General features: G+C 42.2%; 2 protein-coding genes, 1 long non-coding RNA gene and 2 pseudogenes across 8 annotated transcripts; 2 read left to right on the top strand and 3 right to left on the bottom strand.

Annotated features, from left to right (window-relative positions):
- The first annotated feature begins 25348 nt into the window (after window positions 1–25348).
- Window positions 25349–46850, top strand: LOC139356223 (uncharacterized). 2 transcript variants are annotated; one of them, XR_011607740.1, is made up of 3 exons: window positions 25349–25485; window positions 34450–34558; window positions 46530–46850. It is a non-coding gene; the product is annotated as an uncharacterized lncRNA (long non-coding RNA). The 2 variants fall into 2 exon arrangements; XR_011607739.1 differs by lacking the exon at window positions 25349–25485 and adding an exon at window positions 27929–30840.
- A 14551-nt stretch (window positions 46851–61401) lies between these two features.
- On the bottom strand, window positions 61402–200581 carry LOC105480260 (insulin degrading enzyme). 5 transcript variants are annotated; one of them, XM_011738862.3, is made up of 25 exons: window positions 200483–200581; window positions 147237–147421; window positions 144724–144931; window positions 141985–142154; window positions 123528–123650; window positions 118940–119052; window positions 117630–117792; window positions 117023–117115; window positions 116485–116576; window positions 115337–115417; window positions 113700–113803; window positions 99458–99560; window positions 96187–96309; window positions 92259–92341; window positions 88246–88390; window positions 84841–84951; window positions 83821–83941; window positions 79531–79622; window positions 78167–78278; window positions 74946–75113; window positions 73016–73288; window positions 70501–70562; window positions 65440–65512; window positions 64695–64762; window positions 61402–63701 (listed from the first exon to the last, which is right to left on the bottom strand). In XM_011738862.3, the coding sequence occupies exons 1-25, from the start codon at window positions 200521–200523 to the stop codon at window positions 63606–63608; spliced, it is 3003 nt and encodes a 1000-aa protein (XP_011737164.1). In that variant the 5' UTR covers window positions 200524–200581; the 3' UTR covers window positions 61402–63605. The 5 variants fall into 5 exon arrangements, with proteins under 5 accessions (XP_011737164.1, XP_011737146.1, XP_011737156.1 ...); XM_011738844.3 differs by lacking the exon at window positions 200483–200581 and adding an exon at window positions 183101–183273; XM_011738854.3 differs by lacking the exons at window positions 88246–88390; window positions 200483–200581 and adding exons at window positions 87611–87755; window positions 183101–183273.
- A 193-nt stretch (window positions 200582–200774) lies between these two features.
- On the top strand, window positions 200775–268462 carry LOC105480250 (kinesin family member 11). Its single transcript, XM_011738839.2, has 22 exons — window positions 200775–201148; window positions 213673–213805; window positions 214026–214123; window positions 214563–214641; window positions 216820–217005; window positions 217143–217267; window positions 221145–221235; window positions 221479–221721; window positions 224727–224822; window positions 230594–230682; window positions 238476–238563; window positions 240482–240670; window positions 242403–242610; window positions 243580–243752; window positions 247149–247274; window positions 247352–247510; window positions 250084–250190; window positions 256515–256794; window positions 259634–259856; window positions 263100–263251; window positions 263670–263786; window positions 266458–268462. Exons 1-22 carry the CDS (start codon window positions 201072–201074, stop codon window positions 266587–266589), a joined length of 3171 nt encoding a protein of 1056 aa, XP_011737141.2. The 5' UTR covers window positions 200775–201071; the 3' UTR covers window positions 266590–268462.
- LOC105481159 (deoxyuridine 5'-triphosphate nucleotidohydrolase pseudogene) lies at window positions 261613–262553 on the bottom strand (annotated as a pseudogene).
- Window positions 268463–282084: 13622 nt separating the features above from the next.
- Window positions 282085–285083, bottom strand: LOC105480245 (eukaryotic translation initiation factor 2 subunit 2 pseudogene; annotated as a pseudogene).
- Between the last annotated feature and the right edge of the window lie 3275 nt (window positions 285084–288358).

Genomic DNA, 288358 nt, shown 5'->3' with positions numbered 1-288358 from the left:
GGCTTGGCAGAAAAATTACTCCTTATCATACACAGTTTTTGGTATTGTTTGAGATTTTTAAAATACCATACATGTATTTTTTTTTTTTTTTTTTTTTTGAGACGGAGTCTCGCTGTGTCTCCCAGGCTGGAGTGCAGTGGCGTGATCTCGGCTCACTGCAAGCTCCGCCTCCCGGGTTCACGCCATTCTCCCGCCTCAGCCTCCCAAGTAGCTGAGACTACAGGCGCCCGCCACCACGCCCGGCTAGTTTTTTGTATTTTTAGTAGAGACGGGGTTTCACCATGTTAGCCAGGATAGTCTCGATCTCCTGACCTCGTGATCCACCCGCCTCGGCCTCCCAAAGTGCTGGGATTACAGGCTTGAGCCACCGCGCCCGGCCATACATGTATTTTTTTATTTATATTCATATTTATTTATTTTGAGACTGAGTCTAGCTCTGTTGCCAGGCTAGAGTGCAGTGGCATGATCTCAGCTCACTGCAACCTCTACCTCTCGGGTTCAAGCGATTCTCATGTCTCAGCCTCCTGAGTAGCTGGGATTACAGGCGCATGCCACTACATCTGGCTAAGTTTCATATTTTTTAGTAGAGATGGGGTTTTGCCATGTTGGCCAGGCTGGGCTTGAACTCCTGACCTCAAGTGAATGGATCACTTGATGGCTGCCTCAGCCTTCTAAAGTGCGGGGATTACAGGCATGAGCCACTGCGCCCAGCCTCCTTGTGCTATTTTTTTTTTCCTTTGAGACAGAGTCTCACTTTGTCACCTAGGCTGGAGTGCAATGGCGTGGTCTCGGCTCACTGCAACCTCCGCCTCCTGGGTTGAAGCGATTCTCCTGCCTCAGCCTCCCGAGTAGCTAGGACTACGGGCGCATGCCACCATGCTCAGCTAACTTTTTATATTTTTAGTAGAGACAGGGTTTCACCATATTGGCCAGGCTGCTCTGAAACTCCTGACCTCATGATCCACTCGCCTCGGCCTCCCAAAGTGCTGGGATTACAGGCGTGAGCCACCACGCCCAGCTTCCTTGTGCTTTTAAATCTTGCTGGTGATCAGTTCATAGGGCAGCTCCCAGTTTAAAAAATAAATAAATCAATCTTGCTGGTGGGAGTGAAGCCTTTTTGAAAGAAGTTTGACGGCCGGTATTAAAAAATCAAAATTTGGCTGGGCACGGTGGCTCATGCTTGTAATCCCAGCACTTTGGGAGGCCAAGGCGGGTGGATCACGAGGTCAGGAGTTTGAGACCATCCTGGCCAACATGGTGAAACCCCGTCTCTACTAAAAATACAAAAATTACCCGGGCGTGGTGGCGTCCCAGCTACTTGCGAGGCTGAAGCAAGAGAATCACTTGAACCAGGGAGGCAGAGGTTGCAGTGAGTCGAGATCACGCCACTACACTCCAGCCTGGACGACAGAGTGAGACTCCGTTTCAAACAACAGCAATAACAACAAACCAAAATTTGAGCTGGGTGTGGTGGCTCATGCTTGTAAATCCCAGCACTTTGGGAGGCTGAGGCAGGAAGATTGTGTGAGCCCAGAGTTTGAGACCAACCTGGGTAACATATTGAGACCCTGTCTCTATTTATTATCATTATTTTTAAATTTAAAAAAAAACAAAAACAAAAACAAATTTGCCAATGTGCAACTTCCAGCTATGGCTTTATGAAGAGGTAGGCAAATCTTCTCTCCCAAAAAATCAGAATGAAATTATCAAAAACAACCATTTGAGGGCCCTGGAGATCAACCAAAGGCAAACAATACATTGAGAGACATTCATGCTGGGCACAGTGGCTCATGGCTGTAATCCCAGCACTTTGGGAGGCTGAGGCAGGTGGATTACTTGAGGTCAGGAGTTCGAGACCAGCCTGGCCAACATGGTGAAATCCTGTATCTTCTAAAAATACAAAAATTAGCCAGGCATGCTGGTAGGTGCCTGTAATCCCAGCTACTTGGGAGGCTGAGGCAGGAGCCTCGCTTGAACCCGGGAGTGAGCCGAGATCACACCACTGCACTCCAGCCTGGGCAACAGAGTGAGATTCCATTTCAAAAAAGAAATAAAGAAAAGGAAAGAGGCATTCAGGAAGAACTGCTGGTAGGAACCTTAGGTAGGAATAGGAGTCCGCAGTCTTCTTGCAGAAGACCTGCTTCCACCAGCTCCCTGCCAAGTTGGACAGCTGCAGTCACTGCACCAGGGTAGGCCAGGAATAGAAAAGCAGCTTGGCTGTGAGAGAGAGCACACTTGGTTTGGAACAGAGAGGAAAAGTCACACTTGACAGCGTTGTCAGTGAAGCAGCAAGCTCAGCAGAAAACGAACGTGGGAACCTGCAGCTCTGCTAGCCTGAGCCTGTGGCCCCAGATGGGGTGAGTGGCCAGAATTTCGATAGGAAGACTCTGGAAATGACAGAGCAAGAGAAGACTTATCTAAGCTCTCCACCTGTGTCTGGCTGACTGGGAAACTACACACACGTGCAGGGAGGAACGAGTGGGCCTGGAGAAACGTGAAATCAGAGGCAGGCTAGAGAACGGCCTGAACTTGAGATGCCCTGCCCACCCCACACAGCCTCATCAGTGAAAGATGAGGTCTTATGGGCTCAATCTCTGCCTTAATCAATGGCTGACCGCTAAGCAATGCAGACACAGGGGTGTCTTTTAGAAGTCAGGCTAAAAACGGCTGGGCGCGGTGGCTCACGCCTGTAATCTTAGCACTTTGGGAGGCCAAGGTGGGCAGATCACCTGAGGTCGGGAGTTTGAGACCAGCCTGGCCAACATGGTGAAACCCCGTCTCTACTAAAAATCCAAAAATTAGCCAGGCTAGATGACTAACACCTGTAATCCCACCTAATGGGGAGGCTAAGGCAGGAGAATCACGTAAACCTGGGGGGCGGAGGTTGCAGTGAGCTGAGATCGTGCCTTTGCACTCCAGCTTGGGCGACAAGAGCGAAACTCCATCTCAAAAAAAAAAAAAAAAAGACAGCACTAAGAATTAAAAGCTGAACAGAGGATGTCAGGTTTCTGGTTTGGCACGGAAGGGGCTCAGCAGTCGCCACTCTACACTAACAACAAGTAAAAAGCTGAACAAACTGAAAAATCAACTCTTCTTAGATGCATAAGAGAAGTGAGGTCACAGGGCAAATCGCTGCCCCCACACTTAGACAGATAGGCAGGAAAATACAGAGAATCACAACTTACCGGAGCAGCAACCCATGAGCTGAAATGGCCACAAGAACCAGCACCAAGGAAGAGAAACCTAAATTGTAAGTAATGAGCTGCGGGATGGTCCGTGTGCAGGAGCCTGAGAGGCAAAACCTCCAGGGGGCCGAGCACGGTGGTTCATGCCTGTAATCCCAACACTTTGAGAGGCCGAGGTAGGAGGATCGCTTGAGCCCAGGAGCAGAAGTTTGAGACCAACCTGGGCAACATAGCAAGACCTTGTCTCTACTGAAAATTAAACTAGCCGGGAGTGGTGGCACGTGCCTGTAGTCCTAGCTACTCAGGAGGGAGATGGAGGCCAAGGATTGCTGGAGCCACAGAGTTTGAGGTTGCAGTAAGCTATGATCGCATCACAGCACTCCAGCCTGGGCAGCAGAGCAAGACCCTGTCTCTGAAAAACAAATGAACAAATGAAATACAAAAAATCCCAAAAACTCCAGTGGGTTCCAGTCATGGAGTAGGGGCTCCCTTATTTTTGTGAGTTTTACCTCTGGGAGCTCAACAGGTTCTACAGTAAATATTAGAGAAAAATCCTCTCATGCTTCCTGCAGGGGGAGGGGAAAGGAACCATTCTGAAACACAGTAACATACCATAACATTTTGGGCATACATGATGGTGGTCCCATGAAATGCTAATATTGGCTGGGCATGGTGGCTCATGCCTGTAATCCTAGCACTTTGACAGGCTGAGACGGGAGGATTGCTTGAAGTCAGGAGTTCAAGGCCAACATAGTGAGACCCTCATCTCTAAAAAAAAATAAAATAAAAATTAGAAAATAAAAGATGCTAATATTGTATTTTCACTTTATTATTATTATTATTATTATTTTAGATGAAGTTTTACTCTTGTCACCCAGGCTGGAGTGCAATGGCTCGATCTCAGCTCACTGCAACCTCCACCTCCTGGGTTCAAGCGATTCTCCTGCCTCAGCCTCCCGAGTAGCTGGGATTACAGGTGCCTGCCACCACACTCAGCTAATTTTTGTATTTTTAGTAGAGACGAGGTTTCATCATGTTGGTCAGGCTGGTCTCGAACTCCTGACCTCTGGTGATCCACTCTCCTTGGCCTCCCAAAGTGCTGGGATTACAGACGTGAGCCACTGTGCCCTGCCTCACTGTACCTTTTCTATGTTCAGATGCATAAATACTCAGCATTGTGTTACAGTTGCCTATGGCATTCAGTACAGTAATATGCTGTGAGGTTTGGAGCCTAGGAGCCACAGGCTATACCATATACCATACAGGTGCGTAGTAGGCGATACCGTCTAGGTTTGTGGAAGGTCACTCTATGATGATTCCACGATGAGGAAGTCACCTAATGATACATTTCTCAGAATGCATCCTCATCGTTAATCAAGGCATGACTGTATACAGAGCATTCGGTTTTTCTTAACGAGGTCTACCCTTAGGGGAAACTGATTAACTAGAGTCTAACCTGCTGGAGTTTTATCAGAGCCTGACTGACCTGGTGAAAGAGTAAATATCCAACTTGCTGGCTTTAGCCTTCAACATGGAGCAAGGGAAATACCCAATCCCAGCCCATTCTAGCCAGCCTGTCCCACTAAATGGGGAGGCAGGTGAACCGAGAAACGTGTAAAGTTCACAGGCCAGAGGCACAAGCTCACTGCAAGGCTGACACCTAATCATGGGAACATAGGATACTCCCCCTCCCCCACACCTCACCACCACATCACTCAAGGCCCATGTACAGCTATTCCTTTTACCCAGTGTATCATGTTTGGCTAGCAAGAAAAAAAATCACAAGACATACGAAAAGGCAAAAACACAATTTGAAGAGACAAAGCAAGCATCAAAATCCGGCTGAGATGGCAAGGATGTTGGAATTGTCAGACTAGGAATTTAAAACAACTCTGATTATATTCTAAGGGATCCAATGGATAAAGTAGATAGGCATGCAAGAACAGGTATGGAATGTAGGCAGAGAAATGGAAATTCTAAGAAACGATCACAGATAAATGCTATGTAACAGAAATGAAGAACGCCTTTAATGGACTTATTAGTAAACCAGACACAGCTGAGGAATCTCTGCATTTGAGGATAGCTCAGTAAAAATCCCCAAAGTTGAAAAGCAAAGAGAAAAAAGACTGAAAAACCAAACCCAGAATATTCAAGAACTGTGGGAGAATTATACACATAATGGGAATACCAAGAGAAGAAAGAGAAAAATGATCAGAAGAAATATTTGAAAACAATAATGACTGGGAATTTCCCTAATTAATGTTAGATTCAAAACCACAGATCTAGGACGCTCAGAGAACACCAACAGGATAAATGCCAGAAAAACTATACTGAGGCATATCATTGCCAAATGACAGACAATCAAAGATAAAGAGAAATACTAGCAGGTGTGGTGGCTCACACCTGTAATCCCAGCTACTCGGGAGGCTGAGTGGGGAGAATTGTTTGAGCCCAGGAGTTTGAGACCAGCCTGGGCAACACAGTGAGATCCTATCTCAGAGAAAAAGAAAAAAGAAAAATACTGAAAGAAATCAGGGGAGGGGGCAGGGAACACTTTACCTGTAGGAAAGCAAAGAAAACAATTACATCCAACTTTTCATCAGAAGCCTTGCAAGCAAAAAGAGGGTGAAGTAAAATATTTAAAGTATTGACATTAAATTTAAAAAAGCCACCAACCTACAATTCTGTATCCTGTGAAATGATCCTTAAAGCAAAGGAGAAATACTTTCTCAGAAAGTAGAAGGATGAAGGAAGATATACCATGCAAACAATAACCAAAAGACAGCTGGAGTGGCTATATTAATATTAGACAAAATAGACTTGAAGCCAAGCTGTAATACTAGAAACACAGAGGTTCATTTTGGCTGGGCACAGTGGTTCATGCCTGTAATCCCAGCACTTTGGGAGGTCAAGGCAGAGGCCAAGATGGGAGGATTCATGCCTGTAATCCCAGCATTTTGGGAGGCCAAGGCAGTCAGGAGTTTGAGAACAGTCTGACCAATATGATGAAACCTCGTCTCTACTAAAAATAAAAAAATTAGCCAGGTGTGGTGACATGCGCCTGTAATCCCAGCTACTTGGGGGTTGAGACAGGAGAATCGCTTGAACCCAGGAGGCAGAGGTTGCCGTGAGCTGAGATTGCGCTATTGCACTCCAGCCTGGGCAACAAGAGCAAAAACTCCATCTAAAAAAAAAAAAAAAGAAAGAAAAAGAAAAAATGATAAGAAATTTAGGAGTTCCACAAATATTTGGAAACTAAACAGTTTTTTGTTTTTTGGTTGTTGGTTGTTTTTTTTTTTTTCCCGAGAAAGGGTCTCCCTTTGTCACCCAAGCTGAAGCGCAGTGATGCGATCATGACTTACTGCAGCCTCGACCTCCTGAGCTCAAGCAATCCTCCTGCCTCAGTCTCCCAAGTAGCTGGGACTAGAGGCATGTGCCAACAGCTATTTTAAAAAAATTTTTTAGGCCGGGCGCGGTGGCTCAAGCCTGTAATCCCAGCACTTTGGGAGGCCGAGACGGGCGGATCACGAGGTCAGGAGATCGAGACCATCCTGGCTAACACAATGAAACCCCGTCTCCACTAAAAATACAAAAAAATTAGCCGGGGGCGGTTGTGGGCGCCTGTAGTCCCAGCTACTCGGGAGGCTGAGGCAGGAGAATGGTGGGAACCCGGGAGGCAGAGCTTGCAGTGAGCCGAGATCGCGCCACTGCACTCCAGCCTGGGCGACAGAGCGAGACTCCGCCTCAAAAAAAAAAAAAAAAAAAAAAAAAATTTTTAGAGACAGATAACAATATACTTTTAAATAACCCACGGTTTAAAGAAGAAATCACAAGAGAAAAGTTTCCTGAAAGGTCAGTGTATAACAGTCCTGCCGTCTTAACAAGGTTAAGTAACTTTCCTCCTGGCTGGTAAGCAGCTGATCTGGGACTCACACAGAGGTCTGCCCAGCCCAGTGAACAGCACTTTGAACACTTACTTCCCTGCAGCTATGGACTGAATGTTCGTGTTCCCCCAAAATTCTTAGGATGGACTCCTCATCCCCAGTGTGATGGTATTAAAAGGTGGGGCCTTTGGGAAGTAATTAGGTCAAGAGGGTTGGATCCCTTGAAACCACCTTTGCACAATTATGACAGTGGGAGAGATCTAACTTAATCAACTCCGTCTTGCTTCTAATTTCCAAGCTGTCCTTTTCCATTCCTGGGCATAGGCTGAACTAACTTTGGGAGAAACTTAAGTTTAAAACAAAGACCTTAAGCAGATCTCCTTCCCAAAGCAGACCTCCTTTTTGCCTGGGAACTAGATTGCCTTTGTAGGACTAACAGTAGCCACAAGGTTAGAAATTATGGTTTAGGGGTCATGCAGCTGGCTACAAGATTCTGATCCTCCCTAAACTTCTCCTAAGATCAGTGCTTGAGATATTTTGCAGACCCTGCACTTGCAGACCCTGGCACCACCCAGATTGATAAACTGGCTCATCTGATCTTGTGGCCCCCACCCAGGAACTGGCTCAGCGCAAGAAGACAGCTTTGACTTCCTATGATTTCATCGCTGACCAATCAGTACTCCTGGCTCACTGGCCTCCCCCCACCCACCAAGTTGTCCTTAAAAACTCTGATCCCCGAATGCTCCGGGAGACTGATTTGAGTAATAATAAAACTCTGGTCTCCTGCACAGCTGGCTCTGCATGAATTAGTCTCTCTCTATTGCAGTTCCCCTCTCTTGATAAATCTGCTCTGTCTAGGCAGCGGGCAAGGTGAAACCCACTGGGCGGTTACACCCTCATGAATGGGATTAGTGCCCTTGTGAGAAGAGTCACAGAACTTGCTTCCTCTCTGCTGTCCACCATATGATGATACTGATATAGGAGTTCAGAAATTATTTACACAGATAGCGAGGGTAAGAAAGTCCTCGGTGAGGTTTTCCCGTTAATGAAAAGCAGCCCTAAAATCATTTCTTTTGTAACAAAGAGCAGCCTGCAAAATTGAGCTGCAGACATAGATAAGCAAGCTGGAAGCTTGCACGGGTGAATGCTGGCAGCTGTGCCAATAGGAGAAGGCTACCTGGAGGCCAGGCATGTTCAACATGGCGGCTCCATCTTCCCTCTTCTTTGTCAACCACATGTACAGTAAGGAACAGACAACATGGTGCTGGCCAGTTAGAGACCCCATCTGCACAATAAAAGATTAGGGTGGGATGGCCAGCTTCTTACCTGCTATCCAAATGTCACACCTGGTCTGACCAATCTCTTGGGCCCTATGTAAATCAGAGACACTCCCTCCTCAAGCTTGTCTGTAAAACCCAGTGCATTTCACCACAAAACCAGAAGACCCACTCAGGCACCCCCTGTTTCTGCAGGAGAGAGAAGCTGTTCTCTTTTCTCTTTCTTTTGCCTATTAAACCTCTGTTCTCTTTTTTTTTTTTTTCTTTTTTTTGAGACGGAGTCTCACTCTGTCACCCAGGCTAGAGGGCAGTGGCTCGATTTTGACTCACTGCAACCTCCGCCTCTTGGGTTCAAGCAATTCTCCAGCCTCATCCTCCTGAGTAGCTGGGATCACAGGCGTGCACCATGATGCTAGGCTAATTTTTGTACATTTGTAGAGATAGAGTTTCACCATGTTGGCCAGGCTGGTCTTGAACTCCTGACCTCAAGTGATCCACCCGCCTCAACCTCCCAAAGTGCTGGGATTACAGGTGTGAGCCACCGTGCCCGGCCAATAAATCTCTGCTCTTAAACTCACTCCTCGTGTGTCTGTGTCCTCCATTCCCTTGACATGAGACAACAAACCTTGGGTATTTACCCCAGACAATGACGCTGCTTCAATACAATGAGAAGATGGTCACCTGCACACCAGAAAGTGGGCCCTTTGCAGACACCAGATCTGCTGCCACATTGATCTTGGACTTACCAGGCTCATGCTTGTAATCCCAGCACTTTGGGAGGCTAAGGCAGGAGAATTGCTTGCGCCCAGGAGTTCAAGACCAGCCTGGGAAACAAATCAAGAACTCACCTGCACAGAAGTTTACAAAAAAAAAATTAGTGGGGTATGGTGGTGCATGCCTGTGGCCCCACCTACTCTGGAGGCTGAGGTGGGAGAACTGGTTGAGCCAGAAATGTTGAGGGTGCAGTGAGCCATGATTGCACCACTGCACTCCAGCCTGGGTGACGGAGATCACATCTCAAAATAACTACATAAATACGTAAATACATAAATAAATGTTTGTTGTAAGCCACCCAGTCTATGGTATTTTTGTTGTAGTAGCCTGAACAGATTACAACACCTGTGGAGGCTACGGAGGAATACGTGAGTAAAAAATCCTGAAACAAGATTCTGTTTCTCCTCCTATTCCCACTAATTGGCTCATTAATGAGACACACAGAAAAGCACAGACACACAAAAATACATGTGAGGGGCTCAGGAAGCTCTGCTTTCTGTAGAAATTCATTGATTCTCCCAAGAAGAAAGCTGGAGGTGACAGAAAAGAATGTAACGTCATATTTAATTTAATGTTCCAATTCACAATTCATAATATTATTCCATTAGAGCCTATCCTTCAAAATGTCTCATATCCAGGAATGAATTATTATTTAACTAGGTGTTCAAACCTCACTTCAGAAGGATCCATTCATAATACATCACAATATTCTCAAAACCAGAACGAGGGTCATTGGGCGTTTTCTTTGTACTGCTTTTCACTGCAGCTATTTCTTAAAGCCCACGTGCTAAGTGTTGGCATGAAATGTCCTCTGCCAGCAAGAGCCATAGCCTACACTGGGCACGTTTACAGTGTCGGGACTTAGAGATCTGTATTCCAACCTCTTGATTTTCAGAGGAGGAAACAGGCTCAGCAAGGGAAATGGATATATGCACAACAGGAGGCAGTTTTCTGCCTGCTTACAAGCCCAGGTCTGCTGCCGTGTCCCTGTGCAGCAAATCCCTTACCTCCCTGTTTCCTCTCTGTGAAACGAGGATGATGAAATCTACCTTGTAGGGCCGTCATGAGGAGATGGAGATGATGTGTGGAAAGTGCTTGGAAGAGGGCCTGGCCTATGTGAGTGATTAGTTAAGTGCTGTTACTAGTGTGTGGCGGACATGGTATTAGGGCTTTGATTCCTGGATTCCCCGTCCAGCATCCTGAGCTCTTTCTCTTCCCCTGAACATCCCAGCTTGTTCTTCCCATCCTTCCTCACCTCACTTCATCTCCACCCTTCCAGATGCTCAGTCCCTAACTCTTGAAGCTTTTTCTTTTGCTCCTCACATCTAATCCATCCGTAAATGCTGCTGCCTCTACCCTCAACATACATCTGGAATCCAACCCCATCTCACCACACTGCAGGTTCCTGCCTGGCTCCAGCCACAGTCTAAACCCCTCTCAGCTTTCACCTCCCACCCAGCCTCCTGCTCTGCCTGGGCTCCCTCGTAGTCTCTTTTTCACTCAGCAGCCACAGTGATCCTACTGAAATGTGCAATCCCTTTCTGCTCCTCTTTAAAGCTCTCTAACGAAAAGTTTGGCAGTTCTTAAACCTTCAGCCGAGGCAGATCCTGCAGCAATGGTGGTTCCTTGACCCAAGAGGGCTGGGAGAGACTGAAATTTACAAGGAGGAAGTTGGATTTGGGATCCGAGCTTCCAGAGGCCCAGGCTGCTTCCAGGGCCCTCGGAGCAGCATGAGTCTCTAGCAGGCCTCCCAAGGAAGAGAGTAGAAGCATGGCCCAGGTTCCCAGGCTGAGGGTGAGATCAGGGTTTACCTTTCTCCTCAGCATCTGCTCCTGGGACTCCAGTATTGTCCCCAGGGGCCACCCTTGTTTCCCTACCCCTAAGGGAAAGAGAAAGGGAAACTGGCCTCATGACAGCCTACGAGGCAGCAGGCGTCTGAATCAAAGCCCTTGGCATAAGGCTGCATGGTAAGGACGGGCTCCTCCTGCACCAAGGGCAGGTGAGAGGAGAGCAACAGCAGTGCCGGGAAGAACACAGCTTGAGCCACAGAGCACAGAGAGCCCAGAACCTTCATCTCAAGGCTGGCAGGGGCGCAGTTACCTTGGAGCTGGGGGAGAGACGGTGTCAGGAATACAGGGAAGAAGAGTATTAAGAACCCAGAGAAGAAACCAGAGGAACTACGAATTTTATTTTTTTTTTAATTTTATTTTTTCAAGATGGAGTCTTGCTCTGTCACCCAGGCTAGAGTGCAGTGGTGCGATCTCAGCTCACTGCAACCTCTGCCTCCCAGGTTCAAGCAATTCTCCTGCCTCAGCCTCCTGAGTAGTTGGGATTACAGGTGCGCACCGCCACGCCTGGCTAATTTTTGTATTTTTAGGAGAGACGGTGTCTCACCACGATGGCCAGGCTGGTCTCAAACTCCTGATCATGTGATCAACCCGCCTCAGCCTCCCAAAGTGCTGGGATTACAGGTATGAGCCACTGCACCTGGCCCGGAACTAATAACTTTAGATGTTTTTTCTAACTTCTCTAAGGATTTGGTGGACTTTGTGACCAGGTTCTCCTCAGGTTTTAGTTAGTTATTGCAATGTAATAAATCACCTCAAAATTCAGTGGCTTAGGCCAGGCATAGTGGCTCATGCCTATAATCCCAGCTCTTTGGGAGGCTGAGGCAGTAGGATAACTTGAGCCCAGGAGTTCAAGACCAGCTGGGGCAACATAATGAAACCCTTTCTCTACAAAAAATAAATTATTTAATAAAATGAAAATGAAAACAACAAGGCTAAAGGAACCAAGAGAGCATTTGGTCTACCTTCCTCGTTTCACAGACAGGCAAACTGAGCCCAAATGGCTCATCCGGGTGTTTACACGGCCAGTTAGTGAGGTTGGACCAGGTGCCAGGTGTCCTGTTTTTCTTTGATATCAGGTTATTTATTTTTTATTTTTTATTTTTTTTGAGACGGAGTCTCACTCTGTCACCCAGGCTGGAGTGCAGTGGCATGATATCAGCTCACCGCAACCTCTGCCTCCCGGGTTCAAGTGATTCTCCTGCCTCAGCCTCCTGAGTAACTGGGATGACAGGCACCTGCCACCAAGCCCTGCTAATTTTTGTATATTTAGTAGAGACAGGGTTTCACCATGTTGGCCAGGCTGGTCTTGAACTCCTGACCTCGTAATCCCTTCTCCTCAACCTCCCAAAGTGCTGGGATTACAGGCGTGAACTGCTGTGCCGGCTGATATCTGGTTCTTATTACTACCTAGAGGCTTCTCTGTTCTGCCTCTCTAAACTAGAGATCTCATTCAAGCCCAGTGATGGCTCAAAAGGGAGAGGAGACTGAGCCAAAAGACTAGGTCGGCACTTCCTGATCTGCTCTTGCCAAATGACAGGGTAACTTGGTGCAGAGAGCTGTGCTGGGGAAGGCAGGCCTCCTCACCAGGGAAGGCTTTGGGCACTTAGATATAGAGGAGAGAAGGAGCCAGGTGTAAGTTTGGGTTTTGCCCGCTCCTTGCTCTCTCGCTGAAAGCAAAGGCCACCTAACTCAGATCTGAGATGCTTCCCATAGGAGGGACAGTAAATACATGCAGTTGGATTTTACAACAGGTCAAGACAAAGTCTGGAGGGGATGGGAGCCTCATACAGTACCTGGGTAACCGCCTGAGGGGTTCACCTTGCCCGCTGTCTAGACAGAGCCAATTCATCAAAACAAGAGAACTGCAATAGAGAAAGAGTAATTCATGCAGAGCTGACTGTGCCTCCTGCAGTTTTATTATTACTCAATCAGTCTCCCCAGGCATTTGGGGAACAGAGGGTTTTTTATGTTTTTGTTTTTGTTTTTTTGAGACAAAGTCTTGCTCTAGCGCCCAGGCTGGAGTTGCAGTGGCTCAAACGCTGCTCACTGCAATCTCTGCCTCCCGCCTCCCAGGTTCAAGGGATTCTCCTGCCTCAGCCTCTGGAGTAGCTGGGATTACACACATTTGCCTCCACGCCCGGCTAATTTTGCAGACAGGGTTTCATCACATTGGCCAGGCTGGTCTCAAACTCTTCACCTCAAGTGATCTGCCTGCCTTGGCCTCCCAAAGCACTGGGATTACAAGCATGAGCCACCACACCTGGCGGGGATCAGTGTTTTTAAGGGTAATTTGGTGGGTGTTTTTAAGGGTAATTAAGGGAGTTGGGAGTGTTGGCTGGTCAGGTCAGAAATGAAATCATAGGGAGTCGAAGCTGTCCTCTTGCGCTGAGTCAGTTCCTGGGTGGGGATCACAAGATCAGATGAGCCAGTTTATGGGTCTGGGTGGTGTCAGCTGATCCATCAAGTGCAGGATCTGCAAAATATCTCAAGCGCTGATCTTGGGCTTTACAATAGTGATGTTGTCCCCAGAAGCAATTTGACGAGGGTCAGAATTTCATAACCTCCAGCTGCATGAATCCTAGACCACAATTTTAAATCTTGTGGCTAATTGATTAGTTCTGCAAAGACAGTCTAGTCCCTAAGAGAAGAGGGTTTGTTCTGGGAGAGGGCTGTTATTGTCTTTGGTTTTTTGTTTGCTTGTTTTTGTTTTTTTGAGATGGTGTCTCACTCTGTCACCTAGGCTGGAATGTAGTGGTGCGATCTTGGCTCACTGCAACCTCCACCTCCTGGGTTCGAGCTATCCTCCGCCTCAGCCTCCCAAGTAGCTGGGATTACAGGCACCTGCCACCACACCTGGCTAATTTTTGTATTTTTAGTAGACACGGGGGTTCGCCATGTTGGCCAGGCTGGTCTTGAACTCCTGACTTCAAGTGATCCGCCCGCCTCAGCCTTCCAGATTGCTGGGATTACAGGCGTGAGCCACCATGCCCGGCTTATCTTTGTTTTAAACTATAAACTGGCCTGGCGCGATGGCTCACACCTGTAATCCCAGCACTTTGGGAGGCCAAGGAGGGTGGATCACGAGGTCAGGAGATTGAGATGGCGCCACTGCATTCCAGCCTGGGCGACAGAGCGAGATTCTGTCTCAAAAAAAAAAAAAAAGAAAAAGAAAAAAATTTAAAAAATAAAAAATAAAATAAACTATAAACTAAGTTCTTCCCCAAATTAGTTCAGCCTATGCCTAGGAATGAACAAGGACAGGTTGGAGGTTAGAAGCAAGGTGACGTTGGTTAGGTCAGATTATCTTTCACTGTCTCGATTATAATTTTGCAATGGCGGTTTCAGTATAATTGAGCTAAGAGACAATATCATCTCTTGCTCTGAGCCTTTCATGAGGTACCAGGGTAATAGTGTGTTTAATATTGGAGTTCCCTCATTGCATAACTCTCTTAGTAATTCCTTTACCACCAGCTGGCAGTCCTTCTCTCCATTTATACCTGTATTAGTTGGTTTATGCTGCCATTACAAATACCATATGCTGGGTGACTTACACAACAGAATTTATTTTCTCACAGTTTTGAAGGCTGGAAGTTTGAAACTGAGGTGCTGGCACGGTCAGGTTCTGGTGAGGACTCTCTTCTTGGCTTGTAGACAGCCACCTTCTCACTGTGTCTTCATATGGTAGGAGGGGGCAAGTCTCTTCCTCTTCTAAGGCCACAGTCCTATGGGATTAGGGCCTCATTCTTGTGACCTCATTTAATTTTAATTGTCTCCTAAAGACCTTATCTTTAGATACAGTCACACTAGGGGTTAGGGCATCAATATATGACTTTTGAAGGGACATAATTCAGTCCATAGAATTAGTCCTGGCTCCCCAAACCTCAAGTCCTTACCACATGCGAAATAACTTTCATTTCTTCCAACCACCCTAAAAGTCTCAATTCAATCCAGCACGAACTCTAAACTCTAAATCCAAAATTACATCTAAATATCACCTAAGGCTGGGCATGGTGGCTCACATCTGTAATCCCAGCACTTTGGGAGAGTGAGGCAGGAGGATTGCTTGAACCCAGCAGTTTGAGACCAGACTAGGCAACATAGCAAGACACCATCTCTTAAAAAAAGAAAAAAGAAAAAAAAAAAAAGAAAGAAAGAAAGAAAAAGAAAGAAAAGAAAAGAGGCCGGGCGCAGTGACTCACGCCTAAAATCCCAGCACTTTGGGAGGCTGAGGTGGGTGAATCATGAGGTCAGGAGATCGAGACCATCCTGGCTAACGTAGTGAAACCCCGTCTCTACTAAAAATACAAAAAATTAGCCAGGCGTGGTGGCACATGCCTGTAATCCCAGCTACTTGGGAGGCTGAGGCAGGAGAATTGCTTGAACCCAGGAGGCAGAGGTTGCAGTGAGCCGAGATTGTGCCACTGCATTCCAGTCTGGGTGACAAAGTGAGACTCCGTCTGAAAAAAAAAAAAAAGAAAATTTACATAAATAAATAAATAAATATCATCTAGGTCAGATATCAGTAAAATTCATATGATTCATACTGAGGGAAAATTTCTCTTCAGCTGCGAACTTGGAAAACCAGACAAGTTATGTGCTTCCAAGTACAATGGTGGGACAAACAAGACAGACATTCCCATTTCAAAGGGGAGAAATAGGAATGAAGGAAGAGGTGATGGGTCTGAAGTAAGCCCAAAACAGTAAGGCAAATTCCATGAGATTTATTTTTTATTTTTTATTTTTTTTTATTTATTTTTTTTTGAGACGGAGTCTCGCTCTGTCGCCCAGGCTGGAGTGCCGTGGCCGGATCTCAGCTCACTGCAAGCTCTGCCTCCCAGGTTCACGCCATTCTCCGGCCTCAGCCTCCTGAGTAACTGGGACTACAGGCGCCCGCCACCTCGCCCGGCTAGTTTTTTGTATTTTTTAGTAGAGATGGGGTTTCACCATGTTAGCCAGGATGGTCTCGATCTCCTGACCTCGTGATCCACTCGTCTCAGCCTCCCAAAGTGCTGGGATTACAGGCTTGAGCCACCGCGCCCGGCCTTTTTTTTTTTTTTTTTTGAGACAGAGTCTTGCTCTGTTGCCCAGGCTGGAGTATAGTGGTGCAAGTTCAGCTCACTGCAACCTCCAACTCCCGGGTTCAAGTGATTCTCCTGTCTCAGCCTCCTGAGTAACTGGGATTACAGGCACACAGCACCATGCCCAGCTAGTTTTTTTGTATTTGTAGTAGAGACAGGGTTTCACCACGTTGATCAGGCTGCTCTCAAACTCCTGACCTCAGGTGATCCACCCGCCTCAGCCTCCAAAGTGCTGGGATTACGGGCATGAGCTGCTGCGCCTGGCCTCCACAAGATCTTAAGGCTCAAGAATATCTCTCTGGCCCTATGGCTTCCTTCTAGACCAACTGGGGCAGCACTTCTGCCCATGAGGCTATGCCCACCCCCCCTTGGCTCTGCATGGCGGTCTCACCCCTAAATCTTCAGGCAGGGGCCATCCTGCCTGTTGGAATCAAGGCAATAGCCTCACTCTTTGAACTGAGGAGGCAGTCCTTATGATCTCTGAATTGTCTTTGGGGTAATGTTTCTCTATTCTTGAAGAATAATGCATATTCACAGTCAAATAGCTCTATGGTCTAAGAAGTCCAACAGCTACCTTCATTTCATCTCATTTTTTCTGTCCCCTTTAACCCTGGCTAGTAGTGTTTCTGCTGGTATAATCTCATCTCTATTCCTGGCTTCTGCTGATGTGGCTGAGTAAGGCCAGGAGTGGCACCCATGATCTCTTTATCAAATGGTTGTTGAGCCACACCCTTGCTATCCATTCCCACAGATGTTGCCCACATGTCTGTCTGTATAAGTTGGAAAACTCAAGTAGTTCTTTTAGAGGGTAGCATGATCCTGCAGAGGGTAATGTGATCCTTCAATCACACTTTTTATCTTATCTTTAGGGGCTTGCTGGGACTCGAGTCTAGTTATAGGTCTAGAAGTAAAGAGAGGTAGTGGGGATGGGAGACTTAGGTATTGTTTTGCACAACTGCCTCAGGGGAGGCCACTGCAGTTTCCTTGGGCAATGCAGGGTTAATTCCCTATAATAGGGGTAGAGAGGCAGCTTCTACTGGGGAAGGAGAAGTCGCATCTATAACTGGGGATGAGGAGGTCTCCTCCAATGGCAAAGAAGACTCATCAGAATTTAGGGGTTTCATGACCCTTTCATTAGGGTCTTCCTGCATGTCCTTGTTCAACTTGCAGGATCCCATTCCTTCCCAATCACTGTCCTCACTTTAACAGTAGAAATGGGCTGGGCATGGTGGCTCACACCTGTAATCCCAGAACTTTGGGAGGTCAAGGCAGATAGATCACATGAGGTCAGGAGTTCGAGACCAGCCTGGCCAATGTGGCAAAACCCTGTCTCTACGAAAAATACAAAAATTAGCTGGGTGTGGTGGCACGCACCTGTAGTCCCAGCTACTCTGGAGGATGAGGCAGGAGAATCACTTGAACCCGGGAGGTGGAGGTTGCAGTGAGCTGAGATCACTCTATTGCACTCCAGCCTGGGTGGCAGAGCGAGACTCCGTCTCAAAAAACAAAACAACAACAAATAGTAGAAATGCTGCAGGGCTGGAAGTTCAACTCAGCCAGTATCAAGATGAAGTTCTTCATTAGATTTTAAGCACTCTTAGCCCTGGGTCATAGGAGATAAGTATCTTTTTCAGAACACACAAAGAAATTTTCAGGCCACTTATATGGTGCTTGAGCTGGGAATGTGAATCCCTGAACTTATTCTTTTATTTTCCTACTTTGTGTTTTTGTTTTTGTTTTTTGAGATGGAGTTTCACTCTTGCTGCCTAGGCTGGAGTGCAATGGCACAATCTTGGCTCACCACAACCTCTGCCTCCTGGGTTCAAGTGATTCTTCTGCCTCAGCCTCCTGAGTAGCTGGGATTACAGGCACTTGCCACCACGCCTGGCTAATTTTGTATTTTTAGTAGAGACAGGGTTTCTCCATATTGGTCAGGCTGGTCTCGAACTCTTGACCTCAGGTGATCCACCCGCCTCGGCCTCCCAAAGTTCTGGGATTACAGGCGTGAGCCCCCGCACCCGGCGAGGATATCTCTTTGCTCATTGCTGGACATTATGAGCTGTAAAGTGTGTTCCTTGGTCTAAGGAAATGACTCAATGGTCCAAATTGGCACACTATATTCTGTTCTGATCCCTTCATAGTATTTTGGGGCTTTGCACCTATCACCAAGTATGCAAAACCTGGACCAGAGTGTCTGTCCCATCAGGATCCATACATAACCTGCAGGGAAAACTGGCATCTTCCCAACTTGCCAGCTATGTGCAATGCCTCTCCACTGGGGAATCTGCCCCCAGAGCAATCTGCAGGCTCTGCCTTTTGTTGGCATTTTGCACTTCAGAGGGTGAAAGAAAAATATTTCTAGATTCAGCCCATCTCTGCGTTGCTGCAGTACCCACATACCCACTCGTTTCATGGATCAAGGTGGGCATTTCAAGTGAACACACCAGGATATCCAATTGCCATCTCCGAGCAACTTCGAATTCTGAAAGTGGGTTCTTCTGATGGACATTGGCATATCCTACTTTAATGCACCCCTTCAATTTTTATAGTAACTTCCACAGGGCTGTGCCAGTATAGCATCTTTTTTTTTTTTTTTTTTTTTTTTTTTGAGATGGAGTTTCACTCTTGTTGCCCAGGCTGGAGTGCAGAGTGGCACAACCTCGGCTCACCGCAGCTTCCACCTCCTGGGTTCAAGTGATTCTCCCGCCTCAGCCTCCCGAGTAGCTGGGATTACAGGCACCCGCCACCACGCCCCGCTAATTTTTTATTGTTAGTAGAGACGGTGTTTCTCCATGTTGGTCAGGCTGGTCTTGAACTTCTGACCTCAGGTGATCTGCCCGCCTCAGCCTCCCAAAGTGCTGGGATTACAGGCCTGAGCCACCGCGACCGGCCGAGCATCCCTTTAACACACCCGTTTTCCATTGCCTTCTTGAAGCAGGATCGTTATCCAGGGTAACTACCCGAGGGTCGTCATCTGGTGCCGAGAGGATTAACGACGAGGATACACACGCACTGGAGTGCGTTAAGGAGGGAAAAGCTTAATAGGCGGAAGAAAGGAGAGAGGAGAGCAGCTCTCTTGTGAGAGAGAGACGCCTAAAAACAGGGAAAGCAAGCCCCCCGCAGCAGATTTCCCAGGCAGGCTTGAGGAGGCAGTGCCTGATTTAGGTAGGGCTCACAGATTGGTTCGATCAGGTGTGACGTTTACATTTACTAGTGCCTGGGGAAGGCTGGTTGCCCCACACTGATCTTATTAAGCAACCATTTGCATAATAAGATTATGCACTTTCCACTTGGGCGGCGCCATCTTGGCTACTCCTTGCGGTACTGGCGGCTGCGAAGAGAAGACGGAGCCACCATTTTGATCATGCCTAGTCCCAGGTTAGCGATTTTTTCCTATGGGCGAAATTGCTGGCGTTCACCTGTGCAAGATTCTAGCTTGTTTGTTTTATGTCTGCAGCTCGATTTTACTGGCTGCTCTTTGTTAGAAAAGAAAATGATTTGGGGGCTGCTTTTCATAAAAGGAAAACCTTACCGAGGACTTCTGTACCCTCACTATCTGCCTAAGTAATTTCTTTTTAACTCCTATATCACTCTGAGTGACCGTATGACCAGGGTATTGGCGCCTCTCCTGAGTCAGGAAAACCCTGAACATGGGGCAGACAGCATACAATTCGGCCAACTGAGCTGAGTTCTTTCCACTTTTTTCGGCGTGGCAACCTTCCAAACAAGGATGCGGTCCATTTGCGTTAGAACTGCCATCCATACAAGAGCTACATCCAGATAGTTCTTTTTTGGTCAATCAACAGCTGTTATTAGGGTACCACCCAAGTGACAAGAGGACCTAAAGGGTCTTCAGGTGGTCTTAAGGTCAGCCCTAGGGAAAAAGAGGCTTCCTGCTTGTGAATACCTTTTTGCACATCCCTGGTAACAGGTTCCTGTAGAAACCATTTCCATTTTATTATGGCACACTTCTGTGCACCGTCTTCCCCATTAAAGCATTTTGCCAGTGTCACCCAATACATCATGGATATTTTAGGTTTCAGTACTGCTTGATGTCCTTCAGTCGGAGGAGTAGTCTGAAGTGGTAGTAGTCTGACTACTCCTGTGATGGAAGGACATAAAATATTAGGGCCCAATAACTAGCTAGTCTTTATGGAAATGTTTTTGTCCAAAACCCAGCAGTCATTACTGGCTGATGCTCATGGGCTTTTGCCGTAAACTTCGGTCTATATTCCACCCACGGCTGTTGTACAGATAATTTGTCCGTACCATCACGTCTGCTTCTACTCTATACTGCTTGAAAATAACAACATGTGTGGGCTCTGTGGGCTCATGCAATCTTATTGGTTCTCATTTGGATATCCAAGCAGTATGGGCACAGTGGTAGGTTTCCATGCCTTGTTTTACAATACTAGGTGGGGGAAGTGTTCTCCAGTCAGATATAATATCCATTCCCATTAAAACTTCAGGTAAATGAGAGACAACTATTTCCCATAAAGCCAGTTCAAACACTACTTTTCATTCAGACTTTCATCTTGATCAACCCTATATTCCTATGTCCTCCCAATTTAACTCTAGCCCTGATTAGGACTTTACCAATAGGTTTCAGAATCACAGTGCATGAGGGCTTACATGTCAAGGAGCCCCAGAAATGCCACCCCCTGACCATTTTACCCATCACGTGCATATGGCCTTGGGGCTGTAGCAGGGGTCAGGCCAAGGGACCCAGATACTTTGTTTTTGTTTTTGTTTTTTGCTTTTTGTTTTTTTTTTTAGACGGAGCCTCGCTCTGTCGCCCAGGCTGGAATGCAATGGCACAATCTCAGCTCACTACAACCTCTGCCTCTGGGTTCAAGTGATTCTCCTGCCTCAGCCTCCCGAGTAGCTGGAACTACAGGTGCCTGCCACCATGCCCAACTAATTTTTTTTTTTTTTTTTTTTTTTGAGATGGAGTTTTGCTTTTGTTGCCCAGGCTGGAGTGTAATGGCACAATCTTGGCTCACTGCAACCTCCACCTGCTGGGTTCAAGCAATTGTCCTGCCGCAGCCTCCCTGGGATTACAGCCGCATGTGCCACCACGCCCGGCTAATTTTGTATTTTTAGTAGAGACGGGATTTCTCCATGTTGGTCTGGATGGTCTCAAACTCCTGACTTCAGGTGATCTGCCCGCCTCGGACTCCCGAAGTGCTGGGATTACAGGCATGAGCCACCGTGCCCGGCCCTAATTTTTGTGTTTTTTTAGTAGAGATATTGTTTTACCATGTTGGCCAGACTGCTCTCGAACTCCTGACCTTAAGTGATCCACCTGCCTCGGCCTCCCAAAGTGCTGGGATTACGAGAGTGAGCCACCACGCCTGGCCATGGACCCATATACTTTTGTTAGTTCTTATCTTGGTTAGACTTGGGACCATCACTCCAGGTTATTAAAGTTCAGGTTTATAATTGTTATCTTTGCCTTGAGGCTTTCCAAATTCTTCCAGACTATGGTAGATAAAGCAGATTTGTTTTGGGCCCTTGTTGGGAAAACCAGTAGGGGTCCTAGCCATTCATCCAGCTTCTGAGAGTGCTGCATTAAGACCTGTTTTGTTTTGTTTTATTTTTTTGAGATAGTTTTGCTGTGTTGCCCAGGCTGAAGTGCCATGGCTTGATCTCCGCTCACTGCAACCCCTGCCTCCCAGGTTCAAGCAAGTCTTCTGCCTCAGCCTCCCGAGTAGCTGGGATTAAAGGCACCTGCCACTATGCCTGGCTAATTTTGTGTCTTTAGTAGAGATGGGGTTTCACTATGTTGGTCAGGCTGGTCTTGAACTCCTGACCTCAGGTGATCCACCCCCCTTGGCCTCCTAAAGTGCTGGGATTACAGAAGTGAACCACTGCACCCAGCCTCCCTTATTTTATTTGAGCTATTATATGTAACTAGAAATTGTATATTTTGCTATGTGTTTCTTTGCATTTCCTTGTGTATTTAGTAAATTTGAGTCATCATTTCTAAATTCCATTGATAACTTTTACCTCTCTGTGCATGGCAGCACAGGCCTATAGTCCCAGTTACTTGGGAGGATGAGGTAAGAGGACTGCTTGAGCCTTGGAGTTCGAGACCAGCCTGGGCAACACAGTGAGAGCCCATCTCAAAAAAAAAAAAAAAAAAGATAAACAATTTTACCTCCAGTAACTGATTACAACAAAGCTGCCATTTCATGCTATGAGAGACTCCATGGTTATCCAGAATGAAAGGTCTTTTTTTTTTGAGATGGAGTCTTGCTCATCGCCCAGGCTGGAGTGCAGTGGCACAATCTCAGCTCACTGCAAGCTCTGCCTCCCGGGTTCACGCCATTCTCCTGTTTCAGCCTCCCAAGTAGCTGGGACTACAGGCGCCTGCCACCACGCCCGGCTAATTTTTTGTATTTTTAGCAGAGACGGGGTTTCACTGTGTTAGCCAGGATGGTCTCGATCTCCTGACCTCATGATCCGCCCGCCTCGGCCTCCCAAAGTGCTGGGATTACAGGCGTGAGCCACCGCACCCAGCCAAAGGTCTTTCATTCCCTGTCCTCTCATCCTTTCTCTTGCCAAGCCACATTTCGGGAGTCAGCATTGTTCTAATGGATGCCATTTGTCTTGACACTATCTGAAGTTAGTCAGACTTCAAGGTTTGAGAGCACAGTGTCCCAGTCTGCAAAGTTTGCCCAAGCCTCTGATACCACCTGCAAGGAGGTAGGGTCCCACAAGTATAGTGGGCATGGTTTTAGGACTTCCCTCACCTCTGACCCAAATGCAAGTTCAGGAAGTTTCCAAAACAACCTTCGGGTTCAAAAATTCACTAAAAAGAATCACAGAACTCTTTGAAAGGTGTTATACTCACAGTTACAGTTTATTTCAGGGAAAGCATAGAGATCAAAATTAGCCAAAGAAAGAGATACACAGAGCAGAGTCTGAGAGGGTTCCAAATGTGAAGCCTCTGGGGTCCTCAGAATGCATTACCCTGCTGATTTGGATGTGTGAGACAACACATATAGAATACTGCCAATCAGGGACACTAACCTGAGCTTCAGCGTCCAGAGTTTTTATTGGGGCTTCATTACATAGGGTATGAATGATAGACTTATTGTCCATGTGGTTGAACTCAGTGTCCAGCCCCTACCCTACTCTCTGGAGGTCAGGCTGATATCACCTGGCCTAAGGGACCTACCACGAGTCACCCCATTAGCATAAACTATCAAATGGTTGTTCAGCCACATACTTAATATATTTATATATATCCAACAGAAAGTCATATATATGTCCCCCAAAAACCTGAACAAGAATGTTTATGGCAGCACTATAACATCTGAAAACTGAGAACTACCCAACTGCCCAGTAATAGTAAAATGAATAAACAAATTAACAAATTGTGTTACAGTCACACAATGAGCATTTAGAATAATAAACAGTATGGGTGGATCTCACAAAAATATTGAGCAAAGGGCCGGGCACGGTGGTTCACACCTGTAATTCCAGCACTTTGGGAGGCTGAGGTGGGCAGATCATGAGGTCAGGAGTTTGAGATCAGCCTGGCCAACATGGCGAAACCCTGTCTCTACTAAAAATACAAAAATCAGCCAGGCATGGTGGTGGGCCGCTACAATCCCAGCTACTCAGGAGGCTAAGGCAGGAGAATTGCTTGAACCTGGGAGGTGGAGGTTGCAGTGAGCCAAGATCGTGCCATTGCACTCCAGCCTGGGCAACAAGAACAAGACTCTGTCTAAAAAAAAAAAAAAAAAAAAAAAAAATTAAAGGAAGCAGACACAAAGGATTCAATACTGTATGAATCCATGTATGTAAAGTTCAAAAACAAGCAAAATGAATCTATGCTGTCAAAATACAGAAGAGTGGTTATCATTGCAGAGAAAGTGACTAGAAAAGGGATGTGGGATCTTGGGGTGCTGTAATATCTGTGTCTTGACCTGTGTACTAGATAAATAGATGAGTTCAATTTGTGAACAGTCACCAAGCTGTGGGCTGATGATTTGTGCACTTTTATGTATATAAAGCATCTTTAAAAATCATGTAGGGGCATCTGGGTTCTCCCCCTGAGGTGCCAGTGATGGGTCCAGTACCTGGAAGTCCCTATCCCATGCTGAAGGAGAGGTACACCAAGCACGGTGGATTATTCACTTCAAAAAGAGTAGAAAAGGTGCTTTCTCAACCATAGCTGCAAACTCTACATTGAAAGATACTGAGACTGACATAGCAGCTCATAGAAGAGGGGAATCTATGCAAATGAAACTGGGCAAAACTCTAAATGAAAAAAAGATGATGAGCCAGGTGCGGTGGCTCAAGCCTGTAATCCCAGCACTTTGGGAGGCCGAGGCGGGCGGATCATGAGGTCAGGAGATCGAGACCATCCTGGCTAACACGGTGAAACCCCGTCTCTACTAAAAAATACAAAAAAACTAGCCAGGCGAGGTGGCGGGCGCCTGTAGTCCCAGCTACTCGGGAGGCTGAGGCAGGAGAATGGCGTGAACCCGGGAGGCAGAGCTTGCAGTGAGCTGAGATCCGGTCACTGCACTCCAGCCTGGGTGACAGAGCAAGACTCCATCTCAAAAAAAAAAAAAGAAAAAAAAAGAAAAAAAGATGATGAAAGCTATCTTCCCCTCAGTGTCATAGATGGTAATAATGAACCTTATTGTGTCTTACACAACAGAACATACTTGTACACTATCATAATGCCAGCTAAGTTGTGGCATCATTTTGAGACCAATCACTTAAGAGTTTAAAGAAAAAATGAAATATTTTAAGTATAGATATTGTAGGCTCTTTAAAAGCCAAATATTTTTATAGCTTTTCTCGAACTCTCGACCTCAGGTGATCTGCCCACCTCGGCCTCCCAAAGTGCTGGAATTACAGGTGTGAGCCACCATACCCAGCCTGTTATCTTTTCAAACTAAAAAAGGCCATTGAAGCATCCTAGAGGTTTTAATTTCTAATAAGGTAAATATTGATAACTGTAACCCATATCAATAAAAAATCCTCTTTGTGGTCCTCAATATATTTTCTTTAAGAATAAAGAGTTCTTGAGACCAAAGCATGAGAAAGCCACATAGATTATCCTCAGCCTTGTTACTAGGCTTAGTTCTTCCTATGACCTCATAAGGAACCGCTGCTTTGGAATTCCAAGTACATATATAAGTCCCTGGCTTGGCTGAGGTTACTGGTTCTTCTTATTCTTTTTTCTTTTATTTTTCTAAATTTTTAAGTTCTTTTTTACTCAGCATTTCCTTTTCAGTTTGTTGCTTTTGCTTACTTTGATTTTTGTCCAGCGTTGTGCTTTAATTCCATTATAGAGCTCCGTTGTTCAGGTGAACTATGCATGTGATTTTCTTTTCAGGTGATTTGGACCAAGCTTCTCACCAGCTTTTCCCAAATTTAAGCCGACCTGGGACACCTTGACTCCAAGCCCACCAGTAAGTCCCACATGCTGCAGGGCCTCTCAGCCATCTCTGCTGAGAAGGGACCCTTACTGGCAGCTAGGATCCTTGAGACCATCGTCAAGGACAACCTGGCTAAGGTGGGGTTGGTCCAGGACATCCTGACTGGGAAAGCAGCAGCTGTGAAGTTCATTGATGAGACTCAGCAGATCTCCTCCAGCCTCTAGACACCATCCACAAAGTAGGAATCATTAAGGCTCGGATCACCCCAATATAGTGAAGGATTTGCTGTGATTGATAGTGAGGAATCTCTGTCTCATCACGAAGCATGCTAGCAAGAAGTTTGTGAATACCTACTCAGAGCAGGAAAGAGGCCTGAAGCAAATTCCACCAAAAGTGTCTGCTGTGCAAGCTGTCACCAGAAGTGTATTGTCCATGTTAACATGAACATCAGAGGTTGGGTTCAGGAATAAATTCACCTTTCACAGCAAGCTGGGTACCTTTTGTGGCAGTCCCCTTAGGCTGCCCTGGAATTCTTCTAGAGCCACAGATATGAGCTGGTGGATGCATGGAGTCTGGGAGTTATCCTGTATATACTGGGAAGCGGATCCTTATTTTTCGATGGACAGAACGTCAAGGAGCTATGAGAGCAGGTACTGAGCAGGATGTATTCCATTCCCTCCTCCATGTCCCTGGAGAGTGAAAACTTGCTGAGGAAATTTCTCATTGTCAATTGCAGCGAGAGGCCCTTCAGAGCACAGTGTGAGGGATCCATGGATGAATGCGGGTCACGAAGGTGAGGAACTTAAGCGCTGTATGCAGCCACTCTCCCACTGGGAGGACCCCCTGCAAACTAAGTTCATGGTATCCACGGGTTACAGACAGGAAGAGATCCAGGACTTGCTGAGGACTATGAGGACGCGTGGTCACCTGCCTGCTCCTGGGTTCTCTTTCATCCCAGGAGGTACAGCTCAGGGTCTCTGCCAGCCCAGAGCAGCGGTGGTTTCAGCAACCTGCCTTTCCCATCTTTCACGGCCTAAGAAGACTCAGAGGAGCCACCCAGAGCCTGAACAGGATCAGGAGACAGCGCGGAAGGGCAGCAACACAGAAACGGGCCAGCCAGCTCCCTACTAGCCTGGAGGGGACGAACCCCGCCCCTGCTGTGAACAGTGACCTCTCCACCAACACCAAAAAGAGCAGGAATTCCTCACTCGGGGCGAAAGCCAGTTTGGCCGGACCTCCACCCAGAACGACAACGGCAGCCCCACAGCGCTGGGGCCTGAGGCCTCCTGGGCTCTTGCTTCTCACCTCTACCCCGTCTCCCCAGCCACCAGCCCGGGAATCCCAGTTGGTCTCCTTGCAGCCCAACCAGGCCTCGGTGCTGCACCCCACGGTGAGCAGCTGGGAGGTGCCCGCCCGGCACAGCTCCCTCAGAGTGTCCCTGCGGCCTCCCTTCTACCCGCTTCATCAGCGGAGTGGGTAGAGCCCCGGGTGGGACCAGGTACGCGCGGCCGGGCAGCCCAACAGGTGCCGGCCCCAGAAATGGGGCCCAACAGGGTGACTCCAGCCTCTCCCTTTGGCAAAGGCGGCGGCCAGCAGGGGGCCTCCGGGAGCTTCTTCAGCAAGTTCAAGTTCACAGGCTGGACTCAGCTGCCGGTTTGCCCGAAGGAGCCTGAAGGCAAAGACGGGGGAGGACACGATTCACAATGAGAAATTAGTCACTTTTTGGTACAGAAAAAAGAAAAAAAATTTTAAAAAACCTAACCCCCAAAACAACAAAAATTACCCTGGCCCTCTCCCAAATATTAAATAGAGCTCAGTAGGTGCTCACAATAAGAACCCATCCTTCGCCTGCAGTATTTAAACGATTGTCGGTGGAAGTTCAGTCGTGCTCCTTTTTCGACAGCCGCTGGGTAACGGATCAAAACCCTTAACGTCCGCGGCTGGGGCGCGAGCTCGGGGCGCCGAGGGGCTCCGGGCCCGAGCGTCCACCGCTCATCTCCTGGGCTCCGGAGGTTTTCGCGCCGGGGGCTCAGCCCCAGATCCCGGGACTCAGGCGGAGCTGGGCCGAGCTGCGGGAGCCGTGGAAGCCCCAGGAGAGACTTTTGCACGACGAAAAAACCATATGCGAATTGCCCGGGAAGAGCTTAGACTCTGTGGCCAAACTGCAAGCGGCCGTTGCTAAAATGGGAAGCATTTGCAGGAAAAAGCAAACGGTTTCATCCAGGTGGATTCGACGACAAACTAAGGGAAGGCAAAAATGATCGCGGGAGTCGACATGGAGACAGTTAAGGCCCAGAGCTCTGACCAGACACTTAGTACTTCATCACTAGTCCCTGGCTGCTGCTGTGTGGATAACAGCAGCTCATGTAAGCCAACCTCACAAAACCAGGGGCCGTCCACCTCCTTCATGCCGGCATGAGGAGGCTTCAGACGCCGAGTCCGAAGTGGCCAAGCGCAACTTCCAGGAGTAAGAGGGGCATTTCATAATGACTAGGGGTCAATTCTCCAGAAAGACATAGCAGTCTTTAACATGTGGGGACCTAGCAACAGAGCCTCAAAATATGGAATCCATCAAAGGAGAGAATTGCAAGAAAAAACAGATCCACTGTTATAGTTGGATACCTCAACACCTATCTAATAGTAATTGATGGACTCAGGACATAGCTGAGCTGAAGGGCATCATCAATCAGCTGAACCTGTTGACATGTATAGACTGCTTCATCCAACAAGTGCAAGTATACACTCTTCTCAAACTCAGATGAAATATTCTCCAAGACAGACTATGTTCTGGGGCATAAAACACACTTCTAACACATTTGAAAGAGTAAAAATCTTACAAAGTATATTCACATCACAATGGAATTAAACTAGAAATCAGTAACAGAAAGACAGCTGGAAAGCCACCAATTATTTGGTCATTAGACAACATACTCTGAAATAACACATGGGCCAAAGAAGTCTCAAGAGAAATGTTAAGAAATATTTTGAACTAAATGAAAATGAAAATATGACTCATCAAAACTTGTGGGTGGCAGCAAACCCACATTTGGTCATTAGACAACATACTTCCAAATAACACATGAGTCAAAGAAGTCTTAAGATAAATTAAAAAAAAATTTTGAACTAAATGAAAATGAAAATGTGGCTTATCAAAATTTATGGGATGCAGCAAAAGCAGTGCTAGAGGAAAATTTATAGTATTGAATGAATATATTAGAAAAGAATAAAGATGTAAAATAAAAAATCTAAGCTTACACCTTAGGAAACTAGAGAAATAAGAATTACGTAAACCTAAAACAAACAGAAGAAAAAAATAGATAAAAAATGGATGACATTAAAAAGAGGAAAATTATGGAGAAAATCAAAACATAAAAGCTGAAACCAAAAGCTAAATCTTTGAAGCAATAAATAAAATTGGTAAACTTCTGGACTGGCTAGCCAAGAAAAAGAGAAAACACAAATTACTAAGAAATAAAAAAGAGTTTACTAACCCACAGACATTAAAAGTCTAATAAAGGTTCTATGATAGCCATGTAAGAAGAAAAAAGTCGGCCAGGCGTGGTGGCTCACGCCTGTAATCCCAGCACTTTGGGAGGCCGAGGTGGGCAGATCACCTGAGGTCAGGAGTTCAAGACCAGCCTGGCCAATATGGCGAAAGCCTGTCTCTACTAAAAATAAAAAATTAGCTGGGTGTGGTGGCTGTTGCCTGTAATCTCAGCTACTGGGGAGGCTGAGGCACAAGAATGGCTTGAACCCAGGAGGCGGAGGTTACAGTGAGCCAAGATAGTGCCACTGCATGCCAGCCTGGGCAACAGAGCTAGACCCCATCTCAAAAAAAAAAAAAAAAAAAAGGCTGGGCGAGATGGCTCATGCCTGTAATCCCAGCACTTTGGGAGGCCAAGACAGGTGGATCACGAGGTCAGGAGATGGAGACCATCCTGACCAACATGGTGAAACTCCATCTCTACTAAAAATACAAAAATCAGCTGGCCATGGTGGCATGCACCTGTAGTCCTAGCTACCCTGGAGGCTGAGGCAGGAGAATCGCTTGAACCTGGGAGGTGGAGGTTGCAGTGAGCCAAGATTGAGCCACTGCATTCCAGTCTGGTGACAGAGTGAGACTCCGTCTCAAAAAAAAAAAAAAAGATTTATGCCCACAAATTTGGTAACTTAGATGAAATGGACCAATTCCTTGAGAGAGATAATCTACCAAAACTCACCAATAGAGAAAGGTACTTTTAATAGACCTATATCTACTTTTAAAATTGAATCAATAATCTTCCAAAAAAGAAAGCATCAAGCCCAAGTCTTTTCACTGGCGAATTCTAAGAACTAATACCACTTCTCTACAATCTCTTCCAGAAAATAGAAGCGGAGGGAATATTTCCTTATTTCTATGAAACCAGCATTATTCTAATACAGAAACAGAAGATATTACAGGAGGAGAAAACTACAGACCAATATATCTACCATGTACAAAATGTATCTTTTTTGTATCTTTTGATATTGGAGATACAAAAATTCTCGACAACATATTACCACATGAAATCTGCTATGGTTTGAATGTTACTGTCCAAAATTCATGTGGAAATGTCCAATGCAAGAGTATTAAGAGGTGGGGGTTTTGCAGCCTTCAGTGTTGTTCCGTTCTGCCCCTTTGGCCATGTGAGGACACCGTGTTCTTCCCCTCTGAAGGATGAGGAGATGCCATCCTAGAAGCTGAGAGTAGCGCTCACCAGAAAACTGAACCTACCAGTGCCTTAATCTTGTACTACCTAGCTCCAGAGCTGTGAACACATTTCTGTTCTTTTAAATTACCCAGTCTCAAGTATTTTGTTATAGCAGCACATATGAACTTAAACAGAATTCAACAATGTAAAAAAAGAATTACATGTTATGACCAAGTGAGATTTATCCCAGGTATGCAAGGCTGGTTTGACAGGAAAACCAGTCACTTTAATCCATTACATCAATAGACTAACAAAGAAAAATCATATCAATGCAGAAAAAGCATTTCGCTCAATAGATGCAGAAAAAGTATTTCACAAAATCAATCATCCATTCACCATAAAAACTCGCAGCAAACTGATTAAGAGGGGAACATCCTCAACTTGATAAAGAATATTTGCAAAAAACCTACAACCAACATCATAATTAATGGTGAGAAACTATATGCTTTCTCCCTTGGATCAGGAACAAGAATGTTTCCTCTCACTACTCCTATTCAACATTGCACAGGAGGTTCTAGTTAATACAATATGATGAGAAAAGAAAAGGCATCCAGATTGGGAAGGAGGAAATAAAACTGTCTTTGTTCACAGATGACATAATTATTTATATAAAGAAATCCCAAAGAACCAACAAAAAGTGATTATAAGAAGGTTGCAGGTAGGTTAATATACAAAAGTCAATTGCTCTCCTATAAATTTGGAATAAATAATTGGAAGTTAAAAAAATTCTGATGAGGTATACATAACATAAAATTTATAATTTTAATCATTTTTAAGTGTATTAATATAATTCAGTGGTATTTCATTAAGTACATTCACAATGTTTGGTAACCATCACCACTATTTCCAGAAATTCATCATTCCAGACAGAAACTCTGTACTTACTGAACACTAACTTCTCATTCTCCTTCCTCCAGGTCCCTGCTGACTTCTATTCTACTTTCTGTCTCCATGAATATGCCTATTCTAGGTATCTTATATGAGTGGAATCATATAGTATTTGTCCTTTTGTGTCTTATTTCATTTCGCACAATGTTTTCAGGATTCATCCATGTTTTGGCATGTATCAGAACTTCGTTTCTTTTTATAGCTGAATAATATTCCATTGTTTCCATTCTGGTTATTTCCACATTTTGTTGATTGGTTTATCCATTGAAGGTCATTTGGGTTGTATTCACCTCTTGGCCATTATCAATAATGCCACTATGAACATTGTCGTACAAGGATCTGTTTGAGTCCCTGCTTTCAGTTCTTTTAGGAATAGACCTAAGAGTGGATTGGCTGGATAATATGGTGATGCTATGTTTAATTTTATGAGAAATGGCCAAATTGTTTTCCAGAGTAGCTGCAACATTTTATATTCCCAATAACAATGCATAGGGTTCCAATTTTTCCACATTATAGTGAATATTTATTATTTTTGTTTATTTATTTTTGAGACAAGGTCTTTCTCTGTTGCCCAGGCTGGAGTGCAGTGGCACGATCTTGGCTCACCGCAACCTCCGCCTCCTGGGTTCAAGTGATTCTCCTGCCTCCGCCTCCTGAGTAGCTGGGATTACAGGCGCCCACCACCACACCCGGCTAATTTTTGTATTTTTAGTAGAGATGGGGTTTTGCCATGTTGGCCAGGCTGGTCTCAAACTCCTGACCTCAAGCGATCTACCCACCTCAGCCTCCCAAAGTGCTGGGATTACAGGTGTGAGCCACTGTGCCCGGCATGGTGTTCTTTATATATTCTGGATTTTAATCCTTTATCAGATATATGGCTTGCAAGTATTTTCTCCCATTCTGTGAGTTGTCTGTTCACTGTCTTGATTGATAGTGTCCTATGATGAACTAAAGGTTTTTATTTATTTTTATTAATTTATTTTTTAGACAGAGTTTTCACTGTTATTGCCCAGGCTGGAGTGCAATGGCGTGATCTCGGCTCACTGCAACCTCTGTCTCCTGGGTTCAAGCGATTCTCCTGCGTCAGCCTCCCGAGGAGCTGGGATTACAGGCATGCACCCCCATGCCCAGCTAATTTTGTATGTTTAGTAGAGATGGTGTTTCTCCATGTTGGTCAGGCTGGTCTTGAACTCCCGACCTCAGGTGATCCACCCGCCTCAGCCTCCCAAAGTGTTGGGATTACAGGCCTGAGCCACCACGCCTGGCCTTGAATTAAAGGTTTTTGTTTGAAGTCCAATTTATTTTTTCTTTTGTTGCCTGAACTCTTAATGTTATATCCAAGCTCTCATTGCCAAATTAATGTCATAAAGATTTTCCCTTTTGTTTTCTTTTAAGGGTTTTATACTTTTAGCTATTAAGTTTGGGTCTTTGGTCCATTCTGAGTTAATTTTTGTATATGGTATAAGGTAAAGGTCCAGCTTCATTCTTGGCATTTGGATACCCATCAACATTTGTTGAAAAGATTGTATGTCCCAAACTGAATGGTCTTCGCACCCTTGTCAAAAAGTAATTGATCATATATAGAAAGGTTTCTTTCTGGGATCTCAATTCTGTTCCATTCTCCATTTATTTATATATCTGTCCTTATTTCCTTTGTGACTTCTTCTTTGACCTGTTGGTTGTTTCAGCGTGTGTTATTGTACATATTTGTTAGCTTTTCAGTTTTCCTTCTTTGATTTTTTTTTTTTTGTTTTCGAGACGGAGTCTCGCTGTGTCGCCCAGGCTGGAGTGCAGTGGCATGATCGCAGCTCACTACAACCTCTGCCTCCTGGGTTCAAGTGATTCTCCTGCCTCAGCCTCCCAAATAGCTGGGATTATAGGCGCCCACCACCACGCCCAGCTAATTTTTGTATTTTTAGTAGAGATAGGGTTTCACCATGTTGGCCAGGCTGGTCTCGGACTCTTGACCTCAGGTGATCCATCCGCCTTGGCCTCCCAAAGTCCTGGGATTACAGGCGTGAACCAACGTGCCCGACCTCTTTCTGTTATTGATTTCTAGTTTCATTTCATTGTGATTGGAAAACATGATATGATATAATACAATATGATAAAATATTTTTATTTTATTTTATAAAAAGAGATGGGGTCTCATTATGTTGCCCTGGTTAGCCTCAAACTCCTGAGCTCAACCTCCCTTGGCCTCCCAAAGTGCTGGGATTACAGATGTGAGCCACCCCACCTGGCCCAATCTTTTAAAATTTATTAAAATTTGTTTTGTGGCCTAATATATGGTCTCTCTTGGAGAATGTCCATTTGCATTGAGAAGAGTGTGTATTCTGCTCTTGTTAAGTACATGTGCTGTATACATCTGTTGGGTCTCACTAGCATATAGGGTTTTTCAAGTCTTCTCTTTCCTAATTACTCTTCTGTCTGGTTGTTCTATTCATTATTGAATGTGGGTTATTGAAGTCTCTAACCATTATTGTAGAACTCTCTTTATTGTATTGGAGAACTCCTTTTTTTTTTTTTGGGACGGAGTCTCGCTCTGTTGCCCAGGCTGGAGTGCAGTGGCCGGATCTCAGCTCACTGCAAGCTCCACCTCCCGGGTTCACGCCATTCTCCTGCCTCAGCCTCCTGAGTAGCTGGGACTACAGGCGCCCGCCACCTCGCCTGGCTAGTTTTTTTGTATTTTTTTAGTAGAGACGGGGTTTCACCATGTTAGCCAGGATGGTCTCGATCTCCTGACCTCGTGATCCGCCCGTCTCGGCCTCCCAAAGTGCTGGGATTACAGGCTTGAGCCACTGCGCCCGGCCAGAGAAGTCCCTTTAATGTATTCCTCCAGGCCAGGCGTGGTGGCTCACGCCTGTAATCCCAGCACTTTGGGAGGCCGAGATGGGTGGATCGCCTGAGGTGGGGAGTTGCAGACCAGCCTGACCAACAGGGAGAAACCCCGTCTCTACTAAAAATACATAAGTAGCCAGGCGTGGTTGAGCATGCCTGTAATCCCAGCTATCGGGAGGCTGAGGCAGGAGAATCACTTGAACCCAGGAGGCAGAGGTTGCAGTGAGCTGAGATCACTCCATTGCACTCCAGCCTGGGCAACAAGAGAGAAACTCTATCTCAAAATATATATATATATATATATATATATATATATATATATATATATATATATATATATATATATATTCCTCCATTATTGTACTTCTGTCTTTGATTCTGTCAGCTTTTGCTTCATATATTTTGGAGTTATTAGATGTGTGTATGTTTACAATTGTCACATGTTCTTAAAAAATTAGTTTTATCAAAATGTAATATCCTTTGTTATCTCTCATAACCTTTTTTTGACTTATAATGTTTGTTTGTTTGTTTGTTTTAGAGACAGCATCTCACAGTGTTGCCCAGACTGGAGAGCAGTGCACTGCAACCTCGAACTCCTGGGCTTAAGTGATCTTCTGCCTCAGCCTCCGGAGTAGCTGGGACTACAGGTACGTGCCACCATGCTTGGCAATAATCTATTTTATCTGATAATAATATAGCCACCTCATCTCTATTTTGGTTACTATTTGTATGAAGTATCTTTTCCATTATTTTGCTCTCAACTTCCTTGTGTCTTTGTATCCAAAGTGAGTCTATTATAGACAACATATGGTTGGATTATACAGATTATACCAAATGTATAAAAGATACACATGAGGAAAGCTACAAAACTGTGATGACGAAGTCAAGAAGATCTAAATATTAATAAACGAAGAGATATTTCATATTAATGGACAGGATGACTCATACTGTTAAGATGTCATTTCTTCCCAACTTGATCTATAGGCTCAATGCAATCCCAATCAAAATCCAAACAAGTGAGCTCAGGAGTTCGAGACCAGCCTGGGCAACATGGTGGGACCCTGTCTTAAAAAAAAAAAATTTGTTTTTTTTAATTAGCCAGGCTGGTGGTGCACACCTGTAGTCCCAGCTACTCAGGAGGCTGAGGTGGAAGGACGGCTTAAGCCCAGGAGTTTGATTGCACCACTGCACTCCAGCCTGGGCAACATAGTGAGATGCCATCTCTAAAACAAGCAGAAGAAAAAACATCACTGCAAAATTGGTGACATTGAAAAGAGGAAAATTAACCAGGTGTGGTGGTTCACGCCTGTAATCCCAGCACTTTGAGAGGCTGAGATGGGCAGATTACCTGAGGTCAGGAGTTCGAGACCAGTCTGGCCAACATGGTGAACCCTCGTCTCTACTAAAAATACAAAAATTAGCTGGGCATGGTGGTGGGCACCTGTAATCCCAGCTACTTGCAAAGGTGAGGCAGGAGAATTGCTTGAACTCTGGAGGCAGAGGTTGCAGTGAGCCGAGATTGCGCCATTGCACTCCAGCCTGGATGACAAGAGTAAAACTCTGTCTCAAAAAAAAAAAAAAAAGTAAAATTATAGAAAAAAAAAAAACGGCACAAAGAGTGAGCTGTAAACTATGAAGTCTAGTTAACAATAATATATCAATACTGATTTATCAATTGTAACAAATGTGCCACACTAATGCGAGATATTAATAATAGGGGATATTGCCAGGTGCCTCACGCCTGTAATCCCAGCACTTTGGGAGGCCGAGGCAGGCTGATCACTTGAGGGCAGGAGTTCGAGACCAGCCTGGCCAATACAGTGAAACCCCATCTCTACTAAAAATACAAAAATTAGCCAGGCATGCTGGCGGGCACCTGTAATCCTAGCACTTTGGGAGACTGAGACAGGAGAATCACTTGAACCTGGGAGGTGGAGGTCGCAGTGAGCCAAGATAGCTCCACTGCACTCCAGCCTGGCTCACCTGGCAAGACCCAGTCTCAAAAAAAAAAAAAAAAAAAGCTGGGGGTGGGTATTCTGAAACTCTCTGTACACATTCTGTTCAATTTTTCTGTAAACCTAAAACTATACTCCTCCCCCATAAAATGTATTAATTTATTTAAAAGTGAGGTTGACTTTTTAACACAAAATGGGAAAGGCTTTAGGCAGGAAAGCCACATGGTCAGATATAGGTCTTGAATAAAGTTGTCTGGAGGCAGTATGAAAAGCCATGGTGGGGTGGTAGAGTGAAGCAGAAGGCGAAAGCGTACAAAGCCTGGCATCAAAAAGTAATGCATGGTCCAAGTAGAAGAGGGTGACAGTCTCAGCTAGAATAATGAAGAAGGGAAATAGGAAGCGGGCTTGAGAAATACTTAGGGGGTTAAATAGGCAAGATGAGGTGATTGGTTTTATGTGTACCGTAAGAGAGGGAAAGGAAAGAATGACATCCAGTTTTCTACCATAGGTGCTGAGGTGGGTAAAATTCTACTTAGTTAAATCTCAAGTTCCCCTTTTGCGCTCTCGGATGGCACTCACTTCCATTCCTTTATCATCATAGATGGAAATATGTAATTGTGGGTTTTTTTGTTCATTTGTTTTGAGACAGGGTGTTGCTCTGTCACCCAGGCTGGAGTGCAGTGGCACCTTCGCAGCTTACTGTAGCCTCAACTTCCTGGCTTCTAGCAATCCTCCCATGTCAGCCTCCCAAATAGCTGGGGCTACAGGCACGAGCACCACACCCAGGTAATTTTTTATTTTTTGTAGGAACAGGGTCTCACTATGTCGCCCAGGCTGGTCTCAAACTCCCAGGCTCAAGCAATCCTCTCACCTTGGCCTCCCAAAGTGCAGGCCTGAACCACCATGCTGGGCCGGGCTTATTTGTTTGGTGGCAGTCTGCTTCTCTAGAGTGAAAAGGCAGTGGGGTGGAACCATGTGTGGTCTTGCTCATCCTTCTATCCCAGCCCTAGCACAGTGAGTGGCACAGAGTAGGCACTTGATAAATAGTTGTCAACAAATATAGACTGTGTCAATTATACCTCAATACATTGGGGAAAAAGAAATTAAAAATGGACTGAGAAAAGGAACATACAGAAAGAAAAGACACTTTAAGAAGTTCCTTTTTGGAGCCAGGCGCAGTGGCTCACGCCTGTAATCCCAGCACTTTGAGAGGCTGAGGCTGGCAGATCATGAGGTCAGGAGTTCAAGACCAGCCTGACTAACATGGTGAAACCCCGTCTCTACTAAAAATACAAAAATTAGCTGGGCATGGTGGCGTGCTCCTGTAATCCCAGCTACTCGGGAGGCTGAGGCATGAGAATCGCTTGAACCCAGGAGGCAGAGTTTGCAGTGAGCTGAGATTGAGCCACTGTACTCCAGCCTGGGTGACAGCGCGAAGACTCTGTCTCAGGAAAAAAAAAAAAAAGGAAGTTCCTATTTGGACATGGTGAGTTTGAAATGACTATGCAAAAGTCCAGGTGGAGATGGCCAGGAGGCAGCTGGAAATGAGTTTGAGATTCAGGGAGAGATTAGGTTTGGAGATAGAAAGTTGAGAGTTAAGGTCGGGCGCGGTGGCTCACGCCTGTAATTCCAGCACTTCGGGAGGCTGAGGTGGGCGATCACCTGAGGTCAGGAGTTTGAGACCAGGCTGACCAACATGGAGAAACCACATCTCTACTAAAAATACAAAATTAGCAGGCGTGGTGGTGCATGCCTATAATCCCACCTACTCGGGAGGCTGAGGCAGGAGAATAGCTTGAACCCTGGAGGCGGAGGTTGCGGGGTGAGCCAAGATTGTGTCATTGCACTCCAGCCTCGGCAACAAGAGCAAAACTCCATCTCAAAAAAAAAAAAGAAAGTTGAGAGTTAACAGCATGTCATAAAATAAAAGCAGGAAAGAAGTGTGTAGGAGCAGACCCCAATGAAGTTCAACATTTAATGTCATTTACTTCCTCCCACTTCTTAGTCAATCACCTCTGCCTTATCCAAGTGCACTGTCACCTTCCCCTGCGCTGCTCACGGGGATGGCATATGACACAGCCCCAGGGGACACATTCCTATGTTGTGCTCCAGGGAGGGCCTGCCTTTGCCTTCATGACCTTTTCCAAGGTGACATCATGTGCCTATAATATCTTTTCCCCATTTGCCAACTCAGTTTTCTCCAGTTCCTTAAACAGCCAGTGAATTCACGGAAATCCTCTTCCATTAAATCCTTTTGCTGCAGACCACAGAATAGCAACTATCCTGAATATTCTGACCTCTGAATAGCAAATTACCATTCTGCTGAATCAAAATGTGGAACTCTTACTCATTCCCAGTTCTTCTTCCAATTAGATGCCTTGTTGTTTACTCTTAAAATCAACTTAGGTCTCTTTCCTTTCTTTCCTATTTTTCCTTTCTTCCCGCTTTTTCCTTTCTTCCTCCACTTCCCCTTCCCCTTCCCCTTCCCCCCCTTCCTTCCTTCCTTCCTTCCTTCCTTCCTTCCTCCCTCCCTCCCTCCCTCCCTCCCTCCCTCCCTCCCTCCCTTCCTTCCTTCCTTCCTTCCTTCCTTCCTTCCTTCCTTCCTTCCTTCCTTCCTTCCTTTTTTCTTTCCTTTCTCTTTTTCTTTCATCTTTCTTTCTCTTTTGAGATGAAGTTTCTCTCTGTCACCCAGGCTGGAGTGCAGTGGCACGATCTCAGCTCACTGCAACCGCCACCTCCCAGGTTCAAGCGATTCTCCTGCCTCAGCCTCCTGAGTAGCTGGGATTACAGACATGCACCACCACACCTGGCTAATTTTTGTATTTTTAGTAGAGATAGGGTTTTACCTTGTTGGCCAGGCTGGTCTGGAATGCCTGACCTCATAATCTGCCCTCCTCGGCCTCCCAAAGTGCTGGGATTATAGACGTGAGCCACCACGCCCGGCCCATTTATTTATTTTTGAAACCGGGTCTCACTCTGTCTCCCAGTGCTGTGGCAAGATCATGGCTCACTGCAGCCTTGACTTCCCAGACTCAGTCCTCCCATTTCAGCCTCTCAAGTAGCTGGGACAACAGACATGCGCCACCATGCCTGGCTAATTTTTATATTTTTTGTACAGACAGGGCCTTGCTATGTTGCCCAGGCTGGTCTTGACCTTCTGGGCTCAAACCATCTGACTACCTCAGCCTTCCAAAGTGCTGGGATTATAGGTGTGAACCACCATGCCTTGCCCAAATTAGGCTTGTCTTGATGCGAACACCTTGTTGTCTGTTGCTATTTGGTTTATTGTTTCTGCGTCATTGTCTGTGTGTTCGGCCATAGCAGTGATCTACGTGTCCTGAGCTGGTGCTTACCCTGAAGAAATCATAGGCTGTGTCAGGCAGAGCCATGACGGTCTGGATTATCTAGCACAGTTCTGTTGAAAATATTCATTTGATATGTCAAGCTAGGCATTTTGTTTTCTTTTTCTTTGTTTTATATAGAGTCAGGGTCTCACTATGTTGCCCAGGCTGGTTTTGAACTCCTGGCTTCCCACCTTGGCCTCTCAAAGTGCTGGAATTACAAGTGTGAGCCACTGTGCCCAACCCAAACTGTGCATTTTGGCTCAGAAAATGTTGTTAGGGCAGGAACACTTGGCAGATTTCTTGGTATTTACAATTAGGCACTTAATACATGCTTTTCGGAAATAATAACAACAACAAAAAAGGAACTTGAGCTTCTCAAGTCTTAGCTTTGTCTAAAGCCCACAGGGTCTCTTTAGAAAGGATAATGTCTAAAATCAACATTATAAATATATTTATAGGAGACTAATTTGAGTATTAATAAAACTCTGATGTCCTGCAAAAATAAAAATAAATAAATATTTATGGTCTATATGTCAATATAGTAACTTCTCAGTGATGGTCAGTAAGGGATAAATTACTCCATTTATTAAGTGCCTAACTGTAAATACCAGGAAATCTGCCAAGTGTTCCTGCCCTAACAACATCGGAGAACAACAGGAAGCCTGATCAACAGTGGCTTTTCCCTTGATAGCAAGTGCAGGGATAGGCAGTCCCCTGTAGTCCCAGCTACTCGGGAGGCTCATCCGCATAGGAGCTGCCCATAGTCGCCGTCAAGGAGGGACCCGGGCTGCTCTCACCTGTCCATTCTGCCCTTGTTAGTTACACTGGCTTTTGTCCTCACACTTGTCATCTCATGGACAGTGGTGGCTGCTCCACTTCTAAGTTTCATGTCCCCAGGAAGATGGTAGTAAGAGGTCGGGGGTGGAGGGACAAGGGAAAAAGACATTTCTTGTACTGAGGTGTTGTCATTTTATTCAGGAAGGGAAACCCTCCTTAGTGATTCCACTTACATCTCATTGACCATCTCTCCCTACAAGGGAACAGAGAGATGGAGTTTGTAGCTTTTACAGCTTCTATGACAGAGCTAGACAAGTGAGATGGGAGAAATGATTGGGAGGTGCCAATCAAGTACTTCAGACTTAAGAAAAAAATCGAAACCACATTATTGCATCTGCATATTTCCTAAGATCCTGTGAGCAACACATCTTACACTAATTTACTTGTGCAGATGTTGATTTCTATCTACATAATTTACAGAATGATCTCATTTCAAAAATTTCCACTCCATAAAATATGAACAATATTACACTCCTTTCTCATTTTCAGTTTTGGTGTCAGTTTATATGGTCTATTTTATCAAAGTGAACTAGGAAAATGATTGAAAATATTTCTAGATGCTAATTCAGGTAACTGGGTGAATAAGAGATTTTTTTTTTTTTTTTTTTTTTTTTTTTGAGATGGAGTCTCGCTCGGTCACCCAGGCTGGAGTGTGGTGGCACAATCTTGGCTCACTGCAACCTCTGCCTCCCGGATTCAAGCGATTCTCCTGCCTCAGCCTCCTGAGTAGCTGGGATTACAGGCATGCACCACCACGCCTAGTTAATTTTTGTATTTTTAATAGAGACAGGGTTTCACAATGATGGCCAAGCTGGTTTCGAACTCCTGACCTCAAGTGATCTACCCACCTCGGCCTCCCAAAGTGCTAGGATTACAGGCGTGAGCCACCACGCCTGGCCAAATAAGAAATATTTTTAACCATGTGTCATTTTTTCTTTCTTTTTCTTTTTTTTTTTTTTTAATGAGATGGGGTATTGCTCTGTTGTCCAGTCTGGAGTACAGAGGCACGATCATAGCTCACGGCAACCTCCAATTCCTGAGCTCAAGCAGTCTTCCTGCCTCAGCCTCTTGAGTTGCTGGTATTACAGGCATGAGCCACCACACCTAGCTGTCATTTTTATTTTACTTTATTATTTAATTTATTTAATTAATTTATTTATTTAGAAACAGGATCTCAGTCTGTCTGTTGCCCAGGCTGGAGTGCAGTGACATGATCATGGCTCACTGCAGGCTTCACCTCCTGGGCTCAAATGATCCTCCCACCTCAGCCTCCAGAGTAGCTGGGACTACAGGTAAGAGCCACTTTGCCTGGCTAATGTTTTTACTTTTACTTTTTGTAGAAATGAGGTCTGCCTATGTTGTCCAGGCTGGTCTTCAACTCCTGGGCTCAAGTGATCCTTCTGTTTCAGTCTCCCAAAGTGCTGGGATTTCAGGCATGAGCCACCATATCCATCCCTGGCTATCATTTTTAAAGTTAGTTCCTGGTCTTTTCCTCTGTGGTGGCAAAAATTTCTTTGACTGGCAAGCAGCGGTACCAAAGGTAATGTTACCTACCTTCCCACGTTTGTCCCCACTTGGCACATTACATCAATTGGAGTCAGCCAGGTTCCATGGCTCGTGCCTGTAATCCCAGCAATTTGGGAGGCCAGGATGGGAGGATGGCTTGAGGACAGGAGTTCAAAACCAGCCTGGGCAACATAGTGAGACCTTGCCTCTACAAAAAATAAAAAATTAGGCAAGGCGGTGAGCACCTGTAGTCCCAGCTACTCGAGAAGCTGAGCCTGGAGGATCACTTGAGCCCAGGAGTTCCAGGCTGCAGTGAGCTATGATGGAACCCCACTGCACTCCATCCCGGGTGACAGAACAAGATCTTGTCTCTAAAAAAAAATAAATAAATAAGGGCTGGGCACGGTGGCTCACGCCTGTAATCCCAGCACTTTGGGAGACCGAGGCGGGTGGACTATGAGATCAGGAGTTCGAGACCAGCCTGGCCAACATAGTGAAAACCCATCTTTACTAAAAATACAAAAATTATCTGGGTGTGGTGGCACATGCCTGTAGTCCCAGCTCCTTGGGAGTCTGAGGCAGGAAAATTGCTTGAACCCGGGAGGAGGAGGTTGTAGTGAGCCGAGACCAAGCCATTGCACTCCAGCCTGGGTGACAGAATAAGACTCTGCCTCAAAAAAAAAAAAAAAAAAAAAAAAAAAAATTTAAAAGAAGAAACCATAAATTGGAGTTGGTGTAGACATAAAGTCAGAGAATGGGTTTTGAGTGTGTGGAGCATTTTTCACTGAGAAGGGCTTTATCTCCATCTCGTGGACAACCTTATCTTTGCAATGTCAGCAGTGGTTCTCTGGCCTTAACCACATATGAGGATCAAGAGGAGGACTTGCAAACAATCCAATATCCAGTCCTCTCCACCCCACCCCCACCAACTCAGTTAGTATACATATATATATATAATCTGTAGCTGGGAGATAGGAGGCAGGAAAAAAAGATCTGTAGCCAACTTTCATATGCAATTAGGGCTAAAAACCAGTAAGTTAGAAGAAACTGTGAATCAGTTATGAATACTGGAACAATCATTCCTTCTATAAGACTGCCATAAAGTAAAAAGAGCAATATCTGTAGGTAAATTATATAATCTTCCCAAGGCCCTTTACAACTTGCAGAGAGGAAATCGAGAAGTTGCTAGCAATATGAGAAATCTAAATCCAAATCCAAATTGCTTCCTGTGCAACTCTCCCTATGATGAGGCAGAAATGTGCTGAGCAAAGAGACATGCAAATACACACACCATCAGACTTGTCCCTGGGCCAAACTGTCAAGTGGTTTCCTCCTGATTTTGGTATCGTATGTGTTTACTGGCTGCTTTCTTGCATATATCCTTGTTTAATTCTGGTTCTTCTCATGAATGCCAATAGTTGCCTGAGAGTACAGGGCCCTGGAGGGCCTCAGGTACCCACCCAGATCTTGCTTTTCCCTCTGTCTTTTCATTTATTAAAACTTACCTTGCCGGGATCTGATTCTTTCTCAGCTCATTATCTTTTTAAAAAGCTTCTCAAACTAATTCCTGCTGATGATGGGTGGGTCTTCATCATGATGCACGCATTACTGGAATACACTTTTTTGTTTTTAGGACGATGTCTCCCTCTGTCGCCCAGGCTGGAATGCAGTGGTGCGATCTCAGCTCACTGTAACCTTTTGCCTCCCGGTTCAAGTGATTCTCCTGCCTCAGCCTCCTGAGTAGCTGGGATCACAGGAGCCGGCCATCATGCCTGGCTAAATTTTTTTATTTTTAAAAGTAGAAATGGAGTTTCACCATGGTGGTGAGGCTGGTCTCGAACTACTGACCTCAGGTGATCCGCTGCCTCGGCCTCCCAAAGTGCTGTGAGTACAGGCGTGAGCCACCAAGCCCGGCCTGGAATAAAATTTAGTCATTAAAATAGGAGACCAAGTTCTGCTTTGGCAGTGGTTGACTGCATGGTGCCGAAACCACTCACTGAAAACAAACTAGAAAAGATGTACGGTATATATTTATACCGCTAAGAGTGAAAAGACAAGCCAAAGGGTGATAATAATAAAAGTAACAGAAGAGCTCAGACCCAAAATATATAGGACTCCTACAAAGCACTAAGGATTGATGACACAATTAAAAAATGGCTGACAGGCCAGGCATGGTGCCTCATGCCTGTAATCCCAGTGTTTTGGGAGGCCAAGCAAGATCACTTGGGGCCAGGAGTTCAAAATTAGACTGGGCAACATAGCAAGAACCCTGTCTCTAAAAAAAATTTAAAAATCAGCTGGGCATGGTTGGATGCAGTGGCTCACGCCTGTAGTCCCAGTACTTTGGGGGGCTGAGGCAGGCGGATCATCTGAGGTCAGGAGTTCAAGGCCAGCCTGACCAACATGGTGAAATCCCATCTCTATTGAAAATACAAAAAGTTGGCCGGGCGCGGTGGCTCAAGCCTGTAATCCCAGCACTTTGGGAGGCCGAGACGGGCGGATCATGAGTTCAGGAGATCGAGACCATCCTGGCTAACACGGTGAAACCCCATCTCTACTAAAATACAAAAAAAATTAGCCGGGCGAGGTGGCGGGCGCCTGTACTCCCAGCTACTCGGGAGGCTGAGGCAGGAGAATGGCGTGAACCCGGGAGGCGGGGCTTGCAGTGAGCTGAGATCCGGCCACTGCACTCCAGCTTGGGCAACAGAGCTAGACTCCGTCTCAAAAAAAAAAAAGAAAATACAAAAAGTCGACAAGGTGTTAACTTTTCTTATATTGCTAGCAACTCCTTGATTTCCTCTCTGCAAGTTGTAAAAGGGCCTTTGGAAGATTATATAATTTACCTACAGAGATTGCCTCAGGAGGCTGAGGCAGGAGAATGGCTTGAACCTGGGAGGCGGAGGTTGCAGTGAGCTGAGATTTTGCCACTGCACTCCAGCCTGCGCGGCAGAGCGAGACTTTGTCTCAAAGAAAAGAAAAGAGAACAGAAAAGAGGCCGGGCGCAGTGGCTTATGCCTGTGATCCCAGCACTTTGGGAGGCCAAGGTGAACGGATCACCTGAGGTCAGGAGTTCGAGACCAGCCTGACCAACATGGAGAAACCCCCATCTCTACTAAAAATACAAAGCTCGCTGGGTGTGGTGGCCATGCCTGTAATCCCAGGTACTTGAGAGGCTGAGGCAGGAGAATCGCTTGAACCCGGGAGGCAGAGGTTGCAGTGAGCTGAGATCGCGCCATTGCACTCCAGCCTGGGCAATAAAAGCGAAACTCCATCTCAAAAAATAAAATAAAATAAAATCAGCTGGGCATGATGGCACACACCTGTCGTCCTAGCGACTTGGAAGGCTGAGGTGGGAGGATTGTTTTAGTCCAGGATTTTGAGGCTGCAGTAAGCTATGACTGCACCACTGCACTCTAGCCTGGGTGACAGAATGAGACCCTGTCTCAAAAAAAAAAAAAAAAAATAGGTGAAAGACTTTACAAAAGGCAACATTGAAAAGTCAACATGAAAAGTTTCTTAAGCTCATTAGTATGCAAAGAAATGCTATTTAAGACCACAGTGTATATACCTACTACATCCATGAGAATGGCCAAAATTTAAAAGACTAACAGTTGGTCCAAGAGTTGTGGGTTGTTAAGCTGATTAATATTGTCTCCCTCTACAACCATGCTTGCCTCGAAAAAATAAAGAAAATAAAAAATAAAAATGCTGGCCGGGCGCGGTGGCTCATGCCTGTAATCCCAGCACTTTGGGAGGCCGAGATGGGTGGAACATGAGGTCAGGAGATCGAGACCATCCTGGCTAACACAGTGAAACCCCGTCTCTGCTGAAAATATAAAAAAGTAGCTGGGCGTGGTGGCGATTGCCTGTAGTCCCAGCTACTTGGGAGGCTGAGGCAGGAGAGTGGCGTGAACGCGGGAGGCGGAGCTTGCAGTGAGCTGAGATCGTGCCACTGCACTCCAGCCTGGGGGACAGAATGAGACTGTGTCTCAAAAAAAATAAAAAATAAATAAATAAATAAAAATAAAAATACCAACAATACCAAACGATGGTAAACAGCTGAAACTCTCGTACCCTGCTGTGAGAGTGTAAATTGGCATAGTCACTTAGGAAAATTGTTTAGTGGTGTCTAATAAAGTTAAACATACACATATATCCTATGACCTTGCAATTTCACCTTTTGTTATGCCCATAGAAATAGATGCAGATGTGTACACACACACACACACACGATATATATATATAAAGTATTTTCAGGTTACTCTTATTTTGTAATAATTTGTTTTTATTTGTTTTTTTTTTTTTTTTTTTTTTTTTTTTTGAGACGGAGTAGCTGGGACTACAGGCGCCCGCCACCTCGCCCGGCTAGTTTTTTGTAGTTTTTAGTAGAGACGGGGTTTCACAGTGTCAGCCAGGATGGTCTCGATCTCCTGACCTCGTGATCCGCCCGTCTCGGCCTCCCAAAGTGCTGGGATTACAGGCTTGAGCCACCGCGCCCGGCCAATAATTTGTTTTTAAAAGTCAGTGTGCCATATCTGACAATAATAACCTCGTAAACATAAAGCTCAGTAAACAGCTATGTGCCAGGTACTGTGACACTACCTAATTTAATCCCAAAGAATATGCCTGGAAGTGGCAGGAAAGGTCAGCCCATGATGAACATGAGCTGTCTGACGCTTCGCTGGAAAAGCAGCACTTAGCAATTGGCATCTCTGTGGTGGATTGTCTATTGATGGGGCTGGAAAACTTCTGTAAAACACTAGGTGGCAAATATTTAGGCTTTCCGGATGTTGAGACTCAGGAAATGCTACCCCAAAGCGAAAGCCTCAGAAGCAGCTCTCTCTGACCTCCTGCCCTTCTGTCTCTTCTCCGCTTTGTCCCCCAGGGCAACCCATAGAAACTAGAATCCTTCTTCTCCACGGTGGGTTATAAGGCCTAAAAATATTATTCTAACCTCTCCCCACCTTTCTGTCTAGAGATGGTCATAAAGAAATTCCCTGACCTATCTGGCTTGACTGTAGGTCATAAGACCCCCATTCCAGGATCCTGTTCTATACCTGAGAGGAAGAAATGCTACAACAGGGATGCCAAGAAGAACCTGAGCAAACGGGTCTTGCTCATCTTCCTCTTCTCGGTCTAGTGCATTAGATCACACCCTTTGCCACAGTTGTACATGACTGACCACTCTTCGTTGCATCTAAGCATAAAAATGGACAGTTTTTTCTATATCTCTAGGTCTTCATTTTGAAGGTTCCCATGTCATGTAAAACCATGATTAAATAAACCTGTTACACTTTTCTCTTGTTAACCTGTCTTTTGTTATAGAAGTGTCTGCCCTGACCCTTATGATGGGAACAAAAGGTATCACACCTTTTTCACCCCTACGCAAATCATAGTATCTGTATCATAACTACTCAGCTCTGCCATTATAGCATGAAAGCATACATATGTAAAAGAATGGGCATAACTGTGGTCCAAAAAACTTCATTGACAAAAAAGGTGGCAGGCCATAGTTTGACAAAAAAGGTGGCAGGCCAAAATAGCCTTTGGCCTATTGAATCTTTAGTCAGTGATATGTGTCTTGTTTTAAAATTTGCATATATTTTAGCTGACAAAATGTTTTAAAATCTATAGTTTGGTTTCCTTCCTTCCTTCCCTCTTTCCTTCCTTCCTTCCTTCCTTCCTTCCTTCCTTCCTTCCTTCCTTCCTTCCTTCCTTCCCTCCTTCCCTCCTTCCTTCCTTCCCTCTCTCTCTTTCTTTCTTTCTTCCTTTCGTCTCGCTCTGTTTGTTGCCCAGGCTGGAGTGCAGTGGTGTGATCTCGGCTCACTGTAGACTCCATCTCTGGGTTCAAGTGATTCTCCTCTCTCAGCCTCTGGAATAGCTGAGATTACAGGCATGTGCCACCATGCCTGGCTGATTTTTGTATTTTTAGTAGAGACAGGGTTTCACCATGTTGGCCAGGCTGGTCTCGAACTCCTGACCTCAGGTGATCTGCCCACTTCGGCCTCCCAAAGTGCTGGGATTACAGACATGAGCCACTGCACCCAGCCTATAGTTTGTTTTCTTTCTTTTTCTTTTTTTTTTTAAGATGAAGTCTTGCTGTGTCTCCCAGGCTGGAGTGCAGTGGCACAATCTCAACTCACTGCAACCTCCACCTCCTCAGTTCAAGCGATTCTCCCATCTCAGCCTCCCGAGTAGCTGGGATCACAGGCATTCGCCACCATGCCTGGCTAATTTTTTGTATTTTTAGTATTTTTAGTAGAGAAGAGGTTTCACTACGTTTGTCAGGCTGGTCTTGAACTCCCAACCTCAAGTGATCTGCCCACCTCAGCTTCCCAAAGTGCTGGGATTACAGGCGTGACCCACTGCGCCCGGCCTACAGCTTTCTATTAAAATTTCAAATATGAGTTCTAATTTTTTTAAAAATGAAGAATCCATTTACGTATTCTATCTCAAGAATGAATTTTTGTTGTTGTGAATGGTCATTCATGGTCATTTATGGTCACATAAGTTTAAAAATGGTCATCTAAGGACAAAGAGAGTCCCCACATTAAATGATATAGGCCAGGTGCAATGGCTCACACCTGTAATCTCAGCACTTTGGGGGGCTGAGGCAGAAGGATGGCTTGAGCCCAGAAGTTTGAGATCAGCCTGGGCAACATAGCGAGACCTTGCCTCTACCAAAAAAAAAAAAAAAAAAAAAAAGAAAAAGAAAAATTTAGCCCGGTGTGGTGGTGTGAGCCTATAGTCCTTCCTACTTGGGAGGTTGAGGTGGTAGGATCACTTGAGCCTGGGAGGTCAATGCTACAGAAAGCCATGATCACATTCATTACCACTCCAGCCTAGGTGACAGAGTGAGACCCTGTCTTTACAAATTTTTTTTTTTTAATTTACAAAATGATTTATGGAGTGACAATACAGAAGGGCTAAGTCTTAAGATAGAATTTGCATTCTTGAACCACATACTGCTAGGACACCAGGCAAACTACTACAGTTTCAAAGAACTAGCAACCATCAATCATACTGCTAAGTTGGTGTACAGACTGCACAGAAATTAAGTATCTGAATTTAGATTCCATATAGAACCCATTCATACTGAGTCCATACTATGAGGCTATGAGAAAGCATTATTTCAACAAATTTAGTTTAAAGATCTAATTAGCTTTTGTTAGTGGCTCACGAATTGGGCAGCATCTCTTCTAAAGAACAGACGAAGTGCTCCAGTGGGTATGGTAGAGTAGTTGGTTTTCTAAAGTAGCTAAAGCAGGAGTAAGAAAACAGAATAACACAAAAAGATTGGTTAACATCAGGTTACTTATACGGGTTAAAGCAAAGGGGACTTCCTTAATGATACCTGTTCAGGTTGACTGGGTCTCTTTTTTTTTTTTTTTCTTGAGATGGACTCTCGCTCTATTGCCCAGGCTGGAGTGCAATGATGCGATCTTGGCTCATTGCACTGAACCTTCTGGGTTCAAGTGATTCTCCTGCCTCAGCCTCCTGAGTAGTTGGGATTACAGGCACCCACAACCATGCCCGGCTAACTTTTGTATTTTTAGTAGAGACAGCGTTTCACCATGTTGGTCAGGCTGGTCTCGAACTCCTGACCTCAAGTGATCTGCTCGCCTTGGCCTCCCAAAGCGTTGGGATTACAGGTGTGATCAACTGTGCCTGGCCTGACTGGGCTCCTTCTGATTGGTTGCTGCAATCACCTGTTTTTAGGAAAAATGGTCTACTTGGGGTTTTCCTGCTTCCTTAAAGTTTCAGTTGGACGCTGGGCGTGGTGGCTCACGCCTGTAATCCTAGCACTTTGAGAGGCTAAGGTGGGCAGATTGTCAGAGCTCAGGAGTTCGTGACCAGCCTGGGCAACAAGGTAAAACTCCATCTCTACTAAAAATATGAAAAATTAGCCGGGTGTGGTGGTGCGCACCTGTAGTCCCAGCTACTCGGGAGGCTGAGGCAGGATAATTGCTTGAATCCAGGAGACAGAGGCCGCAGTAAGTTGAGATTGTGCCACTGCACTCCAGCCAGGGTGACAGAGTGAGATTCTGTCGCAAAATAAAAAAAAAGTTTAGGCTGGGTGGAGTGGCTGACGCCTCTAATCCTAGCACTTTGGGAGGCCGAGGCGGGCGGATCACCTGAGGTTGGGAGTTTGAGACCAGCCTGGCTAACATGGAGAAACCCCATCTCTACTAAAAATACAAAATTGGCCAGGTGTGATGGTTTATGCCTGTAATCCCAGCTACTTGGGAGGCTGAGGCAGAATCACTTGAACCCGGGAGGCAGAGGTTGCCGTGAGCCGAGATTGCGGCATTGCACTCCAGCCTGGGCAACAAGAGCGAAACTCCGTCTCAAAAAAAAAAAAAAAAAGTTTCAGTTTGATTGTCTGGCACTTTAGCATCAGTGATTCCATTTTGGTTTGGTCTGTTGGGGCTTAGTGTAGGAGCTCAGTCCAAAATAATGGCCGCCTATAAATTTAATCCAGGCCGTCAAAGATAAACAAAGCTGGACTTTAATTGAAGTGGTGACAACTGATGTTATTCAGTAACTATTGACAGTAGTGGAAACAGCTGAACTTCATTCTAATTTACACAAGGTGCCTGTGTTTTAAAGGGAGCATGAGGGCGTAGGAAGGAGGAGCAATAGGGAACGCAAGTGAAACATTACAAAGGGTTGGTCGGTGTAAATGTGAATAGACTGTGTCTGCAAGCTGGGAATTACATTTTTGTTTGTTTGTTTTGAGACAGGGTGTCACTCTGTCACTCAGGCTGGAGTATAGTGACATGATCTCAGCTCACTGCAACCTAGGCTCAAGTGATCTTCCCACCTCAGCCTTTTGAGTAGCTGGAGGCTGAGGTGGGAGGATTATCTGGCTAATTTTGTGTATTTTTAGTAGAGACAGGGTCTTGCCATGTTGCCCAGGCTGGTCTTGAACTCCTGAGCTCAAGCAATCCCCCTACCTTGGCCTCCCAAAGTGCTGGGATTACAGGCGTGAGCCACCACGCCCGGCCATACTAATCCGGCAATTATGGAAGTTAGGATTTTATCCTCCCACAGAGACTGGGGGACAGAAGCACTGTCCTCATAATCATATCTTAATTTATTTTTTTCTTGAGACGGAGTCTCACTTTGTTGCTCAGGCTGGAGTGCAGTGGTGCAATCTTGGCTCACTGCAATAGCTGCCTCCCAGGTTCAAACAATTTTCCTGCCTCAGCCTCCCGAGTTGTTGGGACTACAGGCGTGCACCACCATATCTGGCTAACTTGTATTTTTAGTAGAGACGGGGTTTTGCCATGTTGGCCAGGCTGGTCTCAAACTCCTGACCTCAGGTGATCTGCCTGCCTTGGCCTCCCAAAGTGCTAGAATTACAGGCGGGAGCCAATGCACCCAGCCTAATTTTATATTTCTAACTCACACTACCTTATAGTTGTGGAAAGATTCCTCTGAAATACTTCCGAAAATATGATCTTTTGCTACAATAAAGAACAAGTGTGACTGGGCACTGTGGCTCATGCATGTAATCCCAGCACTTTGGGAGGCCAGGGTGAGACGATCACTTGAGCCCAGGAGAGCTGGAGACCAGCCTGGGCAAAATGGCGAGATTCCTGTCTCTACAAAAAATTAACAAATTAGCCAGGTGTGGTGGCATGCACCTGTAGTCCCAGCTACTCGGGAGGCTGAGGCAGGAGGATTGCCTGAGCCTGGGAGTCCGAGGCTGCAATGAGCTATGATGGTGCTACCACTCTCCAGCCTGGGTGACAGAGTGAGACCCCAGTTCTAAAAAATACAAAAAAAAGAAAAGAAAGAAAAGGAAAAAGAACAAGTGTATCTACTCTATAGCAGAAACAGAAACTTTGAAAACTGTTTTTGTAAATATGTGCTAGAAGCTTTCACTTGGCATTATCAGTACATCTAATTTTAGCTATGCTAGTCTGCATGGAATGGTATCTTTTTTTTTTTTTTTTTTTTTTTTTTTTTTGAGACGGAGTTTCCCTCTTGTTGCCCAGGCTGGAGTGCAGTGGTGTGATCTCGGCTCACTGCAACCTGTGCCTCCCAGGTTCAAGTGATTCTCCTGCCTCAGCCTCCTGAGTAGCTGGGATTAGAGGCATGCGCCACAACGCCCAGCTAATTTTTTGTTATTTTTAGTAGAGATGGGGTTTCACCATGTTGGTCAGGCTGGTCTCCAACTCCTGACCTCAAGAGATCCGCCCGTCTCGGCCTCCCAAAGTGCTGGGATTACAGGCGTGAGCCACCACGCCCGGTCTCATTTTGTTTTTCTAAAAAATACTTTTTTCACCAGCAAAGGAGACAAAAAAAAAATCATTTAAAAAACTCAACCCAAAAGAAAACATTTAAAAATAATAAAAACAGATTTTAAAAATAGAAAATAGCAAAATAATAGATTTATACCAAATAACTTTTCCCCCAGCTTTTTAGTTGCTAAAGAACATTTCCGTCTGGGCACTGTGGCTCATGCCTGTAATCCCAGCACTTTGGGAGGCCAAGGTGGGTGGATCACCTGAAGTCAGGAGTTCGAGACCAGTCTGACAAACATGGTGAAACCCCGTCTCTACTAAAAATACAAAATTAGCCGGGCGTGGTGGTGCATGCCTGTAATCCCAGCAACTCGGGAAGCTGAGGCAGGAGAATCACTTGAACCCGGGAGGCGGAGGTTGCGGTGAGCCGAGATCGCACCGTTGCACTCCAGCCTGGGCAACAAGAGTGAAACTCTGTCTCAAAAAGCAAAAAACAAAACAAGCAAACAAAAAACGAACATTTCCATTGTAAAGTTTCCTCAAGTCCTTTCACCCTATGTCCTAGTTCCAGATTCCAGGCAGTCACTGATCTCTCATTATAGTTTCGCCTTTCACTGTGGCGTTACTTTGCGTTTCCCTGATAGTCAATGACCTGGAGGATTTTTTCAAAGGTATATTGACGGCTGCCTGTATCTTTTTTAGTGAAGCATCTATTCTTTTACCAGATTTCTATTTGGTTGTCTTATAATCCAAGAGTTTCTCATATGTTCTTATATAAGTCCTTTGTTTGCTTTATGTATTGCAAAAACATCTTCCCAGTTAGCAGCCTGCCTTATTTTCTTAATGGTATCTTCTGAAGAGAAGATATTTTATCCAGGTGCAGTGGCTTACCCTGGTTGTCCCAGTTACTCTGAAGGCTCGGGTGGGAGGATCGCTTGAGGCCAGGAGTTTGAGACCAGCTTGGGCAACATAGTGAGACCCTGTATCTAATACACACACACACACACACACACACACACACACACACATATATATTTTTTGAGATGGAGTTTTGCTCTTGTTGTCCAGGCTGGAGTGCAATGGCGTGATCTCGGCTCACTGCAACTTCCAACTCCTGAGTTCAAGTGATTCTCCTGCCTCAGCCTCTCGAGTAGCTGGATTACAGGCGCCCGCCACCACGCCCAGCTAATTTTTGTTATTTTTAGTAGAGACGGGGTTTCTCTGTGTTGGCCATGGTGGTCTCAATCGCCGTGTTGGCCAGGGTGGTCTCGAACTCCTGACCTCAGGTGATTTACCTGCCTCGGTCTCCCAAAGTGCTGGGATTACAGGCGTGAGCCACTGTTCCCGGCCTAAAAAATATATATTTTTAAAAATTAGCCAGCTATGGTGGTGTGCACCTGTAGTTCCAGCTACTCAGGGATGCTGAGCTGCGCCTAGCTCTTGAGTCTAGGAGTTTGAGGCTGCAGTGAGCTATGATTGCACCACTGCATTCCAGCCTGGGTGACAGAGCAAGACCGTTTTTATTTACAAAAAAAACAACAAAACAAAAAAACCAATCAAACAAAGAAAAAACATATAAAAGAGAGAAGACATTTTTGGCCTGGCACGGTGGTTCACGCCTGTAATCCCAGCACTTTGGGAGGCTGAGGCGGGCAGATCACGAGGTCAGGAGATCAAGACCATCTTGACTAACACGGTGAAACCCGGTTTCTACTAAAAATACAAAAAATTATCCAGGTATGGCGGCAGGCACCTGTAGTCCCAGCTACTCGGGAGGCTGAGGCAGGAGAATGGTGTGAATCCGGGAGGCAGAGCTTGCAGTGAGCCAAGATTGCGCCACTGCACTCCAGCCTGGGCCACAGAGTGAGACTCCATCTCAAAAAAAAAAAAAAAAAAAAGACAGTTTTAAAATTAAAAAAACTTCAATTTGTCAATTTTTTCCCAAAAAGATTTCCCATTTCCTTGTAGTTTTATAGTTTTAGTTTTTATTTAAATCTGTAGTAATATTTACTTATTTTTTGAGACGGTCTTGCTGTCACCCAGGCTGGAGTACAACCTGGGCTCAAGAGATCCACCTCAGCCTCTCCAGTAACTGGGACCTCAGACACGCGCCACCACACCTGGCTAATTTTTTATAGAGATGGGGTCACATTATGTTGCCCAGGCTGGCTCAAGCAATCCTCCCACCTCAGCCTCCCAAAGTACTGGGATTACAGGTGTGAGTCGCTGCGCCTGGCTGTAGTCCTTTTTGTGTTAATTTAATTTTTTTATTATTATTTATTTTCCAAATATTTTATTATTTTGGAGATGGAGTCTCACTCTGTTGCCCAGGCTGGAGTGCAATGGAGCGATCTTGGCTCACTGCAACCTCTGCCTCCTGGATTTAAGCAATTTTCCTGCCTCAGACTTCCCACATAACTGAGATTATAGGCGTGTGCCACTACGTGTGGCAAATTTTTTTTTTTTTTCTTGAGACGGAGTCTCGCTCTGTTGCCCAGGCTGGAGTCAGTGGCACGATCTCGGCTCACTGCAACCTCCACCTCCCGGGTTCAAGTGATTCTCCTGCTTCAGCCTCCCGAGTAGCTGGGATTACAGGCACGTGCCAACACGCCCGGCTAATTTTTTTTTGTATTTTTAGTAGAGATGGGGTTTCACCATATTGGCCAGGCTGGTCTCAAACTCCTGACCTCATGATCCGCCCACCGTGGCCTCCCAAAGTGCTGGGATTACAGGCATGAGCCACTATGCCTGGCCCACGCCCAATTAATTTTTGTATTTTTAGTAGCGGCGAGGTTTCACCATGTTGGCCAGGCTGGTCTCAAACTCCTGACCTCAGGTGATTCACCTGCTTCAGCCTCCCAAAGTGCTGGGATTATAGGCGTGAGCCACTGAGCCTGACCCTTTTTGTGTTAATTTTATACACACTGTGAAGTAAGGGTTAAGGTTAAATTGTTTACCTAAAGGACATCCAGTTATTTATTTTTTGTGACAGAGTCTCACTCTATTGCCCAGGATGGAGTGCAGTCTCACAATCTCAGCTCACTGCAACCTCCACCTCCTTGGTTCAAGTGATTCTCCTGCCTCAGCCTCCCGAGTTGCTGGGATTACAGGTGCCCCCACCACACCTGGCTAATTTTTGTATTTTTTAGTAGAGGTGGGGTTTTGCCATGTTGGTCAAGCTGGTCTCAAACTCCTGACTTCAGGTGATGTGCCTGCATCGGCCTCCCAGTGCTGGGATTACAGGCATGAGCCACTGTGCCCAGCCCATCCCGTTATTCTTGAATGATTTGTTGAAAGACCATTTTTCATTCATTGAATTACCATGACACTTTTGTCAAAAACAACTGAAATCGATGTGTGGACTCTCAATTCTATTTCCTTTATCTGTATGACTGTTTTTAGGCCAATACCACACTGTCTTGATTACTGCAGTTTTCTATAAGCTTTGCTATCATGATGGGTAACTTTGTTCTTTATTTTCAAAATTAACTTAGCTATTCAGGATGCTTTTCATGTCCACGTACATTTTACTTATTTTTGAGATAGGGTCTTGCTCTGTCACCCAGGCTGGAGTGCAGTGGTACAATCATGGCTCCCTGTAGCCTTGACCTTGTGGGCTCAAGCGATTCTCCCACCTCAGCCTCCCAAGTAGATGGGACTACAAGCACGCACGACCACACCCAACTAATTTTTGTATTTTTTGTAGACATGGGGTTTCACCATGTTGCCCAGGCTGGTCTCAAACTCCTGGACTCAAGCAGTTCAACCACCTTAGCCTCCCAGTGTTGAGATTACAGGCATGAGCCAACGTGCCCTGTTGATTTTATTTTTGAGACAGGGTCTTGCTCTGTCATCCAGGCTAGAGTGCAGTGGTGTGATCACAGCTCACTTTAACCTTGAATTCCTGGGTTCAAGGGATCCTCCTGCTTCAGCCTCCCAATTAGCTAGGACTACAGGTTTGCACCACCAGGCCTGGCTAAATTTTATTTTATTTTTTGTAGTGTTGGGGTTGGGGGTCTTGCTATGTTGCCCAGGCCGGTCTCAAATTCTTGGCTTCAACTGATCCTCCCACCTCGGCCTCTCAAAGTGCTAGGATTAAAGGCATGAGCCCCGGTGCCTGGTATATCTTATTACAGTATCACAGGACCTCAGTTATGATCCCAAGACAAGTGAGAAATATTTTTCCTCCCGTCCATCACCTTCCAATCCGTAAATATGAGCAAACATCCTTTTGGATCTTTAAATTTTTCTCTTAGCAATGCTTTGAAGTTTTCAGTGTACAGGTTTTACACACTTGTAGAACTTTACCCCTAAATTCCTTATATTTTGATGTGATTGAAAATTCTATTTTAATTTTGTTCCTAGTGTATAGATAATTGACTTGTTAATGTTGAGTTGTATCCTGCAATCTTGTTATTAGTGGTAGCATTTTTAGTATTCTCTACGTATGTGATCATGTAGTCCGTGAACAGTTTTACTTCATCCTTTCCAATATTTATGCCTTACTACACTGACTAGGACCTCAAATACAAGTTTGAAGGGAAGTGGTGTCTTGGTGCAGATCTAAGGGGGAAAGTGTTCAACATTTTATCATTAAATATTACCTGTAGGCCAGGCGTGGTGGCTCATGCCTGTAATCCCAGCACTTTGGGAGGCTGAGGCAGGTGAATCACCTGAGGTCAGGAGTTCGAGACCATCCTGGCCAACATGGTGAAACCCCGTCTCTACTAAAAATACAGAAATTAGCCGGGCATGCTGACAGGCACCTATAATCCCAGAGACTTGGGAGGCTGAGGCAGGAGAATCGCTTGAACCTGGGAGGTGGAGGTTGCAGTGAGCCAAGATTGTACCACTGCACTTCAGCCTGGGCGATGAGACTCTGTCTCAAAAAAAGGAAAGAAAAAGTTACCTGGAGATATTTTGTAAATTCCCTTTATTACATTGAGAAAGTTACCTTCTACTCTTTAAGCTTTTATCATGAACTTTGTAAAATGCTTATGGTATCTATTGAAATAGTCCATAATGTGTTTTCTTATTTCTGTTACCATGGTAAATAACACTAATTGATTTTTTCTTTTCTTTTCTTTTTTTCTGAGACTAAGTCTTGCTCTGTTGCCCAGGCTGGAGTGCGGTGGTGCGATCTCAGCTCACTGCAACCTCCACCTCCTGGGTTCAGGCGATTCTCCTGCCTCAGCCTCCCGAGTACCTGGGATTTCTGGTGTGTGCCACCGTGCCCAGCTAATTTTTGAATTTTTAGTATAGACAGGGTTTTACCACGTTGGCCAGGCTGGTCTCAAACTCCTGACCTCAGGTGATCCGCTGGCCTTGGCTTCCCAAAGTGCTGGACAGGTGTGAGCCATCAGACCCTGCCTGATTTTCTTTTTTTTTTCTTTTCTTTTTTTGAGATGGAGTCTTGCTCTGTCAGCCAGGCTGGAGTGCAGTGGCGCCATCTTGGCTCACTGCAACCTCCGCCTCCCAGGTTCAAGCAATTCTCCCGTCTCAGCCTCCCAACTAGCTGGGATTACAGGCACACAACACCATGCCCGGCTAATTTTTGTATTTTTTTAGTAGAGATGGGGTTTCACCATGTTGGCCAGGCTAGTCTTGAACTCCTGACCTTGTGATTCGCCCACCTTGGCCTCCCAAAGTGCTGAGATTACAGGCGTGAACCACTGCACCCAACCCTAATTTTCTTTTCTTTTTTTTTTTTTTTTTGAGACGGAGTCTCACTCTGTGGCCCAGGCTGGAGTGCAGTGGCGCGATCTCGGCTCACTGCAAGCTCCGCCTCCTGGGTTCACGCCATTCTCCTGCCTCAGCCTCCTGAGTAGCTGGGACTACAGGCGCCCGCCACAGCACCCGGCTAATTTTTTGTATTTTTAGTAGAGACGGGGTTTCACTGTGGTCTCGATCTCCTGACCTTGTGATCCGCCCGCCTCGGCCTCCCAAAGTGCTGGGATTACAGGCTTGAGCCACCGCGCCCGGCCTCCAACCCTAATTTTCAAATAATATATCAATCTTGAATTCCTGGGAAAATTCCACTTGGTCATCATGTAAGGTTGGTGTAATATTTGAAAATCAATTGTATAAAAAATTCATTTTTATATACTGCTGGATTCAAATTGCTAATATTTTGTTAAGGACTTTTGGGATTGTTTTTAAGGGCTTGGAGCTTTCTTTTCTTGAAATATCTTTGAGTTGGAATAGGGGTAATCTAGCCTTGTCAAGTGAGTTGGGAAGGCCTTCCCTGTTTTCTAAAATGTTATGTAAGATTGGTATAATTCCTTCCTTAAATGTTGAATAGAATTCATTAGTGAAGCCATGTGGGTCTGGAAGTTTCATTATGGGAAGGGTGTCAATTATGATTCAATTTCTTTAACAGGTAAGGGAATATTCAAATCACCTATTTCTTTTCATGTCTGTTTTGGCAATTTGTGTCTTTCTTTTTTTTTTTTTTTTTTTTTTTTTTTTTGAGACGGAGTCTTGCTCTGTAGCCCGGGCTGGAGTGCAGTGGCCGGATCTCAGCTCACTGCAAGCTCCGCCTCCCGGGTTTACGCCATTCTCCTGCCTCAGCCTCCGGAGTAGCTGGGACTACAGGCGCCCGCCACCTCGCCCGGCTAGTTTTTTGTATTTTTAGTAGAGACGGGGTTTCACGGTGTTAGCCAGGATGGTCTCGATCTCCTGACCTCGTGATCCGCCCGTCTCGGCCTCCCAAAGTGCTGGGATTACAGGCTTGAGCCACCGCGCCCGGCCAATTTGTGTCTTTCAAGTAATGTGTCCATCTCATCTAAGTTGTCAGATTTACTGGTATATAGTTGTCTATAACAAAGAGAAACAAGACAAAGGCCAGACTTCCCTCTGAGTGAGGGAAAATTCCTTATCACATACTGACCTTGTTATTAGAAGACACTTGATGCAGTATTTAGGGGTGAGGAGTCATAACATCTGCAACTTACTCTCAAATGATTTGGCAAAACACATACGCGCGCAAGCACACATACACATAAGAGAGAGAACAGACAGGATATGAAACAAACAAAATTGGTCAATACAGGGTGAAGGGTATCTGGGAATTCACTGGACTATTTCGACAACTTTTCTGTAAACATTTTTCAATATATAAAGTTAAATGACATATTCACATTCCATAACCCGGCAATTTAAGGCAATAATCAGAAAACCACACACATACTCAGCACAAGAAAGTTTATCACAGATCAAAACTTGAAAACACCCTAAAACCCCCCCGGAAGACTCAATATAACAAACAATACAGTATGATACCAAAGAGCCACCACCAACAACATACAACATACAACAACAAGAAGAAAAGACATACTTTTTTCAAGGGTATCATGTGGAAAATGCTCAGTACAAATAGGCTACTGAGGGGAAGAGTTCCAACACTGAGTATGTGACCCCTTCCTATATGCACAGGAAGAAGACTGCAGAGAAACACCATGCAAGCAGTGGCTGTCTCTGTGGTGGTGTCACAGGTGAACATGACTCTTCCTCATACTCCTCTTCCAAACTTTTTTTTTTTTTTTTTTTAGACAGAGTCTCACTCTGTCGCCCAGGCTGGAGTGCAGTGCCACGATCTCGGCTCACTGCAACCTCCGCCTTCCAGGTCCAAGCAATTCTCTTGCCGCAGCCTCCCGAGTAGCTGGGAGTATAGGCACGTGCCACCACGCCCGGCTAACTTTGTATTTTTAGCAGAGATGGGGTTTCACCATGTTGGCCAGGCTGGTCTTGAACTCCTGACCTCAAGTGATCCACCCTCCTCAGCCTCCCAAAGTGCTGGGATTACAAGTGTGAGCCACCACGCCTGGCCTCTTCCAAACTTCTTGAAAGATCCCAGAAACTCTCTATCACTCCAGGGCAATAGGAAAAAGAGCTTACACTGGCTTAAGGCCTGGATTACCCCCAAAAGGAAGGGAAGGAGATTCTGCAGGAAGGGGTGATAACTGGTTTCAAAGTAGCCTGGCACAGTGGACTGGGTATGACTGTGAGATCTGGTTTCATGCCCTCCAAAGTAGGCAAGGTTAAGAGATCAAGTAAGATGGTACATGGGAAAAAGGTCAAGTTATATACACATGTAAAAGCAACTGTCTTTCTGTTTCACAAGGACATTCATCAGCTTGGAAGCTATTATTACAGGAAATCCACATGGAATAATGAGATCTACACTCTAAAGAGCTGAGCGGAGGTTTGAATCTGCTTCCTGGATGATCCCGTGCAAACTATTCAGCCTTTCTCAGCCTATTTCCACCTCTGAAAATCTGGGATGATGAAAATTTTTATCACTAGCCTCCCCATTGAAAGACTGTGGGCTGGGTACAGTGGCTCATGCCTGTAATCTCCGTTTTTTGGGAGGCTGAGGCAGGAGGATTGCTTGAGGCCAGGAGTGCAAGACCAGCCTGGCCGACAGAGAGAAACCCTGTCTCTACAAAAAAGAAAAGTAAAATAATGTTGGTGTGGGGGTGCACATCTGTAGTCCTAGCTACTTGGGAGGTTGCATGAGCTCAGGAGTTTGAGGCTGCAGTGAGCTATGATCACACCACTACACTTCAGCCTGGGTGACAGAGAGCCTGTCTTTAAAAAAGTGTCTGGGTGCATGCCTGTGGCTCATGCCTGTAATCCCAGCACTTTAGGAGGCCAAGGCAGGTGGATCATCTGAGGTCAGGAATTTGAGACCAGCCTGGCCAACATGGCAAAACCCCATCTCTACTAAAAATACAAACAAGTAGCCGAGCAAAGCGGTGTGCATGGTAATCCTACCTACCGCAGAGGCTGAGGCAGGAGAATCACTGGGACCTGGGAGGCGGGGGTTGCAGTGAGCCGAGATCGCACCACTGCACTCTAGCCTGGCTGACAGAGCGAGACTCTGTCTCAAAAAAACAAAACGAAACAAAAAAACAAAAAAGCAACAGGGGAACCAGCTGAGTCCCCCGAGAATGAGAGCACAGCTGTCCCAACTCATAAATCCTGGGGTTGCTCTTGACCTCTGTGTGGGGCTGCCACATCATCCCTGAGCACAATGCTGACTGCACGGGCTGGACCACTGTCCTAGGCTGGAAAGTGAGGAACAAGCAGATTTCCTCTTGAAATGCCTGCCTGAGCCAGCTGGCCACTACATGAATAGAAAAATTATTTTTACAGGGATCAAGAAGACAGAGATTGAACAAGATATCTGCCTCACCTGCAGCTGGAGATGTGGCAAGAAGATGTAAGGACTCATTGTAGAGGAGAGAAATCTTTTGTTTTTCTATCCGTTTTATTTTTGTCCCTGTAAGGGTAGGAACAAATCTTTCTGGGTTTGGAGTCAGTGACAATACTCACAGCAAGGAATCCAACATCAAATACTGAGATTCTTGTTTTACAAAAGTGATCTATTCTTAAGGTTGTGAAATTGAGTCTTCTATTTGACAAAAATCATTGTTACTCAGAAACACTTTAAAAATGTTAATATAATTCACTACTTTCTGCATTATGAACAATGAAAGCAAGAAATCTGGTCAAACTGAGATGTTGAGAGGTAGGCTGAAAACTGGCCACTGTACTATTTCACTAAAACTGGAAAAATAATACAAATGCAGACTCCAGAGGTGAAATTCAGGCAATTTATTGTAAACAGGATAACCCTAGCACTCCACCATACTGGCTGTGTCACATGCTCCCTCTTTCACATCAACTGGTCAAAAAAGAAGACTTTCTTAAGAAGCCTCAGGTAACCAATAACTTAGTTCCACAAATCTAATTTACTAAGCACTGAATAAACTGCAGTATATGGGGTAGTCTGTTATTGCTCATGGACTGCAGCTTGGACCCATCTAAATGAATCCATTAGTATGCCTGAGTGATCAACAGCAGCTCTAGATCCAACCTGGAAACTGGAAAATGCTGACGCATACTAAACAACAATTGCAGGTTCATGGAAGACTACATGAGATTGCTCTCAGATCTCTTCATGTGTCATTCTCATAAAAAAAGACACTTAAATTTCACCCACTTTTTAAAAAGAGCTAAAAGTTACTCAATAGCACATAATTTTCCACATAAAAGGTAGGTGGATTTTTATTTACTAGTACAGTGGTGGATTGGAACACTCAGGCCTAATTTTAGATCTGTCTTGTATATACTTGCAGTTTAATGAAAAGCTGCATAGTCTACAAATTCAAAAAACCAGAAGGAAGTGATTTCACACACCTTCTGATGGACAAAGACAGGCTTCATACAAGGAGATTCTTGGAAGTAGGGATAAAAACATGGTCACAGCACCACACTGATCTGACAGTAGAAATGGAGCCCCGCTTTTGAAAGCAGGCCCATAGTTGTGACTATGTCATTCTTGCCCCAAATTGAGATTTGGAAAATGGCAAATGTAAAAACTTAAGATGTGAAAAGATACGACTCTACAGAAGAAAGTCCTAGCCAATCAAATCATATGGGGAGGTAAAATGTCCTTTGAAAATGCCATTCTTTACTGTGCCTGAGTTAGTGGATGACAGGGCCACTTACTATTACTAGTGCTTGTATATGGAAATATATTCACAATTTCTCTTGAAGCAAGTTTTAATAACAGTAAATATTTCAAAACAGCTGTTAAATCTACAGTAACAATTTCACCTAAAATAGTATCTCATGAAAAAAATATTTTTTTAAAAGTCCACTCCAGTCATCATCTGTGTATGTGTTTATATTTATATATTCAAAAAAATAACAACATTTAAGGCAAGATTAGACTGGTAGCAACAAGGAATTTTAGAGTCTTATGAAGACCTGCTATATAAGAATGCAAGGCTTTATTTTTTATATTTCCAAAAAGGTGACTTTGTATTTGCTGCCTTTTAAATTCATAAAGGGGCAAGATATTTTGGTTCACATACTGACTGCAATTTCACTGTAATAAAAAGTTATACAGGTGGTTACAAAAAGCTGATGTTGGAAAAGCATGTCACACACTCAGTAGGATCTGAAATTGACCCTATTTGTATGTGTTAAATAAATATGTTGTGTTAAAGCAATATGTTGATGAGGAAAAGTAAAACTCATGGAACACTGCAAACCAACTATGAAGAAGAAGGTCAATATAATTCAACCAGAATGAAAGAAACCACAGTAATCCTGAGAAATTCGGTTTAGGACAAAATTGATGTAAGTCTGTATTTCTAGCATTGTAAATAAGTAGAGTTTTCTAGCATTTTACTAGTTGGAATAAAAAACATGTTCAAATTTTATAAAAAGATTAAAACCATGCCTTATATAACCAGCAATTTCACTAGTAAAAGAAGATTACATTGCTTTATCATCTGCCAAATGTAATGTTTTCCACTGATTTACATGAAACCATCAAGTAGAAAGCAAATTTGAGGATCAATTTTTAAAAAGGTATTACTTTCTAAATGTTGTGAAGCCTTCTATGTCAACCTAGGAGGCTTTTAGAAAAGAATTAACTTTTACTTTCTTCGGACAAGTGACTATTTTACAGAATAGGGAAGGAAGATTCTACAGGAATATCATTCATTTTAAGCATTGTTATATAGGGGAAATTTCTCTCAGTAACGAAAAGAAAAATTTTAAAATATTTAAGAGGCATGTATTTAAAAAATATTCTACATCTATAAGATTTTGTAATTTAATTACTTTGGATTTATAATATTTCTACATAATGACATTTGACAACTTTTCAGTTTGTTTCTCTAATAATGAATCAGAAACTATTAAAGTGGCCAAGATGATCTTCCTAGGCTCTGGAAGACTCAGGAATGCATCCACTTGCACTTTCCCACGCATGGGGAATCTTCAGAGTTTTGCAGCCATGAAGTTAATATGTGGTTTCACAAGGGGAAACAGTGGCAAACCACGCTTGAATTCGGTCATGTTCTGAATCACTTCAGGCTGCAAAGAAAAAAGTTTCCTTTTAGTGTATTTAACCTAAACATCAGAATAAGGACATCGACTTTTCTGGGGGACACTGGGAGCACACCTCAGTTCTAATAACTTAATAACCCATGTATCACGATCTGCTGACCTTTTCTTCTGGATCAGTAGGTCCGGAGGGTCATGAGTTGGTCTGTACAAACCTATGGTAAGTGTCCTTAGTCCTTTTGGTTTTCCTCTGGGCAAACAAGGGCTGGTTCACCAGGGACTTAGAGGCCTAGCATCAAGGCTTCAGCAGAGTAGCAGAGGCTGATGTGCCCACCCACAAAGAGCCTAGTTACACTGCCAGTTTCCTCCTCTTGCAAGTGAATGTCAATCTTTCTAGATGATTAACATATGCAGGTAACATGGGAGAGACTAAGAAGTCCTCTCCAATATTCAGTGCTGGGAACAGATGTAGCCAGAGATGATACATTGTAAAATAACACAACTGTTCCAACAGGAGGCAAAGGCAGACAAGGGTAGAGGCTGAGTGACTAGATGTTCAGGGAAGAACTAAAGTAGAAGCTCCAACACCTGGTGACCTGAAACTTTTAGTTCATCAGTGTCCCGATGAACAAGCCTCTTCCGGCCGGGCACGGTGTCTCGTGCCTGTAATCCCAGCACTCTGGGAGGCCGAGGCGGGTGGATCATCACTTGAGGTCAGCAGTGCAAGACCAGCCTGGCCAACATGGTGAAACCCCGCCTCTACTAAAAACACAAAAACTAGCTGGGCATGGTGGCGTATGCCTGTAATCCCAGCTACTCAAGAGGCTGAGGCAGGAGAATCGCTTGAACCCGAGAGGTGGAGGTTGCAGTGAGCTGAGATCGCACCACTGCATTCCAGCCTGGGTGACTGAGTGAGACTTCATCTCAAAACAATAACAACAACAACAACAAAACAACAAGCTGTTTCTTTTAAATAGAAAGTCCTCTGTCAGTACAATCTAACATAACATTTATATTTCTTACTTGTGGCAAGGCTGGTGCTTGTGACAAATTTATATCATTTTGACATGGGAACTCTCCAACAACAGGACCTATAAGAAATAAAAGGTTTAATACTTTGTACTTACTGATACTATCACACAAGAACAACTAAAAAAAATCTAAACCAGACTCAGTTAATTAAAAACACTGCACCAGGCCCTGTTCATGTGCTTCTCAGATCCTCTCAAGGTTGCCTGCTACCCAAGGCCTTAAGTACCTGTCCTGCCTTCTATCCAGAGCCACCCAATGATGGCTCATGATATTCCTGAGGTCATAAAACTTTGGCCACAGCAGTTTTAGTGCCCAGGTCTAATGTGACTTTCTGGCCACCCAGAAGGACCTAGTAAAACTGCCCAGAAAGCCAGGGGAGTTAATGGCCACAGGACAAACTTTGGCCAGTAAAAGCCAGGAGGCAAGGACTGGGAAGTTAGCTTGCTTACCCATACTACCCACATGCAGTGGTTCATGCAGCCTCTTTGGAGACATCCCAACAGCAAGCCTGTGTTTTCCTGTGATACTGTGGCTAGCTCAGCATTCTGTCACCTGGTACTGGCTCTCTCCTTCACTGCCTCATTTCTCTTTTCCCCTTATTATCTGCAGGCATTATCTCCAGTTTCCGTTCTCTACCTCTTTTACTTTCTGGTGTTCTATAAGGCATGTAGCTATGACAAAGGCCAACCATCAGATGGCTCAACATGAGCCTAAAAAGGCAATATTTAATACTTACAAGAATCCATTTCCCTGGCAAGAACATGGACGGATACCTTATGTCTCCTTGGGGCATCTACTGCCAACATTTCCTAGGCAGAAAGAAGAGCAGGGTCACCCTTTTGCTCCACTAAAGAACTTACATTGAGGTGTTCTCTGATGACTATGAAGACTCAGCTATCACGCAGTCAAATATAGAAAAGATGCTTCCCTTTCTGGCCGGGTGCGGTGGCTCATGCCTGTAATCCCAGCACTTTGGGAGGCCGAGGCAGGTGGATCACTTGAGGTCAGGAGTTCGAGACCAGCTTGGCCAACATAGTGAAACCCTGTCTTTACCAAAAATACAACAATTAGCCAGATGTGGTGGTACATGCTTGTAATCCCAGATACTTGGGAGGCTGAGGTGGGAGGATTGCCTGACACCAGGAGGCAAAGTATGCCATGTGCGGTGAGCCAAGATCACGCCACTGCACTCTAGCCTGGGTGACAGAGCAAGACTCTGTCTCAAAAAAAAAAAAAAAAAAAAAAAAAGAAAAGAAAAGAGAAAGAAAAGATTCTTCCCTTTCTTTCTCCTCACTTATGTTATTTTATTTAAGCTCTACAAATACTTAGCAAGGCAGGCAAGAATTATTCTTTTTTTTTTTCCCTTTCCTTTTCTTACTCTAAGGAAATAATTATTCTTAACCCAATTTTATAGATGAGAAAACTGAATCCAAGGAGATTAAAAAATTGCTCAAACTCCTACAGCTGATAAGTGCCTGAGCTAGGATTCACACCCTAGCTTAGTACTCACTGGGCTGGGCTGTGCAGGGCTGTACCTGGTGATCTTTAGTGTCTACAGAGACAATGGTCTGAGCTTAGACAGGGACAAGCACAACGCCTGCTCCTCTAAGAACCTTCTCAGATTCTGCTTGTAAACTGTGGTTCATCTACCAAAAGAGAAAGGAAACTAACAATTACTGAGTCCTGCATTATATCAGGCACTCTCCTATGTCAGCTCACTTAATTCTCTGTGAACTAAGCATCATGATGATTCTTACTTTAGAGGCTCTAAGACACAGCACCTTACATGAATTACATGGGTCACACAGTTCATAGATGATGGTGTCAGAAGCTAGAGTCTGCTTGCTCTCTCCATTCCACCATGCTGCTTGGAGGGATTCCCCTTAGTTACTACCATGAACGCCAGCAGTGCTAGGTTGGCAGGTGGATCCTGTGGGGAAGTATGTCCCAACCTTTCCCTTAACAGCAGACTTTTACTGTCTTTTCTAATGGGGTACAAATTGTGACAAAGTTCCTCTGATGTCTTAGCCATAAGCAACTTTTCATATCCTTAGAGCGGAGAAATCATCAGCCAAACCAAATCCACTCAATACTTCCTAATAACTGTTATTAGTTATTAGTAACTGAGCAGTTGCTAATTTAGTTACTAGTAACTGAGCAGTTGCTAATCAGTTACTAGTAACTGAGCAGTTACTAATAAGCCTGGTCCTGTGTGCAAGGAAGCCCTGTTGATGTTGCACAGCAAACCTGCCCATGGCTCCCGGCTCTACTCCCCGCCAGCAGGCAAAACAGCCCAGATTCTCACAGGCCTGCTCTGACCTCTCCAGCCTCTTTTCCAGGAGCTCAGCCCAGGTCTGCCTCTATTAACATGTAGTACCTCATCTAAGAACTTCATCTTACTGGAGTAAAAAGTTTGCTTTCAAAGATCTCTCCTCCATCTTCTGTCACCCAAACCTTCATTACCCGCTTGTCTACCCACATCAGCAGACAGCAGAATACCCTCTCCAGTTTCAGATTGTTCCCAATTTTCTGACCAACTCTGGAAAATCCTCATTTTTCTAAAAACAAACAACTGCACCTTCTTGCAAACTATTAATATGTTCTAAGGAACACTACAGTCCCAGGAGATATTTATAGGTGTTCTGTGTAAAAAAGGATGCATGGTGAAATCAGTTTAGAAAATGTTAGTCAAAATTAAATAAATGCAGGCTAAAGTCTTTACTGTGGGACTTCTTACAATTTCTACAATACCAACACACTCTGTGATTCTCTAAGAATGGGAATCGTCTTTCCCAAACTTGTATGATCATGAAATCCTTTTCCTAGGTACCCCTATTAATGTCTTGCATACCATGGAACACAGCTAGGGAAATGCTATCCTAAACTTAGCTGAAGCCTGGTTATAAATACTCTGTTTTTTGTTTGTTTGTTTTTGAGACAAAATCTCACTCTGTCGCCTAGGCTAGAGTGCAGTGGTGCAATCTTGGCTCACTGCAACCTCTGCCTTCTGGGTTCAAGCGATTCTCCTGCCTCAGGCTCCTGAGTAGCTGGGATTAAAGGCGTGCATCACCATGCCCGGCTAATTTTGTATTTTTAGTAGAGATGGGGTTTCACCATGTTGGTCAGGCTGGTCTTGAACTCCTGACCTTGTGATCCACCCACCTCCGCCTCCCAAAGTGCTGGGATTACAGGCATGAGCTACCGCACCCAGCCCTTCTCTCTTTTTTTTGAAGCAGGGTCTAGCTATGTTTCCAAGGTTGGTCTTGAACTCCTGGGCTCTAGTGATCTTTCTGTCTCAGCCTCCCCAGCAGCTGGGACTACAGGCTATTATCGCAGAATAACAAGAGTAATTTAGATGAGACTCTTCTCTTCCTCTATACAATGCAAAGGGAGCCATGACGTAAAGAAAATACCTTGTCTAGCCATTCATTTTCGTAGCCAAAATGGGTGAAATCTCATTGCTGCAAAAGATGCATTCAAAATACCGGCTTTTGCTGCTCAATTCTGAAACTATAATCTCCTTTTCTTATTGTTAAAGTGATACCAGCTATGTTAATACTTGTTTGCAAACAGCCTAAATATTTTTGCAGAAGAGTTGCGGGGAGAGGTGTAACCAACTCATGGATGATACAAAATCACCATTTTCCTCAAAGAAACTAATCAGCACCTTTTGGTCAAAGACGGTTACTTTTTCCTTATCCTCTCACTCAGCACTAGGAGTGGTGAATTACATAAACATTAGAAACCCTAGTATAGGAAAAAATGTGATCAAGCCTCATTGTACCACTAACTTCACAAAGTCATTCTAATGAGAACTGTAAGCACTGACTCCTGTGCTGGTAGCTATAATACATCCCTAGAAAAAAATACCGTAAAGTAGAGTATCTCTCTAAAAGGATGTGGGCACAGGGCGGGACAAGTCCCCGACCAAACAACCTAATGACAAACCAGAAATGGCTAGAACATTAAGGGACAATTCTAAGGTACTATAGTAATCACAGAGTATAATTTTGCTCCTTATTGTGAAAAACAGGCATAACAGTATTTTATACAAACTAGAGGCCCCAATATATTACAAAAAATATATGTAACACTTTAGGTACAATTCCATTGCAGCATACATTTTGAATTTTTGCATTTAGCATACTTATTACACATTAATATACCTACTTAATGGAAATTTTGCTGTCCTTCTTAAGAATTTTTATAGAGGGGAAGATTTAGATGGTGTGAACCTCTTTGTTTTTTTTTTTTTTTTTTTTTTTTTGAGACGGAGTCTTGCTCTGTAGCCCGGGCCACCTCGCCCGGCTAGTTTTTTGTATTTTTAGTAGAGACGGGGTTTCACCGTGTTAGCCAGGATGGTCTCGATCTCCTGACCTCGTGATCCGCCCATCTCGGCCTCCCAAAGTGCTGGGATTACAGGCTTGAGCCACCGCGCCCGGCCTGTTTTGTTTTTTTTTTTTTGAGACAGAGTCTCGCACTGTCGCCCAGGCTGGTGTGCAGTGGTGCGATCTCAGCTCGCTGCAACCTGTGCCTGCCAGATTCAAGCGATTCTCCTGCCTCAGTCTCCTGAGTAGCTAGGATTACAGGCACCCACCACCACGCCCGGCTAATTTTTTATTTTTATTTTTAGTAGATACAGGGTTTCACTATGTTGGCCACACTGGTCTTGAACTCCTGACCTCATGATTCACCCAACTCAGCCTCCCAAAGTGCTGGGATTACAGGCCTGAGCCACCACGCCCAGCCGGTGTGAATCTCTTAAAGCTTGCTGGAAAGACTTTAATGGTGGTGCCTCCCTTTCCTTTTGATAAACTTCCTCAGTGAGCACAAGCATGTAAAACTTATTATATCTCTGACCATGATTCAAAGGTGAGTAATCATTTATTTTAAAAAGCAGCCATAGTGGCACCTAAATGGGTGAAGACAATTTATAGTTGTCAGAGCTTGGAAAATAATCTGATTCTCAAGTTCTTTTGTTTTCTTTGTTCTTCCTTCCCACCAAACAAGCTCAGCAATATTCTTTGCAGAGTAGGGTGGAGAACAGAGAGAAGAAACTGAAAGTGTGCCTAAAAAGGTAGATTTGGAAGTCAGGAAGGGCTGTCACAGTCCTTGGTTTAGAGCATGGGTCAATCTTTTGACTTCCTTGGGCCACACTGGGAGAATTGTCATGGGCCACACGTAAAATACACTAACAATAGCTGATAAGCTAAAACAAAAAAAAAATTTTGCAAAACATCTCATAATGTGGGCTGCACGTGGCCCACAGGCTGCAGGTTCGGCAAACTTGGTTTAGAGGGAGAGGAAAACAGTACTTGGTTCAATAAAAACTGTCTTTATTCTAAAAGTCATTAAGTGTTTATGTCAAAAAACTTAAATCCACAAAAACACCTTCATAAATCCAGCCTGAATGGCTTCAAAGCAGCAACACACAATATAGCACATACAATAGGTGTTTTGGTTTTTTTGAGGCACAGTTTCGCTCTGTCACCCAGGCTGGAGTGCAGCGGAGCGATCTCCACTCACTGCAACCTCTGCCTCCCAGGTTCAAGCGATTCTCATGCTTCAGCCTCCTGAGTAGCTGGGATTACAGGCGTATGCCACCATGCCCAGCTAATTTTTGTATTTTTAGTATAAATGGGGTTTCACCATGTTGGCCAGGCTCGTCTTTAACTCCTGACCTTAAGTGATCCTTCCGCCTTGGCCTCCCAAAGTGCTGGGATTACAGGTGTAGGCCACCATACCCAGCCCTACAATACTTTATGAGTCAAAATCTAAATATATGAATTTGACTTACCTTGTAGAATTTGATGATATCTTCCTTGGTAAGTGTCTTTAAATATGCAACTTCAGTGTTATCTGAAAAAGTAATCAAACAATATTTTACTAACATTTCCATATGAAGTAGCCCAGAACAGCACACTAAATGACAATATACTTCACTCCAAGACTCTTAAGTATCCATATATATTTTTTGAGATAGAGTTTCACTCTGTCGTCCACACTGGAGTGCAGTGGCTCAATCTCGGTTCACTGCAACCTCTGCCTCCTGGGTTCAAGTGATTCTCCTGCCTTAGCCTCCTGAGTAGCTGGGATTACAGGTACAAGCCAATACGCTGGGTAATTTTTGTATTTTTAGTAGAGACGGCGTTTTGCCATGTTGGCTAGGCTGGTCTTGAACTGCTGACCTCAAGTGATCTGTCCAACAGCCTCCCAAAGTGCTGGGATTACAGGCGTGAGCCATTGCATCTGGCCAAGTATCCACTTTTTTTTTTTTTTGAGATAGAGTCTTGCTCCGTTGCCCAGGCTGTAGTACAGAGGTGCAATCTCGGCTCCCTATAAGCTCCACCTCCTGGGTTCATGCCATTCTCCTGCCTCAGCCTCCCAAGTAGCTGGGACTATAGGCGCCTGCCACCATGCCCAGCTATTTTTTTTTTTTTTATTTTTAGCAGAGATGGGGTTTCACCGTGTTAGCCAGGATGGTCTTGATCTCCTACCTCATGATCTGCTCACCTCAGCCTCCCAAAGTGTTGGGATTACAGGCGTGAGCTACCGTGCCCAGTCAAGCATCCACATTTTTAAGTGACCATTTGCTTTGATTTCAAATAAAAGTAAGTGGGTGCTGGCTGGGCACAGTGGCTCATGCCTGTAATCCCAGCACTTTGGGAGGCCAAGGTGGGTGGATCACTCGAGGCCAGAAGTTTGAGACCAGTCTGGCCAACACGGTGAAACCCCATCTCCATTAAAAATATAAAAATTAGCCAGGTGTAGTGGAGTGCACCTGTAGTCCTAGCTATTCGGGGGAGGCTGAGACATGAGAATCACCTGAACCCGGGAAGCAGAGGTTGCAGTGAGCCAAGATCACATCACTGTACTCCAGCCTGGGTGACAAAGCAAAATTGTCTCAAAAAAAAAAAAAAAGGGCCAGGTGCAGTGGCTCACACCTGTAATCCCAGCACTTTGGGAAGCCAAGGCGGGGGGGGATCACCTAAGGTTGGGAGTTCGAGACCACCCTGACCAACATGGAGAAACCCCATCTCTACAAAAAAAACAAAGTGGTGGCACATGCCTGTAATCCCAGCTACTTGGGAGGCTGAGGCAGGAGAATTGCTTGAACCCGGGAGGCAGAGGTTGCGGTGAGCCGGAGATCGTGCCATTGCACTCCAGCCTGGGCAACAAGAGCGAAACTCCGTCTCAAAAAAAAAAAAAAAAAAGTAAGTGGATATAGTGCAATGGGTAAGAGCCTTGGCTCAGGAGCCAGACCAGCCTGGATTCACATCCTGGCTGTCTGGTTATGAGCTTTTGGATCCTGGCCAGTCATCTCAACTTTTCTGAGCCTCAGTTTCCTCATCTGGAAATGGGGGATAATTAATAGGGCTGCAGTGAGAATTAGGAAAAAAATATATGACAATAACACAATGCTAGTACATGGTAAATGCTCAATAAATGAGAGATACTATTATCATTAATAGTGAATCCAACTGCCAGATAAATTATAGGTAGGCTGGACATGGTGGCTCATGCCTGTAATCCCAGCACTTTGGGGGTCTGAGGCAGGAGAATTGCTTGAGCCTAGGAATTCAAGGCTACGGTGAGCTATGATGACACACTGCACTCAAGCCTGGCTGACAGAGTGAGATACTGTCTGAAAGAACAAAACAAAAATAAAAATTATGGGTAAGGAAACTGAGGTCCAAAAACGGTGTCTTGACCAAGAATTTTAGCTTGTTGGTGTCAGAGTAAGAACACAACCCACATCCCCTGACTTCTAGTACAGCTTAGCACAATCCATTGTTAATCTATGCTCTAGAAGCAAGGTGAAAGGAAGCTGATTCAAGACAGGAGACTTCAAGAATCACAGCTCTCCCAAATCTGAAAGGAGTGAAAAATCTTTGGAGATTCCTATAGGCAAATCTCCTATGGCTCAAGGGTAGCATTTGCCTCAAAGGGGTTCAATCTGGTATTATCTCATTTTTTTAGTATTATGGGAAATAGATACTTAGGTATCTGTGATCAGAATCTCAGGATACACTGATGAAACGAAAACATGAAATTGAATTATTATTAATACTTTATTGTGAGATATGGGTAGATCCACGTCTAGGTTTGGAGGAAAAAAAGAGATAAGGTTTCTAATAGAAAACTGGAGTTAAATTAAGTAACACTTCTTTAGAAGTGCCAGCCATCCCCCGACCCCAACTCCCCAAATAGGTAATGGAATATCACCTACAAAATGAATACCATTTTGTAGAATGGCCTTAATCAAATGTTACTTGAATGCCATAAATGTTGGGGCCCTAATTTTACCTTACCTCTGTCAAAATGATATTGCTGGGAGATGATTTCTCCCCAATATTTAGCACACTCTGCAGATAGCTTCTTTGGTTTGTCTAGTCGACGAATTGCTAATGCTTGAATGTGTTTTTGGAAGGCTTCTTCTGTCATGTCCTCTATGGACTTTTCCATGGTAATTAAGAAAGCTTCCACTCTACTTTCTAGGTAGTGAGGTGGCTTTTCTGACTGGATGATGAATCGCAGGCCCTGTATGCCATTGGCTCGACGTGGCCCGCTGAAGACGATATAGCCTGAAACACAGACATCAGCCAGTCAGGACCTTGGCATTTGAGACCTGGGTCATTTTTAATCCTTTAAAAACTAACCTGTCTGAGCAAATAAAATCTAGTTTAAGGTTTTAGATTACTCACCTCTTAAAGAAATATGAGCACTTAAGATAGTTTAAGTTCCTAAGGACAGAGCAGAAGAGCTCTCTGAAGGATTACAAAGTTGGAGATGACTTTTTCTTCTTCTTAGGAAAAAAAATCCTATTCGTTATTCAAACTCCCATCTTGTCATTCCTCATTCTCTGCTAGCTAATCCTCTTCAATTTATGCTAAAGTTACTCCTAGACTATAAAATGCTGGACTCATTTTCATCCCTTAGTCACAGTCTTAGCTGTGTTTCCTTTAACATCCAAGTTCAGCATATGAACCTGGCTATCCTACTGTATTTCTTGTTAAGTAATCCATTCCTAAACCAATTCATTCAGAATGCAATTCTCTAGAGATCAAGCTAACTAAAAGTCATACTTCCATGTTATCTCATGAGGCCATGCACTACCTCCCTTCAACACCTTTTCAAAACCAAGCTCTTGGCTTATCTCCTTCAGCTGCCCTGCCCTGACCTGCCACCTCCAACAGCTGTGGTGCCTCTGGGTCTCACTTCTGAGGAAGTTTCTTTCTTCAACATAGCCATTCATAGTTTGATTTGAGGTGGAATCTCGCTCTGTCACCCAAGCTGGAGTGCAGTGGCACGATCTCCGCTCACTGCACACTCTGCCTCCTGGGTTCAAGTGATTCTCTGCCTCAGCCTCCTGAGTAGTTGGGATTACAGGCATGCACCACCATGCCCAGTTAATTTTTGTATTTTTAGTAGAGATGGGGTCTCACCATGTTGGCCAGTCTGGTCTTGAACTCCTGACCTCAGGTGATCCACCTGCCTCAGCCTCCTAAAGTGCTGGGATTACAGGCGTGAGCCACTGTGCCCGGCCAATAGTTTGAGCTCCTATAATAATATTTACCATGCTGTACTAAAATTATTCCTTTACAGGCCTGCCATCCTGATTTGACTGTGAGCTCCTCGAAGGGAAGGACCATCCAGAGCATCCATTTTCTGTGTCCAGCACCTAGCACAATGGGTATTTAAACAATGACGGGTACTTGGAGAGACTCATCCTTTTTTCACTGGTTTCTTTCTGTCATTACTGGGGCTTCTTTGAACTTTTTTCCTCATTGATCAAATCTGCCAGGACCTCCAGACTTTTAACAATGTTTAAAACTGCAAACACTTGCTGAGTACCTTCTGTATGTTCCAGGCTTGGGATATAAAGATGAATGAGAGATAATACCTGCCCTCAAGGAACTCAAACTTTAGTGAATCTAAGCTCCTCTGGATGGCTTGTTTCTCATCTTGCTACCCATAAGCTTGTCCTTAGTATCCTTTCCCCCCATCTAAAATGCCTTTTATTGACATGTATGTAATATACAGTATCATCTCATAAAGAATTGCTTTACTGTCCATAAGATAGTGATTGCTTATCTTTTAGAAGTGGATTCTCTGTAACAAGGTTTTCTCAAGTCTCTCTAAGTAGAGCACGCCTGATACACTGTCAGGTGAAAATGTTTTACAGGGAAAATAATTCATCAAAGTCTACAGCACCCTGCTATTTCCCCACTTTCATCTCACCCAACTGCTCCTTGGTGCGCAGGGTGTTGAAACAAGGTTCCGAGATAATCTGACAGAAGAGCTCCAGAAACATATTCTCTGAGGTGCTTTGCATGTCTGTTTGGTAGTATATCTCGATGCCACAGTTATTGTGAACTTCATTTCTCTGCTGATAAACAAACCATCCTCCTAGGAAGTTTCAAAAAGACAGCAGCAAGTTCAAAAACTTATTTGGGGTTTAATAAAGTCAATGCTATGTCTGCCCACACTTACGGATGATAATTTAGACATTAATAGAAAAGGGAGGTAGAGAAGCCTGGAGTTATAGTTCACTGATTTCACTTTTCTGATCATGTCCAACTTTGACCAACAGTCAAACTTTCTGATTATAAATTGGCAGCACTAAGTTCCCTCTCATCAGAAGGAGGGGAGCCAGCGCCATGGCTCACATTTATAGTCCCAGCTACTTGGGAGGCTGAGGCGGGAGGATCACTTGACCCCAGGAGTTTGAGGCTGCAGTGAGCTGTGACTCTACCACTGCGCTCCAGTGGTACAGAGTGAGACCCTGTCTCAAAAAACAAAACAAAACAAAAAAAGCAGAGAGAGGGGAACGTGGCCTGTAAGCCTCTCTCCCTCACCCACCTCACATTCTTCTAGCTTTTTCATACCTTATTATTATTTTTTTTTTTGAGACAAAGTCTTGCTCTGTCACCCAGGCTGGAATGCAGTGGTGCCATCTCAGCTCACTGCAACCTCCGCCTACCGGGTTCAATCAATTCTCCTGCCTCAGCCTCCTGAGTAGCTGGGACTACAGGCATATGCCACCACACCTGGCTAATTTTTCTATTTTTGGTAGATACAAGGTTTTGCCATGTTGGCCAGGCTGGTCTTGAACTCCTGATCTCAGGTGATCCACCTGCCTTGGCCTCCCAAAAAGGTGGGTTTACAGACGTGGGCCACCACACCTGGCCCTTTTCTTTTTCTTTTTTTTTTTTTTTGAGACGGAGTCTTGCTCTGTCGCCCAGGCTGGAGTGCAGTGGTGCAATCTCAGCTCACTGCAACCTCCATCTCCTAGGTTCAAGCAACTCTCCTACCTCAGCCTCCCGAGTAGCTGGGATTACAGGTGCCTGCCACTATGCCCAGCTAATTTTTGTATTTTTAGTAGAGACAGGGTTTTACCACGTTGGCCAGGATGGTCGCAAACTCCTGACCAGGTGATCTGCCCACCTCGGCCTCCCAAAGTGCTGGGATTACAGGTGTGAGCCACCACACCTGGTTGCCTGGCCTTTTTCATACATATTCTAAAACATCTCCTTGGTTGCAGTGAGCTGACATCGCGCCACTATACTCCGGCCTGGGTGACAGAGTAAGACTCCATCTCAAAAAATAATAATAAAAATAAAGATAAATAAAACATCCCCTTTATAATGCCTGAACATTTTCCTTTTCACTTGAGACAGTCTCTCACTCTGGCACCCAGATTGGAGTGCAGTGGCACAATCATGGCTCACTGCAGTCTCAACCTCCTGGGTTCAAGTGATCATCCCACCTCAGCCTCCTAAGTAGCTACAGGTGTGTGCCACTATGCCCAGCTAATTTTTTTTTATTTTAAATTTTTTGTAGAAACAAGTTCTCACTATGTTACCCAGCCTAGTCTCAAATTCCTGGCTTCAAGCAATCTTTTTACGCTGGCCTCCCAAAGTGCTGGGATTATAGGCATGAGCCACCACCCTGGCCTGAATATTTTATTTTTAAACAGTAAGAGCCTTTCCATGGAGAGTTAAGTGAAGAACTATTTAAAGCATTCACATCTGATCAGTTGGCTAATTCAGAATGATTTCCTACCACCTAGCATTTTGAGAATGAGCTGTGAACTGGGCTATTTTTGAACATGGAGAAATTTGGGAGGGTACTTAGGAGGCAAAAGAGATAAGATCCTAGGAAAGAGACAGAAAGAGGGAAGTGGAATCAAAAGAAGTAGGAAAGATGAATTTCACTTTGAAATATTGTTTCTAGACTGGCCTCACTTTGAAGTCAACTGCTATGGCTCTTGCACAGCATATCCTGAGTCTTTCTCTAATTGTAGTGGAATCAGCATATCCTGATTCTTGCCCTGGTTGTAGTGACTGAGGAATAAACTAGCAAAAGTTGGAAATAAACCACTACCAGATCTGTTATGACTGGTCATGCACAATAGAAGAGCTGGGCTCAACGTATCTCTAAGCGTTCAACAAAGGTATCCTGAAGTAATAATATGTTCCAGTTGCTTTAGAAGCTACTTAAATGAAACAGACACAGACTTTGGCTTTAAGGAATGTATAGTCTAATAAGAAGATGGAGACGCACTTCAATCCCAACACAAGAGAAGTGCTAAGTAGCTTGAATAGGGAGGTTCAGAAAAATTGTCCTGCAAGTCCAGAGGTAGATGTGATTATTTCTAGCTGGGAGTTTTAGAAAAAGTTTAGTGGAATAAGTAGCTTATAAAATAGGCCTGGAAGGAGAAGTAGGATGTAGGCACTAGCCCATGAGGAAGAAGGGGGAAAGGAGAACACCATTTTGGGAGGATAAAATAGCTGGGGAGAAAAGGCAGCACAGATGGTTAATGCATAGGGAACAGCCAAACAATCAAGCTTGGCCAAAAAAAAGCTTCTCTTCCTTCATTTAATATACCTTCTATTACACAGTTTTGAGCAATATCGACAATAATGCTTAAGGAGTTTTTATCAGAAGAAACCACTGTTAATGTAAAAGTAATCCAACATTGTAAACCGCAATATATAAATTCAGTAAGTCTTTGTTAATCCCTTATAAAAGTATACTTGTAATGATTACATGTTATCTGCACCTGTGGGTTTCCTAAAACTATTTCTGCCAAAGAATCCTATGGGTTTCCAATTAAATATTATAATTCCAGTTTCCATTTTTATAAATGTATTTTATTTCATGACTTATAGTCAATAGCTCTGTGATACTTTTACTTCCTAATTCCCATTCATTCAAGTACCCATCAATTCCAGTATCATTCTCTTCAAAATTATTGCCTACCTCCAATTTTACTTATTTGGCCCTCCTACCAAAAATTTTTTTGGCTGAATTATCTATCTCTAATCATACTTCTATAAGTAGTAGAGGTTCCCAAGTAAATCTTTGGCATAAAACTATACCAAATTCAGCCCACCTGTAATCACCCACACTGTTATGTCAAAGTAGTCCATTCCCAAAGTTACAACATCTCTACTTACTGTCAGGGAGCTGAACTTCTCTATACCGAACCAGCTGACTTGGAAGGAGAGGTTTGGTATGAGCATGTTCAATAAGGGTGTCTTCGACCATCTGCATAATTCCTAATGCAGCCTGTGGAAAAAGATATGTCCCAGTATATTACAAAAACATAAACATATCTTGTTTGTGAAATAAACTAGCTTTGTTTATCATAAAAGTGGATTTTTAAATCTTAAATACATTTGATCCTATTCAAATGGATAAAAACTGAGTTTGTCAGTATGGTCATTTTACAATAGAGTCAATGTGGTAGTGGTGAAAGAAACAGACACCCAAACAATCATCAACACTGATGCTGATGCTGGAAAAAAGGCACTGCCAAAGACGGTCCCAAGTGAAATGATCCTGACTACAGACACCTGGGGTCACAGAAAAGCAAGGGAGGCAAACATAGGCTTTATTGTAGGTAAAATGACCTTGGTAAGAATCTTGCTTCTGCCACTTATTAGCATCTGACCTTGGGCATATTGTTCTGGAGCGGAGATAGAACCAAGGGATCTTATTTTTTTTTTTTTTTTGAGACAGGGTTTCGTTCTGTCACCCAGGCTGGAGTGCAGTGGCACAATCATGACTCACTGCAGTCTCAACCTCTAGGCTCAAGAGATCCTCCTGCCTCAGCCTCTTGAGTGGCTAGGACTACAGGCATGCGCTACCACACCTGGCTGGTTTTCAATTTTTTGTAGAGTTATGTTGCCCAGGCTGCTCTCGAACTCTTGGGTTCAAGCAATCCTCCTGCCTCAGCCTCCAAAGTACTGAGATGACAGGCGTGAGCCACTGCACCAGGCCGAGACTGAGGGATCTTGAGACAAGACTGCCACGAAAATTTTGTGGTGCTTTCCATGTGCTAAGTACTTATCATGTACTATTTAATCCTTACCACACATGATGTAGGTGCTTCTATAACTCTAATTTTACAGAGAAGAAAACAGATAAGCACAGAGTTAAGACATTTTCAAAAGATTACAGATCTGGTATATAGCAGAGCCACGATTTGAATCCAGGCTGTCTGATTCTACAGCATGTGCTCTTATCTACTATACAATTATGCCACCCTATACAGAGTAGGGATAATTACTCCCATTTCCTCCTATGATTGCACAAGGTAGGAAACAGCAGAAGAGGCAGCCATGGAAGTAGGTCCTCAGTTAATCACCATCATTCTACTTTCCCTGTGCTCTCCACCTTCCTCCACAGAGCACGAGGGTTGAGTAAACTCTAATGTGTTTCTTATCACACCATGCTGGTTAACAATCTTGAGAAAGACTAGAGGGAAAAAATATCTTGCAACGATCCACAAAAGACTGCTAAAACCTCAACCACCCACCTGCTTTGTTATGTTTCCATGGAGAAGGGCTTCAATGTGCAGCCGTGAGAGGAGCTGAGGTATGAAGGCCTTAAGGCGAGGAAGGGTTACATCTGCAAAGGTGTAAGAAGACATAGTGAGTGCTACCTATGAGGGTTTTTTTTTTTTTTTTAATTTGAGATAATTTGAGACTTACCAAAGATATGCAAAAATAGTACAGAGAGTTACTGTAAACACTTCACTTAGTTTTCCCTAATGTTAACATCTTTCAGAACCATCAAAACTAAGAAATTAACATTGGTATATACTATTAACTAAAGTACAGACTTCATTTAGATTTTTCCCATTTTTGTCTTTTTTTTTTTATTCCAGGATTTGATCCACAACCCTCCGTTACATTTAGCTGTCATATGTCTTTAGTTCTCTCTAATCTCTGACAGTTTCTCAGTCTTTCCATATATTTCATGACCTTAAGACTTTTGAAGAATACTGTTCAGTTATTTTATAGAAGTCCCTCATTTGGGTTTATCTAGTGTTTTCTTACGATTAGATTTCATGTCTGTATTACTATAAAGAATACCACAAAGGTAATGCACCTTTCTCACTGCATCCTATCAGAGGACTCATGAAGTTGATATGTTGTAGTACTTAGTGATGTTAACACTAATCACTTGGTTAAGGTGGTGTCTGCCACATGTCCTCACTATAAATGTATTATTTTATTCTTTTGTTTATAATTTAATAACTCATATATGCTCCTATATGCAATTTGGAAAAGCCCACTTGCCCATCTACACCTATTTTTCCTATTGTAATTACTAAATATTTATTTTGGGAAAAATAAATGAGATTATACAAATATTTTTTTTTAAACTTGACCCACTAATTTTAGCATCCATTAGTGGTTACTGCCTGTAGCAATTATTACTATGGAGTTCTAATGGCAATTTTTCTACTTCCCTCATTCTTTTTATATATGTTGATTTAATCCTTCTGTAAAGAAGAGCTGTCCCTTCTCCATTAGGACACCATAGTAATAATTGCTACATGCAAGATCTACCAATGGATGCTAAAATCAGTGACAGACATTTAAGGAGAAACACAGGAATGGAAATAACAAGTGCTTACCACAGATCAGGAATTTTACAGATGTTATCTTTCACACTATAAAGTAGGTACTATTATCCCCACTTTAAACATAGGAAAATTAAGTTAAGAAAATTTAAGTTTGTTGTTCAAAGTCATTAAGTTAGCAAACTGCAGAGCTGGGATTTGATCCTTGGTCAGTTCCAAAGTGGATGTTCATTCTACTCCACTGTACTGCCTTAGAAGTCCTCTTCACTAGGCTCCCTCAGCACTCTGCAGCTTTCCATCACAATACTTAGCCCCTTGTCTCTCTCTATTAAAATGATCTACTCATATTTACGCTTCACCACCAGACTGGAGGTCCTTCATCAAAGAAACCCCATCTAATTGATCATTTAAAATTATTATTTATTTATTTTTGAGACAGAATCTTGCTCTGTCACCCAGGCTGAAGTGCAGTGGTGCAACCTCTGCCTCCTGGGTTCAAGCGATTATCCTGCCTTAGCCTCTTGAGTAGCTGGGACTACAGGCATGCACTACCATGCCTGGCTAATTTTTGTATTTTTTTGTAGAGATGGGGTTTTGCCATGTTTAATTGATTATTTGTTAATCTCAACACCTGGAGTCTTGGGCTGGGTACAGGGCAGGCAGTCAGTAAATGCTGCTGGACCACACTGAACCCCGAAGTTCTTGCTACCCTGGCACCTGGATAGCTGAATGATTTAGAGTCACTGGAGAGGCAGCCTCTCACACTGAGTTGTTTCCAAATTAGCCATTCTGCCATTTTGGATTATTGTAGGATTATATATATCAAAATGGAATAATTATTTACTTGAGCAGAAAAATTTAAACCAAAAAAGTACTTTATAAAATCTTCATAAAATCCATTTAGAAAGCCTTCATATCCCTCTGAGATACTATAGAGCTTACTGCTTAAAATTAAGATGCCATCTGACCTAGATTCTAACGAAGGGTGAAAAAAACCCTCAAACCTTTGCTTTTTGATCATTATAAAAGTAGTCTTCGTTTTGGAAAACATTTAAAATTAATTGTGTGGTATTTTTTTAAAGATATAATTCTTGCTATTAATTGTATATGACCATAATCATTTTGCAAAGAAAAGCATATTAATTGTCCCGATAAAAAATGCACCTGTTCTAGTTAATGATTTTCATAATCTAGCCTCCCATCCAATGCCTGAGGCAACCAACAAAATAATGACTTTCAGTACTTTGCTCGATTTATGTCACTGAAGACATCAAAAGCATAGTGTTACATAAGTATAAGAACTTGTCATAAAAGGTTATTAAAACATTCAACAGAATTCTTTTTTTTTTTTTTTTTTTTTTTTTGAGATGGAGTCTCTCTCTGTTGCCAGGCTAGAGTGCAGTGGATGATCTCGGCTCACTGCGACCTCTGCCTCCTGGGTTCAAGCAATTCTCCCATCTCAGCCTCCCAAGTAGCTGGGACTATAGGCGCGTGCCACCACACCCAGCTAATTTTTGTATTTTTAGTAGAGACAGGGTTTCACCATGTTGGCCAGAATGGTCTCGATCTCTTGACCTTGTGATCCACCCGCCTCGGCCTCCCAAAGCTGCTGAGATTAGAGGCATGAGCCACTACGCCCAGCCCAGAATTCTTTTTATTGTATTTTAACGCTTATGGCTGAGCACACAGGAAGAGAGATTAATTGGTGAGGTAATGTTGAGAAGTAAAAAATCTAAAACAATAATAAAGGGTGATACCAATCTACATTTTTTCCCAATAAAGAAATCCTGAAAGTAATTTCTTTGCATTCAATAGGCATTCATTAGATACACACTGAGGGCATAATATTATACTAGATACTAAGTGAAGGAGTATGGAAGGAAGGTATAATCACTGCTCTCAAGGAATTTCAGATTTTCAAGCCAAACTCCTGAAAATTAGACTTAAGATTCTAGAAAAAAAACAACAAAAGATGACTCTTTAGGCTTTATACATTTTCCAATTTTTAACTGAACTGATCTAAGGATGCTAAAGCAGGAAAAAAAAAAAAGCCTGAACATTGTGTGTTAAGACTTTGAAGTTCAGCTTTTTCTTTTCTTAAAACTTCAATATTGGCCGGTTGCAGTGGCTCACGCCTCTAATCTCAGCACTTTGGGAGGCCAAGGCGAGTGGATCACCTGAGGTCAGGAGTTCAAGACCAGCCTGGCCAACATGGTGAAACGCTGTCCCTACTAAAAATACAAAAAATTTGCAGGGCATGGTGGTGTATGCCTATAATCCCAGCTACTTGGGAGGCTGAGGCAGGAGAATAGCTTGAACCGAGGAGGTGGAGGTTGTGATGAACTGAGATTGCACCACTGCACTCCAGCCTGGGCAACAGAGCAGACTCTGTCTTCAAAAAAACCCAACCAAACAAAAAACCTTCATTATTAACAAGGTTAGTACTTGGGTCAGAGCATTTACTCTGCAGAAAAAAAAAATTTTTTTTTTTTGGAGGCAGAGACAGAGTCTTGCTCTGTCATCCAAGCTGGAGTGCAGTGGCATAATCATGGCTCACTGTAGTCTCAACTTCCCAGGCATAAGCAATCCTCTCGCCACAGCCTCTTGAGTAAGTGGGACCACAGGTGTATGCCACCACATCCAGCTAATATTTTTATTATTTTTTGTAGAGACAGAGTCTCACTATATTGCCCAAACTGGTCTCAAACTCCACCTTCCAAAAGTACTAGTATTACAGGTATGTGCCACCATACCCAGCCTGTCTGCAGAAATCTAAAAATAGTCGTAATTAACTGGTATAGGTCCAGATTAAAAACAGTAAATGTGGCTAACCTGCCTGAATGCAAAAACCACTTCAAAGCCACCATGTTTTTTCTATTTTATTTTAAATTGAGAAATAATAACTGTAGATATTCATAGAGTATATAATAATGTTATTATATATACATATAACATATAGTGATCACATCAGGGTATTAAGCATATCCATCATCTCAAGTTTATTTATCATTTGTTTGGGTTGGGAATGTTCAATATCTTTCTTCTACCTATTTAAAAGTATATGTTACTGTTAATTATAGCCATCCTTCCCACCACTGTTTTTATAAAACATAGGCACAGCCAGTTTTAATAGAACTAGAAGTTATTTAAAAGTATAAACAGTCAATATCAGAATAAACCAAAATGAATTTAGGAAAAAAATGAAGAAAGCATTAAGCTTTAAGTAGAAAGTCTCACCATCCAGAGCTTCTTTTAACTCATCTTTAGTCCAGGCCACTTCAGTCATCAGCAAGCGCAGGTAGTACATGGCATGCTGGTGAGGCTGTTCAGCCCGGAAATTGTTAAGAGATCGCATATACTAGTGAAGGAGACATGCTTTCATTAATTTTATAAATCTTTTAAAAATCATTCCAAAAGTCCAGTTATAATCAAATTTCAATTCTCTATAAACTATGTGTTACTAGGATATTTTCTTCTTTCCCCTTTCTGAAGTTATACAATTAAGAATGGGGTTTATTCCTCTCCGATCCTTACATAAAAGTGCATGCTTTTTCATTTGTTCAGCATCTGACACGGACTATAAGTGCTTCACTATGGGATATCTTTCGTCCCTCAGAAAGTTATCCCTAGTTTTCAGGGATGTCTTTTGGAATCTTTAGGTTGTACGCTATAAAGCCATCCCCAAAGTCTCCATAAGCAAGCAACACAAATAAGTAGCCATATAAAATATGGGATCTTTATTTGAAAACTGATGGTAGTTTCTTCTGGTATACAAGAAAAGGTCACAGTTTAGCTTCAGAAGGAGCTGTTCATCCCGTACTTCCATTACTGGGCCAAATATGAATTGAATTTAAGTGGAGGATATGTCAAACCCAAATAGTGTGCTCTATTGTGACAAGGTCTTGTGGGAAAGCAGACCTCAGTCTGATGAATTGTGTGTTCTTCTGAACTGGAGGTTGGGATCGAACATTCAAGGAGGCCCTGACAGCCACTAAGTACTTCTCTTTGAAATTTTGAGCTGCGACTCTGAATTGCAGTGAGCTCTTGGCACCCACAGAGAAGAGGCCAGGTGTCCACAAGAGTCAACTAGGCTTTCTTTCTGGATGGAGTATCAGATTTTGCAAAGACAAGGTGAGATGACTGCAACAGGGTTATGAATGCTTCTTTTCCTCCTTGCTTCTTTTATAAAAACTATTATGAAAACTTTTTATAACATAGCAATATTATGAATAAAAAAACAGGGTTCAGAAAACTTACTGCTTCTTTGATAATTTCAAATCTTTTTTCATCAATCTCAAAGGTAGCCATTTTCTCAATAATCTTCTTTAGTAAAATTGGCTGCTTGTCATTGTAACCTTTCACGGAAAGCTACAGAAAGAATTCAGGGTATTAAAAGTCTAAAAATATCACAAAACAACTTCCAAATAAACAACTTGACTTGATTTTTAAACATGTAGAAAATTCAAAAACAGACATATAAAAAATGAAACATTCACTTTAATGTCTCATAAATATATAAATATAGTGTAACAGGAAGATAACATTAACCATCTTTTTTTTTTTTTGAGATACTGTTTCACTCTTGTTGCCCAGGCTGGAATGCAACGGCACGATTTCGGTTCACTGCAACCTCAGCCTCCCAGGTTCAAGCAATTCTCCTGTATCAGCCTCCAGAATAGCTGGGATTACAGATGTGCGCCACCAGGCCCGGCTAATATTTTGTATTTTTAGTAGAGATGGGGTTTCACCATGTTAGTCAGGCTGGTTTTGAACTCCTGACCTCAGGTGATCTACCCGCCTCGGCCTTCCAAAGTGCTGGGATTACAGGTGTGAGCCACCATGCCCAGGCTTAACCATCTTTTTAAAAAATTTTATTTATTTATTTATTTATTTATTCATTCATTCGAGACAGGGTCTTGCTAGGGTACCCAGGCTAGACTCAAATTCCTGAGCTCAAGTGATCCTCCTGCCTCAGTCTCCCAAGTAGCTGGAACTGTATGTGTGAGCCAAAGTACCTGGCCATTAGCAATCTCTATACCCAAAAGCATAATTTTACTTTTCTGAAACAAAATCAACAGTAAGTAAACTCACCTAACATCGAACTCTGGTGGCATATACTACATCATCAAAATTCAAGTTCTCATTATAAAACTAATTGTAGAATGTGGCTTTTTCTTCAAAAAGAATATCTAACGAATGGCAGGCTTAAGGTTTTTACAGGTGAGGTAAGAAGATAAAAATCACAGGGCATAGTGGCATGTACATGTCGTCCCAGCTACTTGGAAAGCTGAGATGGAACGATTGCTTGAGCCCAAGAGTTTAAGACCAACCTGGGCAACATAGTGAGACTCCTGACCTCAGGCGATCCACCTGCCTCAGCCTCCCAAAGTGCTAGGATTACAGGCACGAGCCACGGTGCCACGGAGGATCCACAATTCTAACCACTTGCTTATTTGATAAGTTCTGTTGCTGTTCCAAAAGCTATTGGCAAAACAAATGTGTAAGAAGGATACACTGTATGTATCATCAGGATCTTGGCTTAGCACATTTTTTGTTTTTTGAGACAGGGTCTGACTCTGCCACCCAGGCTGGAGTGCAGTGGTACAATCTCGGCTGACTGCAACTTCTGCTCCATGGACTCAAGCGATCCTCCCACCTCAGCCTCCAGAGTAGCTGGACTACAGGCATGCACCACCACTTCTGGCTAATTTTTTTGTGTTTTTTTGTAGAGACAGGGTCTTACCATGTTGCCTAGGAGGTTGGTCTTGAACTCCTAGCTCAAAGCAATCTGCCTGCCTTGGCCTCCCAAAGTGCTGGGATTATAGGTGTGAGCCACCGTGCCCAGACAACTCAGCACAATTCACTTTGTCTCTAAATGCCTAACATTTTGAAAAGTGGGGAATGGAGAATTTCTATCATGATATTTTCACATGGTGGCACCCAAAGCAGTAGAGGATACACTGCAGCTAGAATATCATGAAAGTCTCCATGCTGTGCAGGATGATAGGCAAGAACCTCAGCAGGAGGGAAGGCCACTGGCCATGGCGAGCACATCATGTTTCCTACTGGAGGAACTAGACTGACAATTAGCAGAAAACCCATTTTGTCATAAATAAATATTATGTGTTTTGATGGTAATATGCTACTAAAAATCAACAGAAAAAAGAGAAAACAGTTGATTACTTTTCTATTTGGAGCTAATTTTGATCTCTGAGCTTCAAACTTCTGTGGACTCTGAGAATGGTTAGATTAATATACATTCTTATACATTAAACAAAAATTACCAGAGAATTTATTTATGTGAAGAAAAAAAAGTCACTGGAAAATAAATAAAATTTAAAACTCCTAAAATCTTTTGTGTAAGAATTTAAATAAGGAGTACCCCAAAATGCTCTCGTTTTCATTTTTACTAAAATATGCAATACATTTTCAAGAAAAGTGAAGATGAATGTGTGCCATAAAAGGGATGTTAACTTGGAATTGAGATATAAGCAAGCTTGAAAACACATTCCAAAGAAAGGATCTAGTTACTTCTTAGATGGATTTAATAATGCTTATTTTAAAACACACATAAAGTAGGTAATGGTGCATGCTACAAAATAAATTAAAATGTCAGGTGTATCTGAACATAGAAACTTTATACTACTATCTGCGGAAATAAAGGGAGCCTATTTATAAGTAAAATTCAATCACCACAACAACTATTGATATCTTCTACTTACAGATGTTAATATACTCAATTATATGGAAAGAACAACATGCTTTCAGGATTAATATGTTAAACATCTCAGGCAGAAGAACATGCAAATAAATGTAGCACACATACATGTTCACAAGATGCACTAAACTTTATTAAATCATTCATTAGTGGAACTAACACTAATTTGAGTTCTTTGATCATCAAAAAGGTGCAAGGAAAAAAACCATCAACTTTCTTGTTTAAAAATGCAGAAGTTAATAGTTTTCCCAAGCTCAACATAATGCTTAAACGGGGTGGTGCCTTTTCTTTGGTTTTCATTTTACTTACAAGTATTGCATTCATTCCTGATGCAATGCCATAGCTCAAACCTGAGAGGCGTGCTGCATATGTATACTCTTTTAAATCATCCTTCAATAACCTGATAAACAGGTATGTCATGTTGCAATGAAGAGGATCAGCATAAATGTAGCGACTAACAAAAAGAAAAACAAAAGAAATGCTTTGATACCTCAAGCAGTGGCATGGTAATGAAGAAACATGACCGAAGAGTATGGATATGCAGCCTCATGATCTGGATTTCTAGGGAAATAGTATATGACAACCTTAGGTTTTACAAAAGAAGGAAGATTTCATTTTCCTTTGCCAAAGACCAAGATTTCAAATACAGAATGGGTAAGATCTAAACCTAAATCAGGGTCCAATTTTGTTTGAGTAGAAAAATATGACATTCTGATGAAAGACGTTTAAAAAAAAAAGAAATCAAGGAAAATTTGCATAATATGAATGGTATGTAGTTGAACACTTAGAATAAGAGCTAACTTAAAAATTAAATGAGAAAATATGATTAGCCATAAAGATTAAAAAAAAAGAAATTAAACTCATACCCTCAATCAAAAAATGCTTCCATCAAATCAATATAAAAAATGTTGATGAGTGGAAGGCTCTAAGGCGTGGGTACTTACATACATCCCATAGATGGTATTTTGGAGATCATAGCTCAAGCCTGCTAGCTCTGCTGCATATGCATACTCGTTGAGTGAATCTTTGAGGAGCTCAAGGTACAAATAGGCCATGTTACAGTGCAAGGGGTCCACATAAGCAAATGGGCTGGAAGAAAATGTTGACAGTAAAATAGCTGATTTTATTACTTCTCAATGTGATATGGCCTTTTGAGAAGGATCAAGATATTGAACACCGGTTAATATGATTTCCTGAGGATATGGTTGAATTCTTGAGGTTATTTCTTCTTATGAGGAAAAAAACAAGATGTCTGAAAAAGAAGCCTGAAATGTATGTGTATGTGTCTCTGTGTGTGTGTGTGTGTGTGTGTGTGTGTGTGTGTGTGTGTGTGTGCGCGCGCGCACTGCTGTTAGCAAAGGAGGAGAAGGAACTGCCTACTCCAGATGGTGTGGCAAAACTGACAAGTTAGAAATGCAGGGTATGTGAGGAGTGGGAACGGGCCAAAATGCATGGCTATGCTTAGGCTAACGGGAGGAGCACAGCCGACAGAACACATACAGTATTTGCATGTCTTCCTTCTCTCTCCAATCAAGTCACACCCTTGGTGGACAGGAGTAAAAGACTGGGAAATGTGTCTGTGGTAATTACATGAACTTAGAAAAACTGAGACCTGTGAAAATGTTAACTTATCCCTGAGTTTTCCCCAAAGCAGTAAAGCTAGAGAACTGTCAGTAAAATAATTGATAATTTCTATCATATAACAGCAGCCAAAACTAGGGAAAAAAACTAAAATAGAAAAATAGTTAAATGAGAAAGAACAAAGAAGAAACAATTATAGAGTACAAGAACTAAACAACCACAGTGATCAACTAAACTTCATTTCCCAGATAAGAAACATAATTTTCTTCAGGTCCCCTGAGTTCGTGTGGCAGCAGAGCTGGGATTCAAATGCAAGTTAAACGACCTGCTCCTCTGACTATACAACCTTGCTTACCTTTTATCAGAAGAAAGTGAAAGTTTCACTCATTCAACAAATATGTATTATATGCTTACTACAGTGCCAGGCTCTTTTCTAGGCACTGAAGATAAAGAGTGGACAAATCAGGCAAAGTCCCTGACCTCAGAATTGATAATCTAGCTAGAGGGGACAAATAATAATATATTTAAATTTGACATTTTAGTTGGTGACAGTGTTATGAGGTAAAATTAAGCAGGGTAAGGGGAATAAGGAACGATGGGGTGATGGCAGCAGGGAAGAAAGACTGCTGCTTTACATAAGAATAGCCAGTCAAGACCACTCTTATCATGTGACATCTGGACCCAGAACTGAAGGAGGCGAGTGAGCGAGCCCTGGGGATATCTAAGGGGTGGAGTGGAGAACTTCCCAGGCTGAAGAAATAGCTAGTGCTAAAGGCCTAAGGCAGGTGCCTGCTTGGTTTGTTTGGCAGCAAATTAAAAGTTTCACTCTATTTGTATCACAGTAAATATAACTAAAACAAAGCCAACATTTTGTTTTTTAATGTTGAGTCAAGGTCTCACTGTGTTGTCCAGGCTGGTCTTGAACTCCTAGGTTCAAGTGATCTTCCTGCCTTGGCTTCCCAAAATGTTAGGATTACAGGTGTGAGCTATTGCACCCAGCCAAAAGCCAACAATTTTATCAAAGCTGATAAAAAAGCAAAAACACGGATAAAATGTGTAGTCACTTAGAGAATTAAAATCAAAGACAAAGTTCTACAGCTATCCAAATATTCTCCAACTGGAAAATTTGAATAAATGATCTGCCATTAAATTTTTTAAAGTATGATACACAATGACAGATTTCCTTCTTTGGGCAAATAGCAGCTCAAAAACTTAAGGCACAATTCACAAAAACAAAATCATCAAAACAAAAGAGAGGCTATGACAGAGGTCGGCCCCACAGGTAACTATGCACCTTTCTCAGATGGAAGTGAAAAGCCAGAAAGTTTGGGGTTTCAAAGCACTATGGCTCAGGCTCAGAAAATAATTCCAAGGAGTGTCCTAAAATGATGTATCCAGCCTGGCGAGGTGGCATGTGCCTGTAGTCCCAGCTACTCAGGAGCCTGAGATGGGAGGATCACTTGAGCCCAAGAGTTTGAGGCTGCAGTAACTGCACTCCAGCCCTGGGTGACAGAGTAAGACTCTGTCTCCTTAAAAAAAAAGAACGAAAACAGCTGTATCCACAGCAGCTGTGCTGGTGAAGTGGAGAAGACACTAAACTAACTTTTAAAAGATAATAGGATTCAACTGGGATACCTAAATTCTGGTTCATGTGTTAATTTTAAAAATACATTTTTTTGTAACCAGATACTATATGCTTAAATATGGATCACAGGGTTTTAAAAACCATAGCTAACTACACATAATATAATCTTATTTCTGAAAAGATGAAAAGGATATAGACACACACATGAAAATTTCAATTAAAATGTACAAGAAACAGAACAGTGGTTACCTCTAGGAAGACAGACCATAGGATGGGATTTGTGTGGGAGGCAGACATTTTCAATTGTAGGAAATGTGCTAGGCAGTTTAGAGAACACAAAAATGTAAAATGGTCTCTCAAAGGGTATTCTAAAGAAATTCATCATCACAGAGGCCAAATGGGAAAGTGGTGACAAGCTGCTTACAGTGTTAAAAATATCACTCTCAAATATCAAAAAATAAAAAGCAGCTTTGTAATGCCCTTTACCAATAATAAGCCACAACCTGACAGCCCATGTTTGGTGTAAACAATAAAAAAACTCTAAGCAGTTTCAGATAATCTGTAACTCTCATGCTATAAAACCATAATATTTATAATCACTATAATCTCAACATATTTGTTGATGGAAAATCAGATTCTTTTCCCTTTTTCCAAAGCATTTAAACCATATCTACCTTTAATTTCATGTCAAGCCAACTGAATAAAAATTAATGAAAAAGCTGATTATCATATTGAACATTACTGAACAAATAAACCATGATAGGCTTATCTTATAAACCACTGAATTTTAGAAATATGAAATTATAAAAAGTATAAACTCACAAAGTAAAATCTGAATCGGGTGATTAACACACAAATAAGTAAAGGAAGACAGAGATGAATTGAAAATGCACTGAGAAATTACTGCAATAGCATTATTCATAAATTTTACTAAACATCTTCTCCCTTTTTATTAGTAATTTTTAAGTAATCAAGCCAGAAATAGAGGGAGCTCCAGACAAAAGACGAAACAAGACTCAGGATAATTTAGTAACTAGTACCTCTTCTTCTAGACAAGTTCCAGGAATACAAAACCAAAGCAATAAAAACACCCCAAATTATTTATTCTTTCTTCAGTGAGTCTTCTGGGTAAATCTATGGCCTCCTCAGAATCCAAAACCCTGAAGGCTAAGAAGGTCGTCCTAACAATAGCTAACATAAATCATTTCAGCTAAAGGGTATACTCATTAATGGAAAAAAAAAAAAAAGAGTTAACAACGTTTTTTTAAAAAATACCTCTTAACAGCAACAGCCTCTCCTTTCTTTTTTTTTTTTTTTTTTTTTTTTCCTGAGACACAGTCTTGCTCTGTCGCTCAGGCTGGAGTGCAGTGATGCGATCTCGGCTGACTGCAACCTCCACCTCCTGGGTTCACACCATTCTCCTGCCTCGGCCTCCCGAGTAGCTGGGACTACAGGCGCCCGCCACCATGCCTGGCTAATTTTTTGTATTTTTAGTAGAGACGGGGTTTCACCGTGTTAGCCAGGATGGTCTCGATCTCCTGACCTCATGATCCGCCTGCCTCGGCCTCCCAAGTGCTGGGATTACAGGCGTGAGCCACTGTGCCTGGCCAGCCTCTCCTTTTCTTTATTTTTATTTATTTATTTATTTATTTCAGCCTCTCCTTTTCTAGTTGAAATAACTCTAATTCCTTTTATTTCTAGACATGGATGTTTAAGAAAAATAGATAACTTTTGGAAATGTAATTGTTGATTTTTATAAGAAGCTTTATAAGCTAGACTCATCTTACATACCTGAAAAATTCAAAGTTGAGACAAGCCTTCGGCAAAAAAAACTTATCATCTTGTTTGAACCAGAGTTTGCTCATAGCTGTATCCTGTGATGGAGAAACAGTTTGGTTAGGGAAATAGAGGTGCATTCAGCAAAAATGTTCAATCAAATCACTCTTCAAGAGGAGGAGAACACAGGCAATAGTTAGAGTTTTGTTCTGGAGCTGCTGTCCCATGGCCCTGAAACATACTCAGAGTCAGTAGGTAGAAAGCTGGAGACAAAGACTGCAGACTCCTGTAGCACAGTGAAATCTGCCTTCTATTTCCCCTGTATTAGGGAGATGGGGGTACAGTGAAGAAAAAGACAGATCAGAGAAGCCAATACCAACTATCCTGTCTTCATCTTTCCGGACACTGGGAGGCAGGCAGAGGCAGAAGTCCCTTGCAAGCGAATGGCAGCCAGCTTCCAGGGTGGCCCACAACAATCCTTGCCTGCTGAGATTCACAGTCTTGGATGGTCCCCTCCCACACTAGACCAGGGTTGGTCTGCCTTACTAACAAAATATGACAGAATTAATGGTATACCTCTGAGACTGCATTTATAAAAGACACCGCGGCTTGCATCCTGATCACTCACTTTCCCTCTTGGATCATTCACTTTGGGGGAAGCCTGCTGCCACGTCAAGCAACTCTACAGAGAGGTCCATGTGGTGAAAAAGGCTGGCCAACAACCACATAACTGAACTTGGAAGAGAATCCTCCAGCCCTGGTTGAACCTTCAGATGACTGAAGCCTCAGCCAACAGCTTGACTATAACCACACAACGGGCCCTGAGCCAGAACTACCCAACTAAGTCACTGCTGGATTCCTGGCCCTCCTCAGAAACTGTATATGAGGGCTGGGCGTGGTGGCTTCACTCCTGTAATCCCAACACTTTGGGATGCCGAGGTGGGCAGATCATGAGGTCAGGAGTTCGAGACCATCCTGGCCAACATGGTGAAACCCCGTCTCTACTAATAACACACAAAAAAAGCAGGGTATGGTGGCTCATGCCTGTAGTCTCAGCTATTTGGGAGGCTGAGGCAGGAGAATTGCTTGAACTGGAACTTGGGAGGCGGAGGTTGCAGTGAGCCGAGATGGTGCCACTGCACTCCAGCCTGGGTGATAGAGCGAGACTCCATCTCAAAAAACAAAACAAAACAAAACAAAACAAAAAAAAGAAACTGTGTGTGAGATAGGGTACGGCGGCTCACACCTGTAATCCCAGCACTTTGAGAGGCCAAGGCAGGCAGATCACTTGAGGCCAGGAGTTTGAGACCAGCCTGGCCAACTAGCAAAACCCTGTCTCTATTAAACACACAAAAATTAGTTGGGCATGGTGGCACATGCCTATAATCCCAGTTACTTCGGAGGCTAAGGCATGAGAATTGCTTGAACCTGGGAAGCGGAGGTTGCAGTGAGCTGAGATTGTACCACTGCACTCCAGCCTGGGCAACGGAGAGAAACTCTGTCTCAAAACAAAAACAAAAACAAAAACAAAAACTGTGTGAGAGACCAGGAATGATGGTTCATGCCTGTGATCCCAGAAATTTGGAAGGCTGAGGCAGGAGGATCGCTTGAGCCTAGGAGTTTGAGATCGGCCTGGGCAACATAGTGAGATCCCACCTCTACAGATATATTGAACAATTAATTAGCTGGGCATGGTGGTGTGTGCCTGTAGTCCTAGGTACACAAGAGGCTGAGGTTGGTGGATCACTTTAGCCCAGGAGGCTGAGGCTACAGTGAGCCATGACTGCACCACTTCACCACAGCCTGGGCAATGGAATGCGAGTCTTAAAAAAAAAAGAAAAAAACTGTGTGAGATAATAAATGGCGTGCGTTTTTTTTTTTTGAGACGGAGTTTCGCTCTTACCCAGGTTAGAGTGCAATGGCGCAATCTCAGCTCACCATAATCTCTGCCTCCTGAGTTCAAGTGATTCTCCTGCCTCAGCCTCCTGAGTAGGTGGGATAACAGGCGTGCACCACCACACCCGGCTAATTTTTTTTTAGTAGAGATGGGGTTTCACCATTTTGGTCAGGCTGGTCTTGAACTCCTGACCTCGTGATCCGCCTGCCTCGGCCTCCCAAAGTGCTGGGATTACAGGCACGAGCCACCGCACCTGGCCTAACTTAAATGTTGTGGTTTTAAGCTGCTGAGTTTTGGAATAATTTAATATGCAACCATGGATAACCAACACGGCCAAGGATGAACAAATAAGCTACTTATCTTGCCTCTCCACTTCACTCATGCTATACTAAGAATGGCTTTAGTCACTTGAAACTACCTTGAAACTCTGGGAAGAGATATAAATGGTTTAATGTTCTTGTTAGTTTGCTCTGGGAAGGCCTATTTAAAACAAACAGTAAAAGTCAGATATGGTAGCTCACACCTATAATTCCAGCTACTTGAGAGGCTGAAGGAGGAGGATCACTTGAGGCCAGGAGTTCCAGACCAGCCCAGGCAACATAGCAAGATCTCATCTCTACAAAAAATTAAAAACAAATTAGCTGGGTGTGGTGTGCGTCTATAGTCCAGCTACTTAGGAGGCTGAGGCCAGAAGATGGTTTGAACCCAGGAGCTTGAGGCTGTAGTGAGCTATGATCGCACCACTGCACTCCAGCCTGGGCAACAGAGAGACCCTGCCTCCAAAAATAAATAAATAAATAAATAAATAGATAGATAGACAAATAAATAAATAAAAACAATACATAAAAAACAGGAGGGGTAAATGAACTTTCTCTTTGCATAAGCTAATAGAAAACTCTTTAAAATGTCATTTTTAAAGAAAAATGGGCTAGGCGCGGTGGCTCATGCCTGTAATCCCAGTACTTTGGGAGGCCGAGGCAGGCGGATCACCTGAGGTCAGGAGTTCGAGGCCAGCCTGGCTAACATGGTGAAACCCTGTCTCTACTAAAAATACAAAAGCTTAGCTGGACGTGGTGGCGGGTGCCTGTAATCCCAGCTACTCGGGAGGCTAAGGCAGGAGAATCACTTGAACTTGGGAGGCGGAAGTTACAGTGAGCAAGATTATGCCATTATACTCCAGCCTGGGCAACAAGAACAAGACTCTGTCTCAAAAAAAAAAAAGAAAAAACAAGAAAAGAAAAGAAAAAAGAAGAAAAAAGGTTGCCTCATTAATAATCTAGTTGCTTAAGACAAATTTTCATGTTCCTAAACACTGATTGTTATCTCACTGAACTCATCTAAATTCTTCCAAATGTCAGGTCATTTGAAGAAGATAAAAAGAAAGATGCGTGTGTGTGCCTATAGTCATCAGTTTACAAACAGTTTAGAAGGGAGAATAAATATGTTTAGAAGGGAGAATGTACTGTAATAATTTGATACAATTTTTTACATACTTTACTCAAGTTCTGAAACAATGGCATGAAAAGGATAGTCTGAAAAAGAGGGGGAGGGAACCCTACTTCTCAACGGCACTTTGCACTAGTTTATTATTCCATTAATTTAATATAGTCACTATGTCATAATGAATGTTTTTAAGGGCAGGAAATCCAACAGCTCCCCCTGGACTTGCTCTCTTTCAGGCTGTAGAGATCCTTTCTTATCTTTAATGTCCACGATGCAGCACAAACCTACTTCCTTATTGGGTCTTCAGCAGACATGGAAAAGAGGCACAGACCTTTCCACAGACTTATAGTTACAGCTCAGACTTACTTTTTTCTCCTATAAAGAAAGCGATTTCCTAGATTCTGCATTGTTTAGTTTGCTTGCTTTAATATTTTCAACCTTCTAATATTTCTTGTAGTTATTCTTTCTGCAGCTTTTTTGTCATCTATCAGTATGTGAGCCCCCCCCAAATCAACATAGTACCAAATGTAAGAAATCATTTCTCTAGTCCCCCATGTGTTAGGTCTGTCCCCCAATTTAAAATCACTGATTCAAACACATTACCTTAATAAGAGCAGGGTATGGTGTCGCCTCTTTTTCTAACGGTAAAATCTCAAAATTCGTAGGAATAAATTCATTCTTTGTAGGAAGTTTAAATTTCCCATTCAGGTCAGCATTTTGCCATTTCTGGATGAGTAATGAAACACACAAATGCAGTAAGAGCCTGATTTAAGAGTTTAAAATAGTATCTCTGCTCAATATATGGGCAAGTGCACAGATGTCACACAGCATTGTTTTCCATCATATATAAAGGAGGTACTACCAAATCTATTGATCGGTTTTCATGAAATTTGAGTCGGTCTTTCTAGTACTAGTAAAGATTTTGTGCTCATATATCTATTCTTCCTCTCCACATCTCCAAAATGACCAGCTGAGGAACAATCTGAGACTATGGAACACAGAAAAGCTGACTGGTCCATATGCAGATCATGTTTATTCTAGCTCTTTAAATAATGGAGAATAATCTGCCCAGGAATATATTCCCACAACTGCTAGACAATAGGTCATTTATATAAGAGCCATACTTTCAGCTATACTATCCATGTATGGCCTGAAAGCCAGGCTAAAGGGGGTGTCTTTCACTTCAGTACTTCTCTCTTTTTTTTTCTTCCGGAGACAGAGTCTTGTTCTGTTGCCCAGGTTGGAGTGCAGTGGCATGATCTCAACTCACTGCAACCTCCGCCTCCTGTGTTCAAGCGATTCTCGTGCCTCAGCCTCCCAAGTAGCTGGGACTACAGGTGTGTGCCACCACACCCGATTAATTTTTATATTTTTAGTAGAGATGGGGTTTCACCATGTTGGCCAGGCTGGTCTTGAACTCCTGGCCTCAACTGATCCACCCACTTCAGCCTCCCAAAGTGCTGGGATTACAGGTGTAAGCCACCATGCCCAGCCTCACTTCAGTACTTCTTTTTTTCTTTTACAGACAGAATCTCACTCTGTTGCCCAGGCTGGAATGCAGTGGCGTGATCTTCACTCACTGCATCCTCCAACTCCCTGGGATTACAGGTGTGCACCACCACACCCAGCTAATTTCTGTATTTTATTAGAGACAGGGTTTCACTGTATTGCCCAGGCTGGTCTCAAACTCCTCATCTCAATCTGCCCACCTCAGCCTCCTAAAGTGCTAGGATTACAGACATGAGCCACCGCACTCAGCCTTCAGCACTTCTTAAGAACTGGCCCATACCTCTCCCAGATGATCATGTGAACTTTTAAGTGAACCAGTAGTTCAAGCATAAGGTTAAGAACAAAGTTGAGGCCAGATGCAGTGGTTCACGCCTGTAATCCCAGCACTTGGGGAAGCCAAGATGTGTGGATCACAAAGTCAGGAGTTTGAGACCAGTCTGGCCAACATAGTGAAACCTCATCTCTATTAAAAATACAAAAAATCAGCCGAGTGTGGTGGTGGGCATCTGTAATCCCAGCTACTCAGGAGGCTGAGACAGGAGAATCACATGAACCTGGGAGGCAGAGGTTGCAGTGAGCCAAGATCGCGCCATTGCACTCCAGCCCGGGCAACAGTGCGAGACTCCGTCTAAAAAACAAAAAAAACACACACAGTTGAGATTTAGGTTGGGATTCACACAACCTGTAGGCTGGATCTGTTCCCTGTCCTAGTTCTAAAACCTAAGTGGGAGAGATCACAGGCCACTGATGGTTGAACCTAATTTATAAGGCTTTTCATCATTAAAAAAAAAAAAAAAAAGCAACTGGCCAGGAGAAAAAAGCAACCAGCCTGGACAACAGAGCAATGCCCTGTCTATTAAAAAACAACAACAACAACAACAACCGATTGTCAATAATTATGATTTCTGGATTCAGTAATTTGATCTCTAGTTGGTGTGGCACAGCCTTGCAGATTTTACGGTTCTATCTTAGCTCCTGTGTTTGTGTCTTTCCGCACTGGGCAAGTTGGCCATATTTCCTAAGTGGTATCTTAGGTTTCCAGAACAGCTGAATAGTAGGGACTAGGAAACACTTAATAAGTAATTTCACTACTGAGTTCCCAGAGAGATGTGTTCTTAAAAAATTCCCAGCCAGCCATGGTGGCTCACGCCTGTAATCCCAGCACTTTGGGAGGCTGAGGTGGGAGGATCATAAGGTCAAGAGATTGAGACCATCCTAGCCAACACGGTAAAACCCTGTCTCTACTAAAAATACAAAAATTAGCTGGGCGTGGTGGCATGCGCCTATAGTCCCAGCTACTTGGGAGACTGAGGTAGGAGAATCGCTTGAACCCGGGAGGCAGAGATTACAGTGAGCCGAGATTGTGCCACTGTACTTCAGCCTGGTGACAGAGCAAGACTCCATCTCAAAAAAAAAAAAAGCCCATTCAGGGCAGGTTTATTCTGGTCAGAATCTGGTGAACATGGGGATTCTTTCTTGTTTTAGGACTATTTCAGACCCAGCACTAATTCATGGAAGATCAGCTTTCCTCACAGTTTAGAGAGATGGACATTTTCACACACTGGGGGGCTTCAATGATCTCCTTCTGTATTATGAATATGTCAGAGAGCTGTGAAGTATCAGTGATGATTTTCTTTCTTAAACTAATTCCTTTTTTATATGTCATTACACAGGTACATTTTTAAAATGTCCATTACTCGAGTTTAGCTAGAATCTAGTCAGTAAAGTTTTCTGGTCTTTTCCCAGGAATAATGGAGCCAATCTCAAAGGCACATAGCCAATGAGAATCAAAAGAGAAAGAAAGAAAAAGTACTAGATAAGTAGGTAACATTCACAAGCAAAATCCTGACTACTGATGAATGGGACAAAATATTGTCTTAACATACCTGTTCTGAAAATCATAATTCCCCTATGTTGACAAAAAGAACGGTGCTATAACATGAGGCATAAAACATAGCATCTCCTGAAGTGAACATGGTATGAATCCTAGAGCCTCCTTCTCAGCCTGTGTTCACAGCAAGACTGTGAGCTCCTTGGAGCCCTTGCATTGGTCTCTCATGCTTCCTACTTCCATCTCTTCTTGCCTTTCTGCTGCCTGTGCCTGTGTACCCTGCACTTCAGTTACCTTTTATGGCATGAGGCACAACCCTGGTGGTTTGATAGACACATGAGAAAGTGGCTAGAGTATCATGTCTTCATGAAAAGGCTAAACTCCAGCTCCTTATCTACTTATTGATTTCTCTTAGGATGGTACAGACAACACTAGGTCATCAGTCTTCCACACTCTGCGGTCTTAGTTGGTGGATCTAGGAAGCAATGTCCTTCTGATTCCTCACAGGCTTATTCACAGATGAGCTAACCCTACCTTGATGACTTCATCTGGTATAGCTTCTTGTTTGTACTGGGTTCCATACCACTCTTCTGTGCGATCAGTTTTTCCTTCAAAAGATTTAGAAACTATTGCAACCCTAGAGATAGAAAAAACAAACAAAAAAACCCTGTAAACTCACACTGTATATATAAATTTAAAGAACCTGATTAAGGACAATATAAATAATATCCAAGAACGTGCTGGGCCTCTTAAGACCCAGCAAATCCTGTAAGGCTTAGTCCAAACAAGCAATATAAGAATAGAGGTTTCTGATCATAGTCCCTGTTATCCTTTAGTTATAGTCCACTATTTTCAGTGTGAAAAACTGCTCACAGGAGAGATTCCTCTAGGTTGCTACTGACTAAAATTTAAAAAGAAGAGTAGCTGGGGGAAAAAATATAACAAGGTCAGTTAAAAAACAGTCCTTAAAAAAAGCAAAGAAATTGTGGATGTGGTGGCTCATGCCTGAAATCCCAGCACTTTAGGAGGCTGAGGCAGGAAGATCGCTTGAGCCCAGGAGTTCAAGAGCAACCTGGGCAAAATAGTGGGACCTGTCTCTACAAAACATTTTAATAATTAACCAGGTGGGGTGGCACGCACCTGTAGTCCCAACTTCTTGGGAATCTGAGGTGGGAGGATTGCTTGAGCCCAGGAGTTTGAGGCTGCAGTAGGCTAGAATCACACCATTGCACTCCTGCCTGGGTGACAAATCAAAACCTTTTCTCTTGGGAAAAAAAAAAAAAAAGGCAAAAAAGTACTCCTTCCTAGGAATATCTCAGGTGCAGAATTAACAGGAATGATAACAGGAATGACTAACAAAACCTGTTGGCTCATCCAGATATTTTAAAAATGTGACACACATACCCAAGAAACTTTTATTATTGCTTGCTACATTTCTGCTCTATGTTTTTTTCCTGCCAGAGACTGGCATCAAATATATCTACTACAAATACACAGGCCTTCCTGCTACTAGGGGAGAAAGGGACAAGACCAAAAAATGTCTACTACGGTAACCTCTGCCTCCTGGGTTCAAGAATTCTCCTGTCTCAGCCTCCCAAGTAGCTGGGATTACAGGCGCCTGCCACCATGCCTGGTTAATTTTTTTTTTTTTTTTTGAGTCGGAGTTTTGCTCTTGCCACCCAGGCTGGAGTGCAATGGTGTGATCTTAGCTCACTGCAACCTCCGCCTCCCGGGTTCAAGCAATTTTCCGGCCTCAGCCTCCCAAGTAGCTGGGATTACAGGTGCCCGCCACCATGCCCAGCTAATTTTTGTATTGTTAGTAGAGATGGGGTTTCACCATATTGGCCAGGCTGGTCTTGAACTCCTGACCTCAGGTGATCCGCCTGCCTCAGCCTCCCAAAGTAATGGGATTACAGGTGTGAGCCAGCCTAAAAGCTTTTTTTGATGCGACAGTAGAAACAGCCCAGAAGAGAAGTCAGACGGAAAAAAGTGTTCAAGGACAGGCATGGTGGCTCACGCCTGTAATCCCAGCATTTTCAGAGGCCAAGGCAGGCGGATCACGAGGTCAGGAGATGAGACCATCCTGGCTAACATGGTGAAATCCCATCTCTGCTAAAAATACAAAAAATTAGCCAGGCGTGGTGGTGGGCGCCTGTAGTCCCAGCTACTTGGGAGGCTGAGGCAGGAGAATGGCGGGAACCCGGGAGGCGGAGCTTGCAGTGAGCCGAGACTGCCCACTACACTCCAGCCTGGGCGACAGTGAGACTGTCTCAAGCAAAAAAAGAAAAGAAAAAAAAAAGTGTTCAAGGAGGGAAGGCAGAGATAAAATGATGTCAAAAGATAAGTGAACAAAAAATGACAAGACTAGAGGAGCAAAAGAAGTTCAGAACCAGTGGAACTCTAAGCCATCCCTGTAAAGCACTATCAGGGACACTCTGCCTCTACCGCCTTTTAATCATTGAAGTTGGAATCATTACACCCCCACCAGTGGACTCAACCACAGGCTGGGACCAGTCCTATTTTGAATCTTATGGGTCAAGGAATTCTAGCCAATTAGCTTGGGCAACTTGGTGTAAAGTCAGTCCTGCTATTGGTTCCACTTCTCCCTTAAGTCCCAATTCCCAATTCAAATAACTAGGTCCATATCTGTTCCTGCTTGTTCTCACCTATCCCCCTAGAGGTTTGATTCTAGCCTCTGAATGTTGGCCTCACAGCTGAAAGCCTAGTACTTGCAATCGAAACTCCCCTCTGATGATACTCATCCATTTTGAGAATCCCAGTCTCTGTTCCAAATACCTGCCCCTTGTAGAACCTCCCCAACTTCAACGCTAGTAGTGTGAACTACCATCTATTTTTTTTGTTTGTTTGTTTGAGACGGAGTCTCGCTCTGTCGCCCGGGCTGGAGTGCAGTGGCTGGATCTCAGCTCACTGCAAGCTCCGCCTCCCAGGTTTACGCCATTCTCCTGCCTCAGCCTCCCGAGTAGCTGGGACTACAGGCACCTGCCACCTTGCCCGGCTAGTTTTTTTTTTTTTTTTGTATTTTTTAGTAGAGACAGGGTTTCACCGTGTTAGCCAGGATGGTCTCGATCTCCTGACCTCGTGATCCGCCCGTCTCGGCCTCCCAAAGTGCTGGGATTACAGGCTTGAGCCACTGCGCCAGGCCCCATCTATTTTTTATACATTCTAGATAAAATACTCTACCTGGCTGACTGGACTTGGTCTTGTTATCTGCTTTTTGGTAGATATCCTAAAGCAAGCTGACTCACCTGTCAGTATGACTGACTAATCCTCCAGCTGTAGGTGTTTCTGATCTGGCCTATCTGCCACTAACCACTACCAGTTCTAGAAAACATGCTAAATAAGAAATATGTTCCACAGAAAGATACAGAGGAATCATACGGTTTGACAGATCAAAGAGTTCTATTATTGCATCCAGAAGGAAGTGATGCATGTTGGTAGTTCAAGAATCCCTTTTGAGTTGTATGTGTAGAGTTCACAGAAATCATATAGCTGTATGAAGAGTGTATGGTATCTCTTAAGGGCATTCAATACATGATAGAGCCTATGCAGACTCAGGCCTAGGAGCTCGGGCTTGTTGATTTCTCAGAGAATGAATGGATTGATTCTCAAGGAGACTTTTAAAAAACACATTAAGCAGAAGAATCTGGTAGATGGTCTTCTCATCTACTCTTCCATGAAACACTTGATTTCTTTTTTTTTTAGAGACAGGGTCTCACTCTGACACCCAGGCTGGAGTGGACTTGCCCTTTGAAACAAGAAAACCTTAAACTCAGTTCTGAGAAAGTAAACAAGCTGCCAAGCCAGATGCTCTGGAGGATGACTATCTGACACAGAAAGCAGACACTGAAGGCTGTGCAGTAATGCTCAGGTTAAAAAAAGGAGGGGAAAAAGGCAGACCCATCAAGTACAGTCTTTAGGGATTTGGATAGCTATATACCAAAGTGAGGTGTACGGGTAACATGTGAAATGTTATTATAAGGAAATAGACAAGCACAGTTCCTCAGACTAGGCACAGATCAAATACCAGACTAACAAAAAGAGATACTTTCAGACCAACAGTTAGTATATCATTAAGGAATTCAAGATTGAAATATACAATGAAAGGGAATGTATGATGTAATAAATAGAGACAAGGAAGAAAATAATGGTAGAGACAGAGTATACACACATCAAACCCATATAGACACCTATGAACCAGAGTGTGAAAGTACAGGGAAGAGCACTTGAATTAGGAGAAAAACAATAATTGAAGTACAGATACCTATGGTATACACAACCGCAGACAGTTGAGAAAAACTAGTACAAATATTGGAGCACTTTAGACCATCTGCTGAAAATCTAATTATACGAAAAATAGGGTTTCTTTTTTTTGAGACGGGATCTCGTACAGTGGTGTGATCATACCTCACTGCAGCCTTGAACTCCTGGGCTCAGGTGATCCTCCTGCCTCAGTCTCTCAAGTAGCTGGGACTATAGGCATATACCACCATATCCAGCTAATTTTTTTTTTTTTTTTTTTTTTTTTTTTTTTTTTTTTTGGTAGAAATGAGGTCTCACCATGTTGCCCAGACTGGTCTCAAACTCCTGAGCTCAAACAATCCTCCCGCCTTGGCCTCCCAGAGTGCTAGGGTTACAGGTGTGAGCCACCATGCCCAGCCCAGTTTTTTTTTTTAATGTGGCTAGAGTGTGGGGGAAGAAAAGGCTGCCAATATGGTAATGATGTGATCCTTAGAAATGAGAAAACAGGCCAGGCACGGTGGCTCAAGTCTGTAATCCCAACACTTTGGGAGGCCAAGGCTGGTGGGTCACTTGAGCCCAGGAGTTCAAGGCAAGCCTGGGCAATACAGTGAGACTCTGTCTCTAATTAAAGAAAAAGAAAGAAATGTAACAATGAAACATGAGAAAACACAACCTTTTCATACTAAAACTTACAACAGCAAGAAAAGGAAGCAGTGGGCTAGAATGAATGCTGTTGACTTCAAGTACATTTAAAAATGTTTGGAGGGAATGCAGCTGTCGAAGCTGGATGGAACTCACCTGGAAACAAAAGGTCTCCTGACTACAGACATTAAAAGGCAATATGGTTCCCAAATAATAAATTCTCTTGAGATTTTTACAAATGACAAAGAAAAGGGAAAAGATATCCAAAGAATGAGAAGAGGCTTCATAGGTAATTGTGATTAATTCAAACAGAATTAGTGGAAAGGGCACAGACCTGGCAATAAGAAACTGGGATTCTGGCAGATACTCTGAATCACTTTCTTTGAAATCTTGCCAAAATTACAGATCTAAGTTAGGCACAAGCCATTTAGCCTCTCTAAACCTCAGTATCATTAATTTTTAATTTTTTTTTTTTTTTTTTGAGACGGAGTCTCATTCTGTTGCCCAGGCTGGAGTACAGTGGTGTGATCTTGGCTCACCACAACCTCCGCCTCCTGGGTTCAAGCATTCTCCTGCTTCAGCCTCCTGAGTAGCTGAGACTACAGGCACATACCACCATGCCTGGCTAATTTTTGTATTTTTAGCAGAGACAGGGTTTCACTATGTTAGCCAGGCTAGTCTCAAACTCCTGACCTCATGATCTGCCCACCTCGGCCTCCCAAAGTGCTGGGATTAGAGGCATGAGCCACTGCGCCCGGCCTTTTGTATTTTTAATAGAGACAGGGTTTCGCCATGTTGGCCAGGCTGGTCTTGAACTGGTGATCCACCCACCTTGGCCTCCTAAAGTGCTGGGACTACAGGCGTGAGCCACCACACCCGGCCTCATTAATTTTTAAATAAGGATTCAAATTAGATGAACTCTCTCCTTCCACTAGTAAAATTCTATACTATCATGATATCAAATTAGATTTTTAAAGGATACACAGAGAAGACAGAAGGTTGGAAAAAAAATATCTATTGATGAGACTCAAAAATCATACTTAAATAGTGATGAGGCTCGTGAAAAATGCTAAAAACCATTTTTTTTTAAAGTGTGTGTGTGTTTTTTTTTTTTTTTTTTGGGAGAAAGAGTCTCGCTCTATCCCCCAGACTGGAGTGCAGTGGCATGATCTTGGCTCACTGCAACCTCCACCCCCTGGGTTCAAGCGATTTCCATGCCTCAGCCTTCTGAGTAGCTGGGATTACAGGTGCCTGCCACCATGCCCGACTAATTTTTGTATTTTTTTTTTTTCTTTTTTTTTTGAGACGGAGTCTCGCTCTGTCGCCCAGGCTGGAGTGCAGTGGCCGGATCTCAGCTCACTGCAAGCTCCGCCTCCCGGGTCTACGCCATTCTCCTGCCTCAGCCTCCCCAGTAGCTGGGACTACAGGCGCCCGCCACCTCGCCCGGCTAGCTTTTTGTATTTTTTTAGTAGAGACGGGGTTTCACCGTGTTAGCCAGGCTAGTCTCGATCTCCTGACCTCGTGATCCGCCCGTCTTGGCCTCCCAAAGTGCTGGGATTACAGGCTTGAGCCACCGCGCCTGGCCTAATTTTTGTATTTTTAGTAGAGATGGGGTTTCACCATGTTGGTCAGGCTGGTCTCAAACACCCAAACTCAGGTAATCCACCTGCCTCAGCCTCCCAAAGTGCTGGGATTACAGGCGTGAGCCACCACGCCTGGACTAAAGTGTTTCTTAAAGTAAGAAAAAAGTCAAGAAAGATAAGGCTTAAAGTTGAGAAAATTCAGTCAACTTTTGAGTTCTTACCAGGTCAAATTCTGGGAAAGACAAAATACAGTTCCTATTTAGAAGAAACTCATAATTTAATAGGACACATGACCTATAGCAAAATGTAATCAGTTAATCTCATGTTAACAGATGGCAGGACTACTCCCCTCTCTTATTTACCTTGTCTTTGAAAGAAACATGGGTCTTTTAACTGTAAAGGTGGACCAAACACAGAAAAAAGGAGTTGAAGATAGGTGAATGAGCCAAGTATGAAATCACTTCTTTGGCCAGGTGTGGTGGCTCACGCCTGTAATCTCAACAATTTGGGAGGCCGAGGCCGGTGGATCACTTGAGTTCAGGAGTTCAAGACCAGTCTGGCCAATATGGTAAAACCCCATCTCCACTAAAAATACAAAAATTAGCTGGGTGTGGTAGTGGGTGCCTGTAATGCCAGCTACTCGGGAGGCTGAGGCAGGAGAATCCTTTGAACCCAGGAGGAAGAGGTTGCAGTGAGCCAAGATTGTGCCACTGCACTCCAGCCTGGGCAACACAGCAAGACTCTGTCTCAAAAAAAATGAAAATTAAAAAAGAGAAATCACATCTCCAAATACAGATGAGTCACAATTTCTAATGCTTATGCCACTACCAAATCCTAACAGAATCATTGTCCATCATCTTTTAGAAATGCTGGAGAACACGAGATGAGGCAGAAAACTGGAGATGGAGATGGGCAAATGCTGTAACTTTCAAAAAGAAAAAAGGAGTGAAGTCTGAACACCAGAAGCCAGTAAATTAGGCATTGATCCCTGACAATATTCTACAGTTAACTGTCAGACTGCCAAACATTTAGACAAGAAGTCCGTTGTTACCACTAAGACTTTCATGGATTAATCAAGAGTAACTTCTCCCAAATAAATGGAATTATTTATGACTAAAGGAAGGCACATGACAAAGACTCTATAGCTGTTTTTGTAGATTTAATATGGAAAAACAGGCACCAAATGATAGGATCAGGGGAGCTGGGTGACAATGATCATAGAGTAATAATAGGTAAACACCTTTGAACAAGTCATCAAGTCTCAAAATTCAAAATAATTTTCTAACAATTAGGACTGGCAAAAATGAAACTGGCTACCTTAATATTATGAGTTTCCCATCCTTGGAAGAAGTTAAACTGAAGCTGGTAACTACTTAGCTGGGATACTACAGAACAGATACACAGTACCATACTGTACCATTTTACATAAGGGACTTGAGCACCTTGGATTTTGATATCCATGGGAGTCTTGGAACCAATCTCCTGCAGATATGGAGGGCCAAGTGTATACCTAACAGGAGTTGGATTAAATGGCCTCTAAGGTTCCTTTTATTCTTAAGAGTGTCCTGTTTATTTCCCTACCTGGTTGCAATGTTAAACTTGTCTCAGTGGGTATTAAAGAAGGTAATCTTACCCTTGAGCCACCCTAGTCTGGCCTGGCAGTTGGCAGTATTATCCCAGGTTGTTTTGCACCATGTATCACTGACCTACTGCAGTTACAATTGTAACAGTCACAGAGACCAATCCTGTAGAGGAAAAGTGCTTTCTCTTTAAATGTGAGAGTAAAAAGAGGTATTTAACTCTAATTGCATAAGGTATCACATTTAGAAATATGCAATTTCAAAAGTAAAACATATGCTCCAGCAAATGCACTCCTACAAAGTGTTGCTGGGTCAATTACTGGCTCTAGAGCAGCAAGAATTAGAATTTAAATCATGGTTTTTTCTTACCAAAAAAAAAAAAAAAAGCACAACCTTATTATATGGTATACCTTTAATATAGCATTAGCTTGTGTTTGTACAACACTTTTTGACTTTGCTAAAACATTTTACATCATATAAAGCACTATCCCCATTTTGCAGATGAACAGGGTTCAAGGAAATTAAATGAGAGCCAGTATTCATGACATTATATAAAGTTAACTTTTCACAAGTCCCCCTTTCAGGACTGTCAACTCTGAGGTTTCACATAAGTGATTCAATGAACGTTGAAGGAAAAAAATTATGTATCCAAGATCTCATGATTAGTAGTAGGTGACAAAACCACACAAAACTAGTAACTGGAAGGAATCTTAAAGATTGTTTAGTGAGGCTGGGTATGGTGGCTCATGCCTATAATCCCAGCACTTTGGGAGGACGGGGTGGGTGGATCACTTGAGGTCAGGAGTTTGAGACCAGCCTGGCCAACGTGGTGAAATCTTGTCTCTACTAAAAAAAAAAAAAATACAGGCTGGGCATGGTGGCTCACACCTGCAATCCCAGCACTTTGGGAGGCTGAGGCAGGTGGATCGCCTGAGGTCAGGAGTTCAAGACCAGCCTGGCCAACACAGCAAAACCCCATCTCTACTAAAAATACAAAAAGTTAGCTGGGCGTGGTGGCAGGAGCCTGTAATCCCAGCTACTTGGGAGGCTGAGGCAGGAGAATTGTCTGAACCCAGGAGGCGGAGGTGCAGTGAGCCGAGATCGCGCCATTGTACTCCAGCCTAGGCAACAAGAGCGAAACTCCATCTCAAAAAACAAAAAACAAAAATTAGTCAGGCATGGTGACGGATGCGTGTTATCCCAGCTACTGGGAGGCTGAGGCCAGATAATTGCTTGAACCTGGAAAACAGATTGTCTAATAAGTTCTATTAGTAAATCTACAGCTCTTCCTCCTCATGTTGGTAAGAGGTTTTATTTGTAGAAGGTATGTATGATAAAATTCAACCAGATTTAGGTTGATTTTTTTCCCCCCGGAATATATAAGTACACTGAGGAAAATACAAATATTTAAACTGTTTTACTTGCCTAAATGAGGCAAGTAAATTAAAATTAGTGTGGCAAGTAAAGTAAAAATTAGTGTGTGTTCTGGGTATTTTTCTTCCATGTATTTCAATCATGTAAGTAAATGCATATATCACTTAATGAGCAGTTTTTAATATTGATGATGTCCATTTTATCAGTGTGTATGTGTTTTTTTTTTTGGAGATGGAGTTTCACTCTTTTGCCCAGGGTGGAGTAAAGTGGCGTGATCTTGGCTCACTGCAACCTCTGGCCCCCAGGTTCAAGCGATTCTCCTGCCTCAGCCTCCCAAGTAGCTGGGATTACGGTAGAGACGGGGTTTCGCCATGTTGGCCAGGCTGGTCTTGAACTCCTGACCTCAGGTGATCCACCCACTTCAGTCTCCCAAAGTGCTAGGATTATAGGCATGAGCCACCGCACCCAGCCTTCTTTAAGGCAGGGTCTCACTCTGTTGCCCAGGCTGGAGTGCAGTGGCATGATCACGGCTCACTGCAACCTCCACCTCCTGGGCTCAAGCAATCCTCCCACCTCAGCCTCCTGAGTAGCTGGGACTACAGGCATGTACCACCACACCCTGCTAATTTGCATATTTTTTTTAGAGATGGGGTTTCATCATGTTGCCCAGGCTGGTCTCAAATTCCTGCGCTCAAGCAATCCTCCCTCTATGCTTGCAAAATGCTGGCATTACAGGCGTGAACCACTGTGCACGGCCAATGTGTTTTTGTCAGTGGTTACTGCTTTTCATGTTCTATCCAAGAAATCTTTGCCTATCTCAAGGTTTTGAAGATATTTTCCTATTTTTTCTGGAAGTTTTATAGATTTAGTGCTTATATTTAGGTCTATGATCTATCTCAAATTTTATAAATAGTATGAGGTAAAGGTCAAGTTTCATCATTTTTCATATAGATATGCAGCTGGTAGAACAGCACCATTTGTTGAAAAGATTTTCCATTCTCAATTATGTTGATGCTCTTGTCAAAAATAAAATCAACTGACTGGCCAAGTACAGTGGCTCATGCCCTCATGCCTGTAATCCCAGCAGTTTGGGAGGCTGAGGTGGGCAGATCACCTGAGGTCATGAGTTTGAGACCAGCCTGACCAACATGGAGAAACCCCATTTCTACTGAAAATACAAAAATTAGCCGGGTGTGGTGGCATACACCTGTAATCTCAGCTACTCGGGAGGCTGAGGCAAGAGAATCGCTTGAACCTGGGAGGCAGAGGTTGCAGTGAGCTGAGATCGCACCACTGCACTCTAGCCTGGGTGAGAGTGAGACCCTATCTCAGAAAAAAATAAAAAAATTTTAAAAAATAAAAAAGGCCAGGTGCAGTGGCACATGCCTGTAATCCTAGCACTTTGGGAAGCTGAGGTGGGAGGATCATTTGAGCTCAGGAGTTCGAGACTAATCTGGGCAACATAGTGAGACTCTTGCTCTACAAAAAAATTTAAAAATTAGCTGGGCATTGGTGGCATACGCCTGTAATCCCAGCTACTTGGGAGGCTCAGGCATGAGAATTGCTTGAACCCAGGAGGAGGAGGTTGCAGTGAGCCAAGATCACGCCAGTGCACTCCAGCCTGGGCAACAGAGCAAGACTGTATTAAACAAACAAACAAAAAAGCCGGGTGCGTTGGCTCATGTCTATAATCCCAGCACTTTGGGAGGCCAAGGCAGGCAGATCACCAGGTCAAGAGATCAAGACCATCCTGGCCAACATGGTGAAACCTGTCCCTACTAAAAATACAAAAATTGGCTGGGCATGGTGGCACGCGCCTGTAGTTACAGCTACTAGGGAGTGCAGGAGAATCGCTTGATCCCAGGATGCAGAGGTTGCAGTGAGCCGAGACTGTGCCATTGCATTCCAGCCTGGCGACACAGCGAGACTCCGTCTAAAAAAAAAAAAAGAAAAAAGAAAAAAGGCCCGGAACGGTGGCTCATGTCTGTAATCCCAGCACTTTAGGAGGCTGAGGTGGGCGGATCACCTGAGGTCAGGAGTTCGAGACCAGCCTGGTCAACATGGTGAAATCCCGTCTCTACTAAAATAAATTAGCCAGGTGTGGTGGCGGGTGTCTGTAATCCCAGCTACTTAGGAGGTTGAGGCAGGAGAATTGCTTGAACCTGGGAGGCGGGGTTGCAGTAAGCCGAGATCGCACCATTGCACTCCAGCCTGGGTGATAAGAGTGAAACTCTATCTCAAAAAAAAAAAAAAAAAAAAATTAAACAGGTATAGTGGCTTGCACCCATAGTCCCAGCTACTCAGGAAGCTGATGCAGGAAGATCACTTAAGCCCAAGAGGTCAAGGCTGCAGTGAGCTATGATCCCGCCACTAGAGTCCAGCCTTGGTGACAATGCAAGACCCTGTCTCTAAATAAATAAATCAAAAGAAGAAAAACAGCCTACCAGGATTTGGGTTATGATTACACTGAGTCTATGAATCAGATTGGAGAGAACTAACATATTAATAAGTCTCCTAATGTATGAATATAGTATGCTTCTTCATTTATTTAAGTCTTTTTTCATTTTTCTTGGCTACTGTTTGCTGTCTTCTACTGTTTTTAGTTTTTTATGTAGAAGTCTTGCTTATCTTTGGTTAAACTCATTCCTAGTAATATTATGCTTTTGTTGCTATTGTAAATAGTTCTTTTAATTTTCTATTTTTTTGTTGCTATATATAGATATGCAATTGATTTTTGTATATTGACCTTGCAACCTGTGACTGTGCTGAATTCACTTATTATTTCTAGATTTTTGCAGGCGAAAGTAGATTCCTTAGGATTTCCTACATACGCAACCCTGTGTATCAGTGTATATATCACTTTAAACCATTTAAATTATGTGAACTATATCTCGCCATCCCCCACTACACTATGTCAGGCATGAATAACTTAACATATTAGCTTATACAAATATTTAATCTACAACTTTATCTGTTGTTCATTGAATGGAAAACGAAAGATTTCTTCATTTTTCAATTCCTCAGTAAATTATCTAGAGTTGAAAAAGAGCATTTGCTGTTAAAGGCAGAATGATCAACTAACCAATCTCTAGTGAATTCATAGCTGTCGGTAACTTCTTCTAGTTTTTTAGTATGATTTTCTGTATCATAATCAATTTTTGAGTAATTAAGGATTAGGCAATGAACGGGAACTTAACATATTGGCAAGAAACTGCATAGGAAACATTGTAACCTACTGGGTACCTCAAACCGGAAATTTAATTTCTAAATAATTTCACATTATTTTCATTGAAAAAGATTTCTAAATTTTGACACTTAATATATTTTTTAAACCTCAAAACCATGGTATCTTATTCCAATTTTAAAATTCTAGGCTCAGTAAGAAAAAGAAAAGAAAATTATAGGCTGCGCATGTGGCTCACGGCTGTAATCCCAGCACTTTGGGGGGCTAAACTGGATTGCTTGAGGCCAGGAGTTTGAGATCCACCTGGGCAATACAGTGAGACCCTATCTCTATAAAAAATTGTTCTTGAAGCTAATTATTTGTACTCACCCAAACACTGTATCATAATATAAAAAATCACTAAAACTTTTTAAAATAGAGATGGGGTCTTACTATGCTACTCAGGCTGGTCTTAAACTCCTAGGCTTAAGTGATCCTCCTGCCTTGGCTTCCCAAAAAAATAGAATATTTAGCTGAATCCTAGCATGAGGTCAGGTAAAATCTGGCTAATAGTATTTCCTAGAAGAAAATCACCCGACTCCACCAACCACCTAGGAGTCACAATAGATAGGCCAAGCCCACCTGAACATTAGAGGACATTAATTATTGTTCTCAACCTAAACAGTATGGTGTAAGTCATATATATGCAATTATAGCTAATGAATCTTTGATAATATGTCTGGAAAAGTTAAAACAATGGTAACTAGGAAAAGACTCTGACAGTACAGTTCTGTCAAAAGGATTTTTTTTTTTTTTTGAGATGGAGTTTCCCTCTTGTCTCCTAGGCTGGAGTGCAATGGCATGATATTGGCTCACAGCAACCTCCACTTCCCGGGTTCAAGCGGTTCTCCTGCCACAGCCTCCTGAGTAGCTGGGATTACAGACGCATGCCACCACACCTGGGGAATTTTGTATTTTTAGTAGAGACGGAATTTCTCCATGTTGGTCAGGCTGGTCTCGAACTCCCGACCTCAGGTGATCCGCCCACCCTGGCCACCCAAAGTGCTGGGATTACAGGTGGGAGCCACCATGCCAAGCCCCAAAAGATTTTTTCTTCAAAAAGTTCTATCACATTGTTGATCTTATTCATAAAACAACTGTTCCAAAAAACTTATTTACTTTTTTTTTTTTTTGGATACGGAGTCTCGCCCTGTCTCCCAGGCTGGAGTGAGTGGCGCGATCTCGGCTCACTGCAAGCTGCGCCTCCCGGGTTCCCGCCATTCTCCTGCCTCAGCCTCAGTAGCTGGGACCACAGGCGCCGCCACCACTCCTGGCTTATTTTGTTTTTGTGTTTTTAGTAGAGTCGGGGTTTCACCATGTCAGACAGGATGGTCTGGATCTCCTGACCTCGTGATCCGCTCGCCTCGGCCTCCCAAAGTGCTGGGGTTACAGGCGTGAGCCACCGCGCCCGGCCAAAACTTATTTACTTAATCACCAAATTGCCAGTAGAATTTCAAAAATACTTCCCTAACAGAGGAGAAAAATTAAAAATGTAAAACGTATCATTCAATTATATTCCATCATTTGACTTTAGAAAACATATATGAAATTCAGTTTTAAGGGAGGAATATCATGTGGTGGCTCACAGGCACTTTAGGGACTACTTTCCTCTAGCAAGAATATCTCTGCTGCTATAAGAGTTTGGACTTTTGATTTCGTGGTTAACCACTGGTCAATCAGGAGGATTCTGAGATTGTAATCTTTACTGTGCCTTAAGTAAAAGAGGGTGTCTTCACTTGCTTATATGAGCCAGATAGGTGGGCTGATACTTTGGCAGTTTGAGTTAGAATAAAGTCAGGTTAAGACAGGTTATTATTCTATTTTATTTATGATAATAAAATTATATTTGTTTTTTAAAATGTCCTCATCTTTTGGAAATATTGCCTCAAAATAATCTAGGGTGGAAGGAGGATGACTGAAGAGGGATGGATAAAAAAGACTGGCCATGTATCAGTGGTTGAAGCTTGGTGTTGCTTCATTATACTATTCTCTACTTTTATAATCATGCTTGATAAAATGTTTAAAAGCATTTTATTCAAAATTTCAAATTTTTTCAGATTCTAATCACTATTGAAACTTTAGTGTATAATAGTAAAATCTGTATGGTGACTCACCGGACATTTTCTGGTCTGAGTTTATCGAGAACCATCTCTATTAAGTCAGGTCTAAATTCTTCCAGTAAATATTCCGCTGTGAGTACTTCTTCTAGGGGATAATACTTTTAAAAAGGAAAATATAAATAAATACACATAGCTACTACATAGTTTATTAAAGCAGATATGTAACACATTAAATTCATTACTGTACACCCTTTCTCCCTTCAATTAAATTTTACTCCATTGGAAAAATTTTCTGTGGCCCTAAATCGTTTTCTCTTTCCTACCACATTGTTAAGCAGTTTCATATTGTTTGATGATTCTGCCAAATATACTGTTAATCTCCAAACATACTTCCATTATAGAGAGCAAAATCACATTTCTTTCACGGAAAACCATGAATATTTCTGGTCAAAAATTGAGTACTTGTTAATGAAGAAAATTCGGTAATAAAATGCTGACACCTACAGCATTTTTTAATATAAAGTACACACATTTTTATGAACAGAATTTCCTAAATTTCTATGAAACATACTAGACAAACATTTGGGAAACTGTTGTGGGAAAAAAATGGCTTATATTTTTGACCAGTGTAGAAAAACAATGCAGAAGATGCTTTTTGGTAAGAGCAACTTCCAATATTGGTAAGAGCAGCTTCCACACTGACTGATTCATTCATCCAATAAATATTTAATGAACATCTACTCTGTGCCAGGCACTGTTCCACGCACTATGGATAAAACAGTAGGTAAGACACATGAAATCCTTTGTCCTCCAAGAAGTGCACAGACATTGTAATTGGGAGGGAGGCAGACAATAAACAAATATTGTAATTTTAGTGAGAGGTGCTATGAAAACAATAAAAAAGGGGGAGGGGCATTATTTTAGATTGGGAAGTCAGAGAAGGTCTGAGGAGAAGAAATCTGAGGGGAGACTCAAATGATAAGAATCTAGCCAGGCAAAGATCAGATAGAAAAGTGTTTCATGTAGAGAAAATAGCAATGGGGGAGGAATAAACTTAATGTCTGAAAATTAGAGAGCCAGTACAGTTGGAGTGGAATGCAAATGGGAGAGATGGGCTGGACAGTGGTATAGAAGATGGCCAGATAGGCTGGGACCACATCACTTTGTAGGCCAAGGAAAATTTTGCATTTTATGCCAACACTGTTGGGAAACCACTGAAGGAATTTAAACAGAGGAGTGAAACATTCAGATTTTAGTTTTCAAAAGATCACGAGGCTGGAAAAATAAACTACAATGGGGACCAAGAGGAAAATAGGGATCCCAGGTAAAAGACTATCATGGTAGCCCAAGCAAGAAATCATGATAGCTCAGACTAGGATGGTAGCAATGGAAATTAAAAAAAAGTAAACAGTCAATAGCTTTCACATAAGTAGCACTTGACATGCTGCAGAACTGAAATATATTTAAAGTCAATAAGCAAAATGCGTATTTAACAAAAATATTACAGAAAATAAATTTCAGGATGAAAATTAAGATTTTAAACATATCCTGACATCAACATTTGCCCTGTTGCTACAAAGTTTAAAGTTTTATACCTCAGCTTCAATAATTCACTTATTACTGAAAATAATATATACAAGATTGCTGAAATACTCTACACAGCAATGTATACAGTAAAATAACAAACTTACATGCAATATTCCTGCAATCTTAGATGTATAGCCCCGTGGCCTCTCTTTGTCTTTAAACCTAAAAGCAACAGCATTCAAGTCCTAAAATAGAAAATTAATCCAATTAGATATGTCCACCCTTATTCAGAAACATTTTTTTTTTAAGTGTTTGGCTTGCACTATAAGCTTGCTACTCCATAAATACTCCATAAATACTTTATCACACTTTCTGAAAAAATGGCTATGCTTGATTTAGAAATGTATAGGGTATTTAAAAAATTTCTTAATGTGTATAAAATTTAATCCATCAACCTAGGCTTAAAACCAAAAACAAAATAGGTAAACAATTTTCAATGAAAATAACAAATACAGGATATGGCTCTATAGCCCAAGTTGTTGAAACTAGTAGCCAAAGAATTTAGAAAAACTGTGTGAAAGAACCTTGTGAGATCCAACAATTCAACCACAGATGATTTTGGTGACTCATTCAGAGAACAGCACTCAGATTAGGAGTTATTGTCATAATTTTTGGAAGCAGAAATTATATCTTTAAACTTTTATCTAGTTAAAAAGGATGTTTCTCATACTAAAATACATTTCAGAATCTCGATAGGCTTTAAAGCACATAGTTTTAAAAACCCATTTTAAAAAGGCTTTTAAAAATTTGAAAGACAAACACCATTTGTTTTATGCAAAAAAAAAAAAAAAAAAAAAGCCGGGCTCTTCCCATACATACAATAATAAAATCACTTTTAATAACACAATCATACATAAACAATTCATTACTTCTTTGAGAGTTTGCTACAGATTTAAAGATCTGAAAATGACAGAGCTCATGCAGCTTTAGGCAGGGAGTAACATAATCCCTGACAGATTCTAGCTCAAGAAACTGCTGATTTTCTTCTGAGCGATGGAAAAGCATTTGATTTCTTCTCTTTTCCATCCTAAAAAGGGCTACATGATGCCTTTCCCCTTAGTTGTGCCCCAAGTAGCAAATCAGACTAGTACAACTAAGCCTTAACTAATACTATTATACATTGCAAAATTTTAGAGTTCAATTAGGAAAAAAACTTTAAAAGTTTAACTGGGCCTTAAATTTAAATTAATTCACATGTATTTGTTCTTGAAAAATAGATTCCTTAAGAAAAGTTTTGGTGAAACAAAAGTACCTTGCACTCTTGGAAAACCCATTCTTGAGGTCCTTCTGCACGTAACTTCTGAATGTATTGAAACATGTGCAAAATTATATCTTCAACATGTACTGGAAAAAAGGGGCACACTTAAAAACCATTCAGTCCTTGAATCCTTCAAAGCAGTGAGCTCAGTCCTAAGGTAAAGTCAGGTAAGTGGAAGATGGTCCCTCTTAGAAAATGCAGTCCTCACCTCCCTGAGACTGGTTTTAGGTGTCCCACACACATGGCCCTCTGGGCTCAGGGATATGTGACAGAAAGGGTGTTGGGGCAGTAAACGAGCAAATAAAAAGCCAAGTCCACATTTAACAAGTGCAACATAATGATCAGTTGTTAAGGGGGGAAGAATCATCCATGAAACAAAGGCCAAGTTACATATGAAAAATACAATGGATAAGTTGTATGAATTAAAGTGTTATAGCTTTCAACATAAAACAGATCCACAGCAAGAAGAAGTTAAAAAACATCATAGAAAGTAAATTTTCATTCAAAAGTAAAAAGGTGAATCAATACTTACATAATCCTTCCTCGGTCAAGTCCACATTAATGATAAAAAACATAAAACCTCGGGCTCCTTCCTTCTGCCCACCAACAAGAGTATTAACCCAGCCTGCAACATTCAAAGGAAATCAACATGATTGATTGCATATGTGGCTTCTTTGAAGCTAAGAAAAATTTTTAAAATTCATATTGTATATTCCTAAGACATGAGAATGAACCTCTTGCAAAAAAGATGGAGGAAAAAAAATCAGTTCAGAAAAGCAGTTTCAGATGGTGCAGAAGTGGGGGCTTTCCTGAAGATTCCTCACATCAATTCCCAGTCAAGAGTAGACTACTGGCTGGGCGCGGTGGCTCATGTCTGTAATCCCAGCACTTTGGGAGGCCAAGCTTGAGACCAGGAGTTTGAGACTAGCCTGGGCAAAATGGTGAAACCCCATCTCTATCTAAAAAAGAAAAAAAAAAAAAAAAAAAGACAACAGCATGCCAACAACGACCATCTCACTCACTAACCCAAAATGGTCACATCTAAGAATGTTCATTCACAGGACAATATTCAGGAGAAAATGAGAGCCAGAGTGAAAAGATGTGGTGGACACTCAGAAGCTGCTGCCCAGGAGACTTACCCTTTGATTTAAGTTCTGATAACAGACTTCCAGGACCTTCATGCCCAATGAGATGACCAAGATAATGACCAGGATTTGATTTGTAGTATTTCTGAAGGTCAGGTATAGGAAATGTCACATAGAGATTCCTAATATCTTTAATGGGAACTATTTTGTAAAGTTGCTGGAGAAAACAAATCACAGAGATTAGCTATATACAACTCCTACTGAAGAAAATATTTCTAAACTATGAAGAACGATTTTCATGGAAGAATACCAAATTTAAGAGCAAATCAATTGCCACAGAAAATGATACACTGACCACAAATAAATGACTCAGCACTCTCCTAGTGGAATTTCATTACAGTCGGTACATAGTCCATGTTTGACCCCCTGAACCATGCAGCTAAATATTAATGGTTTTGAATGCTTATCTTCAGGTACAGGGTAACAGTTTCAACAGTTATTAAGACTACAGCTACCAAAACTACTTTTAGCATGTAAAGACCAGAACATATTGATATGTTTTTGGTGATTCATGATCCTAATAAATGTGAGATTGATTTTATTATCCTGACAAATATTTAAAACCACATGGGGGCTGGGTGCGGTGGCTCACACCTATAATCCCAGGACTTTGGGAGGCCAAGGGAGACAGATCACCTGAGGTCAAGAGTTCGACCTCAGCCTGGCCAACATGGTGAAACCCCATCTCTATTAAAAATACAAAAATTAGCCGGGCACGGTGGCATGCACCTATAGTTTCAGCTACTCAGGGGGCTGAGGCAGAAGAATTGCTTGAACCTGGGAAGCAGAGGTTGCAGGGAGCCAAGATCGTACCGCTGCACTCCAGCCTGGGCAACAGAGCGTAACTCCTTGTCAAAAAAAACAAAAACAGAAACAAACAAACAAAAAAACTACATAGGGGCTGGGTGCAGTGGCTCATGCCTGTAATTCCAGCATTTTGGGAGGCTGAGACAGGTGGGTCACTTGAGATTAGGAGTTCAAGATCAGTCAAGGCAACACGGTGAAACCCTGTCTCCATTAAAAATACAAAAATTAGCCAGGTGTGGCAGTGTGTGCTTGTAGTCCCAACTACTCAGAAGGCTGAGGTGGGAGGATCAACTGAGCCAGGGAGGTTAAGGCTTCAGTGAGCCATGATCGCACCACTGCACTCCAGCCTGGGTGACAATGCAAAACTCTGTTTCAAAAAAAAAAAATAAATAAATAAATAATGAAATCTCCAAAAATTTTCACCTGGTCTACGGTAAACTAGGTATATATTATGTCCACAAATTAAGAACACAAAATACCAAAATTTATGCACTTACTTTAAGATGTTCTTCTTGGAAAGGGTGTTCAGGAAATTCTGGCAGTGGGACACTTTTGTTCTCTACTTCAGAAAATAACTTTACCACCAGATTAGTCAAGTCATCTAAAGATTCTACAAGAAAACAGACAAGGAAAACAGAACTTAAGCTAATCGTAACATACAACAGGGAGAGCTTAAAATCTTAGGATCTCCTGAAAAGTCTCAGTACCGCTGAAAGGAAAATGTGAAAATGATTACACCTCACACCTATCTCCATTTAAAAAAATTATTCACATTTAAAATATTATCCACAATATTATTTCACAAGTATAATAAAATTAAAACAAATATTAGAAACAATAATTAATTGCATTTGGAAAAATGACTATGATTATCAACAGGCATATATACTGAACTACTAGCAGAGTATAACATTCACCTTATACATAGATAGAGAATTGCCTTCTATGGTATAAAATTATCTTTTGTGCCTTTAAATGTGAGCATTTGCATATTATTTATAAAATACACCTATTTTTACTTCAATTTTTTGACATGTATGAAGGACTCCAAAATGCACATGTTATATATGTGTGTGTATATATATGTGATATTAGCAAAATTCTACTTTTGGAAGTATAACAAGAAATGAGTTAGGTCTTTGAGAAGAGGGCACAGCAGTCATAGGATGGAATAAAGAACAGCTTGCTTTTTATTTTATACCTTTCTGTGTGGAATTAAATTTTTTCCATTTGTACAAATTACTATTATCCTAAAAAGAAAGGAGTATTTAAAAAACCTATCTTTTTTTTTTTTTGAGGCAAGGTCTTGCTCTGTTGCACAGGCTGGAGTACAGTGGCACGATGCCAGCTAACTGCAACCTCCGCCTCCCAGGTTCAAGTGATTCTCATGCCTCAGCCTCCCCAGTAGCTGGGATTACAGGTGTGCGCCACCATGCCCTGTTAGTTTTTTGTATTTTTAATAGAGACAGGGTTTCATCATGTTGCCCAGGCTGGTCTCAAACTCCTGAGCTCAAGTGATCTGGCAACCTCAGCCTCCTGAGGTGCTGGAATTACAGATGTGAGCCACCGTGTCCGGCCAAAACCTATCTTTTTATAAACAAGATAACCTCTCATCTTGATTATGTCTCCTCAAAAACAGGTTATTTATAAATGGTATAAACATTCATAACCTGTTACTATCAGTAAGCATTTGAATCAAATAAGAATCTTGCCTTGATATTCTATGACCCATTTGGAACTTTTCCATGAATTCTCGGGAGTACTAAATGACTATTTGAGAGCTGCCTTTATATGGTGTAAAATTCTCTATTGTGCCTTTAAGTGTAGGCATTTGCATTTTATTTATAAAATACACCTACTTTTGCCTCAATTTTTTGACATGTATGATGGACTCCAAAATGTCCAGAGCCAAATAAAAGGCAGACCAGTGGCTGCTTGCTACATGACAAGTGAATTTAGGAATGCAGAGGGAATACTGTAGCAAGAGATGGCAGAGACATCTTTTGGCAGATGGGACATATGACTTGAAACAAGGTGAGCAGTCAATAAAGGCTTGTGGGCCTGCAGTGCTGGTGACAGCAACATCCTGAGCAAGGTTCTACCAGGTGAATCTTTCTTCTTGCATATTTCTACCCTAAAAGCATAAATTCACAGTGTCACTTTTTAAAGGTAAGGGAGCTAAACACTACAGCACAGTCTATCTATCCCACTAAACTGTGGGCTCCATAGAGACCACTGACCTTCATATCATCAAGGTTTGGAAACCTCAGTGTCTGCACTTGATGATTACCTATGTGGCAAGTGTTCAGACAGTTAGTGCTGCCACAGCTAGAGAAACAGCTCCAGGCAAGAACAGAAAAACTTCTTTGTACCCTTGTGACAGAGATCCTTCCACATGGTTACTCCTCCTCTCTCCTCCAGCCAAAAGAAGGAGTGGATTATTTTTGAATCCTCTAAGAGATCCAGTTTCCTCCTCATGCCTCTGTACTGTAAAGACCTCTCCCTCGGGTTCAGCACAGGAAGTCAGTCACAATGGGAGAGTGATGTGTATGGATCAGGGAACTGAGACACTTTATTTTTTAGATACTTATTCTGTCATTTCCACTAAACCAAGAACATTCTGAGGACAGGGCTCAGGTTTGATTCATCTATTGCCATTGTCACTTGCCCATTAAATGCTTACTAAAATCATGTGTTTAATCTCAAATACAACATAGATTTAAACAAACAAGCAAAAAAAACAGTTTAGGCACCTACCTATTCCCAGGACTGGGTTGTAAACAGCAAGTGATATTTTAACATTCTAAACCCACCTACCTGAAGCAAGCACACAGCATTACAGAGTATGCTTTTTTTAATTGTCCTCTCTCCCTGAACCCATTTTACACCCTGGTTCTTGCTACCAACTTAAAAAAATAGTTTACTTTCTAACTATAAAAGTCACATTTGCCAACAGTAGAAAACTTAGAAACAAAATCTAAATTATGGTAACAAAAGTTACCATAATTTCATGATTATAAAGATGCTAGAGTGGCTACTACCATTTATGGAGCATTTGCTATGTGCCATACACCATGCTAAACAGTTTTTATTATCTCATTTAAACCTCACAACAGGTACAAGGTACCACCCACCACTTCACAAATGTGAAAACTGAAGTAAGTTTGTTAGCTCACAGCCACACAGCTAAGCAAGCGGTATATTTGGAATGAAAAGCCAGGTTGTTGGACTGTGAAATGTGAGTTCTTAACTACTATACAACATTATCAAATTTCTAGTACATGCTTTTCCATTTAGTCTTTTACCTACACCATATATGGTATATTAGAGTTTTTAGTGTTTTGTTGTTGTTTGTTTTTTGAGACAGAGTCTCACTCTGTTGCCCAAGCTGGAGTGCAGTGGCACAATCTTGGCTCACTGCAGCAGCCTCCACCTCCCAGGTTCAAGCGATTCTCCTGCTTTAGCCTCCCAAGTAACTGGGATTACGAGTGCCTGCCACCATGCCTGGTTAAGTTTTATATTTTTAGTAGAGATGGGGTTTCGCCATGTTGGCCAGACTGGTCTCAAACTCCTGACCACAAGTGATCCACCTGCCTCGGCCTTCCAAAGTGCTGGAAATACAGGTGTGGGCCACTGTGCCTGGCCCCTATTAGAGTTTTAAAAAATTTGGGGGGAGGGATATGTCTTAGAATTTTTAATAAATCCCCAAATGGGACCATATAGCACATGTTTTTGTAAACAGCTTTTGTTTTCTCTTTAATATATTAAGAACATTAAAAAATATACAATATATTCTTATATATAATATACATGTATTAATTAAAAATGTTTTATATTTATATATGCATATATAAGAATATATATTCATATATATGAGAATATATTAAGAATATCTTCCCATGATATTAAAATGCTGTCATAAAACTGTTTATTCGTTCAATATACATTTACCTATGATGTGCCAAGCACGAAGCACAAGCCCAGGTACTAAGGATAAAGCAGTGAACAAAACAGTTTCTACTCTCAAGTAATTTACATTTTGGTAGGGTGGACAACAAAAACACACAAACATTTAATACCTGAAGTATTAATAAATACTATAAAGAAAAAGCAAGATGGAAAGCAGAATAAGAAATGCTATTTTTCTATAAGATATTCTATTTTACAATTATAAAATCAGTATTTAGCAAATTTCCTATTAACATTTAGATTGCTAAATTTTTACTAATATATACTATACTGACAGAAACATCTTTTTATATCTCCTATTTGAACTCTGATTATTTCCTGAGATTGCATTTTTAAAAGTAAAAATGCATATTTACTTTTAAGACTGATATTGTTAAACTGCCCTCCAGAAAGACTAAAGCAACTGATACCACCATTACCAATACAAAAAAGCAACACCATCTGCAGTGGGTATTACTTAAAAACAGCAGGAAACAATGTTAGTAGTTAATTTGCATTTTAAAAATCAAACCGTTGTTTACATTCCAAACAGTCTCCCAAGTTTACCATCATCTGTTTTTGTTTTTTTTTTCCCCAGTTTTCTGAATTGTTATAAGGTCAAATCTGCCAATCTTTGTCCTTTTTGTGTGTGTGTGTTTTTTTTTTAACATGGGATCTCTCTCTGCCACCCAGGCTGGAGTGCAGTGGTGTGGTGATCACAGCCCACTGCAGCCTTTAACTCCTGGGCTCAAGGGATCTTCCTCCTTCAGCCTCCCTAGCAGCTAGGACTATAGGTGCAGACTACCACATCCCGCTAATTTAGAAAAAAATTTTTTTGGTAGAGACAGGATCTTACTATGGTGCTCAGGCTGGGCTTGCCTTGCTTTTATATGCTTAGAGCACCTATTACTGTAGTAATTTGTATTTTTTTTCAGATCTCCACTTAAACTTCTTTGGGGAACACAATGATTTAAACATAAAAATCCCCACCTACCTATTCTCTAACAAGTAGATCATTTTCAAAGGACTCTGAGCAAATAAGCACCTCTATCTTATATCCATCTTCTAATACTGTGAAAAAGCCAACATGAAAAACTTACATTATCCAACTCTATAAAAAATTGTAAGGGTTCTTACCTCGACCTAAAACACAAACAGCCATTAAGTTGGATGAATAGTAAGTAGAATGGAATTTCAGTAGCTCTTGTCTTACATCAATGCCTTCTTGGTTTGGTCTAGTCTCCAGAGTATATTTGTTACCTGGAAGGGAAGAACAAGGCATTTTTTAGAAAAAGCAAAATATATGGACTTTTAAAGTTTTGTAATTATCACTGCTATTCCTTAAGATGAACTTTAAAAATAGAGTTCTAATACACATAATAACTCAAATTTATTTGAATGTTATGTGAATAAACAGGTAACAGTACAAACCAGCAACGTTTTAAACTATAGTCTACGGAATTAAAAGTGTCTTTTTTTTTTGAGAGGAAGTCTTGCTTTGTGGCTCAGGCTGGAGTGCAGTGGCGCGATCTCGGCTCACTGCAAGCTCCGCCTCCTGGATTCTCGCCATTCTCCTGCCTCAGCCTCCTGAGTAGCTGGGACTACAGGCACCTGCCACCACGCCCAGCTAAAGCAGAGACAGGTTTCACTGTGTTAGCCAGGATGATCTCGATCTCCTGACCTCGTGATCCGCCTGTCTCGGCCTCCCAAAGTGTTGGGATTACAGTTGTGAGCCACTGTGCCCAGCCTTTTTTTTTTTTGAGACAGAATTTCGCCTTTGTTGCCCAGGCTGGAGTGCAATGGCGCGATCTCGGCTCACCCCAACCTCCACCTCCCAGGTTCAAGTGATTCTCCTGCCTCAGCCTCTCTAGTAGCAAGGATTACAGGCATGGGCCACAACACCTAATTTTGTATTTTTAGTAGAGACGGGGTTTCTCCATGTTGGTCAGGCTGGTCTTGAACTCCCGACCTCAGGTGATCCGCCTGCCTCGGCCTCCCAAAGTGCTGAGATTGCAGGCCTGAGCCACCAAGCCCGGCCTAAAAGTGTCTTATAAAAATTATACTTTTGGCCAGACTTGGTGGCTCAAGCCTGTAATCCCAGCACTTTGGGAGGCCGAGATGGGTGGATCACGAGGTCAGGAGATCAAGACCATCCTGGCTAACACGGTGAAACCCCGTCTCTACTAAAAAATACAAAAAACTAGCCGGGCGAGGTGGCAGGTGCCAGTAGTCCCAGCGACTCGGGAGGCTGAGGCAGGAGAATGGCGTGAACCCGGGAGTCGGAGCTTGCAGTGAGCTGAGATTCGGCCACTACACTCCAGCCTGGGCGACAGAGCCAGACTCCGTCTCAAAAAAAAAAAAAATTACACATTTGGCCAGGTGTGGTGGCTCACGCCTATAATCCAAGCACTTTGGGAGGCTGAGGCGGGTGGATCGCCTGAGGTCGGGAGTTCAAGACCAGACTGACCAACATGGAGAAACCCCGTCTCTAATAAAAATACAAAATTAGCCAGGTGTGGTGGTGCATGCCTGTAATCCCAGCTACTTGGGAGGTTGAGGTGGGATAATCACTTGAACCCGGGAGGCAGAAGTTGCAGTGAGCCGAGATCTCACGGAGCTGGGATCGCACCATTGCACTCCAGCCTGGGCAACAAGAGGGAAACTCCGTCTCAAAAAAAAAAAAAAAAAAAAAAAATTATACTTCTTTGCTGGGCACAGTGGCTCACACCTGTAATCCCAGCACTTTGGGAGGCCAAGATGGGTGCATCACCTGAGGTCAGGAGTTCAAGACCAGCCTGGCCAACATGGTGAAACCCCCTATTAAAAATTACAAAATCAGCCAGGCATGGTGGTGGGCACCTGTAGTCTCAGCTACTCGGGAGGCTGAGGGATGAGAATCACTTGAACCTGGGAGGCGGAGGTTGCAGTGAGCCAAGATCGCACCACTGCACTCCTGGGCAACAGAGTGAGACTGTCTCAATAAAATAGGTCTGTATCTGTATCTATATTTCCACTTCTTAAAATCCCTATGAGATAGCAGGTATTATGAGCGCTTAAAAGACAAAGTAAGATCCACATGGCCTCCATTCATGCTTATTTTAATTTTCAGTTCTCTATGTACTCCATAATTAATTGAACAGAGTCACTGAGGGATTTTTTTGGAACTTGCCAAGTTACTTGTGGAAAGAAATTCACTATTTTGGGCCAAAGCATTAAATTTGTGATGTGAATTCTCATAGATGTGATCTAGACTGGTTAAAAAAAGGATACAATGCTATTTTTATAACTCTCCAGCGATGTATGTAGTGAACCACTAACAGCTCTCATGAAATCTTAATAACTAATTCAAGTAGGGTAAAATATGTAAGTCAAAAACAAATAGTCAAATTCTCTAAATAATACCTTGCAAATTAGGGACTGGAAGATGAAATTCCAATGATCAGTGTCTCTCCAAAATGGCATCTTGACCGGAAATATCCTAAGATCCTGGCACAATAACTTTTATTATTGGTTCTACTTACACTACTAAGTGAGATCCTGTCTTTCTTCTGCAGAGATAAAACTATGGGAGAGTATTTTCTTGATGTGGTTTAATTTTTTTTTTCTTGTGTTGTTATAATATCTGATACAGGGGCACTGGGAAAGTCCCTTTCATGAAATTGGATGTCTACAGAAAGCCACCAGATGGCGCTCTCAAACTCAGTCTTCAGCTCAGTAGCGCTGCACAGCACTGAGTAAAGAAAGATTCGCCGGGCGCGGTGGCTCAAGCCTGTAATCCCAGCACTTTGGGAGGCCGAGACGGGCGGATCACAAGGTCAGGAGATCGAGACCATCCTGGCTAACATGGTGAAACCCCGTCTCTACTAAAAATACAAAAAAACTAGCCGGGCGAGGTGGCGGGCGCCTGTAGTCCCAGCTACTCGGGAGGCTGAGCCAGGAGAATGGCGTAAACCTGGGAGGCGGAGCTTGCAGTGAGCTGAGATCCGGCCACTGCACTCCAGCCTGGGCGACAGAGCGAGACTCCGTCTCAAAAAAAAAAAAAAAAAAAAAAAAAAAGAAAGATTCATGTCCCAGAATGCTTAACAGATCCAGTGAAGAGAAAATGTGCAAGACACAGCCTAGCAAGTAACCTTAATCTTAACTCATTAACCTTTTCCTAGTCACAAAGTAATCACATACTTTCATACTCCCTAGACGAAGCTTATCACCCAAGTTTCCAGGTTGTTCTTGTTTTTAAGACAGCACTTTGGGAGGCCGAGACGGGCGGATCACGAGGTCAGGAGATCAAGACCATCCTGGCTAACACGGTGAAACCCCGTCTCTACTAAAAATACAAGAAAATTAGCCGGGCGAGGTGGCAGGCGCCTGTAGTCCCAGCTACTCGGGAGGCTGAGGCAGGAGAATGGCGTGAACCCAGGGGGGCGGAGCTTGCAGTGAGCCGAGATCGCGCCACTGCACTCCAGCCTGGGGCACAGAGCAAGACTACGTCTCAAAAAAAAAAAAAAAAAAAAAGATAGGGTCTTACTCTGTTGCCCAGGCTAGACTGCAGTTGTATAATCACAGCTCACTACAGCCTCGACCTCCTAGGCTCAAGATCCTTCTACCTCAGCCTCCAAAGTAGCTGGGACCACAAGCATGTGCCATCACGTCCAGTTTTTTTTTTATTTTTTTGGTAGAACCAGGGTCTATGTTGCCCAAGTTGGTTCCAGGTTCTTAATTAGTCCTCTCAATTTCTCACTGAAGACGAGCTGAAGCTGGGCACAATGAATCATGCCTGTAATCCTAGCGCTTTGGGAGGCCAAGGCAGGCCCATCACTTGAGGCCAGGAGTTCAAGACCAGCCTGGCAAATATGGTGGCATGCCTATCATCCCAGCTACTCAGGAGGCTGAGGCATGAGAAGCACCTGAAACCAGGAGGCAGAGACTGCAGTGAGCCAAGATCGCACCACTGCACTCCAGCCTGGGTGACAGAGTCAGACTCCGTCTGATTGACTGATAGATAAATAAATAAATAATATAAATAAATAAACAAACAAATAAATAAGACCTAGTTCTGCTTTACTGCCCAAAGAGGTCCTGAGACATTCTCTCACTCTACCTGAGGGGTCCAGATGCTCTTAGATGCATACCCATAGTCCTAACTCCTTAGGGGAAAAAAAAAAAAAAAGGCCTTTCGCTGGAGAATGTTTGAAGTTCTCTCATATCAAGGTGAAATTTGAGTATTGATGATGCCTTTCTTTTCTACTAAATGAAGATTCTAAAAGCCACAGTTCCAGAGGGAGTTTTGCTTAAGCTCCTTAGTGCTTTACAACTGCCATCTAGGCTCACTGCAACCTCCACCTCCAAGGTTCAATTGATTCTCCTGGGGCCAGATATCTTCTCACTGCATAGCCTTGAACAAGTTACTTTACTTCTCTGTGGCTCAATCTCCTAAACTGACATTAGTGGGCTTACAGTACATAGTAAGAAAAATACATGTAAAAAAAGCGTAAGACTATTACTTAACAAAAATGTTAAAGTCTTATGACATCAACTGTTGTTTAGTATGCAGAGAATGAGAACTCAGACACTGCCTGAGGGAGTGCATCTTGGATCAACCGCTACAGGAAACATTCTAGTCAATTTGAAGATGTCCATATCCTACTACATAGTAATTCCACTCCTGGATATATGTATCCAGAGGAGTCTGTGTACAAGGAGACATGTACAAGAATTCCATAGTAACACTGTTTCATTAACAGGAAAATGGATAAATAGTGGTACACTCATTCAGTGAATTTTTCAAAGAGCAATAAAATACAAAAATTATCAGAGGAATACTCATCAATATGGACAACTCTTACAAAACAAAATGTTGAATAAAAAATACAAGCAGCAGAGATTACATACAATAAAGTACTATTTCTATGAAACATAAAAACATATAAAACTATAAATGCGGAAATGATAATCATTAAAGAATATAGTGGTTATCTCTCAGGAGCAGGGAGGAAAATGCAATTGAAGTGTACACCGGATGCTCAAAGTGCATTTGTAACATTCTTTCTTTAAGCAGTGTGACAGGGAATGATCTGGCAAATGTCTGTGTACCTACCTCTTTGTATGACAACTACATCATACATCATACATCTGTAAAAATACTGAAGTATTTAACATAATACTTAATGAATAAACAACAGAAAATAAACAACAAACAGTAGCTACTGCTGTTACAATTTGAATTGTAGGAAGGACACTTGGCTTCTGAGTGGATCATTAAATAAAAAGATGTACTCACCAAGGAAAAAAATAGATTGTGGCTAGAAGCTGAGTAAATGGTCCAGATGACTGCCCCCCAACAACTAAGAATCCATGTATGGAGAACAACGTGAATAAGACTGGGATAATAAATACCAGTTTAGTCTCTAGACACATACTGTCCTAATTATGGAGGATCAGGGTTGCTCACCTACTGGGACCCTTCCACTCTAGGCCTGCTAGGAGAGAACACTGCCTTGGCATTTAGGAATTCAGGGATTCTTGTCCTGACTCCATCATGTGCTAATTAGAAACCCTGGAAAAGTCTCCAAATATCTCCAAGGGGTCATTTATTTCATCTGTAAAATAGGGATAATATGGATATTTGTCCAGTTGGCAAGAGCAAGGAAGGGCTCAATCCCTGACTCTCCTTCATTTCCTAGCTGTGAGACACGGCAGGTTTCTTAACCTCTCTTACACCTCAGTTTTACTTATTCATAAATGGGAATAATAAGAGAACCAACCTCACAGGATTGCTGTGAGAATTAAAATATAAATAATCTGCCGGGCTCGGTGGCTGACGCCTGTAATCCCAACACTTCAGGAGGCTGAGGCAGGCGGATTATTGGAGGTCAGGAGTTTGAGACCAGCTTGGCCAATATGGCGAAACCCCGTCTCTACTAAAAATACAAAACTTAGCCAGGCATGGTGGCAGTCACCTGTAGTCCCAGCTACTCGGGGAGGCCAAGTCAGGAGAATCGCTTCAACCTGAGAGGTGGAGGCTGCAGTGAGCCGAAATCAAGCCATTGCACTCCAGTCTGGGCAACAGAGCAAGACTTCATCTCATAAATAAATAAATAAATAATCCATGTTAAGGCTCAGCATAGCATCTATCAGACAATAATTACACAGTATTAACATGGGGTTTTGTGAAGCCTAAGAAATGTAATAATGGATGTGAAGAGGGGTTGGTAAATTGTAAAATCCAGTAAGTGCTACTTTATATTTTCATTTTAACAACTATTTTAAATTCTGTTTAGAATAAATAAAGCTTACAAACTCAGTACTAATGTATATGAATGCTGATTTTTGAGGGAATAAAATTTATTTTCCTGGAAAATTCTGAAGTCAGCAATATATTTCTTATTCTGAGAAGGAATGAGTTTTAAGTTTTAGAAATGTCTTAGAAACCAGAGGTTGCTCCAATAGTATGTTCTCAGGGAGAGGTCAACTTTATAGTTATAAGCCATTTTAATTGTACACATTCTCTGAAAACCCAAGATCCTGAAAGTTAGGCTAACATATGTATAGCTAGTTACTTGGAATTATTATAAACTTTTTTTAAAGTCCTTTCTTCTTGCTATAGCAATCTTCTAAAAATCCTGGAAGTGAGAGACTAAAGCCTTTTAATATATGTGAATTTTCTCACAAAATTTAAAATGACAATTCCTCTGCAGCTAGGTATATGCAAGCACAAGATACGAGTTATAAGAGGGGATTTTAAGCAAAAACCTCTTAAATGCCATCAGAAAACACTCCTACACTTGATTGGTCCAGGTCTTGTTTTCAGTAAATTTCTAGTTTTCTGTAGACACATATCCCAGTGAGGGTAAAAAAGATAGTAACAAAATCCATGGAAAAGCTTAGGGAACAATAAATGATTACATGGACTAAAATATATGAAATGTTTTTATATCCATGAGTTTATGTGATACACTCAAAAAAACAAATTAGTCACCTTGAAGGATGCTGATGAACCAATTCATTATTTTGAAAACTGGTCAATAAACGGAATGGAATAAAAGCATTTATCCTGCCTTTCCTATAGTAACTATACCACTGACTAGCCAAATAGCAGAAAAAGAGATTTTACAGTAGTACTCAAGTTAACCAAAACAGATGGAATAATAGAATTAGCATTAGAAAAACCAAAATTAGGGAGGTGATGCACTGAGAATCAATGTTTGCAACATCACAAATAAATGACCAGACATCATATGCCCAATGGAAAAATACATCACCACCTATGAAGGTGCCTTGTCAAAAAGTCAAAGATAAATTTGATCAAGTCTCTATATCCAACTGCCAATTTGTAGAAATACAGAAGACAGAGGAACTTGTTAAACTACATTGTTAGGGGTGCAGTAAAAAAAAAAAAATCTAGGCTATGAGAAGTTCGATAAAACAACCAACCTGATTATTCAATAAATAAATTCCAAGAGGGGAGTGAGGGGAAGGAGCAGAGGAAGAGATGAAGGATGAACTCATAAGCTAAAAAGAGACTTAAAAGACATATCAGACTGGTGTGGTGGCTCACTTTGGGTGGCTCACTTTGGGGTCCTAGCACTTTGGGTGGTCAAGGTGGGAGAATTGCTTGGAGCTAGGATTTCAAGACCAGTCTGGACAACATAGTGAGATCCTCTCTCTACAAAAATTAAAATAATAATAATAAAGGACATATCAAACAGTCACTAATACTTGAGCCTTATTTGGACTCTGATTCAAATAAACTTTAAAAATTATGATTTTTATAAGAACATTAGAAATTTGAACACTAACTGGATATTTGATATTAATGGTAACAATAATGGTATTTTTATGTTTTTAAAAATGAACTGTTATGTCTTAGAATATACACTGAAATATTTATGAGCAAAATGATATCTAGTATCTCTTCAAAATAATACAAAAGGGTGAATGGAAATGTAATGCACACATAGGGTCATTATAGTATTTTGTGTACTTTTGTGTATGTTTTAAATTCTTCACGAAAAAAAATGGTGAAGGGAAAGAGGAAATAAGGGTGGGAGGGAAGAGACAAAAAAGTAATTGAACTTGTATTAGAGTCTGATTTGGTGTGTTATTATCTTTACCACAGGATCAGGAGTCACTGAACTACCCTCTGGCTCATATTCCACAATTTTATTTGGTTCTATTTTTTTATTCTATTCCTTCCTATTTTTCTATGCAAAGGTATCCTTTGTTATACTCAAACTATCCTAACTCATGTTCTCCAAAAGAAACCAGGCTCACTCCTTGGTCTTTTCTTCATGTCATGGTTTTGGGGGTCAACCTAATTATTATCATGAAGAACACAGGCTTTGAGTTCAGACTGACTTAATAATTGAAATCCATAACCTATACAGAGAGTTTCACTACCGCCCTATCTCTCTCCTCTCTGTACTCCCTGCAAGACTAAAACATTAGCCAAATACAATAAATAATAATTCCTTTTCTTTTTCCCCTTGAATGGCTCTTCCTTCTGCTTAAGGAAATCTTACCTATACTTCAGCAGAAGTGAAACTGCATCTCCACTAAGATCCTGGAGAATTAAATTCTGGGCAACACTAAAACAGGCAAAATAGAATAGTGTTTAAAAGCTCCAAATCTGGACTCAGATCCTGACTCTAGCACTTAAAAGCTGAGGGACCCTAGGCAATTTAATTATCTTAAGTCTTAATCTACACGTATATAAGATGGAAATAAGAGCATCTACCTACTGGGGTTACTGTGAGAATTATTAGAAATTAAATAATCCATGTAAAGTACTTAGCACAGCACTCAATAAAAATTAGTAAGAAAAAGGAGGAAGAAAAAGGAGAGATGATGATCCTGGAAAATCAAAGCTAAAATTACACTCAATGAAATCCTGGGTTTGCCTTGCTTCCCCAACGAAACTTTCAGCACCTTGAGTGCAATGACACTGGTTACACTTCTTTGCATTTTCAAATGCACTTTACATGTAGGGGAACTAAAAAAATTACTTTTCAACTGAGACAGACAAAATTCGGGCTCATTTATACTTATAATCCTATGAACTTGCAATAAGCATACCAGAGTAAATAGCAGCGGAGTCAGAGATCACTTGAGCTCAGGAGTTTGAGACTAGCCTGGGCAACATGGTGAAACCCTGACTCTAATAAAAATACAAAAACTAGCCAGGTGTGACGGCACATGCCTGCAATCCCAGCTACTCCAGAGGCTGAGGCAGGAGAATCGTTTGAACGCAGGAAATGAAGGCTGCAGTGAGCCGAGATTATGCGACTGCACTCCAGCCTGAATGACAGAAGGAAACCCTGTCTGAAAGAAAGAAAAGAAAAGAAAAAAGAAAAGAAATTTTCTTTCTTTTCACTAGCTGGGCGCAGTGGTTCACACCATAATCCTAGCACTTTGGGAGCCCAACGTGGGCAGATCACCTGAGGTCAGGAGTTCGAGACCAGCCTGGCCAACATGGTGAAACCCCTGTCTCTACTTAAAAAAAAAAAAAATTAGCTGGGCATTGTGGTATGCGCCTATAATCCCAGCAACTTGGGTGGCTGAGATACGATAACCACTTAAACCTAGGAGGTGGAGGTTGCAGTGAGCCAAGATCATGCCATGTCACTCCAGTGTGGGCAACAAGAGTAAGACTCGGTCTCAAAAAAAAAAAAAAAGTCACCCACACCTAAAACACAGCCCCACCCTCTGTATTCTTGTCTTCTACTTTGCCTTTCATTCTACCTATACATGAAGGAGTACCTGTTTCAATGCTCCCACCCACTCTTTGACCTCCTTCTTTTATTTCCCTCCCAGCTAACTAAACCCAGTTGCTCCCACAGTGTCGGCAGAGTTATGTTTGGAGAAACAGATCAGTAAGGCATAACCAGAACTAAGTTTTTCCTTTTCCTATTCTAAACCTACTTGTAAATATTCAACTGTTCCTACTTTAATTCCATGAAGAAGCAAACAAAAAAACAAAATAGGGCAGAAAAATGGCTTCCAATTTATCAGGAACTATGAAACTAAATGCATATTTGAATAATGAAGAGAAAAAGCCAAAGTGGACACTAACTGAATTCAATAACATAGTAAAAATATCATTCATAAATTAGCCAGGCATGGTGGCAGGCATGTAATCCTAGCTACTTGGCAGGCTGAGGCAGAACTGCTTGAACCTGGGAGGTGGAGGTTGCGGTAAGCCGAGATTGCGCCACTGCACTCCAGCCTGGGTGACAGAGCGAGACTCTACCTCAAAAAAAAAAAAAAAGAAAAAGAAAAGAAAAATATAAATATATATATGTATCATTCAACATGATCAAGCAGGATTCATCTCAGGGATGCAAAGATGGTTCAACATATACAAATCAGGCTGGGCACAGTGGCTCATGTCTATAATCCCAGCACTTTGGGAGGCCAAGGCAGGTGGATCACCTAAGGTCGGAAGTTTGAGATCAGCCTGGCCAACATAGTAAAACCCTGTCTCTACTAAAAATACAAAAATTAACCAGACGTGGTGGTGGGTGCTGCAATCCCAGCTTCTTGAAAGGCTGAGGCAGCAGAATCGCTTGAACACAGAAGGTGGAGGTTTGCAGTGAGCCGAGATGGCACCACTGTACTCTAGCCTGGGCGAAAGAGTGAGACTCCATCTCAAACAAACAAACAAACAAACACAAAATATATACAAATATATACAAATCAATAAACATGATACATCACAGGGCCAGGTGTAATGGCTCATGCCTGTAATCCCAGCACTTTGGGAGGCCAAGGCGGGTGGATCACTTGAGATCAGGAGTTCCAGACCAGCCTGGCCAACATGGCAAAACTCAGTCTCTACTAAAAATACAAAAATTAGCCAGGCATGTGCCTGTAATCCCAGCTACTGGGGAGGCTGAAGCAAGAGAATCACTCGAACCCGGGAGGTAGAGGTTACAGTAAGCCGAGATTGTACCACTGCCCTCCAGCCTGGGCAACAGAGTGAGACTGTATCAAAACAAAACAAAATAAAAACATGATACATCACAGTAACAAAATCAAGGACAAACACCATAAGCTGAAAAAGGCATTTGACAAAATTCAACATCCCTTCACGATAAACATTCTCAACACACTGGGTACAGAAGGAACATATGTCAAAACAATAAAGGCCATATATGACAAACTCAGAGCTAACATCATATGGAACAGCAAAAAAATTGAAAGCCTTTGCTCTAAGATCTGAAGAAGACAAGCATCCCCACTTTTACCACTTTATACAGCATAGTACTGGAAGTCCTAGCCAGAGCCATTAGACAAGACATAAAGAGCATCCGAAATGTAAAGAAAGAAGTCAAACTGCCATTGTTTATAGACAACATAATCTTATATTTAGAAAAACCTAAAGACTCTACCAAAAACACCTGTTAGAACTGATAAATGAATTCAGTAAAGTTGCAGGATACAAAAGTCAGCATACCAAAATCAGTGGCATTTCTATATGCCAACAGTGAACAATCTGGAGAGAAAAAAAGAAAAATAACCCCACAAATCAAGAAAGCAATCCCATTTATAATAGCTACAAAAAACAAAAACAAAAAACACACACACAAAAAAACACAAAGCACACACACACACACACCCTCTAAGAACAAATTGAACCAAAAAAGTAAAAGATCTCAGCCTGGACGCAGTGGCTCACACCTGTAATCCCAGAACTTTGGGAGGCCAACTTGGGCGGATCACTTGAGCTCAGGAGTTTGAGACCAGCCTGGCCAACATGCGAAACCTCGTCTCTACTAAAAATACGAAAATCAGCTGGGCATGGTGGTGCAAGCCTATAATCCCAGTTACTTGGGAGGCTGAGGCAGAATTACTTGAACCCAGGAGGTGGAGGTTGCAGTGAGCTGAGATGGCGCCACTGCACTCCAGCCTGGGCAAAAGAGTGGGACTCCGTCTCAGAAAAACAAAAAAAAAGTAAAAGATCTCTACAATGAAAACTATAAAATACTAATGAGAGAAATTAAAGAGGGCACACACAAAAAGGAAAGATATCCTGTATTCATGGGCTGGAAGAACTAATATTGTTAAAATTCCATACTATCCAAATATCTACAGATTCAATGCAACCCCCATCAAAAGACCAATGACATTCTTCACAGAAATAGAAAAAAACAATCCTAAAATCTATATGGAATCAAGGCAAGGACCTTTTCAGAATCCTACTGTCCTTTCACAGCTACCAATCAGGTATTATACTATTAACATGATTTATTTAACATTATTATGGGCTTCACAAGCACAATCTCATTTAATATTGACATCAACCTGACATGGAAGGAAACTGGGTAGAGAAGTGAAGAGGATGGGCAAGATGGTTCATGCCTGTAATCCTAGCACTTTGGGAGGCTGAGGCAGGAGGATCACTTGAGCCTAGAAGTTTGAGATCAGCTTGGGCAACATAGGGAGACCCCATCTCTACAAAAGATTAAATACACGGTGGTGGCTCAAGCCTGTAATCCCAGCACTTTGGGAGGCCGAGAAGGGCGGATCACGAGGTCAGCAGATCGAGACCATCCTGGCTAACACGGTGAAACCCCGTCTCTACTAAAAAATACAAAAAACTAGCCGGGCGAGGTGGCGGGCGCCTGTAGTCCCGGCTACTGGGGAGGCTGAGGCAGGAGAATGGCGGGAACCTGGGAGGCGGAGCTTGCAGTGAGCTGAGATCCGGCCACAGCACTCCAGCCTGGGCGACAGAGCGAGACTCCGTCTCAAAAAAAAAAAAAAAAAAAAAAGATTAAATAATTAGCTGAGTGCTGTAGCGTGTGCGTGTAGTCTCAGCTACTTGTGAGGCTGGGATAGGAGGATCATTAGAACCCAGGAGGAGGAGGTTACAGAGTGCCAAGATTGCACCACTGCACTCCAGCCGGGGCAACAGGGTGAGGCTCTGTCTCAAAAAAAAAAAAGAAAAAAGACAGGGTCTATGTTGCCTAGACTGGTCTTGAACTCCTGGGTGCAAACCATCCTCCTGCCTCAGCTTGCTGAGAAGCTGGGATTACAGGTGCATACCACCACATCTAGCTTTTTGTGTCTCTTTTGAACAAGAATTTTAAATTTCAATGAGGTCAAGTTTATCTCTAAACCTATGGTTTATGTCTATCTTTATGGGGTTTTTTTTTGTGTGTTTAAGAATTTTTCTTCCACCTGAAGATCAAAAAAATTCTCATATATTTTCTTTTAAAAGTTGCAGCGAACCAGACTCAGTGGCACGTGCCTGTAGTCTATGGAAAGTCTACATAAAGTCCTAAGAAAGAACTATATTTTTTTCATTCATTTGTAATGTACCTCTTCCTTACATCAAGTTTCCATGTTTGTGGATATGTTTCCAGGGTCTATAATCTGTTCTACCGGTATCTTCATGCACCCCTGCATCAATTCTAATACTGTAACAACTAGAACTTTACAATAAGTCTTGGTACCTGGTAGAAGTAGTTTTCCTTGTTCTTCAAAATTATCTTAGCTATTCTTGGCCTTTTACTCTCCTATTAATTTTATAATGACATTATAAAAACCCTCAAAAAAACTTACAGGACTTTCAACTGGCACTGCATTGAATTTAGAGAAATTTGGGGCATATTTCTGAGTATTTTATAGCTTTGTTAAATATTGCGAATGAAATAATTTTTACCCCAGCATTTTCCTGTAATTGACTATTGATACAAGAACATGAACGGGCACAGTGGCTCACGCCTGTAATCCCAACTACTTGGGAAGCTGAGACAGGAGAATCGTTTGAACCCGGGAGGCGGAGATGGCAGTGAGCCAAGGTCGCACCACTGCACTCCAGCCTGGGTGACAGAGTGAGACTCCATCTCAAAACAAAAACAAAAACAAAACAAAACAAAACAAAAAAACCAACCGCAATTTTAGTGTGTTCCTCTTCTTTCTGGCAACCTTGCTTAATTATTTGTAATGACTGATCTGAAGATTTCCTTCAGTATTTTTATGGAGGCAATCCTATCATACAGAAATAAAGAAATAGGTTTTGTTTGTGGTGCTTCCTTTCCATCTTTTATAATCACATTTTCCCCTTGACTTACTGTAATGATTAATACTTGTAAGTATAGCCAAACAAAAAGTGATAGTGGGCATCCTTATTTTTTCAACAGAAATCTTCTGAAACCTCCATTAATCATGATGTTTGACAATAGTTTTTAATCAGCTTAAAAGTTTTTTATTGGCCAGGCGCGGTGGCTCAAGCCTGTAATCCCAGCACTTTGGGAGGCCGAGATGGGCGGATCACGAGGTCAGAAGATCGAGACCATCATGGCTAACACGGTGAAACCCTGTCTCTACTAAAAAATACAAAAAACTAGCCGGGCGAGGTGGCGGCACCTGTAGTCCCAGCTACTCAGGAGGCTGAGGCAGGAGAATGGTGTAAACCCGGGAGGCGGAGCTTGCAGTGAGCTAAGATCGCGCCACTGCACCCCAGCCTGGGCGACAGAGCGAGACTCCGTCTCAAAAAAAAAAAAAAAAAGTTTTTTATTGTTGTGGTTTATTTTTGTTCACGGATAAGTGCTGTATTTTATCCAATGCTCAGAGTTTATTGTCTATCACTTTGGACTACTAAAACTGTGGGTCAGGACCCATTATATTGTAATTAAATGCATTTAAAGTATTAGCAAACCAGAGTTTCTCTAGGAAAAAAAAAAAAACAGAATATAACGGAAAGTGCCAGACTGCATCCCATGATGTAAGACAGTGTTTGACAAAACTTTTGTTTCAGCTGCTCACACAAACACATATATGTGCTCTGAATTGCCAAATAAAATGCCCTTCTTACTATGAGTTGTATACAAAAAAGAGTTTGAAAGGCACTAATCTATACTATTTCTGAAGCATGAAAAATGCTAGGGACAAACATCTTACTGTAAAGTTTTCTTAAAACAGATAATACAATGTGTGGTTTTTATTCATTCAAAAATACATACCTTTTCCTAGTATTATTATTTTAAATCAAAATCCCTTGATGAGACCAGGCATGATGGCTTATGCCTGTAATCCCAGCACTTTGGGAGGCTGAGACGGGGGGATCACTTGAGGTCAGGAGTTTGAGATCAGCCTGGCTAACATGGTGAAATCCCATCTCTACTAAAAATACAAAATTAGCTGGGCAATGTAGTGGGTGCCTGTAATCCCAGTTACTCAGAAGGCTGAGGCAGGAGAATCGCTTGAATCTGAGAGGCAGAGGTTGCAGTGAGCCAAGATCACCATACTGTACACCAGCCTGGGCAACAGAACAAGACTGTCTCAAAAACAAAAACAAAAACAAAAACAAATTCCCTGATGAACAAAGTGGCCCACATTCACAAAAACATCTGAGGCTAAAGCAATCTACATACATTAGCATGAATTTCTGACAAAGGATCCTACTTCAAGGATCACTTTCGCAAAGTTTTAAATATGCATAATATCTGAGATGAGGGCATAGAGCTTTCATCAAATTTTCTTTTTTTTTTTTTTTTTTTGCTTTCATCAAATTTTCAAATGTACCTGTGACCTTAAAAATACATAGAACTATGGCCAGGCGCGGTGGCTCACGCCTGTACTCCCAGCACTTTGGGAGGCTGAGGCGGGCGGATCACGAGGTCAGGAGATCGAGACTATCCTGGCTAACACGGTGAAACCCCGTCTCTACTAAAAAAAAAAAAAAAATACAAAAAATTAGCTGGGCGTGGTGGCGGGCGCCTGTAGTCCCAGCTACTTGGGAGGCTGAGACAGGAGAATGGCGAGAACCCGGGAGGCAGAGCTTGCAGTGAGCCGAGATTGCACCACTGCACTCCAGCCTGGGTGACAGAACAAGACTCTGTCTCAAAAAAAAAAAAATACATAGAACTTCTAAATTCAATGTAAGTTTATAATTCTAAAATCAGAAGGTAACTTGACATTTCTATTATATCACATTTTCTGTACTGTGTACTGAGTCTGGCTCACTTGTTTCTCAGCTGTTTATATTACCATGTACTTTACTAACTGCCTAGCTTTGTCAGGCTATAAAAAGAAATATGCCCTGAAACTTCACCCATATGGATATGCCATGCAATGTATCTCTTTGCCCATCATTCCTGAAACCCTTCTACAGAATATTTTAAGATTGTTCTTGTGGCCAGGCATGGTGACTCATGCCTATAATCTCAGCACTTTGGGAGGCTAAGGCAGGAAGAATACTTGAGGCCAGGAGTTCAAGACCAGCCTGGTCAACATAGTGAGATCCCATCTCCACAGGAAAAAAAAAATGTTCCTTGTTTGTGACCAGAAGTAACATTACTCACCTTATTCACTGGATTTATTTCTGGAAAATGTGTAACTGCTTTCTGATTATGCTGATTATAATTTGTCACCAGTGACGTTATTTTAAAAAAGGCAACTCCCAAAGAGGAGCTCCAACATATTCTGCACAATAGTAGCATTGTTTGTGTAAGTATCTAACATACCAAAGAGACTACTTTAAAAAACAAATAATCACTGGGCGCGGTGGATCACGCCTGTAATTCCAGCACTTTGAGAGGCTGAGGTGGGCGGATCACCTGAGGTCAGGATTTCAAGACCAGCCTGACCAACGTGGCGAAACCCCATCTCTACTAAAAGTACACAAATTAGCTGGGCGTGGTGGCGGGCGCCTGTAATCCCAGCTACTCAGAGGGCTGAGGCAGGAGAATTGCTGGAACTTGGGAGGCAGAGGTTGCAGTGAGCTGAGATCAGGCCACTGCACTCCAGCCTTGGTGACAAAAGCCAGACTCCATCTCAAATAAATAAATAATCATTTGAATGTAATGTTTTTGAAAAAACAAAAAAAAAGTTGGTTTTTTTGTTTGTTTGTTTTTGAGACAGGGTCTTACTATCACCCAGGCTGGAGTGCAGTGGCTCAATTGTGGCTCACTGTAGTTGACCTCACTGGCTCAAGCCATCCTCAGCCTCCCAGGTAGCAGGGACTACAGGCACATACCACCATGCCTGGCTAATTATTTTATTTTCTTGTAGAGACAGTGTCTCACTATGTTGCCCAGGCTGGTCTCAAACTCCTGAACTCAAGCAATCCTCCCACCTTGGTCTTCCAAAGTATTGCAGTTACAGGCATGAGCCACCATGCCTGACCTGATATTTGTTTTTTAAAACTCACATTCCCTTCTTTTTTTTTTTTTTTTTTTTTTGAGACGGGGTCTTGCTCTGTCACCCAGGCTGGAGTGCAGTGGCCGGATCTCAGCTCACTGCAAGCTCTGCCTCCCGGGTTCACGCCATTCTCCTGCCTCAGCCTCCCGAGTAGCTGGGACTACAGGCGCCCGCCACCTCGCCCGGCTAGGTTTTTGTATTTTTAGTAGAGACGGGGTTTCACCGGGTTCGCCAGGATGGTCTCGAACTCCTGACCTTGTGATCCGCCCGTCTCGGCCTCCCAAAGTGCTGGGATTACAGGCTTGAGCCACCGCGCCCGGCAATCACATTCCCTTCTTTACATACCATGTATGCTGATGTTCTCCACAAAAATCACTTCTCAAAAAATTCAGCATTATGTAGACATTCTAAGAACCACACTATTCATCTTGGCAATTATGTTAATATTGAGTGCCGAGTACTACGGTTCTAAAGAATATAGTATCATTGCTTCAAAGTGTAATTTTTTAAAACTCCTAAATCTGTAAAGCTATGCTAATTTCTCTGACTGCTGTTCGACATATTAGAATGATATCCAAACTTAAAGTTGTCTTTATGGTTTTAAAAAGTTCCCAAAACTAATTTGTAAAATAAGCATGTTGTCAGAGAAGTTAATTTTTAAGCATAAATTTCTAATTACACTAAATAATATATTATCATTATTCTTATAAACTTTTATAATACCCAAAACAGTATTTTAACAGTAAAGCAATCTGTTAACAATGATTACCTCTGGTGAGTAGGACTGGCAGGAATAGATAAAGAATAGACAGACTTGGTGTTTCTGCTTTTATTTTTACTTTAAATGCTTTTCTACTGTTTAAATATTTAAACAAGTACTTTTTAATGAAAAATTGAAGAAAAAGGTACAATTATAAAGTCAAGAGTCTCCACATTTATCTTATTCTACTTCCTGTTATCCCCACTTCTTATCTCCCTCTAGGAGATTGTAGCACTTTCAGAGCAGGGATCTTCTGTGTCTTCTACAGTGTCCTGTCTCCCACAGAGTTAACCCCAGAGCAGATGCTATGCATCTGGATTAGCAGAAGTGGAGGAAATGAGGACAAGTGGATTCAACAATACTATAGTGAGCCTTTACAAAAAAAGTACTTTGGAAGGTAGGCTTTGGAATAAAAGAATCTATTATCTTCTCCATATGGAATGCTGGTTAATATCTATTCACAACTCTAACTGCTCTGCTCCTTAAACATTTAGAACCCTATTTGAACAGGATATAAGTAGAAATGTGGAATTTTGAAATCTATCCTGAAATGTAAAATATGCCATGAACTGTATATGCCATGGGTTATATACATAAATATATACATAAATATATTTTATATAAACATAAAATATAATACTATGCAGTGGCCTTGGGTTTAAATGAGGTCAAGGAAAGCAGCTGTTGACAAACCTGTCCCAAATTTACTAAAGGGGTGTTTAGGATTCCCTGTAGCTTTTTCCAACTGAAAGAGTCTCCAGGCATCATTCATCACATTCTTCTCATGTTCTGAATCAACTGCATTCACCTCTCTGTCTTTGCAACTTTCATCGAACAAGGGGCACAGAAAGAACTGTGCAAACCTAAGGGTATGAAACATAATTAAAACTTGAAAGATGTCATTTTAAAAGAATGGTCTTTTAAAAAGATTTTTCAAACTTATTAGATAGGAAATGCAAATTTTGCAGAATCAGAAACAAAACAACCATTGCTACTAAGAAAAAAGGAATACAAAATAAGTGCTATGGAACAGAAGAAAAATCTAATATTGAACAAAGGTAACTGCAGAGGAGTTGATAAATACTGAAAATTTAAAAAATTAACACCAAAAAAGGCAGATTATGGAGACAACAGCAGTCTATTTAAGATTTTTAATTTGGCATGTCTATAAAAACTGTTATATGTGGCTAATTCTCCAAAAAAAAAAGAGAAAGAAAGAAAAAGGCAGGTCATAGTTTTGAGGCCAATCTTAAATTTACAGTTTTAGGTGCAATGTCACTAAGACTCAGGCACCTTAGGACAAACAAGTGACCTACTTTTAACAGGCTCAATTTGAATATTTCTTTCTTCTTATGTAGAAAAACAAACTTGAATTAGTAGGAAAAAACATAACGCAGTGAAAAACCTGAGGTATGACATAATTTGCCTAAGACATGATTATGGGCTTTGATGAAATTATAAGAGAAACAGTCCATAAATTTTTAATAAGCAGTGATTCAGTAAATAACACAGTATGTAACTTTAACATAAGTAACCAATAGGCCTTTCTTGAGGCTATTCCTTAATAATAGTACCAAAGTTTAAGATACCTACAGCTAATAAATTAACTCTTCTATATCAGGTTAAATTTAACTCAGGATTCCTGTAGTAATTCTTAAGAAACTTTACATCCCATTTTATAGAATAAGACTTGATTTAGATGAAGTTAAGAGCAGAGGCTCTGAACAGGACTATTTTATTCAGTGGGTCTAAGGAACTCTTAGGTCTATAAACATCTCAGTTACTACACCTCACAGTCCAGCTGTCACAGAAGCCATTATCATTACTTGCTATTCACTTTAAGTGCGTAAGTAAATACGATACTGTGCTAAGTACTTTACATATACCACAAGGGGAAACTCTATCTATCTGGAGTCTATAATCAAAGATGTATGAAAACAGAGAATTTCTGGCCACATAACATCTTTTACCCACCTCAATACCTCGAGGCTGGGAAAAATGTCTAACAGCTACATACCAAAGCTGGATAGGCCCAGATAAAGGATCATGTTATGACACAGTATAATCAGGTTTTTAAAATGATCCTCTTATACAAGTGGATTTTTAGTTTGAGACAAGTAACAGACATCCTCCATCATACAGAGATCTACTATATGAACATCTGCTGCAGCATTTGTAAAGCAGGAAATGAAATTCAGTGTATGATCCCAGGGCACTCATTAATGGAAGTCCTCTGGGAATACATATCAGAGATGATTATACCTCAAAGCTGCTGCCTAAAGACTGAAACATAAAATATTAGAATAAGTAGGAAACAGACTACTTTGACCCAGTACATATCATAAACCCACGCCCTCGCTTTGATAATGTTTTTTCAAAAATATAACAATTATTATTAAAAGTAAGCAAATAAAGCTGACAGTGACTAAAAGTGTCAAATTTCATTATAGATCAAAAAAGTTGCTGAATTACACCTTGGCATCACAGAAAACTATAAATATTCACCAAGGATAAGTTACACTTCAAATAATGAATCAAATCGCTGATGTAACAAAAAAATTAGAAATTGTTAGCTGTATAAAAAATTGATCCAAAAAAAAAAATATATTGACCAAGGCTGGGTGCAGTGGCTCACACCTGTAATCCCAGCATTCTGGGAGGGTGAGGTGGGCGGATCACCTGAGGTCAGGAGTTCGAGACCAGCCTGACAAACATGGGGAAAGCCCATCTCTACTAAAAATACCAAATTAGCCGGGCATGGTGGCACATGCCTGTAATCCCAATTACTCAGGAGACTGAGGCAGAATTGCTTGAACCCGGGAAGCGAAGGTTGCAGTGAGCCAAGACTGCGCCATGGCATTCCAGCCTGGGCAACAAGAGCGAAACTCCATCTAAAGAAAAAAAATATATATATAGACCAAGAAATTAAATTGGCCTAATGGAGTTTGCTCCAGAAAACACTTTCAAAATATCCCCATGGTTGAAATAGCAGATCAAAACGTTCTGTATCTACTAAGCATCCTTGAGAAGCAAGGAAATGAATGAGGAGCGAATATTTAAGGTTTAGCATTCTGGAACAGAAGTATGTCTGAAAAGAGATCAATGACACTATCAGGTTAGTCCTCATCACATGCTTTAGATGTAACACCAGTTAGAATGGAAAGGGCTGCTAAAAATTCTATACCTCAATAAAATACTTTGCAGGCCTGAAGACTCATTTAAAGTCATGCCACTATTATTCCTTTACCACTCAGTAAATATATGACATCATTCATTTTTTCTTTTTCAGAAAACACAGGGAAAAACACAGGTTAAAATACCTTTTGTTAAACTATGAAGCTATAAAGCCATCTCTGTAGAAATAATAATTGTTATTATTATTAATGTGACAAGTACACAAAGTTGGATAATTCATAGGGTATTCTGCATTACCTGTCTAGGGCACCTTCTAGGTGTTCATGAGAAACATCAAAATAGTAATTGGTATGTTCTCCACTAGTAAAGGCATTTGAACTTCCTGCATGCTCACTGAGAAACTGGCTGTATTCATTTTCTTTAGGATATTTCTTTGTTCCCAAAAAAAGCATATGTTCACAAAAATGACTTAAGCCAGCAATATTTGGAGGATCCGACAATGAACCTGAAAGAGAAAACACGTATATAATAAATCATTGTCTTATGTTGAAAGCTAGTAAGTACAGATGACTTGTAGTTCTTGTTAGTATGACAACTCCAACCATATAATCAGAGAAAGTTAAGCACAAGTTACCTAAAATGCTGTTATTTAGAAAGCAAATCAGTAGTCAGAAGACTGGTCTCTAGTGCCTGCTCTTGACACTAATTAGTTGGTAACTTTGGGCAGGTTACTTAGTGTCTCCGAACATTAGTTTTACCACATACTGGACAGGAAGAAAGAGCTGGACTCACAGTTTTAAGAGCTAGAATTTTCTTGTCATGATTTCATTGCAGGAGACTATATAGCACAGTGCTAACAGCATGCATTTGGGGGTTACCGGCTCTACTAGCTGTTGTGAAATGGTAAGCACAATACCTATCTTGGCTCAATCGCTTCAATATATACCCAACTAAGAGGGCTGTGTGAGTACAAATTAGATGACATTTGCAAATCACTCTGGTAGTCCAAAGCATTACGGTAGGCAATAGTTATTTGTTCAATATTACCCTATTTCATCAGTTCTAAAATGGCACTGAGTTAAAAGGTTTTCAAAGAGGACAAAAAGAAACACTGTCCCACTAACTGTACACATACATAAAAAGCAACCTGCCCGGGCACAGTGGCCCACATCCCTAATCCCAGCACTTCGGGAGGACGAGGTGGGCAGATCACCTGAGGTCAGGAGTTTGAGATCAGCCTGGCCTACACGGCAAAACCTCGTCTCTAATAAAAATACAAAATTAGCTGGGCATGGTGGCGGGCACCTGTAATCCCAGCTACTAGGGAGGCTGAGGTAGGTAAATTGCTTGAACCTGGAGGTGGGGGCTGCAGTGGGCGGAGATTGCGCCACTGCACTGCAGCCTGGGCAACAGAGTGATACTCTGTCTCAGAGAAAAAAGAAAGAAAAAAAAAAAGCAACCTGATTAAAGCAACATTAAATGTGTAAGAAATGTGCACATGGCAGGGCGTGGTGGCTCACACCTGTAATCCTAACACTTTTGGAGGCTGAGGTGGGTGGATCACCTGAGGTCAGGAGTTCGAGACCAGCCTGGCCAATGTGGTGAAACTCCATCTCTACTAAAAGTACACAAATTAGCTGGGTGTGGTGGCGGGCACCTGTATTCCCAGTTAGGAGGGTGAGGGAGGAGAATCGCTTGAACCTGGGAGGTGGAGGTTGCAGTCAGCTGAGATCATGCCATTGCACTCCAGCATGGGTGACAACAGCGAAACTCCACCTCAAAAAAAAAAAAAAAAAAAAGAAATGTGCACACGAGGCTGGGCACGGTGGCTCACACCTATAATCTCTGCACTTTGGGAGGCCAAGACGGGCAGATCATCTGAGGTCAGGAGTTCAAGACCCGCCTGACCAACATGGAGAAACCCTGTCTCTACTAAAAATACAAAATTAAGCAGGCGTGGTGGTGCATACCTGTAATCCCAGCTACTCGGGAGGCTGAGGTAGGAGAATTGCTTGAACTAGGGAGGTGGAGGTTGCGGTGAGCAGAGATCGCACTATTGCACTCCACCCTGGGCAACAAAAGCGAAACTTCTACTCAAAAAAAAAAAAAAAAAAAAAAGAAAAGAAAAGAAAAAAAAAGAAATGTGCACACAAGAACCTATGAAATATGACATTAGGTCAGGCACGGTGGCTCATGCCTGTAATCCCAGCACTTTGGGAGGCCGAGGCAGGCAGATCACAAGGTCAAGAGATCAAGACCATCCTGGCCAACATGGTGAAACCCCGTCACTAATAAAAATACAAAAATTAGCTGGGCATGGTGGCACGCGCCTGCAATCCCAGCTACTCAGGGGGCTGAGGCAGGAGAATTGCTTGAATCCAGGAGGCAGAGGTTGCAGTGAGCCGAGACTGTGCCACTGCACTCCAGCCTGGCGACAGAGTAAACTCTGCCTCAAAAAAACAAAAAAAAAACAAAAAAACACAAAAAAAAAAACAAAAAAAGAAAAAGGAATATATTGTTAAATGTACCAAGGTTAAAAAAAAATTATAGCTCTTACTGTAAAGAATGGCAATGAATTTTTGCTGCTAGGTCACCTTAGGTGGGAACCTAACAAAACGTCCTTAGAAAATGTAAGATTATTTGACTGAGACAACTGCAGTTTACCAACAGCTTTACGAGGGTTCTGGTATAAAATAAGGTACACAGAACTGTAACTACTGAGTATTTAAACACATATGGAAAGTTCTAATAAATGTCAACATTATGTCAATGAAACAAAATGAAGCTTAATTCACAATTTTCAATTGTACCTATATGCACATCAAGTGCTGCTGATGACTTATCCGTGGTGGGATCACTGATAAGAAGTACTTTGATGCCATTGGCCAGCTCTAGCCCTCGATATTCTCGCTTGTCTTCAGGAGACTTGGTAATGTGATTTCCTATTCTCTTGATGGCTGGATTATTCATTTTGCTATAAGTCTTTTTTTGGAAACTGAAAAGAAAGAGATTATTAATTGTTGATTTGTGACTTTATTTTTAAGGACAAACAATAATGTCAACTAAACCCATATAATACATCATCAGATTTTTTTAAATGCTGGAGGAAAACTTTTATAGCCACTCTACAGGGTGCAGTCATTCCTTTCCTCCCTCTTACCCCTCATTCTTTCAGAGAAATGCTAACAAAATTGTTTTCATGGAACCCTATTTGTATCTGAAACAGAACATGGATAGGGGTTTCAGACAGGGTGGCTTAGACCATGTGTTGGTCTGTATGCAGAACTAGAATAGAGTTTTTTGCTGTTTTTTTTTTTTTTTTTTTTTTGAGACAGGGTCTCACTTTGTCACCCAGGCTTGTATGCAGTAGCGTGATTTTGGCTCACTGCAGGCCTCAACCTCCTGGGCTCAAGCAGACCTCATTCTCCTGCCTCAGTTCCCCCAAGCAGCTGGGACTACAGGCGCTCACCACCACGCCCAGTTAATTTTTCGTATTTTTTGTAGAGATGCGGTTTCAACTTGTTACCCATGCTGGTCTTGAACTCCTGAGCTCAAGCCATCTGTCCACTTCAGCCTCCAAATATGCTAGGATTACAAGCGTGAGCCACTACGCCTGGCCTAGAATAGAGTTTTATTTCACACTATTTCAGAGGTATCTGCTGGAGTAAGTGAGGTGAGATATTGTGTAAGAATTATTACTGGGTCAGTCCAAACACTGCTCAAACCGATGATATTGAAAGATAGGGTAGATCTGGAACTTGCAGGTCTGATATACACATGCTCAGAACATAGGGAACAACCCCCACAGGGAACAACCCCCAATGAGGAACAATCCTGCCAAGTTCTAATATAAAATAAGAGACCTGTGTTGTCCTATGACGGCAGCAATAACAAGGACATAAAACAAACAAACAAAAAGTTGGAAGGACCCCAAGTAATTTTTGTAATCTGCTGAAGAGCTGAATGCCAGAGCAGGAAAAGTCCGGCAATCTTAACAGAGATGTCAGAAAAATTCTCTTACAGGCCGGGCGTGGTGGCTCAAGCCTGTAATCCCAGCACTTTGGGAGGCTGAGACGGGCGGATCACGAGGTCAGGAGATCGAGACCATCCTGGCTAACACGGTGAAACCCCGTCTCTACTAAAAAATACAAAAACCTAGCCGGGCGAGGTGGCGGGCGCCTGTAGTCCCAGCTACTCGGGAGGCTGAGGCAGGAGAATGGCGTGAACCCGGGAGGCGGAGCTTGCAGTGAGCTGAGATCCGGCCACAGCACTCCAGCCTGGGTGACAGAGCCAGACTCCGTCTCAAAAAAAAAAAAAAAAGAAAAATTCTCTTACAAAGGGCTTCCTCTGACAGTCTTCTTTCTTCTCTAGAAAGGCTAGATTACAGTGATGGGAAAGGACTATCAGTACACAGAATCCTGTAGGGATGTTGGCTGGTATTAGGGCAGTGAAGGGACTTTCCAGAGTGTGGGGTATGCATGTTTTTTGAGAGCAGGGTAGATGTAACTTTTGTCTATACTGGAGATTGCTTAATAGACAAAAAAAAAAAAAAAAATTGAACCTGCTACTACTGGCAGGTTAATATACTGCCAGTATATAATTGAGTAAAGCCAAAAACATATCTGAAACTACAGAGGAAAAATAACCCTCTCTGAGCACATTTGCTTCTTACCTGCAAGACAAACTAAACAGATCTGACTGTTCCTTAAAGACTGATAGCTAGATTTAAAGGTAAATAGGAGGGGGAAGAAATAGGCATACAATTATATTAAATTTTTTTTTGTTAAAATCTCTAGCGATTGAGAAAGGAAAAAAATCTAGTTTGCTTTCATCATTATACTTTCCTCTCTGAAATCACCTATAACTATTCTTCTAATCTGCATAACAATTGATAAACCAAAGGGGTTTGTTGCTATTAACACTGTCCCCTAGATCCCCTAGATCTATTTTTCTTTTTCTATCTCGCCCTCTCTTACAGTGCTGATAGATCTTCCTTAGAGAGAAGATACGGAATTTTAAAGATCAACATATCATACTAAATGTATAATACTGGTTTTAAAAATCACATAGTACTTTACAACAGATAGTGCTAATGGTCTTGCCCTATTTATAGTAAAAATCTTTTCTTGAAAAACAAAGTATAAAATATAATACTAACATATTGGGGCTATAAGGTCACTGTTGGAAAATTCAAAAGCAACTTGAAACTGAAAAGCCATTATTAACAATTATTTTTGGCCAGGCGCGGTGGCTCACGCCTTTAATTCCAACACTTTGGGGGGCCAAGACGGGCAGATCACAAGGTCAGGAGATCAAGATTATCCTGGCCAACATGGTGAAACTCTGTCTCTACTAAAAATACAAAAAGCAGCTGGGCATGGTGGCATGCACCTGTAGTCCTAGCTACTTGGGAGGCTGAGGCAAGAGAATCGCTTCACCCCAGGAGGCGAGGCTGCAGTGAGCTGAGGTCAAGGCACTGCACTCCAGCCTGGCGACACAGTGAGACTCCGTTTAAAAGAAAAAAATAGCCGGGCGCGGTGGCTCAAGCCTGTAATCCCAGCACTTTGGGAGGCCGAGACGGGCGGATCACGAGGTCGGAAGATCGAGACCATCCTGGCTAACACGGTGAAACCCCGTCTCTACTAAAAAAATACAAAAAACTAGCCGGGCGAGGTGGCGGGCGCCTGTAGTCCCAGCTACTGGGGAGGCTGAGGCAGGAGAATGGCGTGAACCCGGGAGGCGGAGCTTGCAGTGAGCTGAGATCCGGCCACTGCACTCCAGCCTGGGCGACAGAGCGAGACCCCGTCTCAAAAATAAATAAATAAATAAAAAATAATAATAAAAGAAAAAAATAAAAAATAATTATTTGCTATCTCATTGGCCATAAACCACTTAAATTCAATGTCAAAGAACGATGAAAATATCTGAGTGCAAAGTCTAAAAAATGGTGTTTGCGGTAAAACAGTAATAATTCCCAGGGTGACAGGAAATGGTCTATTTCCGACTCCAAAGAGGGGTACAAGGAACCTCAGATAACAGTCCTGGGCCAGGCACAGTGACTCACACCTGTAATCCTAGCACTTTGGGAGGCCGAGGTGGGCAGATCACCTAAGGTCAGGAGTTCGAGACCAGCCTGGTCAATATGGTGAAACCCCGTCTTTACTAAAAATACAAGAAATTAGCTGGACATGGTGGCGGATGCCTGTAATCCCAGCTACTTGGGAGACTGAGGCAGGAGAATCGCTTGAACCCCGGAGGCAGAGGTTGCAGTAAGCCGAGATCATGCCACTGCATTCCAGCCTGGGTGCAACAGAGCGAGACTCCGTCTCAAAAAAAAAAAAAAAAAAACAGTTCTGGTTAAGACATTTGGCAAAGGACAATCTGTTTAGACTGCAGCAAATGCCTTCAGTGTGTACGCAGTTTGTTTCAACAACACTGAGTTCAATATAAATTAAATGATTTTTAAAACTGAGCCCCAACTTAGCAGCAACATAACACTAAATAAGCCACAAGGCAGCCTCCATTAAGACCCCCAGCAAGAAGGGCAGTGTTAAAACGGCAGTGTTAATAAGAACCTCCGTGTGTACCAAAGAGAATGCCTGAACTTACCTCAGGCAAGAATCTACTCCAGGGAGAAAAGGGGTTGGTCTTCTAGTGATAGTTATACTCAATTTCCTCTGTGGTGCTTGACCCAGTGAGTTTGACTTAGGTAACCAAGAATTACAAATGATTAAAGTGTAATAATGATGATGATGGTCTAAAACTTCTGTCTAAACCACAACTGTGTAGAAGGGAGATGAAACATAGCTCACTTTGGAAGTATAAATTATCTTACTATGTGGGAGGTTAAAAACTCTATATAATAAAGATAACCACCTTAACTATAAGCTACACTCTGTACTTTTTTTCAGGGTTTCAATTTCCCTTATCTGGATTTTAATTTTTTCAGACAAAAAATATTTAAATTGTAAAACACAGAGTAGGATGTAGGTAGACAAAACAGTTCCAGCCCAGTAAGAACTATTTACAAAATTATCAGAGTTCATCACAGGCATGGATATAACTTACTTGGATGCTGAAGTTGTGTTGGATTAATATTCCTGATATGGTTGAGAGTAAAGAGATGGATTTATTATTCTACAAGTCACACATAAAAATTAGTCCAACTACTTTTGTACAAAGGATCAAGAAAAGCTAAAAATTTCCAAGGTGGCAAAACTCCCTAATCAAATATTATGACTTCTTGAGGAAGCAAAACCCAAAAGAAACAGTAGCAACATTTTCAAACAAAACCTATTTCTGGCAATCCTATTCAATACAAAGTCTGGGTTTACCTATAGCATATCTATCAACACTTCCTACAGCAATTTGATTCTCACCTTCTGGAGAAGTGAAGACAATGACTGGGAACTCTTCCTCCTCCGATGATGAATTCATCAACAGCTTGCCTGTCTCTGTATTTATACTCATAAGATCACCTGTCTATCTACCTCAGATCATTAGCATAAAGCCTTCAAGAGTAATTTTATTTACAGCAAATGTTCTCCAATAAGCAAGCATACTGGCAATTTAGATGACAAGCTAGTGTTAACCCAAATGCTTTCTCAGACATTTATATTTTTAACTTGTTAAAGTTAAAATTTTAAGAGCAATAAAATTACTTTCAATCCTAGGGATATTGTCATACACTGGAAACTTCATAAGGCACAGAATTGTCTTTTCAGCACTCTGATAAGCTGGAGAGATATTTAGTAATTACAACCCATATTTTGTCATTTTGTTCAGAATTTAAAACAATGACTATAATCACAGAAGATAAAAACTGGAAGAGCCACTAGATGTTATCTAGTCCTTTGTAGTTCATGGACTGGCTACACTGGCTTCTCCTGGGAGTTTGTTAAAAATGCAAAATATCAGAACCCACCAGAGACCTACTGAGCCATAATCTGCATTTTAACAAGATCCCCAGGTGGGCTAGATCCCCTCATCTTACAAACAAGGAAACTGAATCTCAAGGAGTTTAATAAATCAGTTGCCCAAGATCACACAACAAAAAGTTATAATCGAACTCAGTCTTAACTCCCAGTCCTGTGTCCAGCCTCCCCTCCATATCCAAACAAACATTTAACAAAGTCTATTAAGGTCCAGGCATCACACTACGCAAATGGTTACAAAGATGAGTACACCAGAGCCCTTGTTTTGAAGGAACCGAGACTAGTGATGAAGTCAGATATAAAAACAGGTCATTATCTTTTTTTTCTATTTTTTTGAGACTGGGTTTCACTCTGTCATCCAGGCACAATCTCGGTTCACTATAGCCTCAACATTCCGGGCTCAGGTGATCCTACCACCTCAGCCTCCCCAGTAGCTGGGACTATAGGCACTCACCACCGTACCCAGCTAATTTTTTGTTTTGTTTTATAGACAGGGTTTCGCCATGTTCGCCAGACCGGTCTCGAACTCCTGACTTCAAGCAATCCAACCGCCTTGGCCTCCCAAAGTTCTGGGACTACAAGCATGAGTCACAGTGTCTGGCCTCTAGGTAATTTTTTTTGTATAGATGAGGTTTTGCCATGTTGTCCGGGCTGGTCTTTCAAACCCCTGGGCTCAAGCGACTGCCGCCTTGGCATCCCAAAGTGCTGGGATTGCAGGCATGCGCCACTACACCCAGCCCAGGTCATTATCTTTTAAGTGTGGTGACAAAATTGTCCCCAGAGCACTATGGGAGTAATAGAAGGGGTGCACCTAACCCTGTCTAGGAGGGGAGAGTAGAAGCACACCAAATAAAAGGCAAGGAGACAATCAATCAAGATAGAAGGGAAATATGTGAGCGGAGCCTGACAATGAGGAAAAAGCATGAGGAATATAGTGGAAAAACAAGAAGCATGGTGCTAATGAACTATAACAGGAACTCCAGGTCACAATCATGGACTAAGACATGTAAAGGCCTAAATTTCAGGTATGCAAAAACAAATCCCCAAATATAAGGTCATTTCCAAATTCCACACCAAGAGTAAATTTTACTATGCAAAGAATCTTTTATTCAATTGATCTTTCAGTCTTTCTCATCTCTCTTTCAAGTGTTTCACAATCAATATAGTAGCAGATTGGGAAATTTTACTTTGCTTTTTGCTTCCTACTCACCTCCACTGGTCTCTTACAAATTTAAAGTCAGACCTGATTTAGAAATAATGACCTATAAACCTGAACAGGTGAGTGATCACATTAATAGTGAATTACAAACCAAAACCTCCCTTCTGTGGAATCCATCCACCCCCTCCCAAAACCATAGGTGGAAGTCAAGGCCTATAGCACTCATGCATGTGGAGGAGGAACCCAGAGAGAAAAGGCCTGGAATCAAAACCACACTACATAACATTCCCACTTCCTTCCAGAAGGCAGAGGTAAATAAGCAGAGGGTGACAAGATAGTGGTGGTATGAGCCCTAGGATGCCTCAACATATTAATGCTTAAGACCATATATCCCAAGTACTATTAATATTACATGAACTAAAAAATAACAACATGTCTTAGGGAACCACCTACCCAAAGCTCTTCAGTTATAGGAACATGTATACCTCACTTCATACACCAGCTAGATCATAAAGTTGGGTACAAAATAAAATCCTGTCAGTTAAATCTTATTCACCCTTGATGTTTTGCCTTTGTGCCAGGCAGAATATCAGCTATTGTAACTCTATGTCCTGGTCCTCTGGAAAGGAGTTTATGACCAACAAATAAACCCTTAAATGAAGTAGGGTGGTTGCAATTTAAAGAAATTCTAAAGCAGTATCATTCTAGAGAGAAGTGCTTTTGCAAATGTTGTTTTAGTTTGATGCATGCCTATCAATGGTTGTTCATTCCAAAAGTGACAAGCTTAACACAGAACACTTTATAGAAATGTTATAAAGTTTAAGCAAATGAACAAAACCTCTGTTTTAGACCTTGCGCCAGAGAGGTAACTATAGAAAGTTTCTTGTAGTTTGGGTACCAAGAGTGTATCACAAGTATCCTTCTTCCACATGGAGTTTTCGGGGCTATTAAGAAATGTAAGATATAAGCCAGGCGTGGTGGCTCACACCTGTAATCCCAACACTTTGGGAGGCCGAGGTGGGAGGATCACCTGAGGTCAGGAGTTCGAGACCAGCCTGGCCAACATGGTGAAACCCCATCTCTAATGAAAATATAAAAATTAGCCAAGCATGATGGCGCATGCCTGTAATCCCAGCGACTCGGGAGGCTAAGGCAGGAGAATCGCTTGAACCCAGGAGGCGGAGGTTGCAGTGAGCTGAGATCACGCCACTGCACTCCAGCTTGGGTGACAGAGCGAGACTCCATCTCAAAAAAAAAAAAAAAAAAAGGATAGAATACTATTGCACAAATCTAATCATAACAATCACTCTCATTTTTTTAAAGTGTCATGTGCTTTATAAACTGTTCCTTTAGGCCGGGCGCGGTGGCTCAAGCCTGTAATCCCAGCACTTTGGGAGGCCGAGACGGGCGGATCACAAGGTCAGGAGATCGAGACCAGCCTGGCTAACACGGTGAAACCCTGTCTCTACTAAAAAATACAAAAAACTAGCCGGGTGAGGTGGCGGGCGCCTGTAGTCCCAGCTACTCGGGAGGCTGAGGCAGGAGAATGGCGTAGACCTGGGAGGCGGAGCTTGCAGTGAGCTGAGATGCGGCCACTGCACTCCAGCCTGGGCGACAGAGCAAGACTCTGTCTCAAAAAAAAAAATAAATAAATAAACTGTTCCTTTAATCTTTCCATTCTCCCTAAGTGATGGGTCACAACAGCTGTTCACAGTCATCCTCTTCAATTCCAAATGAGAAACAAAACCTCAGTGCTTGCATACCAAAGTATAATCAAAAAGAAAAAAAAAAAAAGGTAAGTGGTTAAGTGACTTGCCCAAAGGCAAGCTGATTTATGGTAAAGCTGGAACTACAGGGAAAGAGGAAGCGTGGGAAGGGGAGGAACAGAAGGTGGTGCTGAAGGAAATCATATACTGGTTTATTCTCCAGCTCCTGTTTATCACCCTCACAGTCCTTCCCTGACCCCATTCTTCTTCCCTTACAATCCCAAATAACAAAAGCCAGGAAACAAAAAGTAGGTCAAAATAAATGCTCCAAGGAAAGTTTTCAGTTTTTTTACTCCTTCTTCTGCACATAAAACAGAGGTGTAGGGGGAGTCTGGAATGCTTCTAATCTACCAAAGGAGTCCCTTAGCTAAGAACCATAATACATGGCAGGATTAAATGTATAACAGGTTTAAAGTGAGAGAGTATATGTACAGAACTGCCTCATGCATGAGAGGAAACATAAAAATGAGTACTACAGTAGACATGAATGGGTTTAAGTATTTTTAATTTTTAAAAGTATACATTAAACCACAGGATCAGAAAAAAAGGGAAGAAAATCATAATCATCTTGATAGGTGCAAAAAAGTATTTAAATTCAACAACCATTCATGTATTTTTTTAAAGTCAGCAAACTGGAATTACATTTCTTCATTTTAAAAAGAATATCACAGAAATTACGGTAATTATCATACTCAATAGTTTACATGACAAATAATGTAAACAATCTCACGCCCTCCTCTACCAACACGATGCCACTAACATTTCTTCTATTTCAACACTTTATTGGTAGTTCTAACCAGTCCAAATAAACCAAGAAAAAGAAACAAAACATGTAGAAATGGGAAAGGAAAGAGGAAAAAAATTAACATGATTCTCAAGCAATATGATTATGTATATAGAAAATCCCAAGAATCTACTGACGACTTCCATTTCTGGGTAGGATATAGTAGCTCATGGCAAACAAATTCAACTTCAACAACTGGAAAAGGCCATGATAAATCACAAAAGTCACGTTTGCAAAGATGCTGGAAAGCTGTGCAAGCAACAGGATTGGATAAACTAGTTCCAGAAAGGCAAGCAACCTCTGAGGTGAGCTGATAATCATCATTCACTTTCTTCTCTGAAAATATTTGCTAATTCTGAGTGCAGATTGAAGATCATGCTTGCCCTAAGCAAAGGGACTCTACTGGATGAAGAGATATCATTGAGGTTTCAGTGGTGGCATGAAGTTGATGTGACAGATTAAAGTCCCAAGAGGTCCCAAATTTGCAACTAACTTTCCCAACAGAAGATTTTCTGAGATACTACTACATATTTACCAGAATGGCTAAAAAGAAAAAGAGGGCAAATACCAAGTGTTAGAGAAGTTAACAAACTCTCACACACCGCTATAGAAATGCAATTTGGTATGGGCACAACCATTTTCAAAAGTTGGCACTATACACTAAAGCTCACACTATGACCTAACAACGCTAGTAACAGATAAATAACCCAAATAAATGCATTTATATGTTCATAGCAACACTATTCAAAATAGCCCAAACTAGAAATGATCAAATGACAATCAACAATGAAATGATAAATTGTACATTCACACAATGGAAAGTATACAGCAATAAAAAGGAATAATACAGAACAAAGCACAATACACATGAATCTCACTAATATAAGGTTGAGTGAAAGAGGCTAGACACAAAAGAGTAAATACTGTAACCTTCCATTTATACAAAGCAGAAGAGCAAGTAAAATCAAGCTATGCCTTCATTCCAGGATAGTCATTAACCCTTGGGAGTGGGAGTAGTGATTGGATTTGAAAAGGAGAATGAAGGGGCTTTGGGGTTCCAGGTCATGTGCTGGTTATACAGGTATGTTCAGTTTGTAAAAATGCATTAAGTTGAACGCTGACATCTTTCAATACAAAGTTCTTAAAAATAGAGCTTTTCAAAATATCATAAAACACAGTAAAATAAAAGGAAGGGGGAGATATATGAAGTACTGATATTACAAATATCAACCACCAAAAATCATCCTGGAAACAGTACCACTTGAATACTGGAAAGTAGCTACCCATACCAAAGAGGTGCTAAACTAAGCTCACTAAGGAACAGTAGTACAATTAACATAATTAAACCTTCTCAGGTGTGTCTTGAGACAATTACTTCTGTTGATTGGCCACAAGAAATAGGAGGCCCATGTAAGTACAGTATCAGTCAACAAAGTTAACTCAGTATGCTAAATGTTTTAACTCAGGTCTTTACTCATTACGTATTATTTGAACTAGCTTTTAGTAATTACTTTAGACTTTAGTTAAGATTTAAAAATAAAACTTGACACTCCCAGTAACTAATAAAGAGCTAAGTATAACATAGATAAAAGCAAAATGATTAAACTTTGAATAAATTCTCCCCTCAACAACTTTCAATATTTATACCAAACAACTTCTAATTCAGGATTTGAATGAGACAAATTATTTTTAAAACAAAATTAAAAGAATACCATACAAAGTTAACATTTCTTCAAACTCAATTAATTTTACATGTGGGTAACCTCTCCTAGATGCTTCATGAACCCAGAAGAGCAAGGGCAGCTTAAAGACACCTGTCATGGTTTTCTTCTTCTTCTTTTTAAGATAGGGTCTTGCTCCCATCATCCAGGCTGGAGTGCAGTGCCACTATCACGGCTCACGACTTCCCTGGCTCAGGTGATCCTCCCACCTCAGCCTCCTGTGTAGTTGGGACTACAGGCATGCGCCACCATGCCCGGCTAATTTTTTGTATTTTTTGTTTTTGTTTTTGTTTTTTTTTAAGTAGAGACAGGTTTTGCCATGTTTCCCAGGACGACTTGAACTCCTGGGCTCAAGCAATCTTCCCACTTCGGCTTCCCAAGTGCTGGGATTATAAGCACAAGCCACCACGCCTGGCCTGGCTTCTAAAGATTAATTCAAATTAGTTATAGGTCAAAGAGTTATCGACCTATAACTAATTCTCTCAAGATAGCCCTCTAAAAAAAGCAAACCATAAATATTCCTTATCAAAAATAGTTGGGATCAGAAGTGTTTCAGATTTTCCTGGATTTTAAAATATTTGCATTACATTTACCAATAGAGCATCTGCTTTGAGCATCATGTTGGTGCTCAAAAAATTTAGAATTCTGGAGGATTTCCGATTTTGAATTTTTCAGATTTGGAATGCTCAACCTGCATTCTGTACAGAGGGTTCAGTTCCACCTATATGTACATGCTGGTTCTGACAGAAGATAATCTGCCCAACTCAGAGAATGCAGCCTCAGGAAACTTGACCTGTACTTTGCCTTAGTATGATTCTTCACTGTCTGCACTGATCTACTGACAACTTCCAGGCCGTGTTTGGTAATTACATACCTTCATCTTTACCAAATGACCTCTCTGCTCCTGAGGTACTGGATACTACCGGACTATTCTGGTCAAACCAGATTTTCTGGCCTCATCTAGTGTGTTTTTGTTTTTAAAAACAGGTCTCCCTATGTTGCGCAGGCTGAACTTGAACACCCAGGCTCAAGCGATCCTCCCATCTCAGCCTCCCAAGTAGGAGGGTGTGCCATCGTGCCCATTTTGGCCTCATCTAGTTTTGACAATCAAGAGTCACATGAGGCCGGGTTCGATGGCCCCTGCCTGCAATCCCAGCACTTTGGGAGGTCGAGGCAGGTGGATCACCTGATGTCGGGAGTTCAAGACCAGCCTGACCAACGTAGAGAAGCCCATCTCTACTAAAAATACCAAAATTAGCCAGGCGTGGTGGCGGGCTCCTGTAATCCCAGTTACTCGGGAGGCTGAGGCAGGAGAATTGCTTGAACCCGGGAGGCAGAGGTTGCGGTGAACTGAGATCGCGCCACTGCACTCCAGCCTGGGCAACAAGAGCAAAACTCCATCTCAAAACAAACAAACAAAGTCAGATGAAATGTATATATGGCCCATTAAATTGACAGAGGTACCTATAGTTGCATCATACTCAGGCAACCTTCACAGGGTTTCTACTGTAAAATATGTTTCTATAAACTTCACTAAGGTATAGTTCCTGGTACACAGCAGTCATCCATGAATGGTAACTTGATTATTATAAAATCATCATCATTATTATGGTCGTAGTGGGTGAGATGCAAACAGACCACCTCCATAACCACCATGTTATTACCAGCATTCTTAACACATAGTCATGTGAATTCCAGATGTTATTTGTCATCTCTGGTGGTCAAAAACATTCATTAGGCAGGCTGATAATAGGATTATACTTTATAAGACTATTAGGAAAACAGGTAAATAATTATCCCTTTACAATTGCAATAGATGAGCCAGTGTTTATAGTGAGTAGTTCTCAATGGGTGACTATTCCCACTCACCAACCCCCCACTGAGGACATCTGGCAATGACTAGAGGAATTTTTTATTGTCACAACTGAAGGTGCTAATGGCATATAGTGAGTAGAGGCCAGGGATGCCACTAAGCATCCTACACTGCACCGGATATCTCCCACAAGAATTATTTGGCCCACACCTGTAATCCCAGCACTTTGGGAGGCTGAGGCAGGCGGATCACCTGAGGCCTGGAGTTTGAAACCAGCCTAGCCAACAAGCTGAAATACTGTCTCTTCTAAAAATACAAAAATTAGCTGGGCATGGTGGCACAAACCTGTAATCCCAGCTACGCGGGAGGCTGAGGCACAAGAATCACTTGAATCTGGGAGGCAGATGTTGCAGTGAGCCAAGATTGTGCCACTGCACTCTAGTCTGGGCAACAGAGTGAGACTGTATCTTTAAAAAAAGAAAAAGGCCGGGCGCGGTGGCTCAAGCCTGTAATCCCAGCACTTTGGGAGGCCGAGGCGGGTGGATCACGAGGTCAGGAGATCGAGACCATCCTGGCTAACATGGTGAAACCCCGTCTCTACTAAAAATACAAAAAAAAACTAGCCGGGCGTGGTGGCGGGCGCCTGTAGTCCCAGCTACTAGGAGGCTGAGGCGGGAGAATGGCGTGAACCCGGGAGGTGGAGCTTGCAGTGAGCCGAGATTGCGCCACTGCACTCCAGCCTGGGCGACAGAGGGAGACTCCGTCTCAAAAAAAAAAAAAAGAAAAAGATGGCCGGGCGCGGTGGCTCAAGCCTGTAATCCCAGCGCTTTGGGAGGCTGAGACGGGCGGATCACAAGGTCAGGAGATCGAGACCATCCTGGCTAACATGGTGAAACCCCGTCTCTACTAAAAAATACAAAAAACTAGCTGGGTGAGTTGGCGGGCGCCTGTAGTCCCAGCTACTCGGGAGGCTGAGGCAGGAGAATGGCGTAAACCCGGGAGGCGGAGCTTGCAGTGAGCTGAGATCCGGTCACTGCACTCCAGCCTGGGCGACAGAGCAAGACTCCGTCTCAAAAAAAAAAAAAAAAAAGAAAAAGATTTTGGTACAAAATATCAATAGTGCTAAGGATGAAAGACCCTAGTTTATAGTTCTGATTTTATTACCCCCAAAATAATGGATGAAAATCACTGCAACCAATTCTATCCACTTAAACCCAAGAGACAGCCTCATTAAAGTACGAAAAGCTTCTCTATAAACTCCCATCTATGTATCTATATATTTCTCAATCAATCAATCAATCGAAATCTAAGCCACAAAAGATTTAAATGAAGAGGGAAAAAACTGATAAAGAGAAAGAGAGAAGGAAACTTTACAGGAACCTTGTCCTAGAGTAAGGAATCTAGTGCACAAGTGAAGGGGTTAAGCTTAGAAAGAAGCAAAACCACTATGTCAGAACAGATGCTTACTGAATATTCAGTTAGTATCTTGCAGGACATATACTTGTTTAGGGAATAAATATATAATATATTATCTATATACATAACATATTCAATGAACCCCTTATATAGATCCTATTATTCCCATTATTTACTGGATGGGGAAGTTAAAGCTCAGAAAAGTTATTTGGTTGGAACCACATAGGTATAAAATAGAAGAGCTAAGATTCAAACCCGTCTTTAGACACAAAACCACCATGCTGTTAAACACTTCACCAAGTTAAAAGTACAGCTCAACACTTTGGGAGGCTGAGGCCGGCAGATCACCTGAGGTCAGGAGTTCAAGACTAGCCTGACCAACATGGAGAAATCCCGTCTCTACTAAACATACCAAATTAGCCGGGCACGGTGACACATGCCTATAATCCCAGCTACTCGGGAGGCTGAGGCAGGAGAATTGCTTGAACCCAGGAGGTAGAGGCTGCAGTAAGCTGAGATTGCACCACTGCACTCCAGCCTGGGCAACAAGAGCGAAGCTGTGTCTCAAAAAAAAAAAAAATTTAAAATAAAAATTAAAAAAAAAAAAAAAACATGAAAAAAAAAGGAATTAGTTTGTCAGCTCACAACTGGGGCAATTTCCAAAATGATTTTTTAAATGGTTTCTCAGGTGAAAAATTCAAGCAGACAATGGAACAGAACCCACAGCCTAATTCTAGCACTTACATCCTCACTCAACTGCTAATCTAATGTAGTTTGGCCCAATGTTGCTGTCAATTTTAAGTTCCACTTTGTTTCTTTGTACACATAGGATAATAACTGCTGGAAGTTTAGAAATTTAGTAGCCTTGATTCTGACTCTCTTACCACCAATGCTATTCTATTTCTATTTCTTCATTTAGATATAAACTTTGTATTTTATTTTTTCTTTTTGTGGGTACATAGCACGTATATAGACATAGACTTTATGAAAAGTCACCGGCCGGGCGCGGTGGCTCACGCCTGTAATACCAGCTCTTTGGGAGGCTGAGGACAGCGGATCACAAGGTCATGAGATCGAGACCATCCTGGCTAACATGGTGAAACTCCGTCTCTACTAAAAACACACACAAAAAAATTAGCCAGGCGTTTTGGCAGGCGCCCGCAGTCCCAGTTATTCGGGAGGCTGAGGCAGGAGAATGGAGAGAACCCAGGAGGCGGAGGTTGCAGTGAGTTGAGATCGCACCACTGCACTCAAGCCTGGGTGACAGAGCAAGACTCCATCTCAAAAAAAAAAAAAAAAAAAAAAAGTCACCTCTGGCCGGGCACAATGGCTCACGCCTGTAATCCCAGCACTTTGGGAGGCCGAGGTGGGCCGATCACGAAGTCAGGAGATGGAGACCATCCTGGCTACCAAGGTGAAACCCCGTCTCTACTAAAAAAAAAAAAAAAAAAAAAAATACAAAAATTAGCAGGTGGTGGGCGCCTGTAGTCCCAGCTACTCGGGTGGCTGAGGCAGGAGAATGGCGTGAACCCACTGAAAGGCGGAGCTTGCAGTGAGCCGAGATTGTGCCACTGCACTCCAGCCTGGGCAACAGAGCGAGACTCCATCTCAAAAAAAAAAAGGATGATCACCTATATTCTCTTCAATACCATTAAAATGGACTCATCCATAAAACTGTAACCAATCGATAAAGGCAATCCACAAGCATTCAAGACTATTAGGTAAAAAAGTGAACTCACTTTTTCTTGCCACAGTAGGCAAAACTAAGTTCAATGTTGGTAGATACAAGGAGAGCAACTGATGCTTATGTAGACAATCTAACCTAGTCTTCACAGACTAGGCTGTGTCAGCAGTACCACAGCACCAAGCATTCAAGTAGAGGCTACTTTATGATACAAGTTTCAAACTATTTTTTAAAAAAGAAATATGCTTTCTTCCACTGAAATCTTATGGAAATCTAATTCATAACATGAAATGACTAGTTCAAGAAGGGAAGAGGAAGTCATTCACACCCTCCCCCTATCCAAATGAACAAAACAAAACAAAAATTCCAGGTTCCATCAGTGTTGGTGATACTGACAAGGATTCCCAAAGCTCTGACAAGTATAGTTTAAAAATTAATGCAGAACGCCAATAAAAATACCAAAAAGCTACTTTATGGAGACATATTGATGTTAAAGTTTATATGGAAAAACAAACACACAAGAATAAATAGCAAGGAAAGGCCAGGCACGGTGGCTCACACCTGTAATCCCAGCACTTTGGGAGACTGAGACAGGTGAATCACCTGAGGTCTGGAGTTCGAGACCAGCCTGGCCAACATGGTGAAACCTTGCCTCTACTAAAAACATAAAAATTAGCTGGGCGCAGTGGTGGGCACCTATAGTCCCAGCTACTTGGGAGGCTGAGGCAGAAAAATCACTTGAACCCTGGAGGCAGAGGTTGCCACAGCACTCCAGCCTGGGTGACAGAGCAAGACTCTGGCTCGGAAAACAAAAAAGAACAATGGAAAAGACTAGAAAGTAGAGAATTAGACTGAAATACATATGGAAACTTAGCATTTAACAGAAGTGGCATTCAGTGTAAGAGATGGACTTTTAGGCCGGGCGCGGTGGCTCAAGCCTGTAATTCCAGCACTTTGGGAGGCCGAGACGGGCGGATCACAAGGTCAGGAGATCGAGATCATCCTGGCTAAAACAGTGAAGCTCCATCTCTACTAAAAAAATACAAAAAACTAGCCGGGCGAGGTGGCGGGCACCTGTAGTCCCAGCTACTCGGGAGGCTGAGGCAGGAGAATGGCGTAAACCCAGGAAGCGGAGTTTGCAGTGAGCTGAGATCTGGCCACTGCACTCCAGCCTGGGTGACAGAGCGAGACTCTGTCTCAAAAAAAAAAAAAAAAAAAAGAGATGGACTTTTAATAGTGTCTGGACAATTGAGTTGCCATCAGGAAAAAGACAAAATCAGATCCACATCTAACATCATTCACAAATATAAACTCCCAATAAACAAGAAAACAAAATGTAAAAAATGAAACTATGTAAGTGATATGGTTTGAATCTGTGTCCCCACCAAATCTCAAGCTGAATTGTAAACCCCAGTGTTGGAGGTGGGGCCTGATGGGAGGTGACTGGATCATGGGGCAGAGTTCTCATGAATGGGTTAGCAGCATCCTCTTGGTGGTGTTCTTGTGATAGTGAGTGAGATCTGGTTGTTTAAAAGTGTGTAGCACCTCCCTCCTCCTTGGTCCTGCTCCTGCCATGTAAGCAGTGCTTTCTTCCCCTTCGCCTTCCACTATGACTGAAAGTTTCCTGAGGCCTCCCAGAAACCGAGCAGATGCCAGCATGATGCTTCCAGTATGCCTGCAGAACTGTGGGCCAATTAAACTCTTTTCTTTATAAATTATCCAGTCTCAGGTATTTCTTTATAGCAATGCGAGAACTGACCAATACAGTAAGTACTAGATAAAAGATAGTTGAATTCTTCTTATTCTTCTTTAACTTTGGTGTACAAAAAAAATCCAGGGGCATGGATAAAAAACTAAATATAAGAGCTAAATCATAAAACTCTTAGAAGAAAACATAGGCCAAAAGCTTCATGACATTGGATTGGGCAATGATTTCCTGGATATGACACCAAAAACACAGGCAATAAAAGAAAAAAATAAACTGAATTGGCCAGGCATGGTGGCTCACGCCTGTAATCCCAGCACTTTGGGAGGCCAAGGTGGGCAGATCACCTGAGGTTGGGAGTTCAAGACCAGCCTGACCAACATGGAGAAACCGTGTCTCTACTAAAAATAAAAAATTAGCCAGGCATGGTGGCACATGCCTGTAATCCCAGCTACTCGGGAGGCTGAAGCAGGAGAATCTCTTGAACCCAGGAAGTGGAGGTTGCGGTGAGCCGAGATCGCACTACTGCACTCCAGCCTGGGCAACAAGAGCAAAACTCCATCTCAAAAACTAAATAAATAAGTAAATAAATAAATAAACTGACCTATATTAAAATAAAAAATTTCTGTGCAAAGGATACAGTGAAAAGGCAACCTGTGGAGTGGGAAAAAATATCTGATAAGGGGTTAATATCCAGAATATATCAAAACCTTCAACAAAACAACAAAAAAATTCTAAAAGGGCAAAGGTCTTGAAAAGACACTTCTCCAAAGAAGATATACAAACGGCCAATAAGTACATAAAAAGATGCTCAACATCACTAATCATTAGAAAAGTACAAATCAAAACTAAAATGAAATGCCACTTCATACCGATTAGGACAATTATTTTAAAAACACTGTGAATACAAAAAATTAGCCAGGTGTGGTAGCGCACACGCCTGTAGTCCCAGTCAATCAGGAGGCTGAGGCAGGAGAACGGTGTGAACCCGGGAGGTGGAGCTTGCAGTTAGCAGAGATGGTGCCACTGCACTCCAGTCTGGGTGACAGAGGGAGACTCCGTCTCACAACAAACAAACAAAAAAACACATCCTGGCCAACATAGTGAAACCCCGTCTCTACTAAAAATACATAAATTAGCCAGGTGTGGTGGCGTGCGCCTGTAGTTCCAGCTACTCAGGAGGCTGAGGCAGAAGAATCCCTTGAACTTCGGAGGCAGAGGTTGCAGTGAGCCAAGATCGTGCCATTGCACTCCAGCTTGGAGACAGAGCAAGACTCGATCTCTAAAAATAATAATAATAAATAAAATAAGTTCAGGTGAGGATGTGGAAAAACTAGCCTGTGCACACTGCTAGTGGGAATACAAAATGGTACAGCAGTATGGAAAACAGTATGGCAGTTCCTCAGAAAATTAGAAATAGAATTACCATGTGATCCAACAATTCCACTTCTGGATACATATACAAAAGAAATGAAAGCAAAGACTCAAACAGATATTTGTACAGCTATGTTCATAGCAGCAGTACTGGCAACAGCCAAAAGGTGGAAGTCACCCAAGTGTCCACTGATGGATGAATCAATAAACAAAACGTAGTTTATACAATAAAATTTATTCAGCCTTAAAAAGGAAAAAATTGGCCGGGCGCGGTGGCTCAAGCCTGTAATCCCAGCACTTTGGGAGGCCGAGACGGGCGGATCACGAGGTCAGGAGATCGAGACCATCCTGGCAAACACGGTGAAACCCCGTCTCTACTAAAAAAATACAAAAAACTAGCCGGGCGAGGTGGCGGGCGCCTGTAGTCCCAGCTACACAGGAGGCTGAGGCAGGAGAATGGCGTAAACCCGGGAGGCGGAGCTTGCAGTGAGCTGAGATCCGGCCACTGCGCTCCAGCCCCGGCGACAGAGTGAGACTCCGTCTCAAAAAAAAAAAAAAAAAAAAAAAAAAGGAAAAAATTCTGACACATGCTACCATATGAACCTAGAAGACATACTAAATGAAATAAGCTGGCTGGGCGCGGTGGCTCACACCTGTAATCCCAGCACTTTGGGAGGCCGAGGCAGGCAGATCATGAGGTCAAGAGATTGAGACCATCCTGGTCAACATGGTGAAACCCTGTCTCTACTGAAAATACAAAAAATAGCTGGGAGTGGTGGTGTGCACATGTAGTCCCAGCTACTCAGGAGGCTGAGGCAGGAGAATTGCTTGAACCCAGGAGGCAGAGGTTGCAGTGAGCCAAGACCACACCACTGCACACCAGCCTGGCAACAGAGCAAGACTCTGTCTCAGAAAAAAAAGAAAAAAGAAAAGAAATCAGCTAATCACAAAAGGACAAATACTACACAACTTCACTTACATCAGGTAACTAGAGTAGTCAAATTCACAGACAGAAAACAGACTGGTGGTTGACAGGGTCTGAAGGGAGGGGAAATGGTGACTTAATATTTGATGGGCATAGAGTTTCAGTTTGGTGATATGAAAAAAGTTCTAGAGCTGGATGACGGTGATGGTTACACAACAACGTGGATGTATTTACCACGACTGAACAGTGCACATAAAAATGCTCAAAATGGGCCAGGTGTGGTGGCTCATGCTTGTAATCCCAGTACTTTGGAAAGCCAAGGTGGGAAGACCACCTGAGGCCAGGAGTTTGAGACCAGTCTGGGCAACATAGTCAGACCCCATCTATACACACACACAAAAAGGTCAAAGTAATAAATTTTATATTATATATTTGTTATCACAATAATAAAACCAACCATGATGGGGGGTGGGGTGGGAAACAGAATCAAAATTCTAACAAACTGGCCAGGCGCAGTGGCTCACGCCTGTAATCCCAGCACTCTGGGAGTCCCAGGCAGGTGGATCACGAGGTCAGGAGATCGAGACCATCCTGGCTAACACAGTGAAATCCTGTCTCTACTAAAAAATACAAAAAATTAGCCAGGCATAGTGGCAGGCGCCTGTAATCCCACCTACTCGGGAGGCTGAGGCAGGAGAATGACGTCAACCCTGGAGGCGGAGTTTGCAGTGAGCCTAGATCGAGCCACTGCACTCCAGCCTGGGCGACAGAGCGAGATTCCATCTCAAAAAGAAAAAGAAAAATTCTAACAAACTAACCTAACAACTATAAATGAGTAACATAATCACATTGAAGGAGTGTAAAAGAAAAGAATTTAACTATGGAAAGCTGGATTTTGACTGGATACAATAAAGCTTAAGAGAAAAAGAACTATATGTAAATATTATGACCTATTTTAAAAGTGTTTCTCACAGGTGAGCTAGCAATTATGAAACTTTGTGTACACTAGAATTGAGGAAATAAGAAAGTAAATTGTAGAAAATGAAATCCAGTGTTCTCATTGTTGGAAAAAGAAGTTATAAATAAGAAATGGGAAAAGGCGGGCCGGGCACGGTGGCTCAAGCCTGTAATCCCAGCACTTTGGGAGGCCGAGACGGGTGGATCACGAGGTCAGGAGATCGAGACCATCCTGGCTAACACGGTGAAACCCCGTCTCTACTAAAAAGTACAAAAAACTAGCCGGGCGAGGTGGCGGGCGCCTGTAGTCCCAGCTACTCGGGAGGCTGAGGCAGGAGAATGGCGTAAACCCAGGAGGCGGAGCTTGTAGTGAGCCGAGATCCGGCCACTGCACTTCAGCCTGGGCGACAGAGCGAGACTCTGTCTCAAAAAAAAAAAAAAAAAAGAAATGGGAAAAGGCTAAAATTGTGGTACTAAGTTGGAATCAAAGGTATCAATGTAAACTTATATTTTTAATAGATACAGAAAGACACAGAAATATAAATATGTGTATATGTGGCTGTCCACTAGAAGCACTAGACTGTCCACTAGAAGCAATGGCACCTCAGCAGCAATGAGCACATCTAGTGCCCAGACCTTGGTCTCTAAAGATTATTTTCCGGCCGGGCGAGGTGGCTCACGCCTGTAATCCCAGCACTTTGGGAAGCTGAGGTCAGCAGATCACCTCAGGTCAGGAGTTTGAGACCAGCCTGGCCAACATGATGAAACCCCATCTCTACTAAAAATACAAAAATTAGCCAGGCGTGGTGGTACATGCCTGTAATTCCAGCTGCCTGGGAGGCTGAGGCAGGAGAATTGCTTGAACCTGGGAGGCAGAGATTGCAATGAGCCGAGATCACGCCATTATACTCCAGCCTGGGCGACAGAATAAGACTCTGTCTCAAGATAAAAAAAAATTATTTTCCAATAAAAGGAACTAAGTGATTGATTCAAGGGCTAGGGCAAGAAAAATATAAGATGAGTCTGGAACACAAGTAAAACAATACTCTAAAAAAAATGGGGTTTATTCAAAATACACAGGCGCCAAAACAAAGAAACTCCTAAGGGTCAAAGCCATCATAATTTGAGCAACAAAACAAAGAACGATAGTACTGAATTTTCAGCCATAAGTTAACATAAATGTATGTTCATAGCAATATAAATAAATAACAAAAAGAAAAAGCAGGCTGGGCATGGTGGCTCACGCCTGTAATCCCAGCACTTTGGGAGGCTGAGAAAGGCGGATCACCTGAAGTCAGGAGTTCGAGACCAGTTTGGCCAACATGGTGAAATCCTGTCTCTACTAAAAATACAAAAATTAGCCAGGTATGGTGGCACATGCCTGTAGTTCCCGGTACTCAGGAGGCTGAGGCAGGAGAATTGCTTGAACCTGGGAGGCAGAGGTTGCAGTGAGCCAAGACTGTGCCACTGTGCTCCAGCCTGGGCAACAGAGTGAGACTCCATCTCAAAAAAAAAAAAAAAAAAAAAAAAGAATACCAATCTTTCTCAAATTCTTCCAAAAAAGAAGAGAGAATACCTCCAAACTCATTTTAGGAAATCAGTATTACCCTGATACTAAAGCCAGACAAGGACACTATAAGAAAAGAAAATTACAGGCCAATAACCTTGATGAATACAGACAAACATTTAGCCAGACTAAGAAAAAAAGACAGAAGACACAAATAAAAACAGAGATGAAAAAGGAGACATTAGGCCAGGTGCGATGGCTCACGCCTATAATCCAGTACTTTGGGAGGCCGAGGTGGGCGGATCACCTAAGGTCAGGAGTTTGAGACCAGCCTGGCCAACATGGTGAAACCCCGTCTCTACTAAAAATACAAAAATTAGCCAGGCGTTGTGGCAGGCGCCTGTAATCCCAGCTACTCGGGAGGTTTGAGGCAGGAGAAACACTTGAACCCGCGAGGCAGAGGTTGCAGTGAGCCGAGATCACACCACTGTACTCCAGCCTGGGGGACAAGAGCGAGACTTCGTCTCAAAAGAGAAAAAAAGAGAAAGAAAAAGAAAAAGGAGACATTACAATTGGTACTGCAAAAATTCAAAAGATCATTAGTGGCTACTATGAGCAACTATATGCCAATAAATTGAAAAATCTAGAAGAAATGGGTAAATTCCTAGACACACACAACCTACCAAGATTGAACCATGAAGAAATCCAAAACCTAAACACACCAACAAGTAACAAGATTGAAGCCGTAATAAAGTCTGCCAGCTAAGAAAAGCCCAGGACCCATGGCTTTCCTGCTGAATTATACTAAATATTTAAATAACTAATACCAATTCTGCTCAAATTATTCCAAAAAATAGAGGAGGAAGGAATAACTCCAGACTCATTCTATGAGGCCAGTATTACCCTGATACCAAAACCATACAAAGACACATAAAAAAATGAAAACTACAGGCCAATATCACTGATGAATATTGGTGCAAATACCCTCAACAAAATACTTGCAAACCAAATTCAACAGCATGTTAAAAGGATCATTCACCGTGATCAAGTGAGATATATCCCTGCAATGCAAGGATGGTTCAACGTCAACACACTTATTGCAAACAATAAATGTGATACACCACATTAACAGAATGAAGGGGGAACAACCCCACACGAATCTCAACAGATGTAGAAAACAGGCTAAGTATAGTGGCTCATGCCTATCATCCCAACATTTTGGGAGGCTGGGATGAAAGGATGGCTTGAGTTCAAGAGCTCAAGACCAGCCTGGGCAACATAGCAAGACACCACCTCTACAAAAACAGCTGGACATGATGGCACACGCCTATATTCCCAAGTACTCAGGGATGCTAAGGTAGAAAGATCCCTTGAGCTCAAGAATTTAGGTCTGCAGTGAGCCATGATTGCACCACTGCACTCCAGTCAGGCTGACAAGAGTGCAATAGTGTCTCAAAAACAAAAACAAAAACAAAAAAAGATGGCCAGGTGCAATGGCTCATACCTGTAATCCCAGCACTTTGGGAGGCCAAGGCAGGTGGATCACCTGAGGTCAGGAATTCAAGACCCGTCTGACCAACATGGAAAAACCCCGTCTCTACTAAAAATACAAAATTAGTCGAGTGTGGTGGCACATGACTGTAATCCCAGCTACTTGGGAGGCTGAGGCAGGAGAATCGCTTGAACCCAGGAGGCAGAGGTTGCAGTGAGCCAAGATCTTGCCATTGCACTCCAGCCTGGGCAACAAGAGCAAAACTCCATCTCAAAAACAAAAACAAAAACAAAATCCCTCTTCACGGACAGCTTTCAGATGCCACATGCAGGATCTGTGAAAAAAGGGGAAAAAATAGATGCAGAAAAATAATTTGACAATATTCAACAGCCTTTCATGGTAAAAACTCTCAACAAATTAGGTATACAAGGAATACCTCCATTGTGTACTTCAGTACAATAAGGGCCATGGAAGACAAGCAAACAATGAACATATTCAGCAGTGAAAAGTTGAAAGCCTTTCCTCTATAATCAGGAACAAGCATGATGAGGATGCCCACTCTCACTTCTATTCATCAATGATAATTTTCTGATTTTGATGGTATTGTGATTATATAGAGAATCACACTAAAAAGGCCAGGCACAGTGGCTCCCGCCTGTAATCCCAACACTTTGGGAGGCCGAGGTGGGGGGATCACCTGAGGTCAGGAGTTCAAGACCAGCCTGACCAACATGGAGAAACCTCGTTTTTACTAAAAATACAAAAATTAGCCGAGCGTGGTGGCACATGCCTGTAATCCCAGCTACTTGGGAGGCTGAAGCAGGAGAATGGCTTGAACCCGGGAGGTGGGGGTTGCAGTGAGCCAAGATCTCGCCATTGCACTCTACCAGGCCAATAGAGTGAGACTCTGCCTCAAAAACAAACAAACAAAAACAAAAACAACAACAACAACAAAAACTTAGGAATAAATTTAACAAAAGAAATGTAAAACTTAAACTCTAAATGGAAAGACTCCCATGTTCATGGATGAGAGGACAGTATTTTTAAGGTAACAGTAATCCCCAAATAGATTAAAATCCCACCTAAGACTTCTTTTTTGCAGAAATTGACAAATTGATCCTAAGACTTGTTTGGAAATGCAGAGGACCCAGAATGGTCAAAAAAGTCTTGAGAAAGAAAAACAAAGCTGGAAGACTCAAACTGCCTGACTTCAAAACAACTGTAAACAAAATAGTGTGGTACTGGCATCAGGATAAACATACAGATTAATGGAACAAAACAGAAAGCTCAGAGATAAACTCTCACTTTCTGATCAATTTATTTTTGAAAAGGATGATGGCTGGGCATGTTGTAATCTCAGCACTTTGGGAGGCCGAGGTGGGCAGATCACTTGATGCCAGGAGTTCAAGACTAGCCTGGCCAAGATGGTGAAACCCCATCTCTACTAAAAATACAAAAATTATCTGGGCACAGTGGTGGACGCCTGTAGTCCCAGCTACTCAGGAGGCTGAGGCATGAGAATTGTTTAAATATGGGAGGCGGAGGTTGCAGTGAGCAGAGATCATGCCACTGCACTCCAACCTGGGCAACAGAGCAAGACTCCATCTCAAAAAAAAAACCAAACCCCCAAAAAGGATGCCAAAACAATTCAATGAGGAAAGACTAGTCTTTTCAACAAACAGTACTGGATATCCACATGTAAAAAGGTGAAGTTGGACTCTTACCTCACACCATATATATAAACTAACTCAAAATAGATCAAAGACTTCCATGTAACAGCTAAATAATTAAATAATACAACTCTTTTTTTCTTTTTTTTTTTTTTTTTGAGACAGTTTTGCTCTTGTTGCCCAGGTTAGAGTGCAAAGGGGTGATCTCAGCTCACTGCAACGTCCACCTTCCAGGTTCAAGTGATTCTCCTGTCTCAGCCTCCTGAGTAGCTGGGATTACAGACGCCTGTCACTACGCCTGGCTAATTTTGGGTATTTTTAGTAGAGACGGGGTTTCACCATGTTGGCCAGGCTGGTCTCGAACTCCTGACCTCAGGTGATCTGCCCACCTCGGCCTCCCAAAGTGCTAGGATTACAGGTGTGAGCCACCACGCCTAGCCAATAATACAAATATTAAAAGAAAATTTAAGAGTAAATCTTTGTGCCAGCTACTTGGGTGCCTGAGACAGGAGAATCACTTCAAGCCGTGAGGCGGAGGCTACAGTGAGCTGAGATCAGGCCACTACACTCCAGCCTGGCAACAGAGCGAGACTCCATCTCAAAAAAAAAACCCCAAAACTTAAAGTCTCAGATTCATGAAGCTAGGAAGTTTAAAGATGATCTGGTCCCCTCTCACCCACCTCTGCCAAAAAAACACATGAGTCTAGGTGTGGTGGCTCACGCCTGTAATCCCAACACTTTGAGGGGCCAAGGTGGGCGGATCACCTGAGGTCAGGAGTTCGAGACCAGCCTGGCCAACATGGTGAAACCCCATCTCTACTAAAAATACAAAATTAGCTGGGCATGGTGGCACATGCCTGTAGTCTCAGCTACTTGGGATACTGAGGGAGAGAACTGCTTGAACCTGGGAGGCGGAGGTTGCAGTGGGTCAAGATCGCGCCACTGCACTCCAGCCTGGGTGACAGAGAGAGACTCCGTCTCAAAAAAAGAAAAAAGAAAGAAAAATTAGCTGGGGCATGGTGGCGGGCGCCTATAATCGCAGCAACTCGGGAGGCTGAGGAATGAGAATTGCTTGAACTCAGGAGGCAGAGGTAGCAGTGAGCGCCACTGCACTCCAGCCTAGGCAACAGAGCGACACTCTGTCTCAAAAAAAAAAAAAAAAAAAAAAAGGAAGAAATGGTATTTGTTATTTTCTCAAGACTCCATCCTCCCCAAAATCTCTTTGGCTAGAAGTTCGGACTATTTCACTTCTGATGTCATCTTCCACCTCTCTAACACCCAACCTCTCCAACTATGTTTCCTTCTTATCCCTAAATGTAAGCATTGTCAAGGCTGGCCCCTTCCCCACCACATCTGAACATAGATTATTTTTCCTATATCCATCCATGTCTGTGTCTTCAACTCTATGCTCAGATTTAGGAAATCAGCTCAGACCTTCTTACCAAGTTGCAGTCATATTTCAAATGCTTCCTGCAGATCTCCCCTTGGCTATCCAGTAATCACTTCAGACTCAATATCAGCAACTACCATGTATATTATTCCTAAAAATATCTCCCTGTTTTAATATCCCCATCTCTACTAAAGATGCCGTGCTACCTCTAGGAAGAAGATAATATAATGGTCACCCCTGAGGTTCTTGAGTGAGCCCAGCTGAATTCATATCTTGCTAAGCCACTTATTAGCTGTGTGTCCTTGAGCAAGTTAACCTCTTTGAGCTTCAATATCCTTATCTGAAAGAAAAAAAAAAAAAACACCACCACCACCACTCTCCCACAGAATTCCTGTTGCCATTAAAGACAACGACACATGCAGCCAGGTGCAGTGGCTCACGGCTGTAATCCCAGTACTTTGGGAGGCCAACGTAAGTGGACTGCTTGAACCGAGGAGTTTGAGACCAGTCTGGGCAACATGACGAAACCCTGTCTCTACAAAAAAAAAAAAAAATCCCCCCAAAATTAGCCAGGTATGGTGGTATGTGCCGAGTTCCAGCTACTAGTCCCAGCTACTTGGGGAACATGGGAGTACTGAGGTGGCAGGAGAATCACCTGAGCCGGGAGAGGTCGAGGCTGCAGTGAGGCCTGATCACACCACTGCACTCCACCTAGGGGCGACAGAGTGAGAGTGACTGTTTCTCACACATACACATACACGCACGCACGCACGCACGACATATGCAAAGCTCCTAATAAAATGCATAAACTGGGGTTATTATAAGTGAAATAAGCCAGGCACAGAAAGACAGACATCACATGTTCTTATTTGTGGGATCTAAAAATCAAAACAACTGAACTCATGGAGATAGAGTAGCGATGGTTACCAGAGGCTGGGAAGGGTAGTGGATGGTTGAGGGCAGGTGGGGATGGTTAATGGGTACCAAAGAAAAAAAAAAAAAAAAAAGACCTAGTATTTGATACCACAATAGGGTGACTATAATCAACAATAATTTAATTGCACATTTCAAAATAATTAAGCGAGTTTAATTGGATTGTTTGTAACAAAGAATAACTGCTTGAGGGGATGACTACCTCCCACCCAAAGAAGCATTAACATATAATAGGCATTCAATAAATATTAGCTACTAAATCTTTTAAAATAAAACATTATCAGCGGCAGCAACAGCATTACAGCTGAATCCACTTAGACCCCAGCACAGGTCAGACTTGTTCTACGCTCCCTATGGGAGCTGAGGGTAATAGCCAGCCCAAAAGTGCCTACAAGACTGTGCCCCACTGCTGTACCCAATCAACCTGTTCTTTTGGTATGCCTTTGGAAAACCTGCCACCTGCCAGGCAGGACAAACATCTCACATAGCTGAACTTCCCAGAGCTGGGTCTCCCCCACGAGAGTTTTCCCTACCCTGGTGGCCCTTCCTAGACTCAAAGTCACTCCGGCTCAAGATCTCAGGCTTCTCTGACTCCCCCATCATCCCTATACCCAATCAATAGCTAAACCCTGCTGAATCCTTCTTGCACATGTCTTCTGCAGACACTCTTCTTTCCCTGTCATTTGTACTACCTTCTTCATCCCTCAGTCTCCGCCTGCATTTCAAACTGTGCTTACAAAAAACAGCCAGATTAATTATCCTAAAACATAGCTTTCATATGTCACTCTATTGCTCAAAAAGTATCTGAGGTTCTCTACATCCAATAGGACAAAATTTCACTTTCCTTTGCTGATATTGTGAATTTCCCTACTTCTGCACCTTTGCTAATACTATTCCTTCTATCTAAAACATTTTCTCTTCTGGTTGTGGTGGCTTATGCCTGTAATCACAGCACTTTGGGAGGCAGAGGCAGGAGGATTGCTCGAAGCCAGGAGTTAGAGACCAGTATGGACAACATAGCAATATCCTGCCTCTACAGAAATTTAAAAAATTAGCCAGGCGGCTGGGCGCGGTGGCTCAAGCCTGTAATCCCAGCACTTTGGGAGGCCGAGACGGGCGGATCACGAGGTCAGGAGATCGAGACCATCCTGGCTAACATGGTAAAACCCCGTCTCTACTAAAAATACAAAAAAAAAAAAAAACTAGCCGGGCGAGGTGGCGGGCGCCTGTAGTCCCAGCTGCTCAGGAGGCTGAGGCAGGAGAATGGCGTGAACCCGGGAGGTGGAGCTTGCAGTGAGCTGAGATCCGGCCACTGCACTCCAGCCTGGGTGACAGAGCGACACTCCGTCTCAAAAAAAAAAAAAAAAAATTAGCCAGGCATGGTGGCACAAGTCTGTAGTCCTAGCTACTCAGGAGGCTGAGGTGAGAGGATCACTTGACCTCAGGAGTTCAAGGCTGCAGTGAGCTTTGATCGTGCCACCACATTCCAGCCTGGGTGACAGAGTGAGATCCTGTCTCCAAAAAACAAAACGTTTTCTCAACTCTCCTTCTTTGTTCATCCAAATTCAATATTTCCTTCAAAGACTCTTGCTCAAACCCTGCGTTCTCTGCCAAGTTCTCCCCAATCTTACTAGTAGCAGAGTGTTCTCAGCAGAGGGAAAACAGTGCAAATGATCTGAGGTAAGAGCAAGTCAAGCAAGGAGACCAGTGTGACTCATACTGTTGAGTAGGAAGTTTATTACTTAAACCTAAAATTTGAGGGAGAGGTTCTGGCTAGACAAATACATTTGGAAGTTGTCAGAATATAGATTAGGCCTATCTTTTTTTTTTTGGTTTTTTTTTGTTGTTTTTTTTTTGAGACGGAGTCTTGCTCTGTCGCCCAGGCTGGAGTGCAGTGGCCGGATCTCAGCTCACTGCAAGCTCCGCCTCCCGGGTTCACGCCATTCTCCTGCCTCAGCCTCCCGAGTAGCTGGGACTACAGGCGCCCACCACCTCGCCTGGCTATTTTTTTGTATTTTTTTAGTAGAGACGGGGTTTCACCGTGTTAGCCAGGATGGTCTCGATCTCCTGACCTCGTGATCCACCCGTCTCGGCCTCCCAAAGTGCTGGGATTACAGGCTTGAGCCACCGCGCCCGGCCAGATTAGGCCTATCTTACAGAATGTCTGCGATGATCGATATGATACCGGGGCATATTTGCATGACTGCCATTCAGCAATGAACTCATACATCTTTATGAATGATGTTAAATGAATGTTAAATGAAAAAAAGTAACTCAGAGAAGAAAAGTTTGTACTAAAGGTCAAAAGCAATAAAACTAAACAATATACTACCTAAGAAGTATTAAATGTGATAAAGCTATAAAGAAAACTAAGGAAATTGTTATCCAAATATAGAACAGTACAGCCAGGTGCAGTGGCCCACGCCTGTAATCCCAGCACTTTGGGAGGCTGAGGTGGGTGGATTACCTGAGGTCAGGGGTTTAAGACCAGCCTGGGCAACGTGGTGAAACCCCATCTCTACTAAAAATACAAAAATTAGCCATGCACGGTGGTGCACGCCTATAGTCTCAGCTACTTGGGAGGCTGAGGCAGGAGAATCGTTTGAAGCCGGGAGGCAGAGGTTGCAGTGAGCGGAGATCGCACCACTATACTCCAGCCTGGGCAACAAGGCCAGACTCTTTCTCAAAATAATAATAATAATACCTCTACAGGGGAGGAATAGAGTTACAACTGGGCAGGTGAGCACAGACAGGTTCAAAGTTGCTGGAAATGTTCTATTTCCTAAAGTAGATGGTACACAGGTGTTTTGTTTTTCTTCTTTGTCCTATATACTCGGGCTTGTACAATATTAAATAAGAGAGTAGAAAAACAAGAAGCAATATATAAACCTCAAACAGATGTTTCACAATGTTTTTAATAATTATTAAATTGAGAAAAAGGAAGAGTAATTTTGTGACCTGTATAACAAGGCCTAAAAATAAGAAAGGATTTAGTCATATAAAGAAAAGAGAGAAAGGGCATCTCGGAATTGGGAATGAATAGGTCATGTAAAAGGAGACAGCAAATTGGTAAGTCTGACTGGAGAAGAGTTAGGCTGAAAAGTTGGGCTAAGGCCAGCCAACAGAATGCTTACATGCTGGGTCAAGAAGTTTGAACTTGATCTTGAAATAGTGCAGAACCACTGGTGATCTTTAGGCAAGACAACAGCTTGGGAAAAGTGATTTATTAATCTGACAGTGATGATAAGAATCAACTAGTAGGGAGACAGAAGGCTGGAAAAGTCAGTTCTAAAACCTGTTCAGGTGAGATAATCTCACTGATGTAAGATGTTACTGAAGATGATCATGTTCTGAACGAGGATGGTGATGAGGGTCAAGATCACTCCAAGAAACTTTAGGAGTCTTTAAGATGAAAGACTCAGGAGGATTGGGTCTTGGGAATAGGCAATGAGGGAAAAAGATTCAAAGATTTTCAAACTAAACTGAAAAAAATGATAATACCAACATCACAAAACTAAGGACTCTGCAGAGAAAAATCATTCTGAAAAAAGACCATTAATCAATTAAGTTATGCAATAAATATGTACTGAGTACCTACTATGTGTCAGGCAGAGTGTGATGCCTTCCCTTCAGAAAGCAGCTTGTGAGTCCTACTTTAAAGTTACGTTGCCGGGCGCGGTGGCTCATGCCTGTAATCCCAACACTTTGGGAGGCCGAGGCAGGTGGATCACGAGGTCAGGAGATAGAAACCATCCTGGCTAACACCGTGAAACCCCGTTTCTACTAAAAACACACAAAAAAATTAGCCGGGTGTGGTGGCGGGCACCTGTAGTCCCAGCTACTCAGGAGGCTGAGGCAGGAGAATGGCGTGAACCTGGGAGGTGGAGCTTGCAGTGAGCCGAGATCGTGCCACTGCACTCCAGACTGGGCAACAGAGCGGAGACTGTCTCAAAAAATAAAATAAAATAAAATAAAACAATAAAAATAAAAAATAAAAGGCCGGGCGCGGTGGCTCAAGCCTGTAATCCCAGCACTTTGGGAGGCCGAGACGGGCAGATCACGAGGTCAGGAGATCGAGACCATCCTGGCTAACACTGTGAAACCCCGTCTCTACTAAAAAATACAAAAAACTAGCCGGGCGAGGTGGCGGGCGCCTGTAGTCCCAGCTGTAATCTCAGCTACTCTGGAGGCTGAGGCAGGAGAATCACTTGAACCTGGGAGGTGGAAGTTGCAGTGAGCCAAGATCCTGTCACTCTCCAGCCTGAGCGACAGAATGAGACTCAGTCTCAAAAAAAAAAAAAAAAAAAAAGTTATACCTTTAATAGGCAAAAAGAAACAAAACAGTTCTTTAAGAAGAATAAAATAATTTTGTGAGTCCCACTTTTTAAAAAAGTAATCTGTATTGTGATTAAAAAAAATACTAAGTTGTTTTTCAAAATTAATTGAAAGAAACAAAACATAAGAGTGGAGGTGTCAGCCGGGCGCCGTGGCTCAAGCCTGTAATCCCAGCACTTTGGTAGGCCGAGACGGGCGGATCACGAGGTCAGGAGATTGAGACCATCCTCGCTAACACGGTGAAACTCCGTCTCTACTAAAAAAATACAAAAAACTAGCCAGGCGAGATGGCGGGCACCTGTAGTCCCAGCTACTGGGGAGGCTGAGGCAGGAGAATGGCATAAACCCGGGAGGCGGAGCCTGCAGTGAGCTGAGATCCGGCCACTGCACTCCAGCCTGGGCCACAGAGCGAGACTCTGTCTCAAAAAAAAAAAAAAAAAAAAAGAGTGGAGGTGTCTAGTAAAGGGTCAGAGGTAAAGGAGTTTACTGTTTATTACTGAAAGCTCCTTGAGGACAAGATTTATGGCTATCTTTGCATTTACATAGTACTGGACACAGTGTGTGATCACTACAGAGTAGATATTCAAATAATGTCTAAACTAACAGAACAATGAGGACAGACTGAAGACCAGCCAACTGAGAGCTCTCCAAAACCTAACATATCTATAGAGGATCTACCCCTGTGGAAGGAAAGTGCTCTAGCCTTGTCATCCTGGCTAAAAGGTAGCCTGATCCTCTGGGTACATGTTTAGGAGATATAAAATACCAACAGAAAAACAGAAAGGAAACCAATGTTTATGAAACATATACTGGGCCTGGCACAGTGGCTCATGCCTGTAACCCCAGCACTTTGGGAGGCGGGGGGATTGCTTCAGCCCAGGAGTTTGAGACCACCCTGGGCAACACCACGAAACCCCAACTCTACCAAAAATACAAAAATTAGTTGTGGGATGGGGACGTGAGCCTGCAGTCCCAGCTACTCAGGAGGCTGAGGTGGGAGGATCGCTTGAGCCCAAGAGGTAAAGATTGCAGTGAGCTGAGATCACACCACTGCACTCCAGCCTGAGCAACAGAGTGAAACCCTGTATCGAACTTAAAAGAAAACATACTGAACTTTTCCTCCCCTATCCTGGGAAGACTGTCTTCAATCTAATTTTTTTTTTTTTTTTTTTTTTTTTTAAGACAGAGTCTCGCTTAGTCACCCAGGCTGGAGTGCAGTGACACGATCTCAGCTCACTGCAACCTCCGCCTCCTGGGTTCAAGTGATTCTCCTGCCTCAGCCTCCCGGGTTCAAGCAATTCTCCTGCCCTAGCCTCACGAGTAGCTGGGATTACAAGCGCCCACCACCACGCCCAGCTAATTTTTTTGTATTTTTAGTAGAGATGGGGTTTCACGATGTTGCCCAGGCTGGTCTTGAACTCCTGACCTCAAGTGATCCGCCCACCTCGGCCTCCCAAAGTTCTGGGATTACAGGCATGAGCCACTCCACCTGGCCTCAACCCTAACTTTCAAGACAGGCAGGATGTGTGGATCAGGTTAATTAAAGAAACTCAGCGATACCCTGTCCTTTTACACTACTAAAAGGCATTTTTCTGATTAAAAGTAGTTTAAAAGCTTGAATGTTGATAGTCCCAACTGACATACCACTCTTTCCTAAGCCTACAGAACAGGGAAATGCAAAGTAGGGCTGCCTGCAAAGTGAGATGACTGATGCCCAGGTGGCTCAAGTTGTTGCCAGGGAAATGGGCTATTATCTCCAGGTGCCCCAACAGTTCAGATAATTCCACACAGTCCCAAGTTATAAAATATGGCTGAACACAGAACAAGGAGGTTACTTTGTAAATGGATTGATTTTAAATAAATGCTTTAAGACCATCTCTGTCTCAAGAGGTTAGACCAGAAAATGAATGCCCAAATACCAGCAGAGGCAGTACTTGTGTTTGCAAGTACCTAACAGTTAAGAGCTCAGGCTCCGACGCCAGATAGACATGGGTTTTTAAATCCCTGCTCTTCCAGCAAATAGCTGTGTGGCTATCTCGGTTAAGACATTCTTCCTACGATGTACAGTAGGGCTGACTGCATTCTTCAAGGTGTGAATATGTGGTAGCTTCAGACGTTAGGGCTTTCCTTCCTAAAACTATGCCCCAATCCCTTTGGTTGGACCTGTATTTTCCTTAAAAGCCTCACTCACTCATTTTAGGCTAGAGCTTTCCAGCTGGCTCATCTCATTCATTATGCTTTGAATCTCCCAAATTTCCATCTTCGAGAAAAACATATCTTGAAACTCTGGATGGTCGACTGGACTTAATAACTACAGAGAAAATGTAATTTTCACTAGAACATACAAACCACTTAGTTATATAAAACTTAAAATTGGTGCTTTCTTTAAAAATCACAAATGCTATATGCTGGAGACAGTATGAAGCTAAGCCTAGCCTATCAGTAATGAATTTAGAACAAAAGCGGACTGATCCAAAAGAGGACAAAAGGAGGCATCCTGCCTGTGCTTACCACCTGATTCTCTAAGCTCAGGGGTCTTTTGCACATTATAGGAGATTTTGTGATGTAATGGAAAACAGAGGAGAACAAGTTCCATACAGTATTCATTTGTATTAGCTTTTCTTAGTGCCCCACTGCTACTGTCCTAACACAGGCAGTAAAGACTAAGTCCCAACAGGTTTCTCTGCCTCAGGACTCTCTCCACTCCCTGACATCCTGCACACAGCCACCAAACTACTTTTCTAAACTCCCAGTTCCATCAATAACTTCCCAGCTTAAAAACTTAAGGGCTCCCTACCTACTACGCACTGGGAAAATCTCAACTAGAATTCAAGACCCAGGCCAGCATTACTCTACCGTTATAATACAGGACTTGTGTCCTCCTAATTCCCCCAGGGAAATCCTCTAAAGCTTCAACCAGACTAATCGGCTCACCGTTCCAACACAAACTGCCCGCATATCTAGGCTGGATTACGCCCACGGCAGCCCTCACTCCAATCTTTCCGCCATTTCTTGCAAAGCCAGCCTACCCCCCACTTTTCTATCTCTACCTCCACACATTACCCATACTACTCATCTTCTGACCCTCATCAACACACCCTTTTAGCTATCTCAATTCCCGTGGCATCCCAGTCCGCTCCAATCAAATCAAAGTTCCTTGGAAGGCACACACATACTTTACATAGAGGGTCCATCACAGTGCCCTGCACTTAGTAGGTGCTGGCTATTTCTGATTAAAACCAGGAGAGGTTCAAATAATGTTTCTAGGGAGGGCAAGATAATACTGCCTATCCTCTTCCATTCGTAGTAAAAAATATTCAACGTTCACTACAAGCCTGAAAAAGCCTAGCGTACGCAGATCAACGGTGAAGTGGAGAGCACGCCACTGGATGGCAAAAAACCTGGGTCCTAATCCTGATTTTGCCACAATCTCGGCAATTGTCGGGAAATCAAGCCATCTCTCGGAGCCCCGGTCGTCTCCGAGCAAAACAAGGGAGCTGCTGTAGAGGATCCCGAGGTATCTTTCGGCTCCTAAATGTCCCCTGATAGGAAACCCCACACTCTTCTTCTCACTAAGGCGGGAGGCTGACAAACTTTTTTTTCCCAGCGCGGGCATTCCACACGGTCCTGGAAACTCAGTGCCCGGAGGAAAGGGCAGGGCTGCGGGCAAGGTAAGAAGCGGTCCCCCAAAAGTCGCCGGATTCCTTTACCCCACGGCTCGAGTCCGCCTCAGGTTCCCGGCCCCCTCACAGGCGGACTCCGGCAGAGTGACGCGGCGCGGCTCCCGGGTGCAGGCCGGGTGACTCTGTCCGCCCCCGCGCCCCCACACTACTGGCACACGCCCCGTGGCCCCGGGTAACGGCCCCGGTCCCTCACCAGCCCGAGGGACGTCCCCGACTCTGGACCAGGCCTCTGGCTCCCGCCTGGCCAGCCGCTCTTCCGGGCCCTGGGGCGGCCTCAGCGTGGCAGTCCGGGCCCCAGGCCGGCGGGACGGGCGGCGTGAGGGGCAGCGGCGGCGGCTTTAAGTGCTGAATCACCACTTTGCAACCCGAGCGCCAAACCACCGTGACCCACGGGGCCCGAGGCCCCGGGCGCTCCATTCCACTTACCCACACAGGCGCTCCGGGGGCGGCAGGCGGGCGCCGAAGACTGAGCGGAAGGTGCTGGGCAGCGCGGGGTGCCGAAGCCACGCTAGCCGGTACCGCATTAGCCAGCGCAGTCGCCGGGATCACCGCGAACGCTTCCTGCTTGCGCTTCGAGCCGGCCCTGCGCACTGCGCATGCTCTAGCCGCCGCGCCGCGCGGTCTCCCGGGAGCTGCAGGGAGGCAGCCGCTCCGGGTTTTGCCTGGAGCCGGACGGGGCGAAGACGCTAGCGAGGACGTTGGGGACGGCGGCCTGCCGAGGCCTGAGATGGCAGGCTGGTGGGACGGGCGTCTGGCCGGGGCGCTTTAGGAGCCAGCACCCAGACTTTCCCAGGCGGGGAGGGTCCCAGCTAGGTCCCACCGGCCGCACTTGTGAGGGTGGCGAGGTGTCTGGCTGTGAGGGAGCAAGGGGCCGTTCATGAAAACAGTGAGGGCACACGGGGCCATGTTTTCTGAGGCACCCCCACTGACTAGCGTGCCGGACCCTGCAGGTGTCGGAACTAGGTTCCTGGTCTCGGCGGCTTCACAGAAAATGAATCCGCGGCGGGCGCGCGGCTCGCGGGCTCCCTCTAGAGCGCGGTGGGGACGTGGACCGCGAAGGCACAGATGCGCTGGAGACCAGGCTGGAGTGCGACGTGGGGGAAATTCAGACGCAGGGTTCCGCGGTAGAGAGGTCAGGACCCAGGGGGACGTTTCCATCCTTGGGGAAGCTAGCAGGTCTCTTAAGAAGAAGGTGCGGATGGGACGGGCGCCACAGCAAAACAAGGCTTCAGATCCAGAGTAGAAACTACTACTCTTACTAGTACTCCGTACTAGGAATACTACTAGTGTCAGTCGGCTTCAGTCGTTCCTTTTTAAACAAAGAATTTTCTCCCCAGTGGGAAAGAATGCTTTGCACCCACGAACAGCCTAATAGTTGTTATGGATCTAACTTTCCATAATACCTTATGGGAGTCTTTAAGGAAGAATGCGATTATGGATGGTAACTTCCCAGCTTAAGTACTTTTAGGTTTCTGATTGGTAGACCAAAGACTGCAACCAAAAACAGTGTCCTTAGTCCAAGTATTGCTTTAAATGGGAATTCAGTAGGAGGATTCCTTAATCAAGTTGATGCTTTATCGAAGGCGTACCCACGGTCTTTTTAACAATGCAGTTTCACCTAAAGGCAAACCTTTGGATGAAAACAGGTAAAAAATTATGGCAAGCCTCCTAGTGGGGTTTGCAAGTGCGTGGTTTTAAGAATCTTTAAATTACCAGTCCCAATGCAGAGTAGCCAATCGCCTTGAAGCAGCTCCTCTGAGAGTGTAAATGCAGACTTTCTGAATACATCTATGCTCCATTAATGGAATCTATAAATGAACTGGGTAAAGGGTAGATTCAGACTTGGAGGGCTTGAAACATATACAATTTGGGGGACCTCTTTGAGACATAAAATACAAATTATAAATACAGAATTAGCAGTCAAAAGATTACTATAGAGAGAAAATACATCACAACAAATACTGGAGACTTGGAGGTTAGTACCTTTTTTTTCCCTGAGATCTCTTTAGGCTATTTATTAGAAATGTTTATATAAAAATGCTTCCAGATGGCCAGGCGTGGTGGCTCATGCCTGTAATCCCAGCACTTTGGGAAGCCAAACTGGGCGGATCACGAGGTCAGGAGTTCGAGACCAGCCTGACCAACATGGTGAAACCCCGTCTCTACTAAAAATACAAAAATCAGCTGGGCGTGGTGGCACGCACCTGTAATCCCAGCTACTCAGGAGGCTGAGGCAGGAGAATCACTTGAACCTGGGAGGCGGAGGTTGCAGTGAGCTGAAATCACATCACTGCACTCCAGCCTGGGCAACAAAATGAGAGCTTCTAGACAACTGGCTTTCCCTCTACAAATCCCAGTTTGGAGCCTGTGCAAGTGAGCAGCCCTGAAGTTTAAACTTCATTGGCTTCATGATAAATTTCCCTCTGGTTGAAGTGGATGTCCTGGATAAGAAAGAATAATATTAATATAGTCTCATAACTATCGTCTCAATAAAAAGGAGGTGGATGGAAAGAAAAGTAACAATTTTGAGGGTCTACTCTATGTCTGACATTGTACATTGATCCTTCATTAGTCATCATGACCACCCTCTGTAATGGATATTTCCCCACCTACCAGAGATGAGGAAGCTGTGGCAGAGAGAGGTTAAGTAACTTGCCAACAATTGGACAAAAAGAGTGGAGTTGTAATTTGAACTCGGGACTGTCTGATTCCGAAAGCTGTGATTCGCTCATCTCATTTATGACTTGACAAATGTTTGTTGAATTCCTTACAGATACCAGGTACTATAAAGGTGCTGGGGATACAGCAGTGGACAAAAAAGACAAAAGTTTCTGTCTTGATGGAGCTTACCTTCTAGCTGTTGGGAAAAACAGATAATAATCAAGTAAGTGAGTAAGTGATATGAAGGAACAGGTGGTCAGGAAAGGCCCCTCTGAGGAAGTGACATTCAAGCAGACCCCAGAATGATGAGAAAAAGTAGGAAATGTGAAGATCTGGGGTATAATCTTTCCCACTCTCACTCAAACAAGTATAAGGTGTAAATCACCTAGACAACTTTTTTTTCTTTTCTTTTTTTTAGACGGAGTCTCGCTCTGTTGCCAGGCTGGAGTGCAGTGGTGCGATCTCGGCTCACTGCAACTTCCACCTCCCGGATTCAAGCGATTCTCCTGCCTCAGCCTCCAGAGTAGCTGGGACTACTGGCGCGTGCCACCATGCCCAGGTAATTTTTGTATTTTTAGTAGAGACGGGGTTTCATCATGCTGGCCAGGATGGTCTCGATCTCTTGACTTCATGATCCCCCTGCCTCGACCTCCCAAAGTGCTGGGATTATAGGTGTGAGCCACCATTCCCGGCCTACAACTTTTTTAGAGGCATAAAAAGTAATGTGCTGAAGTCATTCTTTGCCTTAGGAAAACTAGACACATATTCAAATATAAGTACTCTGATATACTAGAAGCCAAATATTAGTGTTATTAGTGTTCATCTGTGCTGTAGGTTCCTTCCATTAGTTCAGATAGAATAGAGTTCACCATAGAGCTGAGTCAGGAGTTCCTAATGAATTGAAAGAAAAAAAAACTTAAAAAGGAAGCCCAGTGGTGACAGATTGACATTTATTTCCTAATTGGTAATGTTCAGAAAAATAATATTTTTTGTCCCCCTGGATGTTTTAGCAGAGGAAAGAAAAAGAATTTTTTTTTTTTTTTTTTTTTTTTGAGACGAAATTTCTCTCTTTTCACCCAGGCTGGAGTGCAATGGCATGATCTTGGCTCGCCGCAACCTCTGCCTCCCGAGTTCAAGCGATTCTCCTGCCTCAGCCTCCCAGGTAGCTGGGATTACAGGCATGCACCACCATGCCCAGCTAATTTTTATATGCTTAGTAGAGACGGGGTTTCTCCATGTTGGTCAGGCTGGTCTCCAACTCCTGACCTCAGGTGATTTGCCTGTCTCGGCCTTGCAATGTGCTGGGATTACAGGCGTGAGCCACCACGCCCGGCCAATAATTTTTTTTTTTTTTTTAATAGGCTGGGTACAGTGGCTCACACCTGTAATCCCAGCTCTTTGGGAGGCTGAGGCAGGTGAATCACTTGAGGTCAGGAGTTGGAGACCAGCCTAGCCAACATGGTGAACCCTGTCTCTACAAAAAAATTTAAAAATTAGCTGGGCATGACAGTGTGCACCTGTAGTCCCAGTTACTCAGGAGGCTGAGGCACAAGAATCGCTTGAACCTGGGAGGCAGAGGTTTCAGTGAGCTGAGATCGTGCTGCTGCACTCCAGCCTAGGTAACAGAGTGAGACCCTGTCTCAAAAATAAAACTTAAAAATGTCTTTTGAGGCTGGGCATGGTGGCTCACGCCTGTAATCCCAGCACTTTGGGAGGCCAAGGCAGGCAGATCACCTGAGGTTGGGAGTTCGAGACCAGCCTGACCAACATAGAGAAAACCCATCTCTACTAAAAATACAAAATTAACTGGGCACGGTGGCGCATGCCTGTAATCCCAGCTATTCGCAAGGCTGAGGTGGGAGAATTGTTTGAACCCAGGAGGCAGAGGTTGCAGTGAGCCGAGATCAAGCCATTGCACTCTAGCCTGGGTGACAAAAGTGAAACTCCATCTCAAAAAAAAAAATGTTTTTTGAACTAATCTAGCCTATTGTTATATATTCAAAATCAAAATCTGAATTCTGAATCCACCAACTCAAAATTTTGTACAAATAGCTAAAGAGAAAACATACCTAGGTAGTTAATAACAAAGGAAAATTTAAAGTTAGGGCCAACGCGGTGGCTAATGCCTATAATCCCAACAATTTGGGAAGCAGAGGTGAGAGGATGCTTGAGCCCAGGAGTTCAAGACCAGCTTTGGCAACATAGTCAGGCCTTGTCTATATAAAAAAATAAAAATAAAAAAAATTAGGCAGCAGGTGCAGTAGCTCATGCCTGTAATACTAGCACTTTGGGAGGCCAAAACAGGAGGATCACTTGAGCTTAGGAGTTCAAGACCAGCCTGGGCAACACAGGCCTCATCTCTATTTAAAATAAAGATAAAATCAAAACAGAATAAAAAATTAGCCGGGCATGGTGGTGGATGCCTGTGGTCCCAACTACTCTGGATGTTGAGGTGGGAGGATGGCTTGAGCCCGGGAGGTGGAGGTTGCAGTGAGCCAAAATCATGCCACTGTATTCCAGCCTGGGCAAGACAGCCAGACCTTGTGTCAAACAATAATTCTTACAAGACCTTAAACATTTTTCATAAACATCATTTTTATTTGTATTATTTTTTTAAGGCTCTTGAGCAACACCAATTCTTTAATGAACAGCTGAGGAACATTGATTTTAGCCATCTATTTTTCTCAAAAGAAAAATGTCTCAAGAGACTTTTTTTTTTTTTTTTAATTGAGACAGAGTCTGACTGTCACCCAGGCTGGAGTGCAATGGCGTGGTCTTGGCTCACTGCAACCTTTACCTCCTGGGTTCAAGCAATTCTCCTACCTCAGCCTCCTGAGTAGCTAGGATTATAGGCACCCGCCACAACGCTCAGCTAATTTTTGTAGTTTTAGTAGGGACGGGGTTTCACCATGTTGGCCAGGCTGGTCTCAAACTCCTAACTTCAGGTGATCCAGCCTCCCAAAGTGCTGGGATTACAGGTGTGAGCCACTGCACCCAGCCTTTTTTATCTTTTTAAGACAGGGTCTCCCTCTGTTGCCCAGGCTGGAGTGCAGTGGAGTGATCTTGGCTCACTGCAACCTCCACCTCCTGGGTTCAAGCGATTCTCCTGCCTCAGCCTCCCAGGTAGCTGGGACTACAGGCATAAGCCACCATGCCCTGCTGGGTTTTTTGTATTTTTAGTTGAGACGGGGATTTCACCATGTTGGCCAAGCTGGTCTCGAACCCCTGACCTCAAGTGATCTGCCCGCCTTGGCCTCCCAAAGTGCTGGGATTACAGGCATGAACCACCGCACTTGGCCTTACTTTACGTGTCTTAATTTACTCATTTATCTCCCTCACTAACATGTAAATACCACAAGCATAGAAACCTGGTTGCTTATTTCTCTGGTGTATCCTCAACATTGAAAGCAAGCCCTGGGCCCATAAATATTTGTTGAATGGATAAATCGAGAGTTGTCTTCACTGTGTGTAGAAAATATGAATTATAGATACTGCTCATAAAGTAACTCAAATTTACCTTTAAGGGCTAGCAAAGATGAGTCATTTAGGAAAACTTTTAACAAACAAATTTATAATTAATCACTTATCTATAAAACATTTTTAAAAATTCATGTTGCTTTTAGGTATTTTATTACCATAGTATCATACTTAAAACTAATATACATTTTAAAACTTTTTATTGGGAGGGGCACGGTAGCTCACGCCTGTAATCCCAACACTTTGGGAGGCCGAGGTAGGTGGATCACCTGAAGTCGAGAGTTGGAGACCAGCCTGACCAACATGGAGAAACCCCGTCTCTACTAATACAAAATTAGCCACGCGTGGTGGTGCATGCCTGTAATCCCAGCTACTCAGGAGGCTGAGGCAGGAGAATTGCTTAAACCTGGGAAGTGCAGATTGCAGTGAGCTGAGATAGTGCCATTGCACTCCAGCCTGGGCAACAAGAGCAAAACTGTGTCTCAAAAAGAAAGAAAAAAGAGAAAACTTTGTATTATGGAACAAGTAATCAAACATATACAAAAGAAAAGAAAATCATATTACTATTCCAGGCAAAATATGATTTTAGAATTCTATAGCCCAACAATGTCAACATAGATTCTGTCATTTAGGATAAAAACATTTTGAAAAATACAGTTTTAGAATTCCACAGCCAACAATGTCAATAATAAATACCCTAGGCATCCATTCATTATTCAGCTTCCATAATTACCAGTTTATGGCCAATATTGTTCTATCTTTTCCTCCAACTCCTTCAACCTCCACTAAATTGTTCTGAACCAAATACCGGGCATTATATTATTAATATTTCATCTCAGTATTTCAGTATATGTCTCAAAGGACTTAAAGAAAATCCACAGGCAGGCTGGGCGCGGTGGCTCACGCCTGTAATCCCAGCACTTTGGGAGGCCGAGACGGGCCGAGACGAGGTCAGGAGATCGAGACCATCCTGGCTAGCACAGTGAAACCCCGTCTCCACTAAAAAATACAAAAAAATTAGCCAGGCGAGGTGGCGGGCGCCTGTAGTCCCAGCTACTCGGGAGGCTGAGGCAGGAGAATGGCGTGAACCTGGGAGGCGGAGCTTGCAGTGAGCTGAGATCCGGCCACTGTACTCCAGCCTGGGCGACAGAGCGAGACTCCGTCTCAAAAAAAAAAAAAAAAGAAAAAAAAAAAAAAGAAAATCCACAGGCACGAACATACCTAAAACATTAACATAATTATTTAATATCATCAAATATCTAGTCAGTGTTCCTACTTTCCTGAGTGTTCCCACTTTCCTGATTGCCTCAAATATTTCTTTTTCACAATGGGTTTGTTCAAATCAGGATCCAAATAAGAACAAAACACTTCATTTGATTAACATGTTTCTTTTTTTTGTTTGTTTTGTATCTTTTGAAGATTATCTTTTTCTGAAGAGTTTATTGAAGTATTGCAAACAGAAAAGTAAACAAGTGATAAGTGTACAGCTCAGTGAATTTTCAGAAACTGAACACATCCCTGTAAACACACCCAGAAGCTCTGCCTTATTCTCCCTTTCAGTCACTGTCACCCCAAGGGTAACCACTAACCTGATTTCTAACACAATAAATTAGTTTTGCCTGGTTTACAGTTTAATGTAAATGCACTCATACAGTATATACTCTTTTGGGTCTGGCTTTCTTTCACTATCTGGTGAGATTTAGCCACATTTTTTAGAATAATTTTTGTTTGTTCACTTTCTTTTCTTTTTCTTTCTTTCTTTTTTCTTTTTTTTTTTTTTTTTTGAGACAGAGTCTTGTTCTGTTGCCCAGGCTGGAGTGCAGCATCATGATCTCAGCTCACTGCAACCTCTGCCTTTCAGGTTCAAGTGATTCTCCTGCCTCAGCCCAAGTAGCTGGGATTACAGGGGCCCACCACCACGCCCTGCTAATTTTTTTTTTTTTTTTTTTAGTAGAAACTGGGTTTCACAATGTTGGTCAGGCTGGTCTTGGATTCCTGACCTCAGATGATCCTCTCGCCTCAGCCTCCCAAAGTGCTGGGATTACAGACATGAGCCACCATGCCGGCCTGTTTGATCTTTTTTTTTTTTTTTGAGATGAAGTCTCACTCTGTCACCAGGCTGGAGTGCAGTGGTACAATCTTGGCTCACCACACCCTCCAATTCCCTGGTTCAAGCAATTCTCCTGTCTCAGCCTCCTGAGTAACTGGGATTACAGGCACGCGCCACCATGCCCAGCTAATTTTTTGTGTTTTTAGTAGAGACGGGGTTTTCACTGTGTTAGCCAGGATGGTCTTGATCTCCTGACCTCAGGTGATCCACCTGCGTTGGCTTCCCAAAGTGCTGGGATTATAGGCATAAGCCAACGCGCCCGGCCCATAGCTTGTCAATTCTAAATCTTTTTTAATCCACAGGTTTATACCTCTTATTTTTTATTTATTTATTTATTTATTTTTGTTTGTTTTTTTGAGATGGAGTCCTGCTCTATCACCCAGGCTAGATAGAATGCAGCAGCAGGATGTCAGCTCACTGCAACCTTTGCCTCCCAGGTTCAAGAGATTCTCCTGCCTCAGCCTCCTGAGTAACTGGGATTGCAGGTGCGTGCCACCATGCCTGGCTAATTTTTGTATTTTTAGTAGAGATGGGGTTTCACCATATTGGTCAGGCTGGTCTCGATCTCCTGACCTCAAGTGATCCACCTGCCTCAGCCTCCCAAAGTACTGGGCTTATAGGTGTGAGCCACCGCGCCTAGCCAATTTTTGTATTTTTTTAATAGAGATGGGGTTTCACCATATTGGTCAAGCTGGTCTTAAACTCCTGACAGGTGATCCACCCACCTTGGCCTTCCAAAGTGCTAGAATTACAGGCGTGAGCCACTGTGCCTGGCCTCCTCTCTCTCCTCTTTTTTATTTTGCAATTTATTTCTCAAAGGAGTTGAGTCATTTATCCTGTAGTGTTCCCAATGTTCTAAATTTTGCTGACTGTATTCTTTTTCTTTTTATTTTTTTGAGACGGAGTTTCACTCTTGTTGCCCAGGCTGGAGTGCAATGGAGTGACCTCGGCTCACTATAACCTCCGCCTACTGGGTTCAAGCGATTCTCCTGCCTCAGTCTCCTGAGTAGATGGGATTACAGGCGTGCACCACCACGCTTGGCTAATTTTTTTGTATTTTTTAGTAGAGATGGGGTTTCACCACGTTGCCCAGGCTGGTCTCAAACTCCTGACCTCAAGTGATCCACCCACCTCAGCCTCACAAAGTGCTGGGATTACAGGTGTGAGCCACCGTGCCTGGCAGGGCAGGACTTTTTAAATTCATTTTTGTGACTATCACAGGATATGCACCTAAGCTCAGTAAACAGTTGTTGAGTAATTAAAACTAACTAAAGGTGTGTTTTTTTGTTTTTTTGAGACGGAGTCTCGCTCTTTCCCCCAGGCTGGAGTGCAGTGGCACAATCTCAGCTCACTGCAAGCCCTGCCTCCCGGGTTCATGCCATTCTTCTGCCTCAGCCTCCCGAGTAGCTGGGACTACAGGCACCCGCCACCACACTAATTTTTTTTGTACTTTTAGGAGAGACAGGGTTTCACCGTGTTAGCCAGGATGGTCTCGATCTCCTGACCTCATGATCCACCTGCCTTGGCCTCCCTAAGTGCTGTGATTACAGGCATGAGCCACTGTGCCTGGCCCCTGTTTTTTTTTTTTTAAGAAGATCTTGCTCTGTCACCCAGGCTGGAGCGCACCGGTATGATCAACCTCACCTCCCAGGCTCAAGTGATCCTCCCAGCTCAGCCTCCCAAGTAGCTGGGACCACAGGTGAGTGCCACTATGGCTGAAACTATTTTCATTTATTGTAGAGATGAGGTCTGGACGGTCTTGGAAGAATTCTTATGTTAAATAGAAATTCAGGATGCAAAATTCTATATTCAGGCTGAGCATAGTGGCTTACCCCTGTAATCCCAGCACTTAGGGAGGTAGAGGCAGAATGATTGCTTGAGTCCAGGAGTTCAAGACCTGCCTGGGCAACATAGTGAGACCCTGTTCTCCACAAAAAGGGGGGAAAAAGACAAAAAAAAACCCCTATATATTCAATTATGATCTCAATTATTGAAAATACATGAATAGACAACTGGAAAGAAATACATCAAAATATTAATGGTAGTAATTGCTGGGTGGTAGAAATCTACTATATATAGGAGTTCCAGAGAGAAAGAACAGACATGACAAATGAAATATTCAATGAATAATTCAAAAACATTTCCCAGACTGAAGATAACAACTTGCCAGACTGAAAAGCTCAGCCCAATTAATGAAAGTAGATGCAGACATTGGCTGGGTGCGGTGGCTCACGCCTGTAATCCCAGCACTTTGGGAGGCTGAGGTGGGCGGATCATGAGGTCAGGAGATCGAGACCATCCTGGTTAACACAGTGAAACCCTGTCTCTACTAAAAATACAAAAAATTAGCTGGGCGTGGTGGCAGGCGCCTGTAGTCCCAGCTACTTGGGAGGCTGAGGCAGGAGAATAGGGTGAACCCAGGAGGCGGAGCTTGCAGTGAGCTGAGATTGCGCCACTGCACTCCAGCCTGGGTGACAGTGCGAGACTCCGTGTCAAAAAAAAAAAAAGAAAGTAGATGCACACTAAGGCACATCATTGCAAGATTTCTTTTCTTTTCTTTTCTTTTGGTGGAGTCTTGCTCTGTTGCCCAGGCTGGAGTGCAATGGTGTAATCTTGGCTCACTGTAACCTCCACCTCCTAGGTTCAAGCGATTGTCATTGCCTCAGCCTCCCAAGTAGCTGGGATTACAGACATGTGTCACCATGCCCGGCTAATTTTTATATTTTTAGTAGAGACGGGGTTTCACCATGTTGACCAGGCTGGTGTCAAACTCCCAACTTCAGGTGATCTGCCTGCCTCGGGCTCCCAAAGTGCTGGGATTACAGGCATGAGCCACTGCGCCTGGCCTCATTGCAAAATTTCTAGTCACTAGAATGAAATTCTCAGCTATGAACAGACATAATAACCTGAATATAGATTATTGATTTAACTAGAAATTGTAATATTGGGTATATAGAGAAGGAAATGCAGAGAGAATGGTAGAGTTTGAGAACTAAACCTCACCTACCATAAGATGTCAATAAATAATGTCTAAAATTGATTAATCAAAAGATAACGGTATAGGTCTGGCACAGGGGTGGCTCATGCCCATAATCCTAGCACTTTGGAAGGCTGAGGCGGAGGACTGCTTGAGTCCAGCAGCTGGAGACCAGCCTGGGAAACAAAGCAATACCCTATGTCTATGAAAAAATTTAAAAATTAGTGGGTGTGGTGGTGTGCGCCTGTAGTCCCAGCTACTAATGAGGCTGAGGCGGTAAGATCACTTCAACTGATGCAGTTGAGGCTATTCAGGAGGTGGAAGTGGATTGCTGGAACCCAGGAGGTCAAGGGCCAGGCGTGGTGGCTCATGCCTGTAATTCCAGCACTTTGGGAGGCCGGGGTGGGGGAATCACTTGAGCCCAGGAGTTCAAGACCAACCTGTACAACAAAGTGAGACCCTGTCTCTACAAAAAATAGAAAAAAATTGGCTGGGTGTAGTGGCATGTGCCTGTGGTCCTAGCTACTCAGGAGGCTGAGACAATAGGATTGCTTCAACTGGAGCGGTTGAGGCTGCAGTGATACCTGATAGAGCCACTGCACTCTAGTCTGGGCAACAGAGTGAGACCCTGTCTCAAAAATAAATAAATAAATAAATACAAATAACAGTATATACAAATTCCTTATGAAAATAGAAATATGTAAATGCCTGCACAAACAGCTAAAGTGGTTGGTTGTTTCTGGGGTAAAGGTCTAGAGGCATTGGGGTGGGATAAGGCAGATAAAATACCTTTTTTTTTGTTACAAGCCTTTTAGAACTATTTAACTTTATAAAACATTTCCACGTTTTTCTTTTCTTTTCTTTCTGTTTCTTTTTTTTTTTTTTTTTTTGAGACAAAGTCATACTCTGTCACTCAGGCTGGAGTGCAGTGGCATGCTCTCGGCTCACTGCAACCTCTGCCCCCAGGTTCAGGCAATTCTCCTGCCTAGTATTACAGGTATGAGCTGCCATGCCCAACCTCCGTGTTTTTCTTTAGGAAAAATAAAAATCAATTTAAAATAATTTATTCGAGAAGTACGTATACTCCTGAAAGAGAAGTGCCGGAGCAAACACATGGGCAACGATGTTGCATTGTTAAAATTCAGTTTAACTAGACTTAAATTATTATTATTACTGTTATTGAGATGGAGTCTTACTCTGTCGCCAGGCTGATGTGTAGTGGCATGATCTCGGCTCACTGCAACCTCTGCTTCCCAAGTTCAAGTGATTCTCCTGCCTCAGTCTCCCTTGTAGCTGAGACCACTGGCACACACCATCACGCTAATTTTTTTTTTTTTGGTATCATTAGTAGAGATGGGGTTTCGCCACGTTGGCCAGGATGGTCTCTAACTCCTGACCTGGTGATCTGCCCGAATCGGCCTCCCAAAGTGCTGGAATTACAGATGTGAGCCACCACGCCTGGCCCCAACTAATTTGTTTGTTTGTTTTGAGATGGAGCCTCGCTCTGTTGCCCAGGTGGGAGTGCAATGGCGCGATCTCGGCTCACTGCAACCTCCACCCCCAGGGTTCAAGCGATTCTCCTGTCTCAGCCTCTCAAGTAGCTGGGATTACAGGCATGTGCCACCACACCTAGCTAATTTTTGTATTTTTAGTAGAGATGGGGTTTCGCCATGTTGACCAGGCTGGTCTCGAACCCCTGACCGCAGGTGATCTACCTGCCTTGGCCTCCAAAAGTGCTGGGATTACAGGTGTGAGCCACCGTGCCCAGCCAAGAAATGTTGATTATTAGCCTGAGTAGTTTGAACTCAATAAAGGCAATGTAAAATGGCATTTCAGGGACTGCTTAGTGCAACAAAACACTTACACGTGGCCATTAGACCCTGGCTATCTCTATTTGACCTAGCCCTGAGGGCAAGTACAATAATTCACCCTGTATATTCATTGCCAGGCCCACAGTAAGCACTTCAAAAACAGTATGATAAAAGTGGATACAGGCAGGCATGGTGGCTCACGCCTGTAACCTTGGGAGGCCGAGGCAGGTGGATCATGAGGTCAGGAGTTCAAGTCCATCCTGGTCAACATGGCAAAACCTCGTCTCTACTAAAACTACAAAAATTAGCTGGGTGTGGTGGCATGCGCCTATAATCCCAGCTACTCGGAGGCTGACGCATGAGAATCGCTTGAACCCGGGAGGCAGAGGGTGCAGTGAGCCGAGATTGCGCCACTGCACTCCAGCCTGGCGACAGAGTGGGACTCTGTCTCAAAAAAAAAAAAAAAAAAAAGAATACATGCACACTTAGCAAATGAAAAAAATTCAGGGGGAAAGACAGTAGTTAAGAGCCTGGGAGTTGGAATGGGAAAGAATTCTAAGTTCCTTCCCCAATAGTTAACCTTATACTATGATTAAAGTGTAAGTATAGTCATATGCTGTATGACTACAGACAAACTTATTTGGCTAGTTTACTGATAAAACAGTGGAAAGTAATAGTTCCTACTTCAGAAAGTTGTTCTGAAGATTAAATGAGATGATGCACACAAAGCATTTGGCATGGAATCTGACTCACAGTAAACCGTAGATAAACGGTAGCTGTATCTATTATCAAGTGGAGACTCTTGAATTTCTTGCGTCAACCCATGTGACTATTAATGTATATATTGTTTGAATATTTACTAAAGAGAAAGGAAAGACGGCCCAGCAGGGTAGCTCGTGCCTATAATCCCAGCACTTTGGGAGGCTGAGGTGGGAGGATTACTTGAGACCAGGAGTTCAAGACCAGCCTGGGCAACATAGGGAGACCCCCATATCTATCAAAGGAAAAAAAAATTAGCCAAATCTGGTGGCTTGTGCCTATAGTCCCAGCTACTCAGGTGGCTGAGATAGGAGAATCCCTTGAGCCCAGGAGGTCCAGGCTTCAGTGAGCCGTGATGGTGTATTGTACTTCAGCCCTGGTGATAGAGCAAGATCCTGATTCAGAAAAACCAAAACAAAATGAAAGAAAAGGGGATTTTTTTTTTTTTTTTTTTTTTTTTTTGAGACAGACTCTAGCTCTGTCACCCAGGCTGGAGTTCAGTGGTGCCATCTCGGCTCACTGCAACCTCTGCCTCCTGGGTTGAAGCGATTCTTCTGCCTCAGCCTCCCGAGGAGCTGGGACTACAGGTGCCCACCATCACGCCCGGCTAATTTTTTTTGTATTTTTAGTGGAGACAGGGTTTTACCATATTTATTGGCCAAGCTGGTCTTGAATTCCTGACCTCGTGATCTGCCCACCTCGGCCTCCCAGAGTGCTGGGATTAAAGGCATGAGCCACCATGCCCAGCCAAAAGGGAGAAATTAAGATTTTTTTTTTCCTATTATATCCCCGGCACTTTGCATATGTTATTTTCATCCTCACAATAATAGTAATTATTATTATCTCCATTTTACAGATGAGGAAACCAAGGCTGATAGACGTTAAGTAATTTCCTTCAGGTGCTCAATATATATTTATTGAGTAAAGCCTTACTTTGGTGTAAGGCTTTGTTCAAGACACTGGGAAAAGAATACTGAACAAAAAGACAGGGTCCCTAATGAAACTTACATTCTATCCAGGGAGACACACAATATATTGACAATGTAATATACTGTCAATACACACAATATATTGACTGTAGTGTTATGAAGAAAATAGGCAGGGTTCTGGGATAGAAAATTATAAGAGGAAGGCCAGGTGCAGTGGCTCACATCTGTAATCCCAGCACTTTGGGAGGCCAAGGAGGGCAGATTACTTGAGGTCAGGAGTTCGAGACTAGCCTGGCCAACATGGTGAAACCCAGTCTCTATTAAAAATATAAAAAAAATTAGCCAGGCATGGTGGGGCGCCTGTAATCCCACCTGTTCAGGAGGCTGAGGCTCAAGAATTGTTTGAATCCAGGAGGCGGAGGTTGCAGTGAGCCAAGATCATGCCACTGCACTTCAGCACGAGGGACAGAGTGAGACTCTGTCTCAAAAATAAAAAAAAAAGAGAAAATTATGAACAATGTGCTTTAGATAGGGTGGTCAGGATAGGTGTTTTTAAAAGAGAAAGTTCAACTGAGAGCTGAAGAATGAGAATGGGTAAGCCATGCAAAGAGCCAAACACAGTTTAGGGCAGAGGGTATGTCAGGTACAAGGACCTGGCCACAGGAAAAAGCTAGGAGCTCTGAAGCATGGTAATGAGATTTTTGGAAAGTGCCTTTAGTTGATTGTATGGACAAGGGCCAGATCATGAGGACCCTACAGGGCATGGTAATGAGTTTGGATTTCATTCCAAATACAAATGAGAAGATAGTGTAAGATTAAAAAGCAGATGAAGAGCATGGTCTTATTTTCTTATTTCTTAAAAGACACTTCCCTTGCTGAGTAAACGTAATGGAGGGTTCGAGGGGAGGAGAAAAGGGCAGAAGAGAATCTTGTTAAGGAGGTAGATGACAGTTGTTCAGGGAAAAGATAAGAGCCTTGGACTATGGTGATCCATCGCAGGGGAGACAAAATCAACAGGACTCCACTACACATGGAGGAATCAAAGGTTCTGGTTAGCTCCAGCATCCAGATGAGAAAGATTAAGGTGGAGATAAGATAGAGTTCCGTTTGGCATAGGTCCCATTTTGAAATGCCAGCGAGCCACCTAAGAGGAGGTATCAACAGACAGCTGGCTACTCAAAATAGAGATGACCAGCAGAAGGAGCTATAGATGCAGATATTTCCTTGGGGCGAGGGGCCGGAGGGGTGGGACGCATGTAGGGGATTAGCAAGTGGAGGAACATAAAAAGGACATCAGAGCTTTCCACTACACCGGGGTGTTACTTAATAGACTAACACGACATTTAGGTTCTCATGGGTTGTGTGGGCCAGAAGCACAGTTCCAGGAACCGACTACAACATAGTGTGAGATATGATGTTTCTCTTCAAATAACCCGATCAGTCTTTTCTTCTTTAATTCATAGTACCCTCCCCTTTTTCCCTTTTTCTCCTTTTTTTCTTTTTGCCTTTGTTAAATGCCGAGGCACGCCACAATACCAGACGTTATCAATACCAGCTCACATTCCTTTCCTCATTTGAAAAGAGGACTAACTTTCTAGCTCATTACAGACATCCCTTCCCCTTTCCTCTCCGCCTTCTGTTACGTGCCCACCTTATCTAAAAAAAATCAAATGTTTAGCCAAACGGGATTAGTTTAGATTATACGACCCGACCCCAGCCAATGGGAAAAAATATACAGGGGCAGGACTTGGGTCAAAAATAAAGACTCTCCTGCCCCTTTGTTCAGGTGTGCTCTCGTGGCGACTGGCCAAAAAGGCACCCCTCTGCGCAAAAATAAAATTGCTTTGCTAAAAATCCTTTGTTCAAGTATTCAATTTCCTTAAGATTTTAAACGTTATTCATAACAATAGGCTCCTGTTACAGTATTTCCTGATGCGGCATCCCACACCTACAGCGGTCAAGTCACGCCAGGCACTGCCAAGACGCCGAAAATTTCGCCTGCAGCAGACCAGAGGTGACTGAGGGCGCGCAGGCCCCAGCGAGCGCTGCATGCTGGGATTCGTAGGCCGGGGCGGCGGACGTTTGCGCAGCTTCCTTGCTATGCGACCGCCCGCTGCGCCGCGCGGAAACCCGGAGCGCAGCGCGCCCGCGGCCTGCGTTAGTCAGTCAGTGCAGTCGTTCTAAAATCAAGGCGGACCCTGCTTTTTTGCCTGGAGTCGCTTAGAGATGATGACCAAAGGATAAATTCAGAGTCCTCCAAATGGCATCCAGTGTCCATTTCATCACGATTTGGAACCTGTAGTAGCCTATCTCTTAACACTTCCTTATTATTATTATTATTATTTTTTGAAAAAGGGCATTGCTCTGTCGCCTAGGCTGTAGTAATCCAGCGGCATAATCCCGGCTCACTGCAGCCTCGATCTCCCCTGTTCAGCGATCCTTCTGCCTCAGCCTCCTGAGTAGCTGGGACCAACAGGCACGCACCACCACACCAGGCTATTTTTTCCTCCTGTTTATTGTTGAGACGCATCGGGGAGCGGGGGGCGGAGGGGGGTCTCCCTATGTCGCCCAGGCTGGTCTCAAACTCCTGGCCTCAAGCTATCCTCCTACCTCGGCCCGTTAAAGTGTTGGGATTACAGGCGTGAGCCACCGGGCCCCGACATTAATTATTCTTCAAGACTATTCTGGGCCGGGCGCGGTAGCTCACACCTGTAATCCTAGCACTTTGGGAGGCCAAGGCGGGCGGATCATCTGAGGTCCGGAGTTCGAGACCAGCCTAGCTAATATGGTGAAACCACATCTCTACTGAAAATACAAATATTAGCCGGGCGTGGTGGAACATACCTGTAATCCCAGCAACTCGGGGGCTGAAGCAGGAGAATCGCTCGAACCGGGAGGCGCAGTGAGCCGAGATCCAGCCCGGGTGACAAGAGCGAGACCCCGTCTCAAAAAAAAAAAAAAAAAAAAAAAAAGACTATCCTGGTCTCTGCCTCCGGGATGGCGGCTCGCTTTGGACCTCTCTTCTGTGCTTCTATTGCCCTCTCTTACAATTCTCTAATAATTATAATCATGGCGAGTGCTTACCATATATTCCGATCTATTTCCACGAGCTCATTAATTCTCATCCTAACCCTCTGAGATGGTTACTATTATTTCCTCTCTGCAGATGAGGGAATTTTGGGCTAGGGACGTTATGTAAGTTGAGCCACGCTACGCTAAAAGTTCCACGCTTAGTTCCAAAGTCTCAGCTCTGGACTACGAAATTCCGGAGCAGGCGGACAGCCCAACTCTTTAAGTTCCCGCAGGCCACGCTCCGAGGGCGGGGCTCCGGTGAGGACACTGCATCCCATGGTGCCTTGCGCGCCAGCGCAGTCATTGGTCCGGCTACTCGGTCCCTTTTTCAAATTGAGGCGCCGAGTCGTTGCTTGGTTTCTGGGACTTGGGGTGGAGACGAGATTGGTGATTTGGCGGCTCCGGCTGGCGCGGGATAAACGCCACGGCCAGAGTACCGGGTAGAGAGCGGGGACGCCGAGCTGCGTGCGTCGGTCCTCCAGGCCACGCCAGCGCCCGGGAGGGACCAGGGAGACTCCGGCCCCCGTCGGCCGCCAAGCCCCTCCGCGCCTCACAGCGCCCAAGTCCGCGGCCAGGCCTTGATTTTTTGGCGGGGACAGTCATGGCGTCGCAGCCAAATTCGTCTGCGAAGAAGAAAGAAGAGAAGGGGAAGAACATCCAGGTGGTGGTGAGATGCAGGTAGGGAGAGGGCTGACAGGATTCCGAGCGCCGGGGCTTCGCTGCTGGGCCCCCTAGTGCGCGGTCCAGGGAGAGGGATTTTATTTGCATTTCCTGAGGGTCCCAATTTCTTGGTTCTCCTCTTTCTGTTCAATAAAAATGACACCCGGTTGCTGTGTGTGTCTGATTTTTAGCAGAAAATAGTATGTTTGGTTTGATCACTGTTCCATACTGAAAAGTGCGTTATTTTTAAACTATAGTCAATAAAGACTTAGGTGTCACTTATATATGCTACTTCATGTAGTTTGTCCGTTTGGAAGTAAGACTGAATACCTGTTTTGCAGATGGTTTAGCACTTACGTTGGTATTATCGCCTCTAAAAAGCAATCAACCACTGTTCTCTTTATTCTAGATGCAGTATTTTCTGCATCCCTACTAAACAAGTAAACATCTGTCTTTAAACATTAAAAATTAAGTTATAAAGTGAGTTTATGTTTTTTAAAAGATCAAGACAAGCTAAGCTAGTGTAAATTTCTGATTGTGCTACAGTTTTCCCTTTTATCTGCCTGTTTGTTCATAGACCAAATTAAATGGATATTTCGAGATAAGAAGATGTGGAGGGGTGTTCGGCCCTCCCCTGACTCGTTTCCAAATAACTTCCCAATTTTAAAATGAGCTAGAAACTGCTGTTTAGTTAGAATTGATGTATTCAACTTTTTAGAGGCTCTCCACAGTTTACTGAGTTTGTGTTTTGTGTGTCTGTTTTTGTGGCTGTTAACAGTTGCTGTTGCAACTTTTCTGTAAACCCCAAAGTAGTCTAAAATTAAAAGGCTATTTTTTTGGAAAAACCTGTTTGAACAAACTTTCTTAGGCTATTGTTTACTCAGCCCTGGTAACTTCAATTGTAGATATCAAAGGTGATGACTAGGTTTCTAAGCGAGGTGCCAGAGAGGAAATTTGGTGGCAATCTTAAATCTAGCCAGTGACACTTACCAGTTGTTGTACTCTGGGGCTTCTGTTAGTAGTTGTTCTGAAAATTTTTATTTAAAAATGCTGTGCATATAACAAGTGCAAATTTTAAACTTATTTTGGTTGTTTAATAAAACCAGGCAATATTACCTTTTCCATATGCCTTTATTTGATTTCTTTTTTTAACATTAGTTACAAAATACTTCAGACTTACAAAAGTTATTAAGAACAATGTAATAAACATTTGTATATTCATCACCCAGATTAAGAAACAAAACAATCATTGCTGGAGCCCCCCCTTTCCCCTCTCTATCCCTTTTCCTCCAGCCACAGTTAACCATTATCTTGAACTTGATGTTTATGATCCGCATACATTTCAAGCCTTGCCTTACAGGAGATTTACTTTATCACCAATGAATATAATAGTTATTTGCTTGTGTCTAATATTTACAATAATTTTTGTGTAAAGAGATTTTTTTTTCCACATTAGCCTTTTTCTTTCAAATAGCCTTCCTGGTGCAAGTCTGTTATTAAGCTTTCGTAAATAGGCAACTTATGAGTTGCAAGGCCCTCAGGGGTTGGTAAGCCTTTTCTGAAAAGGGCCCAGAGAAATAAATATTTACTTTATTTAAATACTTTAGACTTTGCAGGTCACATGTGGTTTGTTATTTTTTTTTTTTTTTGAGACAAGGCCTTGCTGTCTCGCTCAGGCCCTAGTGCAGTGGCGCAATCTCTGCTCACTGCAACCTCTGCCTCCTAGATTCAAGCGGTTTTCCCACTTCAGCCTCTCAGGTAGCTGGGATTACAGGTGCACACCGCCATGCCTTGCTAATTTTTGTATTTTTAGTAGAGATGGGGTTTCACCATGTTGGCCAGGCTGGTCTCAAACTCCTGACCTCAGGGAATCCACCCGCCTCAGCCTCCCAAAGTGCTGGGATTATAGGCGTGAGCTACTGCACCCCTCCACATGTGGTTTCTGTCACATTATTTTCTGATCTTTTTTTTTTTTTTTTTAAAGAACACTTTAAAACTGTAAAAATAATTCTTAAATCTGGCAGGGCAAGGGCCAGGTTTGACTCACAGGTTAAAGTTTACAGATCCCTACATAATGCGCTACTGGCTATCTTTCTTATGCCCCTGCTATTCTGTCCCCTATTTTTTTCCCAATTTAAAAAGTCACTTTCGAATACACATAATATAAAATTTAACATCTTAACCACTTTTAAGTGTACAGTTCGGTGATATTAAATACATAATATTCTGCAACCATTACTACCATCCATCTCCATAACTCTTTTCATCATGAACAACTGAAACTCTATACACATTAAACAATAACTCCCCATTTCCCTCTCCCATCAACCCCTGACACCTACCATTTACTGTCTATGATTTTGACTACTCTAAATACTTCATAAAATAGAGTCATAATACAGTATTTATCCTTTTGTGACTTGCTTATTCCACTTAGCATAATGTCCTCCAGGTTGGACCATGTTGTAGCAAACGTCTTCTTTTTTAAGGCTGAATAGTATTATATGTATGTATCACATTTTGCTTGTCCCTTCATATGTCAGTGGACACTTGAGTTACTTCTTAATTTTGGCTATTATGAATAAAGTTGCTATGAATATGGGTTTTCAATTCTTTTGGGTATTTACCCAGAATTATAATTGCTGGATCATATGATAATTCTATTTTAAATTTTTTGAGGAACCAACAAACTGTTTTCCACAGTGGCTGGACCATTTACATTCCCACCAACAGTGCATAAGGGTTCCCATTTATCCACATCCTCACCAACATTTATTTTCCGTTTCTTTTTTTTTCGAGTAGCCATCCCATTAGGTGTGAGGTGGCATCTCATTGTAGTTTTGATTTGTGATGATTTTGAGCATCTTTTCGTGTGTTTACTGGCCATTTTGTATCTCTTTGGAGAAATGTCTAAGTCCTTTGCCCATTTTTATATTGGTTTGCTTTTTTGTTGTTGAGTTTTAGGAGTTTTCTCTGTATTTTGGGTATTTTCAGATATATGATCTGCAAAAAATTTTTCCCCATTACTGTGGGTTGCCTTTTTACTCATTGATACTGTGGTCTTTTCTTTTTCTTTTTGGAAGCAGCGCATGGCCTCTTTGCTGATTCTGTTTGGCCCCAGTGCAGACTGTTCTGTGCTATGTGTCTGTAGTGCTGAAACCAGGCCTACCCTGCACCATGTAGAAGTCCAGGCTGTAGATACCAATGCATGGGTCACATTTGATACCCAAATCTATGTGTTCCTGCATCTCCAAACCAGTTTCCGTATCCGAGAAGTTGCTCTTTCTTGATTCACACTCCTGCATCTTTAGGCCTTTCTCCAGGGTTTCTTCTGCTTTGGCCCTTTGTGCAGTAGGTGGCAATCTTTTCATTTCTCCTGATGCCAAAGGATCTGACAATGTATTTGGCTTTGGAGAACACAGGGGTCTGCCTTATGACCTGCTTCAACACCTTGGCTGCCGGGGTCAGTCATCTCCAGTCTCCTCCATACAGATGTTGAGACAGAAAATCGCTGTGTCACCCAGGCTGGAGTGCAGTGGCACAGTCTCGGCTCACTGTAACCTCTGCCTGCCAGGTTCAAGCAATTCTTATTCTTCAGCCTCCCAAGTAGCTGAGATTACAGGTGTGCACCACGCCTGGGTAATTTTTTTTTTTTTAGTAGAGATGGGGTTTCGCCTTTTTGGCCAAGCTGGTCTTGAACTCCTGGCCTCAAGTGATCCACCCATTTTGGCCTCCCAAAGTGATGGGATTATGAGTATGAGCCACTTTGCCTGGCCAGAGTTCTCATTTTTTACCTTGATCCTGCACTGTGATGGAGAAAAGGAAGATAAAACTTTTTTTTTTTTCCCCGCTTGGGTTTGTTTGTTTGTTTGTTTTTGTTTTTTTGAGATGGAGTTTTGCTCTTGTTGCCTAGGCTGGAGTGCATTGGTGCGATCTTGGCTCACTGCAACCTCCGCCTCCTGGGTTCAAACAATTCTCCTGCCTCAGCCTCCTGAGTAGCTGGGATTACAGGCATGCGCCACCACCCCTGGCTAATTTTGTATTTTTAGTAGAGATGGGGTTTTACCATGTTGGTCAGGCTGGTCTCGAACTCCTGATCTTAGGTGATCTGCCCACCCTGGCCTCCCAAAGTGCTGGGATTACAGGTGTCAGCCGCTGTGCCCGGGCTTTTTTTTTTTTTTTAATCCCCCTTTAAATACAGTATCTTGCTTTATTGCCCAGACTGGTTGTGAACTCCTGGGCTCAACTAGTCCTCCTACCTCAGCCTTCCAGGTAGCTGGGATCACAGGGATACTGTCTTTTGATACACAAACATTTAAAATTTTTATGAAGTCCAGTTTGTCTTTTTGTTTTTGTTCCCTGTATCTTTGGTGTTATATCCAAGAAATCAGTGCCAAATCCATTGTTGTGAAGCTTCTGCCTTATGTTTTCTTCTAAGAGTTTTATATAGGTTTAGGTCTTACATACATTTTTGATCCATTTTGAGTTAATTTTTGTATATTGTGTTAGATAAGGGTCCAACCGCATTCTTTTGCATATGGATATTTAGTTTCCCAGCACCATTTGATGAAAAGATTGTCTTTTTCTGATTGAATGGTCTTGACAGCCTTATTAAAAATCATTTGCCCTTATATAAGAGGGCTTATCTGTAAGTGCTATGCTGTTCCATTGGTCTATAAGTCTGTCTTTATGTCAGTACCACATTGTTTTGATTATTGCAGCTTTGTAGTAAGTTTTGAAATCAGGAAGTGTGAGTCCTCCAGCTTTGTTCTTTTTCAAGATTGTTTTGGCTATCTGGACTCCCTTGGGATTCCATATGAATTTGAGGATGGATTTTTCTATTTTTGTAAAACACATCATTGGGATTTTAATACGGATTACATTGAACCTGTAGATCACTTTGGGTAGTATTGGCATCTTAACAATATTAAGTCTTCAGTTCATGAACAAGGGATGTGTTTCCATTTATTTATGCCCTTTAATTTCTGTCAGCAGTTTTTTTTTTTTTTTTTTTTTTTTTTTTTTTTTTTTTTTTTTTGAGACGGAGTTTCGCTCTTGTTGCCCAGGCTGGAGTGCAGTGGTGCAATCTCGGCTCATTGCAACCCCCACCTTCCTAGTTCAAGTGATTCTCCTGCCTCAGCCTCCTCAGTAGCTGGGATTACAGGTATGCGCCACCACGCCCAGCTAATTTTTGTATTTTTACTAGAGACAAGGTTTCACCATGTTGGTCAGGCTGGTCACGAACTCTTGACCTCAGGTGAACCACCTGCCTTGGTCTCCCAAAGTGCTGGGGTTGTGAGCCACTGCGCCTGGCTGGTCTCAGCAGTGTTTTATAGTTTTCATTTTATAAGTCTTCCACCTGTGTGGTTAAATTAATTATTAATATTTTATTCTTTTTGATGCTATTTTAAATTGACCTGTTTTTGTAATTTCCTTTTTAGATTGTTCATTCTTAGTGTATAAAAATGTAACTGGAGGCAAGGCGTGGTGGCTCTCACCTGTAATCCCAGCACTTTGGGAGGCCAAGGTGGGCGGATCATGAGATCAGGAGTTGAAGACCAGCCTGGCCAACATAGTGAAACCCTTTCTCTACTAAAAATGTAAAAATTAGCCAGACATGGTGGCGCACGCCTGTAGTCCCAGCTACTTGGGAGGCTGAGGCAAGAGAATCGCTTGAACCTGGAAGGTGGAGGTTGTGGTGAGCCAAGATCCTGCCACTGTACTCCAGTCTGGGCAACAGAGTGAGACTCTGTCTCAAAAAAAAAAAAAAAAAAAAGAAAGAAAGAAAGAAAGAAATGTTGCTGGATCTTGCATGTTGACTTTGTATCCAGCTACTTTGCTGAATTCACTTATTAGTTCTAACAGTTTTTTTTTTGTGTGTGTGTAATTTTAGGGTTTTCTTTTTTCTTTTCTTTCTTTTTTTTTGTGCAGGATGTGCAGGTTTGTTACATAGGTAAACCTGTGCCATGGTAGTTTGCTGCACAGATCAACCCATCACCTAGCTATTAATTAAGCCCAGCATCCACTAGCTATTCTTCTTGATGCTCTAGCTCCTTGTGCCCCGCTGAATTTTAGGGTTTTCTTTCTTTACTTTTTTTTTTCTTTCGAGATGGAGTCTTGCTCTGCTGCCCAGGCTGGAGTGCAGTGGCACGGTCTTGGCTCATTGCAACCTCCGCCTCCTGGGTTCAAGCGATTCTCCTGCCTCAGCCTCCCAAGTAGTTGGGACTGCAGGCATGCACCCATGTCTAGCTAAGTTTTTGTAGTTTTTGTAGAGACGGGGTTTCACCATGTTGGCAAGGCTGGTCTCAAACTCCTGACCTCAAGTCCCCTTGGGTTCCCGAAGTACTGGGATTATAGGCCTGAGCCACCACACCCGGCCAGGTTTCTATATAAAAGATCATATAGTCTGCAGACAGATAATTTTACTTTTTGCTTTTCTTTTCTTTTTTTTTTTTTTTTTTTTTTTTTGAGATGGAGTCTTGTTCTGTCGCCCAGGCTGGAGTGCAGTGGTGCCATCCTGGCTCCCTGCAACCTCTGCCTCCTGGGTTCAAGCAGTTCTTTGCCTCAGCCTCCCGAGTAGCTGGGATTACATGCACATGCCACCACGCCCAGCTAATTTTTGTATTTTTAGTAGAGATGGGGAGTTCATCTTCTTGGCCAGGCTGGTTTTGAACTCCTGACCTCATGATCCATCCGCCTTGGCCTCCCAAAGTTTTGGGATTACAGGCGTGCTCTCGGCTGTCAACCTTTTCCTTTTCAATTTGAAGATGCCTTTTCTTTTTCTTTTTTCTTTTTTTTTGAGATGGAGTCAAACTCTGTTGTCCACGCTGGAGTGCAGTGGCGCGATCTCTGCTCACTGCAGCCTCTGCCTCCTGGGTTCAAGCGATTCTCCTGCCTCAGCCTCCCGAGTAGCTGGTGATACAGGCATGTGCCACCACACCCAGCTAATTATTTTTTTGTATTTTTAGTAGAGACGAGGTTTCTCAGTTTAGCCAGGCTGGTCTCGATCTCCTGACCTCGTGATCCGCCTGCCTCAGCCTCCCAAAATGCTGGGATTACAGGCATAAGCCACCATGCCTGGCCCTTATTTTTCTTTCTTGCCTGATTGCTCTAGCTAGAACTTCCAGTATTATGTCGAATGGAAGTGGTGAAAATGGGCATTGGGCATCCTTGTCTTGCTCCTGTTCTTTTATTAGTTTGTTTGAGATCCTCCTGCCTCAATTTCCTGAGTAGCTGGGACTGTGGACACACTACTACACCCAGCTAATTTTAAAAAAGAATTTTTTTTTTTTTTAGAGATGTGGTCTCGCTATGTTTCCCATGCTGATCTTGAACTCCTGACTTCAAGTGATCTTCTCAGCTTCCCACAGTGCTGTGATTACAGGTGTGAGCCACTGTGCTGGCCTTGTTCTTGTTTTTAGAGGAACATTCTTCAGTCGTTGACCATCAATTATGTTTGCTGTGGGTTTTTCATACGTTGCTTTTATTTTGTTGAGGTAGTTTCACTCTATTCCTAGTTTGTTGAGTGTTTTTTTTTTTTTTTTTTTTGAGACGGAGTCTCGCTCTGTCGCCCAGGCTGGAGTGCAGTGGCTGGATCTCAGCTCACTGCAAGCTCCGCCTCCCAGGTTTATGCCATTCTCCTGCCTCAGCCTCCCGAGTAGCTGGGACTACAGGCGCCCGCCACCTCGCCCGGCTAGTTTTTTGTATTTTTTAGTAGAGATGGGGTTTCACCGTGCTAGCCAGGATGGTCTCGATCTCCTGACCTCGTGATCCGCCCGTCTCAGCCTCCCAAAGTGCTGGGATTACAGGCGTGAGCCACCGCGCCCGGCCTGTTGAGTGTTTTTATGACTAATGGGTTTTGAATTTTGTCTAATGTTTTTCCTGCATCGATTGCCATGATCCTGTGGTTTCCTTCATTCTATTAATGTGGTATATTACATTGATCAATTTTTACATGTTGAACCATCCCTGTATTCCAGGAATAAATCCCACTTGGTCATGGTGTATAATCCTTGTGCTGCTCAGTTCAATGTGTTGGTATTTTGTTGAGGATTTTTTAATCAGTGTTCATAAGGGATAGTGATCTGTAGTTTTCTTATAGTTGCCTTTGTCTGACTTTGGTATCAGAATAATGCTGGCCTCACAAAATGAGCTGGGAAGTGTTTTCTCCTTTACCAGATTTTTTCTAGGAAAAGATTGAGAAGAACTGGTATTAGATCTTGAAATGTTTTGTAGAATTCACCTATGAAACCGAGATCTAGGGCTTTTCTTTGTCAGGAGGTTTTTGGTGAGTGAGTCTATCTGTTTACTGGTTATAGCTCCATGTGTCTTCTCTCTTATTTTCTTAGTCCATTTAGCTAAAAGCTTGTCAATTTTATCCTCTTGAAGAACCAACTTTTGATTTCATTGGTTTTTCTCTTCTCTTTTTTATCTCTGCTCTAATCTTTATTATTTCTTTCCTTCTGCTGCCTTTGTATTTAGTTAGTTCTTCTGTTTCCAGTTCCTTAAGTTGTAAAGTTAGGGTGTTGATGTGAGATCTTTCTTGCTTTTTAATGTAAGCATTCATAGCTATAAATTTTCCCCTTAGCACTGCTTTTGTTGTGTCCCATAAGTTTTGTTTGGTATGTTGTGTTTTCATTTTCATTAATCTCTAAGTATTTTCTAATTTTCCTTGTGATATCTTCTTTGAACCCTGGTTACTTAAACACACACATTTGTGTGTGTGTATGTGTGTGTGTGGTTTTTTGTTTGTTTGTTTTGAGACGGAGTTTCACTCTTGTTGCCCATGCTGGAGTGCAATGGCGCGATCTTGGCTCACTGCAACCTCTACCTCCTGGTTCAAGCGATTCTCCTGTCTCAGCCTCCCAAGTAGCTGGGATTACAGGCGCATGCCACCACGCCTGGCTAATTTCACACACACATTTAAAAAATACATCTACCTGCTTTTACTTCAGAATTTTTGCAATTTCTGTTCTCTCTGCATGAAAAACTTTTCCACCAAAATACCTACAGGGCCTGGCTCCCTTGCTTTTTAGGTTGTGCTTAAATGTCATCTTCTGTATAGAAGCATTCCCTAGCTACCCTAGAATAGCAACCAACTATCTTCCCCCCTCAACACTTCCTATCCCCCTTAAACTGCTTTCTTTCCCTCCCCTCCCCTCCCCTCCCCTCCCCTCCCCTCCCCTCCAGTCCCCTCTCCTCTCCTCTCCTCTCCTCTCCTCTCCTCTCCTCTCCTGACAGAGTCTTGCTCTGTTGCCCAGGCCTGGAGTGCAGTGGTGCATTCTTGGCTCACTGCAGCCTCTGCTTCAGCTTCCCAAGTAGCTGGGACAGTAGGCGGCAGCCACCATGCCTGGCTAATTTTTTTTTTTTTTTTGAGATGGAGTCTCACTCTGTCGCCTAGGCTGGAGTGTAGTGCACAGTCTCGGTTCACTGCAACCTCCATCTCCCAGGTTCAAGTGATTTCTGGCTAATTTTTGTATTTTTAGTAGATATGAGGTTTCACCGTATTGGCCAGGCTGGTTTCGAACTTCTGACCTCAAGTGATCTGCCCACCTTGGCCTCCCAAAGTGCTAGGATTACAGGTGTGAGCCACTGTGCCCAGCCTAATTTTTGTATTTTTAATAGAGATGGGTTTTCACCATGTTGGCCAGGCTGGTCTCAAACTCCTGACCTCAAGTGATTCGCCCACCTCAGCCTCCCAAAGTCCTGAGATTACAGTCATAAGCCACTGTACCTGGCCTGCTTTATTTTCATTTCTAATTTATCAGCATCTAATATATTTATTTATTTGATAATTATCTCGTCCTTCCTTCAACTAAGTTAAAAGCTCCCTGAGCACAGGATTTTGGTGTTTTTTTCTTTCCTTTAACTTTGTATTGTTCATTGTTATATCTCCAGTGTCTAGAAAATTACCTATCACATAGTAAGTACTTGATGAATATTTGTGGAATGAGTTAATTTAGCACTTCTCCACAGGATAGGACTTAGGTTTTTTTAATCCTCCATCTCCATTCCCTCACCATTTTGATTGTTTGAATTTTTATATAACTATAGTGAAACCAGCAAATTGATGGATTTGTTAGTGTGATCGGCAGAAACTTTGCAATTTCTAATAAGTTAGAGAAGTCTGGGTAGGAAAGTAATGGCTTGGCATTACTCTTTCTTAGAGTACAGATGGTCCCTAAAGCTTCTCTGAGAATTTTGATAACTTTTAGGAATGTGTGATCTGTATGAATTTCCTATTACTCAGTCCTGACAATGTGAATGGTATTCATTTGGTAGCTTAATTTTATACATCCAGGCAAGATACTAGTTTAGGGGATGCCAAAAATAATAGACTAATTGGAAAAGCTTTAGTCACGTGAGAGCAAATCACTCCACTTGATGCTCTTGGCCTACCTCAGTATAAGTTGGTTCTGCCTTAGTTTTGTTGAAGTTTTTTTTTTTTTTTTTTTTTTTTTTTTTTGAGACAGAGTCTCGCTCTGCCGCCCAGGCTGGAGTGCAGTGGCGTGATCTTGGCTTACTGCAAGCTCCGCCTCCCGGGTTCACGCCATTCTCCTGCCTCAGCCTCCCGAGTAGCTGGGACTACAGGCGCCCGCCACCTCGCCCGGCTAGTTTTTTTTTTTGTATTTTTTAGTAGAGACGGGGTTTCACCGTGTCAGCCAGGATGGTCTCGATCTCCTGACCTTGTGATCCGCCCGTCTCGGCCTCCCAAAGTGCTGGGATTACAGGCTTGAGCCACCGCGCCCGGCCTGAAGTTTTAATAATACTGTACATTCATGTAGGTTATATGCATTGTGTAGGTTTTAGTATAGTTGGTAAATGAAAGCATTACCAAATATTACCTGGGAGTTAAGTTTCCTAGGATCACAAATTTGGTCTTCTGATCACTCGGAAGTAGAGTGGGCTGTGCCAGGGGAAGTTAAGGTATCCTTAAATAAATAGCAACTTGGTTTATCTAGTGATAAGGGGAAAATAATTTCCTGTTTGGCACTTTCTCCAAAATACATGATACTCAATGGGAAAAATGAACTCAGGTCAAGATTATGTCTCTCCCTTTGGCCCAGACATGTGTTAAGTATATAATTATCTTATTAATGCTACTCTGTGGACTGTGATTATTTTTAGTTTTCCCATAATTCCTCTTAGGATGACATTTATTAGGTAATGTGGTTTAACAAATATTTGAGAACCTACTGTGTGCTAAGCATGGTAGTTGTTGCTGGGGAAACAGTAAACTAGACAGGATTTCTTTCCGTAGTGATCTGAGGTCTAGTGGGTAACACATTAAAAAAAAGATGATAAGAGAGGTGATGTTTAGAAAGGGTGTATAAAGGGTGCTGTAGGAATATATAGCAAACATTTAATGTGGTCTTGGTTGGAGCAGGTGGGGGAGGCACGTAGGATGGAAAGGACTTCCTGAGGAAATAACCATTTCAACTAAATACCTACTCAGGCATTTCCGTAGAATGAGGACTCTTGATCCAGTCGGCTTGGGCAGTGTAGACCTTCTGTGTCTATTCACTCATTTGAAAAATGGGGCTAATAATATTGCCAACCTCACAGTGTTGTGTGGACATACTGAGTGAGCACATGTAAAGCACTTGAAACAATAAGTACCTGGCACATAGTAAGTACTCAGCTTATTAGTCATTATTTTTATGTACTTTTTATTTTGTGCCAGGTATCCACTGGCAGATGAGTATTTTGAACACAAACTTGACATGTTTTTTCTGCTACATCATAACCCAACTTGATCAGATTTTTTTTTTTTTTTTTTTTTTGAGACAGAGTCTTGCTCTGTTGCCCAGCCCGGAGTGCAGTGGCCGAATCTCAGCTCACTGCAAGCTCCGCCTCTGGAGTTTACGCCATTCTCCTGCCTCAGCCTTCCGAGTAGCTGGGACTACAGGTGCCCGCCACCTCGCCCGGCTAGTTTTTTGTATTTTTTAGTAGAGACGGGGTTTCACCGTGTTAGCCAGGATGGTCTCGATCTCCTGACCTCGTGATCCGCCCGTCTCGGCCTCCCAAAGTGCTGGGATTACAGGCGTGAGCCACCACGCCCAGCCAATCAGATTTTAAGAATAGGAGAAATGGAATTCTGAAAAATAAGTTTGGCATTTTTACAAGTTAAAACCAGTTAGTGGCTTGGCACAGTGTCTCACATCTGTAATACTAGCACCTTGGGAAGCTGAGGTGGGATGATCACTTGAGCCCAGAAGTTTGAGACCAGCCTGTGCAACACAGTGAGACCCCAATCTCTACTGTCAAAACAAAACAATTCTGTTAGTATCTACTCATAAGAAGCTGCCAGAATTGTAATGTCTTACATATCTTTGAACATTTAAAAAATTATATTTGTGAAACTTGAGACACTTATAATTTTACTGTCTGCTTTAGCAGTATCATTTAGTCCTGATTTAATCCCCATCACCAACAATGTGGTCAGAACTTCGCGTTTTTCTTGACAAATGTAGTTAGGGAAAATGTCGTTGATAACCTGAGAACTAAGAGCTCTTGAATGACTTTGTGTATTTCTTTTATAGACCATTTAATTTGGCAGAGCGGAAAGCTAGCGCCCATTCAATAGTAGAATGTGATCCTATACGAAAAGAAGTTAGTGTACGAACTGGAGGATTGGCTGACAAGAGTTCAAGGAAGACATATACTTTTGACATGGTAACATATGGTGCAATTTATTGATTATCCACTAATGTAAAATAATTTTAATATACATGTTTTACCTGGAAAAGGGTGTATACTTAGGAATTTTGGTTGTCTCTTTGAATTGTCAGATGGCTTCTAGTGGGCTGAATTATGAATTAATTAACATACGAAAAACAAAATTATTAAAATGAGTAATTTTAAGTTTTATTTTTTTAATTCTTTTTTTTGATAGGTGTTTGGAGCATCTACTAAACAGATTGATGTTTACCGAAGTGTTGTTTGTCCAATTCTGGATGAAGTTATTATGGGCTATAATTGCACTATCTTTGCGTAAGTAAAACAGTGTTTTTTCAGATTTATGAAAAAGCTTAAATGCGTGTGTTTTGTTTGTTTGTTGTTTGCTTTTTGAGACGGAGTTTCACTCTTGTTGCCCTGGCTGGAGTGCAATGGCGCAATCTTGGCTCACTGCAACCTCCGCCTCCTGGGTTCAAGCAGTTCTCCTGCCTCAGCCTCCCAAGTAGCTGGGATTACAGGCGCCTGCCACCACGCCTGGCTAATTTTTGTATTTTTAGTAGAGACGTGGTTTCACCTTGCTGGCCAGGCTGATCTCGAACTCCTGACCTCAGGTGATCTGCCTACCTCAGCCTCCCAAAGTGTTGGGATTATAGGCGTGAGCCACTGCGCCTGGCCTGTTTTTTGTTTTTTAGTCTATCACTAAGAGTCATATGGGTGTGTTTCCTTTTGATTTAACACTTGTTAATCTTTACAGGTATGGCCAAACTGGCACTGGAAAAACTTTTACAATGGAAGGTGAAAGGTCACCTAATGAAGAGTATACCTGGGAAGAGGTATTTATTGTTTATAATATACTTTTATCTCTAATGTGGCTGAAATTTAACTGTATAAAACTTGTTTGAGGGTCTCTGTCTTGAAATAGAGAAGATCAAAATACCTATGTCAAAATGAACTTAGGATAAACCACTACTACAGTAAAATTAAAGTGCATGGTATGACTCCTGTTTAAGAAACAGCCTCAATGGAAGAGGAAGGACCAATATGTATGGCACAGTTATGTCATAAAAGAGGGGTCTATTTACGACAGAATTGTTGGAGCAGAATATTGTAGAAAAGTTGGAATATGAGTGAGGCTCGAAAGCAGGCAGGGCTTTGTACTGTAGGAATGGGTCTCAAAGTTAGCACGGCCAGGGGAAGTATAGTACTTTATTCATGATGATCTTAAGTGTTCAATAAATTAAGATGAATGTATTGTTTAATATTGCGGAAAGCATATACTACATTTTACAAAGATTTCCATGAATTTAAGTGAGTTTAATAACTATGGGAGAGAACCAATACTGGAAGAAAGTTGAAAGAAGAACAAGACAAGTTGAACTAGAGCTGAAGTGTTACAACTTTTTATAAAAAGTTTAGTTTTAAATTTAGTAATGTGTTTAAATTTAAATGAGTTTAATAACTAGTTAATTGGCTGGATGTGGTGGCTCATGCCTGTAATCCAAACACTTTGGGAGGCCAAGGCGGGTGGATCACCTGAGGTCAGCAGTTCGAGACCAGCCTGGCCAACACGGTGAAACCTCGTCTCTACTAAAAATACAAAAACTAACTGTGTGTGGTGGTGCATGCTTGTAATCCCAGCTACCCGAGGGGCTAAGGCGGGAGATTCACTGGAACCCAGGAGGTAGACGCTGCAGTGAGCTGAGGTGGCACCACTGCACTCCAGCCTGGGCAACAGAATGAGACTCTGTCTCAAAAAACAACCAAAAAGCTAGTTAATTTTCCAAAAAAAAAAAAAAAAAATTATCTTATTTTATTTTTTTAAATTTTAAATTGATGGGGTCCCACTGTGTTCCCCAGGCCAGTCTTGAACTCTTGGGCTTCAGGAGTCCTCCCAACTCAGCCTCCTGAGTAGCTGGAATTAGAGGCACATACTACCTTGCCCAGCCAATTTTCCAAATTATTGAAAGTTGGGTAGAACCTTTTTTCTAGTGGTTACATAATTGAGTCATTAACTTACTTTACATATATGGATAATAAAGTTATGAATTGTAACCATAGGGGATATGGAATAGGCTTAAAGCATAGTTTCATTGGGCAGAATTATTGAACTTGGCTTTTTTTTTTTTTTGAGATGGAGTCTCGCTCTGTTGGTCAGGCTGGAGTACAGTGACTCAATCTCGGCTCACTGCAACCTCCACCTCCCGGGTTCAAGTGATTCTCCTGCCTCAGCCTCCTGAGTAGCTGGGACTACAGGTGCACGCCACCAAGCCCGGCAAATTTTTGTATTTTTATTACAGATGGGGTTTCACCATATTGGCCAGGATGGTCTTGATCTCCTGACCTCGTGATCCACCTGCCTTGGCCTCCCAAAGTGCTGGGATTACAGGCGTGAGCCATCACGCCTGGCTGAACTTGGCTTTTTTTTTTTTTTTTTTTTTTTTTTGAGACGGAGTCTCGCTCTGTCGCCCAGGCTGGAGTGCAGTGGCCGGATCTCCGCTCACTGCAAGCTCCGCCTCCCGGATTCCCGCCATTCTCCTGCCTCAGCCTCCTGAGTAGCTGGGACTACAGGCGCCCGCCACCTCGCCCGGCTAGTTTTTTGTATTTTTTTTTTTAGTAGAGACGGGGTTTCACTGTGTTAGCCAGGATGGTCTCAATCTCCTGACCTCGTGATCCGCCCGTCTTGGCCTCCCAAAGTGCTGGGATTACAGGCTTGAGCCACCGCGCCCGGCCTGAACTTGGCTTTTTAAGTAGATAGGTTCCATTGGTTTCTATGTAATGCTCAGGCATGAAGAAGGCTAAGAAGTGTGACAGGTTTATGGAGGGTGTGAAGACTACTATTGAACAGATTGTTGTAAATGGCTTCTCTAACATTAACTTAGTTGTTTCTTTTTTTTTATTTTAACTTGCTTTGCCATACTTATGTTTAAATATATTATAAAGGAGGCCCATGTATTTTAACTGCCACAGTAAATGGCATTCTTCCTTTATATTAGTCCTTATTATAATTTCAGGATCCCTTGGCTGGTATAATTCCACGTACCCTTCATCAAATTTTTGAGAAACTTACTGATAATGGTACTGAATTTTCAGTCAAAGTGTCTCTGTTGGAGATCTATAATGAAGAGCTTTTTGATCTTCTTAATCCATCATCTGATGTTTCTGAGAGACTACAGATGTTTGATGATCCCCGTAACAAGGTAATTCAGTCTTTGAGAATGAAATGTCTCTGAATTTTAACGTGTGAGGCTTTGAGAAGTCAGAGAGAGAGAGAAAGAATGTGTGTGTGTGTGTTTTTTAACCAATCTAATGGATGTTCTTTTGGTATTTTGGTCAGAGAGGAGTGATAATTAAAGGTTTGGAAGAAATTACAGTACACAACAAGGATGAAGTCTATCAAATTTTAGAAAAGGGGGCAGCAAAAAGGACAACTGCAGCTACTCTGATGAATGCATACTCTAGGTAAGAAAGCCATAGTCTCTTTCCTAGCCCCATTTTCTTTTAAGAAGAATTAGGACTTGGAGAAAATCAAATTGGGGTGGGTCAGGGTATGAGTCACGTACCTAGAGTTTGTGTTATAAGGAGGGGTCGTTGGTGATTGGCTTGAGATTTATAGGGAAGGAACCAATATTGGAAGAATGTTGAAAGGAGAACAAAGATAAGTTGAACCATAGCTGAAGTATTGAACTTTTTTTTTTTTCTTTTTTGAGACCAAGTTTCGCTCTTGTTACCCAGGCTGGAGTGCAGTGGCACGATCTCGGCTCACTGCAACCTCTGCCCACCAGGTTCAAGCAATTCTCCTGCCTCAGCCTCCTGAGTAGCTGGGATTATAGGTGCCCGCCACTAGCCTAGCTAATTTTTGTATTTTTGGTAGAGATGTGGTTTCACCATGTTGGCCAGGCTGGTCTCAAACTCCTGACCTTAGGTGAACCACCTGCCTTGGCCTCCCAAAGTGCTGAGATTACAGGTGTGAGCCACCGCACCCAGCCTAAACTTTTTTGAAGTAGAAGAATCCTTTTATTCTAGTGACATCATATATGGAAGCCCAGGATAAAATGTGGCTGCTATAGTTGATTTTAGAATGGGACGCTCTGAGGCTTACCTCCTTAAGCCTTATGAAGGGGTCCCTGAGGCACTTTTGTGGAGCCCCCTACTGATATTAGAATATAGTTTGAAAACCCTTGCATTTAATAAGGATTAGAAGAAGTCAGGTCTTTTAAAATGGCTTCATTTTAATGTGGGAGACAGATGGTCACTAACACTGGCTTTCATGGATTGAAAGGGATGATTTTTTCTCTCTAAGTATCTTTTACTGAAATATAAAAATTCCTTTTTAAAAATTGTTTATTTTCCTCTCTTACCACTCTATTCATTGAAATATAAAATGCCTGTCATAAATTTACATAAGTTAGGAACTCCTTTTTTCTTGTAAAGACCCCTACAGGACAAATTCCAAATTCTACAAATATAGTTTACTAAAACAAGTGTTTGTGTGTGTGTGTGTGTGTGTGTGTGTGTGTGTGTGTGTTTGTGGTCTTTGAAGGAAACATCAGAATGTGATAGAAAAAGCAATAGATTGGGAATTAGATATTTGTGTGTAGTCTCAGTTTCACAGTTAATTCAGTATGTGACTTCGGGTGAATAAGTGAATTTATCTGCATATCAGTTTCTCTGAGCTACAAAATTATTATTAGGATTGGAAGTCTTATTTCTTTGCTGGCTTGTAGTTGAAAATTTCTATAAAATGCCATAGCAATTATAGTTACAACTCTAAAAAAAGTTTGCATTTAAAGAAAGAAGAAAAATATAACATAAAAGTGATTAAGATCATGGAATTTTGGATGATTTCAAAATTTTAATTAAATTTTCACTTAATGGCTTTCCAATAAAATGGAAATTTTATTCTGTGGTTGATTTATGACTTAATTTCATGTAGAATTTTGAGAACTGAACTGAAGACTAGTTAAAATTTCTTTAGGTACATTTCACTAAAGTATAAAATTTCTATTTTTCCTTTTTTCTTATATGTAGACTTGTATAAAGGTCACTTTTTATGAATGTATGTGACAAAGAGGAGAAGCTAATTCAGTTTTCCCAAATTAGAGCTAACTCCAATGCTTATTTGTATTAATTGCCTAATCTGGATTAGGAATGGGTAGATAATGGTCGAAAAATATGAGATGAATATTATTATTATTATTATTATTATTATTATTATTATTATTATTTTTTGAGACGGAGTCTTGCTCTCAGCTCACTGCAAGCTCCGCCTTCCCGGTTTACGCCATTCTCCTGCCTCAGCCTCCTGAGTAGCTGGGACTATAGGCGCCTGCCACCTCGCCCGGTTAGTTTTTTTTGTATTTTTTAGTAGAGATAGAGACGGGGTTTCACCGTGTTAGCCAGGATGGTCTCGATCTCCTTACCTCGTGATCCGCCCACCTCGGCCTCCCAAAGTGCTGGGATTACAGGCTTGAGCCACCGCGCCCGGCCTATTATTATTATTATTATTATTATGTATTTTTTTTTTTTTTTGAGACAAAGTCTCTCTCTGTCCCCCAGGCTGGAGTGAAGTGACGCGATCTCGGCTCACTGCAAGCTCCGCCTCCCGGGTTCATGCTATTCTCCTGCCTCAGCCTCCCGAGTAGCTGGGACAACAGGCACCCACCACTACGCCCAGCTAATTTTTTGTATTTTTTAGTAGAGGCGGGGTTTGACTGTGTTAGTCAGGATGGTCTTGATCTCCTGACCTCGTGATCTGCCCGCCTCGGCCTCCCAAAATGATTACAGGCATGAGGCACCACGCCTGGTGGAGATGAATATTATAATTCAGATCTATAGTTTGCATTTATGCTTTTCCTTGGATCTTCCTCCTTTTCTGTAATTTTAAATAATTTAAATAATTTTTATAAAAATGCTACTTGGCTGGGCGCGATGGCTCACGCCTGTAATCCCAGCACTTTGGGAGGCCAAGGCGGGAGGATCACTTGAGGTCCGGAGTTCGAGACCAGCCTGGCCAATGTGGTGAAACCCCGTCTCTACTAAAATTACAAAAACTAGCTGGGCGTGGTGGCGTGTGCCTGTAATCCCAGATACTTGGTAGGCTGAGTCAGGAGAACTGCTTGAACCCAGGAGGCAGAAGTTGCAGTGAGCTGAGATCGAGCCATTGCAGTAAGTCTAGCCTGGGCAATAAGTCTCAAAAAAAAAAAAAAGATACTTAATTTTTTGTTTAAGTAACATGAAAGTACAAAGAAGAAAATTGAAACTTACCAGATTCTCTGTCAACTGTCAATGATATTAACAAACATGATAATGTTCACCAACTGCCATTGGATACAAAAAGAATGTCTTTGGTCATCTGTATAATTTTTTTTCCCCTAAGATAAAAGCAGAGTATTTGGTTTTTTTTGTTTGTTTTTTTGCTTGTTTGTTTTTTTTCCCAAGACAACATCTTACTTTGTCACCCAGGCTAGAGTGCAGTGACTCAGTCATGACTTACTGCAGCCTTGACCTCCTGGGCTAAAGTGATCCTCCCACCTGAGCCTCTAGGGTAGCTGTAACTGTAGGAGCATACCACTATGCCCAGCTAATTTTGAAATTTTTTTGTAGAGATGGCAGGCCCACTATGTTGCCCAGGCTGGTTTCGAACTCCTGGGTTGAAGTGACCCTCCTACCTTGGCCTCCCAAAGTGTTGGGATTACAGGCATGAGCTACCACCCCTGGCCTGAATATCAGTATTTAGCATAAGGTAGACTTTTGAACATTTTATAATCTAGCAGTGATTATCTTGTAGTGTTTTAGTAATCATGCTGTTTACTATTTCTGCTGTTAGGGGATAGGAGTCACCTATTTCTGATGACAGTCTCAAAGCAGAGAAGTGTACTTGTGCATGTACACAACAGCTGACATGGATGGGGAGGTGGAAGAGTAAACTAATGCCTTGCCTGGTACCATTTGAATTTATGGTAATGACATACTTCAAATGGTTCTTATGAATAGCAGATTGATTGCAAGCCATCTCTTCTTGACATACCAGGCAAATGTTTCGACCCCATCCACATCCAGCTTTCAGAGGTGCCTCAGGATTCTAAGTCTTTTGGAGTTTTTTTTCAGATAGCTTCTTATTGATGCCGCTTTTGCAGGCAGTAGATAGGAGAAAACAAAATCCTAATCACTGTTCTATCCATCTCCTATCTTCCAGAATATTCTTGATATCTCCTGTCTGATGTTATCTTTCTCTACCCATGTGGATTTAGATCTTCCTTTCCTGTTTTCAGTATTTCAGAAGCAGGAAATGCTGTTTTACATTATAATGACTGGGCAACTTGATATTGTTTTCTAGTCGTTCCCACTCAGTTTTCTCTGTTACAATACATATGAAAGAAACTACGATTGATGGAGAAGAGCTTGTTAAAATTGGAAAGTTGAACTTGGTAAGCATCCACCTTAATACTACTGTTTCACTCTTAAACACCTTATAGAGCAGCTTGAAATTTTGCCCTTGAGACAGTTTTTGTGGTCACTGGGTGATTAGCTTTGTAGTGGGAGAACAAATTTATTAATTACAGAAAAATTATTTTGCTGGCTATTTAATACATTATGTATACTATAAGAATGAAAGTCTTTGAATCCAAATCCAATAGACTCACTTTTTATTTTTATTTTTGAAATTAAAGGTTGATCTTGCAGGAAGTGAAAACATCGGCCGTTCTGGAGCTGTTGATAAGAGAGCTCGGGAAGCTGGAAATATAAATCAATCCCTGTTGACTTTGGGAAGGGTTATTACCGCCCTTGTAGAAAGAACACCTCATGTTCCTTATCGAGAATCTAAACTAACTAGAATCCTCCAGGATTCTCTTGGAGGGCGTACAAGAACATCTATAATTGCAACAATTTCTCCTGCATCTCTCAATCTTGAGGTAAGCCCTTTGAAAGCAAGCTGCGAGTGTAGTAGCTGTAATTCTTATTTAGCTATTATATATTTTAAAAGTTTATTTACTAGGCTGGACATAGTGACTCATACCTGTAAACCCAGCACTTTGGAAGTCCGAGGTGGGTGGATCACTTGAGCTTAGGAGTTCGAGACCAGCCTGGGCAACCTGCCGAAACCCTGTCTCTACCAAAAATACAAAAAATTAGGTGGGTTTGGTGGTGCACACCTGTGGTCCCACCTACTTATGGGGCTGAGGTGGGAGAATCACTTAAGCCTGGGAGGCGGAAGTTGCACTGAACTGAGATCATGCCACTACACTCCAGCCTGGGTGGCAGAGGGAGACCCCATCTCAAAAAAATATATATATATATATATATATTTGGTGGAATAAAAAAAGTTCATTTAGTAGCTTCATTCTTTTTTTTTTTTTGAGATGAATCCCGCTCTTATCCCGCAGGCTGGAGTGCGATGACGACATCTCAGCTCACTGCAACCTCCACCTCCCGGGTTCAAACGATTTTCCTGCCTCAGCCTCCCAAGTAGCTGGGATTACAGGCGCCTGCCACCACACCCAGCTAATTTTTGTATTTTTAGTAGAGATGTGGTTTCACCTTGTTGACCAGGCTGGTCTCAAACTCCTGACCTCAGGTGAACCGCCCTTTGTCTCCCAAAGTTCTGGGATTACAGGCGTATGCCACTGTGCCGGGCCTAGCTTGCTTCATTCTATGCTATAATGTAAAACAATCTGGACATTGCATATGAACATATACAGGAGGACACTCCTGAAGAAGTTATCTTTTTCCTTCCTGGCAGAGTTTTTAACCTTAAAAAGCCAGTTTCTCAATGGCTTTTCCACACAGTCTTCAAAGAAAATTGCTGTGGTCATTAGCAGTGGGTGGTATATGGAGATTTAATTGAGGACTTAGGAGCAGGTAAAGTGAATGCTCGCTAGTGTGGTAAGGCTGCTTAGAGAACACTGAAGATGGCGTTGGATGTGTGAGAACAGAGAGAAAAACCAAGAGAAATAACAAAGATGGTAAAATGTAGTCTTATTTTATTGCTATCATCTGCCTTAAGTGGAAATTTTATTTATTTGTTTATTTATTTATTTATTTTTAGAAGTAGAGTCTCATGCTGTTGCCAGGGTTGCAGTACAGTAGCATGATCATGGCTCACTGCAACTTAAATTCCTGGACTCAAGTGATTCCCCCAACCACAGCCTCCTGAGTAGCTAGTACTACAAGTGTGAGCCACCAGGCCTGGCTAAGTTTTGTTTTTTGTTTTGTTTTGTTTTAAATAGAGACGGAGGTCTCACTATGTTTCCTAGGCTGATCTTGAACTCCTGGGCTCAAGGGATCCTCCTACCTCAGCCTCCTGAAGTGCTGCGATTTAGGCATGGGCCACCTCGCTTGACCTAAATGGATTTTAAAAAGCTTTTTTAGGCCGGGCACGGTGGCTTACACCTGTAATCCCAGCACTTTGGGAGGCTGAGGTGAGTGGATCATCTTAGTTCAGGAGTTCAAGACCAGCCTGAGCAACATGGTGAAACCCCGTCTCTACTAAAAAACACAAAAAATTAGCTGGGCGTGGTGGTGCACGCCTGTAATCCCAACTACTCAGGAGGCTGAGGCAGGAGAGTTGCTTGAACCCAGGAAGTAGGGGTTGCAGTGAGCTGAGATTGAGCCACTGCACTCAAGCCTGGGTGACAGAGTGAGACTTTGTCTCAAAAAAACAAAAAAGCTTCTTTAAGGTCTCCAACTTCCCCTTCATTAAAAAAAAACTTTATTGAGATTTAATTCACATATCATAAAATTCACCAATTTAAAGTATATTAATTTAATAATTTTAGTATATTAACAGAGCTGTCCAACCGTCACCGAAATCTAAGTTTTGAACATTTTCGTAACCCCAGAAAGAAGGCCTGTACCCATTGAAATTACTTTTCCATTTGCCCCACTCCCAGCTCTAGGACACTACTGCTTTTTGCATCTATGGATTTGCCTGTTCTGGATATTTCATATAAATGGAATTATGTAATATGTGGTTTTTTTGTGACTGGCTTCTTTCACTTAGCATAATGTTTTCAAGGTTCATCTGTATTGTAGCAGCAATACTTTATTCCTTTTAATGGGTGAATAATATTCTATAGTATGGAGTGCAATGGTATGGTCTTGGCTCACTGCAACCTTTGCCTCCCGGGTTCAAGTGATTCTCCTGCCTCAGCCTCCCGAGTAGCTGGGATTACAGGCGCCTGCCACCACGCCTAGCTAATTTTTGTATTTTTAGCAGAGACAGGGTTTCACCATGTTGGCCAGGCTGGTCTCGAACTCTTGACCTCATGATCCACCTGCCTTGGCCTTCCAAAGTGCTGGGATTACAGACGTGAGCCACTGTGCCCGGCTGATATGGGACATTTTGTTTATTCATCAGTTGGTAGATTCATTGAGCTTTGTGGTTTTTTGTTTTTGTTTTTTTGTTTGTTTGAGACAAACAAACCTGTTGCCTAGGCTGGAGTGCAATGGCACAGTCACTGCAATCTCAACCTCCTGGGCTTAAGTGATCCTCCCACCTCAGACTCCCAACTAGGTGGGACTATAGGCACATGCTACCATGCCCAACTAATATTTATCTATTTATTGTAGAAACAGGGTCTCCCTATGTTGCCAAGGCTTGTCTCGAACTCCTGGACTCAAGTGACCCTCATGCCTTGGCCCCCAAAGTGCTGGGATTACAAATGTGAGCCATCATTGAGTTTAAGAATAGTCTAAAGGAAATTATCCTAAGGGTCAAGACTATGAAAATTGAAGAGAAGGGAAAAAAGGATTGAACAGCTTCCTTTTTAAAGGTTGGGCATAGTGGTCTTAATGACTAGATTTTAAAATTAGATACAACTATGAAATATTACTTTAAGTTATTATATAACATTTTAGATAACAGAACTACATTATTCTCACAATATCTTCACTAATTGATCTTTCCTTTCTATGACAGGAAACGCTGAGTACACTGGAATATGCTCATAGAGCAAAGAACATATTGAATAAGCCTGAAGTGAATCAGAAACTCACCAAAAAAGCTCTTATTAAGGTAACTGTGAATTTTGGAGCATAATGTAATCTTGCTTGACAAATGTGAAAATAAGAAACTTAAGTGGGAGATAATTGTTAAACAACATTTGTAAATTGCCCATGGAAGGCTTTTTATATAGTGATTTAAACTAAATATCTTACGTGTTAACATATTTTTTTCTAATGCTAATATGTTGACTTTACCAACTTTATCAACTGAGTTGGTACTCTTAACAAAATTTTCATTTATTTACATTTACAAAATTTATTTATTTGCATTTTTGAGGTATAATTTACATGCCATAACACCCACCCCCTAATGTAAGCATACAATTCAGTGATTTATAGTGCATTTACAGAGTTGTGGAATATAACCACGATCTAGTTTTAGAAAATTTGTATCACTATCCAATTTCCCTTTGCTCCTTTACAATCATGTGGCCACTGAACTGCTTTCTGTCTATAGATTTGCCTTTTCTGGAAATTTCCTATAAATGGAATCATGTAGTATTTGGTCTTTTGCATCAAGTTTCTTTTGCCTAGCATAACATTTGGGGTTCCATTTATAACATGTATCAGTAGTTTATTTCTTTTTATTGCTGAATAGTATTCAATTATATGCTGATAATATGACATTTGGATCATTTCCAATAATGCCATTGTGAACATTTCTCTACATGTCTTTTGTGTTGATGTGTTTTCTTTTCTCTTGGGTAGATATCTAGGGATTTAATTTCTGGGTTGTATAGTAAGTTTATGCTTAAGAAACTTTTCCAAGTAGCTCTACCACTTTGTATTTCCTACAGCAGTTTATGAGGTCTGCAATTTCTCCACCTCCTTTTCAACACTTGTTTTTTTTTTTTTTTTTTTTGAGACGGAGTCTTGCTCTGTCACCCAGGCTGGAGTGCAGTGGCCGGATCTCAGCTCACTGCAAGCTCCTCCTCTTGGGTTCACGCCATTCTCCTGCCTCAGCCTCCCGAGTAGCTGGGACTACAGGCGCCCGCCACTTCGCCCGGCTAGTTTTTTGTATTTTTTAGTAGAGACGGGGTTTCACCGTATTAGCCAGGATGGTCTCGATCTCCTGACCTCATGATCCGCCCGTCTCGGCCTCCCAAAGTGCTGGGATTACAGGCTTGAGCCACCGCGCCCGGCCCACTTGTTTTGTTTTTGTTTTCTTTTTTTTTTTTTGAGATGAAGTCTCGCTCTTTCACCCAGGCTGGAGTGCAGTGGCACGATCTTGACTCACTGCAACCTCTGCCTCCCAGATTCAAGCGATTCTTCGACCTCAGTCTTCCGAGTAGCTGGGACTACCGGTGTGCACCACCGCGCCCAGCTCATTTTTGTACTTTTAGTAGAGATGGGGTTTCAACATGTTGGCCAGGCTGGTCTTGAACTCCTGACCTTGTGATCCGCCTGCCTCAGCCTCCCAAAGTGCTGGGATCACAGGCGTGAGCCAATACACCTGGCTCCAGTATGGTTTTAATTAGCATTTCCCTAATGACGTTGAACATCTTTTCTTGTGCTTATTATCTATTTGTTTATCTTTTTTGGTGAAATGTCTATTCAAATGCTTTCCCCAATTTTAATTGGTTTGTCTTCTTATTAAGTTGTAAGAAGTTCATGTAGTCTAGATGCAGGCCCTTAATGAGATATGATTTGCAAATATTTCCTCCCAGTCTGGCTTTACTTTTTCCTTTCCTTGGTTTTTTTTTTAAATAAAGTTTTTATTATTGAGATAATTATAGATTCACATGCAGTTATAAGAAATAATACAGAGAAAACAGGCCAGGCACAATGGCTCATGCCTGTAATCCCAGCACTTTGGGAGGCCGAGGTAGGCGGATTGCTTTAGATCAGGAGTTTGGGACTAGCCTGGCCAACATAGTGAAACCCTTATCTCTACTAAAAATACAAAAATTAGCTGGGCGTAGCGGCGCGTGCCTGTAATCCCAGTTACTCAGGAGGCTGAGACAGGAGATTTACTTGAACCCAGGAGACAGAGGTTGCAGTGAGCTGAGATCGCGCCACTGCACTCCAGCATGGGAGACAGAGTGAGGCTCTGTCTCAAAAAAAAAAAAAAAAAGTAATAATACAGAGAAATCCTTTGTACATTTTCTTGAACTATAGAATATTACCACGGGGATATTGATATTAATAACAATCCACGGATCTTTCCCAATTTTCCTTACGTGTGTGTGTATGTGTATTTAAGTCTAGACAGTATTGTCACATGTATAGGTTCGTGTATTCACTACCACAATCAAGATACTGAACAGTTCCATCACCACAAGGACCCCTCATATTGCCCTTTTGTTACCACTTTTCTTCCCACCATCTCCCTCCTTTCCTGGTACCCAATAATCTGTCCTCTATAATTTCAAGACTGTTATTGATTGGAATCATACATTATGTAAAGGTCTGAGATTGCCTTATTTATTTATTTATTTATTTTGAGATGGAGTCTTACTCTGTTGCCCAGGCTGGAGTGCACCCAATAATCTGTCCTCTATCATTTCAAGACTGTTATTGATTAGAATCATATATTATGTAAAGGTCTGAGATTGCCTTATTTATTTATTTATTTATTTATTTATTTATTTATTTATTTATTTTGAGACGGAGTCTCACTCTGTTGCCCAGGCTGGAGTGCAGTGGTGCGATCTCAGCTCACTGCAACCTCTGCCTCCCAGGTTCAAGCGATTCTCCTGCCTCACTCTCCCAAGTAGCTGGGATTACAGGTGTTTGCCACCATGTCCAGATAATTTTCTGCATTTTTAGTAGAGACAGGGTTTCACCATGTTCGCCAGGCTGGTCTCAAACTCTTGACCTTGTGATCCACCCACCTTGGCCTCCCAAAGTGCTGGGGTTATAGGCATGAGCCACTGCACCCAGCAGATCTTTTTTTTTAGTAATAAGTAGTAGTCCATGGTGAGTGTGTACCATACAGTTTTTGTAACTTTTCACTTATTGAATGACATATGAGCTGATTGCAGTTTTTTTGCTATTACAAACAAAACTGCTATTGACATTCATTTATAGGTATTTATGTAAACATACATTTTTATTTCTCTTGGATAATTGCCCAAGAGTGCAATTGCTGGGTTGTATAATAATTGAATGTTTATTATTTTAGGGAACTGCCTGTTTTTCAAATTGGCTATATCATTTTATAATGTGTGAGTAATCTAGTTTCTTCATATCCTCACCAGCATTTAGTGTTGTAACTTTTTTATTTTAGTCATTCTGATAGGTGTGGTAGGTAATAGATATCTCATTGTGGTTTTTAACTTGAATTTTTCTAAAGGCTAATGATGTTGAGCATCTTTTTAACATGCTTATTTGATGTTTATATATTTATGTATATATAGCATATACATATATTGCATATTGATATGTATATAACATACACATGTATAGGTAACATATATATGTATATATATATTTATTTCCTCTTATAATTTATTTGTGGAAATATCTGTATGTTTGTCCTGTAGAGTTTTACCGTAGTATCTTTTGACGTGTTCCTCTGTTCTTTGTATTTTCTGTAAATTGGAAGCTGAATCTTGAGGCTTAATTAAATTCAAGTTTTGTCTTATTTATTTTTGGCAAAACTAATTCATAAGCCGTAGTGTCTTCTTCCATTTAGAAGTATATAATCTCTGGTTCTCTTTTTTTTTTTTTTTTTTGAGACGGAGTCTCACTCTGTTGCCCAGGCTGGAGTGCAGTGGCACCATCTCGGCTCACTGCAAGCTCTGCCTCCCAGGTTCACGCCATTCTCCTGCCTCAGCCTCCCCAGTAGCTGGGACTACAGGCACCCGCCACCATGCCCGGCTAAATTTTTGTATTTTAGTAGAGATGGGGTTTCACCGTGTTAGCCAGGATGGTCTTGATCTCCTGACCCTGTGATCATCCCGCCTCGGCCTCCCAAAGTGCTGGGATTACAGGCGTGAGCCACCGCGCCCGGCCGGTTCTTTGTCTTTTTTATGGGCAATGACAATATTCAGGGACTTGGTCAATAGTTTTCTAAGGTTGCAATATGGTAATATTTGAATTCAATTATTCTTTCTTAATTGATTGCTGAACCTCAGGTTGAATATCCCTTATCTGAAATGCATGGGACCAGAAGTGTTTTGGATTTCAGATATTTTGGATTTTGGAATATTTGCGTATACATAATAAGGTATATTGGGGATGGGACCCAAGTCTAAATATGAAATTCATTTTTGTTTCATAGAACCATATATATGTAGCCTGCAAGTAATTTTATGCAATATTTTGAATAATTTTGTGTATGAGACAGTGTTTTAACTGTGACCTGTCACATGAGATCAGGTGCAAAATTTTCAATTTCTGGTGTCATGTCGGTGCTCAAAAAGTTTGGGACTTTTGGACCCAAACTTTTGGGTTTCAGGTTTTCAGATTAGGGATGTTCAACCTGTGCTTCTATTAAAAGGTTCTTTCTCTCATCTACTTAGAGGTATAGTTCTTATAGGAAAGGCAGGACACATGCTTGATAATTTCCTTTATTTGCCAATTTTGAGAATAATGAGTTGGTTTCCTAGGTTTCTTAGTGTCATTATAATCTCATATATTTAAATTGTTTGTGTTAACTGACTGTAGTTTTTCTCCTCACTGATGCTCAGATTGGCTCATCTTTGGCCAGGGGTATGTTAGTCTGTTTTCATGCTGCTGATAAAGACATACCCAAGATTGGGCAATTTACAAAAGAAAGAGGTTTATTGGACTTATAGTTCCACATGGCCGGGGAGCCCTCATAATCATAGTGGAAGGCAAGGAGGAGCAAGTCACATCTTACGTGGGTGGCAGCAGGCAAAGAGAGAGCGCTTGTGTGGAGAAACTCCCATTTTTAAAACCATCAGGGCCGGGTGCGGTGGCTCAAGCCTGTAATCCCAGCACTTTGGGAGGCCAAGACGGGCGGATCACAAGGTCAGGAGTTCGAGACCAGCCTGGCCAATATGGTCAAACCCCGTCTCTACTAAAAACACAAAAATTAGCCAGGAGTGGTGGTGGACGCCTGTAGTCCCAGCTACTTGGGAGGCTGAGCAGGAGAATCGCTTGAACCCAGGAGGCGGAGGTTGTAGTAAGCCGAGATCGGGCCACTGCACTCCAGCCTGGGAGACAGAGCGAGACTCTGTCTCAAAAAATAAATAAATAAATAAATAAAACCATCAGATCTTGTGAGACCCATTCACTGTCATGAGAACGGCATGGGAAAGATCTGCCCCTACAATTCAATCATCTCCCACTGGGTCCCTCCCACAACAAGTGGGAATTATGGGAGCTACAAGATGAAATTTGGGTGGGGAGACAGAGCCAATCTATATTAAGGGGTTATCTCTTCAGGTGGCTTCTTGAGTCCTTTTGATTAGCCTAGTAGTCTTTGTTTAGCTTCTTTCCTTGCCTTATTTGACAAGATGTTCTGTGTTCATCTTGAGTATTTCCTACCTCAGTCCTGGAATCAGATGCTTTTCTAAGGAATCCTGGTTCATTTTAGTTTGAAATACTGCTACCAACCTGGGTACTGGAGGTTGTGGTTTTTCTTGGGAAGTCCATATTTTTAGAATGAGTGCATTTAAAAAGGAGCTTTGAAAGACTTTATTTCTATACAAATTAATATTGATTAACAAGTATGGTTATAACTTTTTATCATGCTTCTTTATGTTTTAAAAGACATAAAAAGGCTAACTTTACTTTTTATTTGATGCATATCCTTCCCATACTGAATGAAAAAAGTACTAAACTGACACCTTCAACATTCCTCTTGTGTAGGAGTATACGGAGGAGATAGAGCGTTTAAAACGAGATCTTGCTGCAGCTCGTGAGAAAAATGGAGTGTACATTTCTGAAGAAAATTTTAGGTAAGCCCTTGGCTATGGAGTTAATTTCCAAGAATAAGCATTTCTGATAACAGGCTATTTGAAGTAAAACTTACGTAGCAGTAAATAAAATCTTTATATCAAGTGCCGATAAATACTTCATTTTGTGTGTGTGTGTGTGTTTTCTTTTGAGACAGGGTGAGTGTGCACTCTCACCCAGACTGGAGTGCAGTGGCACAATCTTGGCTTGCTATATCCTCAATCTCCTGGACTCAAGTGATCCCCCTGCCTCAGCCTCCCAAGTAGCTGGGGTTACAGGCATGAGCCATCACACTCAGCTAATTTTTGCAATTTTTTGTAGAGACAAGGTGTCGCCATGCTGCCTAGGCTTCTATTTTGTTTTGACATTAACAAGTAGCTATCAAACACTTTATAAAATCTTTACTTTTAGTTTTTAAATCATTAATTCATATGAAGTTTCAAGAAGAGTACAAGAGAGGTTTCATGTATTCTTCACCCAGTCTTCCTCAGTGGTTATCTCTTATATAATTATAGTACAAGGCTGGGTGTGGTGGCTCATGCCTGTGAATTCTAGCACTTTGGGAGGCCAAGGCAGGCGGATCACCTGAGGTTGGGAGTTTGAGATCAGTCTGACCAACATGGAGAAACCCAATCTCTACTAAAAACAAAATTAGCCGGGTGTGGTGGTACATGCCTGTAATCACAGCTGCTCCAGAGGCTGAGGCAGGAGAATTGCTTGAACCTGGGAGGCAGAGGTTGTGGTGAGCCGAGATAGCGCCATTGCACTCCAGCCTGGGCAATGAGAGCAAAATTCTGTCTCAAAAAAAAAAAAAAAAAAAGATAAATAAAAAATAGACTGGGCGCCATAGCTCATGCCTGTAATCCCAGCACTTTGGGAGGCTGAGGCGGGTGGATCACCTGAGGTCAGGAGTTTGAGACCAGCCTGGCCAACATGGTGAAACCCTGTCTCCACTAAAAATACAAAAGTTAGCCGGGCGTGGTGGCAGGCCTGTAATCCCAGCTACTTGGGAGGCTGAGGCAGGAGAATCGCTTGAACCTGGGAGGCAGAGGTTGCAGTGAGCTGAGATAGCACCATTGCACTCCAGCCTGGGGAAGAAGAGAGAGACTTCATCTCAAAAAAAAAAAAAAAAAAAAGAAAACAATAAAATAAATAACAATTATAGTACAATACCAAAGCTGGGAAATTGACCTTGATACAATATGTATATTAGTTTGTTCTTATACTACTATAAAGAACCACGGAGACTGGGTAATTTGTAAAGAAAAGAGGTTTAATTGGCTCACAGTTCAACAGACTCTACAGGAGGCATGGCTGGGGAGGCCTCAGGAAACTGACAATCCTGGTAGAAGGGCTAAGGGGAAGCAAGCACATCTTCACATGGCGGCAGGAGAGAGAAAGTGAAGAGGAGAGCGCTGCACACTTCTGAACAACCAGATCTTGTGAGAACTCATTCGCTATCATGAGAATAGCAAGGGGGAAGTCCATCTTTATCATTCAGTTATCTCCCACCAGGCCTCTCCTCCAACATGGGATTATAATTCAACATGAGATTTTGGTGGGGACAGAGAGCCAGACCATATCAACATGTGTATATACTTCTGTGCCATTTTGTCACTTGTATAGATTTGTGTAACCACCACTGCAATCAAGATACAGGCTATCCTATCATCACAAGGAACTCTCTTGCTAATTCACTATAGTCGCACTCAGTCCATCTTTTTCATGATTCCTAACCCCTGGCAACCACTAATCTGTTCACTTTTTAAAGCCCTGGAGTAGTTGTTCAAAGGAAAGCTTTTATTGAGGCCCATTATATAAAACAACAATAACAACAGAGAAAACAAGGGGAAGAAGGCAAGAGGGATGCTAAGGACTATAACTTGAAAATTCTTGATTGTGTTTATCCTTGAAGATAGTAGGAAGCAATACTTTCACAGAGCATTTTTTAAAAGTTAATAGTGATAAAAGATATTAGACCTAATTAATAATAACCAGAAGCATTTTAGTATAATCTTTTACTGAACTTTTTTATAGATGTTAACACGCTAATAGTATATAAATCATTTAATAAACTTACTTTTTTCTGTGTTGTTTCCAGCTGTCATAATGTACTCCATGAATGTGGAGTAAGATGCCCTAGAATCAGAACAATGTAAGATTGTGGGTTAGATAACAGTTTACCACCACTAAAGGAGGTGTTCTTTTCTTGATGCTTTAGAAGTAAAAAGTAATTGGTGAGGCACCCAGTCCTGGCCTGTAATCTTTAGAAATGATATCAATTACTGGCTTTCATCTTTCTGATTTTATTTTTGAACTTAAGAAGTAACTTTAGTTTTTGTTTGTTTAATCCCATGATTTAAAATATGGTGTTTGCTCTTTTTTTTTAACTTTTATTTTAGTTTCATGGGTACATGTGCAGGTTTGTTCTATAGATAGATTGCATGTAACAGGAGTTGGTGTATATATTATTTTGTCACCCAGATAATAATCATAGAACCTGATGGATAGCTTTTCAATCCTTACTTTCCTCTTACCCTCCACCCTCAAAGAGGCCTAGGAGACTATTGTTCCCTTCTTTGTGTCCATGTGTACTCAGGGTTTAGCTCCTACTTATAAGTGAAAACATTCAGTGTTTGGTTTTCTGTTCCTGTGTCAGTTTGTTTAGGACAATGGCATCCAGCATCCAGCTCCATCCATGTTGCTGCAAAGGACATGATCTCGTTCTTTTTTTCTTTTGAGACAGTCTTGCTCTGTCACCCAGGCTGGAGTGCAGTGGTGTGATCTTGGCTCACTGCAACCTCTGCCTCCTAGGTTCAAGTGATTCTCCTACCCCAGCCACCTGAGTTGCTGGGATTACAGGCGCCTGCCACCATGCCCAGCGAATTTTTTTTTTTTTTTTTTTTTTAAGTAGAGACGGGGTTTCACCATGCACAGTGTTGGCCAGGCTGGTTTTGAATTCCTGGCCTCAAGTGATCAACTCACCTCAGTCTCCTGAAGTGCTGGGATTACAGGCATGAGCCACTGCACCTGGCCGTCTTGTCTTTTTTATGCCTGTGTAGTATTCCATGGTGTATATGTACCACATTTTCTTTATCCAGTCTACTGTGGATGGATAACTAGGTTGATTCCACGTCTTTGCTGTTATGAATAGTGCTATGATGAACATATGTGTGCATGTGTCTTTATGGTAGAACAATTTATATTCCTTTGGATATATACCTAGTAATGGGATTGCTGGCTCGAATAGTATTTCTTTGTGTGTGTGTTTTATTTATTTATTTTTTTTGAGATGGAGTCTTGCTCTTTTGCCCAGAGTGGCACAATCTTGGCTCACTGCAAACTCTGCCCCCCAGGTTCAAGCAATTCTCCTGCCTCAGCCTCCTAAGTAGCTGGGATTACAGGTGCCTGCCATCATGCCCGGCTAATTTTTGTATTTTTAGTAGAGATGTGGTTTCACCATGTTGGCCAGGCTGGTCTCAAACTCCTGACTTCAGGTGATCCACCCACCTCAGCCTTCTAAAGTGCTGGGATTACAGGCCACCATGCCCTGTGATAGTTTCTTTTGTTATGCAGAAGCTCTTTAGTTTAATTACCTCCCATTTGTTAATTTCTGGTTTGTTGCAATTGCTGTTAGCATCTTCATCATGAAATCTTTGTCAGGGCCTATACCACCGTTTTTTTTTGAGATGAAGTCTTGCTCTCTTGCCCAGGCTGGAGTGCAGTGGCATGATCTTGGCTCACTGCATCCTCTGCCTCCCACATTCAAGCAATTCTCCTGCCTCAGCCTCCTAAGTAGCTGGGATTACAGGCGCCTGCCACTACGCGTGGCTAATTTTTGTATTTTTAGTAGAGATGGGGTTTCACCATGTCGGCCAGGCTGGTCTTGAACTCCTGATCTCAAGTGATCTGCCCACCTCCGCTTCCCAAACTGCTGGGATTACAGGTGTTAGCCACCGTGCCCAGCCGGGCCTATATGATTTTATACCTAGAAAAACCCCCATAGTCTCTGTCCATAAGCTCCTAGATCTGATAAACAATTTAAGCAGAGTTTCTGGATACACAATTGTTGTACAAAAATCAGTAGCATTCCTATATACTAATAATGTCCAAGCTGAGTGCCAAACAGGAACGCAATCCCATTCACAATAGCCACAAAAACAGTAAAATACCTAGAAATACAACTAGCCAGAGAGGTGAAAGATCTCTACGGTAAGAATTGTAAAACACTGCTGAAAGAAATCAGAGTTGACACAAACAAATGGAAAAACATTCCATGCTCATGGATAAGAAGAATCAATATTGTTAAAATGGCCATACCACCAAAAGCAATTTACAGACTGAATGCTGTTCCTCTCAAACTACCAATGACATTCTTCACAGAATTGGAAGAAACTATTATAAAATTCACATGGAAGTGTAAAAGAGCCCAAATAGCCAAAACAATCCTAGGCAAAAAGAACAAAGCTGGAGGCATCGCATTACCTGACTACTACAGTGCTACAGTAACCACAACATCATGGTACTGGTACAAAAACAGACACATAGACCAGTGAAACCGAATAAAGAGCCCAGAAATAAAGCTACACACCTACAGCCATCTGATCTTCGACAGAACATGCAATGGAGATAAAACTGCCTGTTCAATAAATGGTGCTGGGATAACTGGCTAGCCATATGCAGAAGACTGAAACTGAACCCCTTCCTTAATGCCCGTATACAGAAATCAACTCAAGATGGATTAAAAACTTAAATGTAAAACCTAAAACTAAAAACCCTTGTGAAAATCCTAAGTGTTTGTTCTCTAACAGACATGAGGCATAATCTGAGATAGTTTTGTCTGAAAAAACTTTTGGAATTAGTACAGTGTCAGTCAGAGAAGAATCACAAAAACTACAGCCAACATTTAAAACAGGATAATGCTTTATTTAAGCCAAGCTTAATAGACATTTTAAAACCATATCAAAATCATGTCATCCATACAATAACAATATTGTCTTACCCTTTGGCATTCACTATAAGAAAAGCATTTCAAATAATCCCATTTTGCATAAAAGATCCATTTCTATTTTATTTTATTTTTTATTTTTGAGACGGAGTCTCACTCTGTCACCCAGGCTGGAGTGCAGTGGCGCGATCTTGGCTCACTGCAAGCTCCGCCTCCCGGGTTCATGCCATTCTCTCGCCTCAGCCTCCTGAGTAGCTGGGACTACAGGCGCCTGCCACCATGCCCTGCTAATTTTGTTTTTGTATTTTTAGTAGAGATGGGGTTTCACCGTGTTAGCCAGGATGGTCTTGATTTGCTGACCTCATGATCCTCCCGCCTCGGCCTCCCAAAGTGCTGGGATTACAGGTGTGAGCCACCGCGCCCGGCCGTAGAAGGTCCATTTCTAATAAAAAGCTAATATATTTAATTAAAAGACTATTAGAATTAACTCTTCTCTTACAGCTCTTTTCTAGCTTTTCCTTTAGTCAACAATATCTTTAGCTAATATGTTAAGGGAATTTGTATTCACGGAAGAATCTTTGTCATTTAAGCATAATGTGAAATATAAAATTGTTGGTTGTTATCAAAGAATTAGATGAGCAAATACAGGCATTCACTTCTGAAACTTACTAATACTCAAGAAATCAGAGACCCATTAAAGTGGGTTTGGAAGACCTGTGAGCTTTGTGCTTGAGAAAAGCATTGTTCTATTTTACTTTTTATGACTTCTTTTGACTTTGACTTCATCTTCTAATATTTTTGTTGAATTTCATTTTTGCTGTCAAATTTTTAGTTTCTAAAAACTCTTTTCTGCCATCTTTGTCCCTCCTTTTGAAAACTATAACATCTTCTTATTTTACAGATCTGTTCCTTATCTCAGGAACATTATTAATGTTATTAATGTTTTCTTTTCTGCTTTTCTTTTTTTTTTTTTTTTTTTTGAGACGGAGTCTCACTCTGTCGCCCAGGCTGGAGTGCAGTGGCGCGATCTCGGCTCACTGCAGGCTCCGCCTCCCGGGTTCACGCCATTCTCCTGCCTCAGCCTCCCGAGTAGCTGGGACTACAGGCGCCCACAACCGCGCCCGGCTAATTTTTTGTATTTTTAGTAGAGACGGGGTTTCACCGTGGTCTCGATCTCCTGACCTTGTGATCCGCCTGCCTCGGCCTCCCAAAGTGCTGGGATTACAGGCGTGAGCCACCGCGCCCGGCCTCTTTTCTGTTTTTCTTTCCTTTGGGATTTTTTTTTTCCCTGTTGTGATATCTGTCATTTGTATTTATTTTCTTCAAATGTCTAATGACTTGGCTGGCAATTAAGATGGATTAGAAGCTTTGTACATGGGTGAGGATTATGGATCTGTGAGTTCACTGCAGATGAAAAAGTGGTGATCTCAGTCTTAAGTCTGGGCTTCCATCAGATATCATTCTTTGTTGGATTTTTTTTCTTTTGGACAAGGCCTCAGTCTTTCCTGAGAAGACTTACCCAGTTTGCTTGGAGATTTTTCTAGCTGCTGACATTTTTTGATTAGAATGGGTATAGGAGGCTGAGGATCCCATCATTTTAGTATGCAGATTTACACCTAAATGCTCATTTCTAGTCCCTAAACCTTCTGCAATCCATGGTGTCTAGTGAAAGTGAATCTGGAAATTCTGCTGCAATTCCTGAGGACTAGTGGCTCTCATCGGAAGTGGTGTTTGGGGAGTGGTGGTGGTGGGTGATTTTGTCCCCCAGAGGACATTTGGCAGGGTCCAGAGACATTTTTTATTGTCATGACTTGGATGGTACTGAACATCCTAAAATGTACAGGACATCCCCACAATGAAGAATTATTTGATCCACTAGTGCTGAGGCTGAGAAACTCTGCTCTAGAGAGTAATCCTTTGTTCTCATGAGGGTTATGTGGTGGTGTGAGGGTGGTGTTTGTGCTGGTGTGTGTGCATGTTGCTGCAGCAGGGGGTATGATTGCTCTGTATACATACTTTAAGTCTCAGTTTTTAACCCCTAATCTTACCCCTTCCTTCTGAGATACCTGATGCCTTCAAGTCCCACATTTTTCGTTTTCTTTTCTTACTTTTTTTTTTTTTTTTTTTGAGACGGAGTCTCACTGTTGCCCAGGCTGGAGTACAGTGGCACGATCTTGGCTCACTGTAAGCTCCGCCTCCTGGGTTCACGCCATTCTCCTGCCTCAGCTTTCCTAGTAGCTTGGACTACAGCGCCCACCACCACTCCTGGCTAATTTTTTGTATTTTTAGTAGTGACGGGGTTTCACCGTGTTAGCCAGGATGGTCTTGATCTCCTGACCTCGTGATCCGCCCACCTTGGCCATCCAAAGTGCTGGGATTATAGGCGTGAGCCACTGCGCCCGGCCTAGTCCCACATTTTTCCAACATTCTGTGGGGCATATTTATATTCTGTATCCCTGATTATAGACACTTAGGTTGTATTCCTTTTTCTCTCTACTTTGAGTTACAGTCAGTCCTCTGTTAGCTTTCTAGCTTCTCAAATTGGGTACACACATACTTTTCCCCTCATAGGTAGGGATTCTTAGTTTCAGAATTTAGGGCAAGGGAAAAATATTTCATTTATAAAACAAAGACAAGGAATATAATTTGTTCTTTGTAATTTGTATTTATTGCTTATTGACACTTAGGTATTAAGTGACACTTGGGTATCAGGTGACACTTGGGTATCAAGTCATGGTGATAAATGTTGGAAATGAGTTTGTGTAGCTGTCACAATTGTGTTGGAATACATTTTGTAGGAGTTAGAAAAAATATTAACTGTTAAACTCATATTAAACTTTATTTTAGAGTCATGAGTGGAAAATTAACTGTTCAAGAAGAGCAGATTGTAGAATTGATTGAAAAAATTGGTGCTGTTGAGGAGGAGCTGAATAGGGTAAGCATTTAAAATGATATTTACTGTTATGTGAAAAGCAAATATTGAAAGAAAATTTTAGAAGGTGAAAGACCTAATATTTTTTCCTTCAATATATGTATATATATATTTTTTAGATGGAGTCTCGCTCTGTCACCCAGGCTGGAGTGCAGTGGTGTGATCTCGGCTCACTGTAACCTCTGCTGCCTGGGGTCAAGCGATTCTCCTGCCTCAGCCTCCCAAGTAGCTGAGATTACAGGCGTGTGCCACCATGCCCGGCTAATTTTTTTGTATTTTTAGTAGAGACAGGGTTTCACCATGCTGGCCAGGCTGGTCTTGAACTCCTGACCTCATGATCCACCCATCTCGGCCTCCCAAAATGCTCGGATTACAGGCATGAGCTACCGCACCCAGCTCCTTCTTTAAGATTTTATTTATTTTTTGTTTTTGTTTTTGTTTTTGTTTTTTTTTGAGACGGAGTCTCGCTCTGTCGCCCAGGCTGGAGTGCAGTGGCGTGATCTCGGCTCACTGCAAGCTCCGCCTCCTGGGTTTACGCCATTCTCCTGCCTCAGCCTCCTGAGTAGCTGGGACTACAGGCACCCGCCACCGCGCCCGGCTAATTTTTTGTATTTTTAGTAGAGACGGGGTTTCACCGTGGTCTCGATCTCCTGACCTTGTGATCCGCCCGCCTTGGCCTCCCAAAGTGCTGGGATTACAGGCGTGAGCCACCGCGCCCGGCCAAGATTTTATTTAAAAAAAAAAAAAGATTTTATTTTGCTGACCCTTATACTGAAAGTAAGTTATATCATGATTTTTTACTATCATCAATCACATAAAAAAAGCTGACAGCTTATATTAATGAAACATTACAAAAAATTAACTGAATTGTTTGATTTTGTTATTAAAACTACAAAATAGTGAATGCTGAAGCATTTTTGTTAACATGTTTATCAGATGAAGGAACACAGATATTGGGAGAGACTGGATATTAAAGAAAAGTAATATAACTAGGGTAGGCAAGAGGCCTGACCTTTCAGGCCACTCTCATATTAATACCTTTATTTATTAATAATAATAATAATTATTATTATTATTTTTGAGACAGAGTCTCACTGTGTCACCCAGGCTGGAGTGTGGCGTGATCTTGGCTCACTGCAAGCTCCGCCTCCTGGGTTCACGCCATTCTCCTGCCACAGCCTCCCGACTAGCTGGGACTACAGGCACCCGCCACCGCGCCCGGCTAATTTTTTGTATTTTTAGTAGAGACAGGGTTTCACCGTGTTAGCCAGGATGGTCTCTATCTCCTGACCTCGTGATCCACCCGCCTCGGCCTTCCAAAGTGCTGGGATTACAGGCGTGAGCCACCATGCCTGGCCATTTTAAATTATTTTTTAGAGACAGGGTCTTGCTCTGATTCCCAGGCTACAGTGCAGTGGCGTAATCATATCTTACTGCAGCCTCAAACTTCTGGTCTCAAGCAACTCTCCTGCCTCAGCCTCCTGAGTAGCTGGACTTCAGGCATGCACCACCATACCTGGCTAATTATTTTATTTTTTTGTAGAGATGGAGTCTTGCTATGTTGCCTAGGCTGGTCTCAAACTCTGGGGCTCAAGTGATCCTCCTGCCTTGGCCTCCCAAAGTGCTGGAATTATAGGCGTGAATCACCTTGCCGGGCCACATTAACACTGTTTTATTCAAATTCAATGGCAATGTTGAAGGAACCTGAAGAATTAATAGTACTACCCCAAACCTATTATTTAATCTCAAAGAGTTGAGTAAGATTGCAGAAAGAAACCGGATGACATGTTTGTGTTAATCTACTGGGTAACTTGTTACAGCTTTTGCATGGAAATAATTTGTTTCATTTTTCTAATCTTATGAACTAGCCAGATATCCTACCAACCAGATCAGCATTTTTTAATTTCTACGTTATATTTAGGTTACAGAGTTGTTTATGGATAATAAAAATGAACTTGACCAGTGTAAATCTGACCTGCAAAATAAAACACAAGAACTTGAAACCACTCAGAAACATTTGCAAGAAACTAAATTACAACTTGTTAAAGAAGAATATATCACATCAGCTTTGGAAAGTACTGAGGAGAAACTTCATGATGCTGCCAGCAAGGTTTGTCCCTTGTATTGATTTATACTCATATTAAATAGAGAATGGGTAGAAATAATGTCTGTGCTTAAGCATTAATTATGATATTCTGTTTATTCACCCAAAATGGTATTTCTGTCCATTTAAAAAACATTATTTTACTATTTCATCCATATCTTTCTTAGTGGAGATGTTGACTTATGAAAAAACTACTCCTGCTCCTGGAGTTTGGAAAATAGAACATAACTTAGCCAGGCGTGGTGGCTCACGCCTGTAATCCCAGGACTTTAGGAGGCCGAGGCGGGCGGATGACCTGAGGTCAGGTGTTCGAGACCAGCCTGACCAACATGGAGAAACCCGTCTCTACTAAAAATACAAAATTAGCTGGGCGTGATCGCGCCATTGCACTCCAGCCTGGGCAGCAAGAACAAAACTCTGTCTCAAAAAAAAAAAAAAAAAGAAAATAGAACATAACTTTATAATATGTTTTGTAGACATTTAGAATGTGATGTTGTGATGCTTTTTCTTTGTGGGGATGATTGAACCTAATTAGTCATTAAGAATTGAGTATGTTCTGGCCGGGCACAATATCTCACGCCTATAATCCCAGCACTTTGGGAGGCTGAGGTGGGTGGATTGCTTGAGGTTAGGAGTTCGAGACCAGCCTGACCAACATGGTAAAACCCCATCTCTACTAAAAAAAATACAAAAATTAGCCAGGCATGGTGGCACATGCCTATAATCCCATCTACTCAGGAGGCTGAGGCAAGAGAATTGCTTGAACCCAGGAGGCAGAGGTTGCAATGAGCCGAGATCATGCCACTGCACTCCAGCCTGGGTAACAGAGCAAGACTCTGTCTCAAAAAGAAAAAAAAAAAGAATTTAGTATGTTCTAATGATGAAAGATGTTGAAGGTATTTAATTTTTTATTAGTTGTACTTTTTTTTTGAGACAGACTCTTGCTTTGTCGCCTAGGCTGGAGTGCAGTGACATCATCTCAGCTCACTGTAACCTTTGCCTCCCGGGTTCAAGCGATTCTCCTGCCTCAGCCTCCCAAGTAGCTGGGATTACAAGTGCCTGCCACCACACCCAGCTAATTTTGAATTTTATTAGAGACGGGGTTTCACCATGTTGGCCAGGCTGGTCTCAAACTCCTGACCTCAGGTGATCTGCCTGCCTAGGCCTCCCAAAATGTTGGGATTACAGGTGTGAGCCACCACCCCCGGCCATTAGGTGTACTTTTGAGGAAATAGTAGAACATAGAAGGGAAAAAATTTCTGAGGAGGCATGATTATTGCAATAACTGACAAAATCAGTTTTCCTTGCTTGTGTAGATGGCTACAGGAAGGGAAATAAAAATTACTGGGCATCTGGATAAATTAGCATAAGTTAAAGCATTTCTTCTGATACAATGTCTAAAATTTACTAGTTTTTTTTTGTTTTTTTTTTTTTTGAGACAGAGTCTCTCTGTCTGTCGCCCGGCCTGGAGTGACAGTGGCACAATCTTGGCTCACTGCAACCTCCACCTCCCAGGTTCAAGCAATTCTTCTGCCTCAGCCTCCTGAGTAGCTGGAACTGCAAGTGTGTACCACCACGCCTGGCTAATTTTTGTATTTTTAGTAGAGACGAGATTTCACCATGTTGGTCAGGCTGGAAAATTTACTAGTTCTTATCAAGATAAATCCTTATGTAGATACTTTCATTAGATTCCTTTCGTCATATCCATTTTGTCTAACACTTATTTTTTAAAATACAGCTGCTTAACACAGTTGAAGAAACTACAAAAGATGTATCTGATCTCCATTCCAAACTGGATCGTAAGAAGGCAGTTGACCAACACAATGCAGAAGCTCAGGATATTTTTGGCAAAAACCTGAATAGTCTATTTAATAATATGGAGGAATTAATTAAGGATGGCAGCTCAAAACAAAAGGCCATGCTAGAAGTACATAAGACCTTATTTGGTAAGTTCAGGCTGTTCTGTTTTAGTCTTGATGTGTTAAGTGTGATGTTGATTTCAAAACTGATAATTTAATTTTGTGAAACATAGATGACAGTGTCACCAATACTCTCTACCATGCACAAACTATTTGTTCAGGCTGCAGATTAATGCTTTACTGTCTCTGAATTAAAACAAATCTTTTTCCCTCCCCACCCTCCCTTCTGTTTTCTATAAATTGTTACATTTATTAAGTAACTAAGTATATAAACGTTAGAAGTAGAAGTCCTCTTTTTCCCTGACTCTGGCTCCTGTCCCTGGGTCATTCACCATAGGTGTTATTGTTAAATTTCTTGGGCCTTTTTCTAGAAATTTTCTGTGCATAAACATTCTGCAACTTTTTATTGGGGGGGGGGCATGTATATCTTGATGATTTGCTATATTGTCAGAATATGTTTGTGTCTCATTGTTTTTAACTATTCTATTATCTCCCTTTAGAAAAAAGTATGTTTATTTAGTGTGAAATACTATCTTCATTATGGAAAATTTGGACATCTAGAAATATAAAAATTTTAAAAATCATCTAGACTCTAGTCTCATTAAGCCAAGCACAATTAATACATTTTGGTATTGATTTCCAGTTTTTCTTTTCTTCTGTAAACTTACCATAATTCTGTATATTATTTTTAGTTAGAGATTAATTATAGAATATTCTAATTCTTTGTGCACTATGAATTATAGTTATGGGTCTGATACACTTACAAATATGTTAAGGGCTTACAGAGCACTATAGAAAATATGTAATGTATATTTAAATATTTCCTTGCTTTGTAGTGAGCCAGTTCTTTTAAGCTCGTTATTACAAATTCTACAAGGGTATACTTTTGCCAACTTCTCTGAAATGGTTTGAACTGTATTTAATATATATATATGTGTATATCAAATATATTTATGTCAAAGTTTACATCTTTCTGTTTTTTTCTGTTTGTTCTAGGTAATCTGCTGTCTTCCAGTGTCTCTGCGTTAGATACCATTACTACAGTAGCACTTGGATCTCTCACATCTATTCCAGAAAATGTGTCTACTCGTGTTTCTCAGATTTTTAATATGATACTAAAAGAAGAATCATTAGCAGCAGAAAGTAAAACTGTACTACAGGAACGGATTGTTAGTATATCTTTTAAAATATTTTTGAAGGATTACATTTGATAAGTATTTGATAAAATATTTTGAAGGGTTACATTTGATAAATCTTAATAAACAATGTTAACTGCTATTCTTTCATCTTAAGCTTTGCTAGACGCAGTCATAGACACGTCACTGTGAGAGTACATATATATATATATTTTTTTCTTTCTTTTTTTTTTTTTTTGAGACGGAGTCTTGCTCTGTCGCCCAGGAGTGCAGTGGCACCATCTCGGCTCACTGCAAGCTCCGCCTCCCAGGTTCATGCCATTCTCCTGCCTCAGCCTCCCGAGTAGCTGGGACTACAGGTGCCCGCCACCACGCCTGGCTAATTTTTTGTATTTTTAGTAGAGACGGGGTTTCACTGTGTTAGCCAGGATGATCTCGATTGCCTGACCTCGTGATCCGCCCACCTTAGCCTCCCAAAGTGCTGGGATTATAGGCGTGAGCCACCATGCCCAGCCAGCGTCTCATTTTCTTTATTTTTATGTATTTTTTTTTTTTAGCCTCTCCTTTTCTCAGTTCACTGCAACCTCTGCCTCCTGGGTTCAAGTGATTCTCTTGCCTCAGCCTCCTGAGTAGATGGGATTATAGGCATGTGCCAACATGCCTGGCTAATTTTTGTTTTTGTTTTTGTTTTAGTAGAGATGGGGTTTTACCATGTTGGTCCGGCTGGTCTCGAACTCCTAACCTCAAGCAATCCACCCACCTCAGCCTCCCAAAGTGCTGGGATTATAGGCGTGAGTCACCGTGCCCGGCCGAGAGTACGTCTATATTTTAAAAGACAGATCTCTCCACTGTTTATTCTCTCCCAGAAAGATTATTTTCAAATGTATGGAACTAACTTTTGAAACTTTTTTCACTCATGTCTTGTAACATTAGGAATAGGAGTTATTAGTGAGGCTTTTAATGACTAAAGGGCAAGTTTAGCACCACATGATAGCAAGGGATTTGTTAGTTGGCTCAGAAATTGGTAAGTCCCTCTTTCCTCAGGGGTCCTGGACCCAACCAGAAGGGGATATTGGGTAGTTAATTTTAAAACTACAGTAATATATGATAGTAATAATAGTGCAAGAAAAGTATGTTTAAGAATTCTGGGAACACATAACAATTCTTAAGGTTAGATCTGTGTGGCTGTGCCCTTCTGGGCCATAACTGTAAATCTTTTCTCCACAGTTCTATGGAAGTCACTTATCTAATTGCACTTCATATTACCTCCTTCATACTTGATTTATATAGTCTTTATTTTAAAATTGTATGGTTGGTCTAGGAAGTTCTTAGCCATATAATTTGTTTTCTGTGTGCAGGGTCTTTGCCTCCCTTTTTCAGTTTAACAATATTTATTAAACATTTCCAAGTAAATACTACAAATGTTAGCTGACCCTCTGCCTCAATTCATTGCTTAGATGACATTATTTGATAGGTTTTCTCAATCACCCAAATTTGACAGTGTTAAAAGATACCCTGTCAGTACTAACTTTTCAAATATTGATTCATTCATTAAATGGTCTCTATATATACAAGCATACTTCAAAGATGTTGCAGGTTTGCTTCCAGGCTACTGCAATAAAGTGAATATTACAATAAAGCAAGTCATGAATTTTTTGGTTTCCCAGTGCATATAAAGGTTATGTTGACCAGGCGCAGTGGCTCACGCCTGTAATTCCAGCAGCAGCCTGGTGGGACAATCAGAACACAAACAACGTTTATCAATTACGTTTGCTGTCTTACAGGGGTACAGTTTACGGTACCCCAAGACAATTATAATAGTAACATCAAAGATCATTGATCACAGTGTGTAATGAAAAAGTTTTAAATACTGCAGTAGTTACCAAAATGTGATGCAGAGACAGAAAGTGAGCACATGATATTTGAAAAAAGTCACTGATAGACTTGCTCAAGGTAGGGTTGCCACAAACCTTCAATTTGTAAAAATTTGGTATCTGTGATGCATAGTAAGGTGAAGCACAATAAAATAAGCTATGCCTGAATTGATATATTTCTACTTACCAAGTTACGATTTTTGCTTGAATTAAAAGAAAAGAGGAATGTTGCTGTCATAAAATTAGTTGAAATTGATATGCTAGCTCTTCTTTCCAAAAGAATGCCAGTAGGCCTATAAGTATTTACTAATGTATTTCTGTTATACTTCCTCAGCCCTATCCTACCAAAAGAGCTTAGATCAGGACTTTTTTTCTTTTTATAAATATTTCCAATCTATACTACATTCTTAATTTTTCCCATTTCTTGACAAGAACAACATCTTTCACAAGTTCTTCTGATACAATAGGATATAAGTCATCTCAGATCTTCAAAGTTAAATACTTCTAGCCCAAGGGCTAATCTTGATGACTACTTGGTCTCAGCCTTTTTGACTGGTAACCTAAACTTGTTTGAAATTTATTTTCTTAAAGTATACTTACAGGTTTTTTAAAATTTATTTTCTTTGGAGGGCTGAAATCTTAATTGATTGTCATTTTCCTCTCTTCTGAATTCTTCTGACTTCTATTTCATTAAACTATTAAGAAATTGTTCTGGCTCGTGCGGCAGCTCATCGCAGCACTTTGGGAGGCCGAGGTGGGTGGATCACCTGAGGTCAGGAGTTCGAGATCAGCCTGGCCAACATGGTGAAACCCTGTCTTTACAAAAATACAAAAATTAGCTAGGCATGGTAGCAGGTGCCTGTAATCCCAGCTACTTGGGAGGCTGAGGCAGGATAATTGCTTGAACCCAGGAGGCAGAAGTTGCAGTGAGCCGAGATCACGCCATTGCACTCCAGCCTGGGCCACAAGAGTGAAACTCTATCTCAGAAAAAGAAAAAAAAAAATTCTATGTTTTCACTGGGCTTGAAAAAAGAGAAATTATTATATTTATTGTAATATAATAAATTATAATAAATTATTATATTATTATATTGATTTATCTATGTAGACTATAAAGAACGGAGAATGGGGCCGGGCGCGGTGGCTCATGCCTGTAATCTCAGCACTTTGGGAGGCCTAGACGGGCAGATCATCTGAGGTCAGGAGTTTGAGACCAGCCTGGCCAACATGGCGAAACCCCATCTCTACTAAAAATACAAAAATTGCCAGGGTATGGTGGCTCACACCTGTAATCCCAGCTACTCGGGAGGCTGAGGCAGGAGAATCACTTGAACCCATGAGGCAGAGGTTGCAGTGAGCCAAGATCTTGCCATGGTACTCCAACCTGGGCAACAGAATGAGACTCTGTCTCAAAAAAAAAAAAAAAATGGAGAATGGAAAATTAGAATTTTAATGTGAATATTTAGCTACCAAAGTATTTAAGATATCATTTAGAAAGGTTTATGGAAGTGGAAATATTCTTTTTAAAGACCTATTTGTTTATTTTTAAAACCAGAATGTACTCAAGACTGATCTTCTAACTTCACTGGAAACGATTTTATCCCCAACTGTGGTGTCTATACTGAAAATCAATAGTCAACTGAAGCATATTTTCAAGACTTCATTGACAGTGGCCGATAAGGTAACAAATGCTATGTTCTTAATATCTCAAAATTGATGTGTTGTTTAAGAAGGAAACTCATTTTTGTTTCTTCAAAGATAGAAGATCAAAAAAAGGAACTAGATGGCTTTCTCAGTATTCTGCGTAACAATCTACACGAACTACAAGAAAATACCATTTCTTCCTTGGTTGAGTCACAAAAGCAATGTGGAAACCTAACTGAAGACCTGAAGACAATAAAGCAGACCCATTCCCAGGTATGTTGTTTAGCTGACTTGGGGAGTACAGAAAGAGAGTTTTAGGATGATTTGATATAACTTGATAATTAATCTATGTTATACAATCTGAATACTGTAAAACCTGAAACCTGAAAATACCATAGCCACTGTTGCTTATAACAGTAATTATTGTAAAGCAATCGAGAATACTTCTCTTAATATTTGAAGTTTTGCTACATCTAGAACCCCATGCAGAACCACAATATGACAAAACAGTCCTTTTCTCACATCAAGATGAAAGAGGAATCTGGAGAAACATACCTTTAGAGAAGAATGGTTATAACATTTAAAGTGAACATGTATCTACATTAAAACCTGCTAAGTTGCTTCTTTCTAGGATGGCATGGATAGTTGTCTTTCATAAACCAAGTCCTACTTTTCTCTTATTTCTGTCTCATTGATAGACATTTAAAACATAGTAAATTGATACAATTTATAATTCTTATTGATTATAAATGTAATTCATGATTTATCTTCCCTGTAAACTGTTCCTCATTATATGAGGCTTTAAACCAAAACCAAGCCTTCAAACCATAATCTATAAATATCAGATATATGAAAAACAGCTTCTGGTATTCTTAAGACTTTAATAATGACTGTCTAAAATTTTATTAAATAAGCTTATTATGATATGACTGAACTCTTGTAATAGTTAACATTTATTGAGCAATTAACTGTGTGTTTATTCCTCCCATCAATATAGATATAAATTCTATTACTAGTCAGATTTAATGAGGAAACTGAGACCTTGTGAGCATCTAATAGTATGTAGATCATCTTACAGAAGGTGGGAGTGATTGTATTACCTGAAAAGCATCCATGTTTGAGTGTCTCTTCTATGTGTTTCTTGGCAACTTAAAATTGCAGTATTTTCTCATACATCTGCGTAGGTTATTTCCCCTTAAGCCTGTTGAGAACTTTTTAGGTGTATATTCTAAGGCTGATCTAAGGCTTTTTATAAATTTACTGTTTTGAAATGCTTAAAATTGTTAGGCAGTTGTTTAAAAAAACAAAACAAAAAAATCTGATCTGAAAAGTATCTTAGCATGAATAATTTGGCTTCCCTGGCTTTAAGGAAGCAAGTTCAGTTTGTGAGCTATTTCTTAGGTTTTCCAGAACTTGAAATGAGCACTATTAAAATAATTGTGTAAAACTTTGAACACATTTACATATGGATAAATATGATAATACCTGCATTAGCATTCAAATTATTAATCTGATAATACCTTTGAGACTAGTAAAAATACTGACAGACTTTATTCATAATCAGAATGTTAGATATGTATTGTCAACTGATGTGTTATTCAGAGATACTGGCCAACCAGCAGACTGAACAGTGAATAAGAATGTTAGATGTATTTTCAGCTCTTCCTTGGTCATTAGGATGGCTTCTTCATTTTGCAATGTAGCATGTTATATGCCTGCAAGAGCTTGTTTTCAAAAATGTAAAATATGAGCAAAGATAAGACTATTTACATTTTGTTAATATGATCCAACTAGGTTCTGTAAAATTTTTTAACTCCAGTAATTGATAATATTTTTGGATTGCTTGACCCGTTAGTATATCACATTAATTTTCCCTTCTAGTAGTGTTATCAGTTAAAAAGCTACTACATATATCTGTCAAAGTTGGTCTTTTTTTTTTTTTTTTTTTTTTTTTTGAGGCGGAGTCTCGCTCTGTAGCCGGGCTGGAGTGCAGTGGCCGGATCTCAGCTCACTGCAAGCTCCGCCTCCTGGGTTTACGCCATTCTCCTGCCTCAGCCTCCTGAGTAGCTGGGACTACAGGCGCCCGCCACCTCGCCCGGCTAGTTTTTTGTATTTTTTAGTAGAGACGGGGTTTCACGGTGTTCGCCAGGATAGTCTCGATCTCCTGACCTCGTGATCCACCCGTCTCGGCCTCCCAAAGTGCTGGGATTACAGGCTTGAGCCACCGCGCCCAGCCTCAAAGTTGGTCTTAAACTTAATGTGATATATGGTGTTGTTTGAGTAGTTTTGAGGTACACTGAAAGTAATTTGTTGCTTACAGCTAAAATAGTAAAGTTTGCTAATTATTTACTTTTTAAAAAATCCTGGCTGGATGTGATGGCTCACATCTGTAATCTCCGCACTTTGAGAGGCTGAGGCAGGGTGATACCTGAGGCTAGGAGTTTGAGACCAGTCTGGTCAACATAGTGAGACCACGTCTCTACAAAAAAAAAAAATTGTTTAAATTAGCCAGGCATGGTGGCTCATGCCTGTAGCCCCAACTACTTGGGGACTGAGGAAAGAGGATCCCTTGAGCCCAGGAGGTTGAAGCTGCAGTGAGCCTTGATTGTGCCACTGCACTACAGCTTGGACAACAGAGTGAGACCCTGTCTCTAAAAAAAAAATCCTACATTTTAATATCACTTCCACCGCTTTCCTCTGTGGAAGAAAGGTAGAGTTAAAGCTCTCTTGTCAAGAATTTATATAATTAACACCTGTGGACAATACTTCTTGTTTTGTTACCAGTCATAAAAAATGTTCAAGTGTCATAATTTTAAGTCTCCTCACTTCCCACACTTTTCTTACAGGAACTTTGCCAGTTAATCAATCTTTGGACAGAGAGATTCTGTGCTTTGGAGGAAAAGTGTGAAAATATACAGAAACCACTTAGTAGTGTCCAGGAAGATATACAGCAGTAAGCTATTTTAAAATTCTCTTAAACTTTTCTGTAAGTCTGAAATTATTTCAGAAGAAAAAGCTTTAAATAGTACAAATAATTCCTCTGTGTACTTTCAAATTTTGTTGATATTTTATTATGTATGTGTATATATACATGCATATAAATGTCTTTTCATTGCATATTTGTGCTCTCTTTTAAGACAGTGAAAAACCTGGCTGTTATCCACAATATATTTTCGAATTTCCTCAATCTTAGAAAACACACTAAGTAATTTCACAATTTCTAACCTATATTACTGATGAAAAATTTACTAACTAGAGCAGGGTTTGGCAAACTATGGCTAGCAGGCTGGATGCCTATTATTGCAAATAATTTCATTGGACACTGTCATATCCATCTGTTTACATGTTGTCTTTGGCTGCCTTTGCACTGCAGTGGCAAAGTTGAGTCATTGCATCCAAGTCATTGAACAATAGCCTAAAATATTTGCTATCTGGCTTTTCAAGAAAAAGTTTGCTGATTCCTGTATTAGAGTTTTGTTTTGTTTTTTCATTTTTGTTTTTGTTTTTGAGATGGAGTCTTGCTCTGTCACCCAGGCTGGAGTGCAGTGGTGCGATCTTGGCTCACTGCAAGCTCCGCCTCCCGGGCTCACGCCATTCTCCTGCCTCAGCCTCCCAACTAGCTGGGACTACAGGTGCCCGTCACCACGCCTGGCTAATTTTTTGTATTTTTAGTAGAGACGGGGTTTCACCATGTTAGCCAGGATGGTCTCTATCTCCTGACCTCGTGATCTGCCCGCCTCGACCTCCCAAAGTGCTGCGATTACAGGCGTGAGCCACCGCACCCGGCCCTATTTTGTTTTTTGAGACAAAAACAAACAACCTGCTCTGTAGCCCAGGCTGGAGTACAGTGGCCCGAGTGCAGTGGCGTGATCTCGGCTCATTGCAACCTCCGCCTCCCAAGTTCAGGCGATTCTCCTGCTTCAGCCTCCCGAGTAGCTGGGATTATAGGCACATACCACCATGCCTGGCTAATTTTTTGTATTTTTAGTAGAGATGGGGCTTCGCCATTTTGGCCAGGCTGGTCTTGAACTCCTGGTCTCAACTGATCTCCCACCTCGACCTCCCAAAGTACTGGGATTGCAGGTGTGAATCACTGCCCCTCGCCTATATTAGAGTTTAATGTTGCTTTGTAGCCTCATTGCTTGCCAGTTCTGGCCTGTATTAGAGTTTAAGGTTGCTTTGTAGCCTCATTGCTTGCCAATTCCGCATACTTACCATACACTACAGTCAGACCTATGTTTTCTTTTTTAGGAATTTTATAACTTTATGGTTTAACATTTATATTCATAATCCATTTAAAAATTTTTATATAACATAGGAGATTTGCCAGGTTTCAGTTTTTTTGCCTATATTCTATTCTCATGAGGAGAAAGATACTATATTTACCCTATTTTTCCCCATTTAATTCCTAAATTAAACTTCCTAAAGTTTCAAGCTTTCTTTGGTGTGAAGAACTTCTTGTAGTCTTTAAGGGTGGGTCTGCTGGACACAAATTCTGTTTTCCTTTGTCCAAGAATGTCTTGATTTCCCCTGCATTCCTGAAAGGTATTTTTGCTGGCTATGGAATTCAGGGTTGACAATTATTTTTTTCCAGCATTTGAAATATGCTATTCATTTTCTTCTTCTGGCCACTATGAAATGAGAAATCCACTGCCATTCAAGTAATTGTTCCCTTATAGGCAATCTCAGTACAGCTGCTTTCAAAACTTTTTTGTCTTTAGAAACTTGATTATATTTTGTCTACTCATATTTCTTTGAGTTTATTCTATTTGGGTTTTGTTTAGCTGCTTCAATCTGTAGGCTTATGCCTTTCACCAAAACTTAGGAATTTTTCATCTATTAATTCTTTGAATAGTTTTCAGCCCTATACTCTCTTTTTCTCTGCCCCAATGACTTTGATGACACAAATGCTAAATCTTTTATTTTGGTCCCTCAGGAGATACGTATATTTCTTATAGATATATATATATTCTCTTTGTTGTTCACATTGGGGAAATTCTATTGATCTGTCTTCATATTCACTGAGTCTCCTTCTGTCATCTCTAACCTACTGTTAAACCCATTCAGTGAGGTGTTTTATTTCAGTTATTGCTTTTTTATTTTTAGTTTTATAATTTTCATTTGCATTTTTTATACCTTGTTTCTTAGCTAGGAATTTTGTTTTCCCCAGGAGTATTTTAATTTCTTTTTAGAGCATTTTTATGATGGCTGCTTTAAAATCCTTTCCAGACAATTCCAACATCTGAGTTTTCTTGTTGTTGGCATCTATTGATTGTCTTTTCTCATTCAACTTGTGATTTTGTGATTCTTGATAAGTGATTCCATATTGTACCTTGAAGATTTTGGGTATTATGTTAGGAGATTCAGGATCTTATTTAAGTATTTTTTAGCTGGCATTTACCCTGTTTAGGCTTAGCATACAGATCCAGGCTCACTTTTATGGGCTGTGGTTCCACTGACAATTTAGTTTTTAGAGCCCTTGCAGTGTTACTCTGATAATGCTTTGTTTGTGTGCTACCTACATGAGAAAAATCTGTATTCTGCTTTTGTTGGATGAAGTGTTCTGTATGTGTCACTTTGATCAAGTTGATTGATAGTGCTATTCAGGTCATCCACGGCCTTACTGAGTTTCTGCCTATTTGTTCTCTCAATGACTAAGAGGGGAGTATTGAAATCTCTAATTGTAGATTTATCTGTTTTTTTTAATTAGTTCTATCAGTTTTTGCCTCGTATATCTGAAACTCTGTTGTTGGGTGCATATACATTTAGGATTATTATACCTCCTTGGAGAATTGACCTCTTTATCATTATGTAATATCCACTTTTATTTCTGATAATCTGTCTTGTTCTGAAGTCTGTTTTGTCTGAAATGAATACAGATTCTCCAGCTTTCCTTTGATTGCTATTTGTATGATGTATCCTTCTCCATCTCTTTACTTTTGGTCTAAGTCTTTTTTTTTTTTTTTTTTAAGACAGAGTCTCGCTCTGTCGCCCAGGCTGGAGTGCAGTGGCGCTGTCTCCCTCACTGCAAGCTCCGCCTCCTGGGTTCACGCCATTCTCCTGCCTCAGCCTCCCGAGTAGTTGGGACTACAGGCACCTGCCACCACGCCCAGCTAATTTTTTTGTATTTTTAGTAGAGACGGGATTTCACCGTGGTAGCCAGGATGGTCTCGATCTCCTGACCTCGTGATCTGCCCGCCTCGGCCTCGCAAAGTGCTGGGATTACAGGCATGAGCCACCGTGCCCGGCCCTTTTGGTCTAAGTCTTTATATTTAAAGTGGGTTTCTTATAGACAGCATATAGTTGGGTCTTGCTTTTTCATCAAATTTATAATCTATGATGATTTATTTATTTATTTGAGACAGAGTCTTTTGCTGTGTGGCCCAGGCTGGAGTACAGTGGCGCAATCTTGGCTCACTGCAGCCTCTGCCTCCTGGGTTCAAGCGATTCTCCTGCCTCAGCCTCCTGAGTAGCTGGGGCTATAGGCACACACCACCATGCCCAGCTAATTTTTGTATTTTTACTAGAGATGGGGTTTCACCGTGTTGGCCAGGCTGGTTTCGAACTCCTGACCTCAAGTGATTTACCTGCCCTGGCCTCCCAAAGTGCTGGGATTATAGGTGTGAGCCACTGCACCCAGCTGCCTTTCCTCATTTAAATTGAGCAATTTTTATGTTTTTATTTTATCTCTTCCATTGACTTATTTATACTTTTAAAATTTTCCCTTTTTAGTAGTATTTCTAGGATTTAAAGTATAGATTTTTTTTGTTGTTGTTGTTGAGATAGAGTCTCACTCTGTCGCCCAGGGTGGAGTGCAGTGGTGCGATCTCCACTCACTGCAAGCTCCGCCTCCCAGGTTCACGCCATTCTCCTGCCTCAGCCTCCCGTGTAGCTGGGACTACAGGCGCCTGCCACTGCGCCCGGCTAATTTTTGTATTTTTAGTAGAGACGGGGTTTCACCGTGTTAGCCAGGATGGTCTCAATCTCCTGACCTCGTGATCCACCTGTCTTGGCCTCCCAAAGTGCTGGGATTACAGATGTGAGCCACCGCGCCTGGCTAAAGTATACATTTTAAGATAATTTGAATCCATTATCAAATAATTTGCCATTTCACGTGTAGTGAAAGGACATTATAATAGTATATTCCTGTTTCCTCTTTCCCATTTGTCATTATTTTCATATATTTTACTTAGGTGTTTATATATGCAATAAACACCCAATAGATTACTTGGATTGCTTTATCTTCATTGTTAATGTATCTATTAGATTTTTTTTTTGTTTTGAGAGGGAGTCTTTGGTATTTGTCATTATTTTCATATATTTTACTTAGGTGTTTGTATATGCAGTAAACACCTAATACATTGTTACTTGGATTGCTTTATCTATTTTCTTTTTTAATGTATCTACTAGATTTTTTTTTTTTTGAGAGGGAATCTTTGGTCTGTCGCCCAGGCTGGAGTGCAGTGGCGCAATCTTGGCTCACTGCAACCTCTGTCTCCCAGGTTCAAGCAATTCTCCTGCCTCAGCCTTCCAAGTAGCTGGGATTACAGGCACTCACCACCACGCCAGGCTAATTTTTGTATTTTTAGTAGAGATGGGGTTTCACCATGTTGGCCAGGCTGGTCTAAAACTCCGGACCTTGTGATTGCCCGCCTCGGCCTCCCAAAGTGCTGGGATTACAGGTGTGAGCCACTGCGCCTGGCCGAAAATTTTTAATTGCATATGTGGCTCCTATTATACTTCTGTTGAGCAGTGCTGTTCTAGAACTGTAGCTATCATTTATATATCCCTACCTAACTTCTATCATTTGTTTTTCAACCCTGTTTTTGATCCTGTTAAGTATAGCGTGTTCCATTGTGAGCTCTTCCTATATGCTGAAGCAAAAAAGTATTTCCTACTTTTTATTCCTGGTATCTAGACTGATGGATTTCTATGCCATTCCATGGCTTTGGGGGAAATACTAGAGTGGGGTTGAAGTAGGAAGAGAAGTGTGATATAGTTTCTTAAGGCCCATGTAAATCATTTTTCCTGCTTTCCTGACATTTATTGTCTACACCAGTGTTTCCCAGTATGGTCTAGGGACTTTGTATTCATCACTCAGGAATCTAGGTGATGTTTTATATACACACTGAACATAACTGCACTTGGCATTTATTGTCATGGCTTGTAATATTTTTAACTCAATCTCATCTTCCCATTAAGTTGTGAGGTTTTGTTTTGTTTTGTTTTGTTTTTTGTTTTGTTTTGAGACAGAGTCTCACTCTGTTGCCCAGGCTGAAGTACAATGACACAATCTCGGCTCACTGCAACCTCTGCCTCTCAGGGTCAAGCAATTCTCCTGCCTCACTCTCTCCCAAGTAGCTGAGATTACAGGCACCCACCATCACACCTGGCTAATTTATTGTATTTTTAATAGAGACAGGGCTTCACCATATTGGCCAGACTGGTCTCTAACTCCTGACCTCAGGTGATCCGCCTGCCTCGGCCTCCCAAAGTGCTGGGATTACAGGTGTGAGCCACTGTGCCCTTTTTTCAATCATTATGACTTTCATTTGTAGGTTTGGTTTTCAACATCTTGGCTGACTCACTTGGTTTACCCACGTGGTGTACCATCTAGTGGTAATAAAGAGTCACTTCATTCCACAAGGTTTAAATCTTGTCCTGTAAGATAACTTGGAATGCTATTATAGGGAAACTTACAAAGAGGGAAATTATCAGTGAATTTTAAATGTATGTCTAACCAACATTAATTTTATATCAAGTTTATGTTATATTGTTCTATATGTATAATTTGTCACACCGCAATATAATTTTCTTTTAATTATTAGAAAGCTTTATAGCTAATTTAAACATAACGTTTGTAATGTTCGTGATTTGTTTTATATACTAGGCAAAGGAAACTGCTTAGTAACAGAATAAATGACTGATTGTCCAATTTAGAGACTAGACAAGAGGCTGTAGTAGATGCCTTGAAGTAACATTGCTTAGTAAGAGGAATAAAACAAGCAGACAGATTTTGAAAGCATCGTAACTGAAGGAGGGCTGTGAAAGGTTTCATGAGCAAAGATGATCCTTTCAAAGGTCATTTAATGGCAATGCTGTGAAAAGACAGTGGCCAAGGCATCCATTCTCAATGTCGATTTATTAAGATCACGGGCCCTGGAGCCAGACTGCCCACGTTCAGATCTGCCACTTAAGAGATGAGTGATCTTGGGAAGTTATATATCCTTTGAGTCTTAATTCCCCATTTCAACAGTGTCATTCTCTTTTCCTATAGGAAATCTAAGGATATAGTCAACAAAATGACTTTTCACAGTCAAAAATTTTGTGCTGATTCTGATGGCTTGTCACAGGAACTCAGAAATTTTAACCAAGAAGGTACAAAATTGGTTGAAGAGTCTGTAAAACACTCTGATAAACTCAATGGCAACCTGGAAAAAATATCTCAGGAGATTGAACAGCGATGTGAGTCTCTGAACACAAGAACAGTTTATTTTTCTGAACACTGGGTATCTTCCTTAAATGAAAGGGAACAGGAACTTCAGAACTTATTGGAGGTAATAACTTTATAACTAGAACTTACTTTGGGGAGAATAATAATCAGAAAATTAAATATTCTTGGCTGAGAATAGATTTCAAAACAAATGATATTTTAAGCTATAATCACTTAAACTTTTAAGTATAATATTTGGTATGCTTACACATGATCTTGTTTTGTGCTTTGGTATATGTCTTCTCAATCTTGGAATTAATTTAACATTTGTACAGTTTCTTTCCTGTATTTATCCTTGGTTTCTGACTTAGTAGTTTCTTCAAAGAAGGGCAGCCTGTCTTTGATATGTAATACCCTCCACTTATATATGCTTTTTTTTTTTTTTTTTAATTGAGACGGAGTCTCGCTTCGTTGCCCAGGCTGGTGTGCAATGGCACGATCTCAGCTCACTGCAACATCCGCCTCCCAGGTTCAAGCAATTCTCCTGCCTCAGCCTCCCGAGTAGTTGGGATTGCAGGCACCCGCCACCACACCCAGCTACTTTTTTTGTATTTTTAGTAGAGATGGGGTTTCACTATGTTGGCCAAGCTGGTCTCGAACTCCTGACCTCTTGATCTACCCACCTTGGCCTCCCAAAGTGCTGGAATTACAGGCATGAGCCACTGCGCCCGGCCTATCTATGCTTTTTACTTTTCTCCAAGTACATTCAAACCTATTATTGTTTTAAGTATTTAGGTTATTGTTCTGGTAACCAAAGGATACTTGATAGGTTTATGGATTCGCTTAAACTTAATACTTGCACAAGCCCTTTGTAACTTGTTTTTTTCTTTCTTTGCATTAGAAGGATTTTACTAACATTCTCAGGAAGTAGGTTACAAAGAATTAAAAATTTTAATCTATATAAGCTGTTTTCACTAAAAGGAACTAGAGTTTGTATACAAATAACTAATTTCAGATTTGCGATAGGAAATGTACAATATATGACCCTAGAGATCTTGTCATACCAGAAAGTAAGAAAGCTGTTAAAGATTTCTGAGGGGCTGGGCGCAGTGGCTCAAGTCTGTAATCCCAGCACTTTGGGAGGCCGAGACGGGCGGATCACGAGGTCAGGAGATCGAGACCATCCTGGCTAACCCGGTGAAACCCCGTCTCTACTAAAAAATACAAAAAACTAGCCGGGCAAGGTGGCGGCTCCTGTAGTCCCAGCTACATGGGAGGCTGAGGCAGGAGAATGGTGTAAACCCAGGAGGCGGAGCTTGCAGTGAGCTGAGATCGCGCCACTGCACTCCAGCGTGGGCGACAGAGCAAGACTCCATCTCAAGGTTGTCAAAAGGTCTTAGTAGCCAACCTCCCCATGTTCAAAGGTGGTATAATTTGAGCATCAAAAAGAATAATGGCCATAAAGGATTAAAACACATCAAATATATTAAAACTTAGGAACTCATAAAAATTTCATAGGTCTTCTTTGGATCATGCCAGGGAAGCAAAACATTGTCCTGAAAATGGGTAAAGAAGAAGAAACAATATAGCATCCTAAAAAACAATATAGCATCCATCTGTCTTTCCATATCTTGGTTTAGCAGGGTAATGAAGAAAAGTTTTCATTAGACTCTAAGCTAATAAAATGGAGAAGAAATGATAGAATATATCACCAGTATGCAACTCTTAATAAAATAACCCCTGTGGATATTAATGATGGCTTAAACCATTTGATCAAAAGCTGATGGGGAACTTTGTAATTAATAGGCTAACCATACCTGAACTCACTGATAAATCTTAACATGAGAGACCCAGCAAAGCATTTTGTGTTTGCTGTACTACCTATGAAATATTCTTGCTAAAAAATTAAACCTGAATTAAATCAAGCCTTTAGGTCTAGCCAGTTTGTAGAAAATAAAGCATAGAAATGCAGTTGACCAAATCCAGAATTTGAGGTGTTCAATAGGGTAAAGACCTCATGTCTTCAGCAACAAGTTTTTTTCCAAGGGAAAAAAATAGGAGAAAAGATAACCTGTAGACCAAAAGAGACTTAAGACTAGAGGTCCTTAAGTCTTAGTTTGCCTGAGGCAGTCCTTGTTGAAGTTGTATTCGAATGATTATTATGAATGGGCCCTTTCACTCTAAAAGGTTTCCAATTTGGATGATAAATTATATAGTGACCGACTTAAGACCTATAAACCAAATCTAGTGGTGAATTCTGGTTCAAACAAAGCAATTGTAACACACATTTGAGACAACTGGTGAAGTCTGAACATGGACTAGACATTTGATAGGAAGGAATCAGTGTTAACATTTTCAGATGTGATAGTGGTCTTAAAGTGCTCTTACCTCTTAGAGATACATGCTGAAGTAAATGGATGAAATGATACAGGATTTGTTTCAAAATAATCCTGGGTTTGTGAAGGAGTTAAGTGGCCAGTCCTGTTGGTAAATGTTTATACTCTACTTGTTGGTAAATGTTGAAGCTGGGTAATGAATACAAGGAGATTAATTATACTGTTCTCTCTACTTTTGTATATGTTTTAAAATCTTTTATTACTGAAGGCCAGGCGTGGTGGCTCATGCCTATAATCTTTGGAGGCCAAGGTGGGCAGATTGCTTGACCCCAGGAGTTTGAGACCAGCTTGGGCAACATGGTGAAACCCCATCTCTTCAAAAAATACATAAATTAGCCAGGCATGCCTATAGTCCCAGCTACCTGGGAGGCTACCTGGCTTGAGCCTGGGAGGTCAAGGCTATAGTGAGCCCTAGTCATGCCACTGCACTCCAGCCTGGGCAACAGAGTGAGACTTGTCTCAAAAAAGAAAAAAAAATTTATGGAAAAGGTAAGGGGAAATATGATATTGAATAAAACACTGGCAACTTTAATTTTAGTAATAAACACTTGTTTGCATCATTTACAGGTTGTAAACCAATGTTGTGAGGCTTCAAGTTCAGACATCACTGAGAAATCAAATGGACATAAGGCAGCTCATGAGAGGCAGCATAACATTTTTCTTGGTCATATGACTATTGATGAAGAAAAATTGATAGCACAAAATCTAGAACTTAACGAAACCATAAAAATTGGTTTGACTAAGCTTAATTGCTTTCTGGAACAGGATCTGAAACTGGATATCCCAACAGGTACTTTAAAAGAGAAATAGAATTGTTAAATTTTTTGAAGTCGAATTCAACTCTATGTAGTGTCAGATGTTCAGAAAAATTAGGTCCTGCCGTTGCCTGACAGGAATTTACCATCTCACTGTAATCAACTCAAAATGGGAAAACTGGAACCTTAAAATAGTTTTAATCAAGTGTCATGATATAGGTGGTATCACAATTCAGTAAAATTTCACATACATTCAGGGAATTGACTTTGTTAATAGGGGATATTTTTAAAACAAATACAAACCTAGCACTGTTTGTAAAAGGACATTTTAATACCACAAATATTGGAGAGATGTAATTAACTAAATCGAGTTTAATGCAAAGTTTACCACATTGTGCATTTTGTTCTGTGTTCCTCTCATTTTGTCATAGACTATTGCCATTTAGGAATCCCTGTTTTAAGAGATGAGGGATCACCGTGGACCACTGGCATTTAGGAATCAACATTTTGAGAGATCAGATAAGTCAAAGATCATTGTAGGCTGTAATGATTCAGGGAGGTCTTCATAGAAGAGATGTAACAAGCTGTTTTTTTTTTTTTTTTTTTAGCAGAAAAACATTTAAATTTTATTGACAACAGAAATAATTTATAGCCCAACCCAGTACACAAAAATGGTGGCTATGTCCCAGTGAGTTGATTTCATGACTCACTAATGAACTGTGACCCACAGATGGACAAATACATTGCAGGGTATTAAATGGCCTGGAGAATCACCAGAAAAGAACAGTCTTGCCTGTGCTTCCACAAACTGGGTGGCCAAGTAAACTGATAGTTCCAGAAGCACTCCATGTATATAACCCACATCCTCAAAACAATGCCTGGTGTCTCATAGAATCTGATGGACAAAACCTAAGTAACACCAAAAACCCTGACACAAAGGAATTTGAGAAACATAGTAAAGAAAGGAAAGCACACTAGCAGAAACTTCCAAAAGATGTTAATCAAGCTAAGCCACAGAATCAGTCCCGTATCTGCAATGAAGTGCTGCTTATGTGTGAGAGACAGAAAAAGCTGGTGGCCGAAGTATATATTATTTCATTTATCTTATTATTTCATTTATATGCCTATAAATGGCATATTTTCTCGATTACAGCCTATTGCTACTTCACTTAGGGAAACTCATAGCTACAACTAGTACAATTTGCCTGATGAGATGAAATTCAGGGGGAACAAACCAAAGGTAACAAATCCCCAAGTTACATGTCTTTCACAAACATACCTCTATCCAGTCAATAGAGGATTTATAAAAAGAAAGATTAATAGTGGAAAAATAAACTGAGGATTCTTTTCTCATCCTCATCACAAAGAATCTTAAGATTAAAAAGTTTTTAAACTAGTGAAGAGAAAGAAGAACAAGGAATACCTTTAATCTCTCCTTTTCATTTTCATTTCTTTTAGCTCAGCTTATGCAAGATTTTGTACCTTGTGAAAGAATATAAGTTTACTGAATACAAAATATTGCTTAAGATTTAAAACAAAGCAATATAAGTTGCTGAAGGGGATCATTTGAGTTAAATACAGGTTTTTTTTTTTAAATCTGTAATTGATGTACATTTGATTGTAAGAAGACACTTTACATCAGGTCACCACAAAGCAGATTTACATACAACCATCAATTGCAGAAAAACAAAGTTTCTTTTTGATCCAAACACAAAGAAAAACTTTGTGTTTTATTTTTTTATGATCTTTTCCTTGACCATAAAAAAAAAAGTAAAAAATTCAGTACTTTTCAAAGGTGAAGCTAGTAAGTTTATAGAAGTGCAAAACACTTTAAGCAAAAACTTTTTTTTTTTTTTAAGAAAAAGGCATGACTTCTCATTTTCTGTTCTTGGCATAAATTTTAATCCTTTCCAGTGGAACCAAAACCTCCTGAACCCCTTTCCGTGTCATCCAAAGCTTGAACTTCTTCTATTTCTGGATAAAAAATCCGTTCGCAAATGAGCTGTGCAATTCGATCACACTTTTTGACTTCAAACTTTTCTTTGCCAAAGTTAAACAGTACACCACCAACATTTCCTCTATAATCTTCATCTATGACACCAGCTCCTACATCAATAAAATGTTTTGCAAGCCAAGCCTGACTGTGGAGCTACTCTTCCATAACACCCAGAAGGGAGCGCTATCTGAATGTCCGTTTTCACAAGAGCTTTCTCCCCAGGTGGTATTGTGTAATCATAGGCACTGTACAGGTCCCGTAGACCGTGGGGAGCCCCGGGTGGGGGCCGTGGCGTGCTCGGAGAGCCGGGCAAAGCGGAGCTGCAGCCGCTCTCCTCTGCAGGCCGGGGCCGCTTACTGGGTGAAATGGCGGGTGTCTCTCCAGAGCAGGGCGTGGCAAAGCCAGAAGGCGAGCGAGGAGAGCCACAAGCTGTTTTACACAGCACAAATAATTGGGTTCTTCATTGGATTGTGGTGATGGTTGCATACCCTGTAAACTCACTAAAATCCACTAAATTGTACACATAAAATGAGTGTTTTATGGTATGTCAGTTATATCACAAAACTCTCTTTTTTTAAAATTTAAAAACCAATTGTTAAAAGGGGATGGTGCTACATAGAATGTTGGTTTATTTTTTCCCCAAGAGACCTGTAAGATTTACTGTCTACTTTTCAATGAAGTTAGGAATGTAAATGTTGAGTGGAAAGGCAAGTACTTTTGTAAATTACGAAAGCATGAGCTCATTACAGATAAATATAACTGGGGGCCTGATGTGGTGGCTCACGCCTATAATCCCAGCACTTTGGGAGACCAAGGCAGGAGCATCGTTTGAACCCACGAGTTCAAGACCAGCCTGGGCAACATAGTATATATATATAACTGGTTAATATTTAACCACCACTCCACATTTATAGTGAAATGATTACTCCTATCAAAGTAATCATGTTGGGAAATCTCGTTCCAATAATGCTGCCATTTTTTTCAGAACACTACAACTCCTTTTAGAGCTTATAACACATCTTTTATATATCCTCAGAGATGGTAAACTTCATGTTTTAGAGAGTAGGATGAATCTTGAAAATAGTAAAGTCTGTTGTCAAATTAGAAAATATTGTTAGTTGCAAACAATGTCTGCCTTACAGGTAGCAAGACTGATCCTCAAATATGGCAATTATACTTTTATATTTTTAGAAGATAAGATTGATTAGGAAGTTTTAGTACTTTTTAAAAATATTTACATCTCATACTTTAATTGTTACCTCTTATCTAATGTCCATTAAAGGTACAACACCACAGAGGAAAAATTATTTATACCCATCAACACTGGTAAGAACCGGACCACGTGAACATCTCCTTGATCAGTTGAAAAGGAAACAGCCTGAGCTGTTAATGATGCTAAACTCTTCAGAAAACAACAAAGAAGAGACAATTCCGGTAAATTTAAAGGATCATAATTTTATAATAGAACTCTCTTATGAACTCTTGATGTGGTTGACTTCATGTGAAGAATTTTACTTTTCACTCCTCAGTCTTACCCTGCCTCTCATTAATGATAGGCCTAGCCCTGAGGCTTCTTTTAATCTTACTAGTTTTTAAATTATGCTAGTAGATAATAATTCCCAGTATTTAATATTGTACTTAGTAACATTGTTATATAGGAACCTCTACTCTCTATAAAAATATATTAGGAATTATTTTCATTAATTTGTAGACTTTCTAATAATTTTGTTGAGGCTTAACTTTCATATTATACCATGGGCATTGTGTTATATTCAAAGAAGAAAACTACCGTTACTCTTGCGATGACTTTTAAGCCCTTGGACTTAGTCACTCATCCAGTTTCTTCTTTTAGGATGTGGATGTAGAAAAGGCAGTTCTAGGGCAGTGTACTGAAGAACCTCTAAGTCAAGAGCCATCTGTAGATGCTGGTGTGGATTGTTCATCAATTGGCGGGGTTCCATTTTTCCAGGTATATCATATCAGATAACCCTTCCATATCTGATGTAAGTCATTCATTTACTATTCAGTATAAAGGCATTATTTGTGGTGAGTAGAACAACAAAAGCCTTTCAATTATTCCTTAGGATGGCTTGTTAAGGCTTATGATTTGAATTATTTACAAAAATCTGATATTGATAAGGGGTTTTCTGTAGAATAAATGAAGGCAGAATTTGACTTAATCTACATCCTTAGCTGATAGTGTTTAGCTATTGTATTTATTCCTTTTCTGCTTCCTATGTACTCAGACACTGAGAGCAGTCATTCCTCTTCCTTCTACCTTTGACATGTAAGTCTTGGAACATATCTCTGCCCATAATCAGACTTTGAAGGCAAAGTGACTGAAAAGATTGAGAGACTGGAGACTGCTTAGGTTGTATTAGTGATTTCCCCTCCCTGAGGCTCTTCTCTTGTAAACTGTTGCCCCATGTTTCCTGAGCACCTTGCCTGCTCTAATCCAATGTAATTAAATCCTGTGACCTCTCCTACCCACTTTTGGTTTTTTTTTTGAGACTGAGTCACTCAGGCTGAAGTGGAGTGGCACAATCTCGGCTCACTCAACCTCCACCTCCCGAGTTCAAGTGATTCTCCTGACTCAGCCTCCCAGGTAGCTAGGATTACAGGCGTACACCACCACACCTGGCTAATTTTTTTGTATTTTTAGTAGAGATAGGGTTTCACTATGTGGGCCAGGCTGGTCTCAAACTCCTGGCCTCAAGTGATCCACCGTCCTCGGCCTCCCATAGTGCTGGGATTACAGGCGTGAGCCACTGTGCCCAGCCCTCTACCCACTTTTTTTCTTTTCTTTTTTTTTTTGAGATGGAGTTTCACTCTTGTTGCCCAGGCTGGAGTGCAATAGCGCAATCTTGGCTCACCACAACCTCTGCCTCCTGGGTTCAAGCAATTCTCCTGCCTCAGCCTCCCAAGTAGCTGGGATTACAGGCATGCACCACCACACCTGGCTAATTTTGTATTTTTAGTAGAGAAGGGGTTTCTCCATGTTGGTCAGGCTAGTCTCAAACTCCCGACCTCAGGTGAACCGCCCGCCTCGGCCTCCCAAAGTGCTGGGATTACAAGCGTGAGCCACTGTGCTTGGCCTGTAACTGTTTTTAGTTGATCTACAGGTCCTTCCCTTAAGGTCTAAAGATTCTCCATCACTGCTTTCAACTGTTAACAAAGTTCTAATTCAGGTTCTCATAAATTCCTCCCTGTTTTCCTCTGGGCAATTTTATCCCCAAATTCTTGCCACCTTTTGCTTTATTCTTTACTATTAGAGAACTATATATATGTTTCTTTCAGTTTTTATCCTTTTCTTCTATCTTATAAAGTTAGGAAAGGGGGAAGGATAAGAGAACCTGGTGACTACTTAATCCCTGGTCAGGAATTCTTTTATTATTATTACCTGTGGCATTTTGAATTAGGCTTAGTGATTCAGCTATGGCAAGGAAGTCCCTACAATACCAGAGAGGGTTTGGGATGGAGTTTTAGACCTTCAGCTGAAGTCCAGAAATCTTTTCCCTAGTAACAGTGTGATGTGGGGATTTTCTCTGGGTTTAAAGCTTTAATAGTTGGTTTATAATTTGTCTCAGCATTGATGACTGAGTGTACAATGAATGTCACCAGTCCATTAATGTTCTGTATGGGTAAGTAGGATTCCAATGAAATAGAACTTCCAAATGAGGAATATGAAATAGGTTTTACAAATAAAATAAAATACAATTTTTAAGAACTAAGCAAAACTGTTTTTAAGGTGTCCCATATACCAGTTTCTCTGCTTAAAACAGAATTGGCTTTTCTGCATGACAGCAAATCTTTGTTTCCTTAGAGCAGGGTTTCTTTTTTCTTTTTTTTTTTTTTTGAGACGGAGTCTTGCTCTGTAGCCCGGGCTGGAGTGCAGTGGCCGGATCTCAGCTCACTGCAAGCTCCGCCTCCCGGGTTTACGCCATTCTCCTGCCTCAGCCTCCGGAGTAGCTGGGACTACAGGCGCCCACCACCTCGCCCGGCTAGTTTTTTTTTTTTGTATTTTTAGTAGAGACGGGGTTTCACGGTGTTAGCCAGGATGGTCTCGATCTCCTGACCTCGTGATCCGCCCGTCTCGGCCTCCCAAAGTGCTGGGATTACAGGCTTGAGCCACCGCGCCCGGCCAGAGCAGGGTTTCTTGACAGCAGTGCTATTGGCATTTTAAACTGGGTAATTCTTTGTTGTAATGGTCTTTCCTGTGGACTGTACTATGTCGGTACACAAGAAAAACAGTGAACTATGTGAATACTCACTCAAAGCCAGTAGCACTCCCTGGTTGTAACACCAAAAAAGTCTCTAAACATTGCCAAACGTCCCCTGTGGCAGCAAAATCGCTCCCTGATGAGAACCACTACCCTGGAGTAAAATCTGTAACTATGTCTTAGAAAATAACACAGAAAATTAATACTTCTTTCACTCTACTCCTTCCAGTAGTGATCAAATAAAGAAGGCATTTGGTTCTACTTGCCAAATTGTTGGCTCAAACTTGTGCTAAACCTTTTCTGGTTTTCTACACTTAAGTTTTCTTGCTTATAGCCCAGAGAACTTTGAAAATAGAGTGTAGTTAATGTGTATCAAATGTTACTTTACATTGACTTAATTTTTCCCCCTTAAATCCACAGCATAAAAAATCACATGGAAAAGACAAAGAAAACAGAGGCATTAACACACTGGAGAGGTCTAAAGTGGAAGAAACTACAGAGCACTTGGTGACAAAGAGCAGATTACCTCTTCGAGCCCAGATCAACCTTTAATTCACTTGGGGGTTAGCAATTTTATTTTTAAAGAAAACTTAAAAATAAAACCTGAAACTCCAGAACTTGAGCCTTGTGTATAGATTTTAAAAGAATATATATATCAGCCGGGTGCAGTGGCTCATGCCTGTAATCCCAGCACTTTGGGAGGCTGAGGCGGGTGGATTGCTTGAGCCCAGGAGTTTGAGACCAGCCTGGCCAACATGGCAAAACCTCGTCTCTATTAAAAATTAGCCGGGTGTGGTGGCACACTCCTGTAATCCCAGCTACTGGGGAGGCTGAGGCACGAGAATCACTTGAACCCAGGAAGCAGGGGTTGCGTTGAGCCGAGATCACACCACTACACTCCAGCCTGGGCAACAGAGCAAGACTCAGTCTCAAAAACAAAATTTAAAAAAGATATAAGGCAGTACTGTAAATTTAGTTGAATTTTGATATCTACCCATTTTTCTGTCATCCCTATAGTTCACTTTGTATTAAATTGGGTTTCATCTGGGATTTGCAATGTAAATACATATTTTTAGTTTTCATATAAAGTAGTTCTTTCATAACAAATGAAAAGTATTTTTTCTTGTATAGCATTAGGTAGTGAATATATAAGAACTGTACTCTTCTAGGCTTGAGCTTACATAGGTAAATATCACCAACACCTGGCCTTAAAAGGACCATCTCATGTTTTTTTCTTGCTATGACTTGTGTATTTTCTTGCCTCCTCCCTAGACTTCCCTATTTCGCTTTCTCCTCGGCTCACTTTTTCCTTTTTTATTTTTCACCAAACCATTTGTAGAGCCACAAAAGGTATCCTTTCTTATTTTTGGTAGCCAGAATTTTATCTAGAAATCTTTTAACATGTTTTCAGTGATTTATTTCTAAAATCACTGTCAACAATAAATCTAATCCTAGTTGTATCCCTTCTTTCAATATTTTTCACTTGTTGCCCCAAATGTGAAAGCATTTCATTCCTTTAAGAGGCCTAACTCATTCACCCTGACAGAGTTCACAAAAAGCCCACTTCTCTAGAATATAAATTGCTATTATGGGAGACCACCCAGACGTCTGACTGATGGCTCTGTGCCCACACTCCAAGACCTGTGTCTTTTGGAGAAGATCACAATGATTTAAGGACTTTTTGAAACTTCCAATTATGTCTATAATTTATATTCTTTTGTTTACATGATGAAACTTTTTGTTGTTCCTTGTTTGTATATAATAAAATATGTATATGTATCTTTTTCTTGATTCAAATCTTAACCCTTAGAAGGACTCTGGTATTTTTGATCTGGCAACCATATTTCTGGAAGTTGAGATGTTTCAGCTTGAAGAACCAAAGCACTTAGAAGGAATATGTACAAAGAATAAATTTTGTGCCCACAATGAGTTTAGTGTGTAAAGTTTAGAGACATTTGACTTTGATAGCTAAATTAAACCAAACCCTATTGAAGAATTAGAATATATGCTCCTTCAAGAAACTATATTGATCTTGTAGAATTATCTTAATAAAATAATGGCTATAATTTCTCTGCAAAATCAGATGTCAGCATAAGCTGTGGATAATATCTAATAAAACTGCCCTCAGTGAATCCATGGTTAATAAATGTGGTTTCTACATTAACCTGCTTGCTCCATTATTTCTTCTCTGGCAATGGGTATGTTTAGAGAGTTAGGCAAGCTGCATTCACATTCCCAAAATAAACTATGCAGGTACCACCAAAGAAGAAGGAGCCTAGTAAACATGCAGGGTTTTAGTTGCACTCCAAGGGACTATCCTACGTGCAAGGTTAGTGAGAAATAGGCCCTCACACAGCCTGAAGTCCAGTTTTAAGTCATCTCATTCCATGACTGTTTAAAAGTTATCTGAGAATGCTGATGCAACTAATTTCACTGCCTCACAGAAGCAAAAATAAATCTCCAGAGAATTTTAACATGCAGAGCCATAAATTAGCTCTACCAATTTTCATACACAATGTCGGGCCCTCAGAATGTAACCAAGAGTAGCATCAGCAAAAATGGCCAAGTAGGTAGCTTCAAGGACCTTTTCCTCCACAGAAACATTGAAAAATCAAGCAAAAACATTCAGAAACAACTTTGTCAGAACCCAGGAAAATAGTTTACAGCACTAAGCATTTGCTGAATCAAGAAAAAGGCAACCTAAAAAGAGAAGGAAAGCTTGGCAGTGTTACTTGCCCTTTCCCCATTCTCAGCTCTGCAACAGTCTTGAAGACACACAGACCACATTCTCAGCGTGGGGTCCTGGTCCTGGTTTCTAGGGAGAAGAGAGGTGTTTTTTTTTTTTTTGGAGACAGAGTCTCACTCTCACCAAGGCCAGAGTGCAAATTGGCATGATCTTGGCTCACTGCAACCTCCCAGGTTCAAGCAATTCGTGCCTCAGCCTCCCAAGTAGCTGGGACCACAGGCACACACCACGACACCCAGCTAATTTTTGTACTTTTAGTAGAGACGGAGTTTCCCCATGTTGACCAGACTGGTCTCACACTCCTGACCTCAGGTGATCCACCCTTTTCCGCCTCCCAAAGTGCTTGGATTATAGGCGTGAGACACTGCACCCAGCCCCAGAGATCTTATTCTTGAAAGATTATGCTTGTTCTGGCCAGTCTGGCAGCTTCAAGGACTGACACAAGGCATCTGCATTTGTTTCATCTAACTCAGAACTCAATCAGGGTTGGAAAGAAAGTGGCAGGTTTGTCTCTAAATATTGTAAGACAAATGAACAACCTGCTGCCACCTGAGGCAAAAAATTACAGTTTAGGTAAACAAAGGAGTGCCTAAAGCCTGAGAGGAAAGCAGCAGAGAGAATTTCTTAGAGAAATTAGGTTATTCAAAAGCACCCATGTATATTGGGGGATTTAGAAAGCCATGCACATTCCCAGTTCAGTCTGCACATTCAAACCTGAGAAGACCCCAAGATTTCATGTCTGGCTGATGTGTAGGCTCAGTGCAAGCAGGAAGTAAAGGCTAAGGCCAAATTAAAATGGCCCAGATAGACACTGAAGGTGTGTCCCAACACAGCCAATCAGCAAAAACAGGGTTTTTTTCTTCCTTTGTTAATTTTTGGGGCAACCAGTTTTCAAAGAAATCTCAACACACTGGCTGAACACAAGCAAAAGGAAGACACCTTACAGACCATGTAAGTCAAAGAACAGAAACTTTACAAAAACAGGTCAGAAAAGTCACTAGGACTGAGTGCTGTGGCTCACGCCTGTAATCTCAGTACTTTGGGAGGCCAAGGTGGGAGGATCACTTGAGTCCAGGAGTTCGAGACCTGCCTGGGCAACATAGTGAGAGCTCGTCTCTATAAAGCAAATTTATCTTTTTAATTAGTTGGGCATGGTGGCATATGCCTATAGTCCCAACCACTTGGGAGGCTGAGGTGGAAGGATCAGTCGAGCCCAGGGATTTGAGGCTGCAGTGAGCTCTGATTGTGCCACTGCATTCCAGCCTCGGGAACAGAGCGAGACCTTGTCTCTAAATATATATAAGTCCCTAAACAAACCACTACAACCCACAGCAAGTAACAAAAACCCTGAGGAGTGAAGAATCTGGTTTCCAGAGTTACCACATGATAGTAAAGTAATATTCAGCTTCCAACAAAAAACTGTGAAGCATGCAAAGAAATTATAGCCCACTTACAGCAAAAATTAAAATAAACTATCTGAGGAAGCATAGACATTGGACTTGAAGACAACATTTGTAAATCAACTGTCTCAAAAGTGCTCAAAGAGCTAAGGGAATACAGGGAAACAATGTCCCATAGAGATTATCAAAGGAATTATAAAAAGGAACCATAAAAATTAGCTGAAAGGTACAATAAAAAAGGGGGGATAATCACTGAATGGTTCTAATAGCAGATATGGCCAGACAGTAGAAAGAATCAGTGAAGCTGAAGGTAGATCAGTTGAAATTACCCATCTGAGGAGCAGAAGAACAAAGGAAAGAAGCAATTTAAGAGGCCTGTGGATTACCACCAAGCATACCAACCTTTGCAAAATAGGAGTTTGAGAAGGAGAGAAGAGAGAAAGGGGCAGAAAGAATATTTGAAGAAATAACAGCCCCAAACACCTCACATTTGTGAAAACACTTGAATGTACCCATCCAAGAAGTTTGCAGAACTCCAAATAGGATAAGTCAGGAGAGATCCATGTCGAGACATACATAAACTGTCCAAAACTGAAGAGGATCTTGGAAGCAGTAAGACAGTGGCCATCAGAGAAAAGCAAATCCAAATCACAGTGAGATACCACTTCACATCCAGAAGGATGGCTATAACGAAAAATACAGAAAAAACAAAGTGTTGTTGGGGATGCTGGAAAATGGGAACCTTTTTGTTTTCTGAGATGGAGTTCATTCTGTCGGCCAGGCTGGAGTGCAGTGGCTCTGTCTCAGCTCACTGCCACCCCTGCCCTCTGGGTTCCAGTGATTCTCCTGCCTCAGCTTCTGGAGTAGCTGGGATTACAGGTGCCCACCATCACACCCAGCTAATTTTTTTTCTGGCTAATTTTTATATTTTTAGTAGAGATGGGGTTTCACCATGTTGCCCGGGTTAGTCTTGAACTCCTGGTCTCAAGTGATCCACCTGTCTTGGCCTCCCAAAGTACTAAGATTTCAGGCATGAGCCACCCCGCCCAGCCTGAAAATGGGAACCTTGTACATTGTTCATGGGAATGTAAAATGGTTCAGTCACTGTAAACAAAGAGTTTGGTGGTTCCTGAAAAAGATAAACAGAATTATCATATAGCCCAGCAATTCCATTCCTAGCTGTCTGCCCAAGAGAAAACATGCATCCACAAAAATGTATACACAGATGCTGTAGTAGCACTACTCACAGTGACCCAGTGGTGTAAACAACCCATCAATATATGAATGGATAAACAAAATGTATTATATACATATGATAGATTACTCAGCCATAAAAATGAAGTACAGATACATGCTACCATATGGATAAACACCGAAAACATTATGCTAAGTGAAAGAAGTAAGACACAAAAGTTCACATATTCTATGATTCTAGTTTTATGAAATATCCAGAATAGGTAAATTCATAGAATCACCAGACTGGTGGTGGTTAAATCTGGTGTGAGGAGGGGAATGAAGAGTGACTGCTTAATGGGTATGGGATGTTGGAAATATGTTGGAACTAGCCTGTAATCCCAGCACTTTGGGAGGCCAAGGAGGGTGCAATACCTAAGGTCAACAGTTCGAGACCAGCCTGAGCAACATTGTGAAACCCCGTCTCTACTAAAAATACAAAAAATAGCCAGGTGTGGTGGCAGACACCTGTAATCCCAGCTACTCGAGAGGCTGAGGCAGGAGAATCGCTTGAACCTGGGAGGCGGAGGTTGCAGTGAGCCGAGATTGCACCACTGCACTCCAGCCTGAGTGACAGACTGTTTTGTTTGTTTTTGAGACAGAGTTTTATTCTTGCTGCCCAGGTTGGAGTGCAATGGCGCAATCTCGGCTCACTGCAACCTCCGCCTCCCAGGTTCAAGTGATTCTCCTGCCTCAGCCTCCCAAGTAGCTGGGACTACAGGTGCCCACCACCACACCCGGCTAATTTTTTGTAGTTTTTAGTAGAGATGGGGTTTCATCGTGTTAGCTAGGATGGTCTCGATCTCCTGACCTTGTGATCCACCCGCCTCGGCCTCCCAAAGTGCTGGGATTACAGGCGTGAGCCACCACGCCCGGCCTGATTTTTGTATTTTTAGTAGAGAGAGGGTTTCTCCATGTTGGTCAGGCTGGTTTCAAACCCCCGACCTCAGATGATTCACCCACCTCGGCCTCCCAAAGTGCTGGGATCATAGGCAGGAGTCACCGCGCCTGGCCAGGGTTCTTAAACTATATATGAATCAGTATAATAATTTTTGAAAGTACACCATGATTAATTCGTGATGTATCTTGTAAGCCTTTGGGCAATAACTAGGCAACATTTTTAATGGATATAAAACAGATTCATAAAAGTACTCAGTTAATTTTAGAATTACAGAAAATGAGGGAAAGGGGACAAAGAGCAAAGAAAACAAACAGAAAAGAAGTAGCAAATGGATATATTTAAGCCTAATAACCACATTAAATGAAGTGGTTTAAATAAACGAATTAAAAGATCATCAGATTGGATAAAAAGTAATTATACTCTATCTACAAGAAGCCCACTTCAGATAGAAAAGCTATATACAGATTAACAAGAAAAGGATGGGAAAAGATACACAAACCCTCATCCAAAGAAAGCTGGAGTGTCTAGATTACTACCAAAGTTGACTTTAGAATAAGGAATGTCACCAAGGATAATGAGGAACATTACATAATGATATTTTAATAAACATCTTAAATAACACAACTAGAGAGAAAATCAAAATGATATTGAAAACCTGACAACTCTGTCAACCAACTTGACCTAATGAATATTTATAGACCAATACACCCAACAATAGGAGAATATATTATTTGTGAAGTGCTTGAAACATTCAAACAATATGAACTATATTCTGAGTCATTAAAAAACAACTCCACAAGTTTTAAAGAATTGAAATCATACAAGTATGAAGTCAATACATACAACTTGAAGTCAATAATACATACAACTTGAAGTCAATCCAAGTCATACAACTTGAAGTCAATAATACATAGTTGGAAAATCCCCAACTATGTATTATTGACTTCAAGTTTAACTCAATTTTAAGTCAAGTTTAATTCCCCAAATATTTCCAAATATTTGGAAATTAAACAACACAATTCTAAACCCACTGATCAAAGAGGAAGTCACATGTAAAATTAGAAAATGTTAAATGGTGGCTTGTGCCTGTAATACCAGCTACTCTGGAGGCTGAGGCAGGAGGATCTCTTCAGGTCAGGAGTGTGAGAGCAGCCTGGGCAACATAGCAAGACCTTATCTCTACAAAATAAACAAACAAAAAATTTGACCAGGTGCAGTGGCTCACGCCTTTCATCCAACACTTTGGGAGTCAAATGCAGGCAGATCACTTGAGCTCAGGAGTTCAAAACCAGCCTAAGCAACCTGGTGGGGCCCCCATCTCTACTAAAAATAGAAAAAATTAGCTGGGTGTGGTGGAGCATGCCTTTATTTCCAGTTACTTGGGGAGGCTGAAGTGGGAGGATGGCTTGAGCCCAGGAGGCAGAGGTGGCAGTGAGCTGAGACTGGCATTCTGGCCTGAGTGATGGAGTGAGATCCCATCTCAAAAAAAAAAAAAAAAAATTAGTTGAGTGTGGTGACACACACCTGTAGTTCCAGCTGAGGCTAAGACAGGAGGATCACTTGAGCTCAGAGTTTGAAGCTGTGGTGAGCTATGCTTGTGTCACTGGACTCCAGCCTGGGAGACAGAGCAGGACTCTAGGAAAAAAGAAAAAAATATATAAAATATACGTATATTATACAATATATAATGTGTGTGTTATATATATGTATGTACATACATGCATGTTTGCATATGTACATATATGTATACATAATATATACATACATATACATACATATATGTATGTAGGTATAATTATATAATATATGTAGGTATGTACAACTATAAATTTCTTTCTAGGCACTGCTTTAGTTACATCCCATAAATTTTGATATGTTGCATATTTGTTTCTTTCCTCTCATAGTATTATGTAATATCCCTTGTGACTTTTTCTTTAACCAACAGGTTATTTAGGAGTGTGTTGTCTAATTTCCTCATATGTGTGAACTTCTCAAATGTCCTTCTGTTATTTCTAATTTTGTTCTATTATAGTTGGAGAAAAATACTTTGTATTACTGCAATCAATTTAAATGTATTGAGATTTGTTTTATGGCCTAACATATGGTCTATCTTGGAAATGTTCCATCCCCACTTGAGAAAAATGTATCTTACACTGTTGTTCGGTGGAATGTTCTACAAAAATCTGTTAGGTCTAATTGGATTATAGTATTGTTCAAGTCTTTTATTACCCTCTTGATCTTCTGCCTATTTGTTTTATTAGTAAAAGTGGCATATTTGGCCGGGCGCAGTGGCTCACACCTGTAATCCCAGCACTTTGTGAAGCCGAGGTGGGTGAATCAAGAGGTCAGGCGATCCAGACCATCCTGGCTAATACGGTGAAACCCTGTCTCTACTAAAAATATAAAAAAATTAGCCAAGCTTGGTGGCGGGCGCCTGTAGTCCCAGCTACTCAGGAGGCTGAGGCAGGAGAATGGCGTGAACCTGGGAGGCAGAGCTTGCAGTGAGCCGAGATGGCACCACTGCACTCCAGCCTGGGGGACACAGTGAGACTCTGTCTCAAAAAAAAAAAAAGTGGCATATTTAAGTCCCCAACTGTTACTTTTTAATTGTCTCTTTCTCTCAATTCTGTTATTTTTTGTTTCATGTATTTTGGGGTTCTGTTGTTAATTACATATGTTTGTAGTTAAGCCTTGCTAATAAACTGATACTTTTATCATTAAAATATGTCCCTTTTTATAATTGGTAACACTTTTTGCCTTAAAATCTATTTTGTGGGATATTAGAATAGCCACCTCAGGTCTCTTTGAGTTACTGTATGCATAGTGTAGCTTTTGCTGTCTTTTTTTTTTTTTTTTTCTTGAGACGGAGTCTCACTTGTCATCCAGGCTGGAGTGCAATGTCATGGTCTCTGCTCACTGCAACCTCCGGCTCTCGGGTTCAAGCAATTCTCCTGCCTCATCCACCTGAGTAGCTGCGACTACAGGCTCAGGCCACCACACCTGGCTAATTTTTGTATTTTTAGTAGAGATGGGGTTTCACTATGTTGGCCAGGCTGGTCTCAAACTCCTGACCTTGTGATCTGCCTGCCTTGGCCTCTCAAAGTGCTGGGATTACAGGCATGAGCCACTGCACCCAGCCGCCAACCTTTTACTTTCAACATATTCACGTCTTTGAATCTAGTGTGTTACTTGTAAGACAATATACAGTTGAATCATTTTTTAAATCCATTTGCCATTCTCTTACTTTTGACTGGAGTGTTTAATCAATTTCACGTCATTACTATTAAGGAAGGAATTACATCTGCTATTTTGCTATATTCTCTATATGTCTTATGTCATTTTTCCTTTCTATTTTCCATTATTCTCCTCATTTGTATTAAATAGATATTTTCTAATATACTATTTTAATTCCTTTATCATTTCATTTTTTTTACCATGTATATTTTTGAGTCATTTCCTTTGTTGTTTTGAAGATTACAATTAACAACTTAATTTAACGATCTAGTTTACGTTACTACCAATTTAATATCAATAGTATACAAAATCTAGCTCCTACGTAGCTCTGTTCCCTTTCCCCTTCTTTGCAATGTTGTCATAATTACATGTTCATACATTGTGTGCCCATCAGCACAGGTTTATAAGTATAACTTTATGCAGTAGTCTTTAAAATCATTTAAAAGAAAAAAAGAATTATAAGCAAAAATATATTAATATGGTCTTTTATATTTATTTAGTTTCCTTTACCAGTGCTCTTTATTTCTTCATGTGGTCTCAAATTACTGTCTAGTGTTCCTTCATTTCAACTTGATGGACCCCCTTCAGCATTTCTTGTGTGACAGGTTTGCTAATGACAAATTGTCTCAGTTTTGTTTATCTGGGAATGACTTAAATTTTGCTTCATCTTTGAAGGTTGGTTTTGCTGGATATAAAATTCTTGGTTGACAGTCTTTTTCAGCACTTTGAATGTCATCCCATGGCTTTCTGGCCTCCATGGTTACTGATAAGAAGTCAGCTGTTAATCATGTGAAGGAGCTCTTTTAAATGATTAATTGTATTTCTCTTTCTTCAAGACTCTTCTTTGGATTTTGACAGTTTGATTATGATGATGTGTATAAGTGTGGATCTTTTTAAGTTTGTCTTAGTTGGAGTTCACTGAGCTTCTTGGATATGGAGATAAATGTTTTTCAACAAATTTATTTTGTTTTTCAGCAAAAAATACTTTTTGGCAAATTGTTTCTTCAAATATTATTTCGGTCCTTTTCTACTCTCTTCTACTAGGATTCTCATTATGTGTATGGTGGTAGACTTGATAATGTCCCGCAGGTCTCTGATGTTGTATTCATTTTTATTTATCCTTCTTCCTGTCTGTTCCTCAGACTAGACAATCACAATTGACTTTTCTTCAATTTTTCTTCAACTGACTTTTTTAAGAACTTCAGGATGTCTCTTGCATGAACTTGTAGGTTTTGTTTGTGAGTTATTGTTGACTCTAAAGGAACACCTCGTTGCAGAAACAGGAACCAGGTCTAGGAGTTTTACTGTCAAGCCATAGAAATAGGCCTGACAGTAGGCCTCGAGCCACTTAATATATTCTTCACTGACAATTCTGGTGTTTCCTAGAGATCCAATGGATCCAAAAGGACTTTTGCCGAGTCTTGGTTTTTGCTTAATCACATTTGCTTGTGAGTCCCTCTAGTGAATTTTTAATTTCAGTTATTGCATTTTTTAACTTTTTTTGAGATGGAGTATCGCTCTGTCACCCAGGCTGAAGTGCAGTGACAACATCTCAGCTCACTGCAAGCTCCACCTTCCAGGTTCACGCCATTCTCCTCCCTCAGCCTCCTGAGTAGCTGGGACTACAGGCACCTGCCACCAAGCCCGGCTAATTTTTTGTATTATTTTTTTTTTTAGTAGAGGCGGGGTTTCACCATTGTTAGCCAGAATTGTCTCCATCTCCTGACCTCGTGAAGCCTGCCTCAGCCTCCCAAAGTGCTGGGATTACAGGCATGAGCCACCGCGCCTGGCCACTTTTTAACATTTTTAAAAACATGATTTCCTTTAATGCTTTGAATACATTTAAAATATCCTCAAGGATAGTTTCTATAGATTGCTATTTTCCTGTGTAAGAACAATACTTTATTTCTTTGCTTGTCTCATAATTTTATACAGAAAGCTGACATTTCTTTGTTGTTGTTGTTGTTGTTGCTTGAGACAGAGTCTCACTATTGCCTAGGCTAGAGTGCACTGTTGCGATCTCAGCTCACTGCAACCTCTGCCTCCCGGACTTAAGTAGTTCTCATGCCTCAGTTTCCCAACTAGCTGGTACTAAAGGCATGTGCCACCACGCCTGGCTAATTTTTGTATTTTTAGTAGAGATGAGGTTTCACCATGTTGGCCAGGCTGGTCTCAATCTCCTGACCCCTAATGACCCGCTTGCCTCGGCCTCTCAAAGTGCTGGGATTACAGGTGTGAACTACCATGCTGGGCCAAAAACTGACATTTCTAATAATACAATGTGACTACTCTGGAAATCAAACTATTTCCCCTTCTAACGACTTGTTGATGTTGGGGTTTTTTTAGTGGCTTTTCCAAATGAATCTGTGAAGTATGTCTTCTTTCTCACTGAATTCTCTGCTCACTTAGCTTAGTCATCAGCTAGTGACTAGTTACTTAAGGGCCGGGCGCGGTGGCTCAAGCCTGTAATCCCAGCACTTTGGGAGGCCGAGACAGGCGGATCACGAGGTCAGGAGATCGAGACCATCCTGGCTAACACAGTGAAACCCCGTCTCTACTAAAAAATACAAAAAACTAGCCGGGCGAGGTGGCGGGCGCCTGTAGTCCCAGCTACTCGGGAGGCTGAGGCAGGAGAATGGTGGGAACCCAGGAGGTGGAGCTTGCAGTGAGCTGAGATCCGGCCATAGCACTCCAGCCTGGGTGACAGAGCAAGACTCCGTCTCAAAAAAAAAAAAAAAAAAGATAGTTACTTAAATGACTGAATCTGTTTACTGTCCCAGCCATTTCCAAGAGGCTCTGTGTATGTTTGTGTTGGGGCACCCTTCACACTCAGGCAGGCATTTAAAAATGCTGACAGCTTTTGCCATTTTTTTTTTTTTTTTTTTTTTTTTGCAGTGCTTCAAGGTCAGCCAGATGTTGTGTTAGAACTTCGGACTTCTTAGGTCTTTCCTCGGCATGTGGACAGATTTGAGCATGCACATAGACCATGCATGTGCGTGGCCTTCTAGAGTCCCATGAATATGTCAGCAGTTTTTTTTTGTTTTTTTTTTTGAGATGGAGCTTAGCTCTTGTTGCCCAGTCTGGAGTGCAATGGCGCAATCTCACTGCAACCTCTGTCTCCTGGGTTCGAGCGATTCTTCTGCCTTAGCCTCCCGAGTAGCTGGGATTACAGGCGCCCGCTACCATGCCTGGCTAATTTTTGTATTTTTAGTAGAGATAGGGTTTCACCATGTAGGTCAGGCTAGTCTCCAACTCCTGACCTCAGGTGATCTGCCTGCTCCGGCCTCCCAAAGTGCTGGATTACAGGCATGAGCCACTGCGCCCAGCCCCTAATTTTTCTATTTTTATTAGAGACGGGGTTTCAACATGTCGGCCAGGCTGGTTTCAAACTCCTTACCTCAGGTGATCTGCCTGTCTCAGCCTCCCAAAGTGCTGGGATTACAGTTGTGCAGTATGTCAGCAGTTTTGAAAGCCCCTTATGGACACCTCATTCCTCAGCTCTTCTTTTGATTTTTTTTTTGGCTGAGGGGGGCAGCTTGTTTGCCTCAACTGTTATCACTACCTCAGTTAGCTGCATGTTAGCCATGCTACTAATTATTTTCAACAAATGTCCCAGGTGAAAAGCTATTTTCACTGAGCATGGTCTGAGTTGGGTCAAATAAAGGCAAACATTTGTTTTTTAATTTTATTTATTTTTTTATTATACTTTAAGTTCTAGGGTACATGTGCACAACGTGCAGGTTTGTTACATATGTACACATGTGCCATGTTGGTGTGCTGCACCCATTAACTAGTCATTTATATTTATTTTATTTTCTTTAGAGACAGGGTCTTGCTCTATCACCCAGGTTGGAGTGCAGTGGTGTGACCATAGCTCACTGAAGCCTCGAACTCCTGGGCTCAAGCAATTCCCCTGCTTCAGCCTCCCAAGTCGCTGAGACCATAGGTGTGTGCCACATGCCTAATTTTTTTGTTGTTGTTGTAGGGGCAGTGTCTCACTCTGTTGCCCAGGCTGGTCTTGAACGCCTAGCCTCACACAATCCTTCCACCTCAGCCTCCCAAAGTAATGGGATTATAGGCATGAGCCACTGTGGCTGGCCAAGGCAAGTCTTGTGAATGAGGATTTCCAGGGAATTGTCAGACAGGCCAAATAAGGACAGGTCTCAAATAATGCTATTTTGGGGATCTCCAAACCCATTTTGTCCTAACAAGTGGCTGCTAGGCTACTGGTCTTCACTATGATTGTAGAACTGTTGGTTTTGAAGACTAATGAGGAGTTGAAGAGAGTGTTGAGAATAAGGCAAGTTAAAACACCACAAAGCTCACCATTCTTACTGAGATACAGCCTTTAAAAATAAGAAAAAAGTTCTTTGGGTTATTGCAAAGCTTTCGTTAATTTCAGAATTCTGAAAATTTTTATTTTACAAGTTATCTCAATATTCTCACTGCTTTTATGGAGGAATAGGTTTTTAGAGGCCCTTACTCCACCATTCCTACTGACCTCACCTCATTCAGTAATTTGAAGGCATCATGCCATTGTCTGCTTCATTTTTTCTGTTGCAAAATCATAGTCAGTTTAATTATTGTTCCTATGAAAATAATCTTTTTCTCCTCGGTTACTTTTTTTTTCTTTGAGACAGGGTCTGGCTCTGTCACTCAAGCTGGAATGCAATGGCACGATTTCAGCTCACTCCAACCTCCATCTCCCGGGCTCAAGCCATCCTCCCACCTCAGCCTCCTGAGTAGCTAAGAATATAGTCATGCATGACCATGCTCAGTTAGTTTTTATATTTTTAGTAGAGACAGGGTTTTGCCATGTTGCCTAGGCTGATCTTGATCTCCTGAGTTCAAAGCAATCCCCCTGCCTCTGCTCTTTGGTTACTTTTAAGATATTTCTTTATCTTTGGTTTTTAGCAGTTTTGCTATGATATACCTCAGTGTGACTTTGTATGTATCCCGTTTAGGGTTTATACAGTGCTATAGACCTAATTGTGTCTCCCCACGCCCCAGTCCACATATTGAAGCCCTAACTCTCAATGTGAATGTATTTGGAAATAGGGCCTATAAGGAATGAATGAAGGTTTAATGCGGTCTTGAGGGTGGGGTTCTGGTACTACAGAATACATCCTTGTAGAGAAATACCAGAGAGGGCCCTTTCCCCCTGCATCCCACTCTGCCACGTGAGAACACAGCGAAAAAGCACCATCTGCAACCTAGGAAGCGAGCTCTCACCAGAACCCAACTGTGCTGGCACCCTGATCCGAGACTTTCAGCCTCCACAATTTGAAAACATTTCTGTTCAAGCCACCCATTCTGGCTACGTGTGGTGGCTCACACCTGTAATCCCAGAACTTTGGGAGGCCAAGCCAGGAGGATCACCTGAGGTCCGGACTTTGAGACCAGTCTGGCTAACATGGTGAAACTACGTCTCTACTAAAAATACAAAAATTAGCCAGGCGTGATAGCACACACCTGTAGTCTCAGCTACTTGGGAGGCTGAGGCATGAGAATGGCTTGAACCTGGGAGGTGGAGGTTGCAGTGAGCTGAGATTGCGCCACTGCGCTCCAGACTGAGCAAAACTCCATCTAAAAAAGAAAAAAAAAAGCCACCCATTCTATGGTATTTTATGGCAGCATGAGCTGACTAATACATAGCGCTTCAGTCCCATTCTTTTTTTCCGAGACGCCACTTACATGTATGTTAGACTTCTTTACCATAACCTCTTTATGTTTCTCATCCTTTTGCCTACCCATGCCTTAGTAACAGATGACCCTTAAATAATGCAGGGGTTAGGGGTGCTGTCCCACCCCATGCAGTTGAAAATTTGTGTATAACTTTTTTTTTTTTTTTTTAAGACAGAGTCTTGGTTTGTCGCCAGGCTGGAGCACAGTGGGATGATCTCAGCTCACTGCAACCTCTGCCTCCTGGGTTCAGGGTTCAAGTGATTCTCCTGCCTCAGCCTCCCGAGTAGCTGGGATTACAGGCGTGAGCTACCGCACCGGCCTTGTATAACTTTTCACCCCCCCCCTCCAGAACTCAGCTATGAATAGCTTACTGTTGACTGGAAGCCTTACTGATAACATAAACAGTCCATTAACACATATTTTGTATATGTATTATATACTGTACTCTTACAATAAGTAAGTTAGAGGGAATAAAATGTTATTTTAAAAGGCATGAGGAAAATATATTTACTATTAAGTGGAAGTGGATCATCATAAAGGTATTTGTCTTTATTGTCTTCATGCTGAGGAGGAGGAAAAGGATGAAGAGGAAGAAGAGGAGGGGGAGGAGGAGGAGGAAGGGTTGGTCTTGCTGTCTCAGGAGTAGCAGAAGTGGAAGAAAATCTATGTATAAGTGGATCCACACGGTTCAAGCCCATGTTGTTCAAGGGTCAACTGTAACTATTTTCTTACAACTATCACCCAGTCTTTTTCTCTTTTCAGTACTAGTCAGTAAGTAAACCCATCCCCTGTTCACAATTTTTTTGCATTTTTCAATTCTAGAATTTCCATCCAATTACTTTTTATAGTTTTCTTTTTTTTTTTTTTTTTTTTGAGACGGAGTCTTGCTGTGTCTCCCAGGCTGGAGTGCAGTGGCGTGATCTCGGCTCACTGCAAGCTCCGCCTCCCGGGTTCACGCCATTCTCCCGCCTCAGCCTCCCAAGTAGCTGAGACTACAGGTGCCCGCCACCACACCCGGCTAGTTTTCTGTATTTTTAGTAGAGACGGGGTTTCACCATGTTAGCCAGGATAGTCTCGATCTCCTGACCTCGTGATCCACCCGCCTCGGCCTCCCAAAGTGCTGGGATTACAGGCTTGAGCCACCGCGCCCGGCCTACTTTTTATAGTTTTCAGCCAAAGTACTCCATCTTGTCTTTAAAGTTTTTGAAAATTCAAGTTTTAAAAACTTTGTTTGGGCTGGGCATGGTGGCTCATGCCTATAATCCCTGCACTTTGGGAGGCCGAGGTAGAAGGATTGCTTGAGGCCAGGAGTTCAAGACCAGCCTGGGCAACATAGGGAGACTTTTTGTCTCTACAAAAATTTTAAAAATTACACCGGTGTGGTGACATGCACCTGTAGTCCTAGCTACTTGGGAGGCTGAGGTGGGAGGATCACCTGAGCCCAAGAGTTGAAGCTGCAGTGAGATATAATCACACCACTGCATGCCAGCCTAGATACAGAGCAAGATCCTGTCTCAAAATCTTGTTTTACAACTCCATTAGCTGTATGGTGCTTTTTTTTTCACTGTTATAATAACTTTAATTTAACTTGCATTTTACAGAAGTCTAGGAACGATTTTAAAAAAGCACCTTCTTACCCCATATCATGTTTCTTTGATAGGTGTTAAAGTAGACAATGAGTATGTCAACAGCTTGAGCATCAGCGTCTTGCAAGGACTTCAGATCAATCAACCACTCGCCAAAAATCTTGGCAGCTTTTTAAATCTTGCTTTTAATACAATGGTACATCCACTCTGATGGCAAACCTGTCCAGCCACATCTCCACAACACGCTTTGCAAAATCAGTGATTAGCAAATTAGTTAGCTTTGGCACCGAGCTTTGCTCGCTTGCCCATGACAGCCTGGAAGCCGGTTTTGATGCTGGCAACAGAACATCTAGAATGACAAGTTTCGCACTGTAGGAAATAGAGTCACGTGTCCTTCTGCAGGATTGTGTCCAGTAATCGGCACATGTGACAAGTGACATATTCCCTGATATATCTTCTCAAGGCATTTTCTATCTGTTTCTGTTGGAATCTTCCTTTGATTACAAGTTTATTATTACCAGCTATAGAACTACTTGTATCCAATTCAGCCAACAAAAATGCAGGAGATGTTTGGGCTGACGATGTAATAGTTTACAGATATGTGTAAAGTTGACAAGTTTTCTTGGTTCCTAGTCGGACGAACTGTGGAGGTTTCATGACAAATTTCCTTTTCTCCCCAGCAACCAGATCTGGATTCTTTTCCCTCGTGATGTTGAACACTCAATTCAGTAGCTCCTCATATGTGTAGTCTCTTTCTGAGCCTGCCCAAGCAGGGCCTGTCTGATTACCAAATGAGATACCATCATCTTTTTTTGTTGTCTTCATCTTCTAGAGCTTTATCTTTCTCTAGTATTTCATCCTCATCTGGGAATTTGACCTTCTTTTTCTTCTTTTTATTGCCAAGCATAATGTCACGGTCATCCTCTGGTTTAGTTAGTTCTTGAACATCACTTTTTTTTTTTTTTTTTTGAGACAGAGTCACTCTGTGTCACCCAGGCTGGAGTGCAGTGATGCGATCTCGACTCACTGTAACCTCCGCCTCCCAGGTTCAAGCAGTTCTCTGCCTCAGATTCCCGTGTAGCTGGGACTACAGGTGCCGGCCACCATGCATGGCTAATTTTTGTATTTTTAGTAGAGATGGGGTTTCACCATGTTGGTCAGGCTGGTCTCGAACTCCCAACCTTAGGTGATCTGCCGGCCTCAGCCTCCCAAAGTGCTGGGATTACAGGCGTGAGCCACTGTACCCGGCTTGAACATCACTTTCAATCTTAAGATCCTTTACGCTTTATTTAGCTTCATCAGTATCAAACATCTTTTTAGTTTTTTTCTTCTTTTTCTTTTGATTAAAGAAGTTCAAGTCATCTAGATCACCAGAAGCATCTTTTTTTCCCAGTGCCCTCTTCATCAGCTTCCAAATCTTTGTCCTCATTTGGCTCTGGCTCCACTTGTTTTGTTTCTGAAGGCTGGTTTTCTCAGTTTGGGTATCCCCTTCCCCATCTAACATAAAAGGCTTCTTTTTCTTCTTTTTCTTTTTGCTCATAGTAGGATCAAAAATCATCTCCTCCCCAGACATGGCTGCGGCTCGAGTGGGCTTGGGACGGACGGGAAGTCAGGCTGGTGAGCCCCACGCCCCAGCGGCAGCGCTGCTCCTGCCGGTTACCTCTCCCACCACCGCACCGGTGCTTTTTATTTTTATTTTTTTAATTGTCTGTCTTTTCTCTTGGTTTTGGATCAAGGGCTATCTTCTTGTATACCAGATTCTTTCTTTTCTTTTTTTCTTTTTTTTGAGACGGAGTCTTGCTCTATTGCCCAGGCTGGAGTGCAATGGCAGGATCTCGGCTCATTGCAACCTCTGCCTCCTGATTTCAAGCGATTCTCCTGACTCAGCCTCTCGAGTAGCTGGGACTACAGGGCGCCTGCCACCACGCCCAGCTAATTTTTTGTATTTTTAGTAGAGACGGTGTTTCGCCGTGTTGGCCAGGATGGTCTCGATTTCCTGACCTTGTCATCCACCCACCTCAGCCTCCCAAAGTGGTGGGATTATAGGCGTCAGCCACTGCACCCGGCCTGTATACCAGGTTCTTTTTTTAAGGAGTGTAAACAGCTGTATTTTACGGGTGCACAATGTTTTTAAAATTGTAACATTTAAAAACTTTGTCATATCTGCTAATTAATTCTACAAACAATATTGATGTCTCTTTGATATCCGATAGGACACTATTTTCTTTTTAAAAAATTTTTAATAATAATAAAAAAGACTATCTGCTGGGCACAGTGGCTCATGCCTGTAATCCCAGCAGTTTGGGAGGCCAAGGCAGGCAGTCACCTGAGGTCAGGAGTTCGAGACCAGCCTGGCCAACGTGGTGAAACCCCGTTTCTATTAAAAATAAAAAAAGTAGCCGGACATGGTGGCAGACACTTGTAATCCCAGCTACTCGGGAGGCTGAGGCAGGAGAATTGTTTGAACCTGGGTAGCGGAGATTGCAGTGAGCTGAGATCGCCCTATTACACTCCAGCCTGGGCGACAAGAGCGAAACTTCGTCTCAAAAAAAAAAAAAAGAAGAACCTAATAACAGTACACTTTCAATTATTCTCTTTAATCTTTTCTTTTTTTTTTTCTTTTTTTGAGACGGAGTCTCATGCTGTTGCCCAGGCTGGAGTGCAGTGGCCGGATCTCAGCTCACTGCAAGCTCCGCCTCCCGGGTTTATGCCATTCTCCTGCCTCAGCCTCCGGAGTAGCTGGGACTACAGGCGCCCGCCACCTCGCCCGGCTAGTTTTTTTGTATTTTTAGTAGAGACGGGGTTTCACGGTGTTAGCCAGGATGGTCTCGATCTCCTGACCTCGTGATCCACCCGTCTCGGCCTCCCAAAGTGCTGGGATTACAGGCTTGAGCCACCGCGCCCGGCCTCTTTAATCTTTTCTATGATTGCTTTTATTTTATTTATAAATGTGCAATAAACCCACAATACATTCCACTATATTTCTTTTTGAAAGTCAATAATTTTTAGAGATCAAAAATAAAAGTAAAAAAGTTTTTATATGTAATTTTAGTCATTTCCAGAAATCTTCATTTTTTGTGTGTAGATTTCTTTGCTTTGTGTGTAATACCAGATTCTGTGCTATCATATTCCTCTTGCTTAAAGAACTTCCTTTTTTTTTTTTGAGGCAAGCTCTTGCTTTGTCACCAAGGCTAGAGTGTAGTGGCACAGTCACAGCTCACTGCAGCCTCTACCTTTTGGGCTCAAGCAGTCCTCCCACCCCAGCCTCCCAAGGAGCTGGGACTACAGGTGTGCGCCACCATGCCTGGCTACTTCTTTCCTTTTTTTTTTTTTTTTTTTGTAGAGACAAGGTCTCACTATATTGCCCAGACTGGTCTCAAACTCCTGGGCTCAAGTGATCCACCTTGGCCTCCCAAAGTGCTGGGATTACAGACGGGAACGACCACGCCTGGCCTAAGAACTCCTTTTAACATTTCTTTTCTTTCTTTCTTTCTTTTTTCTTTTTTTTTTGAGATGGAGTTTCACTTTCACTCTTGTTGCCCAGGCTGGAGTGCAATGGTGCGATTTCAGCTCACCACAACCTCCACCTCCTGGATTCAAGCAATTCTCCTGCCTCAGCCTCCTGAGTAGCTGGGATTACAGGCATGCACCACCACGCCTGGCTAATTTTTGTATTTTTAGTACAGATGGGCTTCTCCATGTTGGTCAGGCTGGTCTTGAACTCCCGAACTCAGGTGATCCACCCGCCTCAGCCTCCCAAAGTGCTGGGATTACAGGTGGGAGCCACCATGCCTGGCCAATATTTCTTATAGTACAGGACTGTTGGTAATAAATTGTTTGGTTTGTTTTCTAAGGAAGTATTTATTTTGCCTTCATTTTTGAAAAGTATTTTCATTGAGTATAGAACTCTGGTTAAAAGTGGGTTTTTTCAATATTTTTTAAATGTCACTTTATTGTCTTCTGGTTTGCACAGTTTTAATGAAAAACCTGGTATAATTCTTATCTTCATTCCTCTGCATTTAATGTGCCTTCTGTTTTTGGTTGTCTTCAAAGTGTTCTCTTTCTGGTTTTCAGTAGTGTGGTGGGGGGCTAGGTTGCTAGAGGGTGTTTCTTTTCTTTTGAGACAAGCATCTTGCTCTGTTGCTCAGGCTGGAGTACAGTGGTGTGATTACAGCTCACTGCAGCCTCGAACTCCTGGGTGGGAGTTGACTCCTGGGCAGGAGTCAGTATAGGGCAGCAAATGTTGAGGTTTCACAGGGGCCTCTCTGGAAACCTCGCCCTCAAGGCCCCTGCTTGTCTTAAAGAGCTCTGAAATGCCTCTGCGATCATCCTTCCTTTGCCTTAATAAACAGAACCTGGTTTTCCTCTAGTCCTACTAATCTCTTTAGCAAATTGTTGCCTGGCCATGGCCTTGGTTTGCTCTCCTGAAGATGCCTTTTCACTCTTTACCAGGACAGGCCGTGAATTTTCTAAATCTTTCTGCTCTGCTTCCCTTTTAGTGATACATTCAATCTTTAAATTATTTCTCATCAGGCCTGGCGCCATGGCTCACGCCTGTAATCCCAGCACTTTGGGAGGCTGAGGTAGGTGGATCACTTGAAGCCAGGAGTTTGAGACTATCCTGGCCAACATGGTGAAACCCTGTCTCTACTAAAATTACAAAAATTAGCCAGGCGTGGTGCTGCACGCCAGTAATCTCAGCTACTCAGGAGGCTGAGGCAGGAGAATCGCTTGAACCTGGGAGGTTCAAGTGAGCTGAGCTGAGATGGCACCACAGCACTCTAGCTTGAGCGACAGAGCCAGACTCCATCTCAAAAAAGGAAAAGAAAGAAATGAAATTAATTATTTCCATCAGTTCCTTGGTGGGAGTAAAAAAATTCTTTCTATCCTCTCATATCTTACTACATGCAGTTAAAAGTAGCCACGAAGCTCCTTCAATATTTTGCATCTTAGAGATTTTTCCACGAGATATTCTATTTATTTTTTATTGTTGTTTATTTTTTTGAGATGGAGTTTCGCTCTTGTCACCCAGGTTGGAGTGCAATGGCACAATCTTGGCTCACTGCAACCTCCACCTCCTGGGTTCAAGCAATTCTCCTGCCTCAGTCTCACAATTAGCTGGGATTACAGGTGTATGCTACCACTCCTGGCTAATTTTTTTGTATTATTAGTAGAGACAGGGTTTCACCATGTTGGCTAGACTGGTCTTGAACTCCTGACCTCAGGTGATCCACCTGCCACGGCCTCCGAAAGGGCTGGGATTACACGCATGAGCCACCGTGCCCAGCCCAGATATTCTATTAATAGTTCATCACACTCAAGTTCTGCCTTCCACAAAGCCCTAGGACATGGACGAAATTCTATCAAGTTCTTTGCAACGGTATAAGAAGGATGGTCTTTACTCCAGTTTGCAATATCTTATTCCTCATTTCTATCTGAGACCCCATCAGAATGGCCTTCATTGTCCATATTTTTTCTTTTCTTTTTTTGAGACAGAGTCTCACTCTGTCTCCCAGGCTGGAGTGCAGTGGTGTGA

Source organism: Macaca nemestrina, chromosome 9 (assembly GCF_043159975.1).
Source record: "Macaca nemestrina isolate mMacNem1 chromosome 9, mMacNem.hap1, whole genome shotgun sequence".
Taxonomy (NCBI): Eukaryota; Metazoa; Chordata; class Mammalia; order Primates; family Cercopithecidae; genus Macaca; species Macaca nemestrina.
The sequence above is the reverse complement of the archived record's forward strand: the minus strand, read 5'-3'. Positions and strand labels throughout refer to the sequence as shown.

Bases quoted from the DNA above. Each gene is read 5' to 3' on its own strand.
- LOC105480260 (XM_011738844.3), bottom strand. From the start codon at position 183,198: ATGCGGTACCGGCTAGCGTGGCTTCGGCACCCCGCGCTGCCCAGCACC. The intron at 73,289-74,945 runs GTGAGATGAAAG...TCTGTGTTTCAG, and splicing joins GCGCACCAAGGAGCAGTTGG to GCTATATCGTCTTCAGCGGG. The intron at 64,763-65,439 runs GTAAGTATTAAA...TATTTCTTATAG, and splicing joins TGCCAGGGAAATGGATTCTT to GTCCTGTTGTTGGAGAGTTC.
- LOC105480250 (XM_011738839.2), top strand. From the start codon at position 201,072: ATGGCGTCGCAGCCAAATTCGTCTGCGAAGAAGAAAGAAGAGAAGGGG. The intron at 217,006-217,142 runs GTAATTCAGTCT...TATTTTGGTCAG, and splicing joins TTGATGATCCCCGTAACAAG to AGAGGAGTGATAATTAAAGG. The intron at 259,857-263,099 runs GTACTTTAAAAG...TGTCCATTAAAG, and splicing joins GAAACTGGATATCCCAACAG to GTACAACACCACAGAGGAAA.